Genomic DNA, 288,358 nt, shown 5'->3' on the forward strand with positions numbered 1-288,358 from the left:
ACCAAATGATATTTAGTAGGGCAAGACTGAAAGAGAAAGATCTTCCACTAAGAAACAATAATAGACAAACTTATTTTCCCGAACGTAGGTAGAAAGAATCAGCATTCTCGTATTTACATGTTCGTGTAGTCGTAATTTGCAGAACTGTCTATAGAGTCTTAGGGCTAAAGGAAAATCTGATTATGACGAGTACACACGTCGAGTATACATCGTGTAAATTACAAGACTGTCATAGTTGGGAAATTTTTTTTGCTATTTGGTTCCTGAATAAATTGTATAACACATTTAATTTTCAGCTTTTGGGACACATGCTTTTCATATGATGTACCGGATGATCAAAAAAATCAGTATAAATTTGAAAACTGAATAAATCACGGAATAATGTAGGTAGAGAGGTACAAATTGGCACACATGCTTAGAATGACATGGGGTTTTATTAGAACCAAAAAAATACAAAGGTTCAAAAAATGTTCGACAGATGGCGGTTCATCTGATCAGAATAGCAATAATTAGCATAACAATTAGCATCCCTAGAGATGTCGGTCGATCACGATACAATTGCGACTTCAGGTAAACCCAAATTCAATAATCGCACGGACTGAGGTCTGGGGGCCTGGGAGACCGGGCATGACGAAACAGGAGGCTGAGCACACGATCATCACCAAACGACGCTCGCAAGAGATCTTTCACGCGTCTGGCAATATGGTGTGGAGCGCCATCCTGCATAAACATCGTACGTTCCAGTAGGTGTTTATCAGCCAGGCTGGGGATGATGCGATTCTGTAATATATCGGCGTACCTCTCACCCGTCACGGTAGCACTCACTGACGTTTTAATGTCCAGCGCCATCTGTCGGACATTTTGTGAACTTTTTTTTTCTTGTTTGGTTCTAATAAAACCCCATGTCATTCCAAGCATGTGTGTCAATTTTTACCTCTCTATCTACATTATTCCGTGGTTTATTAAGTTTTCAAATTTATATTGACTTCTTGATCACCCGGTATTTCTCTGAAATGCAATTTCGAGTAAGTTACGTTAAAATGATGTACTAAGTGCTGATGCAAACAAGTTATTATTACTTATATAAGATGCTACCAAAAAGTTTACTTTCAAAGGTCGTACAGTGCAGAACCTTACTGTCAATCACGCAAAACTGCCATGAGTACTGAGGCTTCAAATCTAGCGACGCACCAGTTTTGTGTTTGGTAAGACACCGTTTTCAGCTGCGTGAAGAAGTCCGTAACTGTCTGCTGCAAACCCTCGTCCGAGAGGAATCGACGGCCCTTAAGGGCCTTTTCTAAGGGACCGAAGGCGTGATAATCACAAAAGTAGAAATCACTACTGCAGGGCCGGTGCTCCAGGGTGTCACACTTGAGTTGGTGTAACTTCTGTCTTATGACTTTTGCTATATGGACACGTGAGTTGCCATGAAGCAGCAGCACGGAATTTGGCGTACCATTCCACAACCGTGGTTTTCGGTGGACGCGATTCTCCATACACATTATTTATTCATGGAAGTCTACCAGTGTTTGTTCTTAGGCAGTCTAGAAAGTAACAGCACCTTGGACCAATTTGGACACATTTGGTAGTAAAGTCGCTATAGTTCACTTTTTCGCATTTATCACACGCACGTCAGGAAGATATGAATGCCACACTAGTTCCTTGCCTACATGTCTTGGCTTATACAACCGCATCTCAGTTGCCGTACGTTGCATATACGGTGCAGCAAGGCCTTCAGACGGGACACTTGGGATTGCTCCTTATGCAAATTTTCTGTACTCTGTTGTTGTTACTGTTGTTTAAATCCTGGGAATCTGTGGGACATTAAAAGTTGTGATAACAAGACGTTCTGCTGAGTAGGGGGTGGACGACGGCACTGATAAACTGTAACCCCCCTCCCCTCGTACTACAAAACGAACCCTGGAACTGCGCCTGTCAGAAAGAAAGGTAAAAATTCTCTGAGAACAAGAGACACATGGTTGGATTGCTGCACTGTCGCACTTACCTGGACACAGCTACTGCTGTGGGCTGCTGCCACATGATTTCCACAACTCTTGTCGTCGTTACAGAATGTGTAGCTCCGTCTGCTCTACTTGGACTTGCTATTTTGGGCATCCCTTTCGTTGTAAGAAGTAGTTTCCTTCTCTTTTCTGCAATCTGCAGAAATTGTATGTACTCGTACACGTAGATCCACATACATTAAGTTGCAAGTCCTCGTGTCACCAGTCTTACACAGTACGGTCATTCAGCATTCGTCGTTCACACTCCAGCGCTCAAATCTCATTGCGCGCTGAACGTCATTCCGTCTGTCGGTAACGTGACTTAACTAAATCGGAACAATGAAGTTTTATGTTCAACATGTTACACTCTGTCTGTCGCTGCAATAACACACTAGTTTCATTTTAAATTATTTATCAAACATCTGTCACAACCGGAATATCAAGCACCCCCTGACGTTTACGTGGCACTCCAGTAATGTCGAGTGACTCAGTAAACGTATTACACTAATGGTGTGAAGAAGGAGCCATTAGAATATTAACTGTAAGATAAGAAATGCACCAAGGCTGAAATAAAATTTCCGAGTTCGGGACTAAAGAGCAGTATTTTCACAGTCCCCTCAGAAACGGCTCCCAGCTATTTCCTCGTACAGGAGATAACAGACGTAAGGACAACATCCTCGGAAGAGCACGCCGCCTAGCTAACGTGTGAATGATATACAGCCGCCACGAGCTGTCACAAACATGTTATGCGCAAGAGTGACGCGGGGATCAAAATGTTTTGCAGACGCCAGCTCGGGGACAAGTTGCCCTTCACAAAGGATTGCCAGGAGACAATGTCAGGGAATTTTTGTCTTCTTATTTAGCAACCTAGCGTACACATCCGCTTTAAATCACGTGTAGTAGGAGAAAATAATTCACTTCAACACTTTTCGCCTGTTTCCAGTTGAGATTACTGACCGGTTGCAGATGAGTAATGTCGAAATTCTGGTTCCATTAATCTTGCGGCCATATAAAGCTGAACAATTTCTGTCTTTCATGCAATTTCTTGCAACTAGGGCACAAGTTGCAGCTTCCACAGTGATCGAGTACCAGAAAGTCACAGGGAAGTTACATCTACGTCTACATGGATACTCTGCACATCACATTTAAGTGCCTGGCAAAGGGCTCATCGAACCACCCTCACAATTTTCTATTATTCCAATCTCGTATAGCGCGCGGAAAGAATGAACAACTATATCTTTCCGTACGAGCTCTGATTTTCCTTATTTTATCGTGGTGATCTCTCCGCCCTATTTAGGTCGGTGTCAACAAAATATTTTTGCAATCAGAGGAGAAAGTTGGTGACTGGAATTTCGTGAGAAGATTCCGTCGCAACGAAAAACGCCTTTCTTTTAATGGTTTCCAGCGCAAATCTTGTATCATTTCTGTGACACTCTCTCCCATATTTCGCGATAATACTAAACGTGCTGCCCTTCTTTGTACTTTTTCGATTTACTCCGTCAGTCCTATCTGGTAAGGATCCCACACTGCGCAGCAGTGCTCTTAAAGAGGACGGACAAGGGTAGTGTGGGCAGTTTCCTGTGTCCTAATAAAACGCAGTCTTTGGTTGCCCTTCCCATCAACATTTTCTATCTGTTCCTTCTAATTTAAGTTGTTCGTAACTGTAATACCAAGGTATTTAGCTGAATTTACGTCTTTTAGATTGGGCTGATTTATCGTGTAACCGAAGTTTAACGAGTTCCTTTTAGTGCTCATGTGGACGACCTCAAACTTTTCGTTATTTAGGCTCAACTGCCACTTTTCGAACCATTCAGATATTTTTTCTAAATCGTTTTGCAGTTTGTTTTGCGCTCATGATGACTTTATCAGTCGATAAACGACAGCGTCATCTGCAAACAACCTAAGATGGCTGCTCAGATTGTCTCCCAAATCATTTATATAGATAAGGAACAGAAAAGAGCCTGTAACACTACCTTGGGGAACGCCTGAAATCACTTCTGTGGCAGGAAACCTCAAATCCAGTCACATAACTGAGACGATATTTCGTAAGCACGCAGTTTCACTACGAGCCGTTTGTTTGGTACAGTCTTAAAAGCCTTCCGGAAATCCAGAAATACGGAATCGATCTTAAATCCCTTGCTAATAGCACTCAGTACTTCATGTGAATAAAGAGCTAGTTGTGTTTCACAGGAAAGATATTTTCTAAACCCATGTTGACTGTGTGTCAATAGACCGTTTCCTTCGAGGTAATTCATAATTTTCGAACACAATGTATGTTCTAAAATCCTGCTGCGTATCGACGTTAACGATATGGGCCTGTAATTTAGTGGATTACTCCTACTAAGTTATATGAAGGCTTGGTGTTTGTTCTTTCGGATATGACCGAAAGAACAGACGCCACGGGGAATCTGCAGCTGTGATACGTGTTATTCAAGTTGAAGGTAGAAGGGGGAGAAAGGAGAGGAAAAAGTCATTGGTGATATTAGATGTATCGGGAGTTTATACAGAATCTGCATCGACGAGTGAAAATTTGCAACGGGCAGGCACTCAAACAGAGGATCTCCTGCTTACTGGGCACTTGCGTTAACCACTGCTCCACCCGGACACAGCTAATCACAAATGCGCCGACTGCCTCAGTACAATCGCCGGTTGACTCGCATTCTCACCTGACGCTACATATCCGCAGTCCCCATCCATGTCCATGTTCTCCATGCTCGCCAATTTTAGATTCTCGCCAGAAGTCGAACTATATTGTGCATCCGTATGAAAGACTGGAAGTTAATTGCCAATCGAGGCGAATCAGTTATATGAATGCGTGGTGTCTGTTCTTTCGGACATGTCTGAAAGAACAGGCGCCATCCATTCATGTAATCGATACGCCTCGATGGCCTACGAATCCACAACCATCTCTGCTGCTGCACATTTACGTTCGATCGCCAGCAGGAGTCTTAAAATTAGCGAACGCGGAGAACGTGGACAGGGTGTGCGGTTAAGTGGTTGCGCTAGGTGGGAATGTGAATAGATTGAGGAATGTGCCGAGATAATCCGCACATTTGCGATTAACAGTGTATCCGGGTGGAGGATTGGTTAACGCAACTGCCCAGTAACCAGTAGATCCCAGCTTCGAGACCCAGTGTGGCACACATTTTCACTCGTCGCAGCTGATTCCACAAAAAGTCGCTATGCAGCTGATATCTTCAGTTACTAACCTTTCTTTTTCTTTCTTCCCTTCCGCCATCAATTTACATCACATTACCGTTGCCAGCTACGGCGAAATTGCAGAATTGTGTCTGGGACAAGTGGAGTTGACTTACCATTGCTTTACTAGTGACTGTTATTAATCACATCGACGTCAACGTGACGTTACATCCCAGTAGCATCTGGCAGGTCGAGTCCAACTTTTATAGATGCCCTATGAGACACAGCCACGTGTTTGTGATGTGTATTAGGGTGTTTTGCCAACGGCCTTGCCCCAGTGGTAACACCGATTCCCGTCATATCACAGAAGTTAAGCGCTCTCGGTCTGGGCTAGCGCTTGGACGGGTGACAATCCGGTCTGCCGAGCGCTGTTGGCAAGCGGGGTGCACTCAGCCCTTGTGAGGCAAACTGAGGAGCTACTTGATTGAGACGTAGCGGCTCCCGTCTCGGAAACTGACAACACGGGAGAGCGGTACCGCATCCATTGACGCCTATGAGCTGAGGATGACACGGTGGCCGGTCGGTACCGTTGGGCCTTCATGGCCTGTTCCGGAGGAGTTTAGTTTAGTTTTAGCAGTGTGTTTTGATGGACTTTCATCAAGTGAGATGAAAAGATTTAGTGGTGCCTGGTGCCGTCACACAGCCTATTTTTCTCAAATAGCAGCAAGGATGCCACCGCGCTTACCGCCACGAATGAACCTTCGGTTTGCCATTTTAAGTGCACTGTTCCAAAATTCCATGTGGCGATGTGGAGAATACGAGGCTTAGCTCTGTGCGTTGTCGTATAGGCTAACGGCCTTGCGGCAGTGGTAACGCCAGTCCTCGTCAGATCACCGAAGTTATGTCCTGTCGTGCTTGGATATCACTTGGATGGATGACCGTCTGGATTAGCCAACCGCTGTTGGCAAGTAGAGCGCTCTCAGTCCTTGGAGGTCAGTTGAGGAACTACTTGTGTGGCGAGTAGCGCCTCCGATCACGAAAACTAACAGAGCATATCTAGTACATTAAATGACTAGATTTACAAATCAATAACACAAGCGGTTCTGAGCTATCACGTATCGTTCCATGCTGAAACATCTGTATTACTAAATGGTGTAGCCTCCGCAGGCGGCAATGTAGGCGCTGACTCTGGCATCCAGTTGATCGTTCAGATGGCGAATGCTGTATTCGGATACGTTATGCCACGCCTGCTCGAACTATTCACGTAGTTTTGTAATAACTGTTCACTGGCGAGTGACTACTCGTCCCGTCGTATCCCACGTGTGCTCGACTGGGGACAATTCGAGAAATATTGCTGACCGTGGAAGTAGCTACACATCTTGCAGAGCACTTTGAGTTTCATGAGCAGTGTGTGGGCTAGCACTATCCGATTGCAACAACACATCACCTTCTTGTTGCAAGGAGGCAAAAGAAGAGTCTAACGACATTCTGCGTAGGCGATCCGCATCCAGTAACGCCTGTGGGCTGAGGATGACACGGCGGTTGGTAGGTACCGTTGGACCTTCCGATGCCTATTTGGACGCAGTTGTCGTATAGATTCGAGGTTACCATTGCCAGCTCTCGAACTCTTGTAGATGAAACTGTGTTGACGGGTATTTCTTTTACCACCAGAATACTATCCGGCTATTTTCAGATCGAACGCTACCGCACTTGCTTACTGCAATGCTGTTGATGACGATGATAGGAAGGCTCCTATTGCGAAATATAAATCATTCAATATATTTTCAGTGTGCTTTACATACGTTAATGAGTATCACTCATAGCCATTTTGTATCTATTGTCCAGAATCTAAACCAACGGAACTTCTTACATGTGGCCACCAGAGATTTGAGTGAATATTCTGCGCATGTACAGTTGATACAAAATACTACGCATATAAAAACGCACGTTACTAATGTATACAAATATGCGTTTCAGACGAAAACTAACGCATTTATATAATTGTAATGTCTTGCTTGCATCAAGCCATTAAGTGTGGAATACTTCTAATGTACTTGTCGAAGTAGCTGCCACTTTTTTAGACGTAAGTCTGAAACTACATGGTTACCCTGCAGTTCATACTTAAGACTTTGCCAAAGGGCTCATAGAAAACTTTCAGACTATTGCTCGACAGTTCCCGAATAGCACGTGGGAAAAATGAACAAATAAATATTTCCTTGTGCGTTTACATTTGTTTTATTACGATGGCCAAGAAAAGTCTGCTAGTGTCAAACGTAGGCCTTAATTTGAGGAAGAAATTTCTGAGAAAGTACGTTTGGAGCACAACATTGTATCGTAGTGAAACATGGACTAAGGGAAAATCGGAAAAAAGAATCATTTGAGATTCGGTGCTACAGATGATTGTTGAAAATTAGGTGGACTGACAAGGTAAGGAATGAATAGGTTCTTCGCAGGATCGGCGAGGAAAGGAATATATGGAAAACACTGGCAAGAAGAAGGTTCAAATGGCTCTGAGTACTATGGTACTTAACATCTGTGGTCATCAGTCCCCTAGAACTTATAACTACTTAAACCTAACTAACGTAAGGACATCACACACATCCATGCCCGAGGCAGGATTCGAACCTGCGACCGTAGCGGACACGCGGTTCCAGACTGAAGCGCCTAGAACCGCACGGCCAAACCGGCCGGCTGGCAAGAAGAAGGGACATGGTGGTACGATATCTGTTAAGACATGAGGGAATATCTTCCATGTTGCTAGAGGAAGACAGAGATTGGAATACAGCCAGAAAATGATTGAGGATGTAGGTTGCAATTGCTGCTATGAGATGAAAATGATTGGGGCAGGAGCAGAATTCCTGCAGGGCCGAATCAAACCAGTCAAAAGACGGACGACTCAAAAAATTCTCCCTTTGCGGCTAGGAATTAAAAAAAAAATATTTGGCGTTCTACGTGAAAAGATATCGCCGCAACGAAAACCCCTTTCTTTACTGACTGCCGTCTCTATTCGCTTGTAATATCCGTGAAACACTTCTATTTTGGGAAAATATATGCATTTACACTGAAGAGCGAAAGAAACTGGTACATATGCCTAATATCTTGTAGGGTCCCCGGGAGCACGCAGAAATGCCGCAACACGACATGGCATGAACTCCACTAAAGCCTGAAGTAGTGCTCGAGGGAACTGACTCCATGAATCCTGCTGGGCTGTTCATAAATCCGGAAGATTACGAGGGGGTGGATATCTCTTCTGAACAGCACTTTGCAAAGTATCCCAGATATGCTCAATAATGATCACGTCTGAGGAGTTTAGTGGCCAGCGGAAGTGTTGAAACTTAGGAGAGCGTTCCTGTAGCCACTCTGTAGCAATCCTAGACGTGTGGGGGTCGCATTGTCCTGCTGGAATTGCCTACGTGCATAGGAATGCCCAATGGGTATGAATGGATGAAGGTGATCAGACAGGTTGTTTACGTACGTGTCACCTGTCACAGTCGTATCTGGATGTATCAGGTGTCGATATCACTAGAACTGCACAAACCCGACACCATTACAGAGCCTCCAACAGCTTGAACAGCTCCCTGCTGACATGCAGGGTCCATCGATTCATGAGGTTGTCTCCACACCTGTACATGCCAATCCGCTCGAAACAATATGTTTTGTTGAATGGTTCGTACGCTGACACTTGTTGATGGCCCAGCATTGGAATCTGCTGCAGTTTGCGGAAGGGTTCCACTTGTCACGTTGAGCGATTCTCTTCAATCGTCGTTGGTCCCGTTCTTGCAGGATCTTTTTCCGGCCGCAGATTTGATGTTTTACCGGATTGCTGGAATTCACGGTACACTCGTGAAATGGTCGTACGGGAATATTCCCACTTCATCGTTACCTCGGAGATGGTGTGTCCCATCGCTCGTGCGCCTACTATAACACCACGTTCAAACTCACTTAAATCTTGATAAACTGCCGTTGTTGCAGCAGTAACCGACCTAACAACTGCGTCAAGCGCTTGTCTTAAACAGGTTCTTTGGCGCTGCAGTGTACTTCTGCTGACTGATGCAGTACTTTTTTCGGTGTAGTTGGCAAATTAGTGTACTATACGAAGAAATGATATGTACTACATGACGAATGATTTTATAAATCGTGTTCATTAATCGGTACAGAATTATCAGGGCAGTGAAGCTACGGTTGTCCGCAAATAACCTAGTCTAAATTATATTGCTTTTGGAAATGCTGGCGCAAGATTGTTCTAAAATATGAGTGACCTTTACGGGAGCTGCATTGTCCGATGAGTTAGATGGGAATAGCTCATGTTTCTTGCTGTTCATGAAACGTCCATGTTATCATGTGATATTTTCTATCGTGGTGGCTATACTACTCTATATGCAACAGTGCTACAAGTCGATCAGAGTCCTGATATGTGCCGATTCTGTAAGTGTCTGTTGTCCTTTGCAAGAGCAGCTTTGGGGGAAAACTGCAAGCTATTTATCCCTGTGCGTTCTAACAAGGTAAACTCCCTGTTTCATTCCCCCTCGGATTTAGTGGAAAGAGGGCCCACTGGAGAGCACGTCAAAAAATGAACACAGATCAAGCATGAAGGCAAGAAGAAGGTGTACTGAACTGTGAAAAAAAGTAAGATAGAAACAGTGAACGATCCAAGCTTAACAACTGTAACAATGAGCGAAGAAAGCAAGCTACGGCATCGTGGTTAAGTGGTCACGGTGTTGGACAGCAAAGTGGACGAGCCGTATTCAAAGCTCCCTCATGATTTTATTTTATTTTCGCTGTTCGCTGTATTGTAACTCGTGTCTGTGTCGTGGTGTAATGTCCGTTTGCCGCAGCGAGGTGTAAGAAAGGAACCTATAATGAACGTTGATTCTGCCACAATATTCTATTAGCAGCCGAAAGGAAGTGGCTTTCGAATGGGAACCGCAAACCTTTGATGACAAGGCGACAAGTCCTTCATCAGAAAACATGTCTGGTGTGTCACGCACGGCATTAGTAACAGTATGGTGCGTCATATGATAGGACCTATTTTGGACGCCCGGTGAGTGAGATACATGCTCTCTTGGCCGATTTAGGCGTTCGTACGAATGTGAATGTGATCATTCCCAAGGAAATAATGGAAACATAATAGTTTGTCACATACACTGCAACAAATGAATGCAACAGTTTCACAATCACACAGTTTCTCTGTACTATGTAAAAACATGTGTTTTCAACGTTTTTGAAGTTGCTTTTCATTTTGGAAGTTTTGACACTCTAATTCCTTTGTTGTAACGTAGTTCATATCCGTTTATTTGTTGTTTTCGTTTCTGTGAGACGTCTATGTGATATCTCCCCTGCTCTCACTATTCATCACATTTACTTTGCAACGGTAATGTATTCTTACCACAGGACATACGTTCTACTAACAATATTTAGTATGACAGCTGGCAAGACTAAAGAAAGAGAACAAACATTTAAATGACCATACAAACAATTCATAAAGTTGTGAAAAAAAAAGACGCGATGGGGCTTACAACCGGCGCGCCCTCGTTGCCGTCGAACACAGTGACTACTTAACCATGACGCCATCGCTCTTAGGCCTTACTCAATCTTCCACTTGTTAAACTTGGACCGTTCACTGTTTCTATTTTGCTTTTTTTCATAGTTCAGTACAGTTCCTTCCTGTTCTCATGCTCGATCTGTATTCAGCTTTTGACGGGCTACCCCCTGGGCCATCTTACCAATAATCCGGAGAGGGGTGCGATGGGGACGTTTCTATGTAAGACAATTGACGAGATCGAAAGATCTCCATAAATAGATGTGTTTCTGGACAATACATAGACAATAAGAGCTAATGAAAGCGCATTTCAGCTCACCAAAAACGTGAAACTCGCATACACTCTAATAATCCTTCAGCGCTGTGATTACTACGGACGGTTTACAGTGCAGACAAAAGAAGGTTTCTAATATTTATGTAACGAGGAAACTAACTTTAAAGAAATTTTGTATTGGACTATCCAATGACACATGACTCATATTGGAATGTGTAATATACAGGAAACGAAGGTTGAAAACGCTGTATGAAAAACTCAAAATAGTTTATTACTTCTCACTCCAACTCGTTCTAGTTCATTGTACTACAAACCTATAGGTGTATTCGTAAGTTCATCTGACTTAGCAAAAGGGGTCTTGAAATACCCTTCCTTTAAATTTGCACTTGACACCTGACGAGTTCCTTGATTTGACTGGTTAATGGAAAAGATTGGCTCTGAATGACAGCGTTCAATTTCTCAGATTCACGATAATAAAGTGTATAGATATTAATTTTAAAAACCAATTGACTAGGTTCTTATCTTACACATGATATGTAAATACGGTTTAATTTGGTTCCATTGCCATGAAATTTCTTCTTAGTTGGATGCACCACCGCTAGAAATGATTTGGAATAATAAAAATAAAAACTGCTGTTTGACTATTGTGGGCAGGAAATAGTGGGGCATTGTCGTATTGAAATATAGGTCCTAAGCGATCTGCAAGAAGGATATGGTTAGACGTTCCAGTATGTTTCTTATGGATGCAACTGCAGTTCCCAATAGGCATGACTGCCAATGATATTTAATAGAAACTGCAACATTGCGCTTCTAATTTTAGATTTCAGAACTGTAAAAGTTACATTTCTGAGTATGTTCAAAAGCAGGCCTACAATGATAATTTTACAGCAATGGAACGATGCTAATACAGTGCAGGCCCATGACTACACAAAAAGACAAAGTATAAGTGCAAAATGACAAACATGTAATGGGATATTCAAAACGACTTTGTCTGCTAGAATTAAACTTCGAATCGCTATGAATTTTGATATATGTAAGTATAAATTGATCTTTGGTATTTTGCATTAACATGATTAAAACGATAGTTAGTGCTTATGGCGAAAGAGGTTTAGCGTCTTAGACTAGCTGGTAGTAAAGTAGGTATAAAGAAAAGAAGGAAGGAGAAACTGCCATTTAAAATGTACACTATCAGTACATCTACACGGTTACTCTGTAAATCGCAGTCAAGTGCCTGGCAGAGGGTTCATTGAACCACCCTCACAATAATTTCGTTATTCCACTCTCGAACAGCGCGCGGAAAAAGAAACGAACACCTTTATCTTTCAGTGCGAGCTCTGATTTCCCTTATTTTATTGTGTTTCTCCCTGTGCAAGTCGGCGTCAACAAAATATTTTCGCATTCGGAGGCTAAAGTTCAGAGGAGAAAGTAACTTTGCAGTTAAAACACTGGATAAGTTATCTGCTGTCTAAATTATTTTCGTTGTTCAGTTTTACGACGTTTGATATTGCAGATAGGACATGGTCTACTGTCCAACACTGCAGCCCCACCTCATTATATAAAAACTGAATCTGATAGGTTCGAACGGTCTCTGGATTTAATTTTGACCAGGGACAGTACATTAACAAACTATAATTTGTTGCAGCAACACGGAGTCTCAAAAATATGCTAATGCAGCTAAAAACTAGTGCACGCTTTGTGACTATTTGTGCTCACGGTTTGTTGTTACCGCTTTCTTCAGCGAGATCAGCTGCTCTAAATCTAACAACGACATTTTTCAGCCTTATGAATTACTGCAAATTGTAACAATATTATAGTACATTTATTGTTGCACAAAATAAATAATGCACATGTTAGTTACAACGTGTACGCTTCTGCAACCGGCCGGGGTGGCCAAGCGGTTCTAGGCGCTGCAGTCCGGAGCAGCGCGACCGCTACGGACGCAGGTTCGAATCCTGCCTCTTGCATGGATGTGTGTGATGTCCTTAGGTTAGTTAGGTTTAAGTAGTTCTAAGCTTAAGGAACTCATGATCTCAGAGGTTGAGTCCCATAGTGCTCAGAGGCATTTGAACCATTTGAACGCTTCTGCATAAATGAAAATAATTGGAAAAACACTTTCCGTACTACAGAAAAATTGAAAAAAAAAATGGTATTCATACACATCTTTGTTTCAATCTGTATACTCAGCAAGCAGTAAAGGAAACAAAAGAAAAATTCGAAATAGGTATTAAAATCCATGGAGAAGAAATAAAAACTTTGAGGTTCGCCGATGACATTGTAATTCTGTCAGAGACAGTAAAAGACTTGGAAGAGCAGTTCAACAGAATGGACAGTGTCTTGAAAGGAGGATAAAAGATGAACATCAACAAAAGCAAAACGATGATAATGGAATGTAGTCGAATGCAGTCGGATGATTATGAGGGAATTAGATTAGGAAATGAGACACTTAAAGTAGTAAAGGTGTTTTGCTATTTTGGGAGCTAAATAGCTAATGATGGTCGAAGTAGAGAGGATGTAAAATGTAGAGTGACAATGGCAAGGAAAGCGTTTCTGAAAAAGAGAAATTTGTTAACATCGAGAATAGATTTAAGAGTTAGGAAGTCGTTTCTGAAAGTACTTGTATGGAGTGTAGCCACGTATGGGAGTGAGACATGGACGATAAATAGTTTGGACAAGAAGAGAATAGAAGCTTTCGAAATGTGGTGCTACAGAAGAATGCTGAAGATTAGATGGGTAGATCACATAACTAATCAGGAGGTATTGAATAGAATTGGGGAGAAGAGGAGCTTGCGGCACAATTTGACAAGAAGAAGGGACCGGTTGGTAGAACATGTTCTGAGGCATCAAGGGATCACCAATTTAGCATTGGAGGGCAGCGTGGAGGGTAAAAATCGTAAAGGAGACAAAGAGATGAATACACTAAGCAGATTCAGAAGGATGTAGGTTGCAGTAGGTACTGGGAGATGAAGAAGCTTGAACAGGATAGAGTAGCATGGAGAGCTGTATCAAACCAGTCTCAGGACTGAAGACCACAACAACAACACATCTTTGTTGCGATTTTATCACAAGAGTCCTGTAACGTGAATATACTCTTGTTAGCGAGACTTCTTCGACAAGGGCCATGTTCCCGAAAAATATGGATTAACTTTATTCATGGAGTCTTTGTACTGTAGCTTGATGAGCAGACTTATTACATTCCTAGTTTCAGTGCGTTATGTTCGATGTGCAAAGAGCATGTTACTAAGGGGAGTAATGCGTTGTCATAAACGGATTATGACTGCTGACACGTGTCGCTAGAGACCAAGAACGAGCTCAGATTAGACATTTATCCGTAAGTTAACAAACTGCGGCCTTTTTGGATTTCTTAACGTTTACTGAGAGTGATTTAAGAAACCACCGATGATTTAAACTTCCAGTGCTCCCGAATATGAATACAGTGGTCACTTCTTGTGTAACAGTCTCTCATACATCCCCTACATATGTCGCAAGTATTATTTGTGACTAGACGCCGATTAGAATTTGCATGTCTTCTTTAAGGCATCTCAGCAATCGCTTCTCCTTTTGTCAAATCGTTTTGTTATTATACCATAGATTTGACGTATACGAGCTATGGTCATTGGGAAACTGCTTAGTCTCCCATTGGGGGTAGATACTGGTCAACTGTTGTTACTCTATTTTATTTGTTCTGGTGTGTTATGTCGTTTTATGTTGTGTTGGAATATTATTTGGATGAGATTTTGGTTTGTACTGTTGGCTTTTGCTACCAACTAAACTTGCAGTTTGCGTAATATGTTGAGTGACGAAATCTTGGTAAAGCACTGTTGTTGTTGTTGTTGTGGTCTTCAGTCCTGAGACTGGTTTGATGCAGCTCTCCAAAACGCTATTTAATTGCGAGTTGTTGAGTTTGTAAAGAATAGCCTTGTGATTGTAGGTTCGTTCGCCACGCCTCCAGCGTCTCTCAAAATGCACGTCAACGTAGATATCTGGAACTCTGCAGATATTTATGAGAATGTAATTGTAGAAGAATAATTAATTTCGAGTCTCCCCTACTAATCAGTTGAGACGAGCTCTCTTTTTTCTTCTGATACAATGCGATGTATTTCAAGATTACCTTAACGGGAACAATAGTCCATAGAAAATACTCAGAGCAATTAACATTCCAGATAACAACAAAAATTATACATAAATCAGAGACTATGGTATTGTTCATATCTCTTTGCAAGATTACAGCTTCTTTGATTCCTACATACATCGCACAGTGTCAAACAGTCATTTCAGTAATAAAATTGTTCATATGAAGTTGCGATATTACAATGGCCTTCCGGAGTTCAGCGGAGTGAGGCATAACAAAGGTAGTGTAATAAAAATTAGATTAATAGCCCATGGAGTATATTTCGGTTTGTATAGGCAATAAATAGTGCGTAACTCAGGGCATAACCAACAATTACGTCTTCACGAAATTACAGATTGAAGAGCCATGTAGAAATACCAGTTTCAATAGATTTTGACCTTAATCGCTGCACAAGGTTCGTACACATAATTATAAGAAAGTCATTGCACAGGGAAACAGTTCACAGAATTGTTCTCTGAAAACACTCTATCCGAATATCCTTAGAAAAGAGATAGTCCCACAGTCACTTCTGTTCTTGCACTTTGTAAGATACTTTATTATTATTATTTTCGATTATTCCCATTTAAGAGAGCGTTTGAACTTGAATTCCTTTATGATGATTGTTTATGTTTTTTCTGAGCTCAAATTTTCTTCATGTGTTCACTGTGCTATTTCTTTCACTCCGCTGTCTATTTGCATCATGGTCTCTTCTGTGTTGTGGTGTCAAATTTATGTTTTTTGATGATGTTCCTGAATTCAGTTCTATCTTCTGCATCGTTTACTGTTATGTGTGTTTGTCTGAGTTCCTCTCCAACATCTTTTATCCAATTTGTTTTTCCCCTGCCTGAGTTGATGACTTTAAGAATTCGCTTTGAAATACTATTTTCATTCATCCTGTGGATATGTCCGTAGAACTGCATTCTTCATTTCCTTATTGTATCCGTAATCTTGTCTGTGTATTTATATAATTCTGTTGTTGGTCTCTTCTTCGAGATTCCTTGCTCTGGTATCGGGCCAAAAAATTTCCTGAGGTTTTTCCTTTCTTGTTTCTCTATTTCTCTGATTTTAGTTTGGCCACCTATTTGAGTTGTTTCAGATGCATACAGTGCCTCCGGAAGTACGACAGTGTTGTAGTGCCTCAATTTTGCGTTAATGGATATGGACTTTTTGATATAATAGTTCCACGTGAGTTTATATGCTTTCTGTAGTTTTTTTTATTCTTTCCTCATTGGCCTTTAGGTTGATACCAGATGGCTGGATGATTTCTCCCAGGTACTTAAAATGTGGTACTTGTACGATTTTCCCATGGGTTGTCACAATAGGCAATTTGTCTTGTGGCACTCTTTCTATGTACTGGGTTTTCTCATATGAGATTTGCAGGCCAGTTCTTTGTGCAATTTCGTGTAACTTCTCTATGGAGTTTGTGGCTTCTTTTCTATTATTTGTGAGGATTGCAAGGTCATGCGCAAAAGCTAAACATTTCGAGATATTCCCCATAAATTTGTAACATTCTTTAATATAAGTAAGCTACAGTATATACATGATATGAATGCTTGCATGAGATACAGTCGTACCTTAGTATGTAAGTTTCATATCCATCTCCGCTGGCTCATCTCGTGGGGATGGCTTTCCTAAAACGAAAGAGAAAAAAGAGCAAAAAATACTCCCATAAGGATTCGAATAGATACCTCGTGAATGTGTATAGATTAGCAATGGGCAGACACCATTGATATTAATACTGTCGTCCATAAGTAAGTGTGTATGTCTGTGTGTGCGCTATGTAGGAATAAATCACCAGCATCCTTTTCACATACATTGAGAATTTATCACTAATCACTTAATACCAAATGAAATAACAAAATAACATGATATATTTCTTGCAATGCTGGTAGAAACATTTTAAATGAATACACATAGAGTTCAGACAACATAATACTTATATGTAAAAATTCGTCTCAACTAGTGAGTCCAATTGTTACTAAACACTAGTAACAAAACTTACGTTTAAGCTTTTACAAAAATTATTAGCCATTAATTACATCACAGCTTTTTATGTTGAGGTTCAGATCGATCGTGATGAGGGTACATTCCCTCGACTTCGTTATTATTCGGGTAACCTAATACATAGGCTCCAGGATTAGGTATGGAAATGATCCTATAAGATCCTGAGTACACAAGTGACCATTTCTTGTTCTTCCTTTTAAGCAATGATGCTTTTAGGTGGGTCTTTAGTAGTACATTTGTGCCTACTTAGTATGCCTGTGTTTTCTTCAATTGTTTTTCATTATAATTTCTCCCCTGTTGACCTTTTCGCTTCATTGTGGCTAATGCTCGATGAATCTTGGTTTCTAATAAATTTATTTACTTCACAAAACAGCATCTCAGTGAGGTTAGCTTCCAGGTGGAATCGGCAAATTAAAATCCCATTGACTTGTAAATACCTTCTCCATTTGTGTCGCATAATACTGGCTGCATTGTCATACAACAAAACCCGTGCCTTTCCAATACGCGGAATACAATCCGTCGTGAGTTAATGGATGATGGACTGCACAGTAGATGCCTTAGTGAATACATCGTAGAATCCAACAATGTATTTGACATTTTCTCTAACACGAGGCAGGGGTCCCGTTATATCCATGGTCACATAACGTAGTGGTTCTTCAATAATAATTGAATGTAATATTCCTCTGGTGTCGTAATTCGAAGATTTTGCCTTGTGACATACTTGACCCTTCTTGATCGTGCTTTGCACAATTATTCTTAGACTGGGAATGTGGAAACATCTTCCAGTCTTTTGTGAGCACCTATATACTCCAAAATGTACCCAAAAAACGTGTGTATGCCAATTAATTTCTGAACATAGTCTCATGGATGCTCTTTTGAGCATCTATGTGCTCCTCAATGTACCCAAACTACATGTGTATGCCACATTAATTTCTGAACGTAATCTCGCAGAATGCAAACACACCAGTTGTTTGATTGAGGATGTCTCCTGGGAAATAAGACGATGTAGCTCATTTGTCCTTAGTGAGTTACTGCCTGAACCATCTGAATGACACGGTCTCAATGAAGATCTGCTCATTGCAGTTGTGCCTACACATTCCAATATACACTCTTTGATTTTCGACATCCTTCATTAGCAAAACTTTAAATTCTGTTTTTGGTCCTCTATTTGCGAAACGTTGGTTAGTCCTTCTGGTAGTCTAGATTAGGTATCTGCAACAATGTTTTCTCTGCCATGGACATATATAATTACTGATAGTCAGATAATCTCCAGCACGTTTTAAAATCTTAACATGTTGCTCCCAAAAAGAAGTTGCAGTTAACATGTCATTCACAAATGGTGTGACCATATCGCATAGTTCAGGTCCTAAGACATTATCTAGTGCAACAATGAATGCACCCCAGCTCATATTAAGACCAAATGGTAGTATAGTAAATTGGTAAGTGTGTCCCGAGTAAAGGAAGGCAGTATACTTTCTTGACTCCAAGTCTAATGAAACTAGCCAAAACGAGTAACTTGAGCCTATTGTCAAAAAAAAAAAAATCTTGAGACCACGAAATTTTTGGATTAATTCCTCTATATTGGGAGGATGTGTTTCAACTGTAAAAATAATTTTATTTGTTTCCTTGGCATCCAGAACCGAGCAAAAACTCCCATCTGACTTGGGTACCATGTGTAATGGACAAAAATGATGACTATTGGATTGCTCAATAATGCCCCAGCCCAGCATTCGATTTATTTCTGGGTCAGTGGCAGGTGTTAGTGCCCAAGGAATGGCGTAATACCTGCAACAGTATATTTTATGAGGTCTCACATCTAATGACAGACGAATCCTCCTATAATGCCTGGTTTCTCTTGAAACACCATAGCATAATCCTGGAATAACTATTTTAATTCATGCTTTTGCTGTGGCATTGGGGCATTAGATTCAATTAATTTTGTGTTTATCTGCTCTAATATGCTTAGGCTACAATCGTTAGTCATTGAGTGGTGATCCTCCTGCTATTATCCTGAGTAATTAATTTTATCGTAATCCTTTGACAATAGCGTCCATGCAGTTCCTGCTTCTGTACCAGATAAACTGTCAGAGGTACTCTATCTATAGTTAACATGAACTTACTGGAGGCAATGTCTATTATTGCATTCGTCTCTCTCAGTAATTCGTGCCTCAAAATTAAGTCCACAACAAGATTAGTTACCACTAGACATGTGCAATCTGTGTCTCCATTACCAAAGTCCGTTAAATTGAACGAGAGCATCCTCCTACAGCACCAAGTATTTTGCAGTTTGCCATGGGTAAGGTCATTTACACTTGTGCCCATGTCTAAAATTGCTATAGCACTGAATCCAACAATGTTCACATTAACAGATGTTTGTGACATGCTTTCCAGTTTAATGTTGCAGGGTTTGTCACCATGCAGTAGTTCGTCCCTAATGTCAGCACTATGGTTGTACCTTATCATCTTAATATTACTGTCATAGCCCCATTTCCTAACTCTGACCAGCCATTCAGGGCTAAAGCTGGGCGTGTCTAGTTTTCCTGCCATCTGCGGTTTGGTGATGCTTGTTCATCCGCAACATCAATAATAATTGGTGATCGATTATTCCAATCATTACTAGTTCTAGTTTGATTTGGTGGAATATTACTATTCTGATTCCAGTGTGACGTTCCTGCATTCTGTTTATAACCGAGATTAAATCACATATCATGTTTCTTGTTCTTGTATTTTTATACATGGTTATTACCATTTTCATGTCTTTGATTATTGGCATTTTAAATCCTGTGTTGAGCGAACCTGTTTCTTGGTTTGTACCAGCAATAGCATGTTGCTGATAGATATTCGTATGTCCTTTACCACAACTATTTGACACGTTATGTCCATTACCACTGTTTTGTTTGGCTCTGATGTCTTCGATTAACATACACTCCTGGAAATAGAAATAAGAACACCGTGAATTCATTGTCCAAGGAAGGGGAAACTTTATTGACACATTCCTGGGGTCAGATACATCACATGATCACACTGACAGAACCACAGGCACATAGACAAAGGCAACAGAGCATGCACAATGTCGGCACTAGTACAGTGTATATCCACCTTTCGCAGCAATGCAGGCTGCTATTCTCCCATGGAGACGATCGTAGAGATGCTGGATGTAGTCCTGTGGAACGGCTTGCCATGCCATTTCCACCTGGCGCCTCAGTTGGACCAGCGTTCGTGCTGGACGTGCAGACCGCGTGAGACGACGCTTCATCTAGTCCCAAACATGCTCAATGGGGGACAGATCCAGAGATCTTGCTGGCCAGGGTAGTTGACTTACACCTTCTAGAGCACGTTGGGTGGCACGGGATACATGCGGACGTGCATTGTCCTGTTGGAACAGCAAGTTCCCTTGCCTGTCTAGGAATGGTAGAACGATGGGTTCGATGACGGTTTGGATGTACCGTGCACTATTCAGTGTCCCCTCGACGATCACCAGAGGTGTACGGCCAGTGTAGGAGTTCGCTCCCCACACCATGATGCCTGGTGTTGGCCCTGTGTGCCTCGGTCGTATGCAGTCCTGATTGTGGCGCTCACCTGCACGGCGCCAAACACGCATACGACCATCATTGGCACCAAGGCAGAAGCTACTCTCATCGCTCAAGACGACACGTCTCCATTCGTCCCTCCATTCACGCCTGTCGCGACACAACTGGAGGCGGGCTGCACGATGTTGGGGCATGAGCGGAAGACGGCCTAACGGTGTGCGGGACCGTAGCCCAGCTTCATGGAGACAGTTGCGAATGGTCCTCGCCGATACCCCAGGAGCAACAGTGTCCCTAATTTGCTGGGAAGTGGCGGTGCGGTCCCCTACGGCACTGCGTAGGATCCTACGGTCTTGGCGTGCATCCGTGCGTCGCTGCGGTCCGGTCCCAGGTCGACAGGCACGTGCACCTTCCGCCGACCACTGGCGACAACATCGATGTACTGTGGAGACCTCACGCCCCACGTGTTGAGCAATTCGGCGGTACCTCCACCCGGCCTCCCGCATGCCCACAATACGCCCTCGCTCAAAGTCCGTCAACTGCACATACGGTTCACGTCCACGCTGTCGCGGCATGCTACCAGTGTTAAAGACTGCGACGGAGCTCCGTATGCCACGGCAAACTGGCTGACACTGACGGCGGCGGTGCACAAATGCTGCACAGCTAGCGCCATTCGACGGCCAACACGCCGGTTCCTGGTGTGTCCGCTGTGCGGTGTGTGTGATCATTGCTTGTACAGCCCTCTCGCAGTGTTCGGAGCAAGTATGGTGGGTCTGACACACCGGTGTCAATGTGTTCTTTTTTCCATTTCCAGTAGTGTATTTACAGCATCCACTACAGTAAAAGAATGATCATAATTGGTATCACTGACACGCAATAATTCAATTTGTAGGGTCCAGTAGCAATTTTGGTTTCAATATTCTAATGAGGTCTTCGGCAGATACTAGTTTTGTCAAATACTTTGGTCAGTATTATACTATCATATTTCTTTGTCAAATTTAATATGTTCACCGCAAATGTAACCACTTGGAGCGCTGGCGTCGCCACAGCGATTTGACGTCCCTGCAGTGTGTTTGTAAACATGTCTCAAAAGTTGGTGTGTTCCTTCGACTTTTTCTTTAATTTTTTTTTAATAAACTTGCTTCGAGTAGGGTGGGGGTGAGCAAGGGGAACAGTGCATGCTATTAATTGTGTTGGTGGGCAGGTGGAATATGCTGCTGGTCACTTCATGTCCACAATCACATCTACAACCAACCACCTCCACATCTGGAAACATCAAAGCACCTTTTCAGCAAGCCAGAATAGAGGATGGGGTCACACTAAAATAAAAAATTCTTCCTTAGCTTTCCATTCTACTCTGTTTATTTTTGAACTCTGGATGCCACAAGTTAAAAAGCGCTTTATATGTTTCGCACTTTTTATTAATTTTGTTGTTGTTGTAGCACTGATTTCATTAATTTAAGTCATTCAAAAATAAAAATATTATTATTGCCCCTACAGTGTACTAAACAGTTATTTACCTTCACATATTCCCCCTCAGTGCTTAACAAATCGCTTCACACGTTTCTGGAATACTTTTTGTTAATGTGCAATGTGGTAGTCCAGTGCTGTGTTGTAAACTAGAGTACCTCTCTTCTATATCAAGAAATCCTAGCATCACACTTTGTCTGTCTTCTCCACTAATAGCATTACTCAAGAGAGTGTTTGTTTTGTAATATGAGGAACTACTTTACTCAGCAAATACTGAAATACACTCTCATACATTCGTAAGCAATTTATATATAAGACTTGACACCCTCCACTAGCTGCTCTCTTAGAAAATTTTGCTGAATGTTTTTACTATCTCGACGTAATACCTATGGCTTCATCCAAGTATGTTTCTTTCTTTTTGCGCCGCTTTTCTTCCAAATACACAAACAGTGCAATTGTGCTACTAGCATCTGCATCGCATAACAACAAGTTGTTGTCAGCCATCTTGATATTTGATGAAAAATGTGACGACAGTGTAATACCCCTTTTTAGCGCCACGTCAAAGATCGTTGTCAAAGAAATTTTACGAATGTCTGATCATATTTCTTTGTCAAAGAAATATGATAGTGTAATACCTGCCTTAGTCTTTTTACGCTGCATTTCAAAGTATCGGCACAGAGTACCTAAACGTTAATTGTAAGCTTCGGACTTGTATATCTGCCTACGAATCCTCTCTTGTATCGCAGAAGACCAGTATTTTGTAATGAATGAATATTCAAACTCACCATACGTACTGCAGGCTTCTGCTTCTTTAACTGCACATAGAGCTCCATCTCCTAAAATAAGGCCAGTCACATAATTAATCTTCTGGTTTTCCGTCGATATTCTAGGTAAAACTCCGTTAAATTATCTGTTAAAACCAATTGGATTTACAATCTTCTTTTTCGGATTATAAAATGGAAACTGCCTGTACTTAATTAATTTCTCCTCCATATGTGACGCAGCATATTTTCTAACCTGATTTGTCATTACATTCGCATGTGATAAAATTTGTGTGAGGATCTGTTCATTATTTCTAAAAGTTTGCTGTGTGCTGGATTAGATCTTTCGTTCACAGATTCATTGTCCGCGCAAACTGAATAATTATCCTGACAAGCGTGACGTAAATCATCTACTTGCTTACTCAGAGCACCTTCGACCTGCTGGCAAAATTCTATCAGACTCCTGATTGGCTAAATCTCTGTCTGGCATGACATCTTTTACAACAGACTGAATCTTTTGTTCGACAATTTTAGTCAGCTGTGTGTCTTGCTCACCGAACAGCTGCTGGAAAAAAATGTATAAATTGTTCCGTTTGTTGCGTGAGTTATTTCACGCTGACCCCAAGCCACATTATCTACTGATTGTTGTGCTCAGCAACAGCATTTGACGGCTCATCTTGGCCTAATTTCACAATTTCAAATTCCGATTTTAAAGTATTAAATGCGTCTGGCACTTACTCATGCTGATCTCGGAAATGACCAAATTCAGTGGCTAAACCCTTTTGTACCTTAGAAATCTGTTGAATTGCACTGTTGAGTATAGTTTGCGACTCTACTACTTGATTCTGCAATGCAGTTTTAGCAGCCTGCAATTCAGTTTTTAATTCAGTCTGATGGTTTTGAAATTGTGTTTGAAATTAAGTTTTTAGCGCTGTATGGCCAATCTGATTGGATTGATTTGTGGGAGGAGACCAAACTGCGAGGGCATTGGTCTCATCGGATTAGGGAAGGATGGGGAAGAAAGTCGGCCGTGCGCTTTCGAAGGAGCCATCCCGGCATTTGCCTGAAGCGATTTGGTGAAATCACGGAAAACATAAATCAGGATGACCGGACTCGGAACCGTCGTCCTCCCGAATGTGAGTCCAGTGTGCTAACCACTGCGCCACCTCGCTCGGTTGTGACTATTTTGAAATTCAGTTCTTAGCGCTGTTTGACTAATTTGAAATTCTGCTTTGAGTTACGTTTTTAATTTTGTTAACAGTTGTTCAATATGCGCTGTCACGTAATCGGATAGGCAGCCTCTTGCACATTCGCCTGCGGAACATTTTGTTCGTTCTGTTTTGCCATTTTAGCTAGCTGACTTGTTGTGACAAATAAATTATTAATATCTTACACAAATCTTGTGACACACGCCCTTAGGAGCTCAGTTCGTCAGCGCACCTGACGATGGCGACATGTCTGACCACCGAAGTATTGTACCCGTTGGAAACTATGGACCGGCAGTACACCCGTAGACTTTTCGAACATTCTATATTGATTAAATTAATTGCAAATGGGTCCTCACAATACTATGCTGCAAAAACGTGCACCGAGCGAGGTGGCGCAGTGGTTAGCAAACTAACTCGCATTCGGGAGGAGGACGGTTCAAACCTGTGTCTGGCCATCCTGATTTAGGTTTTCCGTGAATTCCCTAAATCGTTTCAGGGAAATGCAGGGATGGTTCCTGTGAAAAGGCACGGCCGATTTCCTTCCTCATCCTTTCCTAATGCGATGGGACCGATGACCTCGTTGTTTGGTCCCCTTCCCCAAATCAACCAACCAAAAACGTGCTTGCCTGTTACGCAATAGCGCACCAGAAACTAATATCGCTTACGTAGCGATAAAGTCGCACAAATAGTTGACACAAATAAACTTTGGTACTAACTACGCCTAATTTACAAAAATGAAGGTTCCTCTCTACCTAATTATTCATTACAGCACTCGCAGAAAAATTAGGTAGTGGTGGTAAGTTCCTATGGGACCAAACTGCTGAGGTCATAGGTCCCTAGGCTTACACACTACTTAATCTAACTTAAACTAACTTACGCTAATGACAACACACATACACCCATGGCCGAGGGACACCAACCTCCGACGAAGGGGTGGGGTGGGGTGGAGGGGAGCCAAGCCACCGCTGCAAGGCATCTTAAACAGCGCGGCTGCTCGCTGAAAAGTCAGCAGAGATAGAGACGAAAATGTACACCTACTTTTCGTAGACTGCTGTTAAGTGGACTGCTGTTAAAATTCTTTACTCTCCAGCGTTCTATTATGTACTCCTCTCCGTCAATAGTACTTCAGCAATAGAACATGAAAAAGAAATTCATTATTAGTTCCTCATAACAGTAGTACATACAAAATTTGTAAAATACAATACGTTATAGTGCTCGTGTTTCTGTGAAGACTCAAGCTGTGTCCTGTCACGGCCGTCAACTGTTGTATTGTTTTATTTCTTGCGGTGTTTTATGTAGCGCTGGAACATTATTAGGACGAGAGTTTGGTCTGTATTGTTGGCTTTCAGGTGATGTACTGCTAACTACACTCGTAGTTTTCGTAATATGTTGAGTGATGAAATCTTGGTAAAGCGCTGTTAACGCTATGTATTGCAAGTTCTTGAGTCTGTAAGGAATCGCCGTGTGATTGTAGGTTTGTTCGCCACGTCTCCAGCGTCTCTCCAAGTGCACGTCAACGTAGATCTCTGGAACACTCTAGATACCGATATTTATGAGAACGCAATTGTAGAAGAATAATCAATTTGGAGTCTCGCCAATTAATCAGTTGAGATGAGCACTTTACGATATATCTATAGACCTGTAATAGTTTCAAGATAATCTTAACAAGAACAATAGTCCGAAGAACAATGGTGGAAATTATTAACATTCCAGGTAACAAAGAAAATTATACAGAAATCAGAGACACTAGTGTTGTTCATAATCTCTCTGCAAGATTATAACGTCTTTGATTCCTACATAAATCGCACAATGTCAAAGAGTTATTTCACTAATAAAATTTTTCATACTGACTTGTAGCATTACACCATGAGCGTTAATCTATGTAATCCGGCAGTCAATTCCACAGTAACACATCAAATTTTATTCAGATTCGATGTCGCAACGTGAAGAAAATTATTATTTGTTTCTTAAACTACTACTAACTTATTTGGATCAGTGGCTTGATGAGATTGATCTGAAATTTTAATTATTCATCATACAGATATTAGGCACCTAGTTTCTGTATGTAATAATGTTCTTTCTTTCATCCAGCAGTGTATTCACAGAATTCATTGACGATACCAAACTAAAACGAAAGTGTGTCTCTTTCTTACTTGAACGAGTTACAAGAGGATTGAAACTCGTTGGAGAAAGGACGTTAACAAAAGGCATTTCTGTTGGGACTCTTTCTACCATCCACCTTGCTGTCCTGACCTTGAACGTAACGACTATTATCTTTCCTCGTTCTTAAAAAAAGTAGTAGACAACAGTTGGGAGATGACGCGATATTCAAGACCGACATTGTCAACAGTCAGAGAACTTCAGTGCAGAGACATTGAAGAAGATAGCAAAACGTTAGGAACAGTACTTATGGGTCAATCGTTACTACGTGGAAAAGTGAAGGTTTGTAGGAAACTATAACCGACATTAAAGGCTTGATCTAACGAATACATTTTGAATGACCTAACAGACCATACTTTTTGAATGCTGCTCGTATAGACCACTTGAGTAGCCTGGGAACGATTGATGCTAAAAAGAAAAGTAAGAAAACATGGAACATACTGGTTAGACTACAATAACACAAACCTGACACCAGTAGGAATATCGTTGTTTAGTATTTCTCTCACGAAGCCCTGGTCATCAATCTGAAAATGAATCTCAATTATGGGAAGGAATTTGTGCTTTTCCACTTCACGAAGACCGGATATCAGACAAATTTTTCTGTGAGTACCGTAAACATAGTGACAGTTGAATAGTTGTGCCTCACAATTTGCCTTAAGCCATTACTACTTCGTCTCTCTCAAACGTTCGAAAAAAATAAGTTCTCATTTTCGACCACGACCACGACAACGCACCAGCACACAAGGCAATTAAGTACATAGATATTTTCGAAAAGTGCAATTTCTGTTCGAGTAAGCTACTCACATGGCCTGGTAAACTTGTCATTTACTATTATTACCTGAGAAAGCAACGAACAAAGGACAATATTTCCTTACTGGAATCCAGATGATAGCTTCCAGCAGCAGTATGCTGGACGACATTCCCAAATAGAACTGGACTAATAGCTCTCACAGATAATACAAACCAACAGGAAAGGGCGTATTTCTTTATGCAGAACATTTGGAAACAGTATGTAGTGCCCAGTAGTTTCACAAATTCATCATAACTGATTCAGACGAAAGGTTTCTACATGAGATTCGAAATATTATCTAATACTGTCCAACCATAGTATGACTAATGTGTCGTTTTCTTGACTGTGTTAAGCGGTTTAACAATGTCCGCAACCAGAAAATAGAGTAGGCCTGCGCATGCTCTCGGAGTGTTGACATGAAGATTACTTGGCTGTTGTTCGTTTTTGCACAAGGATGTGCAATCGAGCTGCGGCAGAAAACTCTCGTCTTAAATAGCTCGCAGACAACATCAAACTTAAATTGGCCCTGAACTTCACAGTCATCGCAGTGATAAACAGTTGCTTGGTAACAGCCACCAACGTCACGTCCCCAGAAATTCTCTTGCTGACAGGCTGAATATTAAAATAATTTACGTTGCATATGCTGTCTGTGATCATTTTATTGGCACAATTGTAACTATGTCGTTACTGCTGTTAATGTTACTGTTCGTAGTCGTTGCCAGTGACGTCAAACTATATTACGTCATTTTGGCATAAAGCGGAAGCCTCCTTAAAGGCAATCCCTTGGTAGCTTCTAAAATCAACACATCACCCGGCAATATTTATACTTACATTGATTTATTTGTATCCACCCGAATGGCCGAGCGCCTTCAAGCGCCGCTTCTGGGATACGGGAGGCGAGCCTGTCCCGGATCGCATTATTAACAAGCACTGGTGAGCCGACTGGCCTGGATGTGGTTTTTTGGCGGTTTTCTACATCCAACTAGTCGAATGCCGGGCTAGTACCCACACACGCCACACAAAGATTAAAAAGAAAAACATTCTCTCACTTGACTATAGGTGTGCTCTAGGCGCAAACACATGGACGTCATAGATTCCGTCCCAGGAGCAGTGTTGGTGTCAGGGGGTCACCAACTGCCACTAACATTGCCTTAACCCGTTCGAGGTGTGATTAAAAAGTAACGGGAATTTTTGTTTTCTGAAACAATCTTCATTTATTCATCAACATCAGCTTTGTCGCCTTCAAAATAATCCCCCTCAGATATAATGCACCTGTGCGAGCGCTTTTTCCGATCTTGGGAGGACTTCTGGAACTCACTTTTCGTAATGGTGTCCAGCTGCATTAGCGCTTCTGTTTTTATCGCATCAATAGTGGCGAAATGACGTCTTTTGATGGATCTCTTCAGCCTCGGGAATACAAAGAAGTCGCTGGGGACCGTGTCCGGCGAATACAGTGGCTAAGGCAACATAACGGCTTCGATTGTTTAGTCAAAAACTCACGAACCCTCGTGGTGCACTCTTTCATCGTAATCTAAGAAAACAGCGAGAAGAACCTTCACATATACTCGAACTTGTCGAATAAACAGCAGTCTTGGCTCTTCAGTCAGTTTTCATTGGGACGGTGGGGCCTTGGTTTCGACGTCATACCCTTATGTCCCTTTTTCGCCGTCTGTCATAACCTCATTCACAAGTTCTGGATCGTTGACGACTTGGTTCAGCAATTCCTGAGCGATGTCTATGCTACTTCGATTTGGTCGAAATTCAACGATTTCGGAAGAAATTTTGCTGCTACACCTTTCATGCTCAAAACATTAAACAAAAATCGCTTCGCATGAGCGAAAGGATATGATGACATCATCAGAAACATGGTTGATCGTGATTCAGCAATTTACAGAACCATTTTCTTTCCTTCTTCCACACTGTCGTTAGTAACTGATGTGGTGTGTCCAGGGCAGTCGTCGTCTTCAACGTCTTCTCGACCCTCTGTGAAACCGTAAATTCTTGTCTTGTACATAGTAGTTTCGCCAATAGCCACAGTCAACCTTTCGAATGCGGAGCTGCACTTTTTCCATTTTTCAAGCAAAATTTAATGTAAATCTTTCGATTCACCTTTTCTAAAGTAAAAATTCGCCTAGCACTCGAAAACACGTGTAACATTTTCAACTGTCAACAACAAATCAAATATTGAAAAGAACTAAAAATGCAAACATACATCAGGAACATTTGTACAAACCAGATAAAAGAAATTTTGAAATTACGTATAAAGCCCGTGAAATTAAAAAAAAAAATCCTGTTACTTTTTGATCACACCTCGTGTAACAATGCCACCTCGTAGAAAATGAGAAAACACAAAAGAAAAGAAAAAATGTTCAAATGTGTGTGAAATCTTATGGGGCTTACTAAGGTCATCAGTCCCTAAGCTTACACACTACTTAACCTAAATTATACTAAGGACAAACACACACACCAATGCCCAAGGGAGGACTCGAACCTCCGGCGGGACCAGCTGCACAGTCCATGACTGCAGCGCCTTATACCGCTCGGCTAATCCCGCGCGGCAAAAGAAATGAAATTCAGTATATTTTGTGCAGGGTTGCAGGTACACTGCTTCAAAATGTCTGAAGTGATTTGAAATGACTGAAAATTAAACAAAAAGTTGTCGTAATGGTTTTGTTTATTATCTTGAAAAGATTAACAAAAATATGCTTCACTTCAGCATGACGTTGACTGTGTTGCCATCATACTGTTTTCTAGAATGGAATCATCGGAAACTACTGTTCCTTCCACTGTGCTAGTAACTTGCCTAAGTCACTAAAAACTCTCTAGAGCCTCCGACAAGGTCCACTTTCAGCTAACGTGGCTTCTATTATTATGCGGTAGTAGCTTGTGACGCCATTATGATGGTGTCAGCCAAGCCCCACGTCAGAACTGCGAAGTGTCTTGTGAATAAAATGAGCATGTGCATAGTTTCCAGTGACTCTGAAGGCCAATATTCAGCATGACTCATTCCAACAAAGTAGAATTCTGGGACGCATACAGATTCCCATTTCTGTTTGCACTAAACAATATTTATAATATACTAATTGAAAGGGGCCTGTGTAGGGCAGAAGGGCTAAAAACATACAAATAACAAAATCTCTACGGAACGCCCGAAACAAAACTAAACATAATGTGGCTTATATAGGGAGATTGTATTATAATCACAGATAACAAATCTGAACTCGGATGTTTTTACGCCAAAGTATTTAATAAGATATCGATGTATTTTTATTTATGATTAAATTAATTTAAATTGCTTAAAACATCATCATTCTGATAAAACGAATTACCTCCATCGATGTATTTCGTCCTTGTACGTCGGCTGTGATACTTCATTTACTTCAGAAATTGTTTTTCAGCAAGGTCAAAATATATTATGTCCATGAAAAGAAGAGGTGGTTCGGAATTCCGATAAGTGTTATTATTGGTGTGTTATTTCTAAAAGGGAAAACAACTATGAAAACTTTGATCTCACGAAGAAAGTTGATAAAGTAATATGAGCAAAAAGATTTTAAAGGAAAGAGACGGGTAATTTAAAGCAGTTCTACGTAGTAACCGAAATTACCTGTTATGTAACATTAGAACCAACCTTTATTACGCGAAAATTTAAGCTATGATGAACAAAGGTTATTCATTCTGAAGCAGTCCATGAGGTATATCTGCAGTGCTTGGAATCGATCTTTGATGAGAAAAGAGCAGAGAATGCAACAGAATTATGCTGTACTAGCATAATCACTAGAAATTCTTAGTCAATAAGCCATTAGATACATGCAAATCTATTTTCAAATCATTTTTAATTATATTAATTAAAAATTGATTTCGTTTCTTAAGTGAGACTTAAAAGTACTGTATCTGTAAAACACTAGTCCGATGTAAGAGAGGGCCTGTAGTGGTAATCTCGTTAGGTTAAACAAAGAAGTAAATAAATGAATACAAAGAATAAATTACCACATATGGTTTGGGTTACAGAAAGCTTTGATGGTGCTTTATGTCACCTGGCTAATGTCATTTGTGTTAATCCAAACAGCTACGTAATGAAACTTCCTGGCAGATTAAAACTGTGTGCCCCACCGAGACTCGAACTCGGGACCTATGCCTTTCGCGGGCAAGTGCTCTACTTACTGAGCTACCGAAGCACGACTCACGCCCGGTACTCACAGCTTTACTTCTGCCAGTATCCGTCTCCTACCTTCCAAACTTTACAGAAGCTCTTCTGCGAAACATGCAGAACTAGCACTCCTGAAAGAAAGGATACTGTGGAGACATGGCTTAGCCACAGCCTGGGGGATGTTTCCAGAATGAGATTTTCACTCTGCAGCGGAGTGTGCGCTGATATGAAACTTCCTGGCAGATTGAAACTGCGTGCCCGACCGAGACTCGAACTCGGGACCTTTGCCTTTCGCGGGCAAGTGCTCTACTAACTGAGCTACCGAAGCACGACTCACGCCCGGTACTCACAGCTTTACTTCTGCCAGTGCTTCGGTAGCTCAGTTGGTAGAGCACTTGCCCGCAGAAGGCAAAGGTCCCGAGTTCGAGTCTCGGTCGGGCACACAGTTTCAATCTGCCATGAAGTTTCATATCAGCGCACACTCCGCTGCAGAGTGAAAATCTCATTCTGGTAACATCCCCCAGGCTGTGGCTAAGCCATGTCTCCACAGTATCCTTTCTTTCAGGAGTGCTAGTTCTGCATGTTTCGCAGAAGAGCTTCTGTAAAGTTTGGAAGGTAGGAGACGGATACTGGCAGAAGTAAAGCTGTGAGTACCGGGCGCGAGTCGTGCTTCGGTAGCTCAGTTGGTAGAGCACTTGCCCGCGATAGGCAAAGGTCCCGAGTTCGAGTCTCGGTCGGGCACACAGTTTTAATCTGCCAGGAAGTTTCATATCAGCGCACACTCCGCTGCAGAGTGAAAATCTCATTCTAGCTACGTAATATTTACAGAAGATTGTATAAAGCAATTATAGATGGATTTTTATAACCCTAATGAAACTTGATGCAATAGTTGATACATCTGGAAATAAAGAACTACAAGAGTGTCGTATAATAACATGACAGTTTCTTCCTGAACTGGTATTATGCACTATGTGGCCAAAAGTATTCACAAACTCCTTGTAATGCGGAACTGAGCACTACATCTCACGAGATGCAGTCCCGCCAGATTAAAACTAGGCGGGTAGCATTATTTCGACGTAACACTAACAACGCTAATGCACTCTGGTAGCTGCTCTACCTGTCACAGAGAAACGTAACTGTAATCAGTTGAAGAATGTCACGCTTTATCGGCATTATCGGCAAGAGCAGCTGGTACAGTTTCTGTACTGAACAACCAGTTTCGATCCACGGACCATTATTAGCGCCACAAAAACATTTACATCATCATACTAGTTGACTTAATGCAATCCATGAATTCGTCACTTTGTCAGATAGTGATAGAAATTAATTCGTCAATCGCAAAATGTGCCAAGCGCTGCACTCATTCATGTTTTATCAACAGTCATCGGTAAAGTCAGGAGCGGAGGCATTACACAACACGGACGTCGGCAGCAAGTTTGCCGAGAGGGGACAAGATTCTAAAACTGATTTTCTTTTATATAGCTGATTTGGATAAGTTGGAAACCTTGTCCTCTACCAATTGACAGATATTGTCTTCGTACTTTTAAGGCAGATTCCTTTCATACGACAATGGTAAGCATATTTCGATGTTGTTGTGGTCTTCAGTTCGGAGATGGTTTGATGCAGCTCTCCACGCTAGTCTTTCCTATGCAAGCTTCTTCATCTCCAAGTAACTACTGCACCCTACATCCTTCTGTATCTGCCTTGTGTATTCATTTCTTTGTCTCCCTCTACGGTTTTCTACCCTCCACGCTGCCCTCCAGTTCGAACTTGGTGATCCCTTGATGCCTCAGAATATGTCCGACCAACCGATCCCTTCTTCTAGTCAAGTTGTGCCACAAACTTCTCTTCTCCCCAATACTCTTCAGTACCTCCTCATTAGTTACGCGATCTACCCATTTAATCTTCAGCATTCTTCTTTAGCACCACATTTCGAAAGCTTCTATTTCTTCTTGTCTAAAATATTTATCGTCCACGTTTTACATCCATACATGGTTACACTCCATACAAATACTTTTAGAGAATACTTTCTGGCACTTAAATCTATACTCGATGTTAACGAATTTCTCTTCTTCAGAAACGCTTTTCCTACCATTGCCACTTTACATTTTATATCCTCTCTACTTCGACCGTCATCAGTTAAATAGCAAAACTCATCAACTACTTTAAGTGTCTCATTTCCTAATGTAATTCCCTCTGCATCGCCTGATTTAATTCGACTACATTTGCATTATCCTCGTTCTGCTTTTGTTGATGTTCATCTTATATCCTCCTTTGAAGACACTGCTCATTCCGTTCAGCTGCTCTTCCAGGACCTTTGCTGTTTCTGACAGCGTTAAAATGTCATTGGCAAGCCTCAAAGTTCTTATTTCTTCTCCAGTGATTTCAATTGCTACTCCAAATTTTTCTTTTGTTTCATTTATTGCTTCCTCAATATGTAGATAGTTGACACAATGGTCTTTAGGTTAAAGTCTCATATAGTTTAGTTCAAGGTACGCAGCGAGTTAAGAATATAGTTAAAAAATCTTCACAAAAATTTTATTCGAATTCTAAAATTAAGGAAGTCAAAACTATTCAGGAAATCTTGTTGAATGTAAAAAAAAAGGTCACATTATTGCTATTCATAGTGGAGAAACAGGGATTAAACTTCAAAATCCGGATAAAGGCGCGCACTTATTGCTAATTACAATCTTAATTATGTATATAATTCAGTCATCGCTGGAATCTAGAATCTCGACGATTCTTGCGTGTTATCGATGTCGATGCTGGCAACATATGCGTCTAACTCCCTGAAAAAAAGGAGGTTTACTAAACACACAGTCGGATAATAAATGACAACAAAAATACTTTTGGGTCATTGATTACAAATTAACAGTTTTTGGATTTTTTTCTTCGCTTGTGAAACTTTGGTTCTTGGTAAATTTCGTGAGTCATGGTCAACGGAAAGTAACCGATAGGTGTTGATGAGTGTGTTCGCGAGTATCAAAGTATGTGACATACATGGTCGTATCTTTTGATTGCAATGACATAGAAGCTAAAGTTTTATTTCACTATCAAGGAGCCACAGGTATAAGTATGCGACATCAATGTCAACTTGAGTATTCTACCCATTACCGAGAAAACGGGTTTTTAACAGTCGGACAGATAGACGGAGAATAAAGTGATACTCTAAGGCTCAGTATACGACTAGATTAAGTCGGAAGTCTTCCAAACCCACCTTCGGCGTGGCCAACCCTCGTCCCTTCAGCCTATCACATTGTTGTGCAGTCATGTCATCTGAAGAGCAGAATTCATAGCTGTGTGATGGCATGTGGCGCTGTGTTGCACACCACAGAGTTTGGAATCGACGTCTTTTCGATCTTGAAATTCCACAATTTTTTTTCTTTTCTCGTAGGACGCGACAGACAAATGACTGATGACAATTACAGCGTGACATTGCTGCCATATCAAACAATCGACATAGTTCCCTGTAAAAATCGTGACGATGCATAGTGACTGTTAAAGTCATAATATTTACTGTAATGCTAGGCAATGTTAAATAAGCAGTTTACTTAAGTACCAGGTAATCATTGCTAGGAGATCATAAGAGTATTATTATGAATGAAAATATCCGTGTTTTATATCGCAAGAGGGGCAAGTGCCAACCCCCCCCCCCCACCCCCCTCCTTCCTTGCGGACGCTTGTTTTGTACATACTCCCTGTTGCACAGCTGATCACTTTGCTATTCATCTCACTAGGAGTTGCATCCTACGTCTTCAGTTTTCTGTTTGATGTTTTCTAATCTCTGTTTTCCGCTGCAGGGTTTACCCCTGCAGCACACAGTAACGTGGAAGTTGTTCTCTAATGTCTAAATGTATGCCTTATAATGCAGTTCGTCTTTTTCTTGCTGTTTTCGATATGTTACTTGCTTCGCCGATTCTGCGGAGAAATTCGATATATCCTAATTTCAGACATACTCTGCATCACCACATCTCAAACACTTCGATTTTCTTGTTTATCGGTGTTGCCACAGCCAATGTAAGCAACCTGGTTGCTAGGGATGTCAAGCTGATTATGCGATAGTTTGCGTATCCTAGCTGGATTGTGAGGATAATATTTTTTTCCGACATTCTGATGATACGTTTTCATTCTAATGTAAGCAACCTGGTTGCTAGGGATGTCAAGCTGATTATGCGATAGTTTGCCTATCCTAGCTGGATTGTGAGGATAATATTTTTTTCCGACATTCTGATGATACGTTTTCATTCTAATGAATTTTACATACCAATATTTATAGTCGTTTGGTTGCCACTTCCCTCAATGGTTTTAGAAATTTTGCGGAAATGTTATATATATATACCTCTGATTGCAGGTCTTCCAAAGCATTGTTGAACTTCCCAGTTTTTTCTTCTATCAGCTTACAGAGATGGTACGCGACGTAGTTGCCCCACACAAGGTATTGCCACAACTCGTTGCTCGGGATCAACTTTGTATAGTAGTACACTTATTAAATATGCAGGCTGTTCGGAAATTCCCGTTACAAACTTCTAGGACACCAAGGAATTACAGACATTGGCTACTAGTGAATCTCAATGTAAATCAGTGGTGAAAGTTGAAAATTTGTCCCGGTCTGGGAATCGAACCCAGGTCTCCTGATTACTAGGCAAATACTCTGACCACTTTTTTTTATTACTTTTCTTCTTTTTTCCTTTTTTTACTGTACCATCTAGCAGTTAATTTTTGTTGTTATTTACGTTAAAATTTTACTATTTGTATTTTATTTTCTGCTGCTACTGGTATGTACTTTATTTTTGTAGCATATTTAATTACTTTGCGTCTAATTGGCTCCTACTGACGTCATGTGGAAGGCGAAGGACGGAGCCTTTCCTACTTTTTGTTCTTTTTTCATTTTTTATTTTTTATTTTTTACTGCTTAATTTTTTTTAATTGAAAAAAAGGAGAGAAGTTTTCTTTGCTTGATGGCAAAAATGACTACTGCATTTCTTCTTTCTCTTGTATACGGGAACGAAATAAGGTAAAAAACAAATGCATCGCCAAAGAATCGAACCCGGGCCGCCTACCATGTTTATTATTATTATCATCTGAGGAACACAGTCAGTGGCAGCTGGAGGAGGTAAGACGGGCAGGGGTCGAATTCCGAGGCCTGGCCACGGTGTCTCCCTCCTCCTACCACCGAAGCACACCATCACCTTTTTTTTGTTTTTTGTTTTTAATGCAATAATCAACAAAAACAAGGAAGCCATACACCAAAAATTATAACGATAATGTGAACTAAAAATCGCCATCTTGCCCGCTGGGATCAACCTATCGAAACGGGCGGCCAGTGAGAGGCGGTCGTCATCCGTCGGAGTGTTCAGGGCCGTTGCACACAGTCAGAGACTGTTTCTGTTACCGTAGAGGAATCGTGCAAACATCACGTCTGCAAGCCAACTTCTTCTTACACCAGCCACTGCCCAGTTGGCCGTGGCTCCATGAATGACGACCGTAAATAGTTAGCAAAAAGGTTCCGGTATTGCGTTCTGATCGTTAAGACCAGGAACTCTTCGATCATGTATTGCCACAACTTAAGGACTTCCTTTTCGCCATCTCGGTGCGTGTAGTGTATCGCCATTCCTTGTACCCAATTGACCGCATTCATCCGGGTCATCGCAAAATAGACGGCGTCAGGATGAGAGGTCCAGGAGCACAGTCGAAACAAAGAGGCGGCGTAGGAGGAAAGCCAGTATCTGGCGGATTAGTTTCCAGAATTGGTTCACAGTTCAGTCTGTGTTCGCCTGTATCTACCGTCGCGCAACGGCGGCACATGGGATCGTCAGTTAGGTGAATGGCATGTAGCCTTCGCCGAGTCGGAAATTTCTCGTCAGTGACCACATACCACGTCGACCACACTAAAGTTGACAGGAAGGGCGCCTGGATGGCTCACCAAATCCGCGTCCAATAGATCGTGAGGTGCTGTCGCAGAATGTCGTTAGTTGAATTCCAGTGTTGGAGAACACTATAATAAATCTCTGCTGTCGGATTCCCTGTCTCCGGTATAACTCCCAGCATACAGCTGTGTTCCATGAGAAACGTCCTAATATGTGATAGCGAGGGCGATAAATGTCCAACAGCTACCGGTGGGCGCAGCGTGTGTGGGGCCACCTCTGTTATCAGGATGTCACGAAGATCGTCTGTTGGAGAAAGCCAGAGTCACCGCATTGGGCGAAGATACAGCGGCAGCGCTCTGTGGCTGACGCAAGTGAGTCCAACATCTCCTTTGTGGAAGTGTAAAGTAAGAGTAACAAAACGAATCTTAAAAACTGCACAAGCGTTCACCACGTGTCCGAACACTGCCTGTATCCTGGAAGCCATTGTGTATGTCATGGTTGAGTTGAGAAGCCACCTAATCATTGACGCACTGAGCTCGTTGCAAAATGTCCAACGATCTAAATTTGTTGAGGCGAGCCTCTGTGTGGAGTCGTCATAAGATTTTACAGTACATTAAGGCCACCGTACGTTGTATTTGTTGATGGAGAGATATCCCTAAACATCTGAGCATTGGGACCTTTGTCAAGGGTACATCCAGCTCTGCAGGTATGCCTCTACCCACCTCCATGTAGCGTGATTTCCGGAGGTTGATCACTCTGCCTGCCATCGCCCCATACTGTTGGAGCCTGGAAAGCGCCGTTCGTATTTTGTCATCAGTCCATGATAAGAACATCACGTCATCGGCGTATGCGTCCATCGAAAGGTCTCTGAGCTGAGGCTAAGACCTTCCAAACGTCACCGCAGTCTGTGAAGAGCTGGTTCGAGGGCAGTGGCGAATAACATGGCAGAAAGAGAACAACTCTGTATGACGGACCTTTTGACACGGACGGGGGCGGACCGATAGCTGTTTACCATAATCCTCGTCACAGCCAATGGATCAAACGAAGCCCAACAGATGTCGTCACGCGCGGGATACCGATGTGTTCCACAACTGCACGCAGGAAACCATGTTCGACGCGATCGAAAGCATGGTCAAAATCCAGCGCAACAAGAACACCGTGGAGACGGCATGTTTGCTTCAGCGCCACCACGTCTCTATAGGTGCTCAAAGCCGTAAACACATTAGTGTTGCCTCCGAGGCAGGTTTGATCAGTGTGAATGGCCGCCATTGCCGTAGATTTGAGCCTCCACGGAAGATGCGTGTTAACAGTTTGTTGTCGGTGTTTAACATTGTCAGTGGTCGAAAATCATGTGGGCGACAGCCTCCTCTGGGTTTGTGCACTCGAATCAAGATGCTCCCAATGAATTCAGATGGTACCCCAAAATCGGTGTTCGGGAGTTCTCTGTACATCCTGACCCACGTTGGGTCCATAAGACCAAAAATCGTTTGTAAAATTGAAGAGGGAGTCTGTGAGGGCCTGGCGTTTTTGTTGGGAGTCCAGTGCAACATAGCCAGTGCAACATAGTCATCTCCGACAAGAGCGTAGCGTCATCTTCTGGGTTCCGAGAGACGCTAGGTCAGAAAGGATTCCTACATCTATGTTGTACTCTCGCCCGTAGAGAAATGTATATGGACGTGTGAACGCTAGTACGATGTGCATTTGCGTTTCAGCTCGTCGTCCATCCTCAGTCTAGACCTCTGTAATGATCTGCCTCTTGCGTCTTCTCCTGTCTTGAGTGATATGGTGGAGGGAAGGTCGTTCTCCACTAACATCATCAGTTGTCCTCGCCCCCCCCTCCCCCCGCCTAGTTGTACGGCGGTGATACGTAGCAGTTGTGCCTGGGCATGGTGCTGTGCCGATTGTTGTTCCGGCTACCGCGGTTGCATAGCCAATTCGCGGAGCGCAGTGTAGTTGAAATTAGCAGTCGCAGGCGGTATACCAGCGCGCTCTGAATCGTCCAAAGCCGGATAATGTTCAGCAAAAGGCGGGTTTGACACACTATAACCACCACTGAAGTGTGCACCCTTGGCGGGTAATCACCGTTGGCATCTGCTCCATGTGGACTCAACTTCGCGTCTGCAATTTGCCTCATCAAGAAGGGCCACACTGAGGCGCCATGGACCTCTACTTCGTCGGACGCGCTGGCGGAGGAGGGTGAGCGGACACACATACGCTACGTGGGCCGTGAACGCTGCCGGCCACATCTTAGCGTCGACAACTGCCGATCGCAGGCCGCGTGTGACGTAAACTCGATCCAGACGGCTCGCGGAATGACTAGTAAAGTAGGTGTATGCCTTTCAGTCGCCGTGTTGTATGAGCCAGGGTTTCGACGAAGCCAAGTCCTCTACAAGCGCCTGAAGTGCTGGGCAGGAGATATTGTGCGGCATCTGATCGGATGGTCTGAGCACACAGTTGAAACCTCTGCCTACCACCAAGTGGTCGGCATTGCCACGGAAGAGCAGCGCTATGTCTTCGGTGTGAAGGGTGTGGCGATCTCTCCTTCTGTCGGTGCCGGAAGGAGCATCAGTTTCACCAGATAAACTGTACCAACAGTGAGGGCGACCCCACGAACTGACGGTAAATAGGATACATCAGTTGTCATAATCCCTTCCCTCAGCAGAAGTACCTCCTCTGCCAACTTATGAAAGTAAAGCGTAGGCGATATTTCAGCAGGTATCGATACAGAATCATGATCAGTCTTCTTGAAGGAGAACATCATCAAAATCCGCAGCTTGGAATGTATCGTGCAACATACAGGTTTTGAGAGCAGAAGTAACGTCGTTGATACTGATCGTGGCGAGGCGGTATGCCTGTTCCATCAAGTCATGGGGGCTGTCCTTGGTATTACAGGTGGGCAGCAGTCACAGTGTGTAGTGTCTCTAGGGCGAAGGGATAGGAAGCGGTGGGTGTAGGTCATGTCAGCCTAGGTGTCTGTCTCCGTCAACGCAGATGCTGCCAACGGTATCGGTGTAACGTCAGGATCCTGAAAAGCATCCTGCATTTCCATCTCCTGCACCCAGTCTCCCAGGGAGGTCGATACCACTGGATCTCTAGAGGCAGACGTAGTCATGGGTGCATCCCCGGAGCGGGGCTTCAGTGACCTCCCACGTCCCCACTGTGCGTGGTCCCACCGTTGGTGGGGGAAGACATCGAACCGTGTGCTATATTAGGATGTGCCATGTCGGATCGGTTTATCCGTTGACGCACCTCATCATCCATCGTTGCTGCTCGGGCCGTTCTACTGCCTCGGTCGTTATGCGCCGTTTCTTGTGGCGCTTCGGCGATTCCTATTTACGTTACATCTCCTGTGTGTCCTTTCCAGTGCAGGGCAGGGGGTGGACTCGGCATCCTGTTCTTCAACTTTCACCGCATCGTTGGCTTGTTGTTGAGCTCGACGAAAGGGCAACAGAGGCATCGGCGCTGGGAGACGGTGGGGGCTCCTCAGGAACTGTTGCAGGGGCCTCCAAGGCTTCTACCAATACATAGAAGGGTCGTCGTAGACAGCTGGTGTCTCCCGTCTCATCGGAGCAACATACGTAATCTGTACCGAGGTCTGTATCAACGGCTAAATCTGATCGGCTGAGGGCGTCTGTACGAGAGGGCTTTGCAGGCATTCCGTACATACATGCCCTACTTGTCCACATCCGGAGCAGGTTCTCGGCTGACCGTTGTAAATAATTATCACCCGGCAACCAGCCATCGTGAGATAGGAAGGTGTACGGCAGTGCCCTGTCGCACCCTGCTAAGGACAGGGTAAGTTTCGAAGGCCTTCCATTTTTCGACCGTATGGACTGTGACATAGGGTCGAAGAACAAGGATGACCAAATCCACTGGAACATCAAATGGTAGCTCAAACGCGCACATTTTGTCAAGTACATTGAAGTGTTACAACTCCCACATTTCCGTCAGAGCGACAGAATCTATAACCTTCCGAGTAGTGCCTGAGAAGATTATCACAGACGTCTTCATCAGTGAACTTAAGAAACACAACGCTGGAGACGTTATGCTAATGGATACCCAGCAGCTCTTTGGGGTCAACATGCACCACGTCGATTAAATATCTCTCTATTTCGTGGATCTTGGGTCTAGATACATAGCGTCAGGCAGCAGCTTGATAGTGGCTTTCTGATACGAAAGAGCCATCAGATGTCAGGAACGTTGGAAGTATCTTGTTTGGACTATTTAATTGATTAAGAATGTTGGCAAAATTTAGTGTACTAACAACATTTATTTTCCAATACAAGACCTAAATCATACTAAATAAGTTACGGATTGAATACCCTAAACAACTAACAGGTGGTTTAATACTCCACTGGGTTGATCTTGGTTGGCAAATACATTTTAATTGGGTGATCAGTGAGTCACGTACTATGGCCCTAAAAATGTGGATACCGTAAGCTGAATTAATCTGACACTGAGCAGACTTTGATCAAATCTACTGAAGTTTCTCTACATAGGTTCAGCTGAGAGCAAGTGGTGATTGAGATCTGTGCTCCCTGACAATACAGGAGCGGCAGTACATTACACTGTAATTTTTTTAAATTCTTTATTGCACAACAATACTAATTATACATATTAACCCACCTCCTAACATGATTAGTGGGCCATTAATTGATACATAGAATTGGGTTATAATGCAGCTTGATATTACAGTTACGTTAGTGAAGTACAGTTTAAACTACTACAGTATGTTAGTTTTCTACAACAATGGGCAGTTTATTTTAACCTACTTCATTAATTATCTAACCCAGAAATTACTACTAACTGCAGCGTCACAGGTGTGCCAGTAAAATACAAACCTACTTAGAATAGCCAGGCTCCACGAGCTAACCCCGAGGAGCATGCCCCTGGCACTGGGCTGCCCAAAGTTAGTATTCGCTGCAGTTTCCTAATTAATGTCCTAATCTAAGTCCTACTAAATACTAACTTAACCTACGTCATAATTGGTGCTTTAGTCGCAATCGGTGGTAATTGACTCCACCCCCCCCCCCCCCTAATCCCGTACGTGGCGGTTTCCAACTGATGGAAGTCGGCCATTCCACGCACAGGCGGTATGGGAATGGGATCAGGTCTCAATCGGCTGGACTATGAATTGGTACCTATTCTTGGTCCCTCAGGTATTCTGTTAACGCTTTCCGTGATACCTCATCTGCCAGAGCATTCCAAGTATGAAAAGTGTCTTCTTGTCTAAGTAGATGGTATGTGTCATTGTTTGGAAGTCTGTCTCGGAGTGTTGTCGCGACATCATTGAAGAGAGAGCACTCGAAAACCACATGGTCGGGAGTTCCATCTGCCGCGCCACAGTCACACTCGGGGGTTGCCCTTTTCCCAAACCGACTTAGATATGTCGGATAGGGTCAATGACCAGTGAGCAAATGAATGAGTCCTCGTGTAGGCTCAAAGTATTTCATGCCTCCACGCTCTTTTACGTCAGGTAAGAACTGGAAGGTTCTTCTCCCCGTTTCTTCTTCCTCCCAAGCCCTCTGCCAAAGTTCCTCCCCTATGTTTCGTATTTCCCTCTTATCCTCCACCCTGACACCCTTGACCTCTATTATTTTCTCCCTGTTCCCCTTTTTGGCTCATTACCATGCCGCTTGCTCGCGTATCTTGATATCTAGCGGGCAGAGCCCCATTATGACTAACAGAGCTCCCCCCAGTGATGTCCTGTAGATCTCAAAATCATGCTTCTCTGGACCCTTCTCACTGTCATGGCGGGCACGACCATCGTGAGCCTGTGCGCCCAGACTCTCGAGCCGCAACCCACTACTGACGTTAGGATACTATTATGATAAAGTTTGATGGGATGAGGAGGGAGATGAAATATTTATGTCCAATGGAGATGAGGTTGTTTAGCAGTTGGAGAGCTCTGTGGGTTACGGGGTCTATGTGTTACCCGAAGTTCCATCTTTTGTCAATTATGACTCCCAAGTATCGTGTTTCCCGTTGCCGAAGAACTGGTGAGCCATCGATTCTAACAGTGGGATTCCCGACTAGCTGACCTTTTAGCAGTAAGTATGCAGATTTACTCTGAGATATTTTCATCTTTGTATTTAGGCACCATTGGTGCAGTTTATCAATCTGTCAGCCAGCAGTTTTTGCAGAAGCTTCCCGAACAGGTCCAATAGGCAGACTGGCATGTATGATTCGACTTCGGCTGGGTCTTTTTCTGGTCCCTTTTTTATTATGACCACATTCGCGGTTTTCCACCTCTTGGGGAACTTCCTTTGTCTGAGGCACTCGTTAAAGAGGTGAGTCAGCGGCGCGATTAACTGGGGTGCCAGAAATTGCACCACCTCAGCCACAATGCCGTCTGGTCCTGGAGCTTTCCCTCTTTTTAGGGATCTTATTTGTGCAGCCACCTCCTCTTCCGAGAATGGGTAGACTGCCTTGTCGTTGTTGAAATCTTCTAGGTCTGTATCTCACAGTTGCTGCAGGCTTACGGTTTCTCCATCCACATTGTCGTCAGGCAGCAGGGACCGGAGGAGGACCTCTGCAGTCTCCTGCCAAGATTCCGTCATCCTGTCCCCCTGCCTGACTATTGATAGCTCCAGGGGAGGGCGGATTTTTTCCCTCACTAATTTATAGGGGAGACCCCACGGGACTAAGGCCAACTGGTTCAACACGTAGCTCTCCCAGCCACGCATTCTCACTTCGTGTAGTTCCTTCTGAAATCTCTGCTTGGCCTCCCTATATTGCAACTGCCATCTTTGCCTTTCCAGCCAGACGACACTGCGCTGGTAGTTCCTCCTTAGCCTCCTGACAGATTGACGTAGTTCCTCTAATTCGGCCGACCATGGTGACGCGAGGCCGCCATGGCCTTCCTCCTGGTTGGTACAGCGGCCCTCACCGCTCTGTGTACTGCGCCCACCAGTTTGACAACTCTTTCGTCCACGTCTATGTCTTGATGTACGTCACCCTCCGGTTTACTTCGTGCGGCGATGTGACTTGCAGCTGGCGTGATGTGTGCAGCGGACGAGGTGAGACGTAAAGGCAGCATCTGTGAATCGTTCGCAGCCACGAAATAAGTGCAAAAATCTCATGTTCTAGCGATCAAACAGACGGATGGCAATTTACTCTCTACCAGAGCCCTGATATCATGGTAGTTTTCAGTGTGTGACACACCCGTACGTTGGTCATACCAAGGACTAATCTGGCTCACTTATAGGACAGAGTGCACAAGAATAGCAAACGTCAAGACTGGTAAACCAAAAACGAATAAGTGTGCCCTCAGCAAACGAGTAGTCAGAGATGTTTGAAGTCACACTGTCGGTACAGTAAGAACTTCACCACAGGCTCCACAATCTAAACTACTTGAAAGTGAAGTCAGTCTCAGGACAGGTCTCAAGTACCAACCGCACCGCCCAGAACTTCGACCAGAAGTCCTTACCTGACCAAAGTCCTGCACCCAAGTGCTTCGCATCTCTCCAACAAAAAAATTCCATTTTCCCACAAAGTGTACGAACAACACCGCCACCACCCCATCTTGAGCCAACCACAGGGCTCTATAGGCGCTAAATCTCCTGTCCCACATGACAGCACAAACTCATGTCGAACCAGGGTAAGAGTTAAGAAACCTGCATAAAAAGAAACCACGCCTGTTACTGGCTATTTAAGTTTTCGCAGGGGGGTGGGGGGAGGGAAGAGATGATTTTCTCCAAAGTCGTGTCTCTTCCCACAGCAGCAAGCAAACAGACAGAGGCGGCCAAGGGAAGTGATTCACTGCCTTATTTGCTCTATTGGCAAACATTAAAACATGTGAATTTTTATTGCACGTGGCTCTGCACACAATGCCCGGTTTACGACTCCACTGGATAGACACATTCCTTTATACTGTCGCCTCTGCCCAGGCTTCTGCTGGCACCACGGCAGGTATCACGGCATTGTTCCGCTGGAGCCCTGTCTCTACACGGGGCTGCCCTGTGTGTCCTTTAAAGCTGTGGGCCTGTCCGGCAAGATTTACTAAGGGATGGGCTCACCGCCAATTGCTTTTAACTCCCAAGAATCTGTTTCTATGAGCTAAGAATCATGAAAATACCTTATGCTTTTAGCGCCCTAACAGAATCTCGCTCAAGGTGCGTCAGGTTGTAATAAAATGTTTAATAATTTTCTGTATCCGAAAAATAGGTGAGATAGTAACTTATACTCTCTCAATGTAACTATAGCACTTACACAAGCGCCATGCGCGGTAGCCGCACTGCGTAAGGCGCCTTGTTAGAATTCGCATGGCTGCTCCATCAGAGGTTTGAGTCCTCCCTCGGGCATAGGTGTGTGTGTGTGTGTGTGTGTGTGTGTGTGTGTGTGTGTGTGTGTGTGTGTGTGTGTTTGTGTGTGTGTTGTCCTTAGTGTAAATTAGATTAAGTACTGTGTAAGCCTAGGGACCGATGACCTCAGCAGTTTTGTTCCAAATTTACTTACACAAGTGCGATGGGATGGAACGGCCGGGACGTACTGCACTGCTCCACAGCCTAAGTCTGACTGGTCACTGAGCCACCCAGACACAGTAGTCACCGCACATGCACGAACTACCCTAGCACGCCTCCTGTCAGACCTTAATTCTTAACTTATCCACACACTACGAATGTAGTGCCTCTTGCCTATTAACCTCATTACCAGCTGCATTTCGACGATTCCCAGAAGAATTCGAGCTTGGTGTTCATCTGCACTGAAGAGATCATTGGCCGTCCTAGCCTTAATTATATATGTGTGGTGTCCATTCTTTCGGTCATGTCCGAAAGAACAGAAGAGACACCATTTATATATAAACTTCTAGGACTTGTAGAGGTGAGTGAGCACATAATATTTTCAATAGGAAACCATGTCCTGAAACATACCGTTTCCGTGCTACAGCCGTTTGAAAACGTGTTCGCTAGGTAGATAGGCAACAGGGAAGTCGTGCTGGAGCGGGTGGTTATGTCAAATCGGCTGATATCATTTGGCATGTATCTGCACCGTGACGAAATGTCACGGTTGGTTCTCTGCGTTTCCTCCTTGTCTGTAGTGCTTTCCTTTTGAAATTCCCGCTTCGCGCTCTGTTGTCTCGTGACCCTAGCCATAGGGCGCTGTGGCGTTGCTGCTGCCAGCTGCCTGCCGTGTTTGCGGGAGAGCGACGGTCTGGAGAAGGAACTCTTTAAGTGCGGACGTCTGGAAGCGTACAGGAGGCCACGCCGTTTGGTTGATGTTTGGCGTGACTTGTGTCAGGTGGGATGCATCGTTAAGGCAGTGATAGCAGCCAGTGTTATTGTCTTGGTCGCAGGTGGATCAAAGGGGATGAGGGATGGTTGTCCATTGAAACTCCTATCCTACGGATGTCGTCGGACTTACGTACGGATGATCCTGGCAGAGGTTCGAGTCCTCCTTCGGGCATGGGTGTGTGTTTGTCCTTAGGATAATTTAGGTTAAGTAGTGTGTAAACTTAGTGACTGATGACCTTAGCAATCCAATAAGATTTCACACAAATTTGAACATTTTTTTGGACTTAAGTAAGACTATTATTTTGCGTTTTTTGCAAGCAACTGGGCATTCGAGCGTTTACAGTAATTCGGCGAAGATTATTTGTTTCGTCGGTGTGTAAATGACTGAACAAGGAGCAGTTTATTTAATGTTCACCTTATGCTCGTGTTCTGCGTGTGCTGTTTGCGAGTGTAAACTTGACTCTCACCTTTATCTGTTGTTTTTGAGCGCATCGTTAAATACTGGATCCAAATAGTGACTTTCAAATAATTAGCTGGATTCTTCCTTTCCTCGTCACAACGCGTGTTAAATGGAAAAGTAGATTTATAGACCTTAACTTGCTACCTCATTTGAGTGGCTTCAATAACAGAGCCTAACCTGTGAACTAATTAAGGCTTGTGGTAAACAAAGGTATTTAAGTATGATGTTTTAAAAATATTATCTGAAATGGGTCAATGATTTATGTTGCGCTAGTTGATTCTGGGGTATGAACGGATGATGGCTCTCAGCACTATGGGACTTAACATCTGAGGTCATCAGTCCCCTACACTTAGAACTATTTAAACCTAACTAACCTAAGGACATCACACACATCTATGCCCGAGGCAGGATTCGAGCCTGCTACCGTAGCAGCAGCGCGGTTCCGGACTGAAGCGCCTAGAACCGCTCGACCACAATGGCCGGCGGTATGAACGGGTGTGTTGGCAAGTCTGCCATGTAAGGGAATCCTGTTGGTTTTAATTACCTTCTGACCGGGTTCCTTGCTCGACGCTTGCCTTTAAATACGCCGCTAACCTGGTTAGCGTATATTGTGGCTATTTTAAATTAATCACTGCTCAATATCCCAACACAGTTTGTCGGCCGTCAGAAGCCGTGTATGAGTTATGTATTCCTATATTCCAGTCAATCTATGAGCATGCTATTCTTAATTTGTTACTTTAGGTAGCCATTAAGTTGCCATTTTTGGGGTGTTTAGATGGAGTGCAACTCCTCTGGGCATAGATTTGCCAATTTCCAATTTATTGCCTTTCCACCAGTTTTTAATTGTGCTTATGCGGGTATATGTATTTATATGTATTTAAGGGTGGAGCCTAAATTTTTTTATTGCTATTGAGCTGTACTTAATGTCATATTGTAAAGAAAGGAACTTACTGGAGGTTAACTGTCGCCGTAAGGTGCTATGGACGGTGCATTTTCCTATTATTCATTTTAATGTTCTAATCAATGTGTACATTTACTAATTATTTTCTCTTTACATGGAGTGTGCCTACCTTGATCTTATAAGTAACTGTTTCATAACCAGTTCTTTAACGCGCCTACGCGAATAATTATATTAATGTGAGAACTTAAAGTGTGTTCCCCTGTTGAACTTTAAGTAAAGTGCAGAAAACTGAATCAGGTGTTTATTATTGTTCTAGTGCTATTATTTGTCAAGTGTTATGCGCAACATTTTCTTGTTCTGTTATCAAGTGTTACAGTAAATGCAAAATTCATTGAAGCGATGCGCTATTTCAGTTGTTCCCGTGATTTCCTGTCTCCACGTTGGTTAATCTAAACTCATAATATTTAATTGTTTAAATACTGGAGGGAGGTACGTGTGTTCCAGTATCCTACCTGTCTGACCCGGTTCGAGCGTCATTCACGTGTCTGTGAGTGTTAGAACAATATAGTTGAGTACACATTTGCAGAAAACACCCACATGCTCATTATGAAAGGAAGAGCTAATCTCGTGCCCTCCATCAAGACCATTCTTCGCAATCTAGGCTTCATCGCATACCCTTTTCGCCACAAAAACGCTACTGATTCGAGAAAGGGTACCTTCAATGTCAGCAGGCGTGACTCTGGTGCTGCAAGGGTATGCCGCATATCCGAAATGGAAGAGGCTGTACTGCATTGTGTTGAAGAGTGCCCGTCAAAGAGCACATGAGTAATTTCTTTGGCTATTAATGAGTTAATCTGTAAAGCAAGTATGTACTGTCTCATGCCTAATGAATTACTTGCAAAAGTGGTTGCGTTAGCAACACGTTTTCAAATGGTTCCTATTCAGTATATAATATGCTCACTCCCCTTTACATGTCCTAGAAGTTTGTAAGGGAATTTCTAAAGAAATCCATAATGTTCACCGTCGACTTTAGTATTCATTACAGTTCTGACATTAGCTTTTTCGATGTTTAAGTAATTTTCAAATGCTCAAGGTGCTGGAAACACAGCAGTTGTCAGCATTATTTAGTTTGCTAAATTTTGACAACTGCAGTGTTTTCGGTGCCTTAGTTAGTTTAGAATGACGTAGAAGTCGGCGACGAATGTGGTGTCATTTAAACAACTCAATGAGACTGGAGCCCAAAACAAATACTAGTGCAATAGTTTTTCAAGGCTAGCTTTGCAGCTAAAGGCCTTATAGCAGTGGTAACACCGGTTCCCTCCAGGTCACCGAAGTTAAGCGCTGCCGGGCCTGGCTAGCACTTGGATGGGTGACCGTCCGGTCTGCCAAGCGCTGTTGGCAAGCTGGCTACACTCAGCCCTTGTGAGGTACACTGAGCAGTTACTTGACCGAGAAGTAGCGGCTCCAGTCACGGAAACAGACAACGGCCGAGAGACCGATAAGCTGTCCACACGCAACTCCATATCCGCATCCAGTGGTACCTATAGGTTGAGGATGACACGGCGGTAGGTCAGTATCGTTAGGGTCTCCCGAGACCTGTTCGGACAGAGTTAGTTTTAATGGTAGATTTGAAGCAATCTTATTACTCTCAGGAAGACGTCTGCCACTGTTTCGGAAAAAGTACGTCGCTATCTGTCACGATTTAACCTTCAAATACGTTCCTTGGAGCCTCCTCGCAATTTTGGAAAAGTAATGTCCCAAATAAGAGTTCAAAAGCCAGTTTCCACACAGACAAGCAAGTTGGGTTTAACAAATCAAAACCATTTCATTCAGCAGGTAGCCATTAGCTGCGCAATGCAGCACTAGGCTGCCCATCAGTAATAACGCTCGCCTATGCTGAATACGATATAGCATTAGGGTGTTGCTAGGAAAAGCGATGTAATGTTCCTCCTGCCATGAATGCAAATCCGAAGGATCATTGCATCGTTCGTCTTTCAATTAAAATGTTCTCCCCTGTACGGGAGTCACGTAACATGTGTAAGAGTACAGGTTGTGAGGCAGGAAAGACGACATTCGGACATTTGGGGCTGGCAGTGCATCGTGCGATGGTAGCTAAAGCGCTTAAGGGACTGCTCGCGTAAGGTGAGAAACCGGGTTCGATTCTCGGTCCAGCATAATGTTCCATTGTCGTCATTCCCTTACACAGCTGATGGTTGTTCGTATTCGCAGCTGCAAATACATTTCATGCTCCAATACTAAATCCCAGCCCTCGCCTTAAAAAAAAAATTGAAATGTTAGTTAAATACACTCCTGGAAATTGAAATAAGAACACCGTGAATTCATTGTCCCAGGAAGGGGAAACTTTATTGACACATTCCTGGGGTCAGATACATCACATGATCACACTGACAGAACCACAGGCACATAGACACAGGCAACAGAGCATGCACAATGTCGGCACTAGTACAGTGTATATCCACCTTTCGCAGCAATGCAGGCTGCTATTCTCCCATGGAGACGATCGTAGAGATGCTGGATGTAGTCCTGTGGAACGACTTGCCATGCCATTTCCACCTGGCGCCTCAGTTGGACCAGCGTTCGTGCTGGACGTGCAGACCGCGTGAGACGACGCTTCATCCAGTCCCCAACATGCTCAATGGGGGACAGATCCGGAGATCTTGCTGGCCAGGGTAGTTGACTTACACCTTCCAGAGCACGTTGGGTGGCACGGGATACATGCGGACGTGCATTGTCCTGTTGGAACAGCAAGTTCCCTTGCCGGTCTAGGAATGGTAGAACGATGGGTTCGATGACGGTTTGGATGTACCGTGCACTATTCAGTGTCCCCTCGACGATCACCAGAGTTGTACGGCCAGTGTAGGAGATCGCTCCCCACACCATGATGCCAGGTGTTGGCCCTGTGTGCCTCGGTCGTATGCAGTCCTGATTGTGGCGCTCACCTGCACGGCGCCAAACACGCATACGACCATCATTGGCACCAAGGCAGAAGCTACTCTCATCGCTGAAGACGACACGTCTCCATTCGTCCCTCCATTCACGCCTGTCGCGACACCACTGGAGGCGGGCTGCACGATGTTGGGGCGTGAGCGGAAGACTGCCTAACGGTGTGCGGGACCGTAGGCCAGCTTCATGGAGACGTTTGCGAATGGTCCTCGCCGATACCCCAGGAGCAACAGTGTCCCTAATTTGCTGGGAAGTGGCGGTGCGGTCCCCAACGGCACTCCGTAGGATCCTACGGTCTTGGCGTGCATCCGTGCGTCGCTGCGGTCCGGTCCCAGTTCGACGGGCACGTGCACCTTCCGCCGACCACTGGCGACAACATCGAAGTACTGTGGAGACCTCACGCCCCACGTGTTGAGCAATTCGGCGGTACGTCCACCCGGCCTCCCCCATGCCCACTATACGCCCTCGCTCAAAGTCCGTCAACTGCACATACGGTTCTCGTCCACGCTGTCGCGGCATGCTACATGCGTTAAAGACTGCGATGGAGCTCCGTATGCCACGGCAAACTGGCTGACACTGACGGCGGCGGTGCACAAATGCTGCGCAGCTAGCGCCATTCGACGGCCGACACCGCGGTTCCTGGTGTGTCCGCTGTGCCGTGCGTGTGATAATTGCTTGTACAGCCCTCTCGCAGTGTCCGGAGCAAGTATGGTGGGTCTGACACTCCGGTGTCAATGTGTTCTTTTTTCCATTTCCAGGAGTGTAGTGTCCGCGATAAGAGAAACTGACTCCAGTCTCCTCCAAAGTTCCGATCCTAGAAATTAACTTTGCCGATCCCTGTGAATAATACTTTATTGTCTCAAGACCGTAGAACGCCATAGCTTATTCACTTCAATTTGCCGGAGGCCAAGGTGACTCCACGACTACGCGAATTCCAAACAATTACAGAATATGCGAGGGCTACTCGGAAAGTACGGTCCGACAGGTCGCGAAATGGAAACCACAGTGAAAATCAATAATGTTTTATTTGCAACAGCTACTTCTCTACATAGACGCCTCTCCGACTTAGACATCTGACATAATGTTGAACCAACTTTCCAATACCCTCGTCATGGAAGGCAGCCACCTGTGCTTTCCGCCACTTCTCTAAGGTGGTCTGCTTTTCGTTATCAGTACCAGAATGCTGTTTTCATATCAGCGGTTCATGTGATCAGGTGTGCAGGGATGAACATGAGAGGGAGCCAAGTCCGGGCTGTATGGTGGCTGATCAAACACTTGTCATCGAAAACGTTGCAGGGGTGTCCTCATTTCCCCTGCACTGTGCGGCCGAGAGTTGTCACGAAGAAGGAAATGCATTAAAGGTACGTTATATGGGGCTGTACGAAATCAGGCGAAACCTCGAAGCGAGCATCCGTACTTGGTAGGAGACAATATTATTCTAGGCATCTGTGCATGCTCACTGTGAACTCACAACCGAAAAGAGCGTGCTAGAGACACTGCCTAACACATCTGTGCAAAGCTTCATCGGATCCTCGTTTCCATTTCGCGGCCTATCGGACCTTACTTTCCGAATATTCCTCGTTTTTCCTGCCGTTAAAGCGCAGCTCCATCGAAATACCTTATTCTCGAAGCACTCATGTTTAAATAAGAAAACCATCATGTTCGAAACTTTCGCTTCACAAAAGCCAGAAGCGACACAGGTCATGCGGCATCACCGTGCGTTGTCAAGCTTCCAGAAAGCCAGCTACGCTAGACTTCAGGAAACACCTGCTATCGTTAAGTGAGGGCCGGATTAGGGGAATAGGGGAATATCACAGCTAGCAGAAGTCCGCCCGAATAGTACAAAGAAAAATGAAATCACCTACGAGTTCGACGTCCTTCTCAGTGACTGCGAAAATCAAGTACGTCTCGAGAACATATGTCGCCTCTTACGGTGCATATGATGTCTGTACAGACAATTCGCGAATCAACTGCCGCAACTGATAATTGATACAAACAACGGTCAGGCCTCGAACACGAACAGCCGAATCGGCTCATGTTTGGCTGGTTCTTACGTACCACCTAAATTGACAGGTTCTAAAATGCACTGGTTGATAAAGACATGGTACGATACCACTGTAAGTTAGTACACGTAGTAGAGTTGGAATCCTCTGTGACAGATTGGATGGCCACCATAGAGCATTAGCGTTGTTGATGTTTAGTATTGTTCCCAGGCTTAGTACCGTCTATAAGAGACGTGAACAGTGTTGGGTCAACACTGAAGGACATGGAGATGACTCTTATTCTTCGGAGACAGTACTATCAGCAACTGACAGAATTTGAAAGGGAACTCATTATGGATTTCCATTTGCCCAACTGGTCGATTCATCCAATATCCAGATATTGGGGAACGTGAAGGCAGGCACACTTGTCGCAAAGGTTCTGGTCGAACACGTCTGATCGCCACAAGGGTGCATCGCCGTGTTGTGCACCAAGCACATGTGACCCCTTCACATCTGCGTCTGTCATTCGAGAACGAATGCTGGTCTCACTGCAACGTCGCGCGTCATGCCGTAGCGTTGGGCGGATACCAGCAGCCGCCGGAATGGAGAATTACAGTTTCATATGTAGGCTGCCATGAACACTAGAATCCAAACGACTGCGTTTAGGTTGATAATGTGGCCAAGAAGCATCGATTGTTGATGAGTGGCGTCGCATTGTGTTCAGCGTTGAATCACGGTTCTCCAATAACCCAGATGATCATCGTCGTCGTCGCGCGGGGCAACCTCGCGGTCTTCGGCGCCTTGTCACGGTCCGCACGGGTGCCCCCGTTAGAGGTTCGAGTCCTCTCTCGGGCATGGGTGTGTGTGTTGTCCTTAGCGTAAGTTAGATTAAGTAGTGGGTAAGCTTAGGGACCGATGACCTCAGCAGTTTGGTCCTATAAAACCTTACCACAAATTTCCAAAATTAAAAAAAAGAAAAAGAAAATCGTCGGCGAGTATGGCGGTAACCTGGGAGGAGGTCCCACTCTTCCAATGTTTTTGGGAGGAACAGCTGTGTTATTTCTGCCGTCATGGTTTGGAGAGCCATCGATAAGATTTCACGTTAGAGCTTGTAGCGACTGGGGGGATGGACACCTTGTGTCCTCATGTATTCCCTCTTATGCGACAATATTATGATGGTGTTTTTCAATAGGACATTACTAGTTCACACGTGGCGTCTCTAGGAACTGTCGTGTAATGTTGAGGTTTCCTTGTGGTCAGCAAAATAACCAGATCCGTCCCCAATAGAACATATGTGGGACCAGCTTGGAAGTCAACTTCATACCAGTCCCAATATCCTGTATGTCAAAGAACAATTTCTACAATTGTGAGCCAGTTTGCATCAGGAGAGTATTCAACAGTCTTATGGCACCCATCCCAACCGAATCAATGCGTTTATCGAGGCCAGAGGCGGTGCAACGTATTGCTGATAACGAGGTTCATACTAACAAGTTCCTAATAAATGTGAGTCGATATTGTCGTGGCTGAAATAACGTCACATGCGCTGTCAAACCGCGAAGTTTCACTTCTTTTCCTTTTCTGGATGCTTCATTTTATTGTCAGACAGCGCAAATGTGAAAAGAACTTTCGTAAAAAGGTGTTAATCAGCCAGGTAACGTTATAGGTACGCAAGCAGCAGTCGTAAAAGTTTCTTTTCTCGATTTCTCTGAAAATAAGCGTTTGCAGAACCTATATGTGATGATTAAAAGTGCCCGATTTTCCATTATTTGTCGATCACCTCAATTCTGAGTCTGTTATGCGTAATAAATTAATGAGTGGTTTTTTTCAAAAACGCCGGTCGTTGTAGCCGTGCGGTTCCAGGCACTTCAGTCCGGAACCGCACTGCTGCTACGCTCGCAGGTTCAAATCCTGCCTGGGGCATGGATGTGTGTGATGTCCTTAGGTTAGTTAGGTTTAAGTAGTTCTAAGTCTAGAGGTCAGATGACCTCAGATGTTAAGTACCGCCGTCCGGTGTGGCCGAGCGGTTCAAGGCGCTACAGTCTGGAACCGCGCGACCGCTACGGTCGCAGGCTCGAATCCTGCCTCGGGCATGGATGTGTGTGACATCCTTAGATTAGTTCAGTTTAAGTAGTTCTAAGTTCTAGGGGACTGATGACCTCAGATGTTAAGTCCCATAGTGCTCAGAGCCATTTGAACCATTTTTTGTTGAGTACCATAGTGCTCAGAGCCATTTTTTTCAAAAACAGCGGGAGCTTTTTTTTTGTGTGTGTGGGGGGGGGGGGGGGCAGAGGAGGGTGGGGAAGGAGTAGGAGGGAAGATAAAAATCTGAAGAGACCTTTTCAGGTGGTACACAAACGAACTGCCAAACACGAGCCGAATTGATTGGTTATGTCTGAGGTCTTCCACTTGTAATAGACTTCATTCTTATGGCCTCGGAAATGATTAAGTTGTTCCCGCTCATAATCGGCAAACGGAAAACGACCTTTACACGTTGGCTACATCGATTCTCGCCCTATCAACGAAGTTAAGCAACGTCGGGCCCGGTTATTGCTTTGACTGGTGACAGACTGGGTTCGCCGGATAACGTTCGCTCAGGGTCAAATGATGTCCAGTTGAAAGGCTTGCGCCAAGCCGTTACGCCGTACGACATCATTATTATTATCAGCAAATGGCACGGTATGCGGTAAAATAGTACAGTCCGGATACAATGATATTCTCCAAAATGGTTCAAATGGCTCTGAGCACTATGGGACTTAACAGTCCCCTAGAACTTAGAACTACTTAAACCTAACCAACCTAAGGACATCACACAACACCCAGTCATCACGAGGCAGAGAAAATCCCTGACCCCGCCGGGAATCGAACCCGGGAACCCGTGATACTCTCCGCCCGCAACATAACGGGCTTATGGACTATATGGGACGCAGTAAATACAGAATGCACGAACGTAGAGTCACTCTTTTGGGAAGTAATCACACGACCTTGACTAGAACTCGAGTGTACACACAGTGGCTTCAGCAGAGAGGGCAATGAGCGAGAGGAGGGGGGTAAAATGTTTTGCCGTGGCAGGCTGGGCGCCGCGGAGGCGTGACTCGTGACGCAGCTCCTCACGTGCCGGGGTCGCGGCAGGCCGCTATTGCCCCACGCCGCAGCTCCGCACGGCCCTCAGTCGGAAGACGCCGCCGCCGACGCCACCATGACCGCCGCTGCAGGTAAGCCACTCCGCGCTCGCAGCAGCTGCTCGCTCCGCTTAGCCTCTGCAAATATTTCACACAGCAAACAGGTCTGATTTAGCCTTCCAATCCCGTTAAGCAGTTCTAGTGACTGACACAAAGTTATATTCACTGAATCCTCGTCATGATTTGTAGGACCGAATCTCCAAACCAAAGTCTGTCTTCGCAATGAGTTGGTGACCTGTTTCAACCTACGTGATCAACACAGCAATCCATAACTCTTACATCTGTGGATGCTGCTAACCACCATGCTATCTTTAATGGAAGGTGCAAAGTGTACCAGTACAGACCAATATTCTTCCGCACTCGCTCCCTTTTTCTTTTCAAGTCGCAAATGGTATGCAGAAAAAAGATCTTCGCCACATCTAGATCTACATACATACTCCCCAAGCCACTGTAACGTGTGTGACGGAGGGTATCCTGCACCATTACTAGTCGATTTCTTTGCTCTTCCATTTGCAGACAGAGCGAGGGAAAAACGACTATCTATATGCCTCAGTACGAATCCTAATCTCTCTTTTCTTATCTTTCTGGTCCTTACGCTAAATGTTCTTTGGCAGTAGTAAAATCGCCCTGCAGTCAGCCTCAAATGCCGGTTCTCTAGATTTTCTCAGTAGTGCTCCTCGAAGAGAACGTCGCCTTTCTTCCAGTGATTCCCATTTGAGTTCCCGTAGCATGTCCGCAATACTCACGTGTTGTTCGAACCTACCGGTACCAAATCTAGCCGTCAGCCTCTGAATTGCTTCGATGTCTTCCTTTAATGCAACATGTTGCTGATCCTAGACACTAACAGTTCTCAACAATGGGCTACAATAGTGACGCGCTTCTTTACAGATAAGCCACATTTTCCCAAAATCCTGTCAACAAATCGAAGCCGACCATTCGTTTCCCTACCACAGTCCTTACGTGTTCATTCTATTTCATACTGTTTTGCAACTTTAGGCATGGATATTTACTCGACGCGACTGTGCTAAGCAACGCACACTAATATTGTATTCGAACATTTCCCACTTATCTATTTATCTTACATTTTTCCGCATTTAGAGCTAGCTGCCATTGACCACAACAACTAGAAATTATGTCTAAGTCATCTTGTATCCTCCTTCGGTCACTCAACGACGGCACCTGCCCATACGCGACAGCATCACTAGCAAACTGCCACAGAGAATGCTTAAACTATCCGCCAGATTATGTACGTGTATAGAAAATAACAGTGGTACTGTCACACTTACGTGGGGCACTCCTGACGGTACCCTTGTTTCTGATGGAACACTCGCTGTCGAGAACAACGAACCAGGGTCCGCCGGCCCGGATAGCCGAGCTATTCTAGGCGCTACAGTCTGGAACCGCGCGACCGCTACGGTCGCAGGTTCGGATCCTGCCTCGGGCATGGATGTGTGTGACATCCTTAGGTTAGTTAAGTTTAAGTAGTTCTAAGTTCTAGGGGACTGATGACCTCAGAAGTTAAGTCCCATAATGCTCAGAGCCATTTTTTGAATCAGGGTCTGTTACATAAGAAATCCTCGAGCCACACACATACCTGGAACCTATTCCGTAATTCCGTATGCTTGTACCTTCGTTAACAGTCGTCAGTGTAGCTCCGTGTCAAATGTTTTACGGAAATCTAGGACTATGGAATCTGCCTGTTGCCTTTAATCCCACAGACTCCAGGATTTCATGTCAGAAAATGGCAAACTGAGTTTCACACGAGCGATACTTTCTAAGACACAGCGGATTTGTGAACAGAAACTTTTCCTTCTCAAGGAAATTTATAACAATGGAACTGAGAAAATGTTTAAGGATTCTGTAGCAAACTGATATTGAGGATCTTGGTCAGTAATTTTGCGAGTCCGTTCTTTTACCCATCTTATATATAGGAGTAGCCTGCCCTATTTTTTCCCAGTCTCTTAGGACCTTCGCGTTGGGCGAGAGATTCGCGATAAATATAAGCTACGTAAGGGGACAAAGCTGAAATGCTGAAGAGTACTATCTGTAAAACCTAATTGGGATTCTATTAGGACCTGGCGATTTATTTGATTTCAACTCTTTCAGTTGTTTCTCTGCACTAGCGCGGCTTATTACTATTTCCTCCATATAGGAGTCTGCGCGGTATTCAAACAACGGTATATTTGTACGATTCTCTTGCGTGAACGAGCTCTTAAACGCCAAACTTAAAACTTCTGCTTTACTTTTGCTGTCTTCTACTGCCACAACAAACTAGTTAACGAGTGACAGGATAGAAGTCTTAGATTGGCGTAACGATTTTACGTAGGACTTATGTATGAACCAAAATTACTTGAAGAAATGCAGCAACCACGGCTGATGATTATTTCATTTGGCTCAAGTGCCTGCTTGCCTGCTGTATATCTTCCAGCTGGACGTCAGTTCGGTGACATGCGTGTCCCTAAGTTACCCAGGTTGTCCGACAGGGGAATGGGACCTACAGTTTAACTTGGAATCCAAACCACGTGCCGTTCCTTGAGAATCTTCACACCCCTGAGAGGTGAATTCTAGGTTAATGGCGGACTGCAAATATCGGTAGTCTGGCCTTAGTTCGATACCGCGAACATTCCAGGTGCGACGCACGCGCTTTAGCGCTAGACTACACACCCGACAACTTATCTCTTATTGTGTAGCAGAGGCGTTCCGATACTTACTCGTTAGGAACAACCTCAGGAAATGGGGCGTCGTGCAGTATGGCGACTGACCGTGCCAGTATGGGGAGGGACAAACTTTCAGTTATCTTAACAAGTTCCTCCTTTGTCCTGATTCGTGAAAAGGGCTAGAAATGGCACTGGCTAAAGCAATGCTATTAATGTAGCCAAATACTGGTCACGACTTGGATAAATAGTGTATATAGCTTAAACATTCGATTATCTCCATTTGAGTAGTACTTTACATCCTTCTGCTGTAACTTCATTTATAAATTGTCAATTGATTGGTTTGTCCGTGTCTCATATATTAACTACAGCTTTGTTTGGTACTTCTGACATAAATAAAAAAAAATATTTGTGCGAACAGGAGTTTCGGTCTTTCAGTCATTTTAAACTTGCGTAATACGTTTGTATCTTCGTCAGTAAAACATTTTATCGATTGAATTTTTAACGCTGAAGGTTTTTTTTGTGTAATCTGTAGTTCGTTTTCCTCTTTTATACACATAAAACTAACACTTTCAGGATCACTGAGGCGCCGCAGCATTCGCGATGTGGTATCTAAACATACGAAGCTCGCTGGAGATGGGTGACAGTCTGAAATGCATCTAAGCGTGAATAAAGGTAGTGAAGAGTGGCTGGGTGCCGAACTTCTTCAAGTAATTCGTCCCACTTTCACGGAGCTCGACCACCATTCAAACGGACTGATTAATGAATCAGATCTCATTTTAGCTTCCTTGGTCATTATGCGAAATATTTTTTAGAAGAAGTACTGTATTTCCTTTTTGCGGCTGCATCTCTCCGCAGTGATGCTCGCCATTCTTGTAACGTCTGCCACTGCGCTTTTGTGAGGTCTTCTGTGACACACTCACTCAGGCTGTTGGATGAACTGGTGACGAATCGTGCAACTGTTCTTTAAATCTCTTCCGTTTATCGAGATTGGTGACGATGCTAGACTGACGAACAGTGCTCGAGGACTACTTGAACAAGGGCTTCGCGTGCAGCCACTTTCGTACGTAAATTACTCTTGCTTACGATTCTTCCAACGAATCCGAATGTAGCATCTGCCTTCCCCACCGCTAATTTATGTAGCCGTTCCACTTTAAACCGCTCCGGCACACCGTCCTGTATACCGTACTCGAAGGTGGCGTCACGTACCAGAGACTCATCGCCGATCGGATCTTTCCACCTGTTTCCGCGCATTGCATTTGCACGCATTTCCATTTAAAGTCGGTTGTAAATCTTTCCGTCAGGCGCTGATCATCTGCAAGTCTCTCTGTATTTCCTAAAACATGCTAATGATGCCGTCTCCTTGTACGCAATTGAGTCATCTGCGAATAGCCTCGCAGCGTTACAAACGTCGTCCAGCAGGCCATCTGAGTGTAGCGCGAACAGCAGCGAACCGATGACTGGGGACTGTATGCAGCTGTTATCAGTACCGAGGTCTCAGTTTCGTTTTCAGTTACCGTTCCAGTTTTTTTTTTCTTTTTTGGTGTGGTAAACTTCTAGTCATCCTTCTTTCTGCTAAATGAGACTGCTTGAGTCAATAAGGAGCTAAATTTAGACACATGTCGCTGAAGGGGCATTAAATCGGGAGCCATGTACTAGGCACTTGAACGTATTCTGTTCCGTCTTTAGCGTTCATCCTAGTAGGAAAACTTAACTGATAGTATGTCTGTAGAATATCTAAAGTATTTAAAATAGTTTTCAATGGAATAGGCTCAATGGTAAGTTAAACTTCAGCATTCACCTCCAGTCCAGTTTCTTTCGCTGCCACTTTTAAAAAGTGGGATGAGCGATTAAATCGCGGCCCAGATTGTAATCATCGAATCAACGGACACCTATTCTAGCGGACAAGCGGTAGAAGATGGGGAGGAGACTGGCGGTTTGCTTCAGCGCCACAAATGACCTCTGTTTAGTAAGACGTGATTATCTAGTCGAAAATACATGAACAAATCACAACACAAGATCACAAGCAATGAGTGATTATCATAACGTTACACAATAAGGGATTGTACCCTAAACACGATAGCTCTGTATGTCGGGGGAAACTGTTACATATAAGAAGGGAAAATTACACTACGCAGAGGAATCAAAAGATCACTTTCTCGATACCCCCTGATTACCTTCCAGTGCGATGTATAAGTTTGAAATTTGGCTCAAAGGTGTCTACAACCTTCCTCTGTAATGGTGCACTGCGACGTCACTCTCGGGCTGGACGACGCTTCATACAACAAGGTGTCGACACGCACAATAAAAAGGTCACAGTTTGGAAGTTCATGTGAGCTATAGGGTGGGTTAGTGCTGTCACATTGGCACAAAATTTCGCCATAATCCTGCCCGACGTCACCCTGGACGCGTGACACAATGGAAAGGCATTCACAGCCCATCTTAGCTACATTTTACCCCTTCTCTTGAAGCCTCTGCGATCGGGGTCAGAAACGCGACATCTCGTGTTGAAATCACTCATTTTCTCTCTTCTGACACACCGCCGCTCACAAACGACACGGAAAGGCCTCACGGTGTGGCATAAAAGGTGTACATGAAACCACTCCTTTCCCTGGGTCTTTATTCGCACACATTTTGCCTTCGAAAGCGGCAGTTCGCAATGCGATTAGCAACAGTAAGACGTGCATGACAATCTTTGATACTGCTGATGCAGCCCAGACGATTTCACCATTCTCTTAGGACACTGTAGGTCTGTAACTCCAATGATCAGTATCGCACCCCTTCGGAGTGCAACGCGACCGCAGGTTTTGCTCTCGTGTAGAGGTTGGAGCCACTAGGGACCATTCACAAGCATTCGTCGAAATTCGAATGTGATCCGAAGCAGCAAAAGGTATTTATGCGTTTCCAGCCGTCCTGTTTTCGGCCCTCTGTGTCGTGATCACGTAGAAGTACAACATTAACAAGCTCGTATACAAACCTGCAAAAAGGTCCCTCTACCCCCCCCCCCCCCCTTCCCCAATTTCCCCAGTTCGGCAACATCCGCTGTGCCTGAAAGAATTAGAAATGCACGCGTAGATAGAGAAACCCCACGCAAGTGGTGACGAAGGGGCTCCTAGCCCTCAGGTGCTAGAGCAAACGGCAGCCAGAATAGGTACCGAAGTTTCTGACAGGTACGGTACATTTCTAATGTGATCAACAAAGTTGGGTGTGTGGTACCGCGACTGTTACCGAACCTGTGTCTTAGAGGGAGCCTTGGCCGTTTTACTCACGAAAAGTTAATGTTGCACTCCCACGTGATCACTTTATGGGAGTGCCAAAAACAAGAGTATTTAAAGAGCACACGTACGTTTTGCTGCTTCGGATTACGTTCAAATTTCGTAGAATGGTTTTGGACGGTCCCTAGTGGTTCCAAGCTGCACACGAGAGCAGCACATTGAAGTCACGCTGCTCTCCAGAGGGGTTCGATCACGTTCAGTGGAGTTGCAGGCTCTACTTAGAGGAGGGTCGAATCGCCCTCTGGTGGTGTGAGCAGTGTCAAAGGTTGTCGAGAACGTCTCCCTGTTACTCATCGCACTGCGATCTGTCGTTTCGACCCAAAATGTGTGGGAATCAAGACCCAGGGAAAAGGGATGGTTTCATTGACGCATCTGTGCCCCTCTCCCCCCCTCCCCCCCCCCCCACCCTCCACCCTTAGGCCTTCCGTGTCGATTCTGAGAGGTGGCGTGTCTGAAATGTCTTCTTCGGCCACTTATAAGAAAAAAGCGAGATTACAACACTGGATGTCGCGTTTGTCACTTCCATTGGAGAGGCTGCAGGAGAAAGGGTGAAATGTGGGTAAGAGGAGCTGTGACTACCTTCTCATAGTGGCACACGTCTACGATGGCTTTGGGCACTTCTGAGCTCTGGCCTTTCTTCGCATGTAAATTCAGCTTGGTAAACTTCGTATGACGCTACACGTAGATTTTACATTTCATCAGTCTGTATGAAAGGGACAAACAGTTATCCTTCACAGTGACTGCTATTGCGGGTTAGTTCCACGAATGAAAGTTTCATGTAAATGGAAAAGCGTAGAAAGATTAGAGCTGAACATCTCATTGTCATCAGTGTCATTATAGTGGGAATATTAGCTACGTTTGACAGGTTTGGCCAGACATACTGATAGACGCCTTTCTAACAAAACCATACTAGCAATCGCTTGAAATTATTTAAGAAAGATACAGAAAACCAATCTCAAAATGTAAATATGTCGTATGTCGTTGTTGGTTGGGATAGCCCACGGGGTGGGTTCATCTTGTAAGTAGGCTGTTTAGGTTTTTATGTTGGTAACGCCACGTAGCGCTCCGTATGAAAATCACTGACTGTGCTGTGTGCAGTCTATGGCTGGTTTGCTGCTATTGTAGTGTTGGGCAGTTGGGTGTGAACAGCGCGTAGCGTTGCGCAGTTGGAGATGAGCCGCCAGCCGTCGTTGATGTGGGGAGAGAGATGGCAGAATTTTGAGAGAGGACGAATACATATATAATGACTTTTGAACATTATTAACGTAAATACATTGTTTGTTCTCTACCAAAATCTTTCATTTGCTAACTATGCCTATCAGTAGTTAGTGCCTTCAGTAGTTAGAATCTTTTATTTAGCTGGCAGTATTGGCGCTCGCTATACTGCAGTAGTTCGAGTAACGAAGATTTTTGTGAGGTAAGTGATTCATGAAAGGTATAGGTTATTGTTAGTCAGGGCCATTCTTTTGTAGAGATTATTGCAAGTCAGATTGCGTTGCGCTAAAAATATTGTGTGTCAATTTAATGTTGATCAGAATAAGTAAAGAGAGAAATGTTTGAGTACGTTCAGTTCTGCACAGCTGATTGAAAATCAAATAACGTAAAGGGTTTATCAGCACAATCATTGATAAATTTTTCTTAGGGGATGTTTCAACCTGACTGTTAGAAAGCGTGTTCTTCCTCCAAGTAGATTGGCCTTTTTCCTTGCCAAGATGTCAGTGTTGTGTCGTTTATTTGTTTGTGGAGGGCAGATGAGTGTAACGGATGCGTACATGGTGTTGTGTTACATTTGTGTGGTATGATCACACGACAAAACGGAGAGGAAGAAACCTATTGTTATCGAATAGCATCAAGGGCTTGCCGTGCTTAACGTCTCAATTCGACGGACGGGTTACCATCAGCGACAGCGACGCCATATGCCTTCACTTCATAAGATACTATGGGGAGGTTTGGAATTTAGTCCAGGAGATTGGTGCAAATCGCCGGCCAAATACTAACATTACAAATTTTATCCACCACCATAATTCGAATCATCCAATCAAAATGGTCAGACAAGAGTTTGTCTCATTATTTGTCAGGAAACTGTTCTTCAGTAACTACATTTGGAGCGGATATTTGCACGGGGCAGAAACTTGGAGGCGGTGGAAGGCGGAAAAAATCCAGAATCTGCCGAGATAACACTTAAACGAAGAAATTCTGAGAAGAGAGGAAGAGACAACGAGCGTACTCAAAACTGTCACCGGTAAGAGGAACAACATGATTATCCATGTACTTTGCCTTTCATCGCAGTTCACTATTCAGATTGTAGCAATGATGGAAGGAAGGAAGCGGAGATGTTGACCTAGACAGGAGTTCATGGATGAAATTAAAGCTGTCAGGAGATGTCACGGTTTCAGCAGACTGGCATCAAGAAGGCAGGAAGTATGAACGACCGCCCCATCTTTCGCGCTGAGAAGATGGCGGCGGCTTAACTACAGTGCCAAGTCGTTCGGTACGTGATACGTAGTTAGAAAGTGAGAGTCGGCGACATGCATGTCTGCGCTAGATCCTTGTGGATGTAGTTTACCTTTGTTTTGTCCCGAACTGTTACGACGTGTCAAATGTGTGCCAATATCACGTGGATGAATGCGATAAGTGCTCTTCCTCTTTATTGCGGTGATTCTAATGTTAAGAATGAAACGTTACCAGCACAGCGTAGTCCATTGGAAAGCATTGAGGTACCCAACGAGTGTAACGTCTCCATCTTGCCGACGGATCTCCAGCTGCGTCACACGCTGTCATTCGGAAAGACACCACAGATATGTTCCAGAATTAACCCAAGACATTGATGCATGGTCTACTGATCAGAAAATCTTCTCCACCACTGCTTCTCTCCTCAGCAGCCAAATACTAATGGTAAAAATTCGTTTCGGGGCCAGGATTTTATCTGGCCACACACGAGCAAGCGCTTCCTCACTACCAAACATCAGGTAGTCTGACCTCATATGAGTGTTGGAATAGCACACAGTGGAATTGTATTGTGGAGGGCTTTTAAATAGCCATGGGAGACTGTTGGGGTTATCTTTCAACAATGTAACAATAGGTACTTTGCTCATCTTTCTTCTACCAAGATCGTAATCTAGACCTCACAGCCTTGCTGTCGACGAAGTATTGCGAGGGTTACCATCACATTACTGGATGTCCTGGGATTCCCAAAATTTACTGTCGTCTTTATGACCTGCGCACGTATTATGCCGTCGCCAAATTATAATCCGTGTCTGAAGTATCAGATGTGTGGCTGTGAGGTTAATTGTCTTCCGAGATGAAACTTCATGTCTGGTGTGCCTTAGATTTAAAAAAAAAATTAAAAATGAAAAGGCGGAAACAGCCTATTCAGTAACCTGTCTCTGTTGTGACGCGCGAAAATACTGTATCGCATACTTTGTATACAAGTATATGTAAGTACATAAGTTAAGTTAATTGTAATAGAGTGTTTTACGTAAAATGTCTAATAAAGCACGTACAAACGTTTAGTTATTCAAACCGTCGCATCAGCGATAACATTCATATTCCGGCGTTTGCATGTCTCAGCATATTTGAAGATAACCTTTTTCGTGTGTGTTAACCTCTGCCTGTACGTTTTTCAGTCACCCACAACAACCATAACAATGCCTCAACGGAGAAGCCCGTGGCTTTCGAAGAAGCAGTGTCTTTAACAGGTGAGTAGCGCTGTCTTTTGCGTAAATATCTACAAGAAGTGCATATTTTGTTTCTTCCACTCGTGGTCAGGAAGTGAACTGTCTTGAAAACTGGATCTATGAGCTTGATGGACTGTCCTGTTGCTGGAAAGCGACAAATCGAACGACGGGCTATTTGTGGTCTGCGTTGCGCGCGTCCACTTCTAGGACGCCAGTCCCGCTTATTGGAGACAATTCACTTTGACACTGACTGTTTACTGTGCACCTCCTGCTGTCCACGGGCTACTGAACACAGGCGCACAGCATATAAAGGCTCCATGTTGTATCGATCTTACTCTAACAGAAAAAACGACTGTTAGTAAAATACTTTTTCTGTGGTAGGCAGTTACTTCTGAAAAATCTACCAGCATCTAAGTTTCAAAACACATCTCAAAGATTCAAATATTTGTCGCAAAGGGTGCTGCAATAAGAGTAAATAATAAAGGTTGATTTACCTAAGCTGTTCACGTAAAACATTTTTGAAATCGTTTGCAATAACGTAATAAATAAATAAAATATGAATATAAATTGTAACAAAATCTTCACTAAACGACGTCTAGTCTAGCATCAATTAAAGATATAGATATCTTCACTTTATGAAATGTAGCTACAGCAATTTCTGCTGCAATTATCGCAGATACAAAGAGACAAAATCAAGTGCGTTTCAGTCTACGAAGTCTGATAAGTAGTTTAGGGGAATTTATAATATTTAGAAGTTAGGATTTGTCTGTCATTTAACAACAAATCGATTTCTGTAGTATCCCGAAGTTCATCTTCGATAGGGATCTGTTGTGTTCGACTGACACTAATCACAATTGGCAAGGCTCTGCATATGGTCTGAACGACGTATCAAACGGACGCCAATGGACTTACGATTCACCTGATAATTAAGGCAAAGCGCTCTTGTTTCTGGCAGAGACAAGAGATATATATGAATATTGCAAACTGAAGGGATTTTTAAAAGACGAAACTGAGATAGAATGTTAAATAATAACTTCGGTTGTAAAATAATTAATTTCGAGATATACACTTACATCACTTCAGCAGCGGCAACAAAAAGGAAATCGCAAACGAATGTGATCATAAGCATGGTAATTAAATTCCACTAGTGTCGTCAAGTATGCGATAAGTTTATCGCCTGCAGGAATACGAATTTTCAGCCGTCGGTGCCAATACTTTTGGCAAGGCTGTAGAGATTCCTTCGATATCGTAGCACACACTGTAACAATGAGATGTTTCAATCTTCTTTGGTTTTTGTAACTTACGCATAGACTTAACTTTTGAGCTCATCCAAGAGGAAAGACATTGGCGCCCCATAAGGAAAACGTGTAGTGCACCTGATAACGCTCTGACGTCGTACCTAGCTATTGGGAAAGAGCTGGCTGGGTGAGCGCTTCCCTGGCCTCACATGAGTAGTGAGCCGGGCACTCACCGTGCTGGTACCACATACATGTTCGTGTTTTTGTGGTACTTCAACGAGGGTCGGTAGCTTTTCGGTGAAAAACTGTGTTTGTCTGTTAGTCGAAAAGGTTTCTTCAACGAAGAAAGAACTACAGTTATGTAGTCCCTATGATAATGCATATTTCTTACATTCAGTTTTCCATGATCTGTATACGATTCTTCATTAGTAGAGAGATTTCTTAGAGGATATAACCTATTCAGAGCAGAGTGAAACCCTGTTGGTTAACCCGCACGTGAAATGACGCATAGAAGCTGTCTGTGCACAAGATGTCGACACTGGACTGATGTATTTCAGAGGCACTCGCAATTTCTCTGGAACTAAAATGTGCAGTACGACAATAGCTGTGAGGATATCTTTTTTGTTCACTATGCTCGTACTTAGCTTGCCGTTTACCTTCTGCATAATATTCCAATGTCTTTCAGAAAGAATTAGTTGGACATCCACTGAGCTGTCATTCTTGCTGAACATCGTTTGCCAGGATCATTTGCCCAGTACCACTCAATTATTCACTTTGCGTTTGCTCTGCTATTGCCTTCAAGAAGTGAATTAATTTCATTTAATTTGCAAAATTTTTTTTTTCAGCGTAGCCAGCGTTCGATACACGTAAATTATACAAACATAATATAAAGCTACCTTCCTCTGTATTCCTGACGTACTGGTATCTTAGAAGTGCAACACTGTTTATTCCTTATCTGACGAGATGTACTTTACTATTTTGATGTGAAATCACGAACTTATCCGTTAAACAGCAACCATTTAGTATTTAAAACAGGTAAATCCCAGGTTCTAAATAGTGTATTTTCTCAGGAACTACTTATTTTATTTCGTAGAGTTAAATGCGGCGTCTCTTTCAGTTAAACGATACTAGCAGTTGAAATTACTGGAGTTATGTTTGAAAAAGCGAAGTTGTTACCGATATCTCTACAGTCAACATAGCTATGACAATAAATAATACATGGTTTAATGAGGGCTTTCTTATGACTCATTTGGGTGCGAACAGCAATAAGATATTCAAATAACTTACGGGAATGCAACCGGGTGATGTCATCTATTATACCTCCGATGTTTCGACAAGGCAGGGTGCGCTCCTGTCGAAATTTCGGCGGTTGTCGGACGACGTCACACGGCTGCATTCACGTAAGTTATTCGAACATTGTACGAGACGAGAGAAACTCAGGTGTCATAGCAATACGATATCTTAAACGATTCCGGAAGTATTTGAGGTGAACAGCATAGCTGACTCACTCTTGGTATTCTTGAGCATTGTGTTGGAATAATAAACATTTTCTCGCAGCTTTCGACTCTCATACTTTATGTAAGTGCCTTGAAGAGAAAGATAAGACGTTACGAGTTCTTCTTACGGAGCAGCCGATGCTGAACAAGTCCATTTTGAAAAATGGGGAAACTGCAGGCAGTTGCTTAATCCACAATCTTTTGTTGTGTACACGATCGGTTTCGGAACGGTTAAAGTTCCAACATCTGTTGTAAACAGTAATAAAAAATATTCTGTTACCCGCGAATGGGAGTGGACCACAAATCTGAAATGTAAGATAAGGAACTACGGTGCTAAAATTTCTAAATTAAACAAACTACAAGAGAGAATAGGACGTCACCTACAAATAAAATCACTCAAGCATTTAAGTCTTCTTCACTCAAATGTTGTCAAGGAACCGAAGGTTCCGTGTCACAATGGTAACAGGGACCTACAAATCCGAAAAAATGAACATCACGACCGGACACCAAAAGTTAACAAAATAATGAAACATGTAAAATGCAATAAAATGAGGGGAGGGAGGGGAGAGAAACCACATATTACGCGGAATTACTTACAAAAATTCCATAACGGCCGTCCCCGTGCTGCGCAAGCTTGAATACAAACAAGACAACTATGTATTAGTAAATACTAGTCGTGGATACTGAAGCCGCACACAATCCAAGCGCAGGCACAGTGCGAAATAGACAACAGATTGGTGAATTGTTTTAAGTGGGGAAGCAGGAACCAGCAGCACCAAGGAGACGGAAGCATCACAACATTAAAAGTGAAGAGGATCTGTGCGGATTTAAAGAACATAAATAGCTGGTCAATTCCAGGCCAACTCTGACAGTGCATATGACTGACAACCAGCACCAGCTGCAGTAGGTTAGTCATAAACGAACTGTCTTATACACTACAGAGAAAGGTGGAATACTCGATGTTCTGCAAGATACCGAAATCCGAGGAAGTCTTCATTCCCATTCTCTCGATACAATTAATGAACGAACAGACCTCTAACACTAAAATAGTTTAATTAGGACATTATCTAAGCACATTAAGATATCCACATAATGTAGTATTGTTCCTCTTTTTTTAAGTTTCGGCAGGAGCACTTGGAGGTATGGAGGAGAGTCGCCATGTCCTGCACAGAACACAACGTAATCTTGTACGTCATGAACTCTCTGTCATTCAGGGTACAGTGTAGGCACAGCAAAATGGCCGGATGATAAGAGGGATTTTCGGAAAGTAAGTTCCGATCGCTTGTGAAAGGGAAACCACTGTGAAAATACGATGAAGTTTTGCACAGATGTGTTGGGTGTTGTCTGTAGTATACCTGTCGATCGCGGCAGGTCGCTCTTTCCAATTCCGAACGCACAGTGAGAACGTAAATATGCCTAGAAAATAGTGGCTCGTGCCAAATATGAGGGCCTGGTGAGAGATTTCGCCTGATGCCATGCAGGCCGCATAACACAACTGTCAACCGTTTCGCTCTTGGTGACAGTTCTCAGCCGCATTCTGCAGGGGCCATGAAGGTGCTCCTGCAGCGTTTCCGATGGGAAACGCTCACATGAAGCGCTGACTGTGAAGACAGCATTTTGGCACAGGCAACGAGGTGCAGAAGATGTTTAGAGAATCGGCGGAAAGCAGAGACGGCTGCCTTCCATGACGAGGTTATTGGAAAGTTGGTACAGCGCTACGATAAACGTGCATGTCGGAGCGGCAGCTATGTAGAGAAGTAGCTGTAAGGTATAGCTAACTATCGCAAATAAAACAGCTTTGATTTTCACGGTGGTTTCCTTTTCGCAATCGATCGGAACTAACTTCCCCAGTAGACCCCCCCCCCCCCCACCCACCCCATATTTCATGGACCTTAAGAAAGGCAACCCAGCTTACTTTATCTACACCGGGGCATACGATGTAAGTAGGGTTTTCCTCCCCAGTTTTATTTTACTCATTCTGTAAAAAGATGGTAGTGACACGAGTGTTTTTGGGAAGAAATGCACAATATTGTCATTTTAATTCTATTTATTGCAATAATTTTAAGGTAATGTATGGAACGTTTACGAGAACGCATTTTGTGATGACGTAATCTATTTTTCTAATTTTACACAAATTGGAAATTTTCTTGTTATGTTGTTGAAAATTGGTGAACGTAATGTTCGAACGAAATCTTAGGAATAAGTCATATTTTTATCTAATCCAACCTGGAGCTGAGCACCTAACACATGAAAATTTCAGTTAAATGTGACAAAAAAAGATCTGGTCGTGAATCGAGTACCAAGCAATCACCCGTTTGATTTTGGTAAGAGAACAGATCACTAGGTTCGTACTTAACCTGTTCTTACGTTTTATGGTCAAAAGACTTTCTACTTTTTACCAGCGTATGAAAAAAAGATTTATTCATATTACTTACAGGGAGAAAACTTGTCTTAAATAGGAAAAGAACGGCACTTCAGTACTGGAGCAATTGTCTTGCAAACTGTGGTACGTATGTTGTGTGAAATTGAGTGAATACCTGAGAAGAAATGTTTTTGCTGTTAGCTGCTGATAATGGCCTTGTTATTAAAATGCACTTACGAAAATATAATTCTTTTGGTCTACGTTTATTTTTGCAAAGTCGGGAATGAATTCTCAAGGAGGGGGACGAGGGAGCGGGGGGGGAGGGGAGGGGGGGAGGGGGGGGGGGAGGGCGGAGGAATCTAGCTCCACCCATCGACTCCGAGCACCCGGGCAGCTGAAGGGCGTGGCGGTGGATAGTCGTGTGTTTGTGAGTGTTAGCACTACACATGTCCTTACTAGTTTGACGCAGCGGGGTACGACAATCACATTGTAAAGGCGCTAAGTTGCACGTGGGTAGTGTGTAGTTAGATGACCTATGCTGGCAGCGACCGTGGTTCAGGGAGTTATGAGAAAATACTAGCTATTTATCATTTGGATATCGTCGCTCTAATCTAATCTTTCAGCAGAAGCTGTTAGTGCCTCATATCTATGATGAAAATGGATGAAATCTACTGACGTGACTGTTGTCAGTAGACTGACGCTTGAAGCGCCTCTCTCGTTATTTAATGAAATAGTCATTTCCTCCACTGACTTTTCTAAGACAGTCTCACCCTGCCATGCTCTTTCCGTGATAGTCTATGTATGATTAACAATTTTCTTTCCGTCTTCAAGGTTTGCGATCCTACAGCTTCTTTTGTGAGTGTCTCAGCTGCAGACTGGGTAAATTTATTATTATTTCTGGCAACATAGTCATTAATTTGGGCCCACATCAATACTTATTGTGCTGAAATGTCAGTGTTAAGGAGGTAGTATAATTACTGTATGCCAATATGGTGTTTCCAGTCCATCGATTTCGTACCTGGTGAAATGTGGTTCGTGGCGAGCTGCATCAATTCCATTATAATAAGATTATCTATCACTCGTAAGTTGCAAGACTGAAGCCAATAAATCACTTAATCCTATAGGATTGCTATGGTCAGCGTGTTGCTAAGAATAAGAAAATAAGGAACATACCAAAAACAACTATCGACAGTTTCCCAAATTTAGTTTCCTGAGTCTGCGAACCACCGGGTAAATTACTACGATTCACTTCTTCATGATAATCTTCTTTCTCCTTTGACTTAAATGCAGGAGACTGTTTGGGATAAAACTGTGCGAGATGTCTGCTTGCATTACCGCTGATTCTTTAGTTGTACAGCCTGTAAAGCTCTGTTTATGAGTGTGGGCAGTACTGTCCCAAGTTTCATCAAGCCACACCACTTCGCCGATATTCATTACACGGATATACCATAGAAATTGTCATCAGCATGCAGCTATAGTATATCCTCCTCCTCCATCAACAACTACGACCACTATAATGAAATTCCACTTCGTGCAAAACTGTGAATAATGATGTGGGACTGCCTTGAAAATGTTGCCTTAAACGTGTTGAGTGTTACACGTCCCTTTCCACACTAATAACCATAAACGCGGCTATTGAATCCACAGGAAAGGAATGGATTTCAAAGCTTGGATGTTTTCCAGCTTCGTCTTCTTTCTCGATCATCTCCTTGCCAATTTTCACAACAACTGTTTTGTTTATATCCAAAGTATCGATTATCTTGTTAACGGAGAGCAACTAGTACGTAACACGCAAATCGTTTCGCTTGACTCTCTTGTTACGGCAATCCCTTGTCCGAGAGAACATCAAACTTTTCCATTCGTAACTTCCGAAAAACATGCTTCCGTTGTTGTTCAATATAGCACAACAAATAACAGTAACAACAAACAAAATAATAATTTTGGCAAACATGAAAACGAACGCAATCAAAATCATCTTCCGCAACGAACCTTCACACAGAAAAACATGTTGCCTGAAGCTGAAGCTTAGTATAAGCGGGAAGCGCCCAGTGGTGGGGTGCAGGTTTGGCAACCGCGGGTGCTTGTTGCGGCTCCAGGTCTTGTGAAAATGCCAAAAAGCGTGCCGTGCCTTCGGTGTGGGTCTCACCCCGTTAGTTCTGTCGTAACTGTCGATCATGAGCTAAATTTTAACAGCGTGTAGTTTTCCTACCTTTTTGTGTTATAAAACGATCGATCTTACAGATACACAACATTTTTATGCAGAACTGTTATTTGAAACAAGAAGTTTATTTTTCAGGAACTTAAAATTTGGCATTCTGCAAGTTTGCTTACTCTAAGCGACAAGATATATTTCTTCGAAAATGTCTTTCTATCTTTGGTATTGCTTTCTGTCTTACGAAAGGAGTCATTAAGTAAGTGAACTCCTTACGTACGTGGCAGTCAGGATGTCTGCTTTCCGTTACCAGCAACGGAGTCTCACATTATTATTGCATTACATAATAAACACAAGTTTACAGGCACAGAAAAACACTGTTACCATTCACAGATAATGCTAGAAACTTAACTGATGGAAGTACGGGCGGGACTTTACGTAAAGAGTTACAGCTGTTAACGCGTCAACAGCGAGATATATGAAGCGCACGACAATGTACACACAGAGAGATAAGCACTGTACACAGACCAAAAATTTAGGAAGTTTATCAGACTTCAGAGCAAATTGTGGCAGTAATTCAACACAGCGTTTCTTAATCTTTTCGATGTCCACTTTTATAGTTTTTATGTTTTTAATCCAACATTATGAAAATGGGTTACTTGCAACAAATATAACCCATTTATTTGCTTCAAAAACGAATTTAAAAATCAACCCAAAAGCCCACGAAGTAATTTAAATTTAAAATCACAATCAAAAAGAAACTCTCAATTTAAATTCGAATGAGATGAGCGTTAGTGGTTCCTGTTTCACCCAAATATACTTATATGGGATTTTACGATAACAGTTGAGACCGCACGCATACTCGGCCTGAAGTCAGTTGCGGAATTTATATTTTAATGTTACATAATCTGAGAAACCCGTTCCCCACATTTATATAATCTACAAATGGTAAAAGCACTAACATGATATCTTGCGACGATTGCGAATACTCATTTTTTGACCTGTCCAGAAATACGCTTGTAGCATTGATGGTCATTCGTAAAACTTTGATTAAAAGCTCCATTCAAACCTTTGCATAACTACTTCTGTAAATGTCTCTCCTATTTCAACCCCTACGTCTGCTATAAACCTTTTACTTGTTGAGATGTAGACATACCCAATGGAGCACATAAACATTATACAGAATTCTATTTCTTACAAGCAAGATTTCTTTGTAGTCAGCAATTAAGTTTACTTGTTTGCCTACAAGGGTTAAACAAAGGTCTTTGACTTGTTAAAAAAGTATGTATTTCGGTCAGAAATTTAGCTAGCGCCGTAGAGGTACTTGGGAGAACTTTCTGAATATAACGAACTGAGGATTTTCAATACTGGCTAAGAATCCTAAAATCGTAAGCATTTCATCATACTTTCTAAGGTTTTTAGAAAATGATCCGGACTGAATTCTTGTAGAATCTTAAACTAACTTAAATTCTATTCACGCGATTTCGTTTGTATCATTTCACTGCGAAGCCAGAATAATTTAAAGTTGGTAGTAACTGCAATATCTTTGACAAAGGATTATAGGTTACAAAGGATATAGGTGAGGATTATAAAGCATAATACAGCCCATCACTCTGATGGGCTGTATGCTGGCGGGCATGCAAGAAGTTTTGCAATTAGTGAAGGTTCTTTAGAATTTGCCTGAAATTTGGTTAGAAGACAAGAAGCTTTACAGCTCTAGAAAATATGTTGGCAGCATTTCGTCTGTGTGTGGAGCAATAGAAGAAAATATTATGTAGCGCCGAATCTCAGTATGCGACGCGACTGTGAAGTGACTATGGTTACCTTAGATTAAGTCTAGCAAACGTATTTAGTGTGTTACGGCTGTAGCGAAATTCTATGTCGTTATAGTGACTTTCTATTTCTTATAATATGGAGCTGAACCGCTAGTCATAGCTGGTGGCAAAAGGAAAGTAGATTTTTATGAAAGCATTACAGGCAACAGCACTCTATCCTTTTTATGAGACAGTTTCACTGTTCCTGTCAGTTAACTTACTAGCTCTACCAGGTTTAGTGCTACCCTAACGATTCCTTTTCACAATAACGTCGCTAACAATAGGCCTAGACGTACATAATTACAACGAAATCTATTTGATAGAATGTACGAACACGTTCCTCAGATAATATAGTCGTACTATGTGCTTTAACTATCTTAATCAGAAAAAGTTTGTATTTTTAGACGACGTCGTGAGATGTTATGAGACTTTACTTCTATCCAAATAAGTTAGACAAGCGTTTTAAGTGCTACATTGAGTGCCGCAGTCAGTTGGTCCGACTACATGTTTCACAAGTATAACCTCTGCTGGAAGCATGTAGGTCAGCTGCTAACGTAGTGATTAAAGTGGAAGTCGCAAAATCAGCTGTAGAGAGGACTAGTATAAGAGAATCTGAAAACGCGCATTGCGTGAGTAGAGCAGACCACATGTGATTGTCATGCAGTCTGTTTTCGAACAGTGCTTCTGTCTTACCAAGTCAGCCACAAGGAAGTTCTTCTAGATGAAAAAGTTCAGTATTAGAATGGACCAATGTACCTTTCGCCCTGAACTCTACCACGACTTACGGCGTATATGTAGGTGTAGATCAGAGGTAGTGTTGTGATACATGCCAAGGAGCGAGATGATGCATCTGAATCTGCACTCGACAACGCCTTTTTTTTCTTTAGTGTGATTTCATTCCCCTACCCCATATGGGTAGGAGAGGGCTGTCAGCGGCACAATTCGCCGCTCTTCAGCCAAGTGACATGACAACTAATACAAGAATAAAATGTTTCATATAAGGCGTTAGAAAGGAGGATGTAAAACAGAGTAAAGGGAGATAATGGAGGTAAAAATGCACTGACATGGAGACTTTCATGGGGGGACAATTAAACAGTCGACTTAAAGTTAAAAAGACACAGCGATTCGTAGAACACAAAAAGACACTGAAGTGACACGCACAGGTTAAAAGTTGGCCACAGTATTAAGAACGAAGGCCGGAAGCCACACTGGGGAAGAGGAAGGATGTGATGCCTAGCCGGCCAGAGTGGTCGAGCGGTTCTAGGCGCTACAGTCTGGAACCGCGCGACCGCTACGGTCGCAGGTTCGAATCCTGCCTCGGGCATGGATGTGTGTGATGTCCTTAGGTTAGTTAGGTTTAAGTAGTTCTAAGTTCTAGGGGACTGATGACCTTAGCAGTTAAGTCCCATAGTGCTCAGAGCCATTTGAACCATTTGATGTGGTGCTGGTTGAGGTGGCGGAGAATACAGTGAGAGAGGATGGTCTCGAAGACCTTACTGAACACGCTCCACAACGCCTCTTAGAAAGGAGTAGTGTAGTGGATAAAATATTGAACTCATTTCGATCAGGATGGAATTCAAGTTACCAATCGGTGATCGTCTCCGTTTTTCTTTTCTTTACATCACTTCAACCGAAGCCCTGAATTGTTTTAGCGTTTTGACCGTTTCTATTCATTCAACTGAGCTGATACTCCACATCCATGCTGTTTTGCAGTAATATGAAATTGATGAGTCAAAGACGCGCGCAAAATAGATTATCTGCTCAAATATCTGGACACCCCTACGTAATGCGGAACCGACCACTAGATGTCGCAAGAGACGTACTCGGCGGAATAAACGGGACGGGGAGTATTGTGTTGTTAGCAGAGAAGCAATAACAGCAGAAAGGATTGCTGAGAGAGGCTCAGTGACTTCGAACGCGGACCAGTCATTGGACCTCACCTGAGTAAGAAACTTATCAGGGTCATTCCAAACCTCCTAAAACTGCACAAGTCGACTGTAGGTATTGCGACTGCGAACTGGAAACAATCATAGTTAAACCAAAACGAGACAGACCTTCAGCGGAAGGAATCACTAATGACTTCTAAAGTGCTACCTGCAGTCCACTAGCACAATGACCGTGGGTAGGGTGTTACAGAGAATGGGACAGAATGGTCGAGCGCCTTCTCATAAGCCACGCATGTATATAGTGAACGCTAAACGATATTTGAGGTGGTTTAAAGAGCGATGCCACTGGAGAGTGGATGACTGCCACGAGTTGTAGCGTGATTCATCACTCCAAAAAGTTTCCAATCCGATGGAAGCGTTTGAGATTAGCGTATGCCTGGAAAACGCTACTTGCTATCGGGTGTAGTGTGAACAGTAAAATACGGAGGAGGTGACATAACAGTATGCAGATGTTTTTTGCTGTCTCCATACTGCGTTCAAGAAAACACTAAATGTGAAAGGATGTGAACATACTTTACAGTATACAGTAGACGAACAGTTCGGAGACGACTGCTGTTAATATTAGCAATACACTGTACCGTACCATAAAGCAGTGTCTGTGAGGCAATGGTATCGTCGGCAGTAACATTCCTGAAATACAGTGGCCTGACGTGAGTCCCGAGCTGAGCGCAATGAGACACCTTTGGAATGAGTTAGAATGACGACTTCCACCAGACCCTGCTTCCAACATCACTACATTCTCCGGTTTCGACTCTTGAGGAAGAATGGGCCGCCATTCCTCCACAGACATTCAGAGATAGGGTTGTTGTAATTTAACTGTACACAAAAAAAATCCTGTGGCTTGTTTGAAAAAAAAAAACTCAATTATATATAACTGCAAAAATTTAATCAACGTACAGAATGTTACATTGTTAGCCTCATTCGCATTTCAAAGATATGACATGTATTCGCAGTTGAGAATACGGCCAACCTTTCCGCGAGCGGTCGACAAACGTTTAGGCTATCCGTGTTCGCTTCACGCCCATATCCAAACCTCCATGTTCTTAAACTATATGTGTACAAGCAGCACTTGTGCATCCACTATGTCTGTTCCCGTACAGGGGAAACATTTTAATTGAAAGTCGATTGTCTGTTGTCTGCGGATGAATTCGATATTGGAGTGCCTGTGTTGTTCAGAAGTACGATGCTAAATTCTTTCGGAGATGCATGCATGTCCGAAGAAACACAGGCACTGCAGTATCTAAAACAAAAAGAGTCATAATATTTATTGAAGGCATCTATCTAATGTCACAAGAATTTATTTTATTAACATTGTTTTAACTTTTCTTACATTATAAGCAACACTGCTAACTAACATTTACACACCCAGAAAAAATACTTCAACTTGACGTAGAGTCGTAACAACTGTAAAGTAGAATTCATCAGTTTTTGGAAGCACGCCCAGATCACTAATTTCTCGGATCTTTTCTCTCCTCAGTTATTTCCTTGGTTTCACCAACAAGCCCTTGGTGGAGAAGATTCTCAATGGATGCAGTATTGGCAAGATAAGAAAAGAGACACTAATAAAGTAGCTGAAACAATGGGTTAATGGTGTGAATAAATTAGTCATAGACACTTAAACTGAACTATTTAATCGTCAGTACAAAAAAATCCTAATAGCTCAGTTTACCCTTGGGCTTTTTATTTCTTTTTTTTCACATTTGTGGGTTCTTGTCAGCCCTGTTCAGACACCGCACTGAAAGTGTCCCCAGCATAATTAAGCCCATCATGACAAATAAGGGTGGAGACACCACATATTTATGTGCACTGATAACAGATGGCAGTATGCTTTTGATCAGATAGTGTTAATGTGGACACTTTAACCAAGGGAGCGAGAGAAATCCGAATAATGACTTATAGAAGCCTGATTTGACACTGAGAGTAATTGTGTAGCTATTGCGTCTCGAAATGTGCACGATTTAAGACTACATTCGATCGCAATTTCTGGTGCATTACAATGGACGAACATCGGAGACTTTACATATACATAAAGCTGATATTTGACAACCACTGGGCATTCTGCGAGCTCCTCAGTACTTTTGGTAGACTATCAAAAAAGCACACAATGAAAGGATCCTATGGCGTTATTGATCAGGACACCCTGTAAAGGCTTTTTTGGTCGCCTATTGCAAGTCTTCTTAATCGACGTCAGTTCGGCGACCTTCGCATTGATGATGATGAAATGATGATGGGGACAACACAACACACAATCCCTCAGCGGATAATACCTCCTACACAGCCACATGGCCATCAACCTTGGTATACAGTCAGTTGTGGAGGCGGAGAAAACACACTATAAGCATATCCGCGGGAGGCGTGAAGCTAATACCGCGTATCACCGCATCTAGTCTATGCAAAGGGCTATGCTTAGCAAGAAAAAGAGACTACAGATTTCTGTCACATCCAACTAGAAGCATTTATCGACGATTAAATCCCGCAGGGCCATCAAATTGAGGAGACTTTGGTTGCTACTTTTCACCTGCTGGTCCAAACAGTCCAAGATATTTTCTTTGGAATTACCATCGGGCGATTTAGCGAGCCACTCGAGTTGCTGTAAGGTGCTTGAGTCTTCGTCAGATCTGGAAAGTATGAGGTCAACCATGTTAACTCAGTTGGTGTGATGTTGAAGGACGGGATTGTCCGTGACAAACTCGTCATGAAGACGTTCCACAAAGAGTAATAGTTTTTCACCAAGAATATTGAAACATACATCTGGGCTAATGTTCATGGCAATCTGAATGAGAAGACGCAGGTCATGGTATGTAAAACGCCGGCAAAACTTCCGTGAATCACCTTCGACCTGAACTCCACCCTCCACCCACTGAGGATTAATCGACTCCTAGGGCCACCGGTGCGCTCAGCGCCTTTTATCTCTTGAGAAGAGACAAAATCGCGACTCTTCAAATAATACTGCATACTTCCAGTTAGCTAATGACCAGTTTATGACCTGTTTGGCACAGTGGTGACAAATAGATTTTTGTGGCGCTGTGGCCAAACGCCTTCTGCAAAGTATCCGACTCCAAATATCCATTACATTCATTTCTCTTCGCAATTTTATATCGAAAACGGTTTTATATTGACCTGTTCACAGACAGCAGCAATTCTTCTTGGGTCAGAAGCCGATCGGAACTGGCAAGGAATAATATTCGTCTCCTGTACCTGCTATTTAGGATCTTTTTACAATTACTGATCTTAAGCAAGCTGTGTTACATAGAGGCGAGTGGGGCACCATTCCATGTAGACACATCGGATTGTCTGCTTTGACACCCTAACAAATTGGGGAACTTTATTGTCACGGGCAAATCCAAACACGATAGCTCCTGTCTGCCATTCGTCTCCGCGGCGACCCATGTTACTGCACTGATTCCACGCAACCGACTGAGATTAAAGCACCACTTCATGGCATCAAGTATGCCAGTGGTGCGGGTTCACATGGTCCGCAGTGCTCCAAAGCGACCAGTGCTGTCCTTTAAGGAGGTAACTAATTCTTTGTCCGCTGAGCTTGTGTTTATAGCATACAGAAGACTTCAGTTAGGAGTTTAAGTTTTACATGAAATTTATTCTGGTGTGTGTGTGTGTGCAGCACATGGTCTGTAACAACGTATTTAATGCTCACAACCAAAACTGAGGCGCGTACAGTGATAAGGGGGGATATTGAGTGGTAACTTCCAGGGACAAATTTATTTGCCAGGAATATCGCACAAGATTTTATTGATAACTGTTTACACTCAGTCACAATAGTTTTTAATCAATAAAATAATAAATAAAATTTTTAAATTAACTGAAGAAAATTCAAAACTGGATAACATAATTCGCAGAAGGCTGTCAAAGAAACCAGAAGGCAGTGTAATTTATACAACAATCACTATTTGCCGAGACTGTGCAGTGACATGCTTATAAAGGTTTTAATCCAGGTGTATCCATAATAACAAAACAATTTTGCGAACACGCAAGCAAATTAAAGAAAATACAAGAAAGAACTGATCAATCGAATGCTCTTAATGAAAAGGACGGTCTGTTATACAGAGTGATTCACGAAGATGTGCAAATATTTTAAGATGTTATTCTAGAAGTAAAACTAAAGAAAGAAGTTCATAGGTACGCAAATGTTTAGTTACGGAGTTACGGCTAATAAGAGTTTTTGCCTGAAATTTAGCAACTTCGCTAATATCTAACCATCGCAAAACTGTAAGAGATGAAAGTAAAGCAAGATTTCGATTTATCTGTTATTGGTGTGGTGACTCTAATAAAACATGTATCAGCCGTGTACCTGCAGTAGTTTCCCAGAACATCCAGAGAAGCATAGATTGCTATACAAGTAAATTTGTCTACTTTCCATTAAGAATGTAAAACCGTTTATGTAATTGTTGGCAACCGTTAGCAATTTGTTACAGTCGTTTCCCGATCTTGAAACAAGTTAGTCTTCTGTATTGTTCAGTGAAAGAATATAATAACAACAGTGTATTTAAGTGAAACCACATAGTAACCAGTGTTACCAATTTAGCGACCTTGTCGCTAGAAATGGCGACTTTTGTCTTCGTCCTAGCGACAAAAAAAAAAAAATTAGCAACAAAAATTATTTAGCGACTTATTTGACGACTTTTGGAGTACTGACGACTTTTGAAGTACAAATCAAAACTATTTTGGGCCAATATTTTCATTAACAAAACTAAGATTTTAACTATAGAATAGGTACTGCACTGACTTTGTTCTCGATTTACTAAGTTAAATTAAGTTCTTAGCAGATCATGTAGCATTGTTCAGCATTTAGTACATTTGTGACGACTCAAATCATCTTTACATGTTTTACCTTAAACATGCTTTAAAAGACGTACAAATAGCAATAAAAGCTTCTGAAGGAGAAGACAATGACACTACTAAATTACTAGATACACTTCTCTTTCTCATGCAGCCACTCGGACAAAACATAGTTTTTCCAACTGTTGATTTGTTGACAACACGAGTTCCAAGCAAATGTATGTACGCAAATCCCAACCTTGGCTTTATGTTTGAACAGAAATTGTCTGAGTCAAGTTTGTCTGAAGAAAATAAAGTTTATTTGCGTAAGAGATGCATTCAGTTTAGTCTGAAACTCATAAAAGAAATTCAACAAAGACTGCCAAGTAACGTTACGATCCTGAAAAAAAGTCAGTACTGAATAATGAAGAAACACTAAAAGTGAATAAGAATAATGCTGTAGCGGATGTAGCCAAAGAATTGGGTTTTAGTGGCTATTTCATAGACGGCATGCTGCAAGAATGGCATAATATCAACTTCATTGGGTGGAATAACACTAACTAATACTGTTCGATTTTGGAGTGAGGTCTTGCAGTATAAAAATGCCGCAGGAGAGAATCCTTTCTCTTTGATTTCACAGCTAGCAATGACTGTTCTATGCCTACCGCATTCAAATGCAGAAATAGAAAGAATATTCAGTTCCATGAACATTATAAAAACTAAACAACGTAACAGATTATCGTTAAAGACAATTAATGCTTTGATCTTATTGAGAGACCAGCTGAAGAAACAAAATAAAGATTGTGCATCTTTTGACATACCGTCAGACGTATTGGAGCTTACTGGAACGAAGAAAAGTTACTCTTCTGCGACAAAACCAGTCGAACTGCAACATCATCTTTTGAGCGACGTTCAACACTCTACACAACTACAGTTCTGTCAGAGCATGAAACAGAAGAGTTATTCGATCTTCTGAGTGACAACGATGAATAGCTCACATGCCGGTATGTGTGTATTTTGTAACCTAATTTGAGTTCTTGCTTTCTTTTGTTACAAATATAGTTGTATATTTCTAGTATATTTGACTACTGTGATTGAAACAACAATTTATATATTGCGTCAGTTATGATAACATGTTTATTTTATCAACTCCCGCTTCCCCCCCCCCTCCCCCCCAGCCCCACTGGCTTACTGCGCCATTCACAGCACGAAATTTTCAGTACACCCCTAGTAAAATCAGTTTTAGCGACTTTCTAGCTACTTTTGATATTGAATCTAGCGACTCGGGTTTTTTTGAGTTGGCAACACTGGTAGTAACTGTTGTGTAGTTTGTGGATTATTTATGAAACAGGGATGCCTTTCAAATTTACGACAGGGGAATACGCCAATGTGGTGTTTATTTATGACAAATGCGATGGTAATGTTACGGCTGCAGTTAACGAATATCGTGTGCGTTATCCAACTCCGAGGATTCCGAAAGCACGAACCATTAGCGGAGTATTGCGAATGTTACGGGAGGCAGGTTCTCTACCTAGCGTTCATGATCAGTATGAGCACTCGATACGTGAAGACGATGATGAGGATATTATGGATGCTGTTCAATGTAGCCCGGGTACCAGTACACGACGTATCTCTCAACGATTAGGCATTTCACAGTCTAAGGTACAGTATGGCGTACACTGAAGTACAATAATCTGTATCCTTACCATAAACAAAAAGTGCATCTTTTACATCCGGGAGGTTCTGCCCTTCGCTTGGAGTTGAGCAACCGGTTAAATACTAATCGGAAGTTACACAAATACATTTTATTTACTGATGAGACACAGTTTACTCGAGATGGTATAAAAAATTTACATAGCTGAAGCAAACGCACATGCAACACTGCAACGCAATTTCCAGCAGCAATTTAGCATAAATGTGTGGTGTGCTGTAATCAACACACACTTTATTGGACCATTCATTTTCCCAGGACACCTACAACTCCTTCAAGAAGAAATGTCCCGCTTGCTCGAAGATATTCAACTTGCTACGCGATTGCAAATGTATTTTCAACATGACGGCGCGCCTCCACATTTCACCAACGCCGTTACTACGCATTTAAGTGAACATTTTTCCCAGAAGTGGATTGGTCGCGATGCTAGACGTCTGTGGTCACCCAGAACGTCCAATTTAACACCAGCGGATTTTTGTGTGTGGTGATGGATGAAAGACACAGTTTATGAGGACAAAGTCAATACACGTGAGACATTACTTGGTCGTATTAGGAATGCAATAGACGAAATTAAGAACAACCCTATGAAACTGAAAGGAGCAACATTATGCAATGAACTCGATGGAGACATTTTAGAACATTTATTGTGAATGTATTATGAAATTGTACTATATGTGCTCTGTACAACTTCCTTAACACAGAGGTTTGTTGTTTTCCGGTTTAACATCAGTTCACGTGTGCTTTGGAATTAATAAAAGCAGATTATCTGACATATTCATACAGTTTCAGTTAACGTTATTAATATCATTTTTCCAAAATTAATTTCTCTACAACTTCTGCTGAAAACTTTGTGCAATTGTATGGAATTTAAAAAACAAATTGGGCCAAGTAGTTAATAAATAAAAAAATTACGGAATTACGTCTTTGTTTCTCTGGATGTTCTGGAAAACTACTACAGATACACGTCTGGGACATGTTTTATTAGATTCATCAGATCAATAACAACAAAATAAATGAAAATTGTGCTCTCCTTTAACCTCGTTCAGTTTTGCGATGGCTTCACATTGGCGAAGTTGCTAAATTTTAGGCAAAATCTTTTATTAACTTAACTCCGTAACTAAACATTTGTGGACCTGTGTTTATATGAACTTTTTGCTTTAGTCTTACTTCTAGAATAACATGTTAAAATATTTGCTTATCTTCGTGAATCACCCTGTAGAATTAAATTGTGCAAGGAACGCTGTTTTAAACAAATGTAAATTCTAGGAAATGTCACTGAAATGCGAGATTACTCAAACTGCGCAGGAGCCAACTTAAAGTGTTAAGAGATTACGTTCTGAACGTAAAGAATAAAACAGGAACACCAAAGTCGGCGAAATGCCATGTTTCAGAGATCTGAATGTTAAATGCCTTACGTAAACAAGGGTAAATAGTAACATTAATTTTATTTCAACTGAAAGGGCGTTCAGAATCCTGTCATTATAGATTACTCCCGCCCTTTTGTGACAATTCGAAACTTACAGTGAACTACCTCACTCAGAGTCAATAGCTTTTCATGAGCTAATCCGCTCTACCAATGTCAAATTAATTGGGTTTGAATGGCCGTTCAGCAAAGCCCTGAAAGCAACCGTAATTACAGCTCAGATAACAGTGACCAGTACTACACAACATAAAATAAACAACTAAACACAGGCTTAAAGAATACTAACAATGCAAATATTTATTTATACAACCATGGCGTAAATTTTGTTCATGAACACTAATGTGAATAATACTTACACAGGTGTGTTCGAAAACCTGTTACACTTCATCATTGTGCATCTAGAAATGCTTAAAGCAAATCTCATTCACATAATATTATTGAAAACCCTGAAGTCAGAAGGCGTCGTAAAGAAATTACAAAGGCCAGAAAACTACGGCACACACATGCAAGAAAATAACCAAAACTGGTGGCTCTTTCAGAAAAATGAGTACAAAATCACAACGATTAAATAGATCAGAAAGAAAAAACGGAAGATCTATTTTGTGAGGCTACATACAAATTTTCAGCAGGCACGCTTGGTGCAATGATGGTCAGGTCCAATCAGTTTCACATATATCTTAATTGTGAGGATATTATCGAATGAGATAATTTTGACTATACGAAAATCAAAATTGCCATATACTTAAAGAATCTTTAAAAGGTACCACTTTACAGAGAACAATTACAAAAAAGGTAACGCTTTACAGAGGACAAGTATAATTACGATTCATTTGAGTACTGCACAGGTTTTTATTACTATTGTTCCATCGCCCTAACATATTAACATCGGCGTATAATGATCAGCTCCGAATTAGTGAGTAAATCAATATATTTAATACAGTGAATACCAAATCAGCATGTACAGAGACTGTTCATTGCAGATAAACATTTTTGTTGCTAGTATGAGCAGATAATTCTAAGAGTTCGTATGAATTCAGTATAATACCCAAAACATTTTGTCTACAGCTAGGCGTATATAAACTAAAAAAGGACTTCATCTACAAACACTCAACAGATTTTTAACAAAATACCCCAATAAAACAGTAAAAGCTGTACCAGGTAGAAACTCAGACATTTCTAAAGCCATATCATATGTAGATTTAGCACTAATTCGTATGATTTATATAACGTTTGGTTATAGTAGTACTTAATCACGTTATCCAGGAATAAGTAAACTTTTGTATGGTGTATGGTGAGCGGAGGTGGGGGATCTTACTGATCTTATACATATTGTCATTTTTGTCTGTGCCGACATCTACCTACCAGCCTTATCAATACAGCTAATCTGCTGACAGCATGGCGATGAATATTCCATCTATTTCGGGCGTGCATTAGGATTATTTTTAATTCATGTTCCAGTATTTCGCCTGACAACCTTTCTGCCATTCTGAAGGTCGCTTGCAGGTTTTTGAATCACTTGACACACTGTGGAATAGGCGCGCATGCGTCAGAGATAACACTGTCGGTAACAACTGGGTCAGAGATAGAGGCGTTTAAAAGTGCAACAAAGCAAGCGCAGAATCAATTAATTAGCAGTGGCCAGGCGGGGTAGCCCCGCGGTCTTGGTCGCTTTGCCACGGTTCTCGCGGCTGCCCCCGTCGGAGGTTCGAGTCCCCCCTCAGGCATGGGTGTATGTGTTGTCCTTAGCGTAAGTTAGTTTAAGTTAGATTAAGTAGTGTGTAAGCCTAGGGACCGATGACCTCAGCAGTTTGGTCCCATAGTAACTTACCAGCAAGTTCACTGTGCTTACGAAGGGTCTTGTTGCTAATTACGAATGGCAGGAAGACTTAGAATATTTCCTTTGAGAGCGCAGCAGAGCAGGTTGTAAGCAAATTGTATTTTCACAGCTTCCTTTACCTCTGAATCCCAGTAGAATGGGCTGTGGCAAGTGTCTTAACTTTACTGTAATCCATGGAACGGCCAGTGGAATTACGATGTTCAGTCATTGCTGATTTATTAGGTTGTAGAAGGTGGAGTGTATCGCCGCTGTTCAATGTAATGTTCTTTTACAGTGTGTGTTGTTTGTCCTATACCTTTGACTGACGCTCTTGATACCAACAGTGTTGTCTCTGAGACATGCGCGTTTACTCCACTGTGTGTAAAGTAATTTAAAAACTTGCTAACGACTTCACCTGACAGCGGCAGAACGGTTGTCAGACGAAATATCGGAACACAATTAAACATATCCAGGATGCATACCGAAAAATGATGGAAACGTCGATCCGCCGGGAATACTTCAAGAAACACATAGCGATGAATGTTTTTCCTACGGCCTACCTTCTGAAGCGATGTTCCGCGCTATGCGTGTACGATGTATAGGACACTTAGAAAACGTCGTTCTAGGCATCCATGACGTCATCTCTCAACAAGACAACTCAAGCCCACATATTTCCCGTGGTCTCTGTGTTCCACTCTTTTATTAGACAGCGTGAACAAATCTTTCACCCACAGAAAACATCTGGTCATGTCAGTCATTGTCTCTGATGAACTGTGATGTATCTGAGGCAACATGGCGGTGCCTACCTGTATCTGTCACCGAAGATCAGTCTTACTCGATACCCAACAGGATTAGAGACACTGATTTCTTAGGCTGTAGAAGGGGGAGTTTCTGACAGAGGTGGCTGCTCTGTGTACCAAACTTTTCACCCTTACACCCACAAATCACATACTAATTCAATCATGTATTCTTGCCGCTAAATTGTATACACAAAATAAGTTGATTTTAGTTATATGCTTTGCTTTCTGGTGTTGCAGTTATAATGGACAGCAGTAAATCGGTTATTTATGACCTTACTTAATACTACGTGAGAATTTTCTGCATTGCAATCTAAAAAACTTGAGCAATAATCCGCGTTCTGGCCTTGAAGGATCATGGGGACCGAACGATCGTCCTGTCTCCCTCTATCAATGACGTCCTTGGAGCAGCAGTCTAAGACAATGACATTATCAAGCGTAGATCTGCCGTTAAGCTGCCTAGGTCGCTTAAGAAGTCATGCAGTAGGTGCAGAACGACTTCACAGATTACAACGTAATGCGTTTCAGAACTACAGACTACAGTAGTCTGTCATCTCTTGCTGCGAAGACGTCTGGTAACGTTCTTGTCCTTGTGCTACCTTTGCACCTGGATCTCTGAAGACGGAAGTAATTCCGAAACGCGTCACGTTGTGATGAATAAAGTCATTTTTCGCCTGTTGCATGATTTTTTTATACGCCCTAGCCAGTTAGCAGCAGATCGACGCATAATTACTAGAATTGTCGCTAGCCTCCTATGTGAATGTTACTCCTTCATTACAGTGACATAACGTCCGAGTGTAATGGATGACGTTCTCACATAGAGTGAGGCGGTGCAGTGGTTAAAGCAGTGAACTCACATTCGAAAGGAACGATGTGTGAATTCCCTCTCAAACATAGGTTTAACGAGTAGTTCCTTCATCTAAATTTGCATGTCTACTCTGTAATTCGCGCCTAACTGCCTGCGAGAGGGTTCATCGAAACACTTTCAAGTTATTCCTCTGCCGTTCCGCTACCGAAGAGCGCATGGGAAAAACAAGCACTTCCCCTTTTTTGGTGCAAGCTCCGATTTCTCTTATTTTATAATACGATGATTATTTACGTGGATTAATGTCAACAAAATATTGTGGCATTCGGAGGAGAAGTTAGTGATTGAAATTTCGTGAAAAGATCTCGTAGGAACGGAAAACGTCATAATTTTAATAACTGCCACTCCTATTCTCGAGAAACGTGTCCGTGACACAGTCTCCCACATTTCGCGATAATACAAAACGAGCTGCCCTTCTACATCAACATGATTACTCTGCTATTTACAATTAAGTGCCTGGCAGAGGGTTCAATGAACCACCTTCACGCTGTCTCCCCACAGTTCTACTCTTGGACGGTGCGCGGGAAAAACGAACACAAATTTTTCTGTGCGAGCCCTGATTTCTCTTATTTTATTGTGATGATCATTTATCCCTCCTAATAGGTGAGTGGCAACAGAATTTTTTCGTAACCGCAGGAGAAAACTGGTGATTGAAATTTCATAAGAAGATCCCGTCGCAACAAAAAACGCCTTTGTTTTAATGATTGCCACTCCAATTCACGCATCGTGTCTGTGTCACTATCTCCTCTATTTCGCGATAATACAAAACGAGATGCCCTTCATTGCACTTTTTCGATGTCATCCGTCGGTCCCACCTGATGCGGATCCCACATCGCACAGCAATACTCCAGAATATGGCGGACAAGCGTAGTGTAAGCAGTCCCTTTGGTAGACCTGTTGCACCTTCTAAGTGTTCTGCCAATGAATGGCAGTCCTTGGTTTGCTCTACCCACAATATTATTTATGTGATCGTTCAATTTCGGTTATTTGTAATTGTAATCCCTAAGTATTTAGCCGAATTTACAGCCCTCATATTTGTGTGACTTATCGCGTAATTGAACTTTATCTGATTTCTTTTAGTACTCATGTCAATAACTTCACACTTTTCCGTATTCAGGGTCAATTGCCGCTTTTTGCACCATACAGATATCTTATCTAAATCATTTTGGAAGTGGTTTTGATCATCTGATGACCTTACAAAGCGGTAAATGACAACATCATCTGCAATCTAAGACGGCTACTCAGATGGTCTCCTATGTCGGCAATATAGACCAGGAGCAATAGAGGCCCTGTAACACTTCCTTGGGGAACGGCGTTTATTGCTTCTGCTTTACTCGATGACTTTCCGTATATTGAGCTTTTTCGATATCCCCCATCTATTCTATTTGGTAAGGTCTCATAAAGCACAGCAATACACTGGCAAAGAACGAACAAGAGTAGGGTGGACAGTTTCTTTAGTAGACCTCCTGCATCTTCTAAGTTTTCTGACAATCAAACATAGTTTTTGATTCACCTTCCTGACGAAATTATCTGTCCAACTTAAGTTGTTCGTAACTGTAAACTCTAGGCATTTAGTTTATTCTGACAATCTTTAGATTTATGTGGTTTATTGTTTAATTGATTTTTAACGAATTTACTTTATTATTCTACTCACACAGCTTTTCACACCATACAGATATCTTTTCTTTTGATGACTTAATAGACGGTAAATGATAGCATCCATTTTCAGTCTACGAGGGCTGCTCAGATTGTCTCCTAAATCGTTTATATAAATTAGCAACAGTAGAGGGCCTATAACGCATCCGTGGGGAACGCCAGATATTAGTTCTGTTTTACTCGATGGATTTCCGTCTATTATTACGATATGACTGGAGGTCACTAATCCAGTCGGACACCTGAGACAATAATTCACAGCCACGCAATTTGATTAGAAGTCGCTTCTGAGGAACGGTGACAAAAGCCTTCTGGAAATCTAAATGTATGGAATCATTTGAGATTCCCCGAATGATATTTTCTGAAGCCGTCTTGAGTGCGTGTCAACAGACCGTTTTCTTGGAGGTAATAACTGATGTTCGAACACAGTATATATTCCAAAATCCTACTGGGAATCGACAACAGTGATATTGGCCAATAACCGATAGAATTACTCCTAATTACTTTCTTGAGAATTGGCGTTGTCTATGCAGCTTAGCAGTCTTTAGATACGTATCATTCGTTGGGCACGGGGTTGTATATGATGGGTAAGTATGGATCTATTGTAGGAGTAGCAGCATACTGTCAAAGATTCTACGAGGGTCACTCCAAAAGAAATACACACTATTTTTAATGCATCTTTTATTCTACGTGTTTGAAAGTTTTACAGTGTGTAAATACATCCTTCAGGAACAATATTTTCATTTTCCACATAATTTCCATCCCTCTCAACTGTCTTACGCCATCTTGGAACCAGCACCTGTATACTCGCACAGTAAAATTCTGGACCAACGTGTTGGAGCCACTGTTTGGCAGAGTGCACAAGGGAGTCATCATCTTCAAACCTTGTTCCACGAAGAGAGTCTTTCAGTTTCCCAAAGAGATGATAGTCACATGAAGTCAGGTCAGGACTGTAAGACGGGTGTTTCAGTGTTGTCCATTTCTTTGTGAACCACTGTCAACATCCTGGGAGCCCACCTGGCACAAACCTTTTTTAACGCCAACACTTTCAGTATTCTGCAAACACTTCCTTCCCCTATCCCAACGTAGCGTGTCAATTCGTTCGCTGTGATGTGTCTGTCAGCAGTCACCAATTCGTTAACTCTCTGCACATTGTCTGGAGCGTGTGCAGTACGAGGCCTGCCGCTGCGAGGACAATCCTCAATACTGCCGTGCCCGCTTTCATCACGCAACCTGCTTGTCCACCGACTAACTGTACTGCGATCGACAACAGCATTTCCATACACCTTTTTCAACCTCTTGTGGATGTTTCCCACTGTATGGTTTTCACAGCACAGGAATTCTATGACAGCACGTTGCTTCTGACGAATGTCAAGTGTAGCAGCCATCTTGAAGACATGTTGTGATGGCGCCACTCACGGGAACAGGTTGAACTAAGTTTGAAAACAAGCGGGAAGGATGACATTATACACTGTAAAACTTTCACACGTGCAGAATGAAAACTGTATTTTTACAAAAATAGCGTGCATTTCCTTTGGAGTGACCTTCGTAAATGGTGCACAGTCTGGACCGGAAGACGTACCTTCATTGGTTTAAGCAGTGTCGCTGCTCTGAGGATATCTACTTCTAAGTCACTCATATTGACAGCTCTTCTTGATTCAAATTCTGTATATCTACTTCCGGACTTCGTCGCTGCCTGGAAGCTCTGTAAGCTGTTGGAAGAGAGGCGTGACCACTGGGGGGTGTGTGTGTGTGCGCAGGACAGGGCCGCTTCCACTGGGTGCTGCAGCTGGTGTGCGGCGTGTGCCTGGCCACCACCCTGGTGACGATGCTCAGCACGGGCTACGCGCTGCCCTACGCCCAGTGCGACCTCCGGCTCGCCACGCAGGACAAGGGCGTTCTCAACGCTATCTGCTATATCGGTGAGTACCGCTACCGCAGGCCGTGGAGCGTCGGAGTGTGTCAAGACCGTCTACGCTGGTACTAAACTCTATGTGAGTGATATTTGAAGGGTATCCTTTTGTAGTTTCCACGGTATTTTCGTGCAAGTTTTCTAGCGATCAAACAAATGCTAATGTCTCGATCATAATCGCAAATTGTCGCATCCAAAGAATACACTCCTATAACAATGGAAAAGAAAAATGATAATTTTGTAATAATAAATGAAAACCACCAGTTTGCTATTGTTCTACAATATTACTTTTATTGCTAACCGGTTTTCGGCTTACAAGGACATCTTCTGAAGATAATTATGTATTTCAATTTTGTATTTTAATGTTTTTCTACATTACTGAGATCTCTGCAAATAAAGAACATTTATTAAATATCCATCGCTTTAAATGATTGCATCAAGTCAATCATCAATTCTTCAAAATGACAGTCGCAATCGCACTATTTATTTTGCTGCCAACCGGTTTCAGCCAGCGATGGGGTCATCTTCAGGGCAATTTACACAATTTGGTCGCTCGCTGGAGTCGTCACCCTGCCTACAGGCATCACGGGTTGAAACCGGATGGCAGCAAAATACACTCCTGGAAATTGAAATAAGAACACCGTGAATACATTGTCCTAGGAAGGGGAAACTTTATTGACACATTCCTGTGGTCAGATACATCACATGATCACACTGACAGAACCACAGCCACATAGACACAGGCAACAGAGCATGCACAATGTCGGCACTAGTACAGTGTATATCCACCTTTCGCAGAAATACAGGCTGCTATTCTCCCATGGAGACGATCGAAGAGATGCTGGATGTAGTCCTGTGGAACGGCTTGACGTGCCATTTCCACCTGGCGCCTCAGTTGGACCAGCGTTCGTGCTGGACGTGCAGACCGTATGAGACGACGCTTCATCCAGTCCCAAACATGTTCAATGGGGGACAGATCCGGAGATCTTGCTGGCCAGGGTAGTTGACTTACACCTTCTAGAGCACGTTGGGTGGCACGGGATACAAGCGGACGTGCACTGTCCTGTTGAAACAGCAAGTTCCCTTGCCGGTCTAGGAATGGTAGAACGATGGGTTCGATGACGGTTTGGATGTACCGTGCACTATTCAGTGCCCCTCGACGACCACCAGAGGTGTGCGGCCAGTGTAGGAGATCGCTCCCCACACCATGATGCCGAGTGTTGGCCCTGTGTGCCTCGGTCGTATGCAGTCCTGATTGTGGCGCTCACCTGCACGGCGCCAAACACGCATCCGACCATCATTGGCACCAAGGCAGAAGCGACTCTCATCGCTGAAGACGACACGTCTCCATTCGTCCCTCCATTCACGCCTGTCGCGACACCACTGGAGGCGGGCTGCACGATGTTGGGGAGTGAGCGGAAGACGGCCTAACGGTGTGCGGGACCGTAGCCCAGCTTCATGGAGACGGTTGCGAATGGTCCTCGCCGATACCCCAGGAGCAACAGTGTCCCTAATTTGCTGGGAAGTTGCGGTGCGGTCCCCTACGGCACTGCGTAGGATCCTACGGTCTTGGCGGGCATCCGTGCGTCGCTGCGGTCCAGTCCCAGGTCGACGGGCACGTGCAACTTCCGCCGACCACTGGCGACAACATCGATGTACTGTGGAGACCTCACGCCCCACGCGTTGAGCAATTCGGCGGTACGTCCACCCGGCCTCCCGCATGCCCACTATACGCCCTCGCTCAAAGTCCGTCAACTGCACATACGGTTCACGTCCACGCTGTCGCGGCATGCTACCAGTGTTAAAGACTGCGATGGAGCTCCGTATGCCACGGCAAACTGGCTGACACTGACGGTGGCGGAGCACAAATGCTGCGCAGCTAGCGCCATTCGACGGCCAACACCGCGTTTCCTGGTGTGTCCGCTGTGCCGTGCGTGTGATCATTGCTTGTACAGCCCTCTCGCAGTGTCCGGAGCAAGTATGGTGGGTCTGACACACCGGTGTCAATGTGTTCTTTTTTCCATTTCCAGGAGTGTAAATAATGCAATCGTGACTGTCATTTTGAACAATTGATTATAAGTAAATTAATCGCTGTTATCTCCATATAGCTATGTTGTAAAAAAAAATCAATCATCGTTTGGTAACGTCCGACCGCGTAAAAGATGTTCATTGAGATTTTCGTACATATAATTGTTACATGGAAATAATCAGGTTCGTATTGTATTCAAAGAGCACAAAACACTTGTTCGTTCAGTTACAAAAACATCCCAACATCAACTTGTTTAAAACGGACAGAAAACTAAACCCACATATTAAGTGAAACGGCAGAAGTGAAAGGTAATTGTTTCTAAGAAAGTTGCACACTCCCTAGAATGTAATAACGTTATTACTGAACGGATAATATATAATTTACGAAAGTTACTTCTAGTTCAGGCAACGGCCAGAAGAAGAAGAATAACGAACGAGGCAAAGAGGAATAAATGACATTTAGCTGCCAGTGGCCATTGATTCACGTCAATGGAGAAGTTGGAAATTTGAGCTGAAGAGGGATACCCATCCGGGTGTTCTGCTCACAAGGCAAATACTCTGACCAGTAAGCTATCTCAGCCTATCAGAAGGCTACTGACGTAGTGCTGCTTCCCATTCTCCTCATTACTCACGACGTTCAGACGATTCCCGAAAGAGTTCGAACATGTAATTGAAATGAGTCTTGCCAATGATCCTTCCAGTGCACATGCACACCATGTTCGAACCCTTGCGAGAATCGGTGAAACGCCGCAAGTAGTAAGTATCATGGGCATGTGTGGGTAAGTTGAGAATTTGGGTCTGACGTGAGGTATCCCAGGATAGTCCGTGCAGTTGGTCTGACCACTGTGTCCAAATGGCTTAGTGGTAACAATCGCCTTCCGTCCGTGATCGCCTGCGGACCTGCTTCAGGCATCGGGTACCGCTCCGCTTACGGAGTTGTTTACTACTGCGTCGCGATATTCGTGTTGTATAGCGCCCATCAACATTATACTCCATGGCCCACTCTTACCGCCGAGAGACACTTAAAGTTACATTCCAAACCGAATATGAACTCCAGGCGCTTAAGAAATCGAACAATTCATTCGCGACCAGTGATAGATATTCACTTCTCTATCACCAGCAGCATTGTCTACATTAAAATAACGACAGACGCGCTGACGTAGTTCGACAACACGCACACGGACTAAAATTCAAACAGTACGACGGGCGTATTGAGGTAACGATGGACCACGCTGGTTTCGGTCTTCGAACAATTCGGGTGTTTGAGCTCTCTTTCGAAGTGCCGCAAGATGTGGTCATTGATGCCTTTCGATCCTATGACAACGCTGTGGGCTACATCACGGAAAAATGGCAGACGTTCACAATATACCATGTGTTAAATGGTGTCCGAGAAATCACGGTAGAACTCTCAAAACACGTACCATCACATCTGCTGACGGGTGGCGTGCGAACCATCGACATATATGATGACCAACTGCAGGCATGGGCAGGATATCGACAAGAGCGTCACGTTAGGTTCGATTTCTCCATTGCTGTTTGCCCCAGATCCCTTCCAGTGACGCACCTCACAAAACGACAGTCACTTCTCTACCAGACACCTACGGCTTGGCCATGTGCAACTCGGATGCGTCACTTCAGTATACTCCTATGTCGCACGAGCACTCTCCCTCGGAAGTGACGGTGTGGACGAGACCTCGTCAGCACCATCTCCTCTGATGGCGACGAGAATAGCAACACTCCAGAGTTCGATGGACGGCCCGCTTGCCACGATGCACATCGAACCGAGTGTGCTGCCTACCCCCACTTTCCTTCAGATGGGCACAACATTGGACAATGAACAGCCGCATTCCGAAACAGAACAGCACCTCTGGGAGCAGCAGTCGTCCTGAAAACAGAAGAAGCTAAGTACACGGTCTCCAATGACACACTCCTTCATAAGGTATCATAATTAGTGGACCAGATACCAGATAGCGATCTGCTTTTGAGCACCCCGACGACAGAAATGCACTCCTGATGTTCTGTCTGGGGAGCATCTTTTCGACCACCTGCAATCCCACCTGACGACGACGGATCCCTTGGAAGGATGTTCCCAACTCCCATCATGGCAGCGTCACCAGCCCTCGATGGACGCGACGACTGCCACTTGTTTCGATCTCCTGGGATGATGATGTCGACAATGGAGTAGATTAGGGTGCTGGCCCACCTGTCTGGGAACCAGAGACACCATTTACACTACTGATGTCGACATTGCCCCGCTGCAAGAAGTGATCGCCACTGATATCTATGCTCCCACTTGCTACATGATCCACATCTCACATGCCTCTGACAATGGTAGTGGAGCCGCCATCGTCCTCCATGCAGGAGTCTTCGCTGAGGAAGTAGTGTACCTTCCTAATGCTAGGGGTATGGCCTGCACGCTGCTCAGCGTCTGCATCCTAAATGTATATATACCATCTATCTCCAATCGACATCGCAAATAGCACACCTTCTTTGCTGAAGCGATAACACGGCTTTTTGAAGGTTGCCTGAATGATATGGTCCTTGGTGGGGGCATCAGTTCCACAAAAGGGCCTACTGTGGAACTTCCCAACATTTCCCGTGTGTTGCCGTCTTTGCCATCATTATCGACACATAGACAAAGGTTCATGGCAATCACGTTGTTTTCACGTACTACGTGGTCCCTCTGTCGATGATGTCACCCTGCCTTGTCATCCACCCTATAGTGATGCCTCTTCTGGGCAAAACTGGCTCTACACAGGGCATTGATGGGCTATGCCAAAGATATCAAGGCTTGGCATGCGAGCACCATGGACTTTTATTACATGACAGTATGTGACTGCACTTTGATGGCATTCTCTCCCATCCTTCAGGTGACAGTGTATCACGCTGAAGTGCGGATCATTTCACTCATATGATGACACTTGGTAGGTACCCTTGTCAGGTCCCACACCCATGACCATATGTCTCAAGATATGCCGTTGATGTAACACCTCCTCCAAGAACGCTTGGGTCGACGTCGAGGTCTCATGCACAGCCTCACTGATGCAGCAGAATTATATATACTACATAATGTGCCACTGGTAACGCTTTCCACTCCCATTTCTCCGAGCTGTGTGCTGCCTTCCCACATCACCCAACTTTAATTGAGGAGATAGTGGCACTCACTGTAAAAGCCATCCCAGAGGATGTGCCTGAAGGACTTCAGGAAGACGTGACCATCGATGAAGTCCTAGATACTATAAAGGTGGGAGCCACCAATAAGTCGCCCAGGCCTGATGCCTCCCCCTCAAATCTTGCAAGTGTTTTTAGCTATCTGTTGGTACCTGCTTGGACGGTCATCTGTCGTGAACTGATGTCTCCAAGACAACGATCCCATCCACCTTCCTTGATGGGGTCATTATCCCTGTCCCTAAACCGCATGAGTGATCGTGGTCATGTGATTACTGGCGAATCACGCTACTCAACAGTGACATTGGAATTTTTACCCATTTGTTGCCATCACGACTGAAGACGGTAATACAATACGTTATGTACTTTGACAAGACTTCCCTGGTTGGTGACAACAGCGTTCATATGGGCCTTCGTCATTACAGGGACATTATTGCACGCGCCAGGTCGCGACATTTACCAAATGCATGGTACTACTTGACTCCAGTCAGGCATTCGACCATGTAGGTCACACCTATTTGAAGATGGTGGGTTTTCTGACTCATTTAGTAACAGTGGTAGTGCACCTCTTGAAGGCAAGACTTCAGAAATAGCCAATCTATAACCGACGTGATAAAGCACTCTGTCCAACAGGGTTGCCCCCTTTCCATGATACTATATGTTTTCCCGTTAGAACACCAGCTCCAGGAACTTTGCCAATGACTGTTGGGCTTGTCATTGCATGGACATTGCTTCTGTTGTGTGGCCTATTCTGACGATCTTGTCCTCTACCTAGACAGTGAAGAAGATGTCCTTGTGGCTCTGTGATGGGTGCTGACATATGGTGAGGCATCAGGCTATTCCCTTAACATTCCCAAACCGCAGGTTCTGCTTATTGGTGACGAGCTGCCTGAGAGATGTGTTGTTCCTCTAAGTGTGACTACAACCGCCCGCTGCTTGGGCATTGATTTTAAGAATGATCTTCATCAATCGAATGCAAGAAACAGCAGACTCTCCTCCAAACGATCAGGGCTGGCCTTGTTGATCACCCGTTTCGATTCCTCGAAACTGTACCGCGTGCACATTACGTGAGTGTCTACCACACCTCTCGCATCCCTCACGTGGCACAAGTTTTCCTGGTTCTGATAACCCTCGCCCATCGTATGTTAATGGCGATCGTCTCCTTTGCCTATACTGGGATGTTATTTAAAGTTCAAAATGCCTCCCTTTATCTCCCACTGGAGCGTGGTGAAGTTGGGTTACTCCACATGCCAGACAGAGTTGGCAGTTTTTGTTAGCTCCCAACTGAAAGTCCTTCGCCATTGCGCGATGAGTCTCAACAGATTGCTTTCACATGAATATGCGCCTGTCTCCATGTCGGTTCCAGTCATGATATCAGACATTTCAACTTACTTTTATCACTTTCGGTGTTTCTTTCTGGAATTAAGTTACATATTCCAATCCTTACCACTTCCACAAATACTCTGGAGAATGACGGTACATGACGCAATACAAATGCATCGGTCCCCCTGTCTCATCGAGCACAAGTTTACCCGGATCATATGGCGTCGTGTATGGGAAGCAGTGCATGCAGGCTTTCTCGACACCAGCGTCCAATCTGCCTTGTATATTACTGTCATCAATGGCAAGCAGATCAACCAGTCTCGTCTGCAACGCACCAGCCTCGCTGGCTCATCCCTATGTGTTCACCGTGGTGTGGACGACGGAGCTGCCCACCAGATCTCATGTGATTCGGTGATCTGTCGTCCGACGTCTGGGGGCTATCTCGGCTTTCCTTACCCGACAGACGCCTGGTCAGGTCGCTTTCCAGACGCTTTTACTCCCGGACGAGGTTCCTTACCCTGCAACGAAAACTGACGTTGTGAATTGGATACGCGTCCATGTAATCCTCTATTTTTTTTGGCCCCGACGAGAAATTCGAACTAGGTTATTGGACGTACCTTAATGATCGATACTGTGGAGTTGTGTAGATACAAGCAGTTCTTTTCAAATTTTCATGACCCGCCTTCCAGCTGGAACGTCTAAGCCATGAGATGTTTATTTTACCGACATGATGCTCTGAACGAACTACAAACGGAATCTCCATAAAAATTTCGGGAAGACACGGTTGAATGTTGCACCATCCGAAAGCGCGAGTGACTTCCGGAATTCTGAGACAAAAAAAAGGAAAGGCCCTACACAAATCCTTTCATTTTCGTCGCTCCCCTGTGTGTTCTCTTTCCCTACTTTTTTTCCTTACCCCATTTAGGAACAGGCTAGTTGTTTTGGGATAGGCATAGATAGGCGCCAACGTGTGAAGTCGTGCACATCTTTTTTTCTTAGGACGCAAGTGGCCGTGGCAAGTAGATGTTTTTTGTAATTTCTTTTCCCAGAGGAGGAAAAAAATAAAAAAAGGTGACACAAAAGGCGCTTGGTTTCATAAGATGGGGGACTGAAAAAAAAGCAATAAATACGGAAAAAGACAAAAAAGTGGTCAGATCATCTGCCTACAGGACAGGAGACTCGGGTTCGAATCACAGTCTGGTACAAATTTGATGAAAATCAATGCCAATTAGCAGATAAATTAATTCCTTTGTGTCTTGATCCAAGGGGCTGCAGGATTCCTTCGGGCATGTCTGAAAGAACATACCACATACTCATGTACGTATAATAACGAACGGATTAAAGCCAAAGAAAAGTAAAGTGCATTCTCTTGAAACAGACAATTGACAGTATTTTTGGTTTCTAACTATAAATCAGTATGTTACTGACACAAATGAAAAAAAATTATTCTAAGATATAATAACGTACATGCGTACAGAAAATACTAATCTACGAAGAAGGCAATATTCTAAGGAACCGCTATACATTCCAATTTTTTTGAATTTAATTCAAGAAAAATCTTTTGAAGTATCAGACTCACACCATATTATGGTAACAGTCTAACACTATCGAAAATCTTATATTTCATCGAAGTTTCTGTTGAGTCTTCTGGTAGAAGGTACCCTTGGTCCGTTTTGGCTAGCTACCAAACAATTCGCGACGTTCATTACCATTTTGATCATACTGGCTTGACAATATCTGCACACTTGAGCAAATGTCTGTAATAGGGGAGAAGTGTCTTAATTGCAAAGAAAGCATTTCCATTGGCTTATTGTTCTCTATGTTGGCAAGACGCCAGATGAATTTAATTAAAAACATAAAAACACAAATATGCTGTTGCTTCTTTGGTCCCTGTCTTGACTTTACGATCGCGATCGAGAGACAAAAGTAATCATATTTTGTGTAAATAAGGACCGCAGTTGAACCCCAGGGAAATATGTCTCGTCTATATATATAGATTATTCACTTTCTGTAGCTGATGAATTTGTACGTCAATCGCCCGGGATTCTTGAGCACGTAAGACAATCCATGTCGTGTTTACATGTCTCGTGTTACCTATACTCCCTTCAGAAGGCAGCGATGAGGCGCTACAGAACAGCGGTTAGTCGTGCTATTGACATGTGCTGGTGTTGGTTGTGTTGCCATTATAAGAACCATATTCGATACAGATTACTGTGTGTGTGTGTGTGTGTGTGTGTGTGTGTGTGTGTGTGTGTGTGTGTATTGTGTATTGAATGGAGGACCTAGAAACGACGGAGAGGCTTCGTCCCGCCATAGCCCTCAGTGGTTCACAACCTCACAACAGGCCACAGCAGTCCACCCGCCCCACCACCGCCCCACGCCGAATCTAGGGTTATTGTGCGGTTCGGTCCCAAGAGGACCCCCTCAGGAACGTCTTATACGAGACGACCGAGCGAGGTGGCGCAGTGGCTAGCACACTGGACTCGCATTCGGGAGGACGACGGTTCAATCCCGTCTCCGGCCATCCTGATTTAGGTTTTCCGTGATTTCCCTAAATCGTTTCAGACAAATGCCGGGATGGCTCCTTTGAAAGGGCTCGGCCGATATCCTTCCCAATCCTTCCCTAACCCGAGCTTGCGCTCCGTCTCTAATGACCTCGTTGTCGACGAGACGTTAAACACTAACCACCATCATACGAGACGAGTGTACCACCAAATGTTTGCGTGGTAGACTAATTATGGTGTACGCGTACATGGAGACAGTGTTTGCGATCCAGAGCCGTGAGGCGAACAATATTGACCAGAGCAAAAGACGTTTTGAACAGTCCCTGTAAACAAACAGCATGCATTGCTATGTACTATAGGGTAGTATATGATAATAGAATTGTTGCATTAATCTTCTTAAGTTTTCGTTATTCGTGTCCTGCTATTGTTTACTCCTGCAGGAACTGTCAGGAGCGGCCGCAGCACTGTCATCACGGAATGAAACCGGTTTCTTTACAAACCCAAAATACATATTAGGTCTACAACTTTGCTTCCACCGTTTTTTGTCAAAGAACGTACAAAATACGGCATTTACGATTCAAAATATTGGCCATCGCTGGCCACGACTTTCTCCCATCTTTCGGTAAGAATACGAATGCAGCGGCGGATGGGCGGATGAACTGAGCGTCCACGGCCGGAGCGGCCGAGCGGTTCTGGGCACTACAGTGTGGAACCGCGTGACCGCTACGGTCGCAGGTTCGAATCCTGCCTCGGGCGTGGATGTATGTGATGTCCGTAGGTTAGTTAGGTTTAAGTAGTTCTAAGTTCTAGGGGACTGATGACCTCAGAAGTTAAGTCCCATAGTGCTCAGAGCCATTTTGAACTGAGAGTCGTTCGAGGGGATCCATGTATCAAATGATTTGAAGCGCTCGTCAGCCAAGCCGTGTGCCATTGATTGGGAAAGGTGGAGAATACGTCGGGTGGGGTGCCACTTCCCATTTCAACGTTTCCAAGTATCGTTTTGACGCGTTTTGTGACAAGAGTTCGAGAACTGTCATCAGGCTGCAAAATCGTCTTTTCATGTCTATCTCTGTAATGTGGCCGTTTGTCTTTCAGTGATCGGCTCAAACACATCAATTACTTTTGATAGCGATTTCCTGTGATTGTTTCCGCCGGTTTCAGTAGCTTTTAAAACCTTCTCTCTTCTACCATCACACTGGTCTTCGACATCCAAATCGCCGTCTTTGAAGTGTTGAAACCATTCTTTGCACTTTCTTTCACGAACAGGTGCCTGATCATAGGTCTTACCCAGCATTTTATGAGCCTCTGCTGCAGATTTATTCATATTAAAGCAGAACATTAAAACTTCCCCCAAATGGTGAGAGTTGGGCTCGTAAGGTGACATATTCAATCGAGAATAACTTTATGATGCAATCACAAATGGACCGACATTTTGATGGTGTTACGTTTACAAATGCTTAATATTATTTTATGGCACTTACGACCTATCAACTGCACCACTACTTGTCGTTTCCGTCATGTTGCAAAGCGGTGGAAGCAAAGTCGTATATCTAATAAAATTGCGGGAATAACAGATTAAAATCGATCTGTCAGTTCGTTGAAAAGAAAAACTGATGAATGTAGCAACATAAAGATTTCTTTTTTACAAGATGTATAGAAGCACGAGGGTTCTGAAATCACATGCGAATGTTTATATAGGGGTTCAAATGAGTCACAACGCGGGTTCCTAGTTACGAGTCTGCTATGCAAATAAGTTAAACAACTGTCAATGTATTTCTAATTTGTTCAATTTCATCTGCGATGTGATTTTGCGTGTGCATGTGTGTAGTCACATACAGCAACTAATTCCGTATTACAAGTCTTCTCACTTGTGCATTACAATTCTCAATGCGATGCAGGCACAGTGGCAATAAAACGAATAAATTACTATGACAAACGATTTGAGACCAAATCCTTGTGATACCAAAGCACTTAGTTCACACCCCTACTGAATGCAAACAAATCACTAGTATTCCATCCCCAGTAACGTGTAGCTCGAGGTCCTTTAGCAGAGCAGTAGCTTTCATGACAGATCCCTCCTGGGTGAGGGCTACTTCTCACTTCTAGACTCGCCGCACAAGCCATCAGGACATTACCCTCGGCGACAGCCAGTGGTTGAAGGAGGCATGGAAAGTGGGTCATACCATTCATCTATAGTTGCAGGAATCCACATAGACTCTCCCAACTGCACCCAAAACCGAACACCTAAAAGAAGAAACGAAGAAAATAAGAAACAAAGGAAATATATGATCTGGTTACTTCAATAACACCATCTACTCCAAGGTCAACTACAGTTGTTATGCTGACTGACAACGGAACGTCACAACGTGGCATTGGCTCAAAGTGTATTGTAAAATAAATTTTCACCAATTCCCCCTCCCTGAAAACGCACCGTACAATTATGGAACGGTACTGCAACGGCCATTTACACGACCTCACTTATCTCAAAAACCTAACACAACTACCAAGTGGCTGGTATAGCCCTGTAAGAAACAACAAGATTCTCTTTGCCATCATGTCATCAGGAGAGATTTGTAAGTTGGTGCACTAGACCAATATGAGTGTGCACGTGCCACAAAATATGTCGTTGGCAGACACCGATTTCACACTTCGTAACATTTATCTACATATTCAGCGGGAGGCCATACAACGCGTAATCTTTCAAGTACACAACCCGTTCTAATCATAGCGGGTTTTAACTCTCGGATACGTTTGTGAGACAGCTCGAACATTTTTAGTGAGGCCACGCATGAGAAAAAGTAATTTTTCTTTAAATTTTAATTTTTGTGACTTAAACTCTGGCTCTGCTCCTCATTTTAGTCCAGCATACGGCACCTTCTCTTCTAGAGATCTGTCGATCTGTAGCTCTCTACCAGGCCTGAAGGTGGATGACTTGTTGTGACAGCGGCCACTGTAGATATAAGTAGAAAAACAGAAATACTATCTCTAACGTAGCACGTAAAAAACATCCCATGATTCATTTGTTCGATTTTCCAAATGACCTCAAAGCGAGAACTGCAATGCAAGAGAGACGAAAATCACACGTGTAGACATCAGAAAAATATTTAAATTAGCAAATACACTCCTGGAAATGGAAAAAAGAACACATTGACACCGGTGTGTCAGACCCACCATACTTGCTCCGGACACTGCGAGAGGGCTGTACAAGCAATGATCACACGCACGGCACAGCGGACACACCAGGAACCGCGGTGTTGGCTGTCGAATGGCGCTAGCTGCGCAGCATTTGTGCACCGTCGCCGTCAGTGTGAGCCAGTTTGCCGTGGCATACGGAGCTCCATCGCAGTCTTTAACACTGGTAGCATGCCGCGACAGCGTGGACATGAACCGTATGTGCAGCTGACGGACTTTGAGCGAGGGCGTATAGTGGGCATGCGGGAGGCCGGGTGGACGTACCGCCGAATTGCTCAACACGTGGAGCTTGAGGTCTCCACAGTACATCGATGTTGTCGCCAGTGGTCGGCGGAAGGTGCACGTGCCCGTCGACCTGGGACCGGACGGCAGCGACGCACGGATGCACGCCAAGACCGTAGGATCCTACGCAGTGCCGTAGGGGACCGCACCGCCACTTCCCAGCAAATTAGGGACACTGTTGCTCCTGGGGTATCGGCGAGGACCATTCGCAACCGTCTCCATGAAGCTGGGCTACGGTCCCGCACACCGTTAGGCCGTCTTCCGCTCACGCCCCAACATCGTGCAGCCCGCCTCCAGTGGTGTCGCGACAGGGGTGAATGGAGGGACGAATGGAGACGTGTCGTCTTCAGCGATGAGAGTCGCTTCTGCCTTGGTGCCAATGATGGTCGTATGCGTGTTTGGCGCCGTGCAGGTGAGCGCCACAATCAGGACTGCATACGACCGAGGCACACAGGGCCAACACCCGGCATCATGGTGTGGGGAGCGATCTCCTACACTGGCCGTACACCTCTGGTGATCGTCGAGGGGACACTGAATAGTGCACGGTACATCCAAACCGTCATCGAACCCATCGTTCTTCCATTCCTAGACCGGCAAGGGAACTTGCTGTTCCAACAGGACATGCACGTCCGCATGTATCCCGTGCCACCAAACGTGCTCTAGAAGTTGTAAGTCAACTACCCTGGCCAGCAAGATCTCCAGATCTGTTCCCCATTGAGCATGTTTGGGACTGGATGAAGCGTCGTCTCACGCGGTCTGCACGTCCAGCACGAACGCTGGTCCAACTGAGGCGCCAGGTGGAAATGGCATGGCAAGCCGTTCCACAGGACTACATCCAGCATCTCTACGATCGTCTCCATGGGAGAATAGCAGCCTGCATTGCTGCGAAAGGTGGATATACACTGTACTGTAGTGCCGACATTGTGCATGCTCTGTTACCTGTGCCTATGTGCCTGTGGTTCTGTCAGTGTGATCATGTGATGTATCTGACCCCAGGAATGTGTCAATAAAGTTTCCCCTTCCTGGGACAATGAATTCACGGTGTTCTTATTTCAATTTCCAGGAGTGTATATTTAAAAATTGGAATAAGGTCTCTCAAAGCGTTGTGCAAAGCATGAAAAAGTAAGTAACTCGTGTGGTTTTTCGTTTCTGAAATCGTAATAAATTCCATATTCATCAGAACGCCCGTCACGGTGAACTTGAAGAGTGGTGTTTGTCAAAATTTCGTAATTTCTTTAAATAGTTTCTTTAAATAGTAATTAACTTCGCAGTCCATACACGTAGTCACAGAGACCATCCGAATCATCAGATTTCTTGGAAGGTAAAAGGACACAACCACCACTAATACGCTCTCCATCTAGTGTCGTGACATCACTTTGTCCACAATCCATCCTCTCCAAACTACAAGTGATCTTTCTGAACCTCTTCACAGGCTCATACGAACATTCTCTTGACGGGGACCTTTCCCGTCACTTCAAGATGTGTTGACTTCGTCAACATCTATCCTTACGCACAAAAGACATAAAGACAAAACAATATATTCTAATATGACTTTTTCGTTCAAGGATGAACGAATTCCCGATTTCGTAAATTACATGCATTGATGTATTATGCGTTGATGGCCGAATGGGCAATGCCTCTCTCTCTCTCTCTCTCTCTCTCTCTCTCTCTCTCTCTCCCTCCCTCTAGGTAGTCAACAACATCCCCACTATAGGAATGCAGTGTCCTTACGAAAGTACCAGTAGCCTTTATAAAAGCCCATTCATACATCTCCAAAAGCTCCTGCGAGACTTTCCTCATTTGTAGCTACTCTTCGAGTGGTTTACTAGCTATAAATCAGCACTATGAAAGACACCAAATGGAACTGTTCATTCACGTCTTGATTTCCGTGCATCAAAACATTGGAAGGCCGAAGAAATTTCTCAAGAGTTCCTGCACAATAGATCATTTAACCAAGGAAGCAACGCAGATGGACGCCTGGAATCGAAGTCACCGAAACCTAACTTACGGAAAACCCTGTATCGATAACTCCTAGCGTCATGTAAAAGAGTGTGAAACCTCCGACAAACTGTCATAAAATATTCTACAACTGCGGGGCTGTCTACACACAGAATGTATCACCGAAAGTCTAATATTCTTTGCCGATCCCCAATGGCTGCATTAGAACTACTCATGAACACGTTCCTAAATAAGTCGCTCCAATTTAACTGTGGCCCTCCTTTATCAGTGCCGCACATTTTGAGAAGAGTGGCTATTTTTTCCACAATAAGGCAAACAATATTCATTACGCACAATTTCGGGTAATAACGTTCGAGCAGGTGACCAAGTTTTACACTTTATCCGACTGTGCGAGGTGTACAATCTTATCTGAAGGTCAGACAGTATGATCTTGCCGGCTTCCAAGTGTGGTTGGCTGGCCGCTTCCCAGCACATTCTGTCACAGAGGGCCATCGTCTGCCCCTTGCTGGCAGGTCGGCTTGACATCTTGACTTGCTATTTCGTCTATTTTTCTTCATTGCAATCCTAGTAATATTATATTGACCTGACTACCTTCTTAGTGGTATTTTACAATGACTGGATGGGGGAGAGAGGTGTCGCGAGTGTGTTGTAGAAGACCCGATTAATTCCTCACTCTAAGGTACTTTTCTCTTCTTTTATACCTAGTTTCATCCTTACAGTACTCTACATTTTTTACATTCCATATGAACATAGGAAGGGTCAATTTGGTTGCCAATCTAGTTCATCCGAGAAAAGTATTATTGCTTTGGTACTCTAAGAATGGGCAGACTGATCACAAAATGGTTTGGTCCAATTAGACCATCAGTTCAGTCCAGTTCAGTACAACATCTAAAAGTTTGAAGGTGAATATTCTAGGATAGTAGGAAACGTGCTTGTTACGAGTATCAGTTCGAGTTCACAAATAACTGTGACCACTCACTTTTATTAATCTTTGCACTATACGTTTCGAAGGAATATACCATAATCTTAAGAAGTATTTATTTAAAGTGACGAAACAGATGATTTGTTCATATTGTTGTCTAGGCAACGAGTGAAACTATTTTTTCATTAGTCAAAGTCTGCTTTCGTGAGCCGTATTTACCCTGTGCTATTCACTCTTTACGGACTGACAGTCTCCTCTTACTTCAGTCAATAGAAAATGAATTGTGCAGTTAAGAACTGAAAAAGTAGTCTGTGATCACTGCAGGAGAGCGCTGCATTAGGTTGTCCGGAAAATTGTATGCAGGCTACAAGTCGTATATTTGGTTAATAATTATGTCTTCCTGATGATGGACGTATAATGCTCGGAAACTCGTAGTAATAAGGTAGATGAAGAACGGCTGAATTCGCTTGTCTTTAAACTGACAGTCTGGAAGTTTATTCGGTGGAGTTCGAATTGCCTTTATGACCGGTTTCAGCAGGGCACATGTATCTTAAAATATGTTATTATATAGGCTACACAGATAATTCGTCACTATTCACAACCATTTTTCACGTGTATGGTCCATTGAACAAAGTAAGCCCATGTTACATGAAGATACTGGCGAATCACATGTATCATATAATTAAAAATCTGAATATGGCTGTGGATAAGCGAAACCAATAATAAGTTTTGAACTAAAGATTAATACATGTATAGAAAAATCTAAAGCTATGTGACGCTCTTCAGCAAAAAATGTCAATGGTTTTTGCAGTCTTTTCCAGCGGGTGTGTTGCAGAAAAGTTTTTCAGGTTCAAAATGGTTCAAATGGGATTTAACATCTAAGGTCATCAGTCCCCTAGAACGTAGAACTACTTAAACCTAACTAACCTAAGGACATCACACACATCCATGCTCGAGGCAGGATTCGAACCTGCGACCGAAGTGGTCGCGCGGTTCCAGACTTAAACGCCTACAACCGCTCAGCCACACCGGCCGGCAAATTTGAGCAAATGCTGGATCGTTCTAGATTGGCAGTAAGTATTCAGAAAAAATTTCCCACGCTCCATCGATAAACATGCTCAAAAAACTGAAAGATCTTGGGTTCACACTTTAATATTGCATACATAATTTTTTTTTGGTTCCGCCAAACTCGATAGTTTCTGTAAAAGAGTAAGTCACGGAACTGCTCCCCAAAATGTCGAATTACTCTACAATTATCTGCATGAACTACACGGCTTGAAATATTTCATTGCGTCACTTGGGAGTTTAATTTTATGCAGAAATCTATCGCCGTTTTACATTATCTTCCAATGGTCGTTCACTCTACTCTTATTTCTCTGCCCTTCTCAGATATGTTTATTGCCCGTTCCATTTTCAGTCACAATTTGTATCTTAAGTTTCTCTGACGTGAAGAGCTATGTAATTACTAAGGCTGCCTTTTTAATTAAACTGATAACTTAGTATATCTCATGAACTTGAAATCCTTGCATAAGCATTACCGGCTCATTTATCAGACATCTTTAAATTTTTCTTCCGCAGTTCCTCAATGAACAGGAGGATGGGTGAGTCGACTACAGAAACATGTCGGCCATTGCATGCAGTTTGCATGAAAGTCAGTTGTCACTGACATAGATAATATAATCCGTTACAGAGATGTAAATAAACTCGTTGCGAATAGCAATCTTTTTTTAACTATGCACGTAACTTTTTACCTTGTTAGGTACAAGGAGAAATCGATCCACCATAGACAACGAAGGCACAATATTGGACAGGAAAAGCATATCACAGCACACGACTCGAACCTAATTGTCTAGAACGTAGAGACGCATGATAAATACTTTTGCATCACCCCGGTTCCCAGAACATCTGAAGACAGACGTTGAATGTGGATATTGTATCACAGACACAGTCCCTTTGACTGTTCAGAGACGTCACTAAACCCGCCCAATGATGTAAACAGCCATGCATGAGCAGCGCCTATTACACGGCGGGGGTCCGACAGCCGATCAGTTCCAGTCATTCCACCGGGAAGGAGGTGCACGGCTTGTGTTGTCTGTAGTTCAACCATGCCTAGACGGTCGATACCGCGGTTCGAACGCATCCGCATTGTTAGTTTGTAGCACGAAGGGCTCTCAACAATGGAAGTGTCCAGGCATCTCGGAGTGAACCAAAGCGATGTTGTTTGGACGTGGAGGAGATAAAGAGAGACAGGAACTGTCGCTAACATGCCTCGCTCAGGCTCCCCAAGGGCTACTATTGCAGTGGATGACCGCTGCCTACGGATTATGGCTCGGACGAACCCTGACAGCAACGCCAGCCACTTCGAATGGTGCTTTTCGTGCAGCCACATGACGTCGTGTTACGACTCAAACTGTGAGCAGTAGGCTGCATGATGCGCAATTCCAATCCCGACATCTATGGCGAGGTCAATCTTTGCAGCCACTAGACTCTGTAGCGCGGTAAAGTGGGCCCAACAACAGCCGAATGGACCGCTCACGATTTGCATCGCGGTATGTTCACCGATGAGTCACATATGCCTCCAAGCAGACAATCGTCGGAGACGTGTTTGGAGGCAACCCGGTCAGGCTGAACGCCTTAGACACACTGTCCAGAGAGTGCAGCAAGGTGGAGGTTTCCTGCTTTTTTGGGTGACATTATATGGGGTGAATTTATGCTGCTGGTGGTCATGGAAGGCGTCGTAACGGCTGTACGATAAGTGAATGCCATCCTCCGACCGATAATGCAACCATATCGGCAGCATATTGGCGAGGCATTCGTCTTCATGGACGACAATTCGCGCCCCCATCGTGCACATCTTGTGAATGACTTCTTTCAGGATAACGTCATCGCGCGACTAGAGTGGGCAGCTTGTTCTCCAGACATCAACCCTATAAAACTAGCCTGAGATAGACTGAAAAGGGCTGTTTATGGATGACGTGACCCACCAACCACTCAGAGATCTATGTAGAATCGCCGTTGAGGAATGGGACAATCTGGACCAACAGTTCCTTGATGAACTTGTGCATAGTATGCCACCATGAATACAGGCGTGCATCAATGCAAGAGGACGTGCTACTCTGTATTAGAGGTACAGGTGTGTACAGAAATCTGGACCACCACTTGTGATGGTCTCGCTGTATGGGGGCACAACATGCAATGTGTGGTTTTCATGAGCAATAGAAAGGGCAGAAATGATGTTTATGGTGCTCTCTATTCCAATTTTCAGTACAGATTCCGGAGCTCTCGGAGCCGAGATGATGCAAAACTTTTTTTGATGTGTGTGCGAAGAACAGAGATTAGAGAAAAATCTCTCAAAGTCACTTATCTAAATTGTATGTTGGATGCTCTCGGACGATTACGGTCTTGCCTTCTGCTCCCTCCACATGCTCAGTGACAAAAAGTACCTGCAAACAAAAACCTATTGATATCCCCCCCCCCCCCCGTACTAACCTAATTTAACTTCTATTAACAGTGTTCAGTATGATCGAGGTTTATTTTTTGAGCTATCACATTACTTACGAGCGCCTTTCTATTCCATTTTAATTGATATCTTCGGAGATCAGTATTCGTTAACGTTATTCCAGCTATAATGAACATGGATTCGAGGTTCTTAACTTCATTAATGTAGTCAGCATCCTACATATGAAGACATTAGTATGTGCACCAGTATTTAGGGTGAATCTGAACTTCACCGACAAAATTTAAGGGGCATTTCGGGGATATTTTGGTATTAGATGCCTGGTCTCCGGTGGCTAGTTACGAAGTTATTGCGTTTCGTTTGATTTCTCACCTAAATCTATCTTTATCTGTATCACTCTGAAAATATCTGCACAACAATGCAAACGTTGGCAGTATGCACTGTGTGTATTCTTTGGTAGCAAACTGTTTCCATTCGCGCAAGATACGTACCGCTGACAACAGTAATGCTCAGTTTTAGTCTTCGGCCTAAAGTTTGGGTTCAGTGCTGCTCGGTTCTGTGTCCGATTTATTTTTATCGCAGTGTTAGTCGTACATTGTGATACACACGATAGGGACAAGTATACTAATGAAGATTTGGTGTATAGACATCCCAAACAGGGTTCACTGAATCCAATGGAAGAGAGTCACAACCCTTTTCTGAACGTCAACCACTTCACAATATACTTCTTTCAATTGTTTCGTATCAAGGTTGTTGCGTTACTGTGTGTTTAGTGTATAGAAACGAAGGTAAACGGGATAACAAACCGAACATATCGTAGGTACATTATTACGCTGTAACGAGTTACCGGCGAGCACGAGTTTTTTCTGCCAAAATACCCACGAAATATCCACAAACGACTTCCGAAATTTTATTGATGGAGTTCGGTTTCAGTCTGTGTAACTTTTTATTAAACTGCATGGAACGACATGCTCAGCTGAATCTGCCGTACACTAAATAGTGCAATTTTTCTTTCTTTTTTTCTTTCTTTGCCGGCCGCGGTGGTCTCGCGGTTCTGCTACGGTCGCAGGTTCGAATCCTGCCTCGGGCATTGAGGTGTGTGATGTCCTTAGGTTGGTTAGGTTTAGGTAGTTCTAAGTTCTAGGGGCTGATGACCACAGCAGTTGAGTCTCATAGTGCTCAGAGCCATTTGAACCATTTTTTTTCTTTCTTTCTTCCTTGGAGTGTTTGTCCGGATTCATCTCGGGGACGGCCGTGTTACTATTGACTTGGCAGTGTTAACTGCAGAGGGTGGACGGATGCCCTTCGTGGCGCCACCCCGAACTCCCCCAGGACAGAATTAGTGTTCCCCAGCTGTCTGCATTTAGTGTAAGCCATGGAATAGTGTGAACGTTTTCAAAGGTCTGCGAGGCGTGTAATTGAGGCGGAACGTGGGGACAAGGCTGGTATTCACCTAGCGGGATGTCGAAAATCGCCTAAAAATCACATCCAGGCTGGCCAACATACCGGCCCACGTCGTCAATCCGCCCGGCGGATTCGATCTGGGGCCTGCGCGTCTACCCGAGTCCAGGAAGCAGCTCATTAGCGCTCTCGGCTACCCTGGCAGGTTGAATTGTGCAATTATAGTGTACTAAATACAGCATACTGCGGCCATGCAGCTCACACCTATGACAGCACCAGTCGGACATCTGGGCAGCGACACGAAGATGTACTACCTGGCCACGATATTATAACATTTGTACCCCTCCGGCCGTTATCGGAAACACGCGGTGACGTAACAGTAAACAAGTTCAGTGGGGACTAAGGGAAATGCATCGCTTTGTGAGTGATTTCGAGACAGTTGTACGGCGAGTCATCTTGTAATACCGCGACAGTGCCTTCACTCGCAGGTACAATAATATTGTGGTCGACTAATAATTTGTTCCCCCACACAGTGTAGGTGGCTACCTCGGGCATGATTTGCACCTGGTACTTGTAGATGTTCTTGGAGGCAGCTTTGTTCAGGTAACGTATTTGGCCCTCGCCGTGATCATTTGTGCATAGCTTTTTAAGTAGTGACGTGTCGCTGTTCACAACAGCAGGAATGCAGTACGTTTTGCGCCTGTGAACCTACTTGATGACCATTCTGCAGGAGAAACATTGTCAATCCTTACTGTAGGAAGGCTGTACATCTCACACCTATAGAAAGTTTTTCTGTAGATGCGGGGCCATCGTAATGATATCTGTTGTTTAGTAACTTTTTTTTTTCTTCTGGAGGCATGCTGCGCATCCCTTGTGAAGTACCGTAACGTGTAGATATGCTATTCATCGCCACAAGCACGTTCTGCATCTCGCACGTGATGAACATGTAAAAGATGACTGTAAGGTGAGGTCTAAGGGAGAGTACGGTACTTTGTGCAGCGGGTAATCGCACGCGTCCAGTATCTGAAGGTAGTGAAGTTGACGACTTTTGGCCACAGATGCCATCTTTAGCGTCAACACGAACAAAAAGATTTGCGCCATATGGGTTACGGAAGGCGTGAGGTAATAAGCAGCCTAGAATCTTATTATTTTCAGCAAAGAGAAAATAAGAAGGGAAGCTTATAGTTATTACTGATTTGCATTTATCTGGAATATGTTATTAAAACATGTAATTCATTACATAACTGCACGGCTTTGCTAACAATTTAACAAAAAGAATCTGCTCCTGTTAGTATGAAATGGCAAACTCGCGTAACGGTAACAGAAGACACGTGCTCAGCCCCACAGAAAGGGAGAGGAAAGTAAGGAGTGAAGAGAAACAATAGACTGGATTGGAGAACGAGAAGGGGAAAGGTGAATGCTTTAAGGAGCAGCCAGAGAAGGTGAAAAGGAAAGCCAGGTGTATCAGGCGTAAGCAGGAACGATCAGTCATCGGAAGTATCGGATGCTTCAAGTATTTGTGATAACGATAATGACGATGATCAAGGTGACCAGTTTACTGGTGCATTGCAATCACTGCCTACAGTTAGTAAAGAACTTAGTGTGATACTGTATCTGTAGACAAGCAGGTGGTGGTCCTGGTGTGTTGGTTGCTCCGCATAGGATCATACTACGTGTAATGGAGTAAACATCCCAACACTATGTTTGTTATGAATACTTATTCAAGAAAGGAACATTTAAAAAATTGTTAAAATATGAAAATAAAAATGATTGTACACTCCACCTTTACTATTCAAAAATATTTCAAAATTCTAGTTTCCTAATAGAATTTGGCTGATAGTTTAACTATGGATTATTTTCACTCGTATGTGTTTAATATAACCTTCGCTTCCGAAGTGTATAATTCATAAACCACTGCAGGTGGTTACCCATGGGTGGGGAATCGTGCGCAATCACACCTTTGTAATACTTGCAGCGGAACTTCATTGTATTTATTTTATTTAAATTTAGTACAATAAAAGCACAGAAACTGCAGCAGTCTGACATATAGATGATTTTAGGTAGCTTATTACGAATGTGTCAAGATAATTTTTGCTTCATTGCGCACCGTTCGCCTTTTACCTTAATAATACCCGGGGCTGTTACAGTTGATTTACATTGGAAAGATAATTAGTTCCAATTGAGACTACCAGGTTCAAATTTCGCAGTGTTTATATGACGGTATGACACCCAAGTTGTCATATGACAAGCAAAACTATTTTATGTAAACGGTAGCAATTACGGTGCTGCATTGAGGGAGACCGATTTAAAGGTCCGAGGAGATGCCCAATCTCGTTAATTGGTTTAAAAAAAATTATAATGAAATTCGAAGGCACGTGTGAGCTTGGTGTGGCACCTGAAGGAGCAAGTGTCCTACCCCGGTGGAAGTTACTGCCGAGTTTGCTATTGCTGTAACTGTGCGTGCAGTGTTAGTGCCCCTGCAGTGTCACGAGGAATTGTCCATCCGATGACCCACAGTACGGAAAGTTTTGAGGTCTATTTTACACAAGCACCAGCAGAAAATCCAAACGGTGCAGTAAGTAAAACCTCATATTCCGCAGCAACGTTCTCAATTCGTTCTTCGGTTTCTGGCACGGATCGAACTTGATGCCATGTGGCCGAGGATTATTCTATGGAATGAGGCAGGGTGCAGTGAATACACAGAATTGCCGAACCTGGAGTACTTTTAAACCGCGTATTGAACACGAAGAGCCACTGCAACCGCCGTATGTGAATTGAGTGGTGCGGATTCACAAGCATTTCTATTACCAGTCCGTCATTCTTTGACGAGTATATACCCAGAAGGCCTGTAAGATTGACTGTGAAGTCTGTACATTATCTAGACCTCCTTGTACAGTATGTAATTCCTGCTTTGGATGAACGCAACTGCGTGGAAACCACTGTTTTGATGCAAGATGGGGCAACATCTAATGTCGCTTCGCCCAGTGCAAGATATGCTTAACGCAACCTTCCACAAACGTGTTATCTCCAAATATTTTCCATATGCATTGCCTGCAACAACACCTGATCTGAATCCATGTGACTTTTGGCTCTGGAGATATCTAGAAGACCGCGTTTACTAGGGACACGTTCGATCGCTATCTGATCTGAAGGCCAGAATACAGCAACGCGTTTTCCAGATTCCACCGGAACTGCTGCAAGCTACTGTTGACCACATCGTTTTACAGATGCAATGTCTCGCCGACGTCTCCTGTGCTCATATTGAACAAATTGTGTAAACGGCGGTTGGTATTAAAATCAACATTATTCCTCTCTCACTTGTTTGACCCTTTCCTCAAGGTATTACATACGGAAACATTTCTATACGTCTTTCTTGATTCACAGCACCACATTTGCACCTTGTGGCCTCAATTGGAACTAGTTTTTTTCGATGTAAATCGGTTCTGCATTAATGCATCAGAATATCTACCAAGTTTCGCTGCCATACGATAATTATAGGCCACACTGGACCTATGTGAGTGGCCGCACTTTTAATTGTAACCAGCCCGTATATTTTTTCTGCAGTCGTGCAGTGCATGTCGCCGTGGTGGAGGCAGGCACACGTGACACTGAGGGCGGACACGCGGCGCTGATGCGTTGTTTGGTGTGTGTGTGCAGGCATGCTGTGCAGCTCGCACCTGTGGGGCTACCTGGCGGACACTCGCGGCCGCCGCACCGTGCTGCTGCTCACGCTGGTGGCGGACTCAGCTTGCACCGTCCTCTCCAGCTTCTCGCACTCCTTCTGGCTGCTGCTCATCTTCAGGTTCTGGAACGGCTTCTTGTGAGTACCTCCTGGTTCCCCCATACTGGCTACACCTCTGTATTCTATCTAGACTCAAGTCAAGATTCACCAGCTTGTCAGTTACTGCTACAGATCGAGTTAAAACTAACTCACTGTAAGTGTACTTATCGTCAGTCTACAGACGAATAAAGTAGACGTAGGTTCCCGAAAAGTGAGAATATAGTTTCCTATAATTTTTGCTGAATTTCTTACGTAATGAACGTTTGTTTTTAGTAAATTAGTTGTATATGTACGTTGAGTCCGGGACAGAATGCTAAATTTTGTCTGGCAAGAAGAATGTCGGGTTACAAATCTGGTTATTTATCTGAATATAATCATCTTGAGGTCGAAGCTCTTTTGTCTGTGTTTGCTTTAACAATAACCTATGTTTTTGGGTGGGATCCGCCATTAGAAAAACAAAAGGTTGTTTTTTGTCCCAGACATGTTTCACTGAGTTGCAGCATCATCAGTGGTTTCTTATTATTATGGCTGTTCAACATAAGGAATGTTCTTTACTGTTTAAATAATGTAAATAGTAGTCTTTAAATACAATTACAGATTTATGAAGAGCACATAAAATTGTGTATTCATATCTTCTTACGACATGTTGTGTTTTTCTGCTGTATTACCTTTTTACAGTGTCTATACATTTTGTCACCCGCAACTATATACAATTTAATGTAGGCAAAATATTTACGCTAAAAAGCAAGTGAAACATAATGTGGCCGGCCAGAGTGGCAGAGCGGTTCCAGGCGCTACAGTCTGGAACCGCGCGACCGCTACGGTCACAGGTTCGAATCCTGCCTCGGGCATGGGGGCATGGATGTGTGTGTTGTCCTTGGGTTAGTTAGGTTTAAGTAGTTCTACGTTCTAGGCGACTGATGACCTCAAAAGTTAAGTCCCATAGTGCTCAGAGCCATTTGAACCATTTTTGAAACATAGTGTAAGTAGATAACGCATTCGCGCGCGCGCGCGCACACACACACACACACACACACACACACACACACACACACACACACACACACACACACACACACACAACCTTTCACATAAATTATTAATCTCAGGCATAGCCGTAACAGTTTAGAAATCGTAATTTTTGCGTAAATATGTTGCCTACATTAAGTAGTATATAGTTGCAGGTGACGAACTGTAAAGAAAAACAGACACTGTAAAAATGTAATACAGCAAAAAACCACACTATGTGGTAACAAGGTATGAATACACAATTTTATGTGCTCTTCCAAAATCTGTGATTACGATTTAGAAACTAATATTTACATCTCTTTAAACAGTAAAGAACATTCCTTATGTTCAACAGCCATAATAATAAAAAAATTCACTGATGATGCTGCAACTGTGGTGAAACATGTCTGGGCAAAAAAACAAAATTGTGTTTTGCTAAAGGCGGACCCCACCCAAAAACATATGTTATCTGAATATAATGAATTTTATTTTTGCACTTAAATAAAACTTAGCGAATTAAGAAACATAGATTTTACTTGTTCCCTTTAGCTTATGGCTTTTAGGATTTTTTAAGTTAAGAGGGCAGGTTTCACATGATCGATGTTTTTGGGAGCCAAGCGGTTTACCGTGGAGAGGAGTCATTTTATTACACTTGACTTCATTTTGATTCCAAGGGAGATAACACACTGTCCAGTCACATTAACGTGATCAAATGGTTCAAACGGCTCTGAGCACTATGGGACTCAACTGCTGTGGTCATTAGTCCCCTAGAACTTAGAACTATTTAAACCTAACTAACCTAAGGACATCACACACATCCGTGCCCGAGGCAGGATTCGAACCTGCGACCGTAGCAGTCGCACGATTCCGGACTGCGCGCCTAGAACCGCGAGACCACCGCGGCCGGCTTAACGTGATCACCTGTCAAAAATATGAATAAGCAGCTGCTGCAGCGCGAACCGCTATGAGACATGCAGGAAGAGAGTTAATGATGTTCTGGAAGGTAACAGTAGGGATGTGCAGCCATGCCGACTCAGTGCCGTGGATTTCTGCGCAAAGTTACTCGATTAAGGATCCATGACGCAAACAGCTTGATCGACGTGGACCTACAGATTCTCGATGGGTCTAACTTCAGGGAGTTTGATGACCAGGGAATACAGCAAACTCATTCTGGTGCTCTTTGGACGTACACTGCGAGCTGTGTGACACTTTCAATGTCCCGCTGCTAGATGCCATCGTGCCGAGGGAAAACAAACTGCATGTAGTGGTGGACATGGTTCCGGAGGATGGATGCATACTCTTGTGCGTATCAGAAAGACAATATCACCCAGCGAATGCCCAAAGGCATTCGCCAGACGATAACGCTCTAGCCGGCCGCTGTGGCCGTGCGGTTCTAGGCGCTTCAGTCTGGAACCGCGCGACTGCTACGGTGGCAGGTTAGAATCCAGCCTCGGGCGTGGATGTGTGTGATGTCATTAGGTTAGTAAGGTTTAAGTAGTTGTAAGTCTAGGGGACTGATGACCTCAGATGTTAAGTTGCATAGTGCTTAGAGCCATTTTTGATAACGCTCTCTCCTCCACTCTGCATCTTTCTGACGATCGTTGCAGTGCCATAAAAGCCAACAGCCATCTGTCCGATGGAGCGTAAAACATTATTGGTTTGAAAAGGCTACGTGTTGTCACTCAGCGAGCGTCCAGGCACGGTACTGGCGTCCAAATTCCAGTCTTCATGCCCGACGAACAGCAGCCAGCAAGGGCACATGAACCAAGAGCCGGCTGCGGAGCCCCATAAGCAGTAACGTTCGCTGAACGGTCGTTGAGGAGGCATTCGTTCGTCTGGGCGGTCAGTTGCTCAACAGTTGCACGCCTATACGCCCGTACACATCAACGCAGCTGTCGTTCGTCCTTGTGATGTATGGCCTGTGGTGCTACATAGTTGCCTCGGCGTCGGTTTTGCATAGCGACATTTTGCCGTGCACGGTACACTTCAGCCACGGCGGCAGTCGAACAGTTTTCATACTTAACTGCTTCGGAAATATTTCCATACGTGGCCCGAAAGCCACTGATAGTAACCTTGTGACGTCAGATAAATCGCTCCGTTTTCACATGACGACAAAGATTGTAGTATTCTCTGTATCCACGGACGCGCTTTGTGTATCCTTCACTTACAGTGCTGCCGCCGTCGTGTTAACGCCGAATCATCGACGTTAAGGGCTGTCGGGCTTGGCTGGCACTCGGATGGTTGACCGTCCGCGCCTGACGAGCGCTGTTGACAAGCGGAGTGCCATTTGAGAAGCTCTTTGACCGCGAAGTAGCGGCTCCGGTCACGATAGCTGACAACGACCGGGACAGCGGTCTGCTGAGCACATGCCCTTCCATCCAATGGCGCCTGACGGCTCAGAATCACACTCCGCTCGGTTAACACCGCTGGGCATTCCAAGGCCTCTTCAGACGGAGTTCTGTTTATTATGGCGCCACCTGCCGCCAGTGAGTGGCTATTGCATGCTGACATCGAACATAGACGATGGTCAAATTAATATGACAACAACAACAACTCTATATTTAATACTAAAAAAAAAATTGCTATGCGAAATGTTTCTCAGCGACTACATCAAAATTTACAGATGTACTCCAAAAGCCACTGTACAGTGCCTGATGGAGTGTACCTCACACTAATATTAGTGATTCTGTGACCGATTACATTCGCATGTTGAATGAGAGAAAAATTACTGTCTCTATGCCTTTGTATGCGCCATAATGTCTGTCATTGTATTCACGTGATCCCTATACGACATATGGGATGGAGGGGGCATAACAGTCTTCTTCAAACACAGGTTATATAAATTTAACCAAGAGGGTTTCACGGAAATTAAGTCATCTTCAAATGATATCCAATTCAGTGCCTCGAGCATTTTTGTTATAGTTCTGTATGGATTATACCAACATGTTACAGTCCCAGCAATATATGTCTGGAACCTGTTAAGCACGTGGGGGTTGCTATTTTGTAGCACAGTCTGTACAGTGCTGTATAATTAAAATAACTGGGGGTCATAAGCAATTCCAAACTGATTTGTTAATTGAATGGAATCAAATAACTCTGTACAATGACCCTTAAAACGCTATGTATGATCACTAAGAACACTTCGGGACGGTGATTCTTGTGTATGGATGCGAGCAGCATTGGTGGCACTCCACTCTCAGCTTCAGGATGTGATGGCTTCAGTTACACAGCTTGAGGCTGCAGTGGATGGACACCATTGTTGTGAGCGCCAGGGGCATCCAGCGGATGTCCAGCACGTCCGAGCCATCCGATCGGTCCTCACCGGTGGCCAGCCCAGTTACTGCTTGCACTGAGGTTGACTTCTCACCTGGGGTCGAGTGGGAGGTTACACTGGGGCGTAGCAGACGGCGAAAGACTTCCCAGGGGGCCGCACATAAGGCCTCGCTGATTAGTCTGTCTGTGGATGACACTGTCGCTGTGGCAGATTCCGTCGCCTGTCTTCTTTCAGAGGAAATCTCTCGACCTGCAAGACCTGGACAATCAGTGAGGGTGGGATTACTGATAGTTGGGAGCTCCAATGTTAGGTGCATTATGGGGTCCCTTAGGGACATGGCTGCCAAAAAAGGGGAAGAAAGCCAATGTGCACTCCGTGTGCATACCAGATGGAGTCATTCCAGATGTGGAACGAGTCCTCCCGGACGCCATGAAAAGCACAGGGTGCAGCCATCTGCAGGTGGTGGCTCGCGTCGGTACCAATGATTTGTGTCACATCAGAAGAGATTATCTCCGGTTTCGAGCAGGTAACAGAAGTGGTAAAGGCTGCCAGTCTTGCTTGGGAGATAAAAGCAGAGCTGACCATTTGCAGCATAGTCGATAGGACCGATTGCGGACCTCTGGTACAGAGCCGAGTGGAGGGTGCGAATCAAAGGCTCAGACGGTTCTGGGACCGACTAGGCTGCTGATTCCTCTACTTGTGCCAAAGAGTGGTTGGGTTTCGTGTTCTGCTGAATAGGTCAGGAGTTCACTATACGAAGGAGGCGGCTACACAGGTAGCAGGGGCTGTGTCTCGTGTTCTGGGTGGTTTTTTACGTTAATGGGTCTCGGGAAAACACAAAAAGGATTCAATCACAAAGGGTGCAGCCGAGCACAGGAAGAACGTAGGTATAGGAACGATCGTTACAACAGCTGTAATTTATTTGTCCTTCACGACAACCACTTCATCATTTACAGTCGATATTACAAATGTGTATTCAGCTTCGAAGTATTTCCTCAATTTTCAAAATTTACTCACAAAAACAATACCCTTTGATCTTTATTGTCATTTCATTATCCTCGCTCAATATGAGTGGGGTGGGCTGTCAGTGGATTCAAGTCGCCGCTCTTTAGCCATATGAGAGCAAAAGTTTAAAACATAGTATAAAATTGGACAGAGAGGTTGACAAAGTGAATGATTGACAGAAATAAAGGACAGAGATTCAGTTGCATAATTTAAAATATAAAAATTCCTATAAATATATAGTAATTTATATAAAATATAATAATTTAAATTATGTTTGTTGCTTAAGTAAAAGATTGACACAGATGATGTGGCAAATGAACGTTTCACAGATGTAAAAAAACAAAGGGACAGCAGCATAAGTTAAAAAGTAAAAAGTCAGTGTGATGTCTGATTAACATAGAGACATACATGAGTGAAATGATGAGTAGGCCTAGACTGCCACGAGAGGGATATCATGGGAAAATAACATTTGGGGTAGTGCGTAAGAGGGTGATTATGTGGGTGGATGTTTGGAAGAGGAACGTGGGAGTGTGAAGAGGGGTGCCATTCCAGATGATGCCTTAGGATGTGGGTGACGAGGAGTGGAGAAAAAGGAATTTCTGAGGGGAAGAGGGGTATGGGTTATGATTGGATCTGGTAGGATGGATATATGCCAGGTGGATTTTATGGTCGGGTTAGGAAGGCGATTCAAGTTTCGTTGGGATAGAATGTGGAGAGTATGGAGGTGTAGCACTTGGGGAATGTGGTGGTACAGGCGTGGCGGAGTACCAGGAGCAGTGAGCAGGAGAAAAACTAGGGGGTGAGTAGCGTCGAGTTTACAGGTAACGTAGGATATTCCAAGGTGTTTAAGATGGAAGAGTGGGGGAGAAGAAAGTTATAAGTTGGCAGAGGACGCGGGTGGGAGAGGGTAAGCGGGTCCGAAAGGCTGGATGGAGTGCATTGCGTTCGCGGGTCTACCTGTAGGGCGCGATAAAATGAGGAAGGCGCGGAAACCATGCCACATTTGTGTAGCAGAGGATGGCTCGGATGAGGGATTTATAGGTGTGGAGGATTCTGGAAGGGTGCAATCCAAAAAATAATACTTAGAACCATTTCTCTTTTTTTTTTTAACGTGAACCCAAACTTTATTTGTGGGAGACGACACTGGTAGACCAACACCGTTAATAACGATGCAGTATTCTGTTTGGAGACTACTGAAGCACAGAGTGTGACTTAGAAATGCTAGTCGTATAACAAGCAGCGTCTGTCGTTGCCTTTCGCAGCATCTGCGGGGCGGCGGCGGTGGTGTTCGCGTACCTGGGCGAGTTCCACGGTCTGGCGACGAGGGCGCGCGCCGTGGTCTGGCTGGGCGTCTCCGTCGCCGTGGGCACCATCTGTCTGCCAGGTAAGCGAGGGCTGCTCCTACTGGCTGCCAACCGTGCGCGTACAGTCACTGTTACATGTTGCCGCGCCGTACCGCACACTGCAACGAACACGTTTTCAGCGTAAGAAATAACAAAAACGAATTTTCTCCTTGGTGTCGTTTTCCGCGTACAGGCATGCTGATTTAGGTTTTCGTGATTTCCTTAAATTACCTAAGGCAAATACCGCGATGGTTTGTTTGAAAGGAGGCGGCAGGTTTCCTTCCCCATGCTTCCTTAATCCGATGTTGTGCTCCGTCTTCAGTGACCTCATTGTCGACGGCATGTCATGATCTTTCTTCCTTCCACAATACAGTTTCACCGCTGTGAAGATTGCAGTAGGAAGTAAATATTCTACGGCAGTACTGCAGAGGTCGGTCCCTTTTTGTAACCCCATATCAGGATTGCTGACTCGTGTAACTACTCAAAGACATGTAACCAAGGCATTGCGTATGTTGGCTAGGGTTCTTGCGACTGCATCCTGCCCACACATCACCACTGAAACTGTGCATCGAAGACATCGAGTGGTCGCTCCGTTTGCTTCGCGATGTGAGCACACGTCTGAAATAAAATGAACAAAAAATATTTTATCAGGAGAGTAATAGGCGCCCCTGTAGCGGCACAAAAGAAATTTGAAGTGTGAATTGCTGGAAAGTGCGCGCTATTCATCAGATCTGTCAGCGTCTGTCTTTTAACTACTCCTGCACCATATAAATAAATTTTTTCTTGTTTCTGTGTGGATCCACAGCCTCTAAATACTTCACAGGAGAAAACATCGTTCGCAGAAGGCTGTAAAGTAAACGATCTTTATTTAAATCGTGCGATTGGCTAATGTAGACAATTTGTCATTTTCATGTACATGTGTGATATTATGTATAACATACAATGAGGTAACAAAAGTCATGGGATGCGTCCTAATATCGTGTCGCGCCTCCTTTTGCCGGGCGAAGTGCAGCAAGTCGGCGTGGCTTGGAGTCAAGTTGTTAGAACTCCCTTGGAAAAATATTGAGCCTCTATAGCCATCCATAATTGCAAAATTGTTGCCGGTGCAGGAATTTGTGCGCGAACTGACCTCTCGATTATGTCCCTAAAGTTTTTAATCCGATTAATGTAGGGCGACGTGGGTGGCCAAATTATTCTCTCGAAATGCCCAGAATGTTCATGTTTGGGGACATGAAGTCCATGAATGGCAGCAAATAGTCTCCAAGCAGCCGAACATGACCATTTCCAGTCAACGATTGGTTCAGTTGGATCAGAGGACACAGTCGATTCCATGTAAAAACATCCTACACCGTTGTTTAGCTTCCACCATTCAAAGTCTGTTAATTCCCGTCGTGTGGCCACAATCACGTCGGAATCCTTTTCATATACGTCACCTGAGTACAAAAAAGGTCTGCCAATGCACAGCACTTTTATATCTTGTGTCCGCGAAAAATCTGTGTATGTGCTTATCGTTATCCGATGACTTGTCACCTCCCCAAATAAGTTTATAGTTAGGAAACCTTTAAGAGCAGTGGTTCCCAACCAGCTAACCAGGGGGTAATTACCGCCAGAGGGATAAAATGTAATTTTCGGAGGGATAAAACCAAAAGGGTACAGTTGTGTTTCGGTCACTAAATTAAATTATTACTGGCATCATTATTTCGTAAGACTGTAATATTGATTACATAAGTTACCAATAATTACGTCTTTTTTCCAGACACTATCCTTAATGCACGTCAGGCTGTGGTGGACGTTACAGCCTGTGAAACGAATGTATATCTCCCTCACATTGTCCACCCACTACACACATACTTTGTACTTTGTTCCACGCATCTGTTTCAGCAAAATTAAGACACATGCGTCACATATGGTTAATTATCTCATGAAAACGCCTTCTTGAGTATTAGGCAGTTCCTCTAAGAGACTATATATTGATTCACCGTTCACTACATAACAGTAAATGAACTTACAGCACAACAGTAATTATCTAATGTCTACCCCACTGCTGTGTGGCCTAAACTGTATTATTATTATTATTATTATTATTATTAACACTGGCTAGACACAAAGTTTTGGCAGCCTGAAGTCTTCCAATTTCCGCCAATTCAGATGTCGGAAGTCATTTACAATCAGTGGGCCTAAATGTAATTCACACATTTTAATTTGGTTGATGCGGGCTGTGGGTGAAGCAAGTGCTGCTAAGGAGAGGAGTGGTGGAGAGGAAGCATTTTTAGTGCTGCTGGTGGTGGTAAGTTCCTGTTGGACCAATTGCTGAGGTCATCGGTCCCTAGGCTTACACACTACTTAATCTAACTTAAACTAACTTACGCTAAGGATAACACATACACTCATGACCAAGGGAGGACTCGAACCTCTGATGGGTGGAAGCTGCGCGAACCGTGACAAGGGGTCGTAGACCACGCGGCTACCACTTGCAGCATATGTTTAGTAACAAGTGTCTGCTCTCAGTGTGGATAGTTGGCTTTCTTTCCAGATATGGTGGTTTAGGTAACAATCGCAATGCACTGAGAACTGTTTCATCGTTCAAAAAGTTGTTACAAATAGTCATAGTAAATGTCTCATTGTTTAATAAAACACATGTAATCGCTTAATATCATTTATCTTTCATCTATTTAAAAATGAATGTGTTCCAAGAGAGTTCTTTTTCATTCTTAAGTTTGGATGGGAACTGATGTTAAACGTGGAGGAGAGGGGCGAGGGGTACCAGCTAATATATGATTGCCCTCAGGTGTAATGATCGCAGAAAGGTTGGGAATCACTGTTTTAGAGGTTACAGCTTATCTATATGCATATGTAGCACGCATTTTATATCTGTTCTTCAGGAATGGTACCAAACGACCTAAGAAATGTCGGACAAGATGCATTAGCATAAAAATGGATAGTCGTATTTTCACACCACTACCACACCGATAAATTTCACATTGCGCTCGTCACATGACACAAGAACATTCACGGCGTTTATGATCGCTTGTGCTATGGGTGTTGCCAGTGTGGAGGTAGACGGACGAGCCGTGCCGTGCCCGCAGGTCTGGCGTGGCTGGTGATCCCGAACAGCCACTGGACGCTGCCGCTGGGCTCGCTGGAGTACGGGCCGTGGCGCATCCTGCTGCTGCTGTGCGCGCTGCCCGGCCTCCTGGCCGCGCTGCTCATCTGGGCGCTGCTGCCGGAGAGCCCCAAGTTCCTGCTCGCCACCGGCCGCAACCACCAGGCGCTGGACGTGCTGCGACTCATCTTCGCCACCAACACCGGCAAGGACCCTCTCGAATTCCCCGTGAGTGTCGCCTCTTGCCATTTGAAATCTTGCAGGCTTATACGAGGGCTATCCACAAAGTACATTACGTTTTCGTTTGTGTCCGTTAGGGGTGGGGCTAGCGCGGCCATCTTGGTGTCATGGCATTCCGCCGCTCAGTCGGCATCCTGCCGTGCTAGTGAGAGGTTCGTGCTGTACTCCGTCGAGTTACTGTGACAGTTTGAAATGTCAGCGTTAATTGAAAATGTGAAGTGCGTGCTGTAATAAGGTTTCTGTCTGCAAAAAACTGTACACCGATAGCAATCTATCGGCAGCTTTGTGAAATGTATGGGGACAACATAATCACTAAAGGTGTAATGCGTCAATGGGTCATAAAATTTAAAAATGGCCGAACTAACGTTCACGACGAAGAGCGAAGTGGAAGATCCAGCATAGTGACTGCCGAACTTGCCGAAAAAGTCGATGCCGCGGTCCGTGAGAACTGTAATTTCACAATAACGGAACTCTCTATGAGTTTTCCACAAATCTCACGAAGTTTGTTGCTCGAAATCATTACGGAAAAGTACAATTTTTGTGCAAGATGGATACCAAAAATCTTGACAGAGATTCACAAAAATCAGCGAATGGCTGCAGCGTTAACGTTTTTGGACGCTTACGAGAAAGATGGCGACTCATTACTCGATCGCATCGTTACTGGTGACGAAACATGGGTTAAGCATGTGAACTGCGAGACAAAATTGCAGTCAATGCAGTGGGGGCACACAAATTCCCCGCAAAAACCTAAGAAATGCATGCAGACAATGGCGGCAAGGAGGGTGATGGCGACTGTCTTTTGGGACAGAAAAGGTGTTATTTTTGTGGATTTCCTGGAAAGAGGCACTACAATAAACTCTCAAAGGTATTGCCAAACTCTGCACAACCTCAGAAGAGCAATACAAAACAAGCGCCGGGGAAAGTTGGGCTCAAAGATCTTGCTGATTCACGACAACGCCCGGGCCCACACGGCTAATGCCACTCGTGAAGCTCTCGAATCTTTTAAGTGGGAGTTCTTTCCTCATCCGCCGTACAGTCCCGACGTGGCACCGAGCGACTTCCACTTATTCCCAGCAATGAAGAATTGGTTGGCTATGCAGCGTTTTGATGACGACGCACAGCTTCAAGAAGGGGTAACCACGTGGTTGAAGGCGCAGGCGGCCGAATTTTACGACGAAGGAATTTCCAAGCTCGTCCATCACTACGATAAGTGCCTTAATTTAAATGGCTACTATGTAGAAAAGTAGTATTTAAGTGTGGCTTTCATCTGTATATAATAAAAAAATTTCAATACTTTATTTATTTTTAATTCCAAAACGTAATGTCCTTTGTGGATAGCCCTCGTAATAGTGTTCCCGATGTTTCTATTACGCGACGCTAATACTTGTGGAGAAAAAGGTGTAAATGTACTAAAATATTCATTTCTTTAATTTTTCACTGTAATCGACATAATCTTCTTCAGAGATTCAGCAACTGACTAGATAAGTAAGATAATTCTGAGTTACTGTTACATCTCAGTTGTAATTCTTAATTAGAGTACGTGTCCGATCGCTCTGGATTACTAGAGTATTCTTATATGTGGTTCTCCGTAGACAAGACATGTTGCTGAGACAACTACTTAGATCTAAAGGTGATCCAGATTATTCGAACGCGTAATCTAATTAAAAATGTGCAACTGAGATGGAACAATAAATCAGAATTATTTTATTTTTTAGCCAGACTGTTATAAATGACGCCAAATATTTCACTTCTGCCATCTGCATGTGAGAAATTAGTTATCAAACGTACATGCTTGAGATATTATCAAAGGTGTACAAACGTATGCGTAATCATTGTTGCACACAAGGCAATATACACGGCCAGAAATGTTACTATGACCACCGCGAATGTTTAACATCGACATGCAAAATAACCTCTCACAGATGATAGGAGGCAGCACTAGCAGTAGACGGTATATAAAGCGTGTTAAGGGACGCGGAAAACAGTGCAATTGTTGTCGTAAGGCGGAAATGCAGCGATTTACCTAACGTCCAAAAGGGCACGATCATTGCTTTCCAGCCAAGGACGAAAACATTTCCAAAATGGTTAAGCTCTTTTCGGGTGGTGGCATGGTTAAGGTATACTGTCCATGACAAAATGGTGCTACCCAAAATTGGTGCCATGTCAACTGTGGTGCACCACAGTCCATAGATGCCAAGGGTGAACGACGGCTGTGGAGATATGTATGGACAAATAGAAGTGAAACTGTTGAGAAACTAACCACCGAGATGAACCAAGGGGCAACCAACAGCGTCTCCTCACTGATCACCGTATAGGCCTCCACAGCAGGCGCCTGGCTCAGGCACCCATGCTGACTATTGTTCGCCCGCTGCTGTGGCCGAGCGGTTGTAGGCGCTTAAGTCTGGAACGGCGCTGTTGGTACGGTCGCAGGTTCGAATCCTGCCTCGGGCATGGATGTGCGTGATGTCGTTAGGTTTAAGTAGTTCTATGTCTAGGGGACTGATAACCTCAGTCCCATAGTGGTCATAGCCATTTGAACCATTTGTTACTGTTCATTGGTGACGAAGACTGGAATTTGCAAGTAAATACCGCAACAGGACGTGAACTAAGGGCAGCAGGTGATTTTTTCAGATGAATCACATTTTATGCTTCATCGGACTGATAGTCGTTTGCGGGTTTGTTGGAAGGCTCCAGGCCGGAGGAAGGAGGTTTATGGCCTCGTGAATGTTTTCGTGCTGTTTCCTGGCTGATCTCGTCATTCTGGAAGGTACAGTGGATCAACACGTGGGCATCTATCCTTGGAGACCATGTCTACGCTTACATTCAGCTTGTTTTTCCTCTACATGATGGCATATACCAGCAGAGCAATTCATGATGTCAACGGCTCGCAGTGTATGAAAATTTGAAAATAAACTTTTGTTGCCCCTGGAAGCCGTTGGATACACCACTTGCAACAGTTATTGAGTGCCATGAACCGAGTTAATCGTTTAGTAATACAGATACTATTTTTTTCAGTCTCCTATCAACTCAACAGTATTTAACGGTCGGAACTTTCCCTACGGTTCGTCATTATGTACAACGAGTATGATATACCATTTCTGCTGAACAGTGGTCCTACACAGATTTGTTGAGAAAGAAAAAGAGCTATGTATCTAACGACACCCTGCAAACTGTCGGCTGCTCGATACAGTGGCTTGTCGAGTGTGTTTGAACATGTAGTTGTAGATAGCTTAGGAGCTCTCAGTAAAGAAAACTACATTGTTAATCAAAATATCCACGGGTGTACTGCCGGTCTATAGTGTCGAACGGGCACAATATTTCGGCGATCAATCATGTCGCCATCATCAGGTGAACTGACGGACTCAGCTCCTGTGAACGTGCCGGCACGGAGATCCGTACGCTATGGCTGCTCAGGGGGAACTAGGTTCGGTCGCGGCGGCGGCCGATTTAAATACCCTCCGCCCGCGGCGCGCTCCCTCCGCCGTCCGCGCCCCGCACCACGGTAGCGCGGTGGAACAGATTGCGACGGCGTCTGAGACGACGTCGGTGTGATGGCTCTGTCCGCCGTGGTCGTCACAACTATGCGTTTGCTCGATTTACTCTTGATTAACCCAATCGCTGATTCCCAAGCCTTGCTAAGATTATAGCCACAGTCACGGTTTATGAGGTCGTCATTGGTGCGAATTTCGATGGCCTCTCTAACAACGCTGTCCCAGTATCTCGACGTCTGTACCAGAATCCTCGTGCGGTCATACTCCATAGCGTGATTTTCCGACAAACAATGTTCAGCGACCGCCGACTTGCTCGGATACATTAGTCGAGTGTGCCTCTGGTGTTCACGGCATCGATCCTCGACAGTACGCATCGTCTGACCAATATACGACTTGCCACATTGACACGGAATCTGGTACACACCAGCCTTCCTCAAACCGAGGTCATCTTTGGCGCTCCCCACCAGTGCACGAGTTTTATTCGGAGGACAAGACACAGTTCCAACCCGGTGTTTCTTCAGAATGCGGGCGATTTTCCCCGAGAGTGCGCCTGTGTATGGAATAAATGCAGTGCCTACCTCCTCCCTCGTGACTTCATCCATCTCAACAGGTTGTGCTGCAGTGGTTGGGCGGAGAGCACGTTGGATCTGCCAGTCTGAGTACCCATTTTTTCGAAACACAGTTCTCAGATGTTCCAATTCCTGGGGTAGACTCTCTGTGTCAGAGATAGTGCGCGCCCTATGTACTAGAGTTTTAAGTACCCCATTCCTCTGTGAAGGGTGGTGGCAGCTGTCTGCGTGCAAATACAGATCAGTGTGTGTTGTTAAGGGCGGCCATTCGTGATCTGAGGGAACGCTCTGAAATTGTTGTCTTACCGGCTGACAAAGGCAATGCTACAGTTGTTGTCTCCCGTAAGGACTACACTGATAAGATGCAGAGCCTGCTAAATAACGATTCCTACCGGAAGATCAACGTTGACCCTACAAAGAAGGTGGAGAACAAGACGAGGGTTCTTCTCAAGGACGCAGATTTACCGGAGGGTGACGCTAAGAAATTGTTACCCCAAGGTCCGGTACCGCCTAGACTATATGGACTCCCGAAGGTTCACAAAGAGGGGGTACCATTACGACCCATTGTCAGCAACATCAGGGCACCTACATATTTGTTGGCCAAATACCTGACGGGAATATTAAGTCCTTATGTGGGTAAATGCCCTCATCACATCCGTAATTCCGTGGATTTTGTTAAACGCCTTGATAGCTTCAGGTTGGATGAGTCAGATATCATGGTGAGTTTTGACGTCGTTTCTTTGTTTACGAGGGTACCCCTGCGAGAGTCGCTAGAGTTGATTGGTCAGAGGTTTGACGAGAATACCACTGAACTTTTTAGGCATGTCTTGACTTCCACGTATTTTCTTTTTAATGGAGAATACTACGAACAAACGGAGGGAGTCGCCATGGGTAGCCCACTCTCACCGGTGGTGGCGAATTTGTACATGGAGAACTTCGAGGAGGAAGCCCTGTCGTCATCCGAATGGAAACCTACTTGCTTTTTCCGTTACGTGGACGACACGTTCGTCATCTGGCCACATGGTATGGATAAACTCCTTGACTTCCTTACACATCTAAACTCCATACACCCCAACATCAAATTCACTATGGAGACTGAAAAGGAGGGTAAATTACCTTTCCTTGACGTCTTGGTCAGGAGAAGGGCTGACGGCACCCTAGGTCATGGGGTGTATCGAAAGACAACACACACTGATCTGTATTTGCACGCAGACAGCTGCCACCACCCTTCACAGAGGAATGGGGTACTTAAAACTCTAGTACATAGGGCGCGCACTATCTCTGACACAGAGAGTCTACCCCAGGAATTGGAACATCTGAGAACTGTGTTTCGAAAAAATGGGTACTCAGACTGGCAGATCCAACGTGCTCTCCGCCCAACCACTGCAGCACAACCTGTTGAGATGGATGAAGTCACGAGGGAGGAGGTAGGCACTGCATTTATTCCATACACAGGCGCACTCTCGGGGAAAATCGCCCGCATTCTGAAGAAACACCGGGTTGGAACTGTGTCTTGTCCTCCGAATAAAACTCGTGCACTGGTGGGGAGCGCCAAAGATGACCTCGGTTTGAGGAAGGCTGGTGTGTACCAGATTCCGTGTCAATGTGGCAAGTCGTATATTGGTCAGACGATGCGTACTGTCGAGGATCGATGCCGTGAACACCAGAGGCACACTCGACTAATGTATCCGAGCAAGTCGGCGGTCGCTGAACATTGTTTGTCGGAAAATCACGCTATGGAGTATGACCGCACGAGGATTCTGGTACAGACGTCGAGATACTGGGACAGCGTTGTTAGAGAGGCCATCGAAATTCGCACCAATGACGACCTCATAAACCGTGACTGCGGCTATAATCTTAGCAAGGCTTGGGAACCAGCGATTGGGTTAATCAAGAGTAAATCGAGCAAACGCATAGCTGTGACGACCACGGCGGACAGAGCCATCACACCGACGTCATCTCAGACGCCGTCGCAATCTGTTCCACCGCGAGACCGTGGCGCGGGGCGCGGACGGCGGAGGGTGAGCGCCGCGGGCGGAGGGTATTTAAATCGGCCGCCGCCGCGACCGAACCCACGGGACGGGACGCACGCACGCACGCACGCACGTACGACGCACGCACGCAGTGCTGTTCGAGATGTCGTTGAGAGAGGTTGCTTTACCTGCGAAGGGTGTGGCGGATCGCCGCCCGTCGGGGCCAGCTCAGGCGACTGAGCTGATCCCGGTGGCGGCCCCATCCGGCTCCCCACTTATGACGAACCGGCTTACGACAACTGACCACGACAGGAATGACTCTTCGGATTCTGATGTGCTCTCTCGTGATCGAGTGTTCATTCTTATGAACAAACTCCCACACGGGGGTTCCTACCCGCGTCGAAAGGACGACGAGGCGACTATACTCGCCTTCTGTCACATTCGGAAGGGTGCCACTCTGCCGTACACGAGGCAGCAAGTGTCGGGTGTGCCACCGAGAGCCCCGCCGGTCGAATCGCGCGAGTCTGCGGTCCCGGCGGTGGCGGCCTCGGCGGGAGTTGCGCCGCTGGCCTCGACCACTGAAGAGGTCGATGTGCCCCCGGCTGCACCCCTGGTCCCCAAGACACAAGAAGAGCCCGTGGCTACGCTAGCTGCGGCCGCCGAGATGCAGGATATCGACCTGCCTGACGCAAATTTGGCTGAGGCCATTGCCGAGTCAGAGCGCCGTGACACTGACTCTGACGCTGCCCGTGCGCCCAGAAAGCGCCGGGCTATGACGCATGACGACTCCGACACTCCCTCTCAGACGTCTGACACAGCGAGGCCGCGGAAGAAGGCCTCGAGGGCTTCCCGCCCTTCCACCACGGAGTCTGGGACCACTATCGCGGGCTCCTCCGCGAGCGCCGCCTCGCCGAGACCGACGAAGACGCGGCGGCCCACTCGTCCACCTGCCACCTCCCGGCAGCCGGATGAGGATGGTTTTGTCGCCCCTCCCAGGCGGCACACTGCCAGGGCTGCTGCGCTGCAGCAACCGACGCCGCTGCCGACCGCCAACGCGTTCGCGGGGGCCAGCGTGGATGCGATGGAAGATGGCGCCGCGCCTCCTGTGTCGGCCCAAAAGAAGCCCCCGCCCATCGTCATCCAATGGGCGGGCGGGTACAAGGAGTTCCAGCAAAAACTAGACAGGGCGGCCACGTCCGCCACTGTCAAGACTGCTGGCCGTGACCTCTACAAGGTCACGGTGTCCTCCAACGAGGAGTAGCGCGCGGTGATGGACACCATCTCCAGAGATGGCCTCCCGTGCTACACGCACTCCTCTGAGCCGCTCAAACTTCTGAAGGTGGTGTTCCGCCACCTTCCCCTCAAGTTTGGGGGGGACTATCTTAGAGAAGAACTCGAGGGCTTCGGCGTCCGGTCCACCGGACTGATGAAGTCCCCGCGCACGCACCGCGACATGCCACTGTACCAGGTTGTCCTCGTCGACAACCTGGAAAATCGGAAGATTTTCCAGGTGCAGCGAGTCGGCCGGGTCAGGGTCGCGGTGGAACCTCTCCGAGCCAAAGGCAAGAGGGCCCAGTGCTTTTCCTGCCAGAGGCTCGACCATGTCTCCCGCTACTGCTCTATGGTGCCCCGCTGCGTCAAATGCGCGGGACAGCACGAGAGCAAGTCTTGCGGGCTTGCCAAGGAAGAGAAGTCGACGTGCTGCAACTGCGGCGGCGCGCACGTTGCCAGCTACAGAGGCTGTTCGGCCTTTAAAAGGGGCCGAAACCACCGGAGCGGAGGGGCTGCTCCTTCTCGTAAGGTGCACCCGTCCACCAGCTTTGCTGCCGCCACCAAGGGCGGACCATCAGCCGCCACCGCCCGACGCTCGGAACTGGCGGCGGGCGAGACGAGGCAACCGGCCGCGCCGTCCCCGGCTTCGCCCGGGGGGAGGCCACCCCCACACCTACGCAGAGCGCGCGAGTTGCCGCCCCGCGCAGGCGTCGCCGGCGCGCGGGCCGGGCCACCCATGCCGCTGCACGCCGGAATGCCGATGACACACTGCCGCAACAGACGACGGCACCTCGTGCTACGCCGCAACCGGCTGCCGACGCTCCGCGGCAGTCGTCTACTACGGAGTGGCCGCAACCGGCCACCCCAGTGGCGGAGGCCGCCCCAGCGGCAAACGCCGCCCCCTCGGCCACCGATGCAGCCGAGCTCCGTTCGCTCTTGCGGTCGTTGAGCCAGCTGCTCGAGCAGCTACCGGTGCTCGTCACCGCGGTCACGTCGGCCCTTCAGGCCGGCGTTGCAACCCCGCCGCGTCATGGATAATCGCCACATCCATGGCCTCACCGTTTGCACCTTCAACGCAAACAGTTTGGTCCCCCAACAAGGGGAATTCAGGGAGTTCTTGCGCGACGAGGCAATTGACATCTGCCTCGTGTGCGAGACCTTCCTGAAGCCGGGGACACATGTCAAGGTGGCCAACTATCGGTGCTACCGCACCGACAGGTTGACGCATGGCGGGGGGACGGCTATTTATATCAAGGCGTCCCTCAAGCACCATGACGTTCAGCTTCCGCCCCTCACTGCAGTGGAGGCCACTGGGGTGGCTGTCACCACGACGGCAGGGGTGATCACCTTCATTGCGGCCTACAGGCCGCCGAGGGGACTGCTTCAGGAGGCCGACATCGACGCCCTGCTGGCTCTGCGCGGGAAAGTCTTCATTGCGGGTGACTTGAATGCCAAGCACACGCAGTGGAACTCCCGCGTTACCAATGCCAGCGGCCGCCGACTCCTCCGCGCCACACAGCGGCATGGCGCGATTGTACTGGGGCCTTATGATCACACTGTCTTCCCCCATAGAGGCCAGTCAGATGTGCTCGACGTCGCCGTGCTCAAAGGTGTTGGGCACTTCGGCCACCGTTCGATGTGCCATGTCGTCCGATCACCTCCCGGTGGTCTTCGACATGGACGTCATCGGTGCATCTCTGCCGTCCGTCCGCCGCAACTTCCGTGGCATCGACGAGACGCGCTTCCGTGACGAGGTCCTTGCCCGACTCGAGGGCGCGCCAGATCCCGCTGTGCATGGGGCTGAAGAAGCGTTAGCCTTCTTCACGCGGCACACATTAGCTGCGGCGGAGGCGGCCACCCCCAGGCGGCCGGAACGGCTGCGAGACATGTCGCGCCAACTCCCGCCGCCTATCCTGGAGGCGATAACAAACAAGAATCGCCTCTTCCGGGAGTGGCAGCTCACACGGCAGCCAGAAACGAAGCGCCGCCTCAACAGGGCGCGATGCGAGATTCGGGCAGCCATCGATGAACATCGGAATCGGGACTGGGCGGGCTTGGTGGCCACCCTAACTACGACGGATGGTAGTGCTTGGCGGACCGCCAAGCGCTTCCTTCGTCGTCGCCAGCGAGTCCCGCCTCTCCATGCGGGCGCGGACGTTGTCTGCGAGCCGGATGCTAAAGCCAGCATCCTCGCGGACACGTTCGCGGAAAATTTTCGTCCTGTTGATCGTGTGCTCGATCCCGATCATGTTCGTCTGGTGGAGGATCGCCTGCCGGTCTTCCTCGCTGCAAGGGAGGCCGACGATGTGATCGAGGAGATAACACCCGAGGAAGTGGAACTGCAGCTCCGTCGCCTCAACCCGAGGAAGGCGGGTGGCACGGATGGTGTCACCAACCACCTGTTGAGGATGATACCGCCGGAGGTACACCAATCTCTGGCGGACATCTTTAACAGCATCCTCCGCACTGGGACCTTCCCTTCCGCATGGAAACATGGAGCGGCTTCTGCGCATCGTGACAGAGCAGCAACTCCTTCCCGAGGAGCAGTTTGGTTTCCGGCGGGGCCACTCTACCACACAGCAGCTGTTGCGCCTCGTGGAGCAGGCGATGCGTGCGCTGGAGACGCGAGAGTACCTAGGGGCGGTACTTCTCGACGTCTCCAAAGCCTTCGACTGCGTGTGGCACGACGGCCTCGTGTACAAACTTTTTGTGCACGGGGTACCGACGTCGCACGTGGTCCTGCTGCGCTCGTATCTCTCGGGGCGCACTTTCCACGTCCGAGCTGATGAGGGCACATCCACCGACCGGCAGATTCGGGCGCGAGTGCCGCAGGGGTCGGTCCTCGGTCCCCTGCTGTACTCCCTGTACACCGCCGACGCCCCGCGGGTGGCACGCGTGGAGTTGGCGCTTTATGCTGACGACACGGCGCTGTTCACCCGCAGCATGAACGCGGCCGAGATGCGCCGCCGCCTCCAGCTCGGATGTGACGTCCTGGGTGCCTGGTCCACGAAATGGCGCCTTAAGTTTAACGCTGCGAAGAGCCAGGCTGTCATCTTTAGCAAAAGGATGCTGCCACCGGACCTACCGCCGGTCACGATCATGGGGGGCCCCATTCCATGGTTGCGGACCGGCAAATATCTCGGGGTGACATTGGACAGACACCTGACGTGGCTGCCACACATCCGTGACGTCAGAGGGCGGGCAGTGGGGCGCCTTCGTGTGCTTTACCCATTACTCAATCCCTCATCGACGCTTCCTCCACGCCACGGCCTCACCATGTATCTGTCCCTCGTCCGACCGGTACTGGAATATGCGGCCGTGGTGTGGGGTAACGCGGCAGCGACGCACATTGCGACGCTCCAACGCGTGCAAAATAGGGCGCTGCGACTTGCGCTACCCAGCAAGGCTGCTCCATGAGGAAGCGGGCATCCCTTTCCTACGGGATCGCTTCCGGCAAATCGCAAGGGTGTTCTACAGCGATGCAGAACACTTTGCCAGTCGCCTGATTCGTGGTCTGGGCCGCCAGGTCCACCACAGACCAACGACTCGATGGCTAGACCTACTGCGAGAGTAATTTCTCTCGCAGCCCGATGTCGGAAAACAATATGGCGTCGCAATGACTGACGCCTAGTGAGGACAGCTCACTCCGTTAGGACAAACCGCACCCTGAAGATGTCAATGCAGGAACAGCAGCCCCGCTGCTTAACCTGCCCCTACACCTGGCATATGAAGCCAGCGTTTTACAGCGAGCGAGCGAGCGACCGAACCCAGTTCCCCCTGAGCAGCCATAGCGTACGGATCTCCGTGCCGGCACGTTCACAGGAGCTGAGTCCGTCAGTTCACCTGATGATGGCGACGTGTTTGATCGCCGAAATATTGTGCCCGTTGGACACTATAGACCGGCAGTACACCCGTGGATATTTTGATTGTCAAATACGCCGGGAGAAACTCAACAATCACAAAACTACATTGTGTTTACTGTAACAATATTTTTGGTAGTTACGAGTATAATGTGCAAATAAGTCTACAAATCGCGAACAGTTCTTTGCCATACCGACTGCCATGCCATTATGATCTACACATTAACACTTACAACCAACCCTGGCTTCGCAAGTATAGCATTAAGTATCTACGACCGGACGGACTGTTAGGCGTAACGATGATAAATTACATAAAAAACAACCTTCCCCGTGAACCAGTCTACAGAGTGATACAAAGAAAGTTTACAAACTCACATGGCACATCGGGCATACAACAAGAACCAGCAGTCACATAGAATCTGAGGATTGCAAACCTCAGGAGAGAGCGTTGCTGGACAAACACGGTTGGAGCGCACGGAGACGGTCGCCATTCGCGCAGTGGAAGCGTTGCGAGTAACATGGCTAGCTACACGCACTATGAAATGGCTGAGATGCTTTTGTTTTATGACGCGGCCAATTGTAATGGACGAGAAGCCGTGCGATTGTATCGTGTGAAATAACCGGATGAAAGGTGCCGTGCTACACCTATTCGCCGCTCTGCATCACTGATTGTGCGAAACCGGCTCGTTCCATGTGCACCAGCTGCATGCTGGTTGCCAACGCAGAACACGGACAGCTGCTGCGGAAGAAAGTGTTCTCGAAAACGTGCAGCGTACTCCGTCAACGAGTACACGAGGTTTACCCCGCGCCACTGATATCCCCCAACCCTCCGTCTGACTCATTGCAGACAACGAAGGATTACATCCGTCTCATTTCCAACGCGTTCAGGCCTTGCACCCGGGGGGGTCACAACAAGCGCATGGGAATTGCGCGGTGGTTTCTGCAGGAATCCGCTGCAGACAGAAGCTTCACAGCAAGTTTGTTCTTCAACACTGAAGCTGCACTCTCATTCGAGGGTATGATGAACGTTCACAATCTACACACGTGGGCAAATGTGAACCAACATGCTACACATACGCGTGCCTCACAACGCGAATTTACCCTTAACATGTGCGCTGACACCGTTGGAGACTGTTTAATTGGGCCGTACATTCTCGTATCTCGTATTTCTGCGAGAGGCTCTGCCGGACACGCTGAACGATGTTTCCGTGCCTATTCGTCGCCACATGCGATTTCAGCTCGAAGGAGGCCCTGCTCATTTCAGCAGACAAGTGAGGGCACATCTGCAGGCAACTTTTCCCGGCCTCTGTATTGTTCGCAGCGGGCCAGTCGCACGGTCACCGCGATTACCCAATTCGTCCTCAATCGCTTTTTTCCTGTGGGGGTATCTGAAGGGCTTTGTGTATGCAACATCTGTTACATGCTGAGGACCTAGTGGGCAGGATTGTTGTGGCAGTAGGATGTCTTCGAGATACTCCAAGTGCCTTTGAGAGAGGGCGTCGTTCAATGCGATGCATCTGGATAAAACTTTGAACATCTCCTGTAGTGGGCGTCCAATTGTAGCGTGTGACTAAATAACGGCAACGCCATTTAGAAACCCCAGATGGCCCTTGCGAGCCTCGGTTCCTATGTGATTACTGATCCTTGTTGTCTGTCTGGCGTGTCATGTCGGATTGTAATCGGTTTTTCTGAATCAGTGTGTATATATTAAAAAAACACCGTATCAAAATGCCTACAACAATTCTTGAGATTAACCTTCTCAAAGACAGAAAAAAACTGTGGGTGATTTTAATTCATCACAGTCCTGCCAATGTGCACGAAAATTTAAAAATTATGCACACAAACTTTCCCTGTGAATTAGTATATCCGGTATTGAAAACCCCATCACAATCCCTACCGTAGTTTCTGAGAGTAGCCTTCATATGCACAGAAAAACACGGAGGAGAACTTCAATTCATAAAACGTGCCGATATATTATCCCCTCAACATTTGATGTTTACGTAGTATTACAGTACGAAAGGACTTTCGCAATGTATTTGAGAGGAACAAACTAAAATTTGAACAGAAAAAATTTCTTTATTTCCATCTATGATGAAAAAGTTGTTAGATCATTAGACTATCGGTTTCACTCAGTATGACAATCTTTATATCTGTTTTAAAAACCTGTGCTAATACAATGGTTCCATTATATACCAATAGAGGCATGGTTATATCCGCTGGCAGACCACACTGCAGCTCAAATGAGGTGGGGTTGTGTAGCATAGAGAGGGAGAGGTGCGAAAGTGAGACGGGGAATAGAAGGGTGGGTTGTAGAAGATGATGATGATGTTTGGTTTGTGGGGCGCTCAACTGCGCGGTTATCAGCGCCCGTACAAATTCCCAACCTTTGCTGATTCCAATCTCGCTACTTTCATGAATGATGATGAAACGATGACAACACAAACACCCAGTCATTTCGAGGCAGGTGAAAATCCCTGATCCCGTTGGGAATCGAACTCAGGACCCCGTGCTCGGGAAGCGAGAACGCGACCGCGAGATCACAAGCTGTGGACAGGGTTGGAGAAGAGCAGCTGACGGCAGAGAGAGGCAGCGGGCCGATGGGACGGAAATGTAGCGCAGGTAAGCTCGTTCCGACCGCAGGAAGAGGGAGTTTTGCGCAGTGCGCAGTGAAGGGGTTGAGTGGGCTGAGAGAGAAAGTTCGAACAGAGGAAGAGGGTGACTTTGGAGAGACAGATGTGAGTGTACTGTGAGAACTATGGGGCAGCGGTGGAGGTTGTTGTGGGTCAGAGTCTAGCAGAGATTGAGGCCAAACAAATTGCAGGATTCAAGAATCGACTCATACATGACAGCGCGACGTTGGTTATGAGTGCAAAGATCCAGAAGGGATAAGCTGTCGGAAATGCACTAGCTCGTGTGAAGAAAATGACTCAGTAGTGTAAAGAAATTAAACCACACCATGCTGTGTTACCTAGTCCTAACACGAACTGAGCCATACGTGAGGAAAAGGTTTCTCAGAGATGCACTTTGCGAAATTTTGGCCGTGTTTAAACTCAAAAGAATGCGTTTTAGTACCAAAGTTAACGCAAGTAACCACGTTAGAGCTTGACAACAAACACCAAAAGAACATGAGACACGAAAGCTTCCATAAATAAATTCGAAAATAATTAACGAAATGGCTATAAATTTGTTCATTTATAACTATAACAGCCAAATACACTCGCACTTGGTCAAGAGTGTCGTAATATGGGGTCTAATTGAATTTAAACATAATTTACGTAGTTGAGAGCTGTCACATTCATACTTCCCACCTATAGCGTCCCTTCCACCAACAGTGGACGTATCGCCTAAATGTGACTGGTCGGTGGTCAGAAATTAATAGCGGACGCCACAACTCACGCGGGCTAGCATAAACCACAACAAAACATGTAAATGCGCCTGATAAGAACACACATAAAATATCCCGTAAAACACATGCAATAACAAGGCAATAAAATAAAAGAATAAGACAGAAAATAAACAGCACTAATGCTATCGGTAGTGGGTCAACAATGTCACCATAGATAGCAAACACGGTTCACTAAAATTACATTTAATTATAAGGAAAGCAAATATTTATGAAGTTTGTCACAAAAGAGACAGAAATTACAATCGAGTCGATACGAAATGTTTTAAGTCTTTACAGGGGGAGAGTGCTTGGCGATATAGCTTACCAGTGTCTGCGAGTTGCGTAGTGACATCGACGGCGGTTAGATGATACTGGTGGCGTAATTATTGCGGCTTCATCTGTAATGAAATTGCAATGGAATGTCCTCTTGCACGGAATATTGTTCTCCAGGCGGTAATGTTGTCTTCGGTGTCATTCCTTTTGCCACAGGCCGATAGATGGAGTCGTTGCTGTGTAACTTCACGCTAGTATGTGTACGATTACAACGTTCTCCACATACACATTTCTGATTCTAACGTTCCGTACAGTTTTAAAACAATAAATATTGCACATTTTACTCGCCGGTCGCAAAGTTAGTTCGTCTGCTTTTAGCAATCACGATCGCGAAATGCATTTATGGCGAAAAACAGCACCACACGTAACAAATGGTTGAAGACTTTCCAGGCCCCCATAGTTAATGTTTAATTGCGCAGCAGCTCATTAAGTCACACACGAGATAATAAGTTCAAAGTATGTTAATTCGTGCAACTCAATTACGTGCATAACAGTTCGGCTCTAACCACAATCACAGTCCATCCGCGTAAGCATTGTCACTGCTGCTTACAGTACTCACTGAAATTCACAGTATTCATAGAGAAACATTTTGTTTCGTAACATTCGCGTCAAAATTTAGTTATAACTTGACCGAACAATAAGAATGTGGTCATAGATATTAGTGTGCTCCTGTCCAGCACGAATACACAAACACATACGTGCAAGCCACGACGCTTCACACCCATTCAACATCTCTGATCGACTGCCAGCTATCGATGTAGCTCTCGCATCACAGTTCATTCAACAGTGCCACATGTTGCATGTTTTGTTTTCACACAGCGCATTTCACTAAAGCATTACAAAGATAATCAAACATACATTGATACCAAGAGGTTGAAAAAGTCAGCCAACCAGTTGCAAATGAAGGGGCTAAATAAGGGCTAAATAAACCTTGGGTTTGCAAATGGTTGGCTGAATTTTTTCATCCTCTTCAAATGTATACGGTTGCTGAATCTCAGCAGTAATTAAGATGTTGATACATTGATTCTTTTGCATACTCAGTTAAAAGAGCTTCATGCAGCAATATCAATAAAGCAAAAAAGTTATTTTTATGCTATAGAACAAAATGATGAATATTATCTACCATCAAAGATATATGTACACAGTAAATGAAACAAACAAAAAGACAGTACAGTCAATCCCGCGAAATCGTCCAGGGCGAAATCTGGTGTGAATTGGTAAGGTGGCATAATTACACTCCTGGAAATGGAAAAAAGAACACATTGACACCGGTGTGTCAGACCCACCATACTTGCTCCGGACACTGCGAGATGGCTGTACAAGCAATGATCACACGCACGGCACAGCGGACACACCAGGAACCGCGGTTTTGGCCGTCGAATGGCGCTAGCTGCGCAGCATTTGTGCACCGCCGCCGTCAGTGTCAGCCAGTTTGCCGTGGCATACGGAGCTCCATCGCAGTCTTTAACACTGGTAGCATGCCGTGACAGTGTGGACGTAAACCGTATGTGCAGTTGACGGACTTTGAGCGAGGGCGTATAGTGGGCATGCGGGAGACCGGGTGGACGTACCGCCGAATTGCTCAACACGTGGGGCGTGAGGTCTCCACAGTACATCGATGTTGTCGCCAGTGGTCGGCGGAAGGTGCACGTGCCCGTCGACCTGGGACCGGACGGCAGTGACGCACGGATGCACGCCAAGACCGTAGGATCCTACACAGTGCCGTAGGGGACCGCACCGCCACTTCCCAGCAAATTAGGGACACTGTTGATCCTGGGGTATCGGCGAGGACCATTCGCAACCGTCTCCATGAAGCTGGGCTACGGTCCCGCACACCGTTAGGCCGTCTTTCGCTCACGCCCCAACATCGTGCAGCCCGCCTCCAGAGGTGTCGCGACAGGCGTGAATGGAGGGACGAATGGAGACGTGTCGTCTTCAGTGATGAGAGTCGCTTCTGCCTTGGTACCAATGATGGTCGTATGCGTGTTTGGCGCCGTGCAGGTGAGCGCCACAATCAGGACTGCATACGACTGAGGCACACAGGCCCAACACCCGGCATCATGGTGTGGGGAGCGATCTCCTACACTGGCCGTACACCTCTGGTGATCGTCGAGAGGACACTGAATAGTGCACGGTACAGCCAAACCGTCATCGAACCCATCGTTCTACCATTCCTAGACCGGCAAGGGAACTTGCTGTTCCAACAGGACAATGCACGTCCGCATGTATCCCGTGCCACCCAACGTGCTCTAGAAGGTGTAAGTCAACTACCCTGGCAGCAAGATCTCTGGATCTGTCCCCCATTGAGCATGTTTGGGACTGGATGAAGCGTCGTCTCACGCGGTCTGCACGTCTAGCACGAACGCTGGTCCAACTGAGGCGCCAGGTGGAAATGGCATGGCAAGCCGTTCCACAGGACTACATCCACACTGTACTAGTGCCGACATTGTGCATGCTCTGTTGCCTGTGTCTATGTGCCTGTGGTTCTGTCAGTGTGATCATGTGATGTATCTGACCCCAAGAATGTGTCAATAAAGTTTCCCCTTCCTGGGACAATGAATTCACGGTGTTCTTATTTCAATTTCCAGGAGTGTAGAAATGTTTTCACACCCCTGAAAGACTGCACCATGACCATAACTACACTCACCTTGCAATCACACTCTCATCTCCAGAGTATCCCTCCCGCTCTCTTCCATCTTCCCATTCCAGTTCACTTCTTCACATCGCTGTGCGCTGTGCTCAAATCCCCTTGCTTTCTGTCAGAACAAGGTCACCAGTGTTACATTCCCCATGCTGCTTCTCCCTCCCAGTCATCGGTGACACATCGACACCATCTCTTACGATCCCTGTCTCCTTTTTTCCATCACCCATTCGGCCCAACACAGTCCCTCGCCCCAAGCGAGCTGTAATACCGGCGCAACGTAGTCCGACACGTCAAAGCAACTTTGCAGCTGTCTGTGTGTTGTGGCCGGCCATAGTGGCCGAGCGGTTCTAGACGCTACAGTCTGGAACCGCGCGACCGCTACGGTCGCAGGTTCGAATTCTGCCTCGGGCATGGATGTGTGTGATGTCCTTAGCTTAGTTAGGTTTGAGTAGTTCTAAGTTCTAGGGGACTGATGATCTCAGAAGTTGAGTCCCATAGTGCTCAGAGCCATTTGAACCATTTATGTGTATTGTGTAACTCCGATGAAAGTTGATTGTATTCTCAGCCTTTTTTCTGTCTTTTGACAACTCAACGTTCCAAATGTGCAGTAAGGTATTCCCTTCACTCATTCCATTATTTACATTCCATTATTTACATTCCACCAAGGAGCATCCAACACCAGACCCAGAATATGAGTTTCAAATGGTTCAAATGGCTCTGAGCACTATGGGACTCAACTTAGAACTACTTGAACCTAACTAACCTAAGGACGTCACACACATCCATACCCGAGGCAGGATTCGAACCTGCGACCGTAGCAGTCGCACGTTTCCAGACTGCGCGCCTAGAACCGCGAGACCTCCGCGGCCGGCCCCAGAATATGAAAATGACAGATAAAAACATTGACTTATTACGGATAGAAACAACATGAGTAGTGAAACTTATTAGGAAGTACACGGTTGTTGAACAATCTCGTGTAATATCGATACTCAGTAGATTTGCAGCAGTGGTGGTGCTCGGTGTGTAGGTGCGGTCGCTGCAGCTGGACAGCCCGCCGCGGCCCTCGGTGGCGTCGCTGGAGGCTGGCGGCCTGTCGACGTCCGCCAAGAGCACCGGCCGGATGGCCCTCGAGGTGGCGAAGAGCATGTGGCGGCAGACGGCGCCGCTCTTCTCCCGGCAGCACGCCTGCAACCTCGCCGCCGTCTGCGTCATCGACTTCGCCATCTTCGCATGGTACGTTGTACTGCCAGATACTGCTTGCAAAATTAATGAAAGTCAAAAGAAACTGCGTAAAGTACATGAAACTACCTGAAGGTATTTTGACCTTCAAATCGATCAGACGTGAACTATTGCGACACAGGCGGCAAGTAAACACAAAGCTCTGGGGGTTTTTAATAAAATGATTAATACTAGTCACTTCCTGTTCCAAGTGGTATTTACAACTACATACACTACTGGCCATTAAAACTGCCACACCACGAAGATGACGTCCTACAGACGCGATATTTAACCGACAGGTATAATATGCTGTGATATGCAAATGATTAGCTTTTCAGAGCTTTCACACAAGGTTGGTGCCGGTGGCGACACCTACAACGTGCTGACATGAGAAAGTTTCCAACCGATTTCTCATACACAAACAAACAGCAGTTGACCGGCGTTGACTGGTGAAACGTTGTTATGATGCCTCGTGTAAGGTGTAGCCTATCGCGATTGCGGTTTATCGTATCGCGACATTGTTGCTCGCTTTGGTCGAGGTCCAGTGACTGTTAGCAGAATATGGAATCGGTGGGTTCAGGAGGGTAATACGAAACGCCGTGCTGCATCTCAACGGACTCGTATCACTAGCACTCGAGATGACAGGCATCTTATCCGCATGGCTGTAACGGATTGTGCAGCCACGTCTCGATCCCTGAGTCAACAGATGGGGACGTTTGCAAGACAACAACCATCTGCATGAACAGTTCGACGACGTTTGCAGCAGCACGGACTATCAACTCGGAGGCCATGGCCGAGGCTAGCCTTGACGCTGTATCACAGACAGGAGCGCCTGCGATGGTGTGCTCAACTACGAACCTGGGTGCACGAATGGCAAAACGTTGTTTCTTCGGATGAATGTAGGTTCCGTTTACAGCTTCATGATGGTCGCATCCGTGTTTGGCGACAACGCGGTTAACACACATTGGCTTATCACACTGCGTGATGGTATGAGGTGGCACTGGTTACACGTCTCGGTCACCTCTTGTTCACATTGACAGCACTTTGAACAGTGGACGTTACATATCAGATGTGTTACGACCCGTGGATCTATCCTTCATTCGATCCCTGCGAAACCTTACATTTCAGCAGGATAATCCACGACTGCACGTTGCAGGTCCTGTACGGGCCTTTCTGGATACAGAAAATGCTCGACTGCTGCCCTGGCCAGCACATTCTCACCAATTGAAAACGTCTGGTCAGTGGTGGCCGAGCAATTTGCTCGTCACAATACGCCAGTCACTACTCTTGATGAACTGTGCTGCATCGGCAGGTTTACCTGTATACGCCATCCAAGCTCTGTTTGACTCAATGTCCAGGCGTATCAAGGCCGTTATTACGGCCAGAGGTGATTGTTCTGGGTACTGATTTCTCAGGATCTATGCACTCAAACTGCGTGAAAATGTAATCACATGTCAGTTCTAGTATAATACATTCCTGGAAATGGAAAAAAGAACACATTGACACCGGTGTGTCAGACCCACCATACTTGCTCCGGACACTGCGAGAGGGCTGTACAAGCAATGATCACACGCACGGCACAGCGGACACACCAGGAACCGCGGTGTTGGTCGTCGAATGGCGCTAGCTGCGCAGCATTTGTGCACCGCCGCCGTCAGTGTCAGCCGGTTTGCCGTGACATACGGAGCTCCATCGCAGTCTTTAACACTGGTAGCATGCCGCGACAGCGTGGACGTGAACCGTATGTGCAGTTGACGGACTTTGAGCGAGGGCGTATAGTGGGCATGCGGGAGGCCGGGTGGACGTACCGCCGAATTGCTCAACACGTGGGGCGTGAGGTCTCCACAGTACATCGATGTTGTCGCCAGTGGTCGGCGGAAGGTGCACGTGCCCGTCGACCTGGGACTGGACCGCAGCGACGCACGGATGCACGCCAAGACCATAGGATCCTACGCAGTGCCGTAGGGGACCGCACCGCCACTTCCCAGCAAATTAGGGACACTGTTGATCCTGGGGTGGACCATTCGCAACCGTTTCCATGAAGCTGGGCTACGGTCCCGCACACCGTTAGGCCGTCTTCCGCTGACGCCCCAACATCGTGCAGTCCGCCTCCAGTGGTATCGCGACAGGCGTGAATGGAGGGACGAATGGAGCGTGTCGTCTTCAGCGATGAGAGTCGCTTCTGCCTTGGTGCCAATGATGGTCGTATGCGTGTTTGGCGCCGTGCAGGTGAGCGCCACAATCAGGACTGCATACGACCGAGGCACACAGGGCCAACACCTCGGCATCATGGTGTGGGGAGTGATCTCCTGCACCTCTGGTGATCGTCGAGGGGACACTGAATAGTGCACGGTACATCCAAACCGTCATCGAACCCATCGTTCTACCATTCCTAGACCGGCAAGGGAACTTGCTGTTCCAACAGGACAATGCACGTCCGCATGTATCCCGTGCAACCCAACGTGCTCTAGAAGGTGTAAGTCAACTACCCTGGCCAGCAAGATTTCCGGATCTGTCCCCCATTGAGCATGTTTGGGACTGGATGAAGCGTCGTCTCACGCGGTCTGCACGTCCAGCACGAACGCTGATCCAACTGAGGCGCCAGGTGGAAATGACATGGCAAGCCGTTCCATAGGACTACATCCACCATCTCTACGATCGTCTCCATGGGAGAATAGCAGCCTGCATTGCTGCGAAAGGTGAATATACACTGTACTAGTGCCGACATTGTGCATGCTCTGTTGCCTGTGTCTATGTGCCTGTGGTTCTGTCAGTGTGATCATGTGATGTATCTGACCCCAGGAATGTGTCAATAAAGTTTCCCCTTCCTGGGACAATGAATTCACGGTGTTCTTATTTCAATTTCCAGGAGTGTATATTTGTCCAATGAATACCCGTTTATCATCTGCATTTCTTCTTGGTGTAGCAATTTTAATGGCCAGTAGTGTACTTACTCCACATGCCACGGTGCGTGACGGAGGGTACCCTGTACCACTAATAGTGCCGGCCGCGGTGGCCGAGCGGTGCTAGGCGCTTCAGTCTGGAACCGCTCAACTGCTACGGTCGCAGGTTCGAATCCTGCCTCGACTGTGGATGTGTCTGATGTCCTTAGGTTAGTTAGGTTTAAGTAGTTCTAAGTTCTAGGGGACTGATGACCTCAGATGTTAAGTCCCTTAGTGCTCAGAGCCATTTGAACCACTAATAGTCATTTTCTTTCCTGTTCCACGGGTACATCATGCCAGACTCAGGCATGTCCAGTTGGCCTTAGTCTCTGGCGTGATGTACTCCTAACTTGTGCAGATATTTTACCCTGTGATTCCTGTTACAATTTTATGCTGACAAGAGCCTCTGCCTGTGGATGTTTACTAGTGAGCGTTCATTCTAAAGTACGTTATATGTAATCTCGCTGCTAACTAAAGCCATAGTTTGGGATAATTTTCGATTTGTCAATTTTATATATGGGAAGAGCAGTTCGGCTTCATCTAATCCAATGTACCATCATGTGTTGTAACAAGGCCCACTCCTTCTGAAGAAGACATTTTTAGAAATATCGAAAACTACGTCAGGGACTTATAAACCTTTCTTTTGCAAATGGTTGGCTGATTTTTCAGCCTTTTCAGGTCTCCATTTATCTTTCTTTCTGAATGCCAGTGTCTCTACCATGGCTGAGAAGCTCAAAAATACTGGGGAGCTAACATATATTTCCTTCTATACCCATGTTTTCAAAATGTCGGGTTCAAATGCCCCCTCCCTTCACCTGTTGAAGTTCGCCGCTCTGGGAGGATCCAGACCTCCATAGTCTATGTGTGGTTTCCACTCTACTGTATTTTTCTTTTTCACTGTCTCCCTCTCCCTTTTACTCCTTCTGTTTCTATCTCCGTCCCTCTTTCTCTTTTGCTACCACTATCTCTCACTGACCATCAATATTTCCTGTCACTTTGGCTCTCGCTGCTACTGTCGTCATCCATCATTCTTTCTTTTACACTGACTCTCTCTCCCTCCTCCATCCTGTCTCCTCTCTCTTTCTCTCCCACTGGCACTGTCTTCTCTCTTCTCCACTGTCACTGTCTCTCTGATACTCTCTTACAGCACAAGAAAACCCGAAAAAGTTCGCATGCCAAAAGTTTTGGTGAGGAAGGCGCAATGAAGATTGAACCAGCTGGTTCCACACTTCCCTGTCATCGTCTTTTAAAGAGGAACATATTCGCCTCTTTTGTGCTCTGACAGGAGCATTTTTCAGCTCGTTTCCTTGTCTTCCCAGTTACAGCTGGATGTGCTGCTTATATAAAACGACTTCTGTAGCTCTGTAAAGTTTTGACAGTTTCTTTCAAAAAATGTTCAAATGTGAGTGAAATCTTATGGGGGCCCTAACTGCTAAGGTCATCAGTCCCTAAGCTTACACACTACTTAGCCTAAATTATCCTAAGGACAAACACACACACCCATGCCCGAGGGAGGACTGAAACTCCGATGGGACCAGCCGCACAGTCCATGACTGCAGCGCCAGAGCCGGTCTGGGTGGCCGAGCGGTTCTAGGAGCTACGGTCTGGAACCGCGCGACCGCTACAGTCACAGGCTCTAATCCTGCCTAGGGTATGGATTTTTTTGATGTCCTTAGGTTAAGTTAGGTTTAAGTAATTCTAAGTTCTAGGGGACTGATGAACTCAGAAGTTAAGTCCCATAGTGCTCAGAGCCATTTGAACATTTTTTTGCAGCGCCAGAGACCACTCGGCTAATCCCGCGCGGTTGACAGTTTCTTTATATACTTCGAAACGTTTACATCCCTGACATACATTCACAACAGTTGAGTACACATAATATAAGGTTAATACATCCAACGCAAGTTCACTGTGGACTACTTAACATAAACATGCACAAAATTTTTACGCTAGACCTACAGTACACGAAAAGATGCGCCATTTGATTTGCAAGTAAAAATAATTCATATGTCAAAACAATTTTTTGTAAGGCGCTTAAACTACCAGGTGCCATCTTCGAATAATTTCCAGATCAAGCCAGCTCGTGTAAGCGTGAAGTGCCCGTTACCCACAGACCGCGCGTCATAAAATTTTATTGGTATAAAAATGCTGACAAAAAAAAAAACATAGTTCGGTGACCTCAGAACCCTTGAGATAACTCTAGAACCCTTTACAAGTGTTCACTACTTAAGTTAAAACTACATTTACGCCTCAGAGCGCCGGCCGGGGTGGCCGAGCGGTTCTAGGCGCTACAGTCTGGAACCGCATGACCGCTACGGTCACAGGTTTGAATCCTGCCTCGGGCATGGATGTGTGTGATGTCCTTAGGTTAGTTAGGTTTAAGTAGTTCTAAGTTATAGGCGACTGATGACCTCAGAAGTTAAGTTCCATAGTGCTCACAACCATTTGAACGATTTGAACGCCTCAGACCAGATACCACGCGCACATTTTACGTGCGTAAGTACGACAACTTTGAACCTCTTACCGAAATCCAGAGGTTCATAGTTGCCGTACTTACGCACATAAAATGTGCGCGCAATCAAAAATAGTTTCGGAATTCCCCGAGAATATCATCTTAAGAATATAGGATTTAGTGTCCGACACCACAATTAGCACTTCTCGTACCCAAAAATCATGGCTTTTGTTTATTTCCAGGAACCGCCCATAAACAAATAGTTCTTTTATACACCGGCTCAGATCCACCCTAGACCACACCTAATACGAAAGAACCAACGGATTTACTCGATTTGCATGGGCCGGAGGAATTGTGTAATGTTTAAATGTTGACAATTTGCTGTAGGCGGTCCCGGAAAGTCACATGTGGCCGGGAGAGCAGTGTGCTGACCACATGGCCCTTCATTACGCCTACGAGCTGAGGATGACCATCGGCCAGACAGTACCGTTGGTCCTTCATGGCATGTCCGGGGGGAGATAATTTAGTTTTATTTTAGTATAGGATAGCTACAGTATACCCATCCTTCCGATACGAATACAAATCGCCACCATACAAGGGCTATCCAAAGTTCTTGACGCCTTATCTTTGTAATCAATAGAACCTGAAATATAACCCCCTCAAAAATCGCATTTTTGTGTGCGGGTTTTGGAACATATTAAACTTCTATTACAGGGCTGGCTACAGGCGACACTCTGAAAAGTGTGACAAAAGTACAGCACTACTATCCTCTATATCATTTATAAAAATTACATATTTAATGACAGTCGAATACACCTGTTGTTGTTGTTGTTGTTGTTGTTGTTGTTGTGGCCTTCAGTCCTGAGACTGGTTTGATGCAGCTCTCCATGCTACTGTATCGTCTGCAAGCTTCTTCATCTCCCAGTAGCTACTGCAACCTAAATCCTCCTGAATCCGCTTAGTGTATTCATCTCTTGGTCTTCCTCTACAATTTTTACCATTCCATGCTGCCCTCCAATGCTAAATTGGTGAGCCCTTGATGCCTCCTAACATGTCCTACACACCGATCCCTTCTTCTAGTTAAGTTGTGCCACAAACTACTCTCCAATCCTATTCAATACCACGTCATTAGTTACGTGATCTACCCATCTAATCTTCAGCATTCTTCTGTAGCACCACATTTCGAAAGCTTCAATTCTCTTCTTGTCCAAACTATTTATCGTTCATGTTTCGCTTCCATACGTGGCTACACTCTATACAAATACATTCAGCAACGACTTCCTGACACTTAAATCTATACTTGATGTTAACAAATTTATCTTCTTCACAAACGCTTTCCTGGCCGTTGATAGTCTACATTTTATATCCTCTCCACTTCGACAATCATCAGTTATTTTGCTCGCCAAATAGCAAAGCTCTGTTACTACTTTAAGTGTGTCATTTCCTAATCTAATTCCCTCAGCATCACCCGACTTAATTCGACTACATTCCATTCTCCTCGTTTTACTTTTGTTGTTGTTCATCTTATATCCTCTTTTCAAGACACAATCTATTCCGTTCAACTGCTCTTCCAAGTCCTTTGCTGTCTCTGATAGAATTACAATGTCATCGGCGAACCTCACAGTTTTTATTTCTTCTCCATGGATTTTGACACCTACTCCGAATTTTTCTTTTGTTTCCTTTACTGCTTGCTCAATATACAGATTGAATAACATCGGAGAGAGGCTACAAACCTGTCACACTCCCTTCCCTACCACTGCTTCCCTCTCATGTCCCTCGACTCTTATAACTGCCATCTGGTTTCTGTACAAATTGTAAACAGCCTTTCGCTCCCTGTATTTCACCCCTGCCACCTTCAGAATTTGAAAGAGAGTATTCCAGTCAGCATTGTCAAAAGCTTTCTCTAAGTCTACAAATGCTACAAACGTAGGTTTGCCTTTCCTTAATCTTTCTTCTAAGATAAGTCGTAAGGTCAGTATTGCCTCACGTGTTCCAATATTTCTACGCATTCCAAACTGATTTTCCCCGAGGTCAGCTTCTACTAGTTTCTCCATTCGTCTGTAAAGAATTCGCGTTAGTATTTTGCAGCTGTGACTTATTAAACTGATTGTTCGGTAATTTTCACATCTGTCAACACCTGCTTCCTTTGGGATTGGTATTATTATGTTCTTCTCGAAATCTGGGGTATTTCGCCTGTCTCATACATCTTGCTCACCAGATATTAGAGTTTTGTCAGGACTGGCTCTCCCAAGGCTGTCAGTAGTTGTAATGAAATGTTGTCTACTCCGGGGGCCTTGTTTAGACTCGGATCTTTCAGTGCTCTGTCAAACTCTTCATGCTGTATCGTATCTCCCATTTCATCTTCGTCTGCATCCTCTTCCATTTCCATAATATTGTCCTTAAGTACACCACCCTTGTATAGACCCTCTATATACTCCTTCCACCTTTCTGCTTTCCCTTCTTTGGTTAGAACTGGGTTTCGATCTGAGCTCTTAATATTCATGCAAGTGGTTCTCTTTTCTCCAAAGATCTCTTTAATTTTCCTGTATGAAGTATCTATCTTACCCCTTGTGAGATAAGCCTCTACATCCTTACGTTTGTCCTCTAGCCATCCCTGCTTAGCCATTTTGCACTTCCTGTCGATCTCACTTTTGAGACGTTTGTATTCATTTTTGCCTGCTTCATTTACTGCATTTTTATATTTTCTCCTTTCATCAATTAAATTCAGTATATCTTCCGTTACCCAAGGATTTCTACTAGCCCTCGTCTTTTTACCTACTTGATCCTCTGCTGTCTTCACTACTTCATCCCTCAAAGCTACCCATTCTTTTTCTACTGTATTTCTTTCCCCCATTCCTGTCAATTGTTCCCTTATGCTCTCCCTGAAACTCTGTACAACCTCTGGTTCTTTCAGTTTATCCAGGTTCCATCTCCTTAAATTCCCACCTTTTTTTCAGTTTCGTCAGTTTTAATCTTCAGTTCATAACCAAGAGATTGTGGTCAGAGTCCACATGTCCCCCTGGAAATTTCTTACAATTTAAAAACTTGTTCCTAAATCTCTGTCTTACCATTATGTAATCTATCTGAAAGCTGTCAGTATCTCCCGGCTTCTTTTATGATTCTTAAACCAAGTGTTAGGCAAAATACATCTATTAGGCAAATACAAAATAACAAAAGGAGGGTATCAAAGAAGCATATTTTACCGGTATCTAATTTAAATACAATGCTTTAGCAAATAACATAATCCTTCAAATGACAGTTTTAAATAATATTATTGGCTAATTGGTTTGCACCAAAACTTCACGTTAACGAAGTTGCTTATAATGTGTTTATATCTTACAAGGGGAGGCCACGAAGTTGGTATCACACAGTTATTTCAGACTTTGTACGCCTTTAGTAAGGCATTAAAACAGCATAATGTGCGAGTAGTAAGGTGCAGTACTCCGGCAATTCCAAGAAAATCGCAAGAGAAGTTTAACGCGTCTATTATGTAACTCAAGTATCTGCGCATAGACGCCGAACTGTAGAGTCCATGGTGGTCCAGTGGTTGCCGGCGCGGCAGGTCAGCGTGTTCGGTCAGAGGGTTGGTTGCCCTTTGTAATAAAAAAAAAAAAAACCCTGAGTGAATGGCTCAACGATGCACTTTGAACAAGCGTCGTGGGACGTCCGCCCCGGCTAAATGCAACGAAGAATAACGAACATAATGAGATTACAAAAAGAAAGAAAAGGGAGTAAGCGTCTGAGCCCCATAAGACGAACGGGTATGGCGTGACTGTTCGACTCCCGCTCAAACCTTCATTTGTGTAGTACAAATGTAAATTCTGCGATATTCAAAAATTTGCTCCTATGCTATTCGTTCTCGCTACATTAGATGTGTAAGGGATTTCGCAAATCACGACAGACGTACAATTTCAGGGAAACACATGCAATTCTTCATTTACTTATCGATAGTTATAAATATGTTTGTTCTAATAATTAAATTTGACTAAAAATATGAGTAATCAAATGACATGAAACTCACTAAAACTTCATACAAATACATGCGGTTTTTAATTATATTAGGTTTCAAATGTCATATAAACTAAATAACATGATGAGTGATGGAAACAGAATATACAGGGTGAGGCAGCTAAGTCATAACATCCCTTGTATCTCAAAGATGCCATTTGGACGGTGAACTGCAGGGACAGGGGCTACTTGAACACATCACAATGCATGTGTGTGCTATTTTTTTATTACAGAGATATGATGCCATCTTTGGTTTTTTTTAATGGATCCATATGTTAAATTTAACGTCGCGAGTCGTCCTTACACAAACACGCCCATTTACCCGACAATAGTAGCACATACTGCGATATTTTGCGCGAAAATTAACTGATGTCGCGCAAATATTATTCAGTTATTTGACAACTGTGATACCAAAATAGTATACAACATACAGTATTAAAATACTACAAGATGTTAATACATTTTAAGTAACAGAAATACAAATGTAAATGAGGAGGTCCTTATTGGTCACAATTATTTTGAACGTATTTGTTTTTTATATGAAAATATTTACTATTCATCACAACACTAAGCAAATACACACAAAGATGCAAAATACATACTGCACATGATACGAAACTTCACTGAAGCATGTGCTCAAAATGGCCGGCTGGGGTGGCCGAGCGGTTCTAGGCGCTACAGACTGGAACCGCGCGACCGCTACGATCGCAGGTTCGAATCCTGCCTCGGGCATGGATGTGTGTGATGTCCTTAGGTCAGTTAGGTTTAAGTAGTTCTAAGTTCTAGGGGACTGATAACCTCAGAAGTTAAGTCCTATAGTGCTCAGAGCCATTTGAACAATTTTTTTGCTCAAAATGCTTCCTCTCTGCCGCAATGCACATTTGCAGTCGCGGTTCGAATGATTTGTGAACTGCTGCGAGGGTGTCACGTGAGATATCAGTGTACGCATCGATGATACGTTGCTTCATATCGTCTGGCGTATTTCGTATTTGAGCACACACTTTATGTTTGATTGCTCCCCACAGAAGAAAATCAAGAGGTGACAAAGTAGGAAACCAGGCTGGCCACGTCAACACGTCGTCCTACCCAACATTCCGGGAACTTTTCATTTAACAGCTCTGCGGGCACACGGGGAGACTGAGCAGGACAGCCGTCATCTTGGAACCACATGCACTGTCGCGTACTTAGTGGTACCTTTTCCAGCAAAATGGGCAGAACTTTTCGCAGGAACTGTGCACAGTTATTGCCATTTAGTATACCCGGAATGACGTACAACCCCACAATGATACTTCCGACGACGCCGCACCACACGTTAACACTCCACTGTTACTGATGCTGTACCTGTCGAAGCCAGTGTGGGTTCTCTATTGATCAGTAATGCATATTATGCAAATTCGCATTACCGTGGTTGGTGAAAGTCGCTTCATCAGTGAAAAGCACCCGTTGAAAAAACGTTGGATCATCTTATAGGCGCTGCAGAGAAAATCGGCAAAATTCCTGGCGCCGTTCAAAGTCCACACCGGAGAGTGCTTGATGTAACGAGAGGTGAAACGGGTGAAATCTATGCCGGTGCAATATGCGTTGAACACTTCTCTGACTTATACCACATTCCGAGGCGATACGTCGCGACGAAACAGTAGGGTCGTTATGCGCCAATGCTAGAACGCCCTCTTCATGTACCTCGCCAGTTGCAGTTTTCTGCCTTGTCCACTGTATGGAGTTCCATGATCCCGATCAAGTAGTTTCTTGCAAATATGTGCAGGGAGCTGGCACGTAGGACGCTCGCGATCAGGATACAGCTCTCCATATCACTTTATTGCTCTAACAGCATTTCTTCTGCTTTCACCGTGCACTAGAAGCATATCTAACTTTTCTTCGTTGGTGTACATGTCTGCTCCAAGAAACTGTGACGGAAATGCGATGTCTCCTTACCCCAGCAGCAAGTTTATACCCTTCTCTCCAGTAGAGAGCCCATATCAAGGGAGAGAGTGGCCAATGGTGATAGTGTAGCTGATTGGCTGAGAGCCAAGGACGCAATGTTTTTACCAAACTGACGCTGACTTTGTACGAGTATAAATAGATAATTGTGTATGATTCTGTACTGCTGGTTCTTTTCAACGTTTCGAACGCCAATTCCATTGTGAAAACAACTTCCAGAGCTGAGACCTATAGTAAAACTGGTTATTTAATGAACTATTTACACTTATGCTTTTCCTATAATGCTAAGTTATTTCCAATATGTTTCCTTAGTGATATGCATTTGAAAACTTGAGTTGTAAGGTCAGTTGGAGCCCAGGGGACAATACACTTTATTATATGGATACAGTATGAAGGAAGACAGGAAGACTTCATCTTATACCTACTGACAGATACAACATGACAATCTAGTTAAACAAGCAAGCCTCCTCCATCATTTAGATACTAATTGTAACGTATGTCAACTCTTGTACATACAATTTGCAGAGAACAGAATGTTTTTGTTTAGTTTGCAATTGGTATTGCGGATTTTTTTTTAGTTCTGGTGGTAAGTACAAGGAACTCTTTCAGTCATGAGATGTCGCTGTGTTACATGTGTTTTACTCACTAGTTGTCACAGTTAGAAAGCTCATTTGGTTTCTTTGTGTATCGAACAATCAATTTCTTTGTGTATACTTATAACGCCTACGAAACAAAATTAACAAATTATGGAGTAACCTTTTTACTGATCCATGACAGAAAAAGTATATGAACACCACTGCATCATCTATGTGGCATTGTAGCACACAGGTGGTGTTTTAAGTGAGGTAATCCGAAGGTCGTGAGTTCGATTCCCAGTTTTTTAAAAGTTATTTTCTAGACTTTTAATGGTTCTTGAGTGACAATTCATGCTACACGATGTGCTTTAACATGTGTACGGAACCCTGAGCCTACATACGTCCGACTGGCAACTCGTACTTGGCTCTGTAGTCTTGGCTGTTCACATTCCTGTAAATTATAATTATCGTGTGGATATTCAGTTACCTACTTTGAATTACTTTCTGCTGTTTCAGTAGAGTACCTAAATATTGATATTTTTCCGATTTTCTGTGGTACGGAGTGTACAGAATGACGTGTTTTGCCAGCATAAGGAAACGTTATAAGATCGACACACAGTTAAAATGCATTATGTGGAGACGGATAGAGACAAGAGTTTACCAGTTTCAGCGATGAATATTAGCACGAAAAAATCTGTAATAGCATCATGTAGTCTGAGATACATCAAATAAAACTTTTCTCTCTTATTAATCAGTTGTCAATGTTTTTATAGCTTCATCAAATACAACTGTTGAAATTCGGCAGACATACACACCGCTTCACGATACTTCCATTTGCTCACAAATTTATTAGGCCTATATAAACATAGCCGAATGCCATTTCTTTTAAATATGTAACGAGTATTAAGCTAGATCTGCATTGCTCTCATGCGTCAAACACATGCCTTATTTTACTCGTGAAGTGGCTAGCTTTCTGCTTGCGTCGCTACCTAATTGCACGTTCCGCGCGCAATCTGTTAAAAACATGGCGGCCACGGGCCGATTGGCCACTCTCTCCCTATATAGGCCCCTGTCCCTGCAATTCACTGTCCAAACGGCATCTTTGTGTCTGTTACGGCTGGGGAGATACAAGGGATGTTTTGACTTAGCTGCCTCACCCTGTAGATCAGAAATAATGAGTGAGCGGGAGTCGAACTTTTGTCGCTTATTCATTTGTCATTTGAAGCTCGGACGCTATACACAAATAGATCAGTTACATAATAGAGGCGTAAAACTTCTCTTGCGATTTTCTCGAAATTGCCAGAGTAGTGAACTTTATTAATTGCACATTATGTTGTTTTAACGCCATACTGGAGATGTGCAAAGTTTGAAGTAAATCTGTCATCCCAACGTTATGGTCGCCGCTTTCAGTACTAAGTGGAGGCAAAATGCTGCGCTTGTCTTCTAACATGGAAATTCCTAGTGAGTTTTTTTATCAACTTCGGTTTTGAAAATAACCTTCTTCCACTGCTATATGTGATTGTAAGTGAGGGGTTCATTCTGACAGCTATCTAGATGTTTGAAAAACGACTTTGATGTTTTCCAGACTCTGGTTTGGATGTAGAAGCTGTATTTTCGGGAAATCTACCTCATTACAAACTGCTAAAATTACGTTAGCACGTCGTTCAAAACTCTCGGCCTTTTTACGATATGAAGTGCCACAGGCTCGACACGGGTGTCACAGAGAATTTTATGTGACGGAGTCCAGGATTTGACAAGTGAATGTCGACTTAATTCAGGTCAGCTTTTCACTGAAAAACCCAGTAAGCCTAGATGCAATATACGAGGGTTGAATCAAAAGTAATGCCTCCACCTTCGTTAGATGGGTTTGGATGGGAATATTTTAATAAATCAAACGCAGAAATAATCATTAGAATGTAATCTTCAGTTACCAATCTTCACTTTTCCACATAATCACCAGCCAATTGGATACATTTCTGCCAACGATGAAAAAAGTTTTCTTAAGTCGTCACGGAAGAAGTAGACACTGTTTCGCAACCACAGTCTCACAGTTCACTCAACGTCTTCATCAGAAGCATAATGATGTCCCCGTAGATCGTCTTTCATTATCAGGAACAGATGGATGTCAGACGATGCTAAATCTGGGCTGTATGGAGGATGCCGTACGATGGTGAGATTTCAGTCTCTGAAGTTGTGCTGTGGTATTAAGTGAAGTGTTTGGTTTGGCATTGTCATGCTGCAGGAAAACATTTTCCTTTTCGTTTCGGACCCTTGTTATCCGTAGTTTGAGTTCGCAGCGTTGTGATGTAACGGTCTGAGTTTATTGTTGTTCCATGAACAAGGAAATCAACATGTATAACACCATCTGCGCTCCAGAACACTATGGCCGTGATTTTTCCAGCTGAGGGCTGCATCTTGAATTTCTTTTTCTGGGGCGAGTCTTTGTGTCGATATTCCAATGACTGACGTTTCGTCTCTTGGTCGTAATGGTGTACCCACGTTGTCTTCTGTCACAACTGAATGGAGAAAGGCGTCATCTTTATTTTCATAAAGCGAGAGGAGTTCCTGGCAAATTTCAAGTCCGTGCGCTTTCATTTCAGCGGTCACCATTCGGGGTACCGATCGTGTACAGGTCTTCCGATAGCCAAGCAAAGCAATAATGTGACCCACACGTTCTTGTGAAACGCCGAATGTGCTTGCAGTTCCTCTCTGAGTGATACGACGATCGTTCTGAATCTGTCTGTCAACATTTTGTTTGTGAAACTCGGTGGTTGCTGTCAGGACGTGCAACTATTTATTTATCACGCAGGTCAGACGTTCCCACCTCAATATCTTTAAACTTCCTCACCCAACGACGCACAATACTCACGTCAACACAATCACCATAAACTGCTTTCATTCTCTGATGAATCTCCTTTGGAGTGACATCTTTTGCTGTCAAGAAAACGACTGCACGTTGCTTAAATCGCATTGACCGATCGTCGGCGCAAGGTTCCATACTTTACACTGTAACGACACAACCATTCAATGCTAAGGAGCTGTAGAGAAGAGACTACGGAACAAGCCAGTACATGTCGCGTACCAGTGCTGCCAATTGTTGAAGAGTTGCGAAGGTGGAGGCATTACTTTTCAGTCAACCCTCGTAATTACGTCAATGTATTTTACGATAATACTGTGGGGCCCGCAACACAGTATTATAATTACGATTTCTTAAAAATATATTTTAATTTTTCGTGACGCGAGCCGCTAAGTTGTAGCCCAGGTCGTCTGCACGTAAATGCGGTCCTGACAGTTGTTGAGCAGATCGCACTCTCTCAACTTTATTGACACTGATTTTTGATCAATATACTGCATATAAGTGTGAGACCAAAAACGGCACAGTAATATTGCAGAATATTTATAGCACGGAAGCGTCTTTTCGAACTCTGTTAGAATATGCTGGATGATGTGAAACTCGCATGTATTGCGACTGAGTAGCTTGCTTTGCAAAACACAAGCAGAAATTATGTAGAACTGGTGAAACGAGTCTGAAAAGCTTCCAGTGAACATTTCAGTGGGCTAGGGGCTCATTCACGGCAGCACAGATTCGTAAATCACAACTGATTACAAATTACAGAAGAGAGCTCCGTAAATCATCATGTATATGTTCGACTTTCTATTTAATCTCTACTGTAACAATTGTCGCAATAGAAAGAAAACAATTATTTATTGATTGAAAGCCTACATGTTTTAATGTCTGTGCTATGGCAACTGTTGCAAGAAAAATGAACATGTAAGCTCAATGGTCAACTGACGTTATCTTACTTGTTAATTCTGAGAACTCCTACAAGTAAAATACACATTTCTTACTGTGATAACACCATGATGTTCAGTTCCCTCTGCTCTCGTCGACAACGGGTGAATCAAGAATTTCATATATCTCAAAGTACTGTGTGGTACTTATGTATGAGGAGCGTTCGATAAGTAATACAACAATATTTTCTGAAAACAGGTTTGTTTTATTCATGATTCCAGTACACCATACTATTCCCCACTCTTTTGGCTACAAAACCCTACTTTTCGCCATAATCTCAATGCAATGTGACGGTCTTACGCGTCCTTACAGGAAGGATCTATATGGCCGCGTGGTACCACTTTACTGGCCGACGTCGGAGCTGCATCAGTGATATCATCCATGTATCAACGTACTGCTGCACGCGGAGTGCATTTTTCATTGGACTAAATAGGTGGAAGTCGGACGGTACGCGGTCCCGCCTGTAGGTTGGGTGACGGAGAACAATCCAATGAATTTTTGTGAGGTCCTTTCGGTTGTGCACACTTGTGTGAGGCCTTGCGTTGTGAAAGAGAAGGAGAAGTTCGTTTAATTTTTTATGGCGACGAACACGCTGAAATCGTTTTTTCAATTTTCGACATTGCAGGAGTCACAGCTGTGTGCGGCCAGCAGGCACACGGGAGATACGACAGGTTTATGCGACCTTGTGATGATGACAGACACCTCGCTCAACGACTCGCCGTGCTTTTGTTCATTGCGAGGTGTCGGTAGAAACTCTGCAACCGTGTATGAATATCTGGGATGCTCTGGTTTCTCGCCAAAAGAAACTCACTGACAGCTCTCTGGCTGGAATGCACTTCCGTTACGGACATAATTTTGAAGGCTGCATGTAGCGCCGCCACGTATGGGAACTTCATGGACATATTGGGGCTGAAGTGGGAATATTCCACGTTGTTCCACAACAAATTTCACATTTTTTCAACTGGAATTGGCCGAGAAAAAAAAAGTGTTGCTTTAATTATTTGAAGCTCCACTTATATAAGGGCCAGTCAAATGAAAAAGGGACAGATGGAAAAAAGTAAGTAAACTATTTATTATTTCAAAAGTGGTCGTAATACATATTAATAAATGTATCCCACTGTGAGACAACATGGTCAATGTCTTTATGGAAAAGTGCTTGGGATTGCCCACCGATCCATGATTGTACCCAGGCATGCACCTCTTCGTCCGAAGCAAATCGATAGCCAGGGGTGTCACTCTGGGATGTCCAAAAATATGGAAATAGCGTGGAGAGAGATCGGGACTGTATGAAAGACGAGTAACGGCTTCCCAGTGAAACTTCTACAGCGTGAGCAAACCCACAAGTTGCAAAGATTGTAGCCGGCAGGTGTGGCCGGCCGGTTCTGGCGCTACAGTCTGGAACCGCGTGACCACTACGGTCGCAGGTTCGAATCCTGCCTCGGGCATGGATGTGTGTGATGTCCTTAGGTTAGTTAGGTTTAAGTAGTTCTAAGTTCTAGGGCACTGATGAACTCATAAGTTACGTCCCATAGTGCTCAGAGCCATCTGAACCATTTTTTTGCAAAGATTGTTTCGGCTACGCTTCAGAATTTTAGCTGGGAAGCCCTTATATGTCCTCCATACAGTCCTGATATCTACTCATTCGATTTCCATATTTTTGGAGCCCTGAAGAAAGGTATCCGTGGCCATCGATTTGCTTCGGACGAAGAGGTGCACGCCTGGGCCCCATCATGTTTCTGTAGGCAACCACAAACATATTTCCGTGAAGAAACTGACTGTCTTGTCTCACAGTGGAATAAATGTGTTAACAATTATGGCGATTACTTTTGGAATAATAAACGGATTACTGATCTATTTTCATCTTTTTTGTTTTTATTTCATTGCCTCTTATACATCTTCCAACTCACTGTCTAATTTTTTGTCATTAGCTTTTCTCAGTTGTTTGCGCAAATTCGTCGGAAGCGACTTGAATTTCTAGCAGTCTTAGCAAGAACTGCCATGTATTGCGCAATACCGCCCGTACACGGTACAATGTACTAAGGAGTATGCTCAGTGAGGTCTCTTAAAGTCCTGCAGTCTTCGTCAATATACACACAAGGTGCCTCAAACCTTTTGCGTCAAAGTGAAGCAGGTGATAGTGGATTCGCAAAAGATTATATTGAGTAAGGGAACCAGAGGTAGGTAATGCATATATATTGTGTTATAGGCATAGGCAGCGTACATCGCATAACAACAGCATAGCTTACAATATGTCTGAGGTGACGACCGCCAAAGCATGCAGTCTCTCAAAGATCTCTGTGCCTAGAGACAGCCAGCTTGGACCCTAGGACACACATCGTCGTTCGTTTCTACGTCGTGGCATAATCTCAGAGGAAAAGGTCCAGAGGTGTGAGATCGCGTTGGGCATGGGACGGGACGTCTCCTTCCACTCCAAAATGAGCATAACGCGTTGTTCAGGTGCTCACGCATATTACGATCCAAGTGAGCTGATGCACCGTCGTGTTGAAACCACGTGCTTTCGTGGAGAACAAGGGGTAAGTTTCCATGAACTGTGGCAGCATATCTCGCAGGAACACAATGTAAAGTGGACCAGTCAAACGGGTAGCGAATAAGTAATCTTGGACAATATACGGCCATACGTTGACAGAGAACCGTTGGCGGTGGCCAGCGATATGGGTGGCGTGAGGATTGCCCTCACTCCAGATATCTGTTGCGGCTGTTGAGACTGGCGGACAATTACTATAAGCTATATTGTTATGTGGTGTAAGCTGTGTATTTATTTCCTGTCTCAATGTAGTCGGTTGTGGACCCACTATCACCTGTTACAATTTGACCGCAAGGGTTTGAGACACCCTGCATTGCGCAACCCGACAGTGCCGATCTCAGGCCGTTGTACTCACTCGACGGCTCTGCGCTGCCGCAGCTCGAACGGGTTCCTGCTGTGGCTGCCGGAGCTGTTCAGCCGGCTGTCGTCGTACGCGGCGTCGCACCCGTCCCTCAACGAGACGCTGACCGTGTGCCAGGTGGTGGCCGCCGCGGCCGCCGAGGCGCACGCCGCGCGCTACTTCGAGCCCTGGCTGCTCGCCGATGCAGACGCGGCCGTGGACGCCGCGCCGGCCGCCCTCGCCACGCTCGCCCCGGGGCCTGACGGCTGCACCGCCGACGTCGACGTCAGCGTCTTCAGCAACACGCTCATCATCGGCGCTACCACCGCCGCCGCCTACATACTCGCCGGATACGCCGTGCCCTTCGTTGGGAAGAAACGCCTCCTGGGTCAGTCTTCACTATTAATTTGTCTCTTTCTTACGGTATCTTGCAGCTGACTAACCACCCAAACAGCGAGTTAGCCAAGCTATGGAAAGGAAAGAGGCCCTTCTCTTCCAGAAAGTGAAGATGATCCACCTTAACATCTTTCTTTTTTCTGCCATATTACAACACATTCCCTTGTTTATATGTACACGAACTGAGTATCCGGCAGTGTCTGGCTACGTATTTATTCCACTTCCGTTAGTCCATCTCTTCTTTCCCCTCCTCTCTGCCCATCTCGTCCACCCCTCTCTGTATTCGTATCATTATCCCTCTCACCCCCTCTATCTGTTCAACTCCTTCACTGCCCACGGTCTACCCATCTCCTGTCACTCTCTCTCCCTATCTCTTACTCTCCCCTCTCTCTGTACATCTGCACCTCCCTACTCTCTCTGTTCACATGTTCCTCACTCCTATGTTCATCTGCTTTCTCACCCTCTGTCCCTCTCCTCTTCAGTCCTCTATGTCCGTCTCATTTTGCCCTTTCTATCTCCTGCTCACCCATTACAACTTCATCACCACTCTCACTGTCCATCTCTTCCTCCCCCCCCCCCCCCCCTCTCTGTCCGTTCCCTCCTCTTCCATTTATCCCTCCATTCCCCACTCCTCCACTCTTTCTCCATCCGCTCCTCTTCTATATTTGCGTCCATCTCCTCCTTCCCTCTTCTCTGTCTATCCATCTCTTCCTCCCTCTGTTCCCTCTCCACTTTATCGCCCCACCTCAAAAGAGATTGCTGTTTCTTACCCTCACAGTATTGCTTCCAGATTTACGTAATACGTGTGCGAATTTTGGTTGAAATCGATGCAGAGGTTTAGGAGGAGATTTTTATCCACAGCTTCGCCCGTAATACGCCACACATATTTCACACATATTTGTACGCGTATTTCATCTGTACGGCTAACGAATTTGCCCCTGCGGTTTCGTTTTCACGCAGCTCATTGTCGTACAAAGATGTAATTTTATATGTGCGTTCAGCGGCGTATGTGGATAGTGTCTCAGCAGTTACAAATTTAAAGGTCATGCACGATACTGCAGTTATACGTGAAATATTAAGTCCCTTCAAGAGTCAGACTATTGTAGTGGCCATTCGCCATCCAGAGTCCGTCGCCGACACGATCGAATATCACACATTACCTCAGGCAGATCTGTCTTCTACCAGATATTAGTGTTTATGAAGTCATATCACCTGAACTATGCACCAAACAGTAATATAATTTTGTAAACACATTCAATCATTCACTGAAGAGCCAAAGAAACTAGTACACCTGCCTAATATCGTGTAGGGCCCTCGCGAGCACGCAGAAGTGCCACAATACGACGTTGCACGGACTCGACTAATGTCTGAAGTGGTGCTGGAGGGAACTGACACCATGAATCCTGCAGGTACAATATAGTCTCATCATGATTCTGCCTTTTTACAAGTAACTTATTAGGATTACCCCTAGGGAATTACAAAAAGCCGTGGCCATCATCTTACGAGCTGACAAAATGATCTTTCACCATCCTTTGTCCATTGTTTTGGCTGCCGTTTTGACTCTGGTGTGTAATGATGGATCCAGATTTCACCGAAGGCATAAATCGGAGCAAAAGGTATTGCGAATTGCGATTGAAAAACGCCAGACATTGCATTGAAATGTTAAGCCGGATGCGCTTTTGATTGTTCTGAGCAGTGGTAGCACCCGCCTCACGTACAGCTTCTTTGTAGCCTATTCCTCGTGCAGGATTTATGCACTCGCTCAGTTCAGATGCTTATAGTCTCAGAACTGTCACAATATTTTTCGGCACTCTTGCATTACCGACTCATGGATTTTGTAAATGATTTCCTTTGTGGTTACCACAACTGGACGGGCGGAGCGCGATTCGCCTTCGGTGCTTGTCGGACCACGTTTAAAATCATTAATCCAAAAGTAAATGGTCTTTAATGACGATGCAGAGTCCTCGTGAAATTAATCCAATTCTGTTTTGATTTGTGCTGCAGTTCAACCCTTCAAACGAAAATGTTTAATTTCCCCATTTTCAGTCACACTCGACACACTGCTCAATAAAGACGACTGTCAACAATCAATTGTGCGCCATATATTGCTGAAATTCTTTGTACGATCCTTGGAATAATCAAGCTTACCAACCATGTAGGCGCAGCAAAAATGTTCCGTTCTTTCATGGAAATTTACCAGACTTTTCAAAGTATTCTCGTATATTACTCAAACCTACTTCAATGAGCAGTCATAGATTTACACGTAACAAACAGTTTTATTGCGGTATTTGAATACAATTTTCGACGTAAAAAATCTTAAAAGAGTGAATCTATCTAATTTGTAGTTGACATTCCTTTGTTGTACGACGTTAACATTATTCCAAGGAAGGCGTCTGATTGAAGCATTCTGTGGAGCAACGTACGGCGTTGAGGTCTCACTACTACACCAGTGTTGACACCAGAGCATCTGTCGTTGCGTTCATAACATCGCACAAAGGCCAACAAATATCTCAAACAGAAATTACGAAGTACAGGCAGAAAGTTAAAGTGTACCTGTTACATAAGTAGATCAATGATTTACAAAAACCGAAATCTCATTTAATGCTAATACGTATGAAGTATATGGAACAAAATAGCACGTTTTCTCTATCGTAAGCAGTGCCGAGAGTACAGAATTTTAAATAAAAAAAGATGCTCATGAGGATCTCCTATAAATAAACTTCGAAATTTCTCTATCCTCTCAGCATCATTACGATCCTCTCAAAGGGCCACACAACTTCTCGTCTGTACGCTTTCCAATATCTCTTGAAATTACAGTTGGGCGAAGCAAATACAATGCCACTGCTAACACTGCAGCTTAGAGAAATAATCCGAAAATTTAGGTGCAGATCGCTCACTGACGCGAGAGCGCTTTGAAGTATCGACCAGGATACTCCACACCCTATCCCCCCCTTCTCCCAAATTCTGTGAATCTCAATAGACACATAACCTTGCAGTTTATTCCCTCAGAACTGTAGCGGTGATTCTGACTGACTGACGCTGTGCTGTGTTCCCAGTGCTGAGCACGCTGTTGTCGGGCTGCTGCGGCATCGCGCTGCACTGGGTCGGCTCCCAGGACACGGTGCTCGCGCTGGCCTGCCTCTTCATGGCGCCCGCCACCATGTGTATATCCGTCGTCAACAGCATCGTCGTCGACCTCTTCCCTACACAGATAAGGTACGCTTATCTCTCCGCCGTGTATTCAGTGCTCATGAGAAGGTGACATCGCAAAAACAAATACGTGTAGCACAATAGGGGATGCACGAAACTCTGGAGAGGAAACAGTTTACAGTATGAAACTTCCTGGCAGATTAAACCTGGGTGCCTGACCGAGACTCGAACTAGGGACCTTTGCCTTTCGCAGGCAAGTGCTCTACCATCTGAGCTACCCAAGCACGACTCACGCCCCGTCCTCACAGCTTCACTTCTGCGGTACCTCGTCTCCCACCTTCGAAACTTTACACAAGCTCTCCTGCGAACCTTGCAGAACTTGCACTCCTGGAAGAAAGAATATTGCGGAGACAATTGTCACCTTGAGGTTTTTACATAGATAATTACTTTAGGAAACTACATTAGATTCCATATTAATCAAAGTCTTAACTAGGATACACATATGGATAAGTCATGTTCCAGGCTCGCACAAGCGAGTTATTTACTGTGTAACTGAGAGGCTGTATGCATACCTTGCTTTCTTTATTTCCCATCTGACAAATGGAATTTTGCTATAGGCAAAATCATCTGCATCTAAGACTGTATTTAAATGGCAAAAAAGGTCATCAGATACATTGCATGACACACACACCACGAGAATTATGTAGACGCTACTTCAAGGTAATGAATATAGGGTGAGTTTTTTCACCCAGTACAAACTGATCGATGGGAGGATATGGAACGAAAAACGTCTAATGAACTTATGCCCATAAATGCAAAATTTACATGCTAGGACCATTTATTCAATCGTAAATTGTTAGAGAGACAGTATGTGCTGAAAATAGTTTCCATGCATGTACGTGGCGCCGTAACATGTTCTGTCCCAGACATTGATATAGTCCAGGCTGTATCTGTACAATGGCTGGGTGTTGTGTGATGTCCTTAGGTTAGTTAGGTTTAAGTAGTTCTAAGTTCTAGCGGACTGATGACCATAGATGTTAAGTCCCATAGTGCTCAGAGCCATTTGAACCTTTTTTTTTTTTTTTTTTTTTTTTTTTTTTTTTGTATCAGTACAAAGGCAGCAAGGATATGCAGCTCCAGTGTTTCCATATCTGGAATTTGTTCCGCATGTACAGTACTTTTGAGATGGTCCCATAACCAGAAATCACATGGGTATCCAGTGAACGAGTAGGCCATCCAACTAGACCCCCTCGTCCAATTCTTCAACCAGGGAAGACATGATTGAGATGCACCCAGATGTTAATTGTGAAGTGGGTTGGAGCACGATCATGTAGCAACTGCATAACGCTTCGAATCATCAGTGGCACTTCTCCCAGCAGGGGAGCTAAAGACACCTGCAAGAAACGCCAATGGTTCCGCCATGTTATACGACGTGGAAGGAAGACTGGTCCCAAAATACCCCGCCAAGTATCTGACACACACATTCTGGCTGCACCGATGTTGATGACTCACTGTCACCATACCATGAAGTTACTGCATACCATCCCACAGATGACTGTTATGAAAGATACCACTCAGTGTAAAGGTAGCCACATCTGTAAATAGGATGGATGACACAAATCCAGGAATTGTGGTTGTCTGGTAAAGAAACTAGTGACAGAAATGCTCCCGATGTGACAAGTCTGTTGTTAGTAAGCTCAGCAGACACTGTAAGTGATAAATGTAGTAACAGTTGTCTGGCTTAGCCTGTACTGGCAGGCCAACTGTCTAGTACTGACATGGTGACTGCCTTCCACAGTGTTCATCACATTTTCCTCCAAGTCGGATGTCCAAACATTTCAGGTACATTCTTCATGATTTCCTGTTTCCTGAAATGGCCCTGTCTCAGACAATTTTCTAAACACTGGTTCAAATGTTGAATGCTGTGGTCGTTGTTGGTGTGCATAGATCTCCTCATACAACCTTGCTTCCTGCTGCCCATTGCCATTTGCTTTCTGTAAGTAAACATCATGTCACTAAGCTCTCAGTTCGAATGTGGAATCATTGTAGACAATGCTGTATCACATCCACTACAGGGTGAGTCAGCAACGAAACTGAATCAGGCACAACACTATCAGTTACTATGGCAGGAAAGGGTGCTAGGGCATGATGTATGAGGAACAGTACCACCCTCTGGGAGGAAACCATGTGTACTGTAACTGTGGCTGCCTGGTACACCACATATTACACCACAGTCTCTATAACAAAGTATGACTGAAAATAGTCTCTAGCATGGAAACCATATATTTACAGACTTAAGTTCATTAGATCCTTTTTAATTTCATATCCTCTCATTGATCAATCCCCAGAGATCGTACATGGTGGAAAAAATTACCCTATATAATAACAGTAACTAGTTTATATATTTGCAGTTGCCTATTATAAACTAAAGGAAAACCTCAGTAATTTTGGTCTTATGATGTCAAAAAGCCACCACAACACTATAAATAGACATGCAATTGACAAGCTACATGCTAGACTAGCAAAGGTCCACAAGAGTTGTAAATATCTTGGTCTTACATATTTTAACACACTACATAAAAATGCCCATTCATACCCTTGAATAAATTTAAAAGCATAATAAGAAAGTGGGTAAAAAGCAAAGCCTTCTATACAGTGATGGAATTCACTTGGAGTTTTGAAATGTGAGTATACAAAATTGTAAACTGTATTATTTTGTGAAGCTATGAGTGTCTATGAGGCAATGCACAGATAAAGTCTATGATTATTATAATTATTTACAGATTATATGGATACAAAGATATTAATGTGATATGCTGATTCATTGTGGCATGCTGTATTAGGTTTTCAAAAAGTGATCAGTCTGAATAACAATGTACTTTCTTAAAGTAGTTACTTAGGTAAAAGCCTCCTTGTAACATACTATTTAAGGTCACAGGGAAAAACACCATAATGTTGTAATATAAATGTATATAAATTTTATGACAACTCTGATTGCGTGTAAACATATCCAAAGGTGAATAAATATTCTATCCTGTTCTATTGTATTGAACATTCAGGCTAGGCAACATATTCTACAACTAGAGAGAAGACAACTTTGGCTGCCAACCATCGAATGAAATGTTTTTTCAAGAATTTAGATTGTCTTCCTGTAAGTGATCATGGAAGTGTGGCTTCTAAGATGTTACAGTGACCATGTAATCGCTTGTTCTATGGGAATACCGCTGATGTGTTGCCTTACACCAAAGTAATTTTGCAGGCAATGGTTGTTGACCGTCAACATATTAGATACACGCTAATAAATGAACAGAGATGTAACAGAATCTTTAGTGCTGAAGTAGTATAAGTAGTGGATAAGTCATTTAGAGGTTTTATTGTAGTTCTGTAGAGGTAGAAACTATTTGCAATGTTAACATTTCTTTTTAAATTAGTACCAGCAGTAAATATTTAACACATATATTTATTAATGAGAATGTGAATATTTGGCGTATTTTAGCTTCTCAAATAATAGACTGCAATTATGAAAAATAAATGAGTGCCCATTGAACATATGTGGCATACGGCTGGTTACCAACTTAAAGATACTCTGTCAGCCACTACTGATGTCTCAGGGACCCACTCGAAAACAGTGTACAGGAAGTTTCAGAGCAACATCTCCAGGCCCTCTTTCAGTTCATGTCACAGTATTTAGAGCCTCCTATTATGGAGGGATCACACCACAATGAATTTTCTGTCAGAGATAATGTACAGTTCTGTTTGTGTTAGTAGTATTAGCCTCATATCTAATCTGTGGAATAAATTTATTTTCAGTTAGATGTACACTTCCTGGCGTTGCAATGTTAGTGTATATGGCTACTGTAAGGAAAATATTTCAAGGTATAAAATATCAGTTAACTTTAGATCTGCACAGAGATATTATCAAATATGGATTTATCTTCATTTACATACTCACTTAAAAATCTGTGACCTGTTGCTCAGAGTAAAAAAGTACATTTATACCACTGCAATTTTCATTTGGAAAATTGATGCTTACAGGGCAATGGCAGTCTGTCTGTCACTTATGATGGGACGACTTGGAACCGCACTTGGAAGCGTCTTCATTGGTTCTATACTTGAGATCTCCTGTTCATCAGTGTTCTTCATTCTCAGTGGTATTGTGATTGGTACGTAAGTTATCTTAAAAGAGAATATACACAGGAAGAAATGAGCACTGTCATTTGCATACATATTACAAATGAAAGCGTATTACTAACATTCACACAACAAGCATGTTTTAGAGTAAATCCTTAAAGAACACAAAACTGCAGTATGAGTATAGTAACTCATGAAGCAGCTACTAATAAATAAAAAGTACTAACAAAAATAACTGTGGTCAATTTGCCTTCCCCATGTCTATAGTTTGGTAACATCTTATACATAAATAAACACACCACTGCTGATCACTGTTAAGGTATTTTTAAAAATTTTTACTGTGCAGTTTGAAGAGAAACTGTTCAAGAGGTACATTTTTTACTAGCTTGTGCTGTTCTCTGCCACATCACCTTGGGATAAATTGTTGTGAAATGAAAAATATCAATGCACATTTTATATAAAAGAAAAGCTGTAGCTTTCTAACTCTTGATTTGACAATAAAAATAATATGATTAGCTTAACAGTATTGCATATCTAATTGTATACTTTCACTCGCAATGTGGCTTTACGTACATTTATAGTTGTTTGAAATGATGAATATTATAAAAATACAACAATATGAGCTCTACAAAAATTACTTATATTGAACTTTTTGTGATAAGGTAGCTGTTGAATCTTATTACATTTTCTGTTTATTATGATATCTTTTTGATTGCTGCAAGTAATCATTTTAGGGAAACTTTTCTCTTTCCATCCACATGTAAATAATACCAAATAATCCATTGCATTGTGTATGTTATTAACATGTTCTCAACTCCACTGCTGTTGTATGGCTCATATGCTCTGCTGTCATTAACTCACCCCAAGAGATTGCCACTACTTACTCACTGACATTGTACATTCACATTTTTCAAACAAAAACATTTTCATACCATTAATGAGCATTTACATAACAATACCTGGTCACTGGTGTCATGTTCACTGCTGCAGTGACTGGAGAACAGTGCATATGTAACTTACAGCATTTTTCATTTTTAAGGAAAAACCCAGAAATGTTTTTATATCAGACTGTACATTGATGCCTTAAATATAATTTCTTGTATGTTAAATTTAGAATATTACAGATCCTGCAAAAAGAATGTGTGGATTTGACTTGCATAGCATCAGTGGTGGGAGTGGAATGGCAGGATGGGTGTTAGAGCAGTTTCAGTAGCAATGGCACGGTGGACCATGCATCACCATGTTTTTGCTGTTGAAGATTCCTTCAAAAGTGATGTGTCTGTGATCACACTTGAATGGCATTTCCACACACACTTTATTGTTCATCAGAACTGTTCAATACCAGATTGCAAGACAAAATTGTGTTGGGTTGCCTCTTTTCCCTCAACTGGATCAGCCATGAAGTAGATGTCACCTGGTCATTTTCACATTGTTCGAATGAAAAAGAATGTCAATAGTGTAAGAGAGCATCTTTTCTTCCAAGTCCTCCCCACTCCACTAGGCAGCGTGCTCCAACTCTGGGGTTGTCTCTTCACTCGCTGCAGTGCATCCCAAAGGATGAGTTACATTTTCATCCTTAGAGAATTACGAGCATGCAGAAGTTCATGACCATGATTATAATAAATGGAGAGAGTTTTGTGAGAGAATGTTTGGTGCTGACCAAAGCCCTGATGTCAGCAGCATTCTCCTTCCTGTGTTGTGTCTGTTTTCTGCTACAGAATGCGCACACTCAGGTGACTCAGGCCAATCTCACATACTCCACTGTGAGAAGGGAAGAGTGCCGTGCAAGTGACACACCCTGCTTCCTTTAGCAGGAGTCTGGCAGTACCAGGCACAGACAGGAGGTCAGCTGCATATTGAAGCTACACTTGGTGGACTTAGAGTGGGAGGCAGCTGCCATGACCCGGTCCTGAACCAATGGCTGCACCGTCAGTGCCCAGTTGTCTCACCATTTAGCACAGCCCTGGCATCATGGTGGTACAGTTGGACTCTGAATGAATCTGCTTCAAAATTCAAAGTTATTTATATGGCTCCAAGGCAAATTTGTTGCATTATTACCCAGCTCCTGGTCATGTAGTCCACAACATGATTCTTGCCCTGATGTGGTGACACTATCCTTCCAACTCTGGTTATTACAATCGCACAATACATGCTTCATCAAGCATATTATTAAATATGGTAAGCTGGATGGATATTGGGGCTGTTTGGACTTTAAATCAGTTAATTTTTCTGTTTGTGTGTCCTTGTGGAAGGGTATATTCTCCAGGAGGAGTAGGATTGTTTTCTTTCATAATATAGCCCTCCTGTGTGTTTGAGGAGAGGTGGGAGAGGGGGGGGGGGAGGTGCATTTGTGCATAATTTTATGTCACACAGGCAACAGGAAAATTCTTTTTAAAGTGAAATTTGCCATCATACATGCTTTTGGCCAACAATAAAACTTCATTATTTCTTATGGTGTGTCTATAATACCATTTATTTTATACATGTTTAATTTCTGATCAACCAGTATCCTGAACACTCCTGTGACTTTTTTGTCACTTTGTCACTACAGTTTTAAAATGTATTTTATCTGAAGGAGAAGTACCCCCATGCTGGAACTCAGCCATTGTTCTTCATCAAACGTCACAAGACCATTGCCATTAGTTGGCACTAAGGCCTTTGCTCCCAGAAGCGACAGTGGCCACATGTGTGTGAGTTGTGCTTGTGTGAATGTGTGTGAGTTTTGTTGTCTACGTCTGATAAAACTGTGAAATAATCTAGCAGTCTTTTCCAATGTAATGGGCATGTCTGCCTTGCAATACATCCTCTATGTGGTGAGTAGTACTCCATACTTTCATATTTCCAATATTCTGCCCAGATGTTCCATTCTTTAAATATAAGAATAATGTATTGCAAATGCAGTGCTAAGATAAAGAACATATTATTTGTGGTATCTTCTAGCAACAGTACACTTTTGTATTTAAAAAGTGAGGGGTATTTATATTAAATGGTCTGAATGTAGAGAGAACAGCATAATATATCCAAAATGTATGAAGTAACTAAAATTAATTCCCACTTAATATTTATATCACTTCCAAAGATTACATTTGCATGAAAGAAAGTATGGGCATTTATTACTGATTTTTATTCTGTTTCATATACAGTGTGTAGAAGTACAGCAACTCCAAACTTTTTGTCAATATCTTAGGAACATAAAAGTAACAAGATTTCATCACAGTTTAATAACATTTAGCAAAGTATTTTGTTTCATGTACATTTCACTCATGAGACTTTACACTAGTAATAACAAGGATATACATGGAATTTTTGTATATTTCTGAGTCATTGTACAAAGAGAATCATTGTATTTAGCTTGAGAAAACGTGATATACATTTTGTGTAGTGACAATTATTTAAAATATGTTCTACTGAATTTACTGGATGCATGTCTCTTTATTTCTGGACTTTTTTTTGACATGGCAATATAAATGATATCCCTCTACTCCTTACCGTCTCCCTGATTATTTATAAATTTATGAAAAACATTGATGCTCTTGTCTACTCTAGGATGGAACCACATTCCTATTCACTTTCTACTACTGTCTTATTATTTTGCTCTTGTCCGTGCATTCACTTTATTCCTACCTTCCCCTTGCCTCCTACTACTTCACCTCACTAGTGCCACCTGGGGTAGGTCATGGTACTGAACAAAGTACCTGTCAGTATAAGTGTGTCCTGAAGAATAGGATAGTAGTTTAGTTTAAATTTATGTTCCCATTGTGATCAACAAATCCTCTACCCATGAACTCCACCACACAGTGATAAATTTGGCAAAGATGTTATGCTTTTCTATAAAAATTACTTCATAATGTCACTTTAGAGAGTTGTACAGATAAATGATTTCCATAATTACATTAAAAATATGTGTCTATAGAAAATTAACTAAAATGCATCTCTCCACAAAATTACTTATCTGATGGTTTCTATCTGCAGGTTGTGGACTGCTGGCACTGACTCTCCCAAACCATCCAAAAGATATGTCAGCACCTGTACTACAGTAACATGTCAGTGACCAACACCTGTACTATGGAGATATGTCAGTGACCCTTCTGTTGATGCCTAAAAGTCTGTATGGATTGTCATCACAGATAAACAGTACGAAACATCATAAACTTGATCTGGAATAATATTCATCATTTTCATTTATTATACTGTATGAGATTCAAAAACTGTGATAAAATCTATCATATATTTACTTCAACATTTTCATAATTGTTGAGGATGTGGAGATGTGGGGAAACATGAAAAATGGTGAAATGGTTCAAGCAAATGAATTGTCATGAAGTGTAACATTAACTGTAGCTGCAAAGACAGCTGAGGAAGCAAGAAAAAATATCCTTGGGAGTGTTCTTAAACTTTCATTGGCATATCACTGGAATAATGAGCTTAATGATAATGGAACCAAGCAGTGCTTGTTAATAGAAGCAGGAACAAACACTACAGACTGAAACTAAAATTAAATTCCATCCAACAGACCTTGGAAGGTCCAAAGCTACTGACTGACCACAGTGTCATCCTCAGTCTGAGGACATCATTGGATGTGGGGCATGGGGTCAGAAAAATTTCATGGCTGCTGTCAATTTTTCTAATCTGGCAAACATTACAAACGACAAAACAAATTATAGGATCATATGTAGTGCAGAGCCGGCCTCAGTGGCCGAGCAGTTCTACACGTTCAGTTTGGAACCATGCGACTGCTATGGTCGCAGGTTCAAATCCTGCCTCGGTTGTAGATGTGTGTGATGTCCTTACGTTAGTTAGGTTTAAGTAGTTCTAAGTTCTAGGGGACTGATGACCACAGCTGTTAAGTCCCATAGTGCTCAGAGCCATTTGAACCATTTTTAGTTTAGAAATAAAATGATTGGATTCGGTGAATACAGGAAAATAACTACTACCTTACAGAAAGATATAAAACATGATACCATGTTTACAGTTTTTGAGAGGATGTTGAATATTGGAGAGGCAAGGAGACAAAATAATGTATTAAGGCTACAGATTATCATAAGTGGAGGTGAAATCTTTCAAAACTCTGGAGCAGTAGATTATAAATACTAAAATGCAATGAGCAAAACTCAAGGTTACAAAAACATACTCAACACTGAAACTTATTTTCTCAACTTATTTTCTGCTTTTAATTCATTAAATCTTGTTAATGTCTGTTGATTTTTATACTTTATCAAAACTTCTCCATCTGTTTGAGCTAACTTCTCTACATGCGCCAGAATAAGAAAATCTTTTTACAGGAGTGTGAGATTACCAATCGCTCTTTAATGACTTTATTGTTGTCAGGTACATTATAATTCACTTTCCTACTAACAAATATACCACTGTCATATTTCTACTGTTGCTTTCATTCTCTATGTTCATTTCAGTACTGACACTATGCAGCTGAAGGTGAAGCTAGTGCATATGATAAGTATTTGGTTCTGCTTGACTGTTTAGAAGTGAGACTTCCTATTATTATCATCAGGTAACTGCTATAAATAGTGAGCTGGGCCAATGGGGGTGAGCTTGCGCAAATGTGTTCTACTCCCACCCCAAAGTGTCAGCTGCAATGGCAAAAGACTGGCTGACACAATGTCACTTGAATTGCAACTTCATACTGAAAACTTAATATCTCTGTCTTACTAAGCAAAATAGTCTGAGAAAAGGATCATTTGAGTCTCAATTATTTTATCATCAACAGCAAGATCAGCTTTTAAAGAATGATCTGCACATCTCTTGAAATTTACCTAACATTTGACCTACATACACTTTAAAATATTGGCAGAGGCTATGATAAAATTTAGGCTTGTAGCGAACAAAGTCATCTTTCATAAATCCTAATCATTTCCTGCTCCTTGGAAGTTGGGAAAAAACACCTGATATCATTCTAGAATCCTCCTGAACTTCTTGACCACACTGCACATGAATGCAGTGCAGAGTTAGGCTTTCATGTGGTATTCATTACCCTGTTATGATGTGGAAACTGCTGTCACAAAGTATGTTTTATTTGGTGCCAAAATCTTAGCTTTAAATGTTTGAACACTGCTGGTAAGATATTTTTACTCTGAATATTACCTACTACATGAAGTAATGTGTAGAAGTTTCCATCATTTGGTGACTGCTATGTGCATGTAAATATAAATCAGTGCATGTAGATCTTCTATACACACTGTGTTCCATCAGCTTTTAGTCTCACTAGCACACCGATCAACAGACATCAGTAATGTTACATATACATGATAAATGTATCATCTACCTATCAGTAGAAACATGTTGATTTTAGATCTTCTATTTCAAACCCTCTAACTTTGAATCCCTTTTGTCATGACTTTTGAGAGCTTCCTCTTTGAGAAGAAGCTGTAGCGTAATGGTGAATTTCAGCATAGTGCCCTTTGTCAGCAGCCATTTGGGGTGTCAATAAATCACAGTGTTGGGAAGTTTGCAGACTTATAGACTAAACTGTCTGAACCAGTATTCATCGCTAGCTTCCATCTGCCTGACAGAAGCTACTATGACATGGAAAATATAGCTATAGAGTGTTCTCTGTCTCTTGTGGTAGCAAACTTATACACGAGGCTTATTCAGAAAGTAATGTCCAGTCAGTCACGAAGTGGAAACCACAGTGAAAATTAAAAAAAAAAAAAATTATTTGCAACAGTTAGCTACACCTTCCAACTATTTCTCTATGCAGTCGCTGCCCCAATATGTCATGTTATTGTACTAACTTGCCAATCCCCTCGTGACAGAAGGCAGCTGCCTGTGCTTTCTTCCAATTCTCTATGCTGATCTGCAGCTTGTTGTCTGTGACAGAATGTTGTCTTAATAGCCAGTGGTTCATGTGAGCAAATATAAAAATCAGAGGGAGCCAAGTCCTGACTGTATGGTGGGTGATCAAATATTTCCCATCGAAAGTTTTGCAGGAGTGTCCTCATAGCCTCTGCACTGCATGGCCAAAATGACATGAAGAAGGAAATGCATGACAGTTATGTTGTGTGGGTTACATGAAATCAGGCAAAATCTCTCACAGGCACTCATACTTGGTGGGAGACACTACTTTCAAGGCATCTTTACATTCTCAATGTGTGCTCAGGACTGAAATGAGCAATGTGATGTGATCGATGGGCATGCTAGAGACTCTAATCAAAGAGTTATGGAAATATTCATGGGAATTTCACTGTGGTTTCCATTTTGTGATCAATGGGACATTATTTTCTGAATAGCCCTCTTATGTGGAGGACCTGAAAGAGAAGAAGAACATAAATTTTCAAGGCAATTGTTGAACTACCAGTGATATGATGCATCAAACAGAATAATATACAATAAGAGAAGAGGGTCAGTAATGTTAGACCAAGTGGTGATCGGTGGAAAATCTTAGGAGACTATAATTGTCTATATGTAATAACTGAAATAGCAGAAATTGGTGCTCAAAGCAAAATATATTAGGCACATAATACAAGAAGCAATTTTGAGTAGACTGAAAGAAGACAAGGGGTACCATAATACAACAAACAATCTAAATATAGTACTTTTTTCCAGCTGACAAAAAATTTCAAAGAAAGTGGTTTTTGGAGTAATTATAATTTCAGAAAATGCATATAAATTTTAAAAAGAAAGCTGAAGCAATTCGTGTCATACTTTAAAACAGAGGGAGAATATTATAAGTGGATTGCTTCTGTGACGTCTGCTACAATAACTTAAATTTCACTGCCAAGAGACGGTGAGAAAAAAATGAGGAATAACTATCTAGTTAAGAATAAGTCCTACAGTTGAAGTAGATTCGTATTTCAATGAATTTCTCATTTATTTTGAGTAAGAGGATGTATTAAAGTAGAAAATTGACAGTGTCAATAAAATATCTTAAACTATGTAGGTTTAATTTGTAACTATCCATTACAGGACAAAGATACAATTGTGTAGCTCTTGCGCAGGAAATTTATTAATTTATTTTTTGCATTACATAGAGCCCATCCTTAAAGAGAAGCTTTAGGGATGTGGTGTAATTAAATATATATATTTACAAAAGAGAAGTAGGAAGCTATGGTGATAATAAACTGTACATAAAACTAATACAAGTGCTTGTGCTTACACAAGCTAAATTAGCAACAAACCTGATATAATTAAGGAAACAAAAGTATCTGTTTATCTCCAACTGTTTTTTTCATGTTTCACATGACCATATCAGTTATTGTCAAAAATAAAGTACCCATATTTTCAAAGTCATTTGAAATTAGCATAAGAATTGAAACTGTACTTATCTCATATGTCAATGTTTAACATTACATGAGGAATTTTGCTTCTCCTTTACAAGTACCTATATTATTTTCAACATATTGACTTGTTCTTTATAATAGATTATTCAAATTAATAATTGACAGAGAGATGAAATGGGGAGAAACAGATAACTAATAATGTGACTCAGAATATGTTCAACTTATTTCAAAACTCTGAAGAAGAAACATAGCACTGCTTTCTGAACATATACCAGTGTTATTGAGAGAAAATGACAGGATAGTCACTGTGGAAGAACTAATTTCTTTCAGGAGTCTGAACTTGCATTCTAATGATACCATCATCAGTAGGAAATTTAAATCTCAGTTTTCCTTCCTTATGGAATTATCAAACAATCTGAATAACTGCAAATACAGTACATCTTCTGAGATGAGGCTAGGCAGAGTTTACAGAAAGTAAAAATATTTTCATCCTCAGGGAAAATACATGATGGAATTAAAATTTAATATTTTTGTGAGTGTTTTAACATTTACAGAGGTACTGAAAAAGAATATAAAGTACCTAATGGAACACTTTTGTTTCAAAATTACAATACTTTTATATTCTCTAGTAATCATTATTTAACCTGATGGATAGACAGTACATTTTTATACAAATTTTTCTTACAATATAGACTACTTTTATCCTACTTCAGTTTACACAACCAGATCTGAAGTGATGTCACTCAAGGCATATGACTGACATGTTCAAGATAGGTTCTTTAATTCATTTTATTTGATCATAATTATCAAATATACACTACTGTGGTTCACTTTGGTCGAAAGTAAACAGTGAAAGCCATAATCTAACATTGTCAATATACTGTATCTTGAAGTAAGTAATTACATTATCTTTACATGTTAAAGTTGTTAAAACCAGTGACTTTGATGCACTTTTAAAAAAATGCTCTAGTCTCAAGAAGTACAAACGACAATAAATGAGATCATGTTTTTATAAAGATACCCTCTTGTCCTCCTATGGAGGGAATATGGGCCTGCTTCTGTACCCAAATGTTACTAGGTGTAGGGAACAATGACAATCATGACATTCATGTTACAATCTCAATTTTAAATGTCAAGGGTACTAATATACCTGTTTGTAAAGGTTTTACTTTGTGAAATTTTCATAAAGTTGTTATGACTTTTAGATTAGTATTATTTTGAGATTTGATTTATTTCACATAATGTAATATAAATTGTCTCAAAAGTCATGTATTTTTTTATCATTGACTGAAATAAATTTAATTATGCAAAATGAAGAATTTTGTGATGAGTCTTGATGTTGAAGGTGGTTGTCATTATCCCAGGTTTGTATGAGCTGTGCAGTTGGAAAAGATTTGAATATATGAAATTAACACTACAACTGGCAACTACTGTCTATTTAGTTAAGTTTAGTCTTTCCAGTTCCCTTCATATTGTTAGTTTTTGTATGTGTGTGAGTGTGTGTACTGTTTATGTATGTGGTGCAAACCAAAATGAATGATCTGTTATTATGAAATTTTAAGAGAAGCATACATTGTGACAGCAGTAAACAGATGTCATATGTTCTTGACTAAGGCACTGAGATGAATGCACACTGCATTGCTACACTTGTTGATTAGCTGTCTCAACAAATTTCAGTCCAGTATATTGCCATTAGGTATGCTTATGTCACTTCTTATGTATCAGTGTGACTGAGAACACTTCAGCTGCTCATTTATGTGCTCATTTTATTGTAGAAAGTATTACTGTTCAACAATAGTGTAACGAGGTTTGGTAGTTTGGCTTAAGGATGCACATCATTTGCCACACATTGGTGTGATTAGTACCTGTGTTTAGGTTGAGTGAAGGATTAAGAAGAGTTCTCATGATATTGTAGAATATGTATAATCAAAAAAGAAGCACTAACAACATCAGATACAAAAAGTGCAGTGCAGTACCATCAGAAGAAATTTCCTTTTTCACGATCCTTAAGAAGCAGAGAATATGAGATGAAAATAAATGGGATAAAGGTTTGAGGGAACAAGAATGGCAGAAAGAAAAACTACATGTTGGATCCAGAGTAACAGTGTGAGATGGATGAACCTTGCCAACCTTGTATGTTAGTCGATGCAAACTACTGAATAGAAACATACAGAGTTGTTACAAACATAGGAAGTCCAGACCAAAAGCACTAGTTTATTGCAAATTGTGTCGTAACGAGGGTGTGAGTAAAACAGCAATTTAAAATAGTTGATGGCATTTCACTTAATTTTATTCTGTCATAGCTGAATGAGAAAACATATTAATGTTTGCTGTGGTGTGTCTTACCTATCTTAAATGTGATGGAACCTATTGTGAGAAGTGCTAATTCAAAATGTTGCGATGGTTTATTGAAAAAGACACTGGCCACATAACGAACTGTCAGAGAGCATGACCTTTATGTCACAGCAAGGCCTTCTGTAAACAAAAGTTATCAAGAAGTTGTCTTAGCCACAGGAACATCCAATGCCAACTGCCTGCTATGTTTTCTGCCACATTTTTCTTTGCGTGGAGCCATTGTTTTCTTTGGCCATGATACAGAGAGACATGGGCTCATCATTACTCTTCTGGCTACTGTTGGTTTTCTTGACCTTGGAGCTGCTACTTCTTATTGTAAAAGTAGCTTATCAGTTGGCATCACAAGGCTGAGTGGACTCTGTTCTAGTCCTCTCACCAAGGAAAACCTGATAGTGCTGGGTATTCAACTCAGGTCCTCCACATGGCATTCATATGTGCTGACTATTCTGCAAGAATTTATAGAAAATATTGGCATCTCAATGTTTATTCCAGAATGAAGGAGACAATTCCATGACTACAATATAGGATTCTTCAGACCAAACAAAGATCAGTGTCACAAATGTCAAATTTATTTCAATCAATGATCACATCACGGTGGTACTGGGCACTATGCACTGTAAAAATCTGGTAAAATTACGAAAATATTTATATAGTTGGTGTTGGTGCTGTTTGCTGATTTTTGATAAAAAAGTTAGTTTTGATTGAATAGTCAGCTTGAGCCCCCACGTGCTATGGCACGAAAATATACATATTTGTTACACGCAACACTCAGCTTAATTGAGCAGTTCCAGAAATGTGCTTGGTCTCAAATTTGGCTACGTTATTCGTCATAGGTTGGAGCCCACACCTGTCGTAAACTCAGTTTTCAAGCTGAAATAATATATATACAATGACGGCAGGTATTCCAGTGAAATTTAAAATATTGAGTCACTGTCATTGATTTATAAACTGAACAAGTAGTTTATTTCTAGTTTTCCACAAATAGTCATACATAGATTAGATTAGATTAGATTAGATTAATACTTGTTCCATAGATCATGAATACGACACTTCGTAATGATGTGGAACGTGTCAGGTTAATAAAAGATGTCTGTACAAGAAATTACATTACACAAAATATTGCATGACACTAATGATTAAGTTTTTTTTTTTTTTTTTTTTTTTTTTTTTTTTTTTTTTTTTTTTTTTACTTACTTTATATCTAAAAATTCAGCCAATGAGTAGAAGGAGTTGTCATCTAGAAATTCTTTTAATTTATTTTTAAATGTTAGTTGGCTATCTGTCAGGCTTTTGATGCTGTTTGGTAGGTGCCCAAAGACTTTTGTGGCAGCATAATTTACCCCTTTCTGTGCCAAAGTCAGATTTAACCCTGCATAGTGAAGATCATCCTTTCTCCTGGTGTTATAGGTATGCACACTGCTATTACTTTTGAATTGGGTTGGATTATTATCAACAAATTTCATAAGGGAATATATATACTGTGAGGTTACTGTGAGGATCCCTAGATCCTTAAATAGATGTCTGCAGGATGACCGTGGGTGGGCTCCAGCAATTATTCTGATTACACGTTTTTGTGCAATGAATACTTTTCTACTCAACGATGAATTACCCCAGAATATGATGCCATACGAAAGCAGTGAATGAAAGTAGGCATAGTAAGCTAATTTACTGAGATTCTTATCACCAAAATTTGCAATAACCCTAATAGCATACGTAGCTGAACTCAGACGTTTCAGCAGACCATCAATGTGTTGCTTCCAGTTTAACCTCTCATCAATGGACACACCTAAAAATTTTGAAAATTCTACCTTAGCTACAGACTTCTGTTCAAATTCTATATTTATTACTGGAGTTTTGCCATTTACTGTACGGAACTGTATATACTGTGTTTTATCAAAATTTAAAGAGAGTCCGTTTGCTGAGAACCACTTAATAATTTTGTGAAAAACATCATTTACAATTACATCACTTAGTTCTTGGTTTTTGGATGTTATTACTATACTTGTATCATCAGCAAAAAGAACTAACTTTGCATCTTCATCAATGTGGAATGGTAAGTCATTAATGTATATCAAGAACAGTAAAGGACCTAAGACTGAACCCTGTGGGACCCCGTGCTTGATAGCACCCCAGTTTGAGGAATCAGCTGTTTTAACATTACACGAACCACTTATTTCAACTTTCTGCATTCTTCCAGTTAAGTATGAATTAAACCATTTGTGCACTGCCCCACTCAAACCATAATGATTTAGCTTATCTAAAAGAATTCCATGATTTACACAATCAAAGGCCTTTGAGAGATCACAAAAAATACCAATGGGTGATGTCCGGTTATTCAGAGCATTTAATATTTGATCAGTGAAAGCATATATAGCATTTTCTGTTGAAAAGCCTTTCTGAAAACCAAACTGACATTTTGTTAGTACTTTATTTTTACAAATATGGGAGGCTACTCTTGAATACATTACTTTCTCAAAAATTTTTGATAGAGCTGTCAGAAGAGAGATTGGGCGGTAGTTGTTGACATCCGACATATCCCCCTTTTTATGCAATGGTTTTACAATGGCATATTTCAGTCTATCAGGGAAAACACCCTGCTCCAAAGAGCTATTACATACGTGGCTGAGAATTCTACTTATCTGTGGGGAACAAGCTTTAAGTACTTTGCTGGAAATGCCATCAATTCCATAAGAGCTTTTACTTTTCAGTGAGTTTATTATTTTACTGATTTCAGAGGGAGAGGTTGGTGGAATTACAGCTGTTTCAAACTGTGACTAAACACCCAAAACGCAGTCTGAGGGGCTTTTATGTAAGCATGGCTGTTAATAACGAGTGCTGCAACACTTCACTATAAAGTTCATATGTCGTTATCATGGAACATGACAGTCCATTCACAGTAACAAAATACACTGTTAACTGCTGTCCTAAGCCACTATATTGCTCTCAACTTGATTGTTTTAGAACGTCACTACATACATACTTGTCTCCAATTGTGTTTCGTCTCTTTAAATTTATTTATTACCAAAAACAATTTCTCTCAGTCAAATCACACATTCCAACCTCTTATTCAAAAATTGTACATATTCTGCTAAATTGGCTATGATTGCTCGATGCAGCTCTACTAGCCACATCCGTAAACACTTTGTTCATACACTCCTGGAAATGGAAAAAAGAACACATTGACACCGGTGTGTCAGACCCACCATACTTGGTCCGGACACTGCGAGAGGGCTGTACAAGCAATGATCACACGCACAGCGCAGCGGACACACCAGGAACCGCGCTGTTGGGCGTTGAATGGCACTAGCTGCGCAGCACTTGTGCACCGCCGCCGTCAGTGTCAGCCAGTTTGCCGTGGCATACGGAGCTCCATCGCAGTCTTTAATGCTGGTAGCATGCCGCGACAGCGTTGACGTGAACCGTATGTGCAGTTGACGGACTTTGAGCGAGGGAGTATAGTGGGCATGCGGGAGGTCGGGTGGACGTACCGCCGAATTGCTCAACACGTGGGGCGTGAGGTCTCCACAGTACATCGATGTTGTCGCCAGTGGTCAGCGGAAGGTGCACGTGCCCGTCGACCTGGGACCAGACCGCAGCAACGCACGGATGCATGCCAAGACCGTAGGATCCTACGCAGTGCCGTAGGGGACCGCACTGCCACTTCCCATTAAATTAGGGACACTGTTGCTCCTGGGGTATCGGCGAGGACCATTCGCAACCGTCTCCATGAAGCTGGGCTACAGTCCCGCACACCGTTAGGCCGTCTTCCGCTCACGCCCCAATATCGTGCAGCACGCCTCCAGTGGTGTCGCGACAGACGTGAATGGAGGGACGAATGGAGACGTGTCGTCCTCAGCGATGAGAGTCGCTTCTGCCTTGGTTCCAATGATGGTCGTATGCGTGTTTGGCGCCGTGCAGGTGAGCGCCACAATCAGGACTGCATATGACCGAGGCACACAGGGCCAACACCCGGCATCATGGTGTGGGGAGCGATGTCCTACACTGGCCGTACACCTCTGGTGATTGTCGAGGGAACACTGAATAGTGTACAGTACATCCAAACCGTCATCGAACCCATCGTTCTACCATTCCTAGACCGGCAAGGGTACTTGCTGTTCCAACAGGACAATGCATGTCCGCATGTATCCCGTGTCACCCAACGTGCTTTAGAAGGTGTAAGTCAACTACCCTGGCCAGCAAGATCTCCGTATCTGTCCCCCATTGAGCATGTTTGGGACTGGATGAAGCATCGTCTCATGCGGTCTGCACGTCCAGCATGAACGCTGGTCCAACTGAGGCACTAGTTGGAAATTGCATGGCAAGCCGTTCCACAGGACTACATCCAGCATCTCTACGATCGTCTCCATGGGAGAATAGCAGCCTGCATTGCTGCGAAAGGTGGATATACACTGTACTAGTGACAACATTGAGCATGCTCTGTTGGCTGTGTCTATGTGCCTGTGGTTCTGTCAGTGTGATCATGTGATGTATCTGACCCCAGGAATGTGCCAATAAAGTTTCGCCTTCCTGGGACAATGAATTCATGGTGTTCTTATTTCAATTTCCAGGAGTGTATTAATCGGCCAAAGCATTGCCGAGATATTGGCTTTCGAAGTTTCATAAATTTACAGTTTTTAAGAAAATAACTTTTTAACCATTTTTTGGGGGATTCTAGGTAATTTAGCTTTATATTTTTTTCTGTCCATGTGTGCCAAATTGCACCTTCATGTCACTCTTAGTTCTGTTTTTATCAATTTTTCTCTGGCATATAAATTCCTCCAAACATGCAAACACAGCCATATGCTCCCCTGCCAAGCTTCTGGTTGGGTTTTTCCAAGGCTGCATAATCATTAGCCATTCACCACATCCCCATAACAACCACCAGTCATGTGCTCTGTGGTGGAAAACTGAGGCTCTAATCTCTCCCCACAGCTTGTACACTGACAATTACCCCCACTTGGTACTCCATGAATGCAGTGCATGGTATCACAAGTAGCACCAATTCCAATTTGTGCCTTCAGAAATTAAATAATACAAAAAATTAACTTTACATATGATAGCAAAAAATCAACAAGTCAAAATGAACAAGTCCCTATGCAGCATCACTTCTCACCCTAACTTAACTAAACTTACGACACACACATTTATTGATCAGCATTTCCATGATGATGATCTGACTGGCCAAAGGTTGAAAGTAAGAAACCATAAACAAACTGGAAGCAGATTAGCAGTATTTCTTATAGTCCTCTAAATACTGTCTTTTTTTCTTTTTTTTACTCAATCCTTTTATTTTGATGCAGTATATTTCTTAATAGAAATTACACAGCACTTACAGTAAGCATTATACCTTTTGTTGTCTTCTGTTGTGTGCCTCTCACCTGCATCAGTGCTGCAGCTCAGACCTCAGGCACTGTTTCTCAGTTCTCCTTCCAGTCAGCTAACCTGATTCTACCAGGTACAAACAAAATTCACCTGATCAATTTCATATCAGCAAAGGTGTCTGGGTACCAAGAACTGGGTGGATGTAAACCCACCCTCTGCTATCCAGACTTGACACAGTTAAAGCCAAATTTCAGGGCTAAAGCTGACACAAGCATGCAGAGGGTAGTGTTACCAAGAATTACATGCTGGCTACAGGCTTCTCTTCAATAACAACAGTTTGTTCCAATCAAGAACAGAAAAGACCCAAATCGTTGCAAGTGTACAACATTAAGACAATGTTTCTCCAACCAAAGTCAAACTAAGAAACTATATGACCAGAATAGTACTCAAAATTTTATTATACGATGGGTTCCATGATAGGTTCCCCAATGAAAATTACAACACTGCAAACTGAATAAAATCAAATGTATCAAATATCTCATGGCACAACGTAATCCACAAATCATCCTATATTCCCCTGAAACTAAGTAATCCTACATATATACAAAATTCTTCAATGAATACAAGAACATAAATGTATACCGTTCAATTCCATATTCTCATCAGCCAATCCCATACTGAATTATCGCCACCCCCACACACCAAAAAAAGTTTGTGTGTGACAAAAGCACAATTACCACTCATGAAAAATTGAAACAATATTCATATCATAATGAACAATAAGATAAATGCCAGTCAATATCCCTCTCTCACATTCACATCCTATCAGGTACGTAAAAGTGCTGTACAGTGACTATAACTGTTGTAGTCTGTATCACTAGTCATTATGAGAGGATTAGCTATTAGCTGTGTCAACCAGCTGGTCAACAACTTCAGATATCACTATACTTTTACCAAGATAAACATGGAAACCACTAGGCCATCCAGAAAATTCTTAAAACTGGACACATATGTAAATAGTATACAGCAAGGAGTCCCCTGAAAAAAAAAAAAAACCCTCAGCTACATACACATGGTAAATTATCCTAAGTATATAAGCACCATTAAGTAAACACATATTGTTACTATATATAAAAAAGGATTAAACCCCATTATAGTGGCTGTTTCTACAGTTGCAGCTCAGTTACATTCCTGAGTCCTAACGGTTTATGTGACTTAGGATAATCCAATCTGTAAGCATTTGGTTGAGCGCATCTTACCACAACAAATGGCACATGGTACAATTCAAAAAGCTTTTTGATCTCACCATCTAAATCCTTTGACCATTCCTGTGTCTTTACTAAAAATAGGTCACCCACCTTGTATTTTGTATGCTTGTACCTTAGATCATGCCTAGGTTTCCTCTGTAAGGCCCCTTTTGTCAGTTGTCCAGTAATTAACTTCTGTCTCTGTTGTTCATAAATAGATGTATCAGGTGGGAAAAAATGGTTCAAACGGCTCTGAGCACTATGGGACTTAACATCAGAGGTCATCAGTCCCCTAGAACTTAGAACTACTTAAACCTAACTAACCTAAAGACATCACACACATCCATGCCCAAGGCAGGATTCGAACCTGTGACCGTAGTGGTCGCGCAGTTCCAGATTGAAGCGCTTAGAATCACTTGGCCACTCCGGCCAGCCCAGGTGGAAAGCTCACAGCCTCAGCTTATCTGGTTGGCTGCCTTTTCATTCCCTTTTTATTCCACATTTATTCATGAGGAGTGAACCCAGTGGCACTGCTTTCCACACTGTTCATGATTTCCTCAAACTTGGCCACATGTTCTGCCCCGTTGGTATGTCTGTGGCTGCAGTATGCCCTGCACAGTTGTCCAAGTTCACACATGTACCCCTCAGCTGGATTTCTTGCCAGGTGGTAAACCTCTCCACTCCATGAAGTTCTCCCATGCCTTGGAGGTGAAATGAGTCCCATTGTCAGAGAGCATCGCTTTTGGCTTACCAATTTCATTGCAATAGGACTCCAGTTTTTTAATCAAAGTCCTACTAGTGGCCTTTTACATCCCATATATCCTTATGTGTTTGTAGAATACATTAACTGCCAGCAGAATGTACTTTGCCTACACCTATTAGTTGGCAATGGCCCAAACACATCAATTGTTAGGAGTTCTTTAGCGTTTTTGGCCAAGATGTTTTGTATCTTCCCCCTGCCTGGTAATGGTGCTGTGTTTTACTTGCTGCCACCTGTCACAAGCACATAGTTGCTTTCTCACCCTACAGTCCATATTATTGAACACCACATAGTCTTGTAGTCCTCTATACATTTTTGTGCCCCATAGCACCCATGGCTCAGATGCACATAATTAATTGGTGACTGGACATGTTCCTCAGGCCAGCACAGTCACCACTCTTCTTTGCTTTCATTCTTTCTGCAGAACACCACCCCTTTAAATATCTTGTAAAATCTCTCCAACTTCTCATGGCCCTTTGTACCCAGTCTGGTCTTAACTAGCTTCAAAATTGGATCCACATTCTGTATTCGCCTCATATCCTTGTATGTGTTCCTAATCTGTTTTTCTCCTTCCACACCCCTCATATACATCATCTTAAATTCCGTACTCTCTTTCTCCTCTTCACTGTTCCCTCACTTCCAGTTGACAAGTGTGAGAGAGCAACCCTGACCACATTTTCGGTGCCCCTAACATACTCTATCTGGTACTAGAACCTTTGTAAGAACATTGCCCACCTGGTGAGCCTCTTATTCACCAGGTTACAATCCTACAGATAACTAATGGCCTTACAGTCTATCATTACAATGGTTCCATGCCCTTTCAAGTATATCTGGAATTCATGAACCACCACACCACTGCCAAAAATACCTTTTCAGTTATACTATAGGTCTGTTCATGCTTAATCAGCATCATACTTGCAAACGACATCCAACGGTGTTCCATCTTTCTGTCAACCAACTTTTGAAGCAGAGCAGCACCTAACCAATAGTCTAAGCTGTCAGTGGCAAGGCAAAATGGGAGTGACATATCTAAGTGATAGAGTGGACTACTGTTACTTAAACTATCCCTATCACAGTCAGCTGTCCACACCCATGGTGCATTTTTCTTGAACAAGCATGATAGGTTCAGTGAATTAAGGCTTACGTCATCTATGGACCTTCAGTAGAACCCTACCACTGTGAAGTATGATTTCAATTGCTTGGGATTTTTTGGTTTGGCACACTCCACTATTGCCTTTACCTTTGCTTCAGTGGGTAAAAGACCCTCTCATGACAATAAATGTCCTAAAATATTTATTTCTGCCCTCACAGACTCACACGTTTTTAACTTCAGAGTCATCCCCCCATGTCTCAAAGCTGTAAACACCTCTTGCAACAAACCATAGTGCTCTCTTCAAGTTGATGTAGTAATCCAGATATCATCTATGTAAATTGGCAGTCTTCTCATGAACTCACTTCCCAGAATATAACTGAGAGTTCTCATGAATACAACTACAGATATTCATAGTCCAAAAGGAACTACTTTCTATTGATAGGCTCTGCCTTCAAACAGGAAGGCAGTATACTTTCTGCTTTCCACTGTTAAAGGCACTGGCCCGAACCCATCTCTCAGATCTGTAGTTGTTAATAGTTTTAAATTTTTGAACCCTAAAATCAATTCATCCATGTTCTCAGGGTGGTCAGTTTCCCTTAAAATTATTTTCGTCAGCCTCCGAGCATCTAGCACCAAGAACACTGATTTGTACTACTTCTTGACAACTACTACTGGGTTGCAATAGTCACTTCTGCACAGTTCCATGATTCCCCACTCTAACATGCTTTGTAGTTCTGCTCTAACTGCCTCTCTCTCTCTGCCAGTGCTATACATTATGGCCTGACCTTAATGGGTTCATCAAAATCAGTCACCTTCCCAGGTTTTTAAGAAAACACATCTTTTTTTCTGTCTTCTCATCCTCAGGAATCCTCTTTTTACCGTTTACTTTACTCCTTATCTCTTTCTCAACCTCCATCTCATCCATTAAGCTCTGTGCTACATGCAAACTAGCCACCAATTCCTCTTCATTAAGAACATTTTTGAATTTAGCCCTTTTTCTTCCCCCAACAGTATTCAGTTCCACCGTCTGGTTCTTACAATCTACACATGCTTCATATCTACTCAGGAAATCAACCCCAACACCAGATTCATACTTAAATTTGTGACCACCATAAATGAGTGACTAAATACTTCACCTCCAATGTTTGCATCTAGAACTACCTCCTTTCTCCTGTGACTGGAAATTCCACTGTTTCCCTGTTCTTAATGTGGTCATAAAAGCTCTCAGCCACCATAGACACTGAACTTCCAGTATCCACCAAAACAGTTTCACAGACCCCTGCCACACCAATAGTTATTATCAACTGCACCTTTTGAATAAAATCATGCTTCAATTCTGTTTTGGCCAACAAGTCCGCCTCTATCTCCTGTATGCAATCTTTGTCATGGTGTACACCTGCTCTTCACTAAAAGATTTAATATCTTTATCCCTTGAAAATATTAAATCAAGGGCCTCTTTGATTCCAGAGTTTTCTACAGTCAAGACCTCTCTAGCTTTCTAGCAACTCTTTTTCTTCCTCCCAGGTCTCTGGTATCAGCTGCTGGTGCAACTTTGCAAAATTAACCCAGTCATCAGCATCATAATCACACTCATCTTTCCCCACCCATTCAGTATTTAGCTCCTCATGCATGGCTACCTGTTGCTTATCATTATACACCATGAAATTTTGGATTTCATCAACATCCTCACATTCCTCACTAATTGTATCATTATTCACAGTATTATTATCACCTATACCATCTTTTCCCATCATAAATACACATTCGTCATCCAGTGATTTAATATATTTATCCCAATTAACTATTTGCTTGTAAGCATATTTGAACACCTCACTTTCCGTACATAAATGCTCGATTTGCCTGGCATAATTGTGTTTGCTAATCTCCCAATCCTCAGGGACTCACTACTGAAACCATTTTGCCCTGGCTATCCAATCATTGGAATCAAAATCACTCTCTGCCTTATTCTCTCGTGCTTCCTTGAAAAATGTCTCTGCCCGGCTTCTTCACTGATATCAATAGCATAAAACATAAATTTATTTGAATCAACCTAATCCCTCACAGTTTCAACCACAATACCAACACCTGCGGCTCCATTCTACACATTAAAAACTTCACCTACAACTACTGGTCATTCATTGGTTACAGGAACTATAGCCTGCTCACTGGTACATTCCCTGTTATTACTGGAGTGAGTGCCTCCACATACATTAACAACACATTCTGCAGCCTTGTGCTGCAAATCAACATCATTACCCATGACAACATCTGATACGTGATCTACTGCCTACTCACTATTTAATACATTCACATTGCTGGAGCACATACCCTCCTCCATATCTCCATCTACAACAACATTTGAATCTGTCACTGTGGCCTCGACATAATTTATATCTCATACCACTGGTGAAAGTTCCATTACATTCAACACATTGCTATTTCTGCTGTCATTCACATACACACTCTCAACATACAGCACACACTTTTTCCCACAGGTTGCACAGCTGACGCATGCTGATTACTTAAAATAATTGCCAAGCCAATACTACCTGAATCATTATCCCCCACATTTCGGTCTCTTTTATTTAACAAAACCCCAACATTTATTTCTTCCTACTGATTCCTACATTTCCTATATTTTTACTTCTAAAGGCCCTTCTCTTATCATACTGATTAAACCAGCCTCCAAACATCTGAAAATTACCCTTAACTGCCTTCATTCCACAAATCCTTTCTTTCCCCACTTGTTTATTTTTATCACGATCAACAAACTCCCTGTTAGTTTGCCTATAATTATTATACCATACTTTCTCTTCCCTTATTCCACTGCTTTTGCTTTCATTAAAATACCCCCCATTATTTTGCCTAAAACCATTAAAAGATCCACCACTATTTCACCCACAATTATTTTCCATTTCATGGTCCTATTTCCTGCATGGTTTCTAGGCCCAAATTGGATCCTGTTTGGAACAAATCTCAGTTCAAAGAATTTTGTCCCTGTGGTCCCATTGCATTAATTTCTCTTCTCACATCACTCTGTTCCTGCATTGGCCTTTGATCACTCCTGTCTCCATTTCCCCATGCACATCTCTGGTACCTGACATCATTAAATCTTACCCTGTTATTCCTCCAAGTTTCATTTTGAATTCTATCTCTTTTTTTCCTGTACAGTTACCATTCTGATTTCCTTCCTGTTTGGACTATGGTGGGTATTGTCCCAACTCACATTATTTCTTCTCTCTCCATTATTCTTCTGATTATTCCCTGAATTATTACCCCATGAGTTTGGCTTATAGCACACTGCCTGGTCCATCCTCTCAATAAAATCCAATTCCCACTAAACATTTTCGCGTAACCTTCTCCTTAGAGTAGAAATATCAATCAAAATTCCCAATGGCCTATCCAAATGTACCAACTTTCTTAGTTCCTCTTGACAAAATTCTCTCATAGTTTGCCTACCTCCTCCTAAACTGGCCCATTCAAAAATCATTCTGTAATCTGCATTGTTTTGCTTGGCTCCAATACCTATTTAGAAACATTTGGTCAAATATAATATATGACTGAAATTGTTCACTCCTTTGGTTTTCCCACATCAGAGCAGTATCCTCCAACAATATTTTTACCAGTTTAATTTTGCTATTGTCACTCATACCATCAATAAAACAATCACTGCATGCTGCTAGAAAATCTACAGCACGGTACTTGTTTTCCTTTGAAAATATCTTATCACAGGGTACATGTACTGTAGGCGACCTCATACTTCCACTAGCCCCACATAATTCTACATTACTTAATCTACTATTAACTTTGTCAATTTCTGTATTACTCTTTACAGCAACAGCAGCCACATTTTCAAGTTTCTTTCTTAGGTCGCTAGCTGTCTCTGCTATTTGACCTAATAATAAAGTTCTGGTTTTATCACAACTAGCCACAATCTTCTGACCCACATCAGTCAGAGCTTCATTTCTCTCATCATTCCTCGTGTCACACAAGTGCCTGCCTGAATCAATTCTACCCCTTAATTCAACAGCAACTGCATTAATCTTATCATTCAAATTTCCTTCTACCTCCTCAAATTTTTCTTATAAATCCCCCAATTGATCATTTAATTCTGTGTTTGGCCCAAAAGAACTTTCCATATCCCCCATATCAGTTTTTAATTCAGTCTTTAGATCTCCCATATCAGTTTTTAATTCCCCCATTTGGGTCATTAATGATCTAAGCATAGCCACTACACTAGCTTCTGCTTCTTCTCCCTGTCCATGTATGTTCTGAGGCTCACTCCCACTCCCTGTAGACTCAGCATCACTAACTTACTTCTTTATCACCATCTCAATAAATTCGGAGTCCGTAGATAAACTGACTGTGAAATAGAAAACTGAGACATTAATTTGCCTGCTGACAGCACTTAGCTTTGTTGAGATTGCTGCTGCATGATGATGCTGTCTGATGCTGTTGGCTGCTACGTGGTGAGGTGCAGTGCGGTGTGGTGAGGTGCAGTGCGGTGTGGCATGGAATGGTTTGCAGATTGGTGGTGGAAGGAGTCTCAGCTCTGGGGTGCAGTGGCAAAGTCGGTGCGCCAAATTTTGGCGGCCAGCAGCACTTCAACTCTCATATTAGTGGTTGACGTCAGTCTCAGTGTACTGCTCAGTGATTGGCAACATGTTTCTCCCAATTTTCTTCACTTTCAAATACAATCCTGCACTGCCTACTGTTTAGTTAAGTCTATCCTGGACAAGAAACCCCATATTACACAGTACTGGGCACTATGCACTGTAAAAATTTGCTGAATATGATGCTGGTGCTGTTCACCAATTTTTGATAAAAAAAGTTAGATTAGATTGAATAGTTAGCTCGAGCCCCCAACGTGCTATGGCACGAAAATATATGTATTTGGCACACTCACCAATCAGCTTACTTGAGTGGCCCCAGAAAAGTAGCTGGTCTCAATGTTTGGCTATGTTTTTCCTCCTAGGGTGTTCCTTCACATCTGTTGTTTACTCAAATTTGACAAGCTGAAATAAAATATTAAAAAAAAACAATGAAGGCAGGTATTTCAGTGAAATTTAAAATACTGACTCACTGACATTGATTTATAATTTGAACAAGTAGTTTGTTTCTATTTTTTCAATGAATAGTCTTCAGTACGTTGACTAAATGCTCAAAATGGACTCTGAGGGGCTTTTATGTAAGTACGGCCATTAATAACTTAATTCATACATTGTGATCACAGCACTCGACAATCTGTTCACAGTTCACAAAATACACTTGTTTGCTGTCTTAAACCACTATATTGCACTCAACTTGATCATTTTAGAATGTCGCTATATTCTAAAACTAAATTTTCCTGTCACAAATAATTGAAAGTCCAATGTTTTGTATCTGGCACCATTTTTCACAAATAAACATAAATAAACAAATAAAAATACATACTCAATTACTCACATACCTCTTTAAACTTTAGAATTCTGCCACTAGTTTCGTCTCTTTAAATGAGTTTCTCTCACTCAAATTCCATATTCTGACCTCTTATTCAAAAATGGTACATATTATGCTAAATCGGCTGATTGCTCTATGCAGCTCTACTATCTGAATCCATAAACACTTTGTTTATATTAATCAGCCAAAGCATTGCTCAGATATTAGCTTTTGAACTTTCATAAATTTACAATTTTTAAGACAACAACAACTTTTAAACTATTATATGTGTTTGTGAAGCGTCTAGATAATTTAGTGTTACGTATTTTGCTGTCCATGAGTGCCAAATTGCGCCTCCATTTCACTCTTAGTTCTGCTTTAATTAATTTTTCTCTGGCATATAAATTCCTCCAAGCATGCAAACATGGCCATATACTCCCCTGCCCAGCTTCCGCCTGGGTTTTTCCAACGCCGTGTAATCACTTGCATCAACCTTCAACCACATGCTCTGTCATGGAAAACTGCCACTATAATGTCCCCCCACAGCTTGTATGCACACAACATGCATATAAAATGGCAAATATGAATGAACTGTTGTAAATATTCTGCACTTAATTGGCACACATAGGAGAAGATACTGCTGAAGTGAAAAGATCATGATAAATATTTCTGAAGAAGAAATCTGACTTGAACAAAGCTTGATGATGACAAAATGTTAGCACATACTGATCCACATGATGTGATTGTAAATTTCTGTATTTGAGGTGTGTCAAACACTCCAAATAAATTTCGGGCAATATACTCTATGTGATAAAACTGGCTGTGTGGAGTTTGACCACATGCATACTGGGGAAGTAAGATGTCACTTACTACTTGTGGAATAAGACATATGGTATAAGAAAGAGGTTGACTGATATTATCACCTGCTTCTATGACTATGTGACGATGCTACAAGACATCACACATGCCGAGGTCAGCAGGACTCTACATTTATTTCTGTAGGGATTTCCCTGCACTAGGACAATTCAAATTTGCAGTCCAGGACGACACATTTATTGAATGTATTGTACAGAAATGGAGTGTGACTGTTCAGTCCAAGATAGGTACCGGTAAGAGAAGTAAGTATGTTCCAGTGTATTTCTATCTGTAGGAGGGGCAAAAATAATTTGAAGTTGGAAGAGACATCCTCAATCCTTCGTTATATGAACTATACTGTATGCTGTTATTATTTTCAACTGATAAAAGTGATGAAAAGGCTATTCTCAAAATTCCATTGTATCAGTCTTGACTGCAAAAATATTTTATTTCAATGGTGCATTAACCAATTTCATTAGTGACAGTCATCATCAGACTGGTATGTTTCTCCTTAGACGGTGTGCAGAGACACGAAGTGGAGCATAAATATATGTCAAGAGATGCTGAAGACTGAAACTGGTTACCATTAAAATGTTTTAAAAATATTTTTGCAGTCAAGACTGATTATCTTCTTTAAAGTTATGTACTCCACTATAAGAAGAATGTCTTTCAGTGTTTTATAAGAAAGAATTGGATGGGGTCTGTACTGAAGTAGCTTTGTAGAGTAAAGGATGAGCATTTTCACATTGTCAGGTTCTGTGTGCAAACATTGTATGAGGAAAAGATGATTCCAAGAGAAAAACATGAGAATTATTGCAGGTTGTTGAGCGATGGAACTGTGCATGTCGCAATACGTGAACAGAGCACTGAAGAGGAATCTGATGTAACTCAAAACTGTTGTGGGAATTTAATTTTTTGTTTATAGTTTGACTGCTACTGATTTCTAGGTTTGTAGTCTGTATATACACTCCTGGAAATGGAAAAAAGAACACATTGACACCGATGTGTCAGACCCACCATACTTGCTCCGGACACTGCGAGAGGGCTGTACAAGCAATGATCACACGCACGGCACAGCGGACACACCAAGAACCGCGGTGTTGGCCGTCAAATGGCGCTAGCTGCGCAGCATTTGTGCACCTCCGCCGTGAGTGTCAGCCAGTTTGCCGTGGCATACGGAGCACCATCGCAGTCTTTAACACTGGTAGCATGCCGTGACAGCGTGGACGTGAACCGTATGTGCAGTTGACGGACTTTGGGCGAGAGCGTATTGTGGGCATGCGGGAGGCCGGGTGGACGTACCGCCGAATTGCTCAACACGTGGGGCGTGAGGTCTCCACAGTACATCGATGTTGTCGCCAGTGGTCGGTGGAAGGTGCACGTGCCCGTCGACCTGGGACCGGACCGCAGCGACGCACGGATGCACGCCAAGACCGTAGGATCCTACGAAGTGCCGTAGGGGACCGCACCGCCACTTCCCAGCAAATTAGGGACACTGTTGCTCCTGGGGTATCGGCGAGGACCATTCGCAACCGTCTCCATGAAGCTGGGCTACGGTCCCGCACACTGTTAGGCCGTCTTCCGCTCACGCCCCAACATCGTGCAGCCCGCCTCCAGTGGTGTCGCGAAAGACGTGAATGGAGGGACGAATGGAGACGTGTCGTCTTCAGCGATGAGTGTCGCTTCTGTCTTGGAGCCAATGATGGTCGTATGCGTGTTTGGCGCCGTGCAGGTGAGCGCCACAATCAGGACTGCATACGACCGAGGCACACAGGGCCAACACCCGGCATCGTGGTGTGGGGAGCGATCTCCTACACTGGCCGTAAACCTCTGGTGATCGTCGAGGGGACACTGAATAGTGCACGGTACATCCAAACCGTCATCGAACCCATCGTTCTACCATTCGTAGACCGGCAAGGGAACTTGCTGTTCCAACAGGACAATGCACGTCCGCATGTATCCCGTGCCACCCAACGTGCTCTAGAAGGTGTAAGTCAACTACCCTGGCCAGCAAGATCTCTGGATCTGTCCCCCATTGAGCATGTTTGGGACTGGATGAAGCGTCGTCTCACGCGGTCTGCACGTCCAGCACGAACGCTGGTCCAACTGAGGCGCCAGTTGGAAATGGCATGGCAAGCCGTTCCACAGGACTACATCCAGCATCTCTACGATCGTCTCCATGGGAGAATAGCAGCCTGCATTGCTGCGAAAGGTGGATATACACTGTACTAGTGCCGACATTGTGCATGCTCTGTTGCCTGTGTCTATGTGCCTGTGGTTCTGTCAGTGCGACCATTTGATGTATCTGACCCCAGGAACGTGTCAATAAAGTTTCCCCTTCCTGGGACAATGAATTCACGGTGTTCTTATTTCAATTTCCAGGAGTGTATTTTAACATTGTGGAAGACGTGTTATTTTCAAACAATAAAATTGCCATTTAACCCAGTATATCTGACTGTTAACATTTAACTGTGTGTGAAAACAGGTAAAGTACACAGTCCTTGTTTAGGCATCAATAGGACAATATGCTCTCTGATTTCAAGATATATCTTTGTGGATACTTGACATCCCATTGTAAATTGCAGCAAAATGTGCAATGTGTTTGGGTCAGTCCATCACAACAAGCCGTTTGGCACCATTATGACAGTTCTCTCACATGAATACACAGATATGTTGCAGACAGAGGGGGTGTACTGTGTACTGGTGTGGCTGTTTGAACATCCTTTACTAGGACAGGCATGTTTCATTTGATCGGCAATTGTTATAATATATTGCTGCAGCGTTGTATTATCTGTCACACCACTTCAATAAAATGATATTGTCCTTGGAAGTGTAATTTTTTCCAACAGTATATATGCATAAGAGCATGTCAACACTTAACAGAAATCACCAAACTAACTCTTTCTCTGTCACTCTCCTGCTTCTGTAATCTTACAAGTAAAACTGGACGCCTACTTCTGCAATATAAGTCCCAATAATGTTAGCTAGTCCCGTGAAACGGCTGTTTCGTACTCACCTATTTGAGTACAAGACACTGAGCTATGCATCAATCTGTAAACTGAAGTTTACACTAAGAGCAATGAGGTTCAGTTTGAAATTAATGTTTTCCTCTACTACAGCAACGATCTAAAAAATATTCCTCACTTGAAACAGAAAATGAAGTCTTTCTAAAACAATAGCAGGATGGTGTGAAGTGGAGCGATGTGACAAGGTTTGGAAAGAAGGATATGCCTTGGGACGGATTTCATTGTTGGAGAGTTGGTCAAAATTCCAATGGGACAGGATGAAAGACATATGTAGGTGCATAGAAAGTGGACCATTGATGTAGTGGAGCAGCAGGGTACCTGAACTGGTGATTGGTGCATGGGATATTGGGTGATAGGACTGGACTACGTGATTAATTTTTTGGATCCTTAGGTACTCTAGGAAGAGAAGGAGGTGTGGTAAATGGATAAGGTGATATAGAAGACACGTCAGGGATGGTAAGCAGACGTGGCAGGCAATGCAGATTACACGTCTTTCCAGGATTTTAAGGAACTCATTATATTTAGAAGAGGCAGAGATCCCGACAACATTTGCGTAAGTTTTGATGGGGCAGATGAGGGATTTATAGATGAGGTTATTGACAGCAGGATTTATACCCCAGGTGTAGCTTGTCAATCGTTTTAGTAGTTTTAGTTGGTTTTGAGCTTCATGTTAGGTGGTAAGAATGCGTGCATTCCAAGTTAGCTTTTCATCAAGAGTTCGTCCGAAATACTGTAATGTGTTGGTTTTAAGTGAATAGATGAATGTGTGGCCAATGGAAATGCCAAGTGGTTTGGATTTTCTGTGGATTTACTTGAAGTTTGCATGTAATGCACCACACAACCAGGAGATTCAAGTGCTGCTGGAGGAAGGCATAGGACAGTTGGTGGGTATGGTGAGTGTATAGGTGCATCATGTCAGAATACTGCAGGGGGTTGGTTGTGGGTGTCGGTTTGGGAATGTCTGCAGGTTGGAGTATGTAAAGGAGGTGTGAAAGGACAGAACCTTGAGTCACACTGCAAGTCTGGTTGACTGTGTCATATGTAGGACAGTGGAGAAGGAAAGATGCCATAAGGTGCATGTACTGAGTGGTTATTAAATCAACTGTGTTCCGAGTGGTGCAGTGCACCCTGTATGAATCACAGGATCCTGAAACGTTATAGGTATGTTCATTAATCAGTGCACTAGCTGAGAATGCCGAAAAAATAGTAGTTCCAATGTTTGCCACAAATTGAAAATATGACGCTGGCAGCCAGAAGGTGGTGTTGGTGTAGGAAACAGTGGCTCTAGCGTGTTAGTTAGGATATGGTCACAACTTACATGTGTTCAATATTGTCTCCTGGCTCAGCAATATGCTGAATCTGTAATGTGGTATGGTCGACAGTTCCTCACAGCTTATCCAGTGGAATCAGAGTGATATGTCATTGAACACTGTCCTTCAGATCAGGAAGGAACTGGATGCATCTCTGATAGACACAATCTTTCAGATATCCCCACAACCAGAAGTCACATAGATTTCAGTTAGATGATATGGAAAGCCACACATCTTGAAATTGCCAAGAGGTCATGTGGCCATTACCAAAGGTTTCTTGAAACAAATCTTTCACCTGGAAAGGAACATGTGTTGTCGCCCATCATTTGTAAAAATAGTGGTGTGAGCACGGTTGTGTTCCTGCAAAGCTGGAATTGTGTATTGCGCATAAGGTCTTTATAACTTGCAAATGTCACTGTACACCTAACACTCTCATAATGTGTCATCTCCTCGAAGAAAAAGGGACCAAGAATGAAGGAACTTGTTAGATCACACCACAAAGTCACTTAAGCTGAGTGCAGCAGATGTTCCTACGCAACATGTAGCAGATTAGAACCCCCTATACGACAGTTCTGTACATTCATGTCCCATACAGAGTAAAATGTGCCTTGTGTATTCAAAGAATATTAGCCAGCCACTGTTGGCCAGGAGAGTTACAATTCCTGAAACACAGCTTGAGCACTGGCTGCAGAATTTGAGGCATGTGCTGCACGGTAGGCTATAGATACAGCAACTCCATCAGCAACAGTCAAATGAATGGGCCACCTCCGTCTCCCTTCGGCATCAACTAATTCACCTCTCTCTTCAAATTTCTTGGTCATATTCTTTAGCCCATTCAATGACATCAGGCCTCTTCACACCTGTTTCTGTCAGCGATATTTTTGCAATGCAGCACTGCTGTTGTTGCCGTTCTGATAACTTTACTAGCAGTGCATTGTCTTTCTTCTTAATAGCCATTGTGTCTTGTATGGAAAACTTCTACCTTCTTAACTCTTTACATCAACGATCACTTCACAAAAGAAATCAACACCTGTCACCAAGTGACAATCAGCATACTGACGTCAGAACAGGAAAAAATTCACATTATGACTGCTTACAGCGCCATATTTTCACCTGGTAGCAGAAAATGGAACTATTATTTTTTTCAGCAAACTGTGCGAGCGCATCGATTTATGAAAATACCTACAACGCTTCATCATCCTGCAATGTATACAGCATGCTCTGCAGCACTTGGTACAACGGCAGTTTAATTATAACAAACCAGCAGTTAACTGGAAGTGCATAGGTTTGTAGCTTGAAGAACAGTCCCAGTGAGAAGCTTTTTGGATATTAAGGGAGACAAACATGGCAGATTTCCGTTTATTTAAGCGATGATAGATAAGGTGGGTACTGTAAAGAAGTTGGTCATTAATAGAACAATTGCAACGAAATCTATACTGGGATTGGGAATAGTTAGGTGATTTGCAAGATGCTGATGGATTCGTTGGGTAACGATGGTTTCAAAATTTTTCTGCAAATTGACGTGAGGCTGATAGATCGACAGGATGAGGTCTGTGATGGTGGATTGTTAGTTTTGAGCAAGAGGAGAGCTTTAAACGATTTCCATTGCTGTGGGTGACAACTTTTGTAGAGGGTGTTATTGTAAATGCTGTCAAAACTTTTGTGATAGGCTCTGGGACTTTTTTTTGAGGAGGTGACAGGTAATTTTGTTGTGACTGGATGCAGTCTTTCGCTTTTCAGTGAGTGTTTGTGTAATGTCTTCAGCTATTACTTGCAAGTTCAGTCCTGTTATTGGATTTCTGGAGAGCCAATGGAATGCTTTCCAATGCCTTGTAGAGTATGTGGGTGTTTCGTTTAATTTATTGAATACAGTGTGCCAATCCTGCTGTTATTTAGCCTGAAAGTAACTGTGAACATGTTTCCGGAGCTGTTAGCGGCGTGTGAGCGTTTTCCGGTCATGAGTACAAAGAAATTCTTTGTAGACACTATGAGATTCTTGTAGCTGGGCAAGAGCGTGTGGAGGAAGTGTAGAACAGCCATAGTAGAGTGTTCTGCGTGGGCTATGTCTGGAAATTGCACTTCATATTATATGTTATAGGAAGTCAGCCTCACGCTGGAGAAAGTCAGAACTTCGAAGGTTGGAATTGTGGCTTTTGGCTAGGGTATGGATTTGGACCTACAATTGTCAGAATGGGCGATTAGGAATGTGGCAGTATGGGGTTTGTACAAGATATGAGATCTGGGGAAGAACATGTAAGAGATCACTCCCAAATGAATCTAGAACTTCTAACGTGATGTGACTCAAGAGGTCAGGGGAGTCAGTAATGGCATTGGTATCTGTGTCAGGACAGATGTGGTAAGGGATGTGGATATCATGGCTACTGAGGACGTTGATTAACTGACGCCACTGCCGTTTTCTGGAGTGTGAGGCATTGAATGTTAAGGTCGGCTGCAGTTATGTACCATTATGTGGTAATGGTTTGGTCTATGTGGATTAGGGAATCATAAGGGGTGAAACGGTTAGGGTGTATCTACATAGTAGCAAGAGTTAAAGTGAGTTTGGGAGAAAGATGGTGAAGATGAGGTGCTCAGTTGGATCACTTAGAAGTGGTTTGGTAAGCAGAAGGAATATTTCAGAAATCGGTGATGGCTACTCCATCACAGCAAATCGTATTTGAATAATAAGCGCAATGTAAATGTAAGGAGACATACATATGTAACAGTGACGCTAGAAAAATGTTTCGTTGAGGAAGGCAGGGATTTGATGTTGTCAGAGGGTACGCGTAAGAATATTGTTACTGAACCAGAGGGAACAGATATTTTGTTATAGAATGTCGTACGTCTGCTGCATTATTTTCAATAAAACAAGGAGTTGTTTGAGCGATAGGTTTAGACTAGTGTTTCGAGGTAATCAAAAATGAATGGACTTGATTACGTATTGAGATGGAAGGTGGTGCAAGTGGCGAGGGTTATTTTCTGTAAGATGTGGGGTCTTTGAAAAGAGTGTATGTTTTCTAGGATTAAGGTTAAGGAACAGATTACATCTTCAAGTGTAAATGGGGACGGAGGGGGTTGTTTGTGTGGAGTGGTTTATTAACTGTGCGTTTAGGGATGGTGAGTTCAGATTTTTGTGGAGGAGATTTGGATTTGCACTTATGGGAGGAGGTGAGGTGAAATAAGTCGCATGTGTTACAGGTAGCTGAGGATTGGGCGTTGATTATAAATGTGGTTTTTGCGTACAGGGGGCACAGGTGGTTGATTTCCTGCAATTTTCGGTCAGATGGTCATTAACTGGAGGCACTGCTGACATAGAGACACTTGTGTTGTGAATTGAGATCCTTCTTCTAGATTCGTCCTCTGATAAATAAAGGCCACATGTTTTATAGTGCTTCATAAGTTCGTTTATGGTGCTGGGTGAGTCAGAGAATATTCGGACAAAGAAGTGATATCCATTGTCAATCCGAGTGCAAAGTGCCTTGCATGCATTGATTATGGATTGCGAGTTCAGTTCATTTTTTGATTTTTTCATCTGTGTACTCTAAATCAATAATTTTGATTCTTGCTGTGAATGTTGGAGGTCGATGTGTAGGTTCTGATTGTTTTGGCGGAGCATTAGTGCCGGCTGTCTCGAAAAAGGGACATTAATTTGGATTAGGGTTGAATGTCAATGTGGGTCGTTGGTTTTAATGATGATGAGGTCTCCCCTGGGATGATTTGCTGTATTTATGTTGGTATGTATCTCCGAATGTAACAGAGGAGTTTCTTGGGGCTCAGAAATTTGAGGTCACTTATGCTTTAAAAAAAGAAACAAAGGAAGAAGAAGATACTGTGGTTTGAGATTTGTGAATTATTTGAACTTGTTTGTCATCAGTGCCTGACAGAGTTAACTGAGTCCTTTTCCATTCGCTTGGAAGCTCACTTGAGTGGGCATTTTTTTATGAATTTGCAATAAGTTTAGGTAGAGTTTAGAACAGAGATTGTGGGATGACTGGAGGTAGGGAGTGTTTTCCTGCATAAAATGGTGAATGTGTCGTAGCTGATGTTGCGGTTGGTGGCATTGTGGCTGCTCCTAACGATCGTATAGCTCCTACTGTTACTATTGATGCTGTGGGTAATGACACTGCTGGCGGTGATACGATTGGTGCTGCAATAACTGGCAGTAATGGTGATACTGCTGTATCCTGGTCAGCCGGTGGCGCTGTTGGTGGTGCTGGAGTGTTGCTGAGAGGTCCTGCGAACTTCTGACAGTCATTGCCCACGTTGTTGTCCACGAGCAGGCGGTGTCATGAACATTTTGGTTGTTGTTGTCCTGGCAGCAGTTCCAGGTGATGTCCTCATTCTGATGACTTGGTGGTCTTAGTACGGTTCGACAATGGAGGTAGAATTTATCGGTGTCAGGAGAAACAAACGTCTCGGTGTCGATGTGGTGATGGTGGCTGATGATCAATGCAGTGGTGGTGGAGGTGACAGTGTGGTGCGTTGACAGCGCGGCTTTAACTAACAGTATCCAAATCTAGAAGAGTAGCTTCTAGCACTACACATACTGAGAGTTAACGGACTCCAGTCTTGGCTGTGATCATTCTCGTTCCGTACCAGAATTCTTACAACGTTCATAAGCCAACATCTCACTATTAACACACAGAAAAATTAATTACCGTACTGTTACATAGCAAAAGCGAAGAGTGTCTTTTGTTAATTATGATTACACCATTGCTTCTCATTAAAAAAAAAAGAAACGTGCTGGTCCTCAATTTTTTTTTCATTCACTCACAAATGTCACTCTTATTTTTTCATATGGTCTCTCTGTCAAGTTCTCATGATTCCTAACAGATGACAACACCGTTGGTGTCACAAATCGTCTATTTCTTCCACGAGTTACTGACATGGTTTGTGGCATGAAAAACGAAAGAAAGCCAAAATTAACGCATACTCTCCCTTTCTGTACACAATTTAAGTAAGACATTTTACTTAAATTGAACTTCATTTGGGTACTGATAAGAATGCAGAGAGAGCCCAGGTAAGGATGCTCCAGATAAAATGACTGAGATTGCAGGTGCATGATAGCACACTTTATTGCTTGGATTGCTTGGCAGCAATACATAAAATGCATATGCGAACTACAGAAACTCAGAACGAAGTGACTGCAAAGACAGTCCTATGGCACTTCTGCCCAGAGCGTTTTTCCTGTGTTAACTGATGTGGTCACTGCTTAGTTGCTACAGAGCTCCTCATCTCCTTCAGCCCTGCTAGTTCGGAACACTTACGGGACGTGGATGTGACATTGCCATTGACCTCCCCTTCATGCTGGCGTGCATGACCAGGAATGCTACTGTTGGCTGCCTAAGCACTTTTTCCCGGTGTGTCCAGTGGCTAGAGTTATACAAGATTGCTCCTGGTCAGTAGAGATGAAATTTTTGGGAGGTGAAGGTTTTCCATAAAGGGGTTGCTGATCAGCACTGGAGTTGAGTGGAACCTTCACTTGTGGTGACAGCGAAACCATGGCCACATGTATATCTTGTTCCGTTTGTAAGTGCGGAGGCTGTGGTTTGTTTCTTATCAGTTGTGACCATGAGGGTTCCGTCCACCGACAACCAAGAAGAGATAGTGTCTGGGTTGACATCTTGCTGAAGCCTGTAATGGTGAGAGTATATTCCCAGAGGTGCCCCTTCTTTACTCCACCATTTGCCTCACTGTCCTTCCTCTGCAAAAAGGCCATGAATGAGTCAAACTAAGATCCATTCAGGGTGAAATTGATGGATGTCTACTCACACTACATTAACACGTCGTCCAGATCTATGTGAGTACTGTCATTCTTGTTTTGAGTCGGCCATCTAAACGTTTGACATACTTCATCACTCATAGTCGTGTCACAGAGTCAAATTGGTTTGGCAGACCAGCAAACGGGTCCACCTGCACACTGGGATCCACTGGCGTTTCAGAAGCGTATAGGGAAATACATGCATTCCGAAATAACCGAATACGAGACCCCAGACCTGCAAATTTCCGGGAGCGTGCTGTTAATAACTGATTGCCGCTGTCAGTGACTGCACTCGGCGACCGTATCGTACTGTGCCGCCCTCACCTGCAGAAGGGTAAAGTATTCGCTGCTACGCCATAGGGCTCCAATATATGCTTCTCAGCACCCTGTTCTTTGGAACCATATTTTTATTTATGGAATAGTGGAGTATAGATGTTTCATGGCAGCGTAATTTTTGGTCCATACCACAGATTCACATTAAGAAGTCAGATGAAGCGTTAGTTCTGGTTAGTGTGGTGCATTGATCCCTAGCTGAGCACTTTGATCATTTGTCATGTGATGCTAAGAAAGAATAAATCACTTTTTATTTAGACCACAACTCCTTCAAGTGTTCTGATTTACATTACCTTTGTCATTATATTAAAGTCAGGGTAGCAACTAAAATAGCTCAGAAGTTTGCAAGGAGTCAGTCAACTTTTCGGGAAAAAAGCGTGTCGGTGGTTGCATACCTGCTATTAATGCTGGAGAACTGCTCCATTCACAGAATCGCTTGCATTTCAGGTGATCGAGAGGTTTACAGCGGGTAATGCAAGTGTCATTGTAGTAGCCTGGGAAAGGTAGCTCTAATGTGCTCAGATGTCTGCCGAATTAGCGTAACGTAGTTCATTGTATTTCTGTTTTACCTGTTGTGGGTTTGCATTTATCAGGGCGTCTAGATAGCAGATCCACAGTAGGTGTTAGAATTTAAAAAATTACCACGCCAAGGAATTGGCGGTACTCTTGATAGTTCTGTCACTATATTAGTTGACTAATGATCTCAGTATATTGCTGACTGTATGCCTTCGCTCCTAAGTGAATGACCAAGGAAGCTAACTACTGGCTGTTGCAGTTGAGATTTATGACAAGTGGCTATGACTCAAAGTTTGTGTAGTACATTGAAAACTGATTTGAGATGCTCCTCATGTTCTTGCTGAGAAGCAGTGAAGACTACATTTTCATCTAAGTAGTCGTAGCAAAAGGAAAACTCTGAAACAACATTGTCTAAGGACATTTGCCAAGTCTGTACTGCATTTTTGATCTGTATCACATGTAAAGGAATTGATATAGGCCAGAACGGGTGATAATATTTATCTTTTGTACATCCTCTTGTATCATGGGAATTTGCAAGTATGCATTTTTAGAAGCACCTGCTAAGTTATGAGTAAAGTTATGAATATTTGCAAATAGATAACTGTCCAGAATGGTACTGGCATTGAGACCTCAATAGTCATAGTACAGTCTAAATATGCTGTCCCTCTTAGGTACCAGATAAATGGGTAAGGCCCAAGGACTATTTGACTGCCTTATGATATTGGCTTGTATAAATTCTCGATAGCGAATTTGCTCCTGTAAAGTTGAACTGGAGCTAATCTATGCACCTGATGTTGGACTGGAAGGCTCAGTATGACGTTTATTTTATGAACAGTTCCGTTGTGGATAGCAGTTTTTCTAAAATGCATATGTGAGGGTCTGGGGGTCACACTAGGTACGTGCAGGGCAACTGAAGAGGTATACACTAGACAGATCTGTGTCAGTGCTGTGCAGATGGTGCAGGCCGCTCCGAACGTGCGAATCTACACTACTGGCCATTAATATTGCTACAGCATGAAGATGACGTACTACAGGCGCGAAATTTAACCAACAGGAAGAAGATGCTGTGATAAGCAAATGATTAGCTTTTCAGAGCATTCACACAAGGTTGGCGCCGGTGGCGATACCTACAACGTGCTGACATGAGGAAAGTTTCCAACCGGTTTCTCATACACAAGCAGCAGTTGACCGGTTTTGCCTGCTGAAACGTTGTTATGATGCCTCGTGTAAGGAGGAGAAATGCGTTACCGACTTTGATAAAGGTCGGACTGTAGCCTATCGCGATTGCGGTTTATCGTATCGCGACATTGCTGCTCACCTTGATCGAGATCTAATGACTGTTAGCAGAATATGGAATCGGTGGGTTCAGGAGGGTAATACGGAACGCCGTGCTGGATCTCAACGGCCTCGTATCACTAGCATTCGATATGACAAGCATCTTATCCGCTTGGCTATAACGGATCGTGCAGCCACGTCTCGATCCCTGAGTCAACAGATGCGGACGTTTGCAAGACAACAACCATCTGCAGAAACAGTTCGACGACGTTTGCAGCAGCACGGACTATCAACTCAGAGGCCATGGCTGAGGTTAGCCTTGACGCTGTATCACAGACAGTAGCGCCTGCGATGGTGTACTCAATGACGAACCTGGGTGCACTAAGGCAAAACGTTATTTTTTTCGGATGAATCGAGGTTCTGTTTACAGAATCATGATGGTCACACCGGGGTTTGGCGACATCGCGGTGAACGCACAATGGAAGCGTGTATTCGTCATCGCCATACTGGTGTATCACCCGGCGTGAAGGTAAGGGGTGCCATTGGTTACACGTCTCGGTTATCTCTTGTTCACATTGACGGCACTTTGAACAGTGGACGTTACATTTCACATGTGTTACGACCCGTGGCTCTACCCTTCATTCGATCCCTGCGAAACCCTACATTTCAGCAGGATAATGCACAACCGGATGTTGCAGGTCCTGTATGGGCCTTTTTGGATACAGAAAATATTCGAGTGCTGCCCTGGCCAGCACATTATCCAGACATCTCACCAATTGAAAACGTCTGGTCAATGGTGGCCGAGCAACTGGCTCGTCACTATTAGCCAGTCACTAGTCTTGATGAACTGTGGTATTGTGTTGAGGCTGCATGGTCAGCTGTACCTGTACACGCGATCCAAGCTATGTCTGACTCAATGCCCAGGCGTATCAAGGCCGTTATTACGGCCAGAGGTGGTTGTTGTGGGTACTGATTTCTCAGGATCTATGGACCCAAACTGCGTGAATATGTAATCACATTTCAGTTCTAGTATAATATATTTGTCCAATGAATACCCGTTTATCATCTACATTTCTTCTTGGTGTAGCAATTTTAATGACCAGTAGTGTAACTTTTGCTGGCTACCCCATGCTCGCTTACTCATTCATCTACATCTACATCTACACTCTGCAAACCACCATAAGCTGAATGTCAGAGGGTACATCCAATTCTACCACTTACTAGGATTCTTTCTGTTCCCTGCATGTATGGAGTGTGGGAAGAATGTTTGTTCGAATGCCTCTGTGCGTGGAGTAATTAGTCTAATCTTATCCTCACAATCCTTAGATGAGCGATACATACGGGATTGTAATGTATCCCTAGAATGATTATTTAAAGCCGATTCCTAAATCTTTGTTAATAGACTTTGTCGAGATAGTCTTTCTTAAAGAGTGTAGTTCACTTCCTTCAACATATTTGTGACATTCTCCCATGGATTAAACAGACCTGTGACTATTCGTGCTGTCCTTCTGTCTATACGTTCAATATACGCTGTTATCCTATTTGGTATGGGTCCCTCACACTTGAGCAATATTCTAGAACAGGTCGCACAAATGATTTGTAAGCAATCTGTTTTGCAGACTTATTGAACTTCCCCAGTATTCTACCAATACATGGAAGTCTACCACCTGGTTTAGCCACGACTGAACCTATATGATAATTTTATTTCATATCCCCACGAAGTGTTACGCCCACGTGTTTGTATGAGTTTGTCGATACCAACAGTAACTTACTGATATAATAATCATAGGATACTACGTTTTTTTTCGTTTTGTGAAGTGCAAAATTTTACATTTATAAACATTTAGAGCAAGTTGCCAATCTCTGCACCACGTTGAAATCTTATCACTGTCTGGCTGAATACTTACGCAGTTTCTCTCAGATAGTACTTCGTTACAGGTAACTGCATCATCTACAAAAAGCCTAATTTTACTATTAATATTGTTTGCAAAGTCATCAACATACAATATGAACAGCAAAGATCCCAACACACTTCCCCGGGATACCCTAAATTACTTCTACATCTACATCTACTTCTACATTTACATTTATACTCCGTAAGCCACCCAACGGTGTGTGGTGGAGGGCACTTTACGTGTCACTGTCATTACCTCCCTTTTCTGTTCCAGTCGCGTATGGTTCGCGGGAAGAACGACTGTCTGAAAGCCTCTGTGCGCGCTCTAATCTCTCTAATTTTACATTAGTGATCTCCTCGGGAGGTATAAGTAGGGGGAAGCAATATATTCGATAACTCATCCAGAAACGCACACTCTCGAAACCTGGTGAGCAAGCTACACCGCGATGCAGAGCGCCTCTCTTTGCAGAGTCTGCCACTTGTGTTTGCTAAACATCTCCGTAACGCTATCATGGTTACCAAATAACCCTGTGACGAAACGCGCCGCTCTCCTTTGGATCTTCTCTATCTCCTCCGTCAACCCGATCTGGTACGGATCCCACACTGATGAGCAATACTCAAGTATAGGTCGAACGAGTGTTTTGTAAGCCACCTCCTTTGTTGATGGACTACATTTTCTAAGGACTCTCCCAATGAATCTCAACCTGGTACCCGCCTTACCAACAATTAATTTTATATGATCATTCCACTTCAAATCGTTCCGTACGCATACTACCAGGTATTTTACAGAAGTAACTGCTACCAGTGTTTGTTCCGCTATCATATAATCATACAATAAAGGGTCCTTCTTTCTATGTATTCGCAATACATTACATTTGTCTATGTTAAGGGTCAGTTGCCACTCCCTGCACCAAGTGCCTATCCGCTGCAGATCTTCCTACATTTAGCTACAATTTTCTAATGCTGCAACTTCTCTTTATACTACAGCATCATCCGCGAAAAGCCGCACGCAGCTTCCGACACTATCTACTATGTCATTTATATATATTGTGAAAAGCAATGGTCACATAACACTCCCCTGTGGCACGCCAGAGACGTCTGTAGACGTCTCTCCATTGATAACAACATGCTGTGTTCTGTTTGTTAAAAACTCTTAAATCCAGCCACACAGCTGATCTGATATTCCGTAGACTCTTACTTTGTTTATCAGGCGACAGTGCGGAACTGTATCGAACGCCTTCCGGAAGTCAAGGAAAATAGCATCTACCTGGGAGCCTGTATCTAATATTTTCTGGATCTCATGAACAAATAAAGCGAGTTGGGTCTCACACGATCGCTGATTCCGGAATCCATGTTGATTCCTACAGAGTAGATTCTGGATTTCCAAAAACGACATGATACTCGAGCAAAAAACATGTTCTAAAATTCTACAACAGATCGACGTCAGAGATATAGGTCTATAGTTTTGCGCATCTGCTCGACGACCCTTCTTGAAGACTGGGACTACCTGTGCTCTTTTCCAATCATTTGGAACCGTCCGTTCCTCTAGTGACTTGCGGTACACGGCTGTTAGAAGGGGGGGGGGGCAAGTTCTTTCGCGTACTCTGTGTAGAAACGAATTGGTATCCCGTCAGGTCCAGTGGACTTTCCTCTGTTGAGTGATTCCAGTTGTTTTTCTATTCCTTGGACACTTATTTCGATGTCAGCCATTTTTTCGTTCGTGCGAGGATTTAGAGAAGGAACTGCAGTGCGGTCTTCCTCTGTGAAACAGGTTTGGAAAAAGGTGTTTAGTATTTCAGCTTTACGCGTGTCATCCTCTGTTTCAATGCCATCATCATTCCGGAGTGTCTGGATATGCTGTTTCGAGCCACTTACTAATTTAACGTATGACCAGAACTTCCTAGTATTTTCTGTCAAGTCGGTACATAGAATTTTACTTTCGAATTCACTGAACGCTTCACGCTTATCCCTCCTTACGCTAACTTTGACATTGTTTAGCTTCTGTTTGTCTGAGAGGTTTTGGCTGCGTTTAAACTTGCAGTGAAGCTCTCTTTGCTTTCGCATCTGACGATGACTTTCCATCCAAGATAACATGCTATGTCTTCCCTACCAAAAAGTCCTCAACCCAGTCACAAATTTCACTTGATACTCCATATGATCGTACTTTTGAAAATAAACGTAGGTGCGGTACTGAATCAAATGTTTTTCGGAAGCCAACAACCCTCCATCTACCTGTTTGCCTTGGTCCAAAGCTTTCATTCTGTCATGTAAGAAAAGTGCGAGTTGGGTTTCACATGATCGATGTTTTCGAAGTCCATTCCATTCAAGAGATCTCATTATGCTTGAGCTCAGAATACATTTTAAGATTCTACAACAAATCGATGTCAAGGATATTGGACGCCTGTTTCGTGGATCACTTCTAATACCCTTCTTGTAAACGGACGTGACCTGCGCGTTTCCCAATAACTGGGCACGGTTTTTGTTCGACGGATTTACGATAAAGTTAGGAGAGCGGCTACCTCAGCAGCAAATTCACTACGGAATGTGTCAGGGATTCCAACGTACCCTGGAGCTTTGTTCAATTTTAACGATTTCAGTTGTTTCTCAGCACCACTGGCACTAATATTATTTAGTTCACCCTTTCAGGTGGTACTAGGTTTAAATCGGGGCATTTCTCCTGCGATTTTCTTTGTAAAGGAACATTTAAAAACTGAGTACTTCAGATTTTGTTTTACTATCCTCAGTTTGAGTTCCTGGGTCATTCGCTAGGGAATGAACACTAACTTTGGTGCCACTAGCAGTCTTTGAATGCGACCAGAATTTCTATTGGTTCTGCAATGACCATATGACAATATTCTGGTGCGGTAGTCATTGAAGGCATCACGCATCGTTCTCTTGATAACCAAACGAGTTTCATTCGGTATCTCTCCATCTGTAGCCCTACTCTTTGCTTTACCCCTGTTATGCAGTATTCTCCGTTTCTTTTGAAGCTTCTTTACAGTGACTGTATACCATTGAGATTCCCTCCCATTATGAACTGTTTTAGTGGGTACATACATATCATGTGCCTGGTTAATTATTCTTTTAAGCTTGAGCCAGAGTTCCAACACATGCTCCTGCCTTGTGCTGAAAGTTTCAAGTTCCTCATTGAGATATGACACTACAAATTTTTTTGTCTAGTTTACTGAACATATATATCTTTCTGTTGTTTTATTTGTCCTTTGTGCTTTGATAATCATTGTTGCCACTACCTCATATGGTCGCTGATTTCAGTTTCGAAGTGGATATCCACAAGGACGTCAAGTCTTTGTACGTCCATCTTTTCAGAGATGGTTTCTGGAGTCGACTGTTCGATACAGGATGTCAAATTAAACCCTTTCAGCCGTCTAGTTTCCAAAGTGGTAGCCAAGTAAAATGTTTGAAAACTAGACAGCTGCACGGTGTTTTATTTGATATCCTCAAAGACGTCAGGTATATTTGTTGCCATTATAACCAATGTATTACAATCATGAGTGGGGTTATTAACTATCTGTTATTGATAGTTTCCAGAGAAGGCGTTTAGTAAGGCTTCGCAGGACGTCTTATCACGCTCACCACTAATAAAACGGTAATCTTCCCTATTAATTGCCGGATGATTAAAGTATTACAGTATGATTTGGGAACTTATGTACAAGTGAATTGAGGTTTTCTCTTAAGTTTTCGGTTACATCAAGAGATGAGTCCAATGGGTGATTGAAGGATCCAATTATCATTTTATGCCCACTCCCGATTCTGAGTTTTGCCCAGACAACCTCATATGCAGCTTCAATTTCGGTCTCGTTGGATTTAAGTTTCTGTCTACTGCGATAAATACACCACCTCCATTTCTCATTTGCCTATCCTTTCGATATACACTTAATTTTTCCCCAAAAATTTCACTACTGTCAATTTCAGGTTCAGCCAGCTTTCTGTACCTAGTATTATGTAAGCTTCGTTGCCTTTCATGAGCGCTTCAATCTCTAGCACTTTGTTGGGAATGCTTCGGCTATTTATCATTAGGATTGTAATAATCTTATCTATGATGCGCAATTTCGATGTTACACTGTTAGGTCGCCCTACAGTTCTCAACCTTATGGCGCAAGCCCAGAAAGTCGCTGCCTAGATTGCCACAGAACCTTCGAAGTCTCTGGTTCTGTCCTTCCACTCGACTCAGAACCAAGGGGCCGTGATCAGTTCTGGGGACAATGCTGCAAATTGTGAGCTTCGTTGAAACTCCTCACACAAGGCTGGTCTTCTCAACCTTCTCTGCCAGTCGCTGGAAAGACGCAGCACAATCTACAGTTGGATACACACTGTTCCCTCAATGGCCTCTTAAACATATTGAATGAGGCCCCTCAGGCGTACACACTGAGTGCACCTGCTGTCGTTTCCTGTCCCTTGCTGCCATTTCCCTAAGGGATACCATCATTCGCCGTACGTTTGAACTGCCGACGATTGAGGGACTTTTATCCTTTTGCATCTACCTCCTTCTGACACAGGACATATCTGGTATTCACAAAACAAGTGATGTGAGTCCCACTAGCTCAGTTTCAGTTGGTGAAAGACAGCACATCTAACTTGTTGATTAAGGGGATCAGTACAACAGCCAGAGTCCTCCATGTTCCTCACACACCCCGTACAGTTTGCCTAGATGTGTGTGTGAATTCCTATGGGACCAAATTGCTGAGGTCATCGATCCCTAGACTTATACACTACTTAAAATAAAGTACACTAAAGACAACACACACACCCATGTCCGAGGGAGGACTCGAACCTCCGGCGGGAGTGGTCTCCAGATTCGTGACATGACACGTCTAACCGCGCTGCCACTCCTCGCGGCGTTTGCCTAGATCTACAATTGACACACATCTTGCAATCAAGTGAACAGGTAATGACAGATCTTGTACTTTCTGCAGAGGAGACAGGATCCACAGGAGAGGTACCTTTTGTACAGGTATCGCAGGTACACTACTTACGGGGGCTCTTCCAACACATTGATTCGCAGCAGCTGTCAATTGTTCGGCAGTAGTCAGGGCGATTTCCAGCTGCTTACGGACGTCAAACGGCTCATCCCATGTTTGAGAACAGCATTGACGGTGGGGCTGCATTTTGGCTAGTGTAAGATATTACTACCTCATCCTGACCCTAGCATCCATGTTTAGAGGATACGTTTTTATGGAAGTTTTTCATTGTCGACGTCAAGGAGTCTGTACTGGAGGGTGACTTTCTAACATAAGACATTTTCATCTCTCCCCTCACTTGGCACGTGGATGGTGATAATGTCGGAATGATGAGGTCGTTCTTTAATGATCTGTTCCAAGTATGGATGTGCAGTTACGAACTCATTCGTAGATGCACGAATTTTATCACATACAGAGTGGTTCGCTTCGATAAGGTGAAGTGTTTCTTGTTCATTGTTAAGTAGTACTGAGTGAGATGTAATATCAACACTGATTCCAGAGAGTCTCTAAGTATTTGTTGATCCTCGTTGAGTGTGCACTCCGAAAGAAGGGTTTGCCAGATGGAATCTACAGAAAGCAACGGTATGGATGGCGATTGTGTGCCAGTGATCATGGTTAAAGATCGTCCACTGCTGTGATGTAGAAGAGTTTCACGGGTCAAATCAAGACATAAATGAAAATGTCTTAGAAACTCAACCTCCAGCATAGACTTCTTGACTATGGGAATGAACAATTGCCACGAAAACATACCTTCTGAATCCACATCCTTGGTTCGAGATGTGGTACCGTATACTGCAACATGTAAATCGTTCGCCATACGAAGTTGGAAGATAGTTTTCTTCCGATGGTGGTAGTTCCGTGGGACGGCACTCACCTCAGACCCAGTAGGCCAAGACAATATTGGTTGCGAGCATGATCCAGGATGTAGAGTCTACTGGCCTCACGTGGTGATGGTGTACAACTTGACTGGCTCATGTGTTGAGTACACAGACGACTTGTAGCAGCCCAACGATCCGGAGCGCCTATTACAGATCCTTCATCCTGTTTGGATCACTACAAACAAGGTGCCTTGCAGGTGCATGTTTTATCGCCGAAATATACATGAACCTAACAAAGGTTTGGCTACATCTTTTTCTCAGCATGTGGAGTGTTGTTGTTAGCTGGCAGCCCGTTTGTTTTGACTGACTAGGGGTCGCTATACAGACAAATGGTTGAAATGGCTCTGAGCACTATGGGACTTAACTTCTGAGGTCATCAGTCCCCTACAACTTAGAACTACTTAAACCTAACTAACCTAAGGACATCACACACATCCATGCGCGAGGCAGGATTCGAACCTGCGACCGTAGTGGTCGCGCGTTTCCAGACTGTTGCGCCTAGAACCACTCGGCCACTCCGGCCGGCCCTATACGGACAGATGTGAGCCACACTTTTCTGGGCAGCGTCGTGCCTGACTGAGGCAGAGCTTGTCATTGTCCGCTGAATCAATGCGTTGTCGATATTGTAACACCGCTAGTAGTCTGTCTGCCAAAACCAGTTTCCTTTCTAAATACTAATGCTCATGCGAGGTCATTGCTATTAATTGTAAGTTTCGAGGTAACTTCACCATTCACAGTATCCGCAGGGTGTGATCTGGCATGAGTGTAACGTCAATGTTCAAAGACGTCTCCAGAGTTGGGAGAGCGTTTTGTTGCCTAAACGTCCATTACAAATAACTTGGCTATTCACTGTTCCGGTATTTTACCGAGGCATTGGAGGAGCGCTGTCTTTCCCCTGTTGCATAAGCTGGTAGCCGGAGGCGGCAAAACAGTTTCACTGATAATGTTGGCATGCTTGTCTAGGTGGCTCAGTAATGTGACGAACTTCGAGCTGTCATCAAAAATGCACTCGGCGATAGCAAACCAACTTTGATTGAGCCCTGAAGCAGCAAAGGATGTTTATGCTGCTCCAGCTTTCTTGTTTCGCTCTCTTTTGTGGTTTAACAGCAAAAGGGCTTCCTAAGACCCTCAGTTAGGCAAAACCAAAGGTTTCACTCGTGTACCTGTGTGGGGCACTTTAAAAATATTCCTGTAGAGAGAAAGCCATTGACTGCTTCCTAGGAGCCGATGAGACAGGCAACCATTTTCGGCCCCCTATAGCTGATTGGCGCAGCGTCAGTGAACCATCGCCTGCTAGCCGCATACGAAATCGAAAAGATACCGAGGATTTAGAAACATTTTTAATATGCTCAATAAACGTGCATGGGCAGCACTGAGGGTTCTTGCAGGGACGCTCTACCGTGCAAATGTCGCACCCCCCCCCCAATCCTTCCCTTTGCCACATCGTGATGAGGCCATACGAGGGCGCAAAAGGGGATGCATGAAAAAGCATAAACACCATTTGATACTTCACACCACATTCATATTTCGTAGTGGTTTGGAACGATCCCTAATGGTTCCATCCGTTGCACCAGAGAAAAAAATGCTGTGGGATACACTCCTCGAGTACACCTGCGTGGATCATTGTGGATTGATGAGTTTAAACAATCTTCATCAAACCCCTAACGTCATTCTGAACGTGGAAAGTCACTAATGTCAAAACGATCCTTCTTAAAACGAGAAAACTATTTTCTTGCCCCGCTATTCTCCAATGGCATATTATCCTCATACACAGCGCAAATGTTCCTGGCTGCATCCGCTGCTGTCTGCCGTCTTTTGAACTTAAACAGAAGAATATCTCGGAAATGTACCGATTTCTCCACTTAGCACTCTATTTTCTAGCGTCCACATCTCCACAAACTGTCTGCAGATGGTGTAATGACAAGATGTAAGCTCAAATAGCAACAGCGAACTACAAAAATGACAGTCGATAAATAGACCCATATCAACCGGAATACCAATGTGCAAAACAAAAACGCTAAGAACTTCTGCACCAACCTAATGTACCAATAAACTTCAAGACACGTACAGGTGACACAACAATCGTGATAAGAGAGAAACAAAAAGAAAAGTTTATAAGAGCTATTTGTTACACTGGTACTTTTTGAGATACATGGTATCCAATACTGATATTAAAAAATAAAATTGTAACACTGGTTGAAAGAAGTGCATCGAGAAAGTTTATCTGTTGAATTACGAAAGACAATTGTTATTTTACACTGTTTTACTAAACCTGTCTTACTACGTTTCACAAATTCTTGGTGTTTTTAATTTTTTTTAGCAAGTGCAAAGCCTCCTTTTTTTTAAGAAGGTACTCCTCCAGCTTGAGTAAATGCTTGACTTCCGTCTGGAGCAGTGTTTCTTCTTTGGAGCGGCAGAGGGGCGTCGCTCCCCTAGCGGCTGGCGGTGCGCGCCACCACTTCCTGCAGGATGGCCACCATGCTGTCGATGGTCTCTAGCGCGGTGGGCGCTATCTGGTCCGCGGGCAGCAGGAAGCCGTACTGGCCCTCGTCGCGCAGCTCCCACTCGAACACGAAGCGCGTGCCCAGCGCCTTCTTCACCCAGTCGATGGAGCCGCCGGCGGCCGGGTCTGCAACAGGTGCACTCCACTCAGGTTCGCTGCCTCACACTGAGCGTGGGGCACTAGAGCTGCTGCTACCAGCGCCGGGTTAATTCACACTCCTACTGCGGGAATGGCTAGAGGACAAATGTAAGGATGTAGAGGCTTATCTCACTAGGGGTAAGACAGATACTGCCTACAGGAAAATTAGAGAGACCTTACGAGAAAAAAGAACGACTTGCACGAATATCAAGAGCTCAGATGGAAACACAGTTCTAAGCAAAGAACGGAAAGCAGAAAGGTGGAAGGAGTATATAGAGGGTTTATACAAGGGCGATGTACTTGAGGACAATATTATGGAAATTGAAGAGGATGTAGAGGAAGCTGAAATGGGAGATACGATACTGCGTGAAGAGTTTGACAGAGTACTGAAAGACCTGAGTCGAAACAAGGCCCCCGGAGTAGAAAACATTCCACTAGAACTACTGACGACCTTGGCAGAGCCATTCTTGACAAAACTCTACCATCTGGTGAGCAAGATGTATGAGACAGGCAAAATATCCTTAGACTTTAAGAAGAATATAATAATTCCAATCCCAAAGAAAGCACTTGTTGACAAATGTGAAAACTACCGCACTATCAGTTTAATAAGTCACAGCTGCAAAATACTAACGCGAATTCTGGTAGAAGCTGACCTCTGGGAAGATCAGTTTGGATTCCGCAGAAATATTGGAACACGCAAGGCAATACTAACCTTACGACTTATCTTCGAAGAAAGATTAAGGAAAGGCAAACCTACGTTTCTAGCATTTATAGATTTAGAGAAAGCTTTTCACAATGTTGACTGGAATACTCTCTTTCAATTTCTAAAGGTGGCAACTGTAAAATACAGGGAGCGAAACGCTATTTACAATTTGTACAGAAACCAGATGGCAGTAATAATAGTCGAGGGACATGAAAGGGAAGCAGTGGTTGGGAAGGGAGTAAGACAGGGTTGTAGCCTCTCCCCGATGTTATTCAATCTGTATATTGAGCAAGCAGTAAAGGAAAGAAAAGAAAAATTCGGAGTAGGTATTAAAATGCATGGAGAAGAAATGAAAACTTTGAGGTTCGCCGATGACATTGTAATTCTGTCAGAGACAGCAAAGGACTTGGAAGAGCAGTTGAACGGAATGGACAAAGTCTTTAAATGAGGTATAAGATGAACATCAACAAAAGCAAAACAAGGATAATGCAATGTAGTCGAATTAAGTCGGGTGATTTTGCGGGAATTAGGTTAGGAAATGAGACACTTAAAGTAGTAAAGGAGTTTTGCTATTTGGAGAGCAAAATAACTGATAATGGTCGAGGTAGAGAGGATATAAAATGTAGACTGGCAACGGCAAAGAAAGCTTTTCTCAAAAAGAGAAATTTGTTAACTTCAAAGATAGATTTGTCAGGAAGTCTTTTCTGAAAGTATTTGTATGGAGTGTAGTCTCGTATGGAAGGGAAACATGGACGATAAATAGTTTCGACAAGGAGAGAATAGAAGATTTCGAAATGTGATGCTACACAAGAATGCTGAAGATTAGATGGGTAGATCACATAACTAATGATGAAGTATTGAATAGAATTGGAGAGAAGAGGGGTTTTTGGCTTGACAAAACGAAGGGACCTATTAGTAGGACATGTTCTGAGGCATCGAGGGATCACAAATTGAGCACTGGAAAGCAGCGTGGAACGAAAAAATCATAGAGGCAGATGAACACACTAAGCAGATTCAAAAGGATGTAGGTTGCAGTAAGTACTGGGGGATGAAGAAGTTTGCACAGGATAGGGTAGCTTGGAGAGGTGCATCAAACCAGTCTCAGGACTGAAGACCACAAAAACAACAACAACAACAACAACTGCGGGAAATGTGTATAATAGCATCAAACGTCTGAAGTGTGAGGTAAGCGTTTCACTATTGCTAGATCCATACGAACGATAACAAGCAAGATATTTACTACTACGTACCGTTTCCTGTAAACTGTGAAAATTCAACATGTCTCACGTAAGTGAAGTCAGACTCTCCATCTTTCACAGAAGATGTAACACATGCCTCTACGCTCAAGGTGCGCTAATGCTATTTCGCCAGACCAGCAGTTCGCCAGTTCAGCAGCCAATTTCAGCCTCAGATACTGACCAGCAGATGAGAAGAGATGGTAGAGTATACACAGTGGTCCATTGATAGTGACCGAGCCAAATATCTCACGAAATAAGCATCAAACGAAAATACTACAAAGAACGAAACTCGTCTAGCTTGAAGGGGGAAACCAAATGGCGCTATGGTTGGCCCGCTAGATGGCGCTGCCATAAGTCAAACGCATATCAACTGCATTTCTTTTAAATAGGAACCCCCATTTTTTATTACATATTCGTGTAGTACGCAAAGAAATATGAATGTTTTAGTTGGACCTCTTTTTTCGCATTGTGACAGATGGTGCTGTAATAATCACAAACGTATAAATACGTGGTACCACGTAACATTCCGCCAGTGCGGACAGTATTTGATTCGCGATACATTACCCGTGTTAAAACGGACCGTTTACCAATTGCGGAAAAGGTCGATATCGTGTTGATGTATGGCTATTGTGATCAAAATGCCCAACGAACGTGTGCTATGTATGCTGCTCGGTATCCTGGACGACATCATCCAAGTGTCCGGACCGTTCGCCGGATAGTTATGTTATTTAAGGAAACAGCAAGTGTTCAGCCACATGTCAAATGTCAACCACGACCTGCAACAAATGATGACGCCCAAGTAAGTGTTTTAGCTGCTGTAGCGGCTAATCCGCACATCAGTAGGAGATAAATTGAGCGAGAATCGGGAATTTCAAAAAGGTCGGTGTTGAGAATGCAACATCAACATTGATTGCACCCATACCATGTTTCTATGCACCAGGAATTGCATGGCGACGACTCTGAACGTCGTGTACAGTTCTGCCACTGGGCACAAGAGAAATTACGGGACGATGGCAGAATTTTTGCACGCGTTCTATTTAGCGACGAACCGTTATTCACCAACAGCAGTAACGTAAACCGGCATAATATGCACTATTGGGCAACGGAAAATCCATGATGGCTGCGACAAGTGGAGCATCAGCGACCTTGGCGGGTTAATGTATGGTGTGGCATTATGGGAGGAAGGATAATTGGCCACCATTTCATCGATGGCAATCTAGATGGTGCAATGTATACTGATTTCCTACGTAATGTTCTACCGATGTTACTACGAGATGTTTCACTGCATGACAAAATGGCGATGTACTTCCAACATGAAGGATGTCCGGCACATAGCTCGCGTGCGGCTGAAGCGGTATTGAATAGCATATTTCATGACCGGTGGATTGGTCGTCGAAGCGCCATACCATGGCCCGCACGTCACCGGATCTGACGTCCCCGGATTTCTTTCTGTGGGGAAAGTTGAAGGATATTTGCTATCGTGATACACCGACAACGTCTCACAACATGCGTCAGCGCATTGTCAATGCATGTGTGAAGATTACGGAAGGTGAACTACTCGCTGTTGAGAGGAATGTCGTTACACGTATTGCCAAAAGCATTGTGGTTGACGGACATTATTTTGAGCATTTATTGCATTAATGTGGTATTTACAGGTAATCACGCTGTAACAGCATGCGTTTTCAGAAATGATATGTTCACGAAGGTACATGTATCACATTGGAACAACCGAAATAAAATATTCAAACGTATCTACATTCTGTATTTTAATTTAAAAAATCTACCTGTTACCAACTGTTCGTCTAAAATTGTGAGCCATATATTTGTGACTATTACAGCACCATCTATCACAAAGCGAAAAAAGTGGTCCAACTAAAACATCCATATTTCTTTCCATACTACATGAGTATGTAATAAAAATGGAGGTTCCTGTTTTAAAAAACGGAGTTGATATCCGTTTGACCTCTGGCAGCACCATCTAGCGGGCTAACCATAGGGCCATCTGGTTTCCCCCTTCAAGCTAGACAAGTTTCGTTGTTTGCAGTTTTTTCGTTTGACGCTTATTTCGTGAGATATTTGGCCCAGTCACGATCAATGGACGACCCAGTATACGACTGTGTGACAATGTCGGGGGTTAAATTCCAAATCTCTCCACAACATTTCATAGAATCAAATTAGATGGCACTATCGATAATGATGTGTCCGTTGGATAGGGAGATTAGTATAGGGGGTTTATAGGTGTTCGGGACGTGTTGGCCGTGAGAAAGTTTGCCAGATAACATGTTTCGCCGTCTCACTTCTCTCGTAGTGTTACCAACGACAATCGCCTGACAGTTTATTGAGACAAAACACATTGCGAAGGTATGGTGCCAGTGTACGTGGTAGAAGAAATATATCAGGCAGTTGAAATCGGCAAACGTACTATTTCGTCCAACATGCATTCTTAGTAAGGATTACGAGAGTAAAATTAGAGAAATTCCGGCTTTTACGAATGTATGCCGACATTAATTCTTCCGTATACTATGCATGAATGGAATAATAGACTGGCGAGAGAGAGACGTACCAAGTTCATTATGCGCAGCCTGCCACACACCAAACGCTTCCCTGCAGATGACTGATGCAGACGTAGCCACACGATAACGTTGTCCAACTTCTTTCCTCTGTGTAGTGGATGGAGCCTTAGTGTCTCTACCATTGGTTAATACCACTCTTCCAACTCACTCGGAAGATATAAGTCGAAGAATGGGTCTTTATGTGCCTCTGTTCCTGCAAATTTTACTTTGTAGAACAAGGTGCTGCTGATGTTGGACTTGTAAACCAGAGGAGCAGTGTGCAAGTCCTGATTTAGTTTTTTCTCGACATACGTAAATCACTTTAGGAAAACACGGAGTGACAGCCGCAGAAAGATTGCGATCGAATCTTTTCCTCGTCCTTGTCCAACCGAACATGTACAATGTGTACGGGGTGTCATACTTATTTTCTTCTCTACATCTAGATCTATATACATACTCCACAAGCCACCGTACGGTGCGTGACGGAGCGTACCCTGAATTACTACTATTTATTTTATGTCTTGTTCCACTCGCAAACAAATTGAGGTAGAAACTACTGTCTATATGCATCCGTACGAGCCCTAATTCCTCTTGTGTTTGTAGCCCTTATGCGAAATATCTCTTGGCGGCAGTCACCTTCAAATGCTGGTTCTCTGAATTTTCAATAGTGCTCCTCGAAAGGAACGTCATTTTCGCTTCAGAGATTCCCATTTGAGTTCCCGAAGCATCTCCACAATACTTACATGCTGTTAGAACCTCCCAGTAACTGATCTATCAGCCCGCCACTGAAACGCCTCCGTGTCTTCGTTTGATGCGACCTGGTTCGAATCCAAAACACTCGAGCAGAACTCAAGAAAGGGTCGTACTATTGGTCTATATGCGGTCTCCATAACAGGTGAACCACAGTTTCATAAAATTCTCCTAAAGTCGACCTTTAGCCTTCCCTACTACCGTCCTTACGTGCTCGTTTCATTTCATATCGCTTTGCAACGTTATGCCTAGATATTTAATCGATGCTAATCTGTCAAGCAGCACACTGCTCATGCCGCACTCGAACATTACGGATTTTTTCCCTACTAATCTGCATTAGCTGACATGCTTCTACATTTACAACAAACACCACTCCTTAGACCAAGTAGAAGTTAAGTCTATGTCTATGTCTTCTTCCGAGAGTCCCTCAACTTCTATACCTTACCGTACACCACAGCATCGTCAGCAAACAACCGCAGACTGCTGCACACCCTGTCCGCCTCAGCATTTATATATATATATAGAAAATAGTAGCGTTCCTATCACACTTCCTGATTAATCTCTCGTCTCTGATAAAAGGTAGCCGTCGAGGAAAATGTAATGGGTTCTAGTACGTAAGAACCCTTCGAGCCTCTCACACATCTGGGAACCAATTGCGTATGCTCGTACCTTCGTTAACAGTCTCCAGTGGGGTAGCGTGTTAATGGATTTTTTGGAAGTCTAGGAATATGGAATCTGCCTGTTGGCCTTAAAGTATAATTAGCGGGATATCACATGAGAAAAGGGCAAATTGATTCGTGGACAGAAACTTCTCCGTCTCAAAGAAATTTATTGTATTCGAACTCAGAATATGTTCAAGAATTTTACACCAAAACAATGTTAAGAATACTGGTCTCTAATTTTGCAGGTCCGTCCTTTTACTGTAATTTTGCGGGTCCTTTTTTTACCCTACTTATGTACAGGAGTCGCCTGGTGTATCTGCCAGTTGCTTGGGACTTTGTGCTTGGGGCTCTCCCAAATATCCTTCGTGACAAATATAAGCTAAGTGAGAGAGCATGCCGTAGAGTACTCTTTGCAAAACTTGTATTGCATCCAGACCAGAAATATCGTTTTCAACTCTTTCTGTTGTTTCTCTGCGCCAGAGATTCCTGTTTCTATGTTCACCATACCGGAGTCTGTGCGATAGTCAAATGACGGTATGTTTGTACAATTTACCTGACTGAACGATTTCTTAAACGCGAAATTTAAAACTTCGATTTTGCTTTTGCTATTTTATAACTGTCACACCAGACTGTTGTGACTCTGTAGCTGGGAATCGGGAAACTTTATTACGAATGACCACTCAAGACAGAGGCACTCATTTTCGAATGCATCTTTTCTGCTTGAGAAGCGGAACTTGCCTTGTAGTGTCTTCCACGACAGATTATATGCCATGGTAGCCCTACCATGGCAAGTAATTAGCCTTCCAGACTGGTAGTTTATGTAAGTGTAATACAATGAATGTTACAAAATGTGTACGAAACGAAATTATCGTTATATTATAGGATACTAATTCGTATTGTCTCGTGGTATCACTAACAAATGCATTTTGAGAATACACATTTGCCATCTCTCAGGATTTCTGGGCGTAGTTGATAAATGGTGTGGTTCTACGTGCTACGCGGAGTGGCCGTGTGGTTAACGGCGCAATGTCACTGACTGCCCGGCCCCTCCCGCCAGAGGTTCGAGTCCTCCCTCGGGCATGAGTGTGTGCGTTTTCCTTAGCATAGGTTAGTTTAAGTAGTGTGTGAGTCTAGGGACCAATGACCTCTGCAATTTGGTCTCTTAAGAACTCACACACACACACATTTTGTGTGGTTCTGTGTGTCCTGTCGAGTTGCTGTTTCCACATTATGCATAACATTTCGATGAGTGACCAAGCCATCTTCTTCAGGCCCTGCGAGTTTTGCTGTTATGTGCACTCGCCGCCTGGACACCAACTAGACTCTGAACCATTATTGTTGGTGCGCCGCTATTTATAGCTCAGTTCCATTCCCGACGCCCACTACTCCCTTTGATGCTCCTTTTTATTCAGAGCCAGCGCTGGTTATTCTGTGAAACGCTAATTCTCTGTGTCCCAACACTGGTTGATGCGATGGCGTGCTAGATCTTAATAAATTGAGTACCAGACCACAAGCCTTGTGTAAATTGAAAGCAGTGTCTTTGTTTGCTAGGTTATCTGATATCTTTATTTCGATAGACTCCGTAATTATGCTGTCTCAGAAACTTGTCGTTTGCACTACAATACTGGTCTCATCGTACATCATTTCACGATTATATTCGGGCATTGCTTGAGGGCAGTTGACGCGCTTGGTTGTTTTAGTTGCGGGTGTCGCTGATATTCCATTCGTCCTTCTTCGGCTGTCCTGATAGTCTACACCACGTAATACGTGCCAGTCTGCTTTCGGAGACTTAGATCGCCTTTTGAATTAAATATGTCAATTACGAGACAAAGACCGTCTTTAACATTACATATGTTAATTACGATCCGTGTCTCTGAGACTAACGTTTGCGTCGCATTCCATGCGAATGTGACATACCTTACTTGAGACAGGTTATCAGAACGGTCAAGGAGTGATATAAGGGACATCAAGGAACGCGCCTCGTTTAAACGACCAAGTCTAGCGCTGCCTGGAATATATTCATGAAATGAAATATGATGATACCAGTTTCGTGGTGTAAACGACAGCTTTCTGGGAGAGCATAATTAAGGAATCTATCGAAAGAAAGATGTAAGAAACCATAAAAAACAGGGACGAAGGTTTAAATTCAAACAAGACTTGGGAGCTGGGATACAGTTTATTCAGATCTCGTCGGCCATCACATCCAACAGTGTTGCGACACAGAGAATTTGCGTTTCACGGAACAATCAGTGCCGGCTCTGGAAACAAAAGAGCGTCAAAGGCCGTAGACGACGTTGGGAATCGAACTATAAGTAGCGAAGCAAAACCAATAATAGCCGATATTGCGGTTGGAGTCCAGGCAGCGAGTATACATAACAGCAAAACTCTCAGCACCTGAAGAAGACGGTTTGGTTAGTAGTCGAAATATCGTGCATGGCATGGAAACAACAGAACACCCGCGATTACAGAACACACGCAATTACACAGACAGAAACAAACAAATACACACACACACACAAAGTACTTAGGTGGGCGTGGTTTCAGAGTAAACAAAACGCTAAACATATGTACAGACTATCAAGTTGTTAGACATCACACTTTTCTGCATCATTGTGTTTGGACGGGATTCGTTAATTTATAGAATAAAATATTGATAACCACTCATAATGGACGTAGGAGAACACTGCAAGCTGCAAGAGTTCCCAGCTGTTGACAGAATACATAACATAAGAAGGAAATGTTATAGTTAAACAAACAGTGTGGGATATTTACTAAAGAATAAAACAATGAACGAGTTAATAGCGTATGTGACAGATATAGAATGTCATTGAAAGGTATAAGTATTTTCATGCCTGAATGTGATCGAAAAATCTGAAAGAAGATATGTGTTGATGCAGTATGTTTGTTAAGAATTTTGTGACATGATTTAGATAGTAAATGCATATCTCTAACTGTTCAATAAAATCCATCTATAACCCATTGTCAAAAATGTGTAACACTGGAAGGTTGTCATTGGTGTCATTACAGAATATGCATGATCAGCAGCGTGTGAAACAAAGCTGGATTTACTTCAGTTTTGGAATGGGAGCGCATCCATATGCTCTTCATAGCAGATTGCAAAGTTTCTCTCTGTTTGTCCTACGTAGACGCAAAAAGATAAGCATGTAAGATTACATATGCTCGACTACTGATGCCACTGTCCAGTCGATTTATTATTATGAATAATTTTATTTTGCAATTTGTGGTCTGTGTGGAAAGACATTTTTTTGTTAGGCGGTATGAAAAGATTTGCAACTTTTTCTGTGACATTTTGCTGAGGAATTAAAGACATAAATTTTGGTATTACTTTTTTTGGTATGCAGTGGTGAGGTGAATGCTGTACTTTGCTTTTGTTTTGTTCAGTTATGATGTTTATCTGGGAGGGATTATACTCATTAATACAAAAGATTTAAGTATGTTTATTTCCTTACATGCATCTGCTTCTCTGATAGAAATGCGGAACATACGATTCACAGCTGAACCGAAGAAAGAGAGTTTATGTTGGTTTATGTGGCAGTGAGTTATTGTTAATGAACAGGGTTTCCATCTGGAAGGTATGTTTACTATTATGACAGCAAACAGTCATGTCAACGAAATTATTTCCTTCTGTTGTTCAACTATGAATGTGATCTTTGATTTTCGGATCCATCTCATTCATTTCATCTGCTAGGTTATTCAGTTCCTCTCTTTGACCGTTAAAGCGTACAAGGAAACTTCACGATATACTGAAGAAAATTAACACTTTTGAAATTAACTTTTCAGTTAACAACAGTCTCGATCTTCCATGGCCACACGCGTCAGAGTAATGTTAAAGTGTGTGTAGCTACATACACTGTATCCCTAATCATCCATCGACACTGCAGAAAAATGGATATTGTGTCAGCTCCATGTCATTGCGGCTTAACGCACAGCCATTACGCCGTGACCTGCGCAGCTCGCAGTGAAGGCGGATACTTACAGATGATGTCATAGATGGTTCCATACTGGTACTGCGTGCCGTAGCGTTGTTTCAGGGCGTCCACTGCCTTCCCACCGATTTCCATCTGTTACGGCAAACAGAAATTGTTGTTAGGTTATAAGCTAACACGCAGGATGAAGCAAAATAAATTTCATAATAAGATCATGGTGGGGTTTGGACGTAAAATCGAGCATAATTTTCCAGAAAACAAGTGTTTGAAAATTGAGCATAGTGAAACCACTAATATAGAACGATAGCCACTTACCGGATTCCGTGTAAAAGTGTGAGCGTTTAACTTAATTTGCCTCAGCTAACACCACTTTTGCTAAAGGAACCAACTTTTTAGGGGGTTAAATTAGATTAAAATAAAATTTTAAACTAAATAGGTAACTGCAGACAAACTTTAAATTCCAGTTCTTGCTTCGTTAGAGATGATTTCGCTGTAATGTTTACTGTGTAAAGTTGGACTGTTGTTACCATCTAAACAAGAAGTACTGCAACTCTATTAGATTTTTAAGCCAATAAACATCACCATGAAAACAACTCGACAATAAGTCGGTCGACTTCTGCGACTGACACGTGAAATGTTTTCAGTTATAAAATTTAAAGACCACGTGTAGAATTTCTGCTAAGATGAACTTATTTATTCCAACAAAACTGTAACCGGAGCTGATGGAAACAAAAAATTCTATTTTAAACACTATGTTTCTCGAATATCATTTTCTTATTTTTGAAATTTCTACCTCCACCATCGTTACAAAGTTTTCGTCCTCGCAAACAAGGTTATGTCATATCCTCGAAAATTTTTGGCGTTCCGGAAACGATTTTCACAGCCTCATTGAGAATAGATGTGCACGAATATTGACTTCAGCGCACTCGTCTCTCATTGACTGCCGTTTTGTGGGAGGTGCTCGAAGACGGTTCATTTCCGATCACCGGTTATCCGCCGAATTTTGCTCTATCCAAAGCGGACCTGTCACAGCACTGGAATTCCCACTGCCGAATGTCCCGAACAAAGATCTCGATAATCTTATTTCATTTTGCTTATTTGCTGTTGAAATACAGCAGCTACGGGTTTCAGAGAGTGTAAAGTGTTTTTGTTCCGCACAGTATCTTTGTAATGCAGAATATGTATGGGCAACCAGATTTTATGCAGGATGTGTTTGCAAGAGGTAGGCCATGTATGCAGCTTTCTGCGTCAAACGAGAGTTAGGCATCTGATGTGGTCATAATTGTCAGGATAATAAGTATGAAATACACGGGTAGGCGAGTAACTGACAGCGCATTGCCGGTCAGTGGGATTGTAAGGAAGGCTGAAAGAACTCCATCAGAGACAAAGAGAGAGAGGGAGAGACAGAGAGAGAAAGAGGGATTGGGAGCGAGAGATAGAGATTCTTGCCTATATTGGGTATCTGTTGCTTTTGTGGCACTAGTCTTTCGGTAGGAATTGTGTCATGTACACGAATATGTCTTTCCTTTCTGTATTGTGTTGCCTACTAAGTGGGCACCTGAAACATTCCCGCATCCCTCGTGCATTATTTGACCTACTGTGCACGACTAAAACGAGTGCATACGAGTTTTGTGAGAGTGGCCAGTAGCTGTCCGTCTGCTGCTGCGGTTTCGTCTGCCTACCCAGTTTTGCCAATGGCTGTAGGCGACGTAGAAAGACAGGGACGACTAGCTAGGTCATCAGATCTGGTACGTAGCACAGAAAAAGAGTTAGACTGGCAGGTAACGTGTCCGCTTCTTTCGTGGTCTCTCCACCAGAGAGGTTGCGGAAGCGGTTGTGTTCGGTGCGAAAAGAAAGGCACTATTCTGCCCGGGCTTGGTGAGTATGGACTGATTTACGGATAGATCAGGAGTAGTGGAATTTCAAATATTTAAGGTGCGAATTTTCAGTCACTTCATCGCAGTTTCTTTTGGCGATCAGGGGTACTCACATTAGTTAGCGTGGGAACATATTAGCGTGAAGTTTTAATATCACAATTAGGTTTTGTTAAGAATACTTAATGTATGAATAATCTGGTCTCCACATTTGGGATAAGACAACAGAGACCTGGTTTCCCAAACCGGTGCTCTAATAAATTCATTCTAAATATGCAGAGTAAATTAATGAAACGGAATTGCGAGAGGCACGAGTCTGAATTTTAATTCTTTCGCGAGTTTGGGAACTCGAAAATAGGTGGCTTTGTACATCCACGTTGCGACATGGTTGATGATGGAATCCAAGCTCATTCTTTGGTAACTCGTAGTAAATGTGTGCACCTTCAGTGTATGAGCATTGTATGAAATGCAGTTTTAATTATTGAATCAGCCCCTTCTCGTTCTGGGATTCAAGATATCTCTACCATGTGTGAACAGAGTAGAGTATATTTCTTTATTCAATCAATCCGTAGTGTGGAATATGTATTTACTTTGCTAAATTATTTGATGATTCGATAATTGACCACTTTAAAGTAATTTCGTTGTATTTCTCACATTTAGATCATCCTCTCCTGATTTCTTTTGGTAAATGACCTGATGCATTAAGATACGCCTTTAAACATAAGTGTATTGCAGAGGATCACATCAATTTATTAGTTGAATACTATCGTCTTCTTTGAGCTTGGTCCACAAAAAATGAAATTGTTGTTTAAACCTTGTGGATCCTATGTTCCATGTTATGAAGATTAAAATCCCACTGCACATCCTAAATGTATTTGTGGAAGAGTAAGTTGAAGCGTTATTGATGAAAATAAACGTCCTGTTCTTGTGCCTTTCTTAAAATGTGTATCAGACCCAAGTAAAGAGATTAGTACCTCAAAAAGTCAAGATTAAAGGGTAGTTAAAGGGAAAATAAAATACAGGTTAAGGGAAGGGCGATTGAAATAAGTATATGCTGTCCTCCACTCCACCAGTAAAACGGAAATCGTCCGCTCAGTACTAAACTAAACCGCTTCAAGGCTTAGAATCACTGTTAAATGAAGTGGACAGGTTTCTCAGAGAGGAATTCGGTGCAATAGGAAGCAACTCATAAAAATATTGAAAAGTAGCGCCATGCCAACAATAACCAGTTAGGCATTAGAAACTGCAAGGAGAAATTGGGATAATTGGAAGAATTCTCCATTGTAGGAAGGGATATGGATCTACGTAACTTAAAACTAGAAGGCGACATAGAGCAATCTGACCTTCCAGCAAAAGCAATCGGTGTCTTCGAGCTGACATCGTATTTCGTTTGTGATCACCAAAAACTTCGATAACAAGGAAATGGAGAACAGGAAAAAGCAGAAGTTTAAATGTAACGTTACAAAATGATCTTATAATATAAACGGACATATGAAGGGTAAAAAGCGGAGAAGCTACTAATTGAGGCCTACGAAAAACAAAAATTACTACGAAGAACATTTTGCTGGAACACCCGTGCTAAGACACCCAGGTTTCTTTAGCACGTTTGCCATGCTGTTGATATCTACGCATAAATTGTTTAGCGTCTATGGGTAGTGACATCGATTATTACTAGAGCTGTAAAGCTACCGTAGGTTATCGTAGACTAACATAAGTAAGCTCATGTTACGGTAATTTGCCTGGTAGCTTTGGTAATATAAGGTCGTGTCTGCATTGCCTCTTGTACGTTAGGTGTGTTGAACACATATCAGGCATTACCTCTTAATGACCGCTTTCCTTAGGCATGCGATCAGTGTCCTACTAGGTAGTCCTAGAAACCGTAAGTGGTGAACTTTCTAGAAACTGAGGTAGGGTTTACAAAGAGCAGATAACCAACAAAACAGTTTTGTTCAACATAGTTTCCTCCCGTCTGTCATGTAAAAATAAACAGTATTTATAGAAAAACTAAAACTTTTTAATGTTTAATTCAGATTTAATTCGAAAATTGATTTGTAATGTGAAAGAAAAGGATGTGGCTGTAAGAATAAAGAAAACAATACAGATTTGTCATATAGCGCAAGGAAACGCAATTTCCTCAACAAAAAGGTAAAATGAAAAACAAACTGCGAAACAGAAATGTATCAAGCCTCGCTTCAGTAATTAATCGAACTTACATAAAACGGACACTATGGCCACACAAATGCCGAATTTATATAAACATGTTTCTGTCATTCATAAACAACTTTGTCTTTTATCACTAATAACAGGAGATGTTTGCCTTTCGTCATGATGAAGAACATTATACTGAGTGCATTATAAAAACAATTATTATATATTTTTTATGTTCTGGTGTAACCACAAGCGCTGGAACTAAGAGGAAGAACGCATGGCCAGACAAGGCGTTGAGGAAACGCCAGCCAATAGCCCACTGACAAGGACCGTGCCGCGGCAGCAGCCACCTCTGCAAAAAGTGAATATAAGCGCCGCTCATGCCAGCCTAGGCCGCTCAGATCGGCTGAGTATATGGACATTAGTGGACAGGATTCGCCGAGCAGTATTAGTGGAGTGTGTCAACCGTGCGGGGACATTGTGTATGGCCAGGACTCTGAATTATATTGCATGTCGCCCATCGTTTGCGACGACATTTTGTAGATTCAATTTAAGTACTGTTAAATCTGCTTTATAGAAATAAAACTACTAATGTTATTTGCTTGAATTGTTGTACAGCATTCCGAGATGGAGCATCCCTTAGGCACACTATGCGAGATGAGTGGGCAAGACCCAACAGTTTGTGCATGTAAACTGCGCTTGCATCAAAAGTAATTGCTTTGGTTGGATAAAAGTGCAGAAGTTACACGATCACTTAATTTTTTGTACTGCTAAACTTGGTGTAAGGATATAAAATACACAATGGACTAACACTGAATGATGTGCGGCTCTAATTACGTGTAAAACAAACAACCAAACACACAAAAAACAAAGAGAAGGCATTGGCTCCCAGTTCCTGAATTCTACATACATTTCTTTCCCTATCTTCGTTGTCAATACAACTGGTAGTGCTACCGTTTCCTAGAACATTCATTTAGTGTACAAGAACTACCAAACCGTAATTTTAGCAGAGCGCAACCCTAGTTATTACTAAGTTAGCCTCGGATAGCTAAGGGAAATGATCATGCGCAGTGCTCACCAGCTCGTCGTAGTTGTCGGGTCGCTCGTAGTTGAGGCCGTAGGGGATCATGAGCAGCTGGGAGTAGCTGTGCAGACTGAGGTAGACCAGCAGGTCGCCGGAGATGCTCTGCAGGAACTCGGAGAGCGTGCGCGTCTCCACCTCCGAGAAGACCGAAGGGCCGGCGTACGTCTCCGAGCACGATATGGGGCTGGCGCCCTCGTCTGCAAGCACGGAACGGTAGGATGGTTACACGTCGTTCTGACGTAGCCCCGTATTGTTAGGGGCGATGTGTCTGTTGAATTTGCAGCGATAGGTTTTTTTAAAAAAAATACTTTTCCTTTAGGACAGCGGCAGATGCAGGTAGGTTGGAGAAATTTGACGAATACAACGGAAAGATTCCATTCCCCTACGGTGGAGGTCGTGGACTGGGATACAATGTAAATTCTTAAGAACCCGAAGCCCGGATCGGTTCAGTGACTAGTCCAAAGCATTCCTCAGTGATCATCACGAGCCTTTTGACATTCACTCCTGGCGAAAGCCTCCTCCTGACTTTTCCATGCACTACAGTCTTCAGCCCTATGTTTTAATGCTGCCGCTGCGTAGTTTTTGATGCCGTCAACCCACCTTCTTCGCTTCGATTTCTTAATATCTCTTGGAATTCAGCACTCAGTTTCCTTGATCCAAATTTTAGCCATTCACCTGCGTACATATCCTATCCACCTCCAATTCATTTTCATTACAGTCACAACTAAGTTCTCCAGTTCACTCTCTTATCTGATCCATTTGTTTGTTTTCATGGCTCTCCTAGTGATTCCCAACATACATGTATCTTTACCCGCAGAAGAGCACCCAGTTTTTGAACGCTTATTACTTTACAAGTCCATGTCTCAGTACCTCAAGTCAAAACAAACAATATACTCAAATCTTGAGGCTTTTCATTTATCTCGAACGCTGGAATTATAAAACCCTATTTATTTAACCAAAAGCCCTCCCCAAGCCATTTTTACTTTTCTGTGTATTCCTTTTGCTGTCTATCCTGTTCTCTAATGGCTACGTAGCTCTATTGTTAATTTGTGTTATTTTCTGTTTAATCCATAAGTTTTATAAAAGGGAACGCAAGTATGTATGAATGTTCCACATCTCCTCCTAAACCACAGATCAATTACAATCCATAAGTTTTATGAAAGTGAGCGCAAGTATGTATGAATGTTCCACATCTCCTCCTAAACCAAGGAACAGTTTCAACGAAACATGGTACACATATCACTTTCCGTTTGAATGGAACCACTGTAGTGGTAAATCCACCTATCTCTCAAAATGGGGGGAGGAGAGTGAAAAGAAGCGTTGCTCAAGATGCGTAAATAGCCGGATTATATTCATCCAGTATTTCAGAATGAGAGCTCTTAGTGACTTGCAACGAACTTTAGACATAATTTAAAACCTTGGCGAGACTTTTTATCGCCCCTCCCCCTCCACCGCCCCACAAAATGATGGAACGAAAAATTTTTATCATTACATCCCCGCAGTAAAATTGCCGCATCAGGCACAACATTCTGATTCATTAGTTTTTTACTAATAACTCTATCCGCACCACATATCGCACGCAGTATTCACATATACCGCTGAACGAAACTGCAAAAATGTGACATTACACGACATGGCTCAGAAGATGAGATGCGTGAAAACGAAAGTGCAGGGTGAAATTTACTAAAGGTACAAGTGTAATATGTGTAAAAATATGTGTGAAATACGTTAAATATATGTGACAAGTGAGTATGCGAGCAAAGCTGCGGGTAAAAGGCTCCTCCTAAAACCTTGGAGCGATTACTACCAAATTTGGTACACATATTACTTACTATCTGGGAAGAAATACTGGGGGGGGGGGGGGGGGGGAGGGAGGGTAAGAACCATCAACCTGCTATTGGGGAAGGGGTAATAACACGGAGAGAGGAGGGAGTAGGAGAAGAGAGACAGACAGAAGAGGAGGGGATAGACATAAATGTGGGGCGAAGAGGAGATGGACAGAGAAAGGGGAAAATATAATGGACAGAGAGTAGGTGGAGGAGGAGGAGATGTACAGAGAGAGGGCGGAGGAGGGTTTGGACAGGGGGAGGGGGAAAGGAGAGATGGACTAATGGAATTGGAATAAATATATAACCAGGCAATGCAACGTTCTCGGCTAGTATGTGCAGGATAATTCCGTAATGATGTTGCAGACCTTAAGAGATGATGGGGAAGGTTAAATGTTTCAAGTTAAGGTACGGGATCCTGGTCCGGAAACGATCGAGTGGAACATTCTAAGCGAAAATCGTTCTAATAACTGTGACAGTGGAGCTTTTCTACAGCAGCCTCTTTGATTTTAATATTTTTGGAGGGGGTGGTAATGGATCAAAACAGGAAAAAACTGTGTAATAACCACGGGCTCTAAACTGCATACCTTATGAGCTATGAGCACTTGTTCAGTAGAAGAGACGTGTTTTACAGTATCAAAGATGAACAAGTGCTCATAGCTCATAAAGTATGCAGTTTAGAGCCCGCGATTACTGGACATCTTTTTCTTATTTTGGTTCATAATACCTTCTCCAAAATATGGAAGACAAAACGCACACAGTAGAAGAGGCCCAATGTCAGAGGTGTCAAAGGCAATTTTCGCTTATAATGTTCGCCTCGGTCGTTTCCGGGCAAGGGTCGCTTAACTCAAACTGATACGTTTACTAGATCACGTCATGGCGAACAGCTTTTGTTAGAGACAAAATGCTCGTTCACGCTTCCCAGCAACGGTAGGCAACCTTAAGTAGTCTCCGCTGTAGAATGATGAGATGTCACCGACGCATGTTCTGCAAACCAATTGCGCGGCATACTGCCTACCCAGAGCGATTTTCAACAAAAAATGTAAGAGTGATTGTCTCCAAATGGAGAAAGATATTTTGGAAGCGAATTAGTAACATTAATTTTGATGGACCCAGCCCTTTCCCCGAGGAGCAGCAGATAGTTGAATACGCACGCCGCAGAGTGTCTATGCACTGCCGCCTCTCAGGGATATAACCAGTACAGCAGCATGTCTGTTGTCATCTGGAAATGTCAGCGAACATTTCGTCTCTAACAGAAGTTGTTCGCCATGCTGTGATTTGTCGACCATTTCCCACCCTGTGATCTGTCAGCCCTAGAATTTTGGTGCAAGGACTTAAGCTTGTTTACTTTCAGATTTGTTCTGACAAGCCCTTACTTTTGCTGTTGAAGTTCATATACGTTAGAGGTGGAGAGAAACGGTGTGAAGATGATTGTGAAACAGTTTTGTTCCATTTGCATGCATCATTTTGTTTTACTAGTTTACATACCGTAAATTTATTTTAGCATAGCTGAGAATTGTTATGGTGACATGAAACCTTTTTGTCTACTCGTTCTTTCAGTTCTGAATTTCCCACTAACTTCATGAGTGTAATGGTAGCTATAGTACTGCATATATTCTTCATCATACTAACATACATTGAATCAGTGCCTTATCTGACATGAGTGCTTAGCAGTTCCTTCCTGAACCATAACAGAAGTGTAATTCTGTGTCTGTGGAAACTAAACGCCGTGTCAGAACAACAACAAGTCCTAAGTTGCCAATTTTACTTTTTTATTGATTCGATGACTAGTTTCGGGCCGAGAACGATTTTCAAATCACCATAACAAAGTCAAAAATGGTATTTCCGTAGATGTGAAAACGGTGTCAAAAATGTGCAACGAACAGTCACAGAGCACACAAGTTTCTCTCGTATGATCTGTGATGAATTTGGTAATATATAAGAATGGAGACACAATCGTGACAGCAGATTGCTTAAACATGAACTGTGCTACGCTGCATTTTAATGAAAACGATATTCTGGCACACCAAAGGGAGAAATTATAGTTGAGAAGGGCTTTAAATTATGTGCAGGCTAAGTTAGAACCATTTTATGAGAAAGGCAATGCTGCATCGCGAGCTACTTGTGGGTGTTGACTGGTGAAACTGCCAGCTGGGGTTTTTGACTGAAGCTGTTGAACAAAGCCTCGGTCCACTAAACGAAAATGCAAGGTAATAACGCAGTCAGCTTAGCTACACCATACTTACCCAGCCAGTAGTAATCCCAGTTACGGTTGGGGTCTGTGCCGACGCACAGCCGATCATCAGACTGGCTTCGGGTTTTGCGCCACATTCGGTTCTGAAACACATACACATAGGCTGTACTGAGCAGCTGAAAAAAACTTACATTATGGGCTAAACAAGTAACAGGTGCGACGTTTCGTTATTTATATAGCACGTGGGCCTAGTAGCTCAAACTAAAAGAGTGAACCAAGGGAAACAAAGTGTTATTCATCATTGGTTAGGGCTTTTGGACACAGCTAATCTTCTCCTCGGGGATGTTTGACCTATAAATATGCATAGAGGCAATACGTTGAATAATTGGAGGAGAGTGCGAAGTCACTTCGCTCACAAATAATTTAATTAGATTCCTAACGAGCAGCACTTAGCAATTGCTTTCGCCCTGATGACGACAGAGAAGCGTCATGGCACGGCGTCTATGAGACACTGAAAGCACTGAAGAGCCATTCTGACACCTGTCCGCTCAAACGAGACACGCATTTCAAGGATATTGATTGGGTGGCTGGTTCTTTGGCATGCACCCCTCATTCGATAAATCGACGTGCCAAACAGAGCTGGCCTCAGATGACTTGAGAAGACTTTCGAACAACCTCGTGTCCATGGCGTGTTCTTCAAACTATTTCGACACCATTTTGAAGAAAGGCTGCATATTGTAGGTGAAATATATGTACATAAAAGCAAATCACCACAAAATCTCCTCAGTGAACAGACCGAGTTAGCGATTGCAGCCTTTCTTCAAAATTTCATTCACATGCTTTCAAGTTTCAAGTAAAAAAACAATGAAATATAACTGCTGTAATATTTATATACGCACGTCTATCCCAAACCATTTACTTTACTTTTAATATGTGCCATAATATTTACATAACATATCCATAGTTGTAATATTTGTTTACGTACATCTGGCCCTTACAATTTACTTTGGTTCCAGTGTATACCATAATATTTACGTTAAATCACTACAGTAACAGTTTATAACAAACTGACTGCTTTATTTGTTTATCTTAATTTTAATCAGTTCTCTTTCAATGTAAATAGTAAATGATGTAACATAAGTAATTTGCAAATATCTACTGTCACATACACGTATATGACGAAATATCTCTGAGAGTGGAAGTCTTGGGCATTGTTATGGTTGTAATATTACCATCTTTGTATTCATACCTCCATGCGATGAAACTTCTTACTGTGTGAGTGGTGCTTTACATTATGTGCATACATATACATAAAAATGTGCATCATACAGTTTCTGATGCTGCAAGGTAATAAGCAGTCTGCACTGGAACATAATGGCGCGGATTCTTCATCGTAAGTAAAAGAAACATCTTCCCTTTCATAATCTGTTTACATTACTGAAAATCGTTGTGAGGCACAATTACAGTTAAAAAGACGTCCTCTCACATCTGGATTTGATTGTAGGGCACCACCACCATAAGGAAGTTCCATCAGTTGGGAAAACAAAAGAAGAAAGCTAATGTAAAACGTGAACTAGCCATCTGAATATGAACCTGTCGGTTCGAAACCGGTAACGGCTATATTTAAGTAAATAAATAGCAATGTAAAAAGTGGCTATGCAAGAGTCAGCCTATATTTTGTACACAGCTACGGGCTCGAAATGTCAGTTTCTGATAAAATAGCATAAAATACCATGTTGCAAAAATTTTGAAAATTTTAGGTTGGAAGGAAAATAGAAACGATGTCTCACTCTCAGTTAAGACTTAACTACCTAGTCGTTTTTCCCTGACATTAGCTAAAGACTAAACGTTAAACATTTTGATCCATACAGAGGTCCCGTGGGCGCCTCCAAACACTCAGTGAAGAGAAACATTGACTGTTGCTGCTCTGGCGTGGATATACCCCAATAAATCTCCTGAAGAAGGAAGGAAGATGAGGGTTTAGCGTAATGTTGACGACGTGGTCGTTAGAGACGGAGCACAAGCTCGGATTTGGAAAAGATGAGAAGAGAATTCAGCACTGACCTCTTTGAAGAAACCATTTTGGTCTTTGCCTTGTGCTGTTTAGAGAAGCCACGCTACACCTAAATCTTGTTGGCTCGACAGGGTTTTGAATCAGCATTCCCCTTAACACTTGTACACTAGCATATCATATTACAAGTTTCTTTTATTTCCATGTTAACTTATTTTATAATTCTTTCATCGTCTTTGCAAGTGGCAACTGAAGCGGAAATTTGTCACTTCAATAAACTTATTAATTTGTTTGTATTTGTTTTGGTTAATTTCTAATACCACTTGGTGACATGAAGTATTTCTGTAGATTTAATATTTGGGGGTCAATATTACAATCATGAAGAAAAGGGTAGAGCAAAACGTATTCTGTTGGTGCTCGGACCAGTAGACCTATACATTCGTCCGTTTTCATTGATACGTTATGCCACGCAGATCTTATATCTTTCATTTAGAACTGATCTCACCGATTTCCTTACTTTTTAAAATGAAGAACTAACATATAAATTGAAGCGCATGTTAGGCAAACACATGGGGGACCCACGTCTTTAAAATTATCTTAGTTAAGTGTTGATAAGAAAAAAGCCTCGACAAGTAAAGCAGCGAGCGCTTACTGCGCTACTGTCCAGGAGGAGAGCGAGTGAGAGGCACGTGAGTGTGGTCGCAGGGTGAGCTCACCGAGGTGTGCGTGTACTCGTAGCCGTCCGGGTTGGTGCTGGGCACGACGTACCAGTCGAAGCTCTCGACCAGCGCCCTGAAGGTGGAGTTGGTGCTGGTCAGCAGCTCGTTCACGATGTACGTGGCCGTCGCCACCGTGATCCACTCCCGTGCGTGCGCCCCTGTCCAACGCAAAACACGTGTTTGATGATGGGCTGAAACTGACTACTGTTTCAGTTTCTCACAAAACGACGATGATCAGCCATGTGAACCTAAAATAACTGTGTAATTTGTGTCGTACGTGTCTTTTATATGACAGTTGTGACTTCAGCTGGTAGCTTGAACTGCAACAAGTTGCGCTAAAATTTCTTTCAAATTCTGAAGGTGGCAGGGGTAAAATACAGGGAGCGAAAAGCTATTTACAACTTGTACAGAAGCCAGATGGCAGTTATAAGAGTCGAGGGACATTGCAATCCCAACGAAAGCACGTGTTGACAGATGTGAAAATAACCGAAATATCAGTTTAATAAGTCACAGCTGCAAAATACTAACGCGAATCCTTTACAGACGAATGGAAAAACTGGTAGAAGCCGACCTCGGGGAAGATCAGTTTCGATTCCGTAGAAATGTTGCAACGCGTGAGGCAATACTGACCCTTCGACTTATCTTAGAAGCTAGATTAAGGAAAGGCAAACCTACGTTTCTAGCAGTTGTAGACTTAGAGAAAGCGTTTGACAATATTGACTGGAATATTCTCTTTCAAATTCTAAGGGTGGCAGGTGTACAATACAGGGAGCGAAAGGCTATTTAAAATTGGTACAGAAACCAGATGGCGGTTATAAAAGTCGAGGGACATGAAAGGGAAGCAGTGGTTGGGAAGGCAGTGAGACAGGGTTGTAGCCTCTCCCCGATGTTACTCAATCTCTATATTGAGCAAGCAGTGAAGGAAACAAGGAAAAATTCGGAGTAGGTACTAAAATCCATGGAAAAGAAATAAAATCTTTGAGGTTCGCCGATGACATTGTAATTCTGTCAGACACAGCAAAGGACTTGGAAGAGCACTTGAACAGAATGGATAGTGTCTTGAAAGGAGGATATAAGATGAACATCAACAAAAGCAAAACGAGGATAATGGAAGTAGTCGAATTAAGTCTGGTGATGCTCAGGGAATTAGATTAGGAAATGAGACACTTAAAGTAGTAAAGGAGTTTTGCTGTTTGGGGAGCAAAATAACTGACAATGGTCACAGTATAGAGGATATAAAATGTAGACTGGAAATGACAAGGAAAGCATTTCTGAAGAGAAAAGAGAATTGTTAACATCGGGTATAGGTTTAAGTGTCAGGAAGTCGTTTCTGAAAGTATTTGTATGGAGTGTAGCCATGCATGGAAGTGAAACATGGACAATAAACAGTTTGGACAAGAAGAGAATAGAAGCTTTCGAAATGTGGTGCTACACAAGAATACTGAAGATTAGATGGGTAGATCACATAACTAATGAGGAAGTATTGAATAGGATTGGGGAGAAGAGAAGTTTGTGGCACAACTTGTCTAGAAGAAGGGATCGATTGGTAGGACATGTTCTGAGGCATCAAGGGATCACAAATTTAGCATTGGAGGGCAGCGTGGAGGGTAAAAATCGTAGAGGGAGACCAAACAGATTCAGAAGGATGTAGGTTGAAGTAGGTACTGGGAGATGAAGAAGCTTGCACAGGATAGAGTAGCATGGAGAGCTGCATCAAACCAGTCTCAGGACTGAAGACCACAGCAGTGAATGCAGAGCAGTCATCATTTTCAACATTAACTCATCTATGTAGTTGTTCAATTCGTAGGCTAAGCTCAAGACAATACCAAATCGAATGTAGAACCGCAACATCGGCTGGAGTAAAAGTGCCACTAGATTTGTGTTTTGTATTAGAAAATGACACAACACGATCTTTGCACCACCATACATAGCAAGTACTGTCTCAGACCATCGCAATAAAACTTTTCGGAGAAGATAGCTTGAAATGGCCCAGCTGTTTGGATTCTGCTAGGATTTACGTATTAACTATAACTTTCTTGTACGACGAAAATGTGCTATTCAGGATTTCATAACAATCGAAGGAATTTATAACAGCAGGAATTCTGACTGTTACAGTTGTTATTTTAGCTGTAGCAAGAAAGCCGTTTGTACCTTGTCATCCAATATTACTCAAAACGTTGTAGGTTCAGGGATCACTACAAAAGGCAGAGTTTGTAGTCATACTCTTTGATCGCCATTCAGCCTTCGTAGCTTACAATGACGTCTGTATGTCGTAACAATGTCGAAATTAGTTCTCATTTAAAACTGATTTGTAAAAAATTCGTAAATTATAAGTATAATAAATGGCAGTAGGAAATGTTGCCTACAAAAGAAAGACGATGCTTGCATAAGCGGCACTTTTGAGAAATGCTCAGATCTTTTGATGGTCAGTGATAAACTTAACTCTTAGTTTTCAATACGTCGAGAATGCTGAGAGATTCGACCCACTGACAGAAGACGATACTAGACTAAAATTACAAATCATTGAGTAACCTGATTTTATACCAAAAAGCAGAGATTTTAGTAGCTGCAAAGGTAACGTTTTGTGTTTCAGATAGTTGAGATTATTTTTTATGCTACTGCATGACGCAGGTCTACTCATGTCTTGAATATATAAATTATGTTCTACCACGCAACCTAACATTGAAACAGGCAGCCACTGAACTGTATGTTAATGGAAAACTGTGAGCTCATAAATGTGTTTTACTGTGTTATGATATGTTTCAATAAGACAAGATTCTTGTAAAAAACGAGACATTCAAATTGTCCCTAAGTGGTCTGCTTTATTTCAGTCTGTTATATTATTAAGGAAGCAGATGTCTTGATTCGTTTTGAATTTCTCAATCGTAAGAGAAGTTTTCTCCCGTTTTGAGTATTACGTATTGCAATAAGAGATTTTTTCTAAAAGGAACAGTGCTGATTATACATGCGTAACCGAAACTAAGACTTTTTATCATCAACGTTTCGTGTATGGAGGACCTCCTCCCTCCCCCCCCCCCCATCCTCTCTCACCACTGTCCAGAATTCTGTTTTGAAACGAATTAGAGAAATGAATATTTCTGACCCGATTAAAACATCAGCTGCATACTCTAGGAATAAAGCTAAATTTCATTACTCGTCCTACTCGTTTCCGCAGGCGAGTTCGCAAACGCCCACTTGTGCAGTGGCTATCGAATAGCAGATCCTCACGCCTAGATCCTACAGGTGAGAAAAATGTGCATCATTTGTATTCAGCGACGTACTGTAACTGATCCCTAGACACTGTACCTGTCCTCTGGGTAATTCCAAACCTCTTCGCAGTGTCTCATGGAGTCAGCGTATGTGACACTATTGACCGACTCCCTCGGACTGAGACGTTGATTTAGCTCCAACCGCTTTTTAAGGGGAGCAGTATTTGTGCACAAACCAAGTTTCACTCTCCCTCCACTCGCTCGTTATTGGCTTCAAAGCAAAGTTGCAGGTAGTAGACAAAAAAAAAAAATAAATGAAAACACCAAAAGACAGCACGTTACAATGCATAATATGATGTCGGAAAACCGCTGACATTCAAAACAGCTTCATGTCGTCTCAGAATCGATAAACAGAGGTCCTGTGTGGTTTACAAAGGAACCTTGTGTCATAGTTCCTGCAAAATAGTGGGAACTTCAGGTAAGGATCATGGGGGTGGAAGCGATCAAACACCCTTCTCTCCAAAGTAGACCACAGGGCCTCAATAAAATTGAGCTATGGTTACTGTAGTGGCCAAGGGATATGTCACAATTCATTCTCGGTTTCGCAAAACCAGTTTCGGACGATTCTATTTATGTGAACAGGGGCCTTGTAATGTTGGAACACAGCAACGCCATTAATAAACAACCACTGAGCCGGCCGCGGTGGTCTCGCGGTTCTAGGCGCGCAGTCCGGAACCGTACGACTGCTACGGTCGCAGGTTCGAATCCTGCCTCGGGCATGGATGTGTGTGATGTCCTTAGGTTAGTTAGGTTTAAGTAGTTCTGAGTTCTAGGGGACTGATAACCACAGCAGTTGAGTCCCATAGTGCTCAGAGCCATTTGAACCATTTTTGAACAAACACTGTAATGGGCTGGACCAAATCAGCTAAAATAATCACACAATCCTTGACAGTAATGCGACATTCAGAGTGACTATGGGGACCGTTTATACCACGATATAACTGTCGAAATGATCACCGAACCGCCGTCGTGTTTCACTCCTGGGGCGTAAAATCTACCAGAAGTAGGAAATATTGTGCAACAAGGCTCATCCAATCACATGACTTCTTTTCATTGCTCCGTAGTCCAAGTTTTATGGCTGCGACACCCCGTTTTCCTGTTACGAGCATTTGCATTACTGATGACTGGTTTTGGAATTCCAGCTCATCCTGCATTCCCTTCTTATGAAGTTCCTTTCTTGTCGCTTTGGTGCTGACAGGGTTCTGCACTGACTTTGGCAGCTGCAGTCTTCTTCGTTTTCTTCGCAATGGTTTTCTATGATAGTCCGTCATGATATACATTTTCCTGCGTGTTGTGAATTAGCAAATGATGTTTTTACCTTTTCCCTGTATGCGGTATAAATTTTCGATATGGTGGATCTCGAAACACCAGACACTTCGAATACCTTGGTTCCGGAAACACCAAACACTTTGGATACCTTGGTTCAGGAAGCACCCACCACACGAGCGCCAACAATTTGCCCACGTTCGAATTCACTTGCCTCGACTATCACTTGCAGCGTGTGGAGGACATTTCACAGGTACCATCACTTGTCAAATTCAACAGTGCATTAGGCTGCAGGCTTGGCTACCGTCTGTATTTATGTTCAAACACACATTTCTTCATTTTTTCCAACCACTGTAACACTACATATTACCTGCACTCATCACTTTCACGGAATGTATACCCTACGCAATTGGTCCATCGGTCACAGAAGCCACAGGTATGGCGTCCAAACAAAAGATATGTTGAAGCAGTGAGCAGCACGAAAAGTAAACATCACTAGTCGTGATCTTATCTGACTACGGCAAAGAGAGAGAGTCTACCTGTTGTCACTCTAGTTTCACCACGATATTAATGCAAAGGTAATTTTTAGTAGACCTCTTCAGTGAACAGAGCACCTCCATGTGAGGATGACTAACCTGATTCGAGGAAGACGACGGGTTTGCCGTCGCCGAAGGAGATCTTGACGCCGCGCTGCTCGCGTCCTTCGAACGTGCTGCCGATCACCACGGAGGACACCACGCCGGGGTACTGCTCCACCAGGGAGTCCAGCCACGAGTACACCTGCACAAGGACACGAGACAAGCACTCAGTAATTGTCCTGACCCAGTGACGCAACATTTTGGCACTGCATATAGCGTGACATTCACCAATATGTGTACTGCAGACCTGAGGACATGAGATCGCTCACTGACCTCTTGTCAGCAAAGCTGAGGTGCGGTCAGGGTGGTGGGGACAGGAGGAGAGGACTGTTAGCTGGACGAGAGACCAGCGTGGTCATGGATGATGCCCGTTCATAACAAGCCTCAGTAGTATCCGAACTAGGAGTGCTCAGATAGTTTAGGCTTGAGACCTACTATATGCAATTTAGCCCATTTAGAGAACTATTGACTTAAAAATGTATAAATGTTTAAGCATAACACAATAATTTGGCAACGCCAACTTAACAGAATCTGAAAGATGATCAGTCAGTGCATTTCTACACTTATATTTCACTTAGTTCTTCGTTGTAAACGGTACCTAACATGGATAAACTGATCCAAAAAATAATAAAACATACGATACCTCTTTTACAATGTTAGGGTAGGTTTTTACATTACGTAATTTCCAAAAGTTTTTCTTCATTGTACTGTATCTTTAAGGAGATATTATTTCAAGTTCAGGCTCTCAACAAGAGATGAGACCGCTCATTTTACCTGAAATGTCTTCCACATTTACTTTTTCGAAAGGTTGAGCTATGAAAGACGGAACCGGTTCTGTTCAGTTGATAGTTGAAAATCAGTTTTTAAACTGACTTCAGTGTTGTTAAGTTGGCCATATACTTCTTTGCAGCTTCTTGATCCAGCGATGTTGGCTGATCCGACAGTTGTGACTGTACTTGAGTGAAGTGTTTAACATTTAATTTCTTTAACTGGGATATCCAAAGGTCAAGTTTATGCATGAAACACTTTATAGAAGGCATAAAAGTTATGATTGTTTGCTTTTTTTTCCTTGAAGTTCTTCGTTGAACTCATTTAGTTTGTCATAACAGATACAAATGCCAGGTGAAACAACCAGCTCAAAACATACTATTGTAACTGATCTTCTTCTCTTGTCACTATGAACAGATCTCTCAGTTTAGATAACACAAAGTATTTAACTGATCATTACCTCGGTCATGCACATCGTTGTTTTTTGGAAGCTCGGAAACAGAGATGTGTGTTGCCTACTGGATGCGGAACTTGTTGCCCCTCCTCATAATGCGACGTCAAGTTACAATTCCCTATTAACAACATGAGCATATGAGAGAAAAGACTGTTACATGACATAAGGCTTAAACGTGGTGAAATGCAGATGGAGACGAAAGAGGCGAAGACAGTGTTGTCAGATTTACTGTACCGCCTACAAATACCGGGTGAAACATAGTCGACAAAACGCTATTTTACAAAAACAGTTCATTTAAACAGATTTCTGACAGGATTTGAAATATTGACTCATAAAGCCACGGTGATCGACTAGTCGATCGTAATTGGCGGGTTCAGCACCCGCTGATCGAAACGCTGTAATAGTGTAATAGCTAGGGCTGTAGGGACAGGCAATAATGTCTTATTGGCAACCCTAACCAGCTCTCGATTAAGAGCATTCTCTTCCAAAAAGAAATGGGAAATGCTGCATCTCTAAGTGCTTGTGACACAGGCAAGTGCACGGAAGCCTAAAGCTGCAACGTTTTTCTTTCATGTGGCTTGCGAGACGCACATGAAACTGAGTCTTGGTATTCAAGATAATTTGAGGTACACTAGAGATCTCGTACATCGCTGGAAAGCAAGCGAAAACGTTTTCAGAAGACATGTCAGACTCAAATTTATAACACATTTCGCAAAAGAAGAAATGTGTTTCGGGAAGAGTTAGGAACATATGGAAGTTTTGATGGTAGTGATGGTAGGAACTCAGATTCAAATTCCAAGAAATGTTGGGCTTTCGCCAATACTATTTCGAAGTTTAGACTTTCAGTTCGAGTGTGGAAACATATAAGAAGAGGAACCATGATGGACTCTACCGGGTGGCTATGACTAAAGTGCAGCTACTCAAAGAAGTCCAATGAGGACTGCAGTTACCGATGACGGCGAAACTTGGTAGATATTCTAATGATTTGATGCGGAGCCGACTTACGCTGGAAACAAATTAGTTCCGATTTTGGCCACCAGATGCAAATCTGACACTATGAATGCAAGAAAGAGGTATAGAAATGTTTACATATGTAATGGATTAAGGAAGGGACGTAGGCAGAGAAGGTCAAACAAATGAGAAAGGCATAATGTTAATTTTATTTTTAACTGCCGCTTACACAGTTTGTACAGTACGAGTATCGGATACATTGACAATATACTGTTCGGCTCTAGATTTGCACCAGGTGGCCAAAATTGTAACTATTTTTTTCCGGAGTAAATCGTTTCCGCACTAACGCGTTAGCACATCTACCTAGTTTTTCTGTCGTACGCTCATTACAGTTCACACTGGACCTCTGTAAGAAGCTGCTCTTTGGTTATAGCTACCCAGTACAACAGAACAAAATAATGATGCTCTGATTGCTACTCTTCATTCAGAACAATAAACTTTGAAGAAAGGTGTACACATACTGCAAATCATTTACAAAAGCAAAGACTGGTACAGTTGTTGACTACTGGAAATTTTTGTTGCTTTAGAGGTTTACTAAGCCATACATGGTTGTATTCACTTATCTTCGTACTGTATAAGAACCTTCAAGTAAATCATAACTGCGAGACAAACATTTCAAATCAGATACATCAAATGCCGTCCATCGTTGATCGACGTTAAACTACAATTTCCAACGGAAGAAAATACAGGATGGCTGAGGAGGTGTGGTCAATGTTCATGAACGATCATTTGAAGCCAAAAACTTAATTTATATGAGACATTTTGTGTACATTGGTTTTAGGGCTAGTGGCGCACATGTGTGTGTCTTAGCCAACCGACCTACTTGACGTATCATTTTAACCCAACCTCCCTCGTTGCTTTCAGCCTGCTCGCTCTTGATGTGCTCCTGCTATTAAAGTGGACCGCTGAACGCGCAGTTGTCCACGGTGTGTTGTGAGTGAAATAGTGCGAGACGTTCGGAGCGTATCAGAGAGATGCATCGGTTATCTGTATTTGTACTCGCGCTGGCTAAGATGCCACACATCTACACTAATGCAGGATATACAGATACGTTGTATATTTAGGGCTTCTGCGATGGCAGTGCTTCTGCTGTTGACAAAAAATACAGTCGCTTTCCGACACGTATTGCGTGTAACAAGTATTGTTCCAAGTCCTTATTTTTCTTCTTAACGACCAGTTCAGCAACCTGCGCAGGAACAGCAAGCAGCACAATGTTGAAATGCTGCAGCGTAGTCCCACTACCAGCACACAGCAGCTTTCTGCATATATCACTGTCCCACGAACACGTGTGCGGTGAACATTAAATGCGGAAAACTTGCACCCATTTAATAAACAAAGTGTCTACAGTCCTCACATTGGCGAAATGCCACACGACTTGAATTTTGTGACTAGATAAATGACAATCGTAATTTTTTTCAATTAATACTAATCACTCATGAAGTCGTGTTTACGCGGAATGAGATGATTCCTCGATGGTCGCAAGAAAATCCAGACTGTACATGGAAATTAATTTGCAAGTTCGTTTTATGATCAGTGTTTGGTGTGACATGATCCGTAACATTTTGATAGGTCCAGTCATTTTAGAACGGCGAATCATGGGACTGAATCACTTTTTGGAAAATTCATTTGTTGAACATCTTGATGGCATTCTTTTGCCATGCGGGCTCCAAGGTACTTCTAGCATGACCGAGTCCTTCGTCATAGTACCGGACGTGTGAGGGAATACCTCAACCGCACTTAACACTTATCACTTGTTCGTTTGTGGTACTACAATTAACTGGCCACTAAGGCCGCCAGACCTTACGCCATTAAATTTTTGTTTTGGGATTGGAAACGAAAGGCGTATAAGTGAGTTGAACCGTTTGGTAACATCATGGACTCTGCTGCCCTTAGCGAACGTGCAGAAGTGCTCGTACAAGCAACAAAAGAGCCTAAAAGTGCATTAACCTTGATCGTGGCATATTAGAATATTTATTTTGAACAGTACAAAAGCTTTATTGTGACTACATGGTAATCCTTACAAATGATTATGTTAAATATAGGTATTGTTCAATTGATAATTTGTAAAATTGCGATGTTTACTAACAGTCGTATTTGTGTGAACCTATGTACTGAATAATATAGAAAATAAATAACAATGTACGTTACAAGTGTTCTATCTCGGCCGGCCGGCGTGGCCGTGCGGTTCTAGGCGCTTCAGTCTGGAACTGCGTGACCGCTACGGTCGCAGGTTCGAATCCTGCCTCGGGCATGCATGTGTGTGATGTCTTTATGTTAGTTAGGTTTAAGTAGTTCTAAGTTCTAGGGGACTGATGACCACAGATGTTAAGTCCCATAGTTCTCAGAGCCATTTGAACCATTTTTGTTCTATCTCCGAAAACATTCGGAATAGGTTGTACGTCCGTATGAAGTTTCTGCCTCAAGTGATCGTTCTTGTACCCTGAGTACTGACCATTCTTCCTGGGAGGTCCTTTATAACTGAACAAAATAGCACCTTGTACGTGTTAAAAACGAAAGCAGCGTCCTCCTCATTCTGTACAGTCATTCTGTAGAAAATTTTTACTGACGTTGTTTTATAAACAAATTTCAAGTAGTGGAGAGTTGTCCGAGGTTTTTCAGCATGCCTCGTACGCTGAAGGATGCCTGATAGTTACAAAAAAAAAATGGCTCTGAGCACTATGGGACTCAACTGCTGTGGTCATCAGTCCCCTAGAACTTAGAACTAATTAAACCTAACTAACCTAAGGACCTCACACACATCCATGCCCGAGGCAGGATTCGAACCTGCGACCGTAGCAGCAGCGCGGCTCCGGACTGGAGCGCCTAGAACCGCACGACCACCGCGGCCGGCCTGATAGTTACATTCCCAGATTATTTTGTGCTGTTTTCCGCCTGCATTGTTAGCGTTGCCAGAGAAGTACAACGAATTCTCTGCTGTCTAAGAGTGGAGCAATAAACACTACAAACTCAACTGAACGGAGTGCAGCTGAGAAGCTCAGCTCCAGGGTGATTTGTAAGTGAGGTGCCTTCTCCAGAATTGGTGTGTTTCTACGGAGGCACGGCGGTACTCACGTTCTCCAGCGGGTAGTACTCAGTCCAGTCGAAGCCAGCGGCGCGCTGCCGGTGCGGTGACTCGTTGTCGATCAGTCTGGACAAAAACAGAGATCAGATCGCGTCAGATGTTAGAGCCCAAAGAATGAACACTAGAACATATAAGTTGTGTAATACTTTTTCTCACAGTTCAATATAGAGAACAGTAGGTCAGCACAACTATAGTTCCAGCGTTACAGTTCCCGCCGAGATTTTAAGGAGGTTTCCTTTTGTTGTCAAACGCAAGTCCGAAATGATATCTCCTGCCAAACGCTTCCACTCGCTTTCTCTATGTCCTTTCTAAAAAAAAGTTCTTTCTTGTGAACGACAATCGACTAACTGGGTCCTGAAGGAACTGCTCTGAGATAATGATTATTAGGGCAGAGCAAGATGTGGGATATCAATCGGTTAACAAAAATGGTGTTTCTAATACCAACATAAGGAGAAACTGCTGAAAATGACAATATAAGCGATTAGACAGTGCTAATTCATGTATGGACAAAATGTCTTCTAGATATATGACATTTGTGAAGAAACAGAGTTCTTTTATAGAATGTGTACGTTAAGTTACATGTCTGATTGTACTGCATGTGTAAGTATTACCTAGGTCATAAGTTTTTGCCTCTTGCTTTACATTGCCCCAGCAAAAGCGTATAGTTCAATACATGCAACACAAACATGACAGTGGAAACCATTGCACATGTCATCTAGGGCATGACGCGGTGTCCTAATCTTTCGACTTGTTAGCTTGACTTGTTCGATATCTATAGATAAGTAGTCCTCTTTCGTTTGTCACCACGTACAAAAAAAAATTATGAAACGTATACGCACAGATTTTTTTCTCGTTCCTAGTATTCTTCACTTCGTATGCAGTTACTTAAAGCAAGTCAACGTAAGTAATATTAAATTACGAAGAGTCTTTTTAACATAATGTAGTATCTCTTAGCAACATTTCGCAGTTAAGTAGCAGGGCTTACCTCTGTACGTCGTCAATAAAGATGCTGTAGGAAATGGCATATCCGTTAAATGTTTCCGTTATTTGTTCCTGCAGTTCAGGGGGCACCATAACGTCCACTGGTCGCGAAATTGCAACGGGCTGAGTCCAGAAGTCCAGCTGCAACAACGGAAGTCAAAGATATTAGACAGGGAGAATTCAGAAATCATACCTGTACGAAAATTGGCAACCACAGCGATGCTGTGGTTGCATCGCTGTTACTGTATCAAGCAACGTGTGTAACTAACGATTCACATAAGGATCAGAAGCAAATAGCGACGCAGAGGGCTCTGCAGCAGTTTAACAACGACGTTGTGTGGATACTCAAGACAAAATGTAATGATAGTGTTACAGAAAAATCTGGAAAGTGTCAGTTCCCATTACACACTGACATAAAAAAATCGGAACACCGAAAAATAATTAATGTAGAGTAAGAAATTTCGGGAATACATTTGCTGAAATAACGTATGTGAGTGGTTAACATCGCAAGATCACAAATTAACGTAAGTGCGAGATAGGATGCAATATAGGGACGATTAATACTGTTTGTGGATGATGCTGGTGTTGCCGTCCTATGATGTCCAATATGTGCTGGACTGGAGAAAGGGCCGGTGACTGAGCATGCCAAGGCAACATTCGACACCCTTTGTGGCCGCACAACAGGTCGAAGAACCAGATTGACGGACAAATCTGCAGTTAGGATACGTGGAATAACCACGAGAGTGCCCCTACCGTCATACGTAACCAGACCATAACTTCAGGTGTAGGTTCAATGTATCTAGCAGAGAGATTGGTTGGTTGCAGGCTCTCAACTGCCCTCCTTCTACCAACACACGACAAACACTGGCAGCGAAGCAGAACCAGCTTTCATAGGGAAACACAACAGTCTTCGACCCTGCTCTCCAATGAGCTATTGCTTGACACCACTGAAACCGCAAATGGCGATGTTTTGGGGTCAGTGGAGTGCACGCCACATGGCGTCTGCCTCGGAGCTGTCCTTGAAGTCACCCATTTGTAACAGTTCTTTCTGTCGCTGTGGTGTCAACTGCTGCTCAAATTGGTGCTGCAGTTGCAGTTACGATGCGCTAGAGCCATACTCCGATCACGATGGTCTTCCCTCTCGGTAGTGACACGTGACCATCCGGAATCCGGTCTTCTTGCGACCGTACATTCTTGTGACCATCGGAGACAGCAGTCATGTACAGTGGCTACATTCCTGCCAAGTCTTTGTCGCTTTAAAGGCAGTCTTGACTGATATCAGCTCACTACGTCCAATCTCAAAGGTACCTGATGCTCATGACCGTTACAGCGTGTATTTAAGGCAAACCTGATGTGCATCCTCATAGTGGCGCTACTAGTTCCACTCTTATGCGACTGGCGCGGAATCTGATTAGGCATCAGCTTTCAGATGTATAAACACGCCTACCAACTTTCCATTATGTCGCACAACTCTTTCTTGGTGCTACGATATTTTTTCCGTCCTTGTGTTTTACCACCGAATTCTTAATTTCGTTTGATAGGAATAATAGGAAAAAATGCAAATAATTCGAAATTATTATACCACACGTTTATCACAGATACAGGAACGAAACGGAAGTGAAAGCGACTCTACATCTATAAATATAGTTTATCGAAACTCGCCATCTGGCATGTAAAAACAGAAAGAGACACACACACACACACACACACACACACACACACACACACACACACACACACACACACATACTCTTCACCTATCAATTTATCTTCTCAATTGTTACAGGAACCCAAACATATAGAAAATGAACAGATAATAGGAACATTAAAGGGAGAATGACTAGACGTTACTTGTTTCCTACAATTTCTTTCCTGAGCAGAGTACACAACGTAATTTGCCACAGTGACAAATATGAACCACATGTCACAAGACCGTTAGATACTCGTAATAAGATACCAGGAGCAACGTGGAAGTGATACTAGTGTCTTTTTATGATTGCGTGACGCACCGTATTTCCTACATGTCTGCGTGTTGAAACCGACCTGTCGTAGGATTCTCGAGAAATTTTTGCCTCTGTAAAAATCAATATGATTTAAGAGATCGTGGGAGAAACAGGTAAGCTCTCTTCATACACGAGTACAGAGGAGTTTGGACAGTGGACTCACTGTTTTTCAGTTATGGAGAGCCTTTTTATGCAGGAATTCATCTTAGTACAATGGCAAGTGGGCGATTAGGTGTGCCCAATTTTACATGAAAAAGTATTTCTTAAGAGTTATGTATTTGCTGATTATCATGTGGACAGTCTGGACATGAAAACAATTTGTACCCTGTAGATATATAAAAGGTGTCTGATAAATGTATTAATCAAATTAACCAATGTTTCTCATGAGAGTAAAGTAATAATTTTCTGAAGCGATGGTATTACTTTACCAGCGCATGTCATCTTAATCACCACTGTATTTTATACAAATATTAAACTCCCTCCTTCCCATTCCATCAGATACTGTTAGTACAGCTTTGGTTTCAGCGATCACACTATCCAAATTCATCCATGAATACGCAGACTAAATCACTTACGCCTTATGAAAACAATTTTTCTCCTAGCTTACGAGCGTATGCTGTGTTCTGTCCTGTCCTGCAGGTCACTAACATAGCTGCGTTTAGTCGGAAGAGCAAACAGTATGTTAGGCTTACAAAAATTTCATTTGCCCCACTCTAAGGTGCTAACTGGTAGCAACTAAGTATTTGTGTCCTCTATTTACATAAACCTTAGGTGGAATCCTTAATGGACTGTACTCAGAACATACGTTCCGTGCACTAAACTGCATTTCCAGAATGGAACTTTCTCTTCCCTTACTAGATTGTACTGGTTCAGGGGCCGTCTTGCCCACACCATTAGAAAGGAAGTCGAAGATATATGTTATATTTGTTTACCTTTCACTGTTATGGTATGCTGTTTCTGGCAGGTTCTCTGTCAATTAGATAAAGTCGTCGTTCGTTGGATACTTTTCTTTTTGGCACAATTATCAAATTCTACCAGTTATAGAATACTATACACTGTTTTATGAACACAGTGATTTTTCTCTTAACTTGTGAAATCTTGATTGCACCTATCGCATGCTGCCGTAAGTATCTGACCACCGTCGAACTGTATACAAGCGTTATGGTGAAGCGCGCATCGAATACTGGATCATGATCGTCAGAGTCACATAAACCAGCGATTATTAATTCTTCTTTTAAAGGAATCGAGATAGTTTCTGTCTTCTCCCAGGTTACATACCATGCGACATAGTGCACCCCTTTATTTCCTGCTTATCCACTGCTCTGCGTTTTAGAAGCTAACTAATTTTGGCCAACACCATATTGCTTTTCGTTCAGCGCTACCTCTGCATATCGTCCCCATGAATGTTTCATTTGATGGTCAGTTCTGCCTGTTGAATAAATACCAACAGGGTTGTTTGCATTTGTTGGAGAATAGGATTGTTTGCATTTGCTGGAGAACTAGTGCCGTCCTTATTATTTTGGCTCTATGGATTGACAAGTAGAAAAAAATGCATAGTAACTGACGGAATACAGCATACTAATGAGCAAGTTAAGCGTGGCTCTATGTAGTTTGCTTCGATAATTTCCATTGGCCCTTTACATCAATGGCATTGAAGGTAACGTCTTGCAGTCCCCGTAAATGATGTAGAGAAGAATTACTTCTGGCATCCCTTGAAAATCGCCATCTGATGCAGCAACAAAATATCAGAAAATGTGCCCCGTAGTTATCATGAGTTCAAAGTTTGCAGTAATAATGAATCTATAGACTGGATTTAGATATTTCTGGATATCCGAGATATTTATTTGCGCAGTCAGAGGTACTAAACTGTTTTAGTGGGTAATACTGAAATGAAACTGCGCGATAACCACGGATAGTTGGTTACTTAACTAGTTAATTACTTGTTCCGTAGATCAATTACACGATTCTCATCGAAATGATGAGGAACCAGCCAATGCACAGACTACGTATATGTGATTTGCTTGTGAGTACGATTACATGCTGGCAACATGCAGATTACTACGAATGAATGAATTAGTCCTTGATAGTACTCATGTAATTAGTGATGAAAACAAATCTAGTTATTTTCAATCACACGCCAGTTTTTAATTAAAAATCATCCCTTTAATAGAAGTGGTTGTTCAGAAGAATTTATATTACACTGAATTTAAAATCTTCTGTGCTTCTTGGCGGTTATGTTACACTATTGGACTCCTTTCTGAGCCACTGGCAGAGTAGAGAGGAGTAGAGGTCTTTTTTCTTCTCGGGTTGAACCTCACTATTCTTCGCAAATTCTCGTGAATTATTATGACAAATTTCATTATCGGTTCATATTTTGAAGGAGAATTTAAAATGGCTAGTTGTTTGGAGAGGTGTCCACAAGATTACTGGATCTAGGAAAAATGTGTTGTCTTTTTCTCTTCAATGACGATGTTGTCCATCATGAAGAAACTAGGCAAAGATCATATCTGAGGTATCAGCTGGAAATGCTGTTGAAACCCATCTGAAAATGTCTGAAGCAGCAGCGGCTAAAGGTACAGGACGCCGCAGAGTAATCTTGGAGTGTGTGTGCCGTACTCTTTGAAGAATGGACATCATTAACGAGCACAAAAATTTCAAGGGAAGTCTTCGACTTGATGTTCAAACAACTAATGCAAAATGACGTCCTTGAATGTTTGCAAATTTCGGCTTCTGCGAATAATAAATATATTTATTCGATATTGTAAAATATAAAGGCCTATAACTATCTGACAGCAAACATATGAGGAAAGCTACGTCCGAAAAGATGGATGTGATGAAAGCAGCAACATTAAAACAGTCCGTCGGTCAGCTTATCTAGAACTTCAGTACCACGTAGAATGCAGCGTTTGGTAGAACAATAATGTGAACAAGGAAAAGGAGATAGACCCTAGTCAGAGCCTGGATTCGTAGAGTAGCTTCAGATGATATGAATATCAACGTAAAACCATTACCAGAATGGCTTTCAGTAGAATGCGATATGATTCTTCTATACAAACTACAACTCACTAATCTGTACCCCAAAACTATCGTGCACTTCGCAGAAAAATTATTTACATTCTGGTTTGGTGTGATTTATCTGACCCTAGTGTTGTTCCTATATCGTTCACATCGCATACAGCTGTAGCAGGTAATGAACCACTTAATTCAATCATTACAGCATAACCAGTTAACCGGCTTGATCTTCTAAGTTCGTTTGAAATAAGTAGTATTACATTTTCATGTGACGACTGTAGCACCAGTAAGAATTGTTACTCAGACGATGCATGTATGTTTTATTCTTAATCTTATTAATACTTGCTCGAAAGGTTACGGAGACTGCCCATTGTAGAGATGGTTTATTTTTCGGTTAAATCCCAGAGAACAGTTACTGGAGCAGAGGTGTTCCGAATTGGTATTGTTTTTTTTTTTTTTTTTTTGAAAGATGTAAGATACTCGCCGAAAGAGAGATCAACAACGCGAAGTATCTAATCTTCTTTGCCCTGAAAGGTAAGTATTTCTGCTGTTTATTTAACAAACGAAGATGAGCAAGCAGACCTCAGCATTCAGATTAGCAAATGAAAGAGAATACGGCTAAAATTAAATTCGTATCATTCTCATAAGCTGCACAACGAAAAAAAGAAATGAAACCACCCGGTACCAACTGCATTTACTTCGCGATAATTCTTTTACATTATTCTATCAAGAAAAGTGACTCATCACGTAAATGGAAAATTTGATGATATGATCATGACTTGCAAAGCACCAAAGAAAGCTTCGTTAATTCATTAACGTAACTTGTTGGCCTTTGTGCCCTATCGCCTTTGATTATATCGCGAGCTCCCGTCTCATGTTTTGATAGCGATGTAATCAGATGGTGGGTACTTAAGTAGTTCAAGACAGAGCTTTCAGATCCTTAAGAAAGATTGTATATTAATTATTGTAATCTGCTTGGGATCAGTGTTGCGACGAAGGAAAATGCGATAAGAAGGCTGTTTCACAACTACGTCCGTTTGAGTAACAAGCAGGCGAACGAGTCTCTTCTACAGAATACGACGAGACGAAAGTGCGATGCTAAATCGCAAGGTACTTTTCCAGACAGATGTCTTTCATCTCTATATATGAAAGGCAACGTGCTAGCTGACTTTCGTACTGACTGAATCATCTTCGCCCAGCCCAAAATGGTAAGAATAGAAACTTGAAATTTGGAGAAGGTAAGAATCCTTTACCATAAGCATCGTTTAAGAAATGATTTTTTGAAGTTAGGGGAGTTTGCGGATGAAGGGCTTTTTGAAAAATGTCACTGTTAACGCAATTTTGAAGTTAGACCTACGAAAATTGGTATACGGTTCCTCAGTCAGAAATAAAGAAATACGTGTCTCACCATTTTTGGAAATTTATCCATATGGTGATAAAATAGTGGGTGAACTACTAAAGTATTTTTAAAGCTACACCTGTGAACATTGGTATTTGAATTCCTAGTTACAAATAAAAAAATATGTTTTTCAGTGTTGAGCCCCTAAGAAGGTGAAACAGGGGGTGAGACTTTTTTATGAAAATATTTTATTACGAAAGCATTTTAGAGCTAAGTATTTATAACTGGTGTTTGCCTTCTTGGTTACAGGCGAAAAATTACGTGATTCACGGTTTTTGGAATTTAAATCCCTAATGAAGCAAAATAGGAGATGAATGGCTTTTTGAAAGTATTTCGCTATTAAGGGAGTTTTGAAGAAAGGACTATTAAAACTGGTATTTGGTTCCTCAGTCAGAAAATGAAAATACGTGTTTCAACATTTTTGGAAATTAAGTCACTAAGGCGTAAAATAGTAGGCGACAGTTTTTATGAAATTAAATAATTACTAAAGAACTAAATGGGTTTTAAAGCTTCATCTACAACAACTGGTATTTGACTTCTCGGTTAAATAAAAAAAAAAAACGTGTTTCAGTGTTTCTGGAAATTCAACCCCTAAGCGATTGCAGTAGAGGACTAACATTTTTAAGAAAATATTTATTTACATTAAAAAGCTTAAAGCAAAATTTATATAAATTGGTATTTCACTTCTCGGTTAGATAGAAATAAATATTTATTAGGGGATGAAAGTCGCTATCGAAATAGTTCCACAAGGAATCAAATGGCTTGATTAACAAAACTTTGGATTCCAGCTACCAGAATCGATTTATGGTCAGAAGTATATTTGGAAAAGATCACGATCATATTGTTTCAATTAGCGTGAAAAGCTTAGAAGGAGTTGCAATTTGTGAAAATCATAAAAATTCTATCAAATAAAAACAAAAAATTCTCTGCAAGCCATACAGTCTACATGAGTGAAGATGCGGGCGTTAACCTAGTGCTTACTGTTCCAATAGACACATACACACTTTCACAACACAGTCTAATACCGGACTATTTTTCGGAAAATCGTCTGCAAAATCATAACTTTCATGGGAAATAACGCAGTACTCTTAGATCAGTGTTGTTTTTCATGAGTCCTTGTCGCATACAAAATGGTTCATAGAATACCATGAGAAGTCATAATACTTGTTTCATTTATTAATCAAGCTTTGGTTCAAACTATTTTCTCAACTATAGTTCTCCACAACCTGCCCTGCCCTGGAATATTCCAGTTTATTAATTGGATATCAGTTTTTCCCAAGATGCAAATAGCATAAACGTTTTGAGGAGATTTCGTAAAACAACAAAAGTGAGACGTGGTTGTATCTTTTTGTACAGCGAGAATCAGAGCGCACCAATACTGCCGGTGTAACGTTAATTAGTTATGTTGTGTCTATAAACACTTGATTCCTATAAACTAATAGCAAGCTTTTATACAGGAAGATTTGATAACAACACATAAAAAATGTTGATTTTAAGAAGGTCAGCACAAAGAAATGTAACTCCTCCGATCACAGTGTCACTATGTTGTTACTAGCCGAAGTGCCATGCGATGACATCTTAGTGCACAGTCTGACTGCTAATAACGACAAAGTCTGCATAAATTACAAAACCGGGCGAGGTCGCCCAGTGGTGAGGCAGTGGACCGCATTCTACAGAACGGTGCTTCCAAACAGGTCCACATTGCGGTTTCCTTGCTTTCCATGTATCACTTAAATGTTTAGATTGTTCTTTTGAAACGGACAGGGCCGATTTCCTTTTGTGTTTCATTTCCAATGCGGTCTGCGTTTAGTTTCGAATCACCTCGTCGTCGACCACACTTTAAATCTAATCTTCCTTCTTCCTTGTATTGTTAACCACACCTTTTGGAAACTTAATCACAGGTGAAAACGACTGTCTGTATGATGTCCATTGTAGCAGCTGCAGAGTATAGAATAAGTAAGATATCTAGCACGAGTCATCGTTATTCCAGTGACTGTCAAAAGGATGGTTTTGTATTACAAAGAATGTCTAAGGAATGATTAAACTGAGAGTCATGGGGTAATGAGAGTAGTAAACTTGATTTCATCATCGAGTAGTTAAAACACTAACCTAACCCAGTATAACCTCCGTCCGAAAAGGCTTCGGAAGGCCCAACGGTACGAAGCGTCATTGGATGCGGATATGGAATGGCATGTGGTCAGCACACCAATTATTGTGAGCCGCTAATTCTCAGTCTAGCAGCTCCTCAATTGGCCTCACACGGGCTGAGTGCACTCCGCTTGCCGATAGCTCTCGGCTGACTCGCCGGTCACCCATCCAAGTGCTAGCCAAACGCGGCAGTGTTTAACTTCCGTGATTTGACGGGAACCGTTGTTACCGTGCACCAAGGCCGTTGACTAGTTAAGACACTAGTCCGATATAAATTCAGCCTTCTTCAGCAAGCTTCAGTCTGAAGACCGGTTTATAGCGATATCTCTTATCTATTCTCTGATATTCTCTCCTGCTGCTTTCAGTTCTGCGTAAGAACGTCAATGTGGTCTCTTAATTTAGTCCGTATACATCAGCTCGGTCTGCTTCTTGCATTCTGGCCACCTGCTTACACTCCCATGTCAGGGTATGAGAGCTAACCATATGCCCGTTGTGTGTTAATAGTGTTGTATAGGCATGGAATGCTCTATGTCTACCAAAGAACTACTTGGTCGACACCACATCTCAAAACGATCAAATCATAAAACTAATCGATATTATCGAGAGACAGTAGCAGAGTTGAAATTCTTGTTTCAACGACCTTATCGCTGCCGAACCTTCATTCTTCTTTGCCTAACAAAATTTCTTCGACTTCACAAACTCTGATAAGAAAACAAGAAGTGATTAACCAGCGCCGTAACTGGTACTGCATATATAGTTGTGTGACGAAAAATAAAATTGCGTAACTCGCCGTATTAGATACCTGGTGACACCGTTCTCGATTACAAACAATCAATCGTTACCCTCCTGCTAAATAATCGGTATCCAAAAGCTTAACTCCCTTTTACTTTCTGTTAAAATTGTCATGGAGTATAATTTCATTGCCTTTACGTATAACCACGATATGTGGATAATACCTTTATAGTTTTGACTTATGGATTTGTGTGTTCTCAAGATACATGTCAATAGTGTCAATCGAAATATTCAATTTGCGATGGAGGAAGAGAGCAACAGGCAACATAATTTAAGTGTGTATCAGTAATGGGATGTTGGGACGGAAATTTGGTCCATAAAGTGCAACGGAAAGCAACAGACATTGGTCGTTTCCCCCACAAGGAATCTGATCATCACTTACCATAAAAAAGATGTATAATTGAAACCGTGATGTATAGGACTCATACACTATACGAGTCAGTTTATGTACAAGAAGAACTCGGCTATCTACAGTCAATTTTTTTAGAAAAAGGAGAACCCCAATAAGGAGGTGAAATGAGCGCTACACTCAGAAAAGAGAATTTCAGGAGCGATGAGGAATAACAGCCGCCGAATCCAAAAGTTGTTTCCGTCATTTTTATCACCAAGGTCATTGATCGCATCGAAAAAGTTTTGACCAAATATGGGCCTCAAATGAATTTTAAATCAATAAGGAAACTAAAAGAATGCTTGAGAGCTGCCAAACATGTGCTTCACACAATGGCGAAGTTTGGTGTAATTCTGACCAAGTCTACCTTGCCAGTTCAGAACGATTTAGAGTGAATTAATAAAAATAGAGTAAAGTTAAGATTGTGCTTCTAACGCTTCAAGTAGTCTACATAAGAGACAATCTCCATTCCTTCCGAACTGACTATGCAAATGTAGACGAGATGTGGCTCAAATTCAAAGATATAGTAGCAACAGCTATTGAGAGATTCATACCTCATAAACTGGTAAGAGATGGAACTGATCCCCCATGGTACACAAAACAGATCAGAACGCTGTTGCAGAGGCAACGGAAAAAGCATGCGAAGTTCAGAAGTACGCGAAATCGCGAAGATTGGCTAAAATTTACAGACAAGCGAAATTTGGCACGGACTTCAATGAGAGATGCCTTTAATAGGTTCCACAACGAAACATTGTCTCGAAATTTGGTCGTATGTAAAGTACACAAGAGGCAAGACTCAGTCAATGCCTTCGCTGCGCAGTGCCGATGGTACTGTTATCGACGACTGTGCCGCTAAAGCGGAGTTATTGAGCGCAGTTTTGCGAAATTCCTTCACGAGGAAAGACGAATGTAATATTTCAAAATTTTAAACCCGAACAGCTGCTAGCACGAGTTTCTTAAGTAGATACCTTAGGGGTTGCGAAGCAACTCAAATCGCTTGATAGGGGCAAGTCTTCAGGTCCAGATTGTATACCGATTAAGTTCCTTTCAGATTACGCTGATACAATAGCTCCCTACTTAGCAATCATACACAACCGCTCGCTCACCGATAGATCTATACCTAGAGATTGGAAAATTGCGCAGGTAGCACCAGTATTTAAGAAGGGTAGTGGGAGTAATCCATTGAACTACAGACCTATATCATTGACGTCGGTTTGCAGTAGCGTTTTGGAGCACATACTGTACTCATACATTATGAATCACCTCGAAGGGAACGATCTATTGATACGTAATCAGCATGGTTTCAGAAAACATTGTTCTTGTACAACGCAGCTAGCTCTTTATTCGCACGAAGTAATGGGGGGTCGGGGGGGGGGGGGGCGAACACAACACAATATTAATTTCTCGAAATTGCATTTAGAGTAGAATCTGGAATTGTGTACTTCGTATTTATACAATGTTTGGACACTATGTCTTTTTGAGAATAAACCGTTTACGGTATCCAAGTTGTTATTCATTGTAATAGGATTCAGACGGGAATTATTGGTTTTTTGCTTAAGCGAAGTAAAACCTCAACATGATACTTCGTTTCGTGGAAATCTCTAGTTGTAGGTTGTCATAGCCAGAGTATTTTTAATTATTTGTAGGTTGTGAATTCCACTGCAAAGACAACATTAGGCAACCACACATACGAATGCCATGTGCTAGAAATACCTCGGGGGGCTTACTAAGTATGAACACTTGCTTAGCAGAGCATAAAAAGAACTGTAGCTTGGGACAAACTAATAAATCAATCGTAGCGAAACATGCCTTTCACAGTGAAGGACGTGCAATGACATTTAGCGAGACTAGCCCTGTAGCTAGGAAATCACTTGTCTGCGTTGTTGGATAGCTATCCAACTGAGATTTACAAACATTCATAATTTCAACACAAAAGAAGAGGAAGCTGAGTTAAATGAAGTCTGGATGCGAACTTTGCGCCAACAGAATAGCTATCACTTACCATTTCATCAGACAAGTATAAGGAGACGTGGTGTATGGTTGTACCCTCCGTACTAGTTTCCTAATGCTGCACCTCCTCGAGCTTATGAAGCAACTGCCGGCACAGTTCTGAGGGTACTTACCGCAGATGAGGACGCAACATCTGTGAATAGTTTCGTATGTCGTCGACGGCCAATCAGCCCGTAACTCTTAACTGGAGTACGTTGTAAGAAGTTTGAAGTGTTGTAAATTGATGTCAGCCCACAGTGACACTGGTGCTGGGGTCCTTACCTGCGGGTATCGGCGCTGGATTTCCTGGAGGATGGAGACGTGTCTGCTGGAGGAAGGCTGGAGGCGGTACACGCGGTGGCCGTCGTAGCGCGCCCTGCCCGCCTCCGTGTGGGGCGGCGCGCCGTGGGCGGCGCTCGCCAGCGTCGTCAGAACCAGCAACAGCACGGCTACACGCGGCATGTCGGCGGAGCTGGGGGCACAGGGAAAGTTAGTGTCGGGGAGGCCGAGAATAACTGGCGACACAGGGTGACTCAACCCATCTACAAGGATAACACAGAAATTGCACACTGAGGTGACAGCGGTCATGAGACATCCCCTAATATCGAGACGGACCACCTTTTGTCCGGTGTATTGCAGCAATTAGACGTGGCATGGACTCAACAACTCGTTGAAAGTCCCATGTAGAAATATAGACCCATGCTGTTATATGTTGTTGTTGTGGTTATCAGTCCTGAGACCGGTTTGATGCAGCGCACCATGCTACTTTATCCTGTGCAAGCTTCTTCATCTCCCAGTACTTACTGCAACCTACATCCTTCTGAAAATGCTTAGTTTATTCATCTCTTGGTCTCTCTCTACGATTTTTACCCTCCACGCTGCCCTGCAATACTAAATTGATGATCCCTTGATGCCTCAGAATATGTCCTACCAACCGATCCCTTCTACTTGTCAAGTTGTGCCACCAACTACTCTTCTCCCCAATTATATTCAACACCTCTTCATTAGTTACGTGATCTACCCATCTAATCTTCAGCATTCTTGTGTAGCACCACATTTCGAAATCTTCTATTCTCTCCTTGTCCAAACTATTTATTGTCCATGTTTCTCTTCCATACGAGGCTACACTCCATACAAATACTTTCACAAACGACTTCCTGACAAATCTATATTTGAAGTTAACAAATTTCTCTTTTTGAGTAAAGCTTTCCTTGCCATTGCCAGTCTACATTTTATATCCTCTCTACCTCGACCATCATCAGTTATTTTGCTCTCCAAATAGCAAAACTCCTTTACTACTTTAAGTGTCTCATTTCCTAATCTAATTCCCGCAGCATCACCCGACTTAATTCGACTACATTCCATTATCCTTGTTTTGCTTTTGTTGATGTTCATCTTATATCCTCATTTCAAGACTTTGTCCATTCCGTTCAACTGCTCTTCCAAGTCCTTTTCTGTCTCTGACAGAATTAGAATGTCATCGGCGAACCTCAAAGTTTTTATTTCTTCTACATGGATTTTAATACCTACTCCGAATTTTTCTTTTGTTTCCTTTACTGCTTGCTCAATATACAGATTAAATAACATCGGGAAGAGCCTACAACCCTGTCTTACTCCCTTCCCAACCACTGCTTCCCTTTCATGCCCCTCGACTTTTATAACCGCCATCTGGTTTCTGTACCAATTTTAAATAGCCTTTCGCTCCCTGTATTGTACCCCTGCCACCTTCAGAACTTGAAAGAGATTATTCCAGCCAGTATTGTCAAAGCTTTCTCTAAGTCTACAAATGCTAGAAACGTAGGTTTGCCCTTCGTTAATCTATCTTCTAAGATAAGTCGAAGGGTCAGTATTGCCTCACTTGTTGCAACATTTCTACGGAATCGAAATTGATCTTCCCCGAGGTCGGCTTCTACCAGTTTTTCCATTCGTCTGTAAAGGATTCGCGTTAGTATTTTGCACCTGTGACTTATTAAACTGATAGTTCGGTTATTTTAACATCTGTCAACACGTGCTTTCTTTGGGTTTGCAATAATTATATTCTTCTTCAAGTCTGAGGGTATTTCACCTGTCTCATACATCTTGCTCACAAGATGGTAGAGTTTTGTCAAGACTGGCTCTCCCAAGGCCGTCAGTAGTTCCAATGTAATGTTGTCTACTCCCGGGGCCTTGTTTCGACTCAGGTCTTATGTGCTGTGTCAAACTCTTCAGATAGTATCGTATCTCCTATTTCAACTTCATCTACATTCTCTTCCATTTCCATAATATTGTCCTCAAGAACATTGCCCTTGTATAGACCCTCTGTATACTCCTTCCACCTTTCTGCTTTCCCTTCTTTGCTTAGCACTGCGTTTCCATCTAAGCTCTTGATATTCATACAATAGCCGTCCAAAATTTCGAAAGCATTGCGCTGCAGGATTTTGTGCACGAACTTACCTCTAGGAGGTGTATGTTCCATGAATGTTTGATGGGATTCATGTCGGGCGGATTGAGTGACCGGATCATTCGCTTAAATTCTCCAGAATATTCTTCAAGCTGATCGCGAACAATTGTGGCCCGGTGACAGGACGCATTGACATCCGTAAAATTCCATTGTCGTTTGGGAGCATGAAGACCACGAATGGCTGCAAGTGGTCTGCGTGTAACCATTTACAATCAATTATTGGTTCACTTCGATCAGAGAACCCAAACAATTCTACACTCCTGGAAATGGAAAAAAGAACACATTGACACCGGTGTGTCAGACCCACCATACTTGCTCCGGAGACTGCGAGAGGGCTGTACAAGCAATGATCACACGCACGGCACAGCGGACACACCAGGAACCGCGGTGTTGGCCGTCGAATGGCGCTAGCTGCGCAGCATTTGTGCACCGCCGCCGTCAGTGTCAGCCAGTTTACCGTGGCATACGGAGCTCCATCGCAGTCTTTAACACTGGTAGCATGCCGCGACAGCGTGGACGTGAACCGTATGTGCAGTTGACGGACTTTGAGCGAGGGCGTATAGTGGGCATGCGGGAGGCCGGGTGGACGTACCGCCGAATTGCTCAACACGTGGGGCGTGAGGTCTCCACAGTACATCGATGTTGTCTCTAGTGGTCGGCGGAAGGTGCACGTGCCCGTCGACCTGGGACCGGACCGCACCGACGCACGGATGCACGCCAAGACCGTAGGATCCAACGCAGTGCCGTAGGGGACCGCACCGCCACTTCCCAGCAAATTACGGACACTGTTGCTCCTGGGGTATCGGCGAGGACCATTCGCAACCGTCTCCATGAAGCTGGGCTATGGTCACGCACACCGTTAGGCCGTCTTCCGCTCACGCCCCAACATCGTGCAGCCCGCCGACAGTGGTGTCGCGACAGGCGTGAATGGAGGGACGAATGGAGACGTGTCGTCTTCAGCGATGAGAGTCGCTTCTGCCTTGGTGCCAATGATGGTCGTATGCGTGTTTGGCGCCGTGCATGTGAACGCCACAATCAGGACTGCATACGACCGAGGCACACAGGGCCAACACCCGGCATCATGGTGTGGGGAGCGATCTCCTACACTGGCCGTACACCTCTGGTGATCGTCGAGGGGACACTGAATAGTGCACGGTACATCCAAACCGTCGTCGTTCTACCATTCCTAGACCGGCAAGGGAACTTGCTGTTCCAACAGGACAATGCACGTCCGCATGTATCCCGTGCCACCCAACGTGCTCTAGAAGGTATAAGTCAACTACCCTGGCCAGCAAGATCTCCGGATCTGTCCCCCATTGAGCATGTTTGGGACTGGATGAAGCGTCGTCTCACGCGGTCTGCACGTCCAGCACGAACGCTGGTCCAACTGAGGCGCCAGGTGGAAATGGCATGGCAAGCCGTTCCACAGGACTACATCCAGCATCTCTACGATCGTCTCCATGGGAGAATAGCAGCCTGCATTGCTGCGAAAGGTGGATATACACTGTACTAGTGCCGACATTGTGGATGCTCTGTTGCCTGTGTCTATGTGCCTGTGGTTCTGTCAGTGTGATCATGTGATGTATCTGACCCCAGGAATGTGTCAATAAAGTTTCCCCTTCCTGGGACAATGAATTCACGGTGTTCTTATTTCAATTTCCAGGACCGTATTTAAACACAGCCCAAACCATTACGGAGCCACCACCAGCTTGCACAGGGCCTCACTGGCCTCGTTTGGTCTGCGCCAGAGTGGAATCCTGCCATCACTCTTACCACGAGATATCGGGACTCATCTAACTAAATCACGATTTCTGATCGTCTAGGGTCCAACCGATGTGGTCACGAGTCCAGCAGAGGCGCTGCAGGCGACGTGGTGTGAGCAAAGCCGCTCGCGTCGCTCGTCTGCCACTAACGCCAAATTTCGCTGCACTGTGCTGACGGAGACGTTTGCCGTACGACTCACATTGATTTCTGCAGCACTGCCAACTCCACGCAAACGCCGCTGCTCTGGTGGTTGAGAGAGGGCCATCGGCCACTGTGATGTCCGTGGTAGGATGTAGTGCCTGAAAGTTATCATTCACGGCACGCTCTTGACACCGTAGTCCTCGGAATACTGAATTCCTTAACGATTTCCGAAATGGAATGTCACGTGCATCCAGCTCCACCTACCATTCGGTGTTCAGTCTGTTAATTCCTGTCACGTGGCCATAACCACGCCAGACGCCTTTCCACATCAATCGCCTGAGCGCAAATTACAGTTCCGCCAATGAACAGCCCTTTTATGCCTTGTGTACACGATACTGTTGCCAACTGTTTATGTGCATATCGCTAACTTCAAAATGGTTCAAAAGGCTCTGAGCACTATGGGACTTAACATCTGAGCTCTTCAGTCGCCTAGAACTTAGAACTACTTAAACCTAACCAACCTAAGGACATCACACACATGAATGCCCGAGGCAGGATTCGAACCTGCGACCGTATCAGTCGCTCGGTTCCGGACTGAAGCGCCTAGAACTGCTCGGCCACCACGGCCGGCTATAGCTATCTCATGACTTTTGTCACCTGAATGTATCTCTAGGACATGGCTGAAACAAAGTAGCAGAAACGAGAAATGAGCTAAGACGATGCACCCGATTAAAAAAGTAATCTTCTGTACAACAAGAGTCCTAATATGAATCAGTGGGGGAGAAGTGTCGAAGAAGTTTTTCAAACTGCAAATCTGGAGTACATCGTAGACGGCGGGAAAACTCATCAAACATGTCAGACTTCTTCCTATCTTTCTGCCGTTTCGTAATCAACACAGAGGCAAGCTTACATTTCCACGAAACCTGTTATTAAAATATACAGATCAGTTACCTCTCAGTTTTTCATCAGCGACAGAGCTCCCGAAGGGGATTCTCCGAAGGCACTACGCTTTAGCGATGTCCCACTTTCATAAAACCGAGCGTCAAAAGAAGAGGAAACCATTCCGGATGCACAGTGTCGCGAATGCCGCAGACAGCTGGTGCTAAGCGTGCGTGAGATACCCTTCGTGTTCGCGGTACGTCTTCTGAATAGTAAATATGCTGCCAGGATAAGCAAATACACAATCACTCTGGCCGGTGTGACGTCAACATTGTTCTCGTTGCCTCAAAATGAGAAACGTGAGTCGCACACTAACTGCGTGGACTCGATAAGCCAAAGAACAGTGTCAGTCTTCCAGCTCAGAACCTGATGGAGACATTGCTACCGCACAGAACATGGACAAAACGTATGTTCGTAAGATGCAGGGTACGTTAGTTAGAATTCAGTAGTTCTACATCTACATGTACTTGATTACTCTGCTATTCACAGTAAAGTGCCTCGCACAGGGTTCAATGAAATACCTTCAAGTTGTCTCTCTACCGTTCCACTCTCGAAAGGCACCTTGGAAAAACGAGCACATAAATTTTTCTGTGCGAGCCCTGATTTCTCTTACTTTATCGTGAAGATCGTTTCTTCCTATTTCGGTGGGTGCCAAAACAATGTTTTCGCAATCGGACAAGAAAACTGGTAATTGAAATTTCGTGAGAAGATCCCGTCGCAACGAAAAAGACCTTTGTTTTAATGATTGCCACTCTAATTCACGTATCATGTCTGTGACACTATCTCCCCTATTTCGCGATAATACAAAACGATCTGCCCTTCATTGTACTTTCTCGATGTCATCCGTCAGTCGCACCTGATGCGGATTCCACGCCGCACAGCAATACTCCAGAACAGGGCGGACAAGCGTAGTGTAAGCAGTGTCTTTAGTAGACCTGTTGCACCTTCTAAGTGTTCTGCCAATGAATCGCAGTCTTTGGTTTGCTCTAACCGCAATATTATCTATGTGATCGTTCCAATTTAGGTCGATCAACATCGTGGTCATACAAAAGAAGTAACTCTAAATACCCCAGAATACGTGTAATTACTACCACAGATTCCTGAACTAAATGTTTGCAGACAATTTACTGAATTTGTGGGACTGGAGCTCCTGGCTTACGACAAATTAACTCAAAGATGCACTGGCGGCTCTGGTTACTTGATCATAAGGTATGCACCAACAACGAGCACAGAAGATAAGTCTTTCAAATAAGTTATTAAAAACATCTGAAAACTGGTTCATTCTGATATTCATATTATATTACCCAATTTCTGTCGTCATCGAAATGTCCCACAGATGAAATTATTGTTCTCGTCATCTGAAGGATTCTTGGTTATTAATCAGTACTACTGTTTGGAAAAAAACCTTATCTAATTGTAATTTAAAATAGATAACGACGAATCACAAAATCGTCACAGTGGGGTGGCTTGCGTGCCTCAACAATACATATAGCCCCACTGTAGGTGCAGCCACATCAGAGGCGCATCTGTTGAGATGTCCGACTAACGTGTGGTTCCTGAAGGGGAAAGGGGAAACAATCTTGATGACAGACTGATATGACCATGTAACATAAGTCAACATGGCCCTTTTTTTTTGGTGCTGCGGACGGCTGAAAGCAAGGGGAAACTAGAGCCATTGTATTTCCTGAGGATGAACTGTTCTATGTCTTCGATAACATCCTCTTGAGTAAAATTCTGAGAAGGTAAAATAGCCCCACATTCGGGTTTCCGGGCAGGGACTACTCAGGCGGATGTTGTCGTTAGCAAAAACAAAACTGGCATTCTACAGGTTGGGGCGTAGAATATTAGAACCCTCAGTCGGGTAGGAAGATTAGAGAATTTAAAAAGAGAAAATATTCTATAAATATTAAAATACTGAAGTTTCCCAGTGATGTTACAATTTGGCCAGAGACAGCAAAGGACATGGAACTGAAGTTAAACATAATGTATTGTGTCTTGAAGAGAGGTTATAGAATGTTGGTCAACAATAGTAAAATAAGAATAAAGAAATGTTGTCGAATAAAAACAGGAGATTCAGAGCGAATTAGGTAAGGGACTCAGACATTAAAAGTAGTAGATGAATATTTTTATTTGGATAGCAAAATAAATGACGTTGGGTAAAGTTGAGTGGATATACAATCCAAACTGGCTCTAGTAAGAAACGTTTTTCTGAAAAAAGAGAAATATGTTAATATCTAACATAATTTTCAATATTAGAAAATGTTTTCTGAAGTTATTTGTCTGGACTGTAGCCTTGTACGGAAATGAAACGAGGAAGACAAACTGTTCAGACTAGAAGAGAGCAGACGTTTTTGAAATGTGTCACTTCAGAACATTGCTGTAGATTAAATGATTAGATCCAATAAATAACTAGGTATTGAACAAAACAGGGGATAAAGGAAGCAGAGGAGAAGCATGACTGTAAGAATGGATCGGTGCACATGTCACATCCCGAGGAAAGAATCATCAATTTGCTAACGGGGGGAAGTGTGGGAGAGAGGGGGTAAAAGTTGTAGACGGAGACAAAAACTTAGAAAAAGTAAGCAGATTCAAACAGATGTTCACAATCGTCTTCATTTTTTTCGATAGAGCATTTTATTTGCGTGTCTCTTTGTTTCGTAAAAATAGTTTCTAAGGCTGCAGTTTGTTTCTATTTTACTTATTTATTTTTCAATTTTGGCGAATGTCTTGAGGACCCTAAATCAGTTCTCAAGCGCTCATTGATTACACAGCCAAGCTTTCGAGATGGAAGCTGACATCATCACTGATCACATTTAGACTTTAATGTGTGTGAATTCCTAAGAGACGAAACTACTGAGGTCATCGGTCCCTACATGAAAGTAAAGTCTATACTTTAAAGTAGGTTGTAGTAGTTATGCAGAGATGACGAGTCTTTCACTAGACAGACCAGCGCGAAAGGACATTCAAAACAGTGTTAGGGATGAAGACGACGGCAACAATAATCAATTTATCAAGATGAAAATAACTTCTGTTCACTGAATTTCCAAATAAAGAAATATACGGAGCTTACTGAATTTTAAAGCAGGATGTTCCCCACCGTAATTTAAGTGAAGATAATAATTAAAGATATGTCAGATATAAATAAAGGGAGCGAAAGGACATCTACAACTTGTACAGAAACCAGATTGCAGTCTAAGGACATGAAAAGGAGTGACTGCCGAAAGGTCTACTAAAAGCAGCTGTACTATATAATCTGGAGGCAGACACTGGGTCAGAATCTTTATATCAGAGAAAATGTTGTGAACTATTGAGCAAGACAGTTTACAAAATGCTTCAAAGGTCGAAAATGGTAGTAGCATATAGATTACGGTTATCAATACAATTTGAGTATTTCTGCAAGCACAAAATATTTAACTCGTCGTCTTTAATGTCATATTCACACATGTGGGGGATGAATCTGCTGAAAAATTTTTTCTACGTCAGTGCACATTACAATGAACGAAATATGGTCGGAACTGGTGAGTAATTAAGCTCAAGAAAGACACGAAACAGCATACGTCATCTACGGTGGGTCATGTAACAGCAGCGTATTTGAACATTATTAAAATAATAGCTGAAGCCACAGGAACGGTTAACAGGCGCATATGCTAGTTACCTGTGTCTGCCGAAGAGTGAAATTAACTGTGCCGCACTGGATGATTATTTATATCAGTGCCACGCATTTCAGCAACAAGCGAGATAAAATCGATAGCCTTTGGCCACGGGTTGCGCAGTCCGCCACCGAAAGGCAACGCGTCTGTTGACGGGTGATCATTCATCTCGCAATCCACTACAAAGATAAGTTCAGTGCGCTCTTATCATTGTGGTATATTGAATCTCAGCTTCCACTCGAAAGGTAGTCTCACTATCCTACATTTCAAATAAACATACCACAGAAAATGGAAAAAAGAGGTAACTTCCGACTGCCTTGCACTTTATAAAAGCAGAAAATAGTACATACTGGCATAAAGAAAAGTAAGTTTTTCTCGAAGGAAGTTAGATACGACAGTGTGTGGTGAACATGCCGTTATTATATACCTGTATCTTGTCCTTGATGTATGTAGAGGCTCGTATTTAAGAGTCTAGGGTGAGAAGGAGGGTCCAAAGGAGGTTCAAATTTTCCAAAAAATAGCCTCAGACATTTTCGCAGAGCTGAACAAATTGTCTCCATAAACCATATAATGACATATTCTTATTTTTTATTACATTTGTCAAAAACGAAACATAATGGAACATTCAGTACTACAGAAGACCTGAACCTAGATTTCTTCAAGTGACTTCAATGCTCCTATGAGACACAGAGTGGCTGCTTTAAGAACTTTGTTTCTGATCTTGAATTAAAAACTAAAATGTTTTGGATATGTTCTTAGACTTTATCATCCCTTAAAGTTCCCCGGGTAGGTAAGATACCAAAAGCTATTACCGTAAATCATTTTATGGTGCACGAAAAGTCATTTATTTATGGAACAGGGGAGCGCTTGATGTTTCTTCATAAGGTCTGCAGACAGAAATGCAGAAACAAAATAAACGCTGCTGGTACACAGTGGTTTGCAGTTTTAATATAGGTGTAATAGACAAGGAAAATTGCCTCAAAGAGCTGTCTTGTGCTGTAATTCGACCTATACATTTATTTACAAATTGGTAATTATTCTTCCTGGTACTAAACAGTAACTCGTTTCTATATTAAACTTCATGTCTCATTTATGTGTATTGGAATATGATGTACACGTCTATACTCATCTCTACTCGTCTATACATATGCAAGACATTCTACTGAGCCCGTGTGTGCGATGTAAGTAAATGGGGGTTACGTATGCGTGCGGACGTGATGGAATATAATGTGGCGCAAATACATTCTACACAAATGGTCCCTGCTACTATTGTCGCTTGAAGGAGAAGGGAAACAGAAGGTTATGTTTACCATTTCATAAGGTCACCAGAGGTAGCGTAGGAGAAAAAAATTGTTTGATAGGACTCGCTGAACGTAACAATTATCATTTTCGGACCAAGAGTGGCTGAATTTATCAAACAGAGTTTTATGAGTTATTGCTGCTCTGCTGGGGTGAAAGTGTGTCGTACATGGACTGTAGCATCACAGCAGCTAATCGCTGTAGAAACAGGGGAGAAACATGTGAGGTAGACGTGTGAGTCTAACGTGACTGGAACGTACATGACGACTGAGAAAGATGATATTAGTTGAGTACATCATTGTCATATAAAGTAAGAGGTTACCAGTGGAAGGTAGGCATTCAAAGAAAATTGCTAGGAATCCTGCTGTATTCGATTCTTAGAAAGAACTGCACATATTTACCAAAGACACATCAATGGATAAAGCTTCATTTTGTACGACCGTGTTGTAATTATATCTCCGGCAACTGCCAATCAACGGGATCTTATGAGGAATAAATTCATTGCAGTTAGAATACGAGTTGGTAGCGCTTTGGTACAATTCTATTGAACTCGCTGCTCTTTTCGTAATTCCTAAATCCATTGCTACTAATCGATCTAATACACATACATTTACTCAGATGAAAACTGCCTTGTAGACTATAACTAAATTTTCTAGGTAATAATACTTGTTTATGATGTAACGTAATAGACACTTTCCGCCACTATATTTACTTTATCAACTTTCTTCGTTTGGTTACAGTTTTCTTATTTGGTTTCTCTTTTAGAATTAACTCCAGATCTGCTGACATGCGTTGGAAGTCAGAACTGCGTCTTGTTTGCAGTGTCATAAAAGTTTTGTAGGTCATGATTTACATGAAATACTTTTGCAAGACCTGATAGGAGACCACTGCTCATCTTGTCTTCTTTTGTAGAAGAGTTCGAAACATTGGGCCAGACTACCTCAATTCCGATAAATTTTGTAGTAGTTACCTACACAAAATTCAATTTCAGTTTGGTAATCTTCTGATCTCACGGAATTGCTTGATAAACACCACGATAACATTCTATCTGATGTTTTTGGCTTTTTAGTGACTTTTTTGTAGTATATTTGTAGCCATTCTACCACGTCTCAAATCGGTTCAATCAATATACTACAAAGACGATTTTCATGCGATCAAAGTGACAATTTCCGAGGGATTCAATGTCATTTGGATGCCCTGAATTATCTACATAATTAGACAGCAACGTGAATTTACATCATAATTAGATTCATAATATACGGCGTAATTCTGAGGTAAGACTTATCTGACGCCTTGGGAATGACGTCACTAGCCAATAAAATAAAGCAGTGGCCTCAAATAAGTGTCCGTGGGAGGGGGGGGGGGGGAATAGGGGAAATTAGTTGGGCAGCAATGGTGGTTATGGTGTCAGTCTTGACACGCTATTGACAGGTGTACAAACAGACGCTTGATAGTTACAGATGTCTGTCTATTTTCAGTTTGGCGCTTTATTGTTTTTGTCTAGCGTTAAGTTGGCAACACTGATGCAGCGAGATAGACGTGTATATTTCCTTAGTGTTGCTTTCATTTTGGCCGGCCGAAGTAGCCGAGTGGTTCTAGGCGCTTCAGTCTGGATCCGCGCAACTGCTCCGGTCGCAGGTTCGAATCCTGCCTCGGGCATGGATGTTTGTGATGTCTTCAGGTTAGTTAGGTTTAAGTAGTTCTAAGTTCTAGGGGACTGATGACCTCAGATATTAAGTCCCATAGTGCTCAGAGCAATTTGAACCATTTTTTTGCTTTCATTTTGGTTACAGCACACACCCGTAAAGTGGCTTGCGGAGTATGGATGTAGATGATGCAGAAGCAGAGTTTTGTTCTTTATTTAGAAAGATAAAAATACCTCAAACATCTTTAGAAACCGTGGTCCAGTAAACCTACACAGAAAACTACTGCAAGGTATGTACATCCACGGAAGCTGTGGGTTTTGGAGTCTGCGTATTAGGCGGGTGGGGCTCGAATTAATGTCATTTAAAATAGACTACAACCAGCGTAACGTACTTTGCTTTTTTCTCTTTTCTTTTTCTTTTGTTTATATTACAACGTGTCGAAGGCAGCACAACCTGAATTCATTATATAAACATAAGTTCAGAAAGTGTGCTCTCCCACCTGTTGATTATTATCGTAAAGAAAGTGTTGTGGTAAAGCGCAGTCAACATTTTCAAAACTTTTATCACCAAAATTCTGGCGATATGACAGAAGTCATCATCTACAGCAGCTCTTAAATCGTCGTCCTCGTTCAACTGCGACCTGCAACTATACGACATTCTGCAGTTGTTTAATGCACTGAAGGTATCACGGATAAAATGCAGGTGGGAATCTTCCAAAACGTTGATGCGTAGTTCGTAGTCCTTTTAGGAATAGGCCTAGTTGGATCGCGTAAATGAAAGCACTCGGCTGTAATTAAAGCAACGTGAAGATTAGCCGAAGGACAAAGCATTCCCTTTTGGTGCAACAGCTGCGCATATATTTTGTGAAATACGACGTAATTCTTGTTTGTAAGAATGCCGTAATTGATGTAATAATTCTCTTTTCTTCTTTAACCAGACAACAGTCACAGGTTTTAGTTTTACAATTATCTGTTTCAGCAGCGATTATCAGCATCTTCAGACCCAGTGTTGCAGCATAAGAAGCAAAAATAACAGCAGTTATAAGTAACTTGCATTGAGAGCTACAGCGGTGATATGACACTTTCGATACTTCTCTTGCAATTGACGAGGACAGTGAAAGTCAACGTATCTCTCGAGGCAGCTGTGTAAACATCTGACAGAGTATCAAAGACGCGACCCGGGATAAAAGCCAAGTAGGTAGGAGAGGGGAGCTTAAAGTCATGAGTTATCGTTCTCCCCAGAGCGTAGCAAGTCTACGATATGCTATTCTTCGGACAGAAGACTGCAACAACAACTTTGAGTGCACTCAGTAACAATATACACGAGGTAAAATGTGTAATGGCACATTACTGCAGTAACACAATTCTAGGGATTGACAATATTCGGTACTATATTCCATTTTTACGAGAGTGAAGGTGATACGGCAATTAACTGATGTGAATTACTATAATCAGCAACACAATAAATGAATTATTGGGAAATGCACATCAGCTCTGGGTTGAATACCCAATGACAACTGTGACACCGAAATTCCCAGGGAGATTGTACAGAGGTATAGCATAGATGGAGGCGCGGAGATTAAGCCGTGTTTTGTTCTCTGAAAAATTGCAGCTTAATGGCTAACCCAATAAGTAACTCTTATCATTTGGAGAGAGCGAGGAATGTGAAGCGAAAGACACATTTCAATTCGAAACATCCCTACACGGTGACAGTAAAATCAAAATCAAAATCAAAAAAAAAAAAAAAATTGAGAGGAATTACCACAGGCGGGTACAAATGTCTGGGCGTTATAAGATCCGATGGCCAGAGTGCGAGAATGCATATGTACCAGACAGTCCACTCTTTTGTTCTGTGTGCTTATGTATGTGGCAGACTTTTTTTTTTATGGACAAGCTCCCTTGCGAAACGACGGAATGTCGTTGCTAGCTTGCGACCTCTAACGAACGTCCCTGGGTCCCGTTTGAAAGGAACACTACAGTTACATCAGGACTCCTCATGACGACTATTCTGTCGTAGCAGATTGTTCTCGGTGAACAGCAAAGTTTCTCTCATACGCTCAATAGTATTGGGATATTAATGGCACGTGGATGGGAGCCAAAATAGACCTTCCGTATGGACTACGTACCCTATTTTGGAATAGTTATTTCATCTCTTTGTGAACTAACAGAACTAACACATCGGTGCAGAAATTGTACTCAAAGGACTAGAACATTGCAGATAAGAATTACAGACTATCAATATGGATATTTTCTAGTATGTTGTGCTTTATATGTAAGTATAGTCTAAATACGTCAGAGTAAGTTAAAAGATTATCTTATGAGATGTATCACTATATCCTGTGTTTTGATCGGCATTGAGTAACATTACGAAACTGAAATATCAAACGTGTCATGACCTCTACATAAAACATAGGCATTTGGACAAAAGAAGCCACATAAATAGGTCAAACAGTCGCTGCATAGCAAATTCTAGAGTCGGTAATTTCCCTCCAAGGCTGCTTTTCAAAGTATGGGGTACTTATCCCTCACACGTGCAGAAAAGAACATTCGCAGAGTTGAGACACCTCAACACACGTCTTCTAGGAAGGACAAGGAACCCCTGGGCAAATGGGGATTGAACGTCATTCTTTAATGCAAATTTGAACTACAATTTGTTAAAATTTCAAAATTCCACACAATTCACCAAATTAACAAACTTAAAAGGATGGTCCCCAAAACCAAAGGGTTAGATATGAAGTAATTCACCAAATATACCTCGCACCAGTGAGCATTTGAGAGTAAAATTACATAATCTTAATGGTTTAGGCCTTTAAGTAAAATCAGACAACACTTAAGACGTTTTAGCAGTGCGTGAAATAATTCACATGAATTCACAGTAACACCCAACTGAAAATTAACTGGCCAAATCCAGTGAAATTTAAATCAATTTGAAGAATGTTTTAAGAAAAGATATGAACAACAACTGTAATATGAAATTAGAAGTTGAAACTTTTACAAAGTACTCTGAGAAATCTCTTGGTTTGCAAACGGTTCGCACCATGAGGTGGAACCCGTGACACTCTACAAGAACATGGCCATGAGCCCAAATTAGCTGAATCTAAAACATGCACAAGACTGTTATTACAAACACAATAAAATTAAAAGATGCAGAACAGTGTGGCAACAAATAGGGGAAGTCGGGGTGGAACGGGATACTTAATGTTTAAAAATGTGTGTAAAATAAGGGAACACAAGGAAACACTTCTTAAAGTTATAAAAAAGACATTGTAGTCTAACCTAAATGTACCTTAATTGAAAATACATTTTGCATTTTTTACAATTTTTCAAAGAAAGTCTTGCATATTTCCCGTTCCGCCTCACTCACGGGGCAGAATGGGATAAGTGTATTTTTTATTAAATTATTGCATAAACGTTGAATCTGAATTACGAATATCGTATTAAACTATGACAAGAGTTGTACAAAAGGCACTTCAGTCTAAGGAATGTGTAATTTAAACCATTAAAAAGTAATTCTTCAAAGTAAGAAAATATTTTACTGTCATTCTGAAAAATGTACAATGCTTAATAACCACCAAACCACTAACTACTAGTCCTTTCGACAACAGTCACAAATCATCTTCACTGTCTATGCCAGCACATGAATTGTGTGCCCGCTTGAAACACCTCTGGCATGCGACCCAGTCTTCATTAGAAACGGAGTAGAAGTCCCCACAGTAGAGACACTCAGCACCTTCTCTCTCTCTGATTCTCTCTTCTCCATCATCTTCTTCCTTTTATTTTTCTTAAGGTCTTTGATGTCCTCTGATTTGTTTTTTGTTCAGTTTGATATTTTTGCCTTAAGCTGCATTGCACCTGACGCCTCTGACCTGACATTGTTCATATTTGTGCACCCTCCTCCTTTCTGTATGCCTACTTTACGTGCGACAGCATTCTGCAGTTCCTTCTTATAACGAGAATCTGTTAATACGACAGTTTTTCTTTTGCGTCTTGTATTCCGTCGAGTATTTTGGCAGATTACTGGAATTGGAATGACAGCCTCCAGCGACATCTGGAAAGCTGAGTTGTTCGGCGAACATAGTTGGTTGGGAGAGTTAAACTGTGGGACGACTACTTTGTTGAATCCCATTGCTCGAGCACCAGAAGTATTTTCTGGCTTGCTAATAGACAGTGAAGGATGCCTCGTAATAAATCCTTTAACCCAGCCTTGTCCAACTAAACAAGTTTGTTTATCAAATCTGTGTGGTAAGCCATTTCTTTCGGCTAGTTGATAGGTTAGCGACCTGAAATCTTTCATTGTTATACCAAAAAGTCTGCTTCCCATTGACTTGAGGTATGTTACCAGCTCATGTTCTTGTTCTGCAGTGAACACCTTTTTAAATTTCCCATCTGATTTATCAATTATGTAGTCAGGATTATTCGTAGCTTTGGGCACATATTTTTCCAATGTTGATTTCGGTACGTTGAACTGCTTAGATGCTTTTAAAAATCCCATTTGAGAAGATGAAACGGCTGAAACTGCCATTTCCATCGCTTTTACGTCCCATTGCTGTCAAGCAGTCTTTTTCATGTACGTTAGCACCATCTGGAACAGCAAGAGGGAAATAAAAAAGAATACAGTTTGCTTTCTACTTGCATCAAAATATGACGGGGAAGAACGGGACTCTATCCCAATCTGCCCCGTCCTGTTCCGCCCCAAGAGCACTTTTGAGGTTAACAGCTTTTATGGAGTGTAATAACTGACGTATTTAAACGCATTCAATAACTAAAGTATAACAAATTCCAAGCACTTTAAGGGAATGTGTCATTTTAGAGTATACAATTAACAGCTTACCTGGCGTTGAAATTCACTAAACGTTAGAACAACGCAAGCGGTAACGTGACGGACAACAATTCACTTAGATCTCGCACTTCAAACTAAATAAAAATGGCTGCCCTAACTTCCCTTCCATTCGGAGAAATGGTTACATGTCCATACAACAGGCTGTAGCACTGTCCAGTCTAGAAAAGAGAAATTTCCCATTGTGCCCCGCTATCCCGTTCTGCCCCGAGTTCCCACAGCTGAATCTCACACTCTACGATTTAGATTTGGAGATTAACCACTCGCCTTGCTTCAGTACCACTCAGTTTTACAATACAAGAACGGACAAGTAAAACTTCCTGGTACCAGGTGCTATAGCAGAACTGCAACAAGTTAACACAATTTCGCCGCATTTGCAATAAGTAGAAAATTTTTGCTCACATAATCCGCACTACCGAGCTTAATAAAACAATCCTGTTAATAGTTTAGAGAGCCCAGGCTGGACGAACTCCGCCAGGAGCAACCACAAACAACACAGATGAATCGTTGAAAGCCACACCAAAGCTTTTCAGCGACCACAACTGCAATGTTTACCAAATATTAGGACTGTAAGTAAGCTGTTTAGGTTTTTTTATTGGTAACGCCGCCACCATGTAGCGCTCTGTATAAAAATCACTGGCTGTGCCGTGCGCAGTCTTTGTTTAGTTTGCATTGTTGTCTGCCATTGTAGTGTTGAGCAGCGGCAGCTGGATGCTAATAGCGCGTAGCGTTGGGCAGTTGGAGGTGAGCCGCCAGCAGTGGTGGACGTGGGGATAGAGATGGAGGAGTTTTGAAATTTGTAAGACTGGATGTCATGAACTGCTATATATATTATGACTAGTGAGGTAAATACATTGTTTGTTCTCTATTAAAATCTTTCATTTGCTAACTATGCCTATCAGTAGTTAGTGACTTCCGTAGTTTGAATCTTTTAGTTAGCTGGCAGTAGTGGCGCTCGCTGTATTGCAGTAGTTCGAGTAACGAAGATTTTTGTGAGGTAAGTGATTTGTGAAACATATAGATTAATGTTACTCAGGGCCATTCTTTCGTAGGGATTTTTGGAAGTCAGATTGCGTTGCGCTAAAGATATTGTGTGTCAGTTTAAGCACATTCGTGTATAATTGTTCAAAGAGGACGTTTCACATAGACCAGTTTTGTATAATTGTTCAAAGGGGACGTTTCAGGATGTATTTCCTTATTCATTTTTCTCACCCAATGACCAACGCAATAAACAGCAAACATGTAATTTGAAGGAAAATTTATCAAGGCAGTCGGAACCTAGTCACACAAATCAAGTGATTTAGGTAGTGAGATGACAATTAGCGGGTATCAGATTCTCTCAGACGTCCGCCCAGTTAACGAGCATTGCCCAAGTCAGCACGCCTTGCAAGACATTTGCTGGTATTAAGTGGAGTAATTGCAATTAGTACAGCGCTGCTGCACTGGTGAATGTAAACAACCACTTCAAAAGCTTCTCACTGGGTATTAACGGAGAGACGTGAACATTCAGATAGCGGTTCCTTGACGTCCTATAGAGTAGGATTCTGCCATAGATGGCGGTTTGTGGCAATGTTCCTTAAGTCGTGGTGGAAAAGGTCCCTCGTACCACTGTACCACCAGCTAAGGCGAAACGCGGCCCGCACGTCTCTTGTCAAGAGCGCAGCCTTCAACCCGGGACCCCCAGCTGCTTCGACACCCAATGAGCTTTCCTGCTAGGCAGCAATTGCCTCCTCAGCGGACTGTCTGCGACCAAGGGAGCTCGCCAAAGACCTTTTAGAAGCCACTCGTGGTGGTCCTTGAGCCAAAGATAAGTGTGCACTAAAACCTGTCACGATAGTTCGATTCGCGACACGACTCAAGAGTGTTTAAATTTTATTTCAGAGTAGTGGTTGTTTCTTCCGCCCTAAAGGTTCCTTTCATTTTGTGACTGTCACATGCTACTTTCGTATCTCATGCGTAACTATTCGATGAGTACAAACAGTCCTACTTCTGTTGTTCAGTCTGAATATGGGAAAAGCAAGAATATGGAACACAGCATTGGTATGTTCAGCATATAGAGTTCTGCTATCGAAAGTATCAATGTCACTGTCTATCTTAACATTATTATCCTACGAAAGGACCGCCTTAAAAATGTCATATACTTCAACACATATGATGTTTCTGAGGCTTGATATGCCGCCTGGGAAACTTTCATCAAGCCTGTTAACAAGAATATGATCTCCTCACTTCTTGTCTTTCCAGTTATATTATGCTTACGAAAATTTGTTCTGATGCTAGGATTACAAGGATGAGCCAACAAGCCGAGTGCAATCATGAAACGTCGACTACGGGGGAACTATAACAAAATTGTTAGGAATCATCCTTACCACCATCTGCGCCTTATAGAACTGCAGTGAGCTCGCTTCTCCAGTTATGTAGCATATAAAGACATTGTTAAATAACATCACTTCAGGTCCCATCAACTGCAAACATGAAGTCCTCTCAAACAGAGGCTCACACACACATAGTACAAGCTAACAGAATGTTCTTAACTGGTAAAACCCACATGAATAAAGGATGTCTAACATATAAATCCACTAAATTTGACAGTAAATAACAAAGTAAGGGCAACAATCCAAGAATCCGCCAAAATATGATGTCATTTACACTGTCTAACTAAAAAAAGTAGCATCCAGAAGGAGAGAAGTAAACGAAATGAAACTTCACGGCTGGCTTGTATATTGGCACTGGGATCCAGCTTGTAAGATGGTATTTTTACCGCCTTCCATGGGCAACATATACGGTGACAGTCCATTTTACCACCTTCCATGTGCATCTCCTCGACGAAACTATTCGAATGATGTGTCACATGTCATACTTTGACCGTAACAAACTTAATTTCCGTATCATATAATAATGAAAGTGTGTTTTGCTGATTTGATAGTAAGTAATTCCTTTTGTCATTTGCATGTACTGTACATAAATTTCGGTAGCAACGCAGACCTGGAAAGGAGAGGAGGTGACGAGCCACGACGCAACATTTTTCGTTAAAAGCCAGTTTGCAGATCCGTGTCGCAGGACAGGGATGGGTCATAAACATCGCAGCCGCAAACGACGCAGCGTAGGTCTATGACAGAGTAACGTAGCTTGTTTCGCCACAGAAGGCCAACGGTGCGTTTATGGTCTCAGATGTCGAAGGGAGAGGCGACAGTAATTGTTTGGTCCGCATTTTCGGAGCATGCGGCAGTCACGTGAACAGTACATGATGTATACATATGTATATGAATGTCAGTAGAGGCCTGGTACTCTCGTAGAATGCTCTCTCATTGACGGAACAGTCTGAAAATTTCGAGAGAAGGGAGACTGCACCCTTTACATCATTTCCTTACGGGGATTGAGTTACAGGAAAGGACGACTGGAAGTAGAAAGTAATGTTTTGAGAGTGGGAGAATTCCTGTTCATAGCAGTTTGGTTGGCAGACTCCAGTTTTGGAGGAAGGCAATTTTCTTCAAACAGAGAGGAGAGGTAGCTCGATATCTACAATTTGCAGACAAGAAAGAGCTCCCTCTCCAAAACGTTGTGTTGATACGTGTAGTGTGTGACGCTCCGTGGGGAGTGGAGACAGGTTTATTCTGATTTCGCTTTGATCACAATAGACTCTAAATGGATCATTGTTAAATCATCTGAGAGACTCGTATATTCTCCAAATGCAGAGATGGAGAAGAGTTCTGATAGTTAATACATTCTTGCGAGAACTACGAGGGAATCACACCTCCAACCAGGTCAGTGTATACAGCCATTGTAGACTACGAATAAACAGTGCTCTGCTTCGCAGAAGAACTTGGTAAGGGTATATGACTGACACTACTGCCACAAATTAGCAATTTTATAGATTTACAGGCAGCACGGAGTAGATCTAGTCGTCGGGCATCCCGCACATCCAATTCACACCAAGCAGCAAAGGTACATGACGCATTGCAAATTGCAATTGCGCAGGGAGTACGTCACAAGCGTGCCTATCCACCCAGTTAAGTGTTTAGTTTGGAGTAGTATACTAAACGATCCTTTGTGTTGCGTTCAGCCAAGCAAGATAGTAATGTTGAATGAAGTTAGAAAAAACTGTCCAACTACGTTAATTAATGTTGTTTAAGCATTGTACGTTGCAGAATTCATTTCTGCAGTGTTTACTTATATTTTTACTTGTTTGTTTTAACTTATCAGGTAGCAAAGAAATGTCTCTATAACTATCTGACACTTGTATCGAGTTTCATGTGACTTCTCTTTAAATTTAATTATCAGCAAACAATTTCTATCCTGAATCATTTTATAAACAACATAATAATAAAAGTAATATAATAGTACAGGGAACGCGCTGTTTGTTCTAGAAGTAGGCTACCTACTCTCATTAAATTAAATTACCCGGTAGAGAAACTCCTCCAGGAATCCACAAATAATGTCTAACCAATTCTGCTATCCATGCTCCCTACCTGGCGAGGCCAGAAGTCTAAGCATAAACACTTTCACACACACTCAGAGCGGTCCTTGCGTGCCAAATGGTGGTGGTGGTGGGGGGGACGACAGACTGTAAGAATCGTCGGTATGTTAGGTCACATCCTAGCTGGTCGTATGAATGTTATGTATGGAGGAGGTCTGGGATCTTGGTGGCCGTGGAAGTACTTCAACGTCACGCAGACAATTCATAGCGGCACGTACACAGTGTGAACAAGCATTGTCATGTTGAATAGTGGAACCGTGATAGTGTCACACGAAAGATAAACGTGAAGACGCAGGATATACAGTACCTGACGTATCACTGTGCCGTCAGAGATCTCTCAGACACTACCAGCCGTGACGTTAGATCATGCACAAAGGCTCTATACATCGCGATGCCAAGACACTGGAAGATTCTGGTCTCTTCCCAGTTCGCCGCCATAGTCGCCGACGATGGTTGTCCAGGGTTAGTGCAGAAACGTGATTCATTACACAACAGAGTGCGACACCATTCGACAGCAGCCCCTGCTTCCCAAATCATGACAGCACTCCAAATGCAGCCATTTGTATTGTGGTGCTAGCGGCAGCCTACACGTGGGACGTTCATTCCCTAGTACGGCTGCCGCCAGTCTCCGACCACTGGTACGGAGTTTTGAGGAGTCCATTACTTGTTCTGCGATGCCAGACGCATATGTGAAGGAACTGCCATGCCCCTGGTACACAACACGATGATTCACCGTTGTGTTGGTCAGATGTGATCGATGGGAACCCTGAAGACGAGCATGACTGCCCTCGCATTTTCATACCGTCAAACATAGGGCCGTTTCACAACCGCGTGCCTCGCATACTGGATATTACACGTTTCGACCAGGAGGCCAAATAGAGAACCTGAATGAGGTCCTTTTCAAACTTTTTCAGGTGCCGATGACGCCATTCCACGAGAGTACATGGCATATCTGCGTCCTTCACCGTGATCATTCAGCATTTGACGCTGTTCACGTCATTTAGATATCCTACCAGGCCTGATAACAATACTAAGCACGAAAACACTCATGCGCTCTTGTTCTCTTTCTACCCGTAACAGAGACTAATCATTTTCATGTCATCTGAGTGTTTCGCTTTTTTTGTCAGTGAGTGTATGTCTGCTCACCTTGAAACTACAATGCTCCTCAGAACTATAAGATAGAAATATTCTTCCTCAGAGGACGAAATAATGTCTGAAGCTGACAATTCTACAATAATAAATCCTATTAATTAGTAACTGACGAAGATTACGGTTCTATGTTCTGATTGCTTCAGGTCGTTGGCTTTCGTATTTTATACAAGAAGGGGAAAGAAATTGTCAGCGTTTCTTTCATAGAATAATAAGCTAATGATTTAGTGAAACTATCAGAAAACTAGACATCGGCAGCCAAAAGGTTACTTGAAAAACGTTCCACCTTTTGCGACTTCAGTAGTTTAGTTTCTCCAACAACTCGCTCTGAATCTATATTAAGGATTCCTTTATACTAATTTCCAAACTCCGAGACGCTCTTACGATAGGAAATAAGATGAGTACAGATTCAGAGTAAGCGAACACTGCCTGACCACTAAGGAAATACCTACTGCCTCAGACGAAGAGACATGACATGAAAATTTCACGAGACCGGAACACATGCGAATAGAGTTCTACACATTAGACCTCAGAAGTTAAGTCCCATAGTGCTCAGAGCCATTTGAACCATTTGATTTATGTGGTTTCCGGTCAACGAGGGTCAAATCAGCTAACTATTGCTAATTCCGTAGCATCTGGCTTTTTTGTCGTCGGATGACGCTAAGAGGAAGCAAATGAAAGAATAGAAACTAATGATTTTTATTTTTTTTACTGGTCACTGATTATAAACGAAGAGGATAAAGTATAAATTTACTCCTCTATTGGCAACTGTCAAAATTTTTGGTTTCATATACTAATCTAGAATACGATAGAAAGGCACCTAAATATTTCCAGTATTGAAAAGTATTCCTACAGGACACGTTCACACTTCATCATCTTATTTCGCGGTCAATTGAGTGTGTTTTTGAACAATGTACAGAAAGGGAAAAGAAAGAGAGAAGAAAATGGTCGTAGCTGAAATTTGAATTGCCCTCCATGTTGAGGAGGAGCCAGTCACATTACGACGTGGTGTACGTACATGCTGATAAAGTAAATAACACTTGTAACTGTAGGTGTAGTAGAAGGATTAACACCTTTTTGATAACATAACGATACAACTCATTTCGTGATGTGGAGTCAAGAGCGGAAGAAGTGTCTAAACGCCGGGAACTGTACCATGTTCCATAATCCATTCATAAGTAAGTGGCAAAGTTCGAAGTATAGTAGGCAACTGCATGGGACAAGGTTTTGCTCGTATCTAACTTAGTGCATTTTCTTTGCGTTACCCTGTTAATTTGTGTAATCAACATAAATTATGAAATTAATAGAATGAACAGTTTACGATTCTTATCAAGATATTTTCGGTCCTCACAAAGATACATGTGATTTCTTCACCACTTAACATTCCGTCAGAAGTCTGTGAGGCAGGTAATAAACCCCTCATTTTCTGCCTCCTCCTCCCAGGCAGCTAGGGTGGCGTTCCCGAAATCTTCACAGGCTCTTGGACAGAGGTCAGGCAAGTTTTCTCACGTAGTTCATTTCATTTCTGTCCATACGTTTTCAGTAGGATTTAGTTCTGACACAGAAGGAGGTCAAGCGAGGAAAAGCTCATTCTGTTCTGCAAATCACGACAGCATCATCGCTGACATCTGTATAGGCGACCAGTACTGTCGGAAACTGTTTACTACTTCAGTGTATAGATACCGCACTGAAGGGACAACAAATTCACTCATAATATGGTCGGTCACACTCCCCATCATCAAGTCGACCATCTATACCGTGTAGCTTTCCAAGTCCACGGAAGCACATTCAGCCCCAAACTGCCACTGCCACAAGACACAAGACCACTGGAGATGTCTCATGGAAGCATTTTGGGGCGAAACGGGCACCTTGAAACCTGTATACTCGTGACTGACCACCATGCGCTTTGGGAGACACCGAATCATTGGGAATAACACATTTCACCGCTCAAAACAGACACTGACCTCTTAAACCTTATCGGTAGAGTCGACAATCATCACGGGTGATAGTGATGACTTATGGTGGAGGGCGCTAAACAGCTAGCAGCTAGGTCATCGGCACCCTTGCATTAATGTTATACGGAAGAAGGTTTTCATAATCTACAGAAGGAGATCAATAAACTGGAAAACTACGTTTGATCTCACCACAGGAAACGTAAAGCAATACCAGGAAGGTGAGGTTCAGAAAAGCCCGTAATAAGACCCCAGCAACACACAGCGGGATAACTAAATGAAATCATGGAGAAAATACCTTTAAAGATGCTGTTAAGAAAGAGACAAATAAGCGTGGGTGAATGACGACTTACAAACAATTACGTGACCCAGCCACTCTGTGACACATTAAGATTGCACATCAAGAATTTTGGGAAGAATCCTGGCCACCGCACAAAATTCTAAGACACGAACAACACTCGCCTCGTTATCAGTTAAAATAGAGGTAAGATCCTGTCGGTGACCCAATTCAACCCTCAGGTCGTCATACAAAACGCACTCACTTAAAATATGTCGTACTGACAACTGTGTACCGCATCTCTGACATACTGGGGGCTCCTCCAGACGTAAGAGGAAGCCGTGTGTCAATGGAATTCTTCACACCGTCGTGAGCGGAATGAGGTGATCCATGGTCGCAAAGGAGTCTTGATGGAACGTAGCTTATTGTCTCTCACTTCCATTCACTGGGACTCCCACCAACATATGGCCTTCCTAGTCACACATAAAGTGACAGCGCGCAAAGGGACTGAACAACTGGCAGGAGGTGAAATGGACCAAGCCCCCTTAGCTGCAGTAGCAGCAGCGAGTTCGTCTCCCTGGATCATCTTCTTTATGGCCGTAGGTTTGCTAAGTAGTTCGGCCTTCCGAACCTCAACTGAACCGTGTCCACCGACCCGGGAACTGCAGTAAAGTTGTATGTTTCAGCTGCACCTGCCTTTGCCGTGCC

At 43.1% G+C, this 288,358-nt stretch overlaps 2 protein-coding genes, 1 long non-coding RNA gene and 1 other non-coding gene across 4 annotated transcripts in view; 2 read left to right on the plus strand and 2 right to left on the minus strand.

Annotated features, from left to right (window-relative positions):
- LOC126305462 (uncharacterized) overlaps window positions 1–2,527 on the minus strand; it is a 23,988-nt gene extending 21,461 nt beyond the window's left edge. The window contains exon 1 of the long non-coding RNA XR_007553528.1: window positions 2,006–2,527. This is a non-coding gene — a long non-coding RNA (uncharacterized LOC126305462). The remainder of the gene's footprint in view (window positions 1–2,005) is intronic.
- A 12,626-nt stretch (window positions 2,528–15,153) lies between these two features.
- On the plus strand, window positions 15,154–174,515 carry LOC126269651 (synaptic vesicle glycoprotein 2A-like). The gene is made up of 12 exons (XM_049974008.1): window positions 15,154–15,300; window positions 55,603–55,745; window positions 65,268–65,339; window positions 91,128–91,289; window positions 115,173–115,335; window positions 121,846–121,967; window positions 125,013–125,257; window positions 143,824–144,029; window positions 162,643–162,992; window positions 166,057–166,216; window positions 170,186–170,313; window positions 174,254–174,515. Exons 2-12 carry the CDS (start codon window positions 55,730–55,732, stop codon window positions 174,319–174,321), a joined length of 1,692 nt encoding a protein of 563 aa, XP_049829965.1. The 5' UTR covers window positions 15,154–15,300; window positions 55,603–55,729; the 3' UTR covers window positions 174,322–174,515.
- Window positions 31,494–31,568, plus strand: Trnal-cag (transfer RNA leucine (anticodon CAG)). Its single transcript has one exon. It is a non-coding gene; the product is annotated as a tRNA-Leu (tRNA).
- A 43,126-nt stretch (window positions 174,516–217,641) lies between the features above and the next one.
- On the minus strand, window positions 217,642–272,137 carry LOC126305568 (zinc carboxypeptidase-like). The gene is made up of 10 exons (XM_049992042.1): window positions 272,023–272,137; window positions 263,366–263,555; window positions 251,357–251,493; window positions 250,362–250,437; window positions 245,054–245,198; window positions 239,881–240,041; window positions 237,206–237,296; window positions 233,128–233,330; window positions 228,078–228,162; window positions 217,642–218,163 (listed from the first exon to the last, which is right to left on the minus strand). Exons 2-10 carry the CDS (start codon window positions 263,543–263,545, stop codon window positions 217,967–217,969), a joined length of 1,275 nt encoding a protein of 424 aa, XP_049847999.1. The 5' UTR covers window positions 263,546–263,555; window positions 272,023–272,137; the 3' UTR covers window positions 217,642–217,966.
- Between the last annotated feature and the right edge of the window lie 16,221 nt (window positions 272,138–288,358).

Source organism: Schistocerca gregaria, chromosome 1 (assembly GCF_023897955.1).
Source record: "Schistocerca gregaria isolate iqSchGreg1 chromosome 1, iqSchGreg1.2, whole genome shotgun sequence".
Taxonomy (NCBI): Eukaryota; Metazoa; Arthropoda; class Insecta; order Orthoptera; family Acrididae; genus Schistocerca; species Schistocerca gregaria.

Coding starts and splice junctions, on each gene's coding strand:
- LOC126305568 (XM_049992042.1), bottom strand. CDS start 263,545: ATGCCGCGTGTAGCCGTGCTGTTGCTGGTTCTGACGACGCTGGCGAGC. Junction 233,331..237,205: donor CTGGGATTACTACTGGCTGG/GTAAGTATGGTG, acceptor CCGTGCTTGCAG/ACGAGGGCGCCAGCCCCATA. Junction 228,163..233,127: donor CCGACAACTACGACGAGCTG/GTGAGCACTGCG, acceptor TTGCCGTAACAG/ATGGAAATCGGTGGGAAGGC.
- LOC126269651 (XM_049974008.1), top strand. Junction 125,258..143,823: donor AGGACCCTCTCGAATTCCCC/GTGAGTGTCGCC, acceptor CTCGGTGTGTAG/GTGCGGTCGCTGCAGCTGGA. Junction 166,217..170,185: donor CTCTTCCCTACACAGATAAG/GTACGCTTATCT, acceptor TGATGCTTACAG/GGCAATGGCAGTCTGTCTGT.